The sequence below is a fragment of the Mus musculus genome, chromosome 15, assembly GCF_000001635.26.
Source record: "Mus musculus strain C57BL/6J chromosome 15, GRCm38.p6 C57BL/6J".
Taxonomy (NCBI): domain Eukaryota; kingdom Metazoa; phylum Chordata; class Mammalia; order Rodentia; family Muridae; genus Mus; species Mus musculus.
The window spans coordinates 68,916,147-69,204,504 of record NC_000081.6 but is presented as its reverse complement, the minus strand read 5'-3'; the positions used below and the strand labels follow the sequence as shown (position 1 = coordinate 69,204,504).

Sequence of the window (288,358 nt, the reverse complement as noted above, 5' to 3'; positions counted from 1 at the left end):
TTTCAAAATCAGGTTTTAGAAGCTGGTGAATGTCATTGATATCTGTCACTAATTTACTATGATAATTATTATCTCATAGTTGTTAAGTATAATAAAATCCCAGGATCACAGTTTTCTCATCAGTAAAACAAAGTAGTTAAACTTCAGATATTTTTTTTCCCATTCTCAGATGCCAGGAAAGAATGGTTAACACTGTATTAGGAAAAGCTACAGACATTGAATTGGATGATTCATGGATACTTGAGTGACTAGAATGGCCTGTTAGAACAGGCTGGGGACCTCAGTAAGTTGAGAGCTCCACGGTAAAGCTCATTAATCCTCCTCTAAAGGGATCTAGTGTTTACCTTTCTTTATCTAGCATACTTTCACCTGCTCTTTCCACCGAGCAAATTAATAACATATGTTTCTGTGTCCTTAAATAGGGTATTATTTAAACCCATGTGTCTTCTGGGTTGGCTCTTCCATCTCTCTTTATAAGCTATTCTTCTCTTTACTTGAAATGAGACCACATGAAACCTGAGATTTCATGAAAGGTTCAACCATAATGCTCTACTGTAAGGGAGTTTCCCAATATTGTCTTGACTATACATTCTAGCAAGGCACTTTGGTATCTTCCTGGTGTTTGACAGAGTTACTTCTTTCTTACAATGCTCTGACCCTGGCCTCTACCCTGCCCACTGCTCTGTGCACTTCTCAGGGATCCTTTGAGGTTGCTATTTTCTCACCGTGTAAAACAGGTTTTCATATGGTTTTTTTTCAAACCTTCTTAGTGTTTGTTACTTGTCCCTCTCCCGTGCTGGAATTTGCCCTGTCTTCTCATCCCTCTCCTTACTTAAACTTTTTTTCCATTATTCCTCATTGCCAACTTCTTATCCCCTGTTTTTCTACTAGCCACCACCCTTAAGGTCTCTCTTCACTCCCTCAATGGGCCATTTCTAGTTTATTGGCTTCAACAAGTATTCCACTTTAAGCCCCAAGTCTACAGATTCAACACTAGGATCTACATATCTACATATCTACATGTATGTGAGAACATGGATGTCTGTCTTTATGTTCTTGTTATCTCACTCACTGAAATGTATTCCAGGTGCATCCATTTACCTGCAGAGCAGATAATTTTATTGTTCTTCACAAATGACAAAATTGCATTGTGCATAGTTACCACATTTTTATTACCCATTCACCAGTTGATGGACATATTGGCTTTTTCCATGTCCTACGTATTGTAATCAGAATGGCAAGGAACATGGATGGACATGTGTCTGTCTAGGTAGGTTCCAGAGTGGTAGAGCAGATATAAGCTTTATTTGTCAAGTGACACATTTCAACCAACTGTTGTTTTCCCATAAAGTTGAGCTCTGAGGCACAGATGCAGCTGCCTTGAAGGTCAAGGGCTTGCACTAGATATTCCTTACTGTCTTGTCTTGCTCAAACACTCATTCTCGTCTTCCATAAGAGGATCAGAGCCCTTTCTTCTCTGTTGAAGCTGTACCTGTGTTTACTCCCTGACACTCAGTGTTTCATTCTAGCCTCTCCTTCACTTGTGTAGAACACATTAAAGGATAGCAACCTCTGCTCTGGGTGCATTCCCTTATCCTCCAAAATCACCCACAACATCTACTATGTTCGCTATAAATGTTCATGAAACAGTGATTGCCTCATTTAAACATGTTTTATATATTTGAGGTTTATTTTTATCTACCTTGAAAAACAGCCATTGCTTAGCATATGGAACTAAGGATTTCCATGTCTGCTGCGCAATAATTGTGCTTCTACTTGAACATTGAAAAGAACTGTCTACACACCTTTTCCTAGTATCATATTCAAGTATGCTAGCCAGCAACACCTTTCAGTATTTTACAATTACAAATAACCCCAAAGGCTTATTAAACAGTAGGGGCATGCAGAGTGGTTATTTGCACAGTGGAATGTTACATTGCTCTGAAAATGAATGGAAAATGACCACGTCTAACAGAGGTAAATTGTGGTTCATTTTCTGCATTAGAAAATACAGGCTCAGTAACTTAATGAGTGTGGTTATGCTTATGTAGTGATTTTAGGGCAGAGCTCAGTAGAAATAACCATTGACTAGCCCAGTGGTTCTTTTCCCTAGCTGTATGGTGTGCTCTTAAGGAGCTCTAACGGCATATTTGTGTCTAGCCTCTATTATGATTTAATTAGTAGATAGATGTTTTGAATGAAGTCCAAGGAGACCTGAATACACATTTCTGCTGCCTCTCAAGCCCAGGTTATTCCTTCCAAGCTCTCATGGACTGGCAGACCCACAGACTCATTGTCATGCTACAATGGGTTATTCATGCTCTGATGTGAGTCCCATGCTATGGAGCTTCCTCACTCTCTCAGGCCACCACAGAAACCACAAGGATAAATGGGTTCTGAAATCCCAGGAGGTGCTGAATTTGACAGATGTGGGAAAAAGAGCTAAAGACTTCCACCCATGATGCATTTTAAAGAATGTAACTTTCTTTTGAGCTTTATGATTTTGTATGGTTATTTTGAAAGGAGAACATCTTCATAAATCTTCCATGATCTAAACTTTATTTATTTATTTATTTTATTAGATATTTTATTTACATTTCAAATGTTATCCCCTTCCATAGTTTCCCCTCAAAAACCCCATCCTCTCCCCCACCCCCTACTCACCAACCCACCCATTCTTCCCACTTCCTGGCCTTGGCATTCACCTATACTTAGTAATAGAACCTTCAAAGGACCAAGGGCCTCACCTCCCATTGATGACCGACTAGGCCATTCTCTGCTACATATGCAGCTAGAGCCGTGAGTCCCACCATGTGCTTTCTTTGGTTGGTGGTTTAGTCCCAGTGAGCTCTGAGGTACTGGTTAGTTCATATTGTTGTTCTTCCTATGGGGCTGCAAACCCTTTCAGCTCCTTGGGTCCTTTCTCTAGCTCCGTGATTGCAGACCCTGTGCTATGTCCAATGGATAGCTGTGAACATCCACTTCTGTATTTGTAAGGCATTGGCAGAGCCTCTCAGGAGAGAGCTATATCAGGCTCCTGTCAGCAAACTCTTGGTGGTATCCACAAAAGTGTCTGGCTTTGGTGGTTGTTTATGGGATAGATCCCAGGTGGGGCAGTTTCTGGATATTCATTCCTTCAGTCTCTGCTTCAAACTTTGTCTCTGTAACTCCTTCCATGGGTATTTTGTTTCCCCTTCTAGGAAGGATTGAAGTATCTACACTTTGGTCTTCCTTCTTTTTGAGTTTCATGTGTTTTTCGAATTGTATCTTGGGTATTCTGAGCTTCTGGGCTAATATCCACTTATCAGTGAGTGTGGCTGAGAAGCACCTAAAAAAGTTCAACATCCTTAGTTATCAGGGAAATGCAAATCAAAACAACCCTGAGATTCCACTCATACCAGTCAGCATGGCTAAGATCAAAAACTCAGGTGATAGTAGATGCTGGTGCAGATGTGGAGAAAGAGGAACACTCCTCCACTGCTGGTGGGTTTGCAAGCTGGTACAACCACTCTGGAAATCAGTTTGGCAGTTCCTCAGAAATTTGGACATAGTACTACTGGATGATCCAGCAATACCTCTCCTGGGACATATACACAGATGCTCCAACATGTAATAAGGACACATGCTCCACTTTGTTCATAGCAGTATTATTTATAATAGCCAGAAGCTGAAAAGAACCCAGATATCGCTCAACAGAGGAATGGATACAGAAGATGTGGTACATTTACACAATGAAGTACTACACAGCTATTAAAAATAATGAATTTATGAAATTGTTAGACAAATGGATGGATATGAAGGATATCATCCTGAGTGAGATAACTCAATCACAAAAGAACACACATGATTTTATCTAAACTTCTAAGGATAAGGAAACTTTAAAGATGGCAGTACTATGGAAATGATTCAGGTCTGTCTCCCTCCCTACTTTTCTCTTACCTTTTCTCTGTCTCTCTATGTCGCTATGACATAGATTTTTCAAATTTGATTTTTCAAAGTTATAGTTTTAAAATTTTTTGTGAAAGTCTACTTCTCTAAGGAACATTTTTTTGGTTTTTGGTTTTGTTTTCTTTTGTTTTGTTTTTAATGTGCTAGCTTATGACCACTGTTTAAGGTATAAATTTAGTTTATGTTGTTCTGAATTTAGGATCCCATCTTGAGTGGCTCTTTTGGCAAAAATGAACCCATATGTCAAGAGGTAGGTGACTGCTTGAAAATATCACTGAAGGGGTAAGTGCAGTCTTGCATATTTGTATAAACAACCCTAGGGAAGCACCTGTCATCGCTTTTCCGTGCTTATTTCTCAAACTAACTTATGTTTCCCATGCCCACAAAACACTTTCTTTAAAGCACCAACACACTATTAAAAAAAAAAAAAAAAGGCTGAAGTCCAGAGCTGAGCAAATGCACGAGGCCCTCCTGCAAAATGTGTGGCATTCCAATCTCGTGCACTCTATCTGTCTCTACCTAGGACTGCATTCTGTATGGTTTTTATTCCCGCAACAACTTGCTAGACATTACACCAAAAATATTTGAAATTCAATGTGAATTAAAGGTAACTAGTGGTCACAAGAACTACTACTTAGCACAACTACTAAGGGGAGGAAGTAAAACTTTTAAAGTAAGAATGAAGATATAAATGCCAACATGCTCTCTGTCACTTGTCAAAGTAATTATAGCAAAAGGAATTGTAATGGGATAAGAAGGTTAAATATTAAAGACAGGACAGCAGTTAGATTTAGCCTCTAACTATGGGCCAAATAAACTACTGCCCAAAATCAGTCCAGTTTTGGGGCTACAATATTTGCTTTCACATTGTTTTAGAGTTCTTAATTTTATTTTGTATGTATGAATGTTCTGTCTGCATTCATTTGTGTGTGTATGTGTACCATGTGCATACAACTGGTGCCTGTGGAAGTCAGAAACGGGCATAAGAATCCTTGAGAACTGGAGTCACTGAGAGCTGTGAGCTACTAGGTGGGTGCTAGGAACCAAGCCCAGGTCCTTTGCGAGAGTAAAAAGTGCTTAAACCACTGGACTGTCCCTCTAGCCCCCAAATCTGCAATATTCTTGGTGCCTGGTGCTTTTGATGGTTATAACAGATATCAGAAGCAAGTATCTCATCATGTCTCCACTGGTCTACCTTCAAAGCTCCTAAGCTGGAATCCCCGTCTTTCTACTAACAGCTGGCTCTCTCAGTGTCTTATTAGCTTCAGCCAAGATTCTTCATTATTATCCCCACAAGATCTAGTTGTTCTCAAGCTGTGATCCTGTGCTTCTCATACCAAGTAGGAAGCTTGCTTCCCTGTCCTGAAATGTCTAACATTATGTGTGTATATACCTACATTGCAGATAGGTGGGGGTATGGTCCTTGTTTTATCTCAGGGAATTCTGGACTCATGTAAAGAGAGAACCCTGTGGTTCCATGATAATATAGAAATCAAGACACTGGTTTGACACAAAGAAATGCTATGGTCTGAACTAGACAGTCATATTTTCCTTCCAGATTATATCTTAAGAGAAAGTCTTCAATGTAGGAGCTGTATGCCTATGTACATATAATTAATTGTTAATTTTATATACTAATTTTGAGCCATTGCAAAATATTTTACTGTTTTATTCATTTTTAATAAAATTCTAGTATCATTTTAATTATTAATTTTATTTCCTTTATCCAAGCTTTAAAACATAATTTCTATATCCCTGACCACAACCTGTATTATAATAAAATACAGTACTGTTGAGTGTGCATCCTCTGAACTTAGAGAGCAATTTTAGAACCTTCTTGGGTAACCCAAACTGCCTTTGAAACAAAACAAATATCATTTTCCAAGTTACAGAAATTTCCAGAATTTAAGTTTTGTGAATTCCTGCTTTACTAAAGCCTTTTGAATCAAGAATGGATTTCCCATTTTGTCTGGTGGCTCTTTAGGTTCAAAGATTATCATGATTCTATTCCATAAGACACATAAATATGATGATTTAAACATATTGCCTTATAATGGAATATTCCTGAATTATTAAAATAAATACCAGGTAGTCATGCTGAGCCTTTTAAAATGCACTTTTGCATTTGTGTTAATGTTTTATTCAGGATTTTGTATCATTTGCACAAATGAGGGTGTTTTTTTTTTTTTTTTTGCAATTGCATTTCTGTGTAATATTTGCTTATGCTTGAATTGAACGCTGTGTTCATGGCAAACAGGATACCATGGAGAATTTTGAAGAGCATTGGAAGGATCTGTGGTTTAATTGGCAGGAAGCCCCCTGGGAAAGCATCTGGATTTGGTGCTTGTTACAGTTTGAATATGAAATTTGTCCCTTCCCAGAGTTTATGGGTTAGGGACTGGGTCCCCATTCAATGGTCATATTATGGGAAGAAAACTTTAAATGGAACCCGGCTGGAAGAAGTGAGTCCCTGGAGGAGAGTTCTGTAGGGGAGTTTGTTCATAGGCTTTTACCATCTCTTTGCTTCCTGTCCACTGTGATGTGAACTGCTACCTTCCACCGGGTGTTTCTGTCACCCTGATGCTCTTTTGCTCAAGTGCATGAAGTCAAGCAACCATGCACTGACCCTCAAACCTATGAGCCAAAGTAAACCTTAGCCCCATAAACAGCTTTACAAGGTATTTGGATACAGTGACACAAAACAGTGGCAAAAAGTTGATGGCAAACGTTGCCCTGTGACAATTTCTCTATTTTACCATGCAAAGTTTCCTTCTTAGATTCTTTTTTTTTAATCTCATCTAGGTCATCTTGGGGATTATATGTTCTCTGGGGAAAAAAAGCCTGCTTACCATTCTCTCACTTTTTCCCCAAAGATTTATGCAGTATTTTACAATTAAAATACCAGTTCTTTCCACGGGTATACCTTCTTACATTTTCAAATGTCTATTTGTGCCTAAGTGCCTCAGTTTTTGTTCTTAATTAGATTAATATGCACCCTGTTTATTCCTAAGAAAAATATCTTAGGTGTTTATTGACCAGTTCTTCTTCCTTGCCTTTTCCAAAATCATCAGTTTCCTCTTCCGTTTGGGTGATAGAATTTGAACACTGAATGTTCTCCTGAATGATGCTTTCCCCATGCCCTGCAAAGTCTGATGAGTGGTTTCCATAGCAATAGTTGTAGATTTCACAGACTACCACTGTGTCAGCACTCTGTGATACTACAGCTTCTTAAGACACTATATGGCATAAGAAAACTAAATGTTTTTAATATTTTGCTTATCTCTGGCTTTATGTATCATCAAAGGTATCTATTTGTTTCTTTTCGCCATTTGCTAAAGTTCACTGAAGAAAGAGTATTTGGTAAAATTTATTGACTGTTTCTGAACCAGTTTTTAGTGTTCAGTCTATAAGGTTTGCTGTATCAACAGGAACCTCATCATCAATTTATTTGGCTTTCATGAAATGTTGTATAAATTTTGCTTCTCAACTTACTAAACTGAGACATGTTCACATGAATTTCAGTTTTTCTAGAGAAGCACATAGCCCCAGAGATGTCCTAGATGGTATCAAAAAAATCTAAACAGAGAAATTTGGGTGTAGTCAAATGTTCATATGTTAGAGGACAATCTCAGATATTGATTGCCACCTGCCATCTTTTGTTTGAGACTGGATCCATCACTATCCTGGAGCGTCATCTACATCAGGCTAGCTGTTTGAAAGCTGCCAAAGATCTACCTGTGTTGATCTATTGTCTATCCCATGCTCTCACAGTGTCTTTTTACATAGGTTCTAGGTATCTGAACTCAGAGTCTCAGACTTAGCAGAAAGCATTTTATTCATCCTGTTTTAATTTTAGTAAGCTAACTCACTATTATTTGTGAACTAAATTCTGGATATTATTCCTGCTTTTCAAATATAAAATATATTACAGACAGAGAAGTTAGTATGTCCCAAGAAATTATAAAAGAGCCTGTCCTTTAAAATCAGATAAAACTCAACTTTCATACTAGCTCTAATTTATGGGGCCAATCTATAACATCTAAATGAAGAAGAGGAGCCTACATGCAGAAGGAATGCCTTCTGCAGAAGACTAGTTGAAACCAGTCACCAGAATCTCTGTTGGACCAGTCATAGGGAATCCTGTCCCTCTACTTGGCTTCTGAACTTTACAGTTATTCTAAGATGACTCCTAAGTGGTCTGCAAGGCACTTGGAAGCAGGCTTGGCAGTTTCTATTGGACTCTTCAATGGGGTTCATCACGGTGTCTATCACAATATCATGGAATAATGTGCTGTGTATCCAAAACAGCAGGTTTTCATTTCACAGAAAGTGCCAACCCTGAACATAAATGAGCAAACTAAGAGGTCTCCTTTCAGGGTCCCAGTGTTGACGAGGAGGGTTATTGTCACACATGTACTTACTTAGGAAATAAGCAGGAGCATCTATTCAGCTTCTGCTTTGTTCAGACACTTGATAGGAATATGTCAGTCTTTGTAATAATATAATTAAGTATTATAATTGCACTTGGTTATATAGCATGTCTTCTTTCTTTCATCCTTGTTTCTAGTTTCCTTTATTTCGCAGTTGGTTTTGTCTTACCATATGTTTTGATGCTGTGACAGAATTCCACAGACCCAGGTATTGTAATGATTGGAAATGTATTAACTTCCATTTCTTCAGTCTAATAAACTGATATGAAGATGTTAGCTGGAATCTTGGGAGACAACTCATTTGGTAGACTACATGCCTACAAAGCAGGAAGATCTGAGCTTGATCTCCAGAACCTACATTTAATTATATTTTAAAAACTTTTGTACATGATGGTGAAAACGTATAATTCCATCTCTGATGGAGACGGGTGGATCCCTGGGTTTACTGGCTAGTTAGCCTAGCCAACTTGGCAAGTACCAGGACAGTGAGTTTCTTGCTTAAGATAAAAATGGTGGAAAGTATGCACACAATAATAGTGGGAGACTTCAACACCCCATTCTCAGCAATGGACAGATCCTGGAAACAGAAACTAAACAGAGATACTGTGAAACAAACAGAAGTTATGAAACAAATGGATTTAGCAGATATCTATGGAACATTTTATCATAAAACAAAAGGATATACCTTCTTCTCAGCACCTCATGGTACTTTCTCCAAAATTGGCCATATACTCAGTCACAAAACAGGCCTCAACAGATACAAGGAGATTAAAATATACCTATGCATTCTATCAGATCACCACTGTTTAAGGCTGGTCTTCAGTAACAACATAAAAATAGCCCACATACATATGGAAGCTGAACAACACTCTACTCAATGTAAAATTGGTTAAGGAAGAAATAAAGAAAAAATTAAAGACTTTTTACAGTTTAATGAAAATGAAGCCACAACATACCCAAACTTATGGGACACAATTAAAGCAGTCCTAAGAGGAAAACTCATAGCTCTGAGTGCCTACAAAAAGAAACTGGAAAGAGCATACTCTAGCAGCTTGACAGCACATCTGAAGGCACTAGAACAAAAAGAAGCAAATTCATCTAAGACAGGTAGATGTCAGGAAATAGGTAAACTCAGAGCTGAAATCAACCAAGTGGAAACAAAAAGAACTTTACAAAGAATCATCCAAACCAGGAGCTGGTTCTCTGAGAAAATCAACAAAATAGATAAACCCTTAGCCAGCCTAGCTAGCAGGCACAGAGACAGTATCCTAGTTAAGAAAATCAGAAATAAAAAGGGAGACATAACAAGAGAATCTGAGGAAATCCAAAATCATTAGATCCTACTACAAAAGCCTATACTCAACAAAACTGGAAAATCTGGATGAAATGGACAATTGTCTAGGCAGATACCAGGTGCCAAAGTTAAATCAGATAAACCATCTAAACAGTCCCATATCCCCTAAAGAAATAGAAGGAGTCATTAATAGTCTCCCAACCAAAAAAAGCCCAGGACCAGATGGGTTTAATGTGGAGATCTATAAGAACTTCTAAGAATATCTAATACCAATACTCCTCAAAGTAGTCCACAAAATAGATACAGAAGATACTTGGTCTTCCGGTCTGCACCAGCTCCAGGCCACCTTGGGGGAGAACTCAGCAGACTGTCCCAAGGTCCCCCAGTGGACTCTTCACGCTGCAGGCGCCCTAGCATGCCCAGGATCTTAGGATCACTGGTGAGTGGAATACAACATTTATTCCAAACCACTCGTGATGGGCCTGTGATAGCAGGAGCAAGGACACGGGAGCCCTGCCTGACCAGCGACTCAGGTTCCTTCTGATCAGTGATGGTACACCTTGGTTTCAAACACACCAGACAGCCCAATGGTCCCCAGAAAAGACACCACTTCCAGGAGCTGTAACACCTCCTGTAACCCAGGATCTTAGGATTTCAGGATCCCAAGATAACAGGAGCTTGGTCAGACCAGGATCTCAGGGTCTCAGAGGAAGCGCGACTACCAAGAACTCTGACACACCCAGAACCTCAGGTTCACAGGATCCCGGAATCACAGGATCACAGAGAAAGCTGGACTCAGAGGAGTCCTGAATCAAACAGAATTATAGGAAGGACAGGCTCTAATCAGATATATTAAGGTCAGCAACACTTGAGATAATCAGATGGCAGGAGGCAAGCATAAGAACACACGCAACAGAAACCAAGGTTACTTGGCATCATCACAACCAAACTCTACCACATAGCAAGTCCTGGATACACCATCACACCAGAAAAGCAAGATATGGATCTAAAGTCACTTCTCATGATGATGAAGGAATTTAAAAAGGAATTAAATAGCTCCCTTAAAGACATAAAGGAGAACACAAGTAAACAGCTAGAAACCCTTAAAGAGGAAACACAAAAATCCCTTAAAGACTTACAAGACAGCACTAACAACCAGGTGAAACAATTGAACAAAACCATCTAGGACCTAAAAATGGAAGTAGAAACAATAAAGGAATCACAAAGGGAAACAACTCTGGAGATAGAAATCATAGGAAAGAATTCAGGAACCATATATTTGAGCATAAGCAACAGAATAAAATATATGGAAGAGAGAATCTCAGATGCAGAAGATTCCATAGAAAGCATGGACACAACAATCAAAGAAAATGCAAAATGCAAAAAGAAACTAACTTAAAACATCCCGGATATCCAGGACACAATGAGAAAACCAAACCTAAGGATAATAGGTATAGATGAGAATGAAGACTTTCAACTTAAAGGACCAGTAAATATCTTCAATAAAATTATAGAAGAAAACTTCCCTAACCTAAAGAAAGAGATGCCCATGAACATACAAGAAGCCTACAGAACTCCAAATAGACTGGAACATAAAAGAAATCCCTCCTGACACATAATAATCAGAACAACAAATGAACTAAATAAAGACAAAATATTGAAAGCATTAAGGGAAAAATGTCAAGTAATATATAAAGGCAGACCTATTAGAATTACTCCAGACTTCTCACCACAGACTATGAAAGCCAGAAGATCCTGGACAGATCTTATACAGAGCCTAAGAGAAAACAAATGCCAACACAGGCTACTATACCCAGCAAAACTCTCAAATAACATAGATGGAGAAACCAAAGTATTCCATGACAAAACCAAATTCACACAATATCTTTCCACAAACCTAGCCTTCAAAGGATAATAAAGGGAAAACACCAACACAAAGATGGAAACTACACCTTAGAAAAAGCAAGAAAATAATTCTTCAACAAACCTAAAAGAAGATAGTTGCAAAAACAGAATCCCAGCAACAAAAATAACAAGAAGCAACAATTACTTTTCCTTAATATCTCTTAATATCAATGGACTCAATTCCCCAATAAAAAGACATAGACTAACAGACTGGCTACATAAACAGGACCCAACTTTTTGCTGCATACAGGAAATCCACCTGAGGGACAAAAGCAGACACTACCTCACAGTAAAAGGCTGGAAAACAATTTTCCAAGCAAATGGTCTGAAAAAACAAACTGCCATCCTAATACCGAATAAAATTGACAGAGGCAGGCAGATTTCTGAGTTCGAGGCCAGCCTGGTCTACAAAGTGACTTCCAGGACAGCCAGAGCTATACAGAGAAACCCTGTCTTGAAAAAACAAACAAATAAAAATTGAGTTTCAACTCAAAGGTTTCTTGTAAACATTTTCACTGTTATCATATAATGAGGACACTAAGACAGCCTTGTGGAGAGGCCACATGGCAGGAGCTGGGACCTGCCTGTCACCACCGACTAGACCATACAGAGTGAGCATGGCCTCTCAGAAACAGATACTCCAAACACCTTACCCTCAGACTGTGTAAGACAGCCTGATCAAAACCACCACATGGCACATAATTCACACCCAGAATCATGTTTAAGGGCTTTTGAAGTGTAATAAATCTCAGTTGTTGTTCTAAGTTTTGGAGTAATTAGATACACAATAACAGTTGCAAGGATACCATTTAGGTTTTGAAAAGTACTTTCCAACAGTGTCTTTAATTCCTAAAATTTCGCCAATGACATAAACCTGACTTTGGCTTAGGTGCAGTCTAACTTGTCTATTCTTTTATGATTATCAAGTGACTGAATCCTGGGTCATTAGAAAAAGAGCATTTGTATAAGAGTATTTTAACAGTGACATAGAAGGTACATTTGACCCTGTACCTCAAAGTGCAAGCACTCTGAAACAATATTTTGAGGTAAATTGTCAGAGTTTCTCTGTATATTTTGATGGTTTAAGAAAGTGGAAGAAGATATAGCCCTCTCCTCTTCCATGCACACATGGGAAATACTTGCAAAAACCCTGAATTTGTTCAAAGGAAACTCATATTTTTCAAAATCTTTTATTCAACAAAGATTTTTTTTAACATAGTAAAGCAAAATGAGACCCCAAAACAGGCTCCAAAAAAAAAGAGGTTAAGGGAAAGAAGTGGCATACCAAGACCAAAGTGTTTGATGCTGTCTCTGTGGATAGGTGGAGAACATCAGCAGACAGGGAGGGGCTTCAGAACACAGATGCATGCTACATCTCAGGGAGAATAAGTCTTAACTTGAGCCAACACATTAATAATTAGTTAAACTATTACCTTTAAAACAGTAACTCCACTTGATAATATTTTCCTGATGTGACATGGAAAATAAAAAGATATCGGACAAAAATGATCAATTAAGCTGGGAGAGATTTCAAGACAGAGTATTAAAGGGCCCACTGGTTTGCTTTGGGTGTGCATAAGTTAAAGATAAAGAAAATCAGTTGTAAAACAAGATATGCATAAAAGAAAATGACCTGAAAACCCAATTGTGGAGTTTTTTAGTAAACTTCCTTTGTGGGGCAAGGTGTTGCTAAGAATGCTGGTTTGGAAAGGTAACTACCTCTGACTCCTAGTCTAGCAACAGAAGACTCTGAAAGGAAGATGCCCTGAGCCAAGATCACCTTAGGCTAGTGGGATAAGACATTAGTTAAAACATAAAGTGTTCTAAGGTTCTCTCCCATCACCATACTCAGGCAGGTACATGTAAAAGCCTTCTATGGGTCAAGGAGATGAATGAGCAGGAAGAGGCACCTGGCTGCAAGCCTGAGAAACTGAATTCAAGCCCCTTCCAAGGAAATCTGGTAGAAGGAGAGAACAGACTCCTGGAAGTCGTCTTCTGACTGCCATGCAAGTGTGACATGAATGTGTTTTCCCCGAAAACACACTAATTAAAATTAAAGTGTAATTTAAAACGTTTTGAATGACCTCCTATGCTGCCTTTAGAGATTCTTATAGTATATCTTTATTTAAAAAATAAATAAAAATAAAAAGGCCTTTCTGGTAGAGCAACTCTCTGTTGACTGTAAGGAGAGAAATGTGTCCCTTCAATACTCATATTTGTCTATTATGGAAGTTATAAGTAGATATAGAAGAAGAATGCAGAATGTTTAAAACAATGTATCCTTGTAGGTAGAAAATGAATATCCAATATATACAATGATCTCAAGAAACTGGAATCCAGAAATTCAAATAACACCATTAAAAATGGGGTACAGAGCTAAACAAAGAATTCTCAACTGAGGAATACAGAATGGCTGAGAAGCACCTGAAAAAATGTTCAATATCCTTAATCATCAGGGAACTACAAATCAAAACAACCCTGAGATTCCACCTCACACCAGTCAGAATGACTAAGATCAAAAATTCAGGTGACAGCAGATGTTGGCGAGGATGTGAAGAAAGAGGAACACTCCTCCATTGCTGGTGGGATTGCAAGCTTGTACAACCACTCTGGAAGTCAATCTGGAGGTTCCTCAGAAAATTGGACATAATACTACCGGGATATCCAGCAATACCACTCCTGGGCATATACCCAGAAGAAGTTCCAACTGATAATAAGAATACATGCTCCACTATGTTCATAGCAGCCTTCTTTATAATAGCCAGAAGCTGGAAAGAACCCAGATGTCCCTCAACAGAAGAACGGATACAGAAAATGTGGTACATTTACACAATGGAGTACTACTCAGCTATTAAAAACAATGAATTTATGAAATTCTTGGACAAATGGATGTATCTGGAGGATATCATCCTTAGTGAGGTAACCCAATCACAAAAGAAGTCATTAGATATACACTCACTGATAAGTGGATATTAGCCAAGACATAGAACACCCAACATACAATTTGCAAAACACAAGAAAATCAAGAAGAGGGAAGACCAATGGGTGGATACTTCATTCCTCCTTAGAATAGGGAACAAAATACACATGAAAGGAGTTACAGAGACAAAGTTTGGAGCTAAGATGAAAGGATGGACTATCCAGAGACTACCCCAACCAGGGATCCATCCCATAATCAGCCACCAAACCCAGACACTATTGCATATACCAGCAAGATTTTGTTGAAGGGACCCTGTTATAGCTGTCTTGTATGAGGCTATGCCAGTGCCTGGCAAACACAGAAGTGGATGCTCACAGTCATCTATAGGATTGAACACAGGGCCCCCAATGGAGAAGCTAGAGAAAGCACCCAAGGAGCTGAAGGTGTCTGCAACTCTATAGGTGGAACAACAATATGAACTAATCAGTACCCCCCAGAGCTCATATCTGTAGCTGCATATGTAGCAGAAGATGGCCTAGTCAGCCATCACTGGAAAGAGACGCCCCTTGGTGTTGCAAACTTTATATGCCCCAGTACAGGGGAATGCCAGGGCCAAGAGGTGGGAGTGGGTGGGTAGGGAAACAGGGTGGGGAAGGGTATAGAGAACTTTCAGGATAGCATTTGAAATGTATATAAAGAAAATAACTAATTTAAAAAAAGAAAAAAGGAAAAAACAAACTTACATGCACAAACACAAACACACACAACTAAAAATAAGATTAAAGACTTTTAAAATTTAAAAAAAGAGAGAGAGAATTAATATTTGGAATGAAAAGGGACTTTAGAATCCTTCCTCTTTATGTCCAGAAAGCCGAATATGAGCATTACTCTTCGAAAACCCTTGTGTCACTTTTTATGTGGCATGAACGATGAATCAGCATGGAATTGGAATCTAGGAGCAGAGAGGTGATGAATGAGAGTACCACCCAGGAAAGGGGATAAGTACTAACTAATCCCAGCACAGTCACATATGACACGGAGACAGATGCCTCTGGAGCATGTGAATCTTGAGTTCCGCTGAGTGCATATTAGTAGGTCTTCTTGTCATATAGGACCATAATTCAGCTTGGTTTAAAAATAAAACCAATAATCTTAGGCATCATGTTATCCTCATTTCTTAGGTAAGGAATTATTATAAAGAAGAATTATAATAATTCTGATACAGAAAAGAATTAATAAATACTTACTGGTCTCATATGGTGTGCTGGAATGGGATACAGTTAGATAGAATGTCATCCCATAATATCTTCTTGAGAAAGCTCAGTGCAAAATAGTGGGCCCCATTTTATAGAGAAAGGAATTAAAGTTAAGGGAAAAAAACACATCATAGGAAAAATTTTCCAACCAGAAAGAAAGTGGAAAAAGCAGAATGCCAATCTCAGATGACTAACTCCAAAGATTGTATGCTAAGATAACGAAGATGTGAAGAATAAATTTGAAGATTATTAGCTGCTATCCACTCGGAAGCACATCCCATCACTATCCCCACAGCCTCTCCATGCAAGCCTGTGACACTCTACCTCTTCCTCATGTATGGTCTTGTTCCATATGTGTGTCAGCTTAGAAATTGGAATTTAATTCTTTATAAATTATTTTTTCTAATAAACTTTTATTACATGAGAATTGCATAAATGAATATAACTTGTTTTGATCAAATCTACTCCCTATTTTCTCTCCTCTAATTCTTCACCTGTATTCTCTATTATTTGTTATTTTTAAAGTGGGAACAGGACCCACTACTATTACTCTCCTTCATCCTCAGAGATGCAGGCTCAGGTTGTCTGCAGAGACAGGAAGAGCTGCTAACACATCTTGAGGAATGTACATGGGATTGGAGCTCAATTGGCTTAACAATGGTGCCATAATTTTCATAGGAACTTCTTCCTGTGTTTGAATGAAGGACCCGGGACACTCTATAGAGTCAGTACTGCCCACATGGAAAACACCATGTCATGATCTCACTCCTCTGAGCTCCTTTTTCCTTTTCCCTCAACTGTGCTATTCTTCATAAACTATCTCCAGTAGCTGAGACATTATATCCAGTTGGTTATGTACACCTAACATTTCACTTTGTTCCTAGCCTGTGACATTTATTTATGATATTAAATCTCTATTTGCATTATTAGTGGTTGTTCTTGCTTCTGTTCCCACCATATCCCCAGAAATTATCCCTAAGACACTTCTGGCTACTGTCTATGTTTCTGTGGCTTTGGCACTTGTCCTCTGTGTGACAACTCTCCTGCATCCTGCATAGTTCTCAATATCAGGAGGTGCTGAGGGTGTTATTATTTGGAGTGAATTGGGAGAATATTTGTTGAGTACCAATAGAATGAATGCAGGTCTCAGAACTCTGGCACTTCAAGGCAATAAACCACTCTCCAGTCTTCTGTTCTTCTCAAGGCTGTATCCTTTGCACTCTTAGAGAAAAATAGTATGTCTCTATCATTCTATTGAGGGAAGACAGACTAAATTTGAAGGTGATGGGATATTGAGTCAGGACCTGCTGTTGCCATCCATGGGGAGTTTATGTTGGATTGTATGTTATATCATATAATATTGACTCAAACACAATGGCACTGGTGGCTTTACTTGGTCCTTGATTTCTGCCATGGAGATATAAAGATATTTTGTTCCAATGCAGTGTGAGAGACAGGCAGGAACAACAGTAAAGCCATATTCTTGCTACTACCAATAGCCAAGTCTTCAGACCCTGATTCCATTTTTAGCGCACAGGCATGAAGATTCAAGATTGTATACTCTCAAGTCTCCAGAGAGAGTTAGTTCTATAAGATATGTTTTTTCATTGTTTGTTTCAGTTTAAAAATAACTACATCATTTCTCCTTCCCTCCTCCAACATTCCCCACAACACTCTTTGTTCCCTCTCTCTTTAATGACCCATGTTTCTTTAATTATTGTTTAGCACACACACACACAAACACACACAAAGGAACAAGTGACTTTGTGACACCCATCCCAAGCTGATACATCTACAACACAACTCCAGCTTTCCAGCTCCTAACACTCATGGATCATAGCAGAAGATGTGTGTGTGTGTGTGTGTGTGTGTGTGTGTGTGTGTGTGTGTGTGTGTGTATGTGTGTGTGTGTGTAAAATTGGATTGTCCATTAATTAATAGCTCAATGCAAATTGGAAACAATTTTAAAAGCATTTTATTTGTTCCCATTCATGCATATTTCATATTAATTGAATGAATATATATTTGAAATTATAAATTATATGAAAAGAAAAGCCTGCGTATAAGTAGAGGCAAAAGAAGGAAAAACAGAAAAAAATTACTCAAGGAGAAAAGAAAGGAGGGAGAAAGGGAGAAAGACAGAAATGGAGAAAAGCAGGAAGATAGGGAGGGGGAGAAAGGGAAGGGGGAGATAGGGAAGCAGGAAGACAGGAAAGGGAGGAAATAAGGAGGGAGAAAGACAGGGACAAGAGAGGGAGGGAGGGAGGGAAGAGGGAGATAAGGAGGGAGGGAGACAGGGAATGGAGGATGTAGGGAGGGAGAAAGATAAGGAAGAGGGAGATAGGGAGGGAGGGAGGAAGGAGATAAGGAGGGAGAGAGATAAGGAAGAGGGAGACAGGGAGGAAGGAAGACAGGGAACAGGAAGAGAGGGAGGGAGACAGACAGGGAAGGAGATGAGGGAAGGAGGGAGGGAAGAAGGGAGGGAGAGATGGAGGGAGGAGGGAGACAGAATCTTCCTACTGTAAAAGCTTTCCTATCACAGCAGAAATTAAGACTTGGCTGGCCAAGCTAATCATCTGAAGGAGCTTGAGAATGATAAGCAAAAGTATAAAGGCAAGAGGACAGCAAATGATGACAAGGATTGTGAGAAGCAGAAACAAAAGGATTGAAAGAGGAGGAACTGTTGAAGCAAAGGAAATCACAATGCAGACAAACCATGCAATCTGAAATCTGCATGGGGTCAACAGCAGCTCAGCTATGTTGGGTTTACTGATTGGAACGAGGTCTGTGAGCTTTCATGATAGCCTCTTGTAACAAGTGCCATTTAAGGAAAGATGCTTCTACCTCTAAAACTCAACTGTCTTCTCACTATCACGATCACAGTAATATTTGTTAGAAGAAAATCCAGAATGTAAAACAAACAGAAATTGTTTTTCAGAAATATATATATATATATATATATATATATATATATATATATAGCTAGCCATACAATGGTGGCACATGCCTTTAATCCCAGCACTTGGGAGGCAGAGGCAGGCGGATTTCTGAGTTGGAGGCCAGCCTGGTCTACAGAGTGAGTTCCAGGACAGCCAGGGCTATACAGAGAAACCTGTCTCAAAAAACCTAAATAAATGATAAATAGATCTATAGATATAGATAGATAGATAGATAGATAGATAGATAGATAGATAGATAGATAGATAGATAGATAGATAGATAGATAGATTTCTGTGTTGTGGCTGCTCTGACTGAATAGTACTAGTTTGTACTGTTGTGCTGGGTTGTAGTGTGTACTATCACAAGGTTCCCAATGAACCAGACACCACATACTGCTCCAGTATTGTGGATTCTACATTGGATGTAACTAACCTTTGCCCACAGTAAATATCCTGAGTTAGTCTCTTGAAAACCCTACAAGAAAAATTTAACACTTGTTGAATGACAGCTGTCCATTGATGTAAAACTGTTTTGGGACTCTGTAAGTTGCTCTAGAGTAGTTTTGTCTTACGAAAACAATGCTATTATAGAAAATAAAATCTCTGAGTCCACTTCAAAAACATGTCAATAAGAAAACAAAATAAAACTGAGATTGGGAATGTGGCTTGAATGTTAGAGTACCTGCCTGGCATGCATGAAGAGCTTTGTTTGATACATACCACTGAAAATTCAGGATAGTCATGATAATCTTGGGACTGGGGACTCAATGGGATATCACAATTCCAGATTTCAAGTTATACTACAAGCTATAGTAGTTAAAGTTTCATTCTACTGACATGAATATAGATATATTGGTCAACAGAGCAGACCTAAGAGCCCACCTGTAAGCCAACAATTCTACATCTACTATTTGATTTTTGACAAAGAAATCAACAATACATTTTGGAGAAAAGACTGCATCTTTAAGAAATGATGTTGTTCAAACTTGATAATTATATGTAGAGGAAATGAAATTAAATCCTTATCTATCTTCCTGCATAAAACTTGCTCCAAATGGATAAGGAACCTCATTCTGAGACCTGATGTTCTGAATCTAATAGAGGAAAAGGTGGCACATACTTGAACTCACTGGTACATAAAGGGGATTTCTGAATAGGACCCCAGTAGCATGGGCATTAAGACCAATGATTACTAAACAAACTCATGAAACTGAAAGACTTCTACATCAAAGAACACCATCCTTTGAGTGAAGATACGTCCTGCAGAATGGTAAAACAATCCTTACCAGCCAAGAGAGAAATAGTATCTAGGATATACAATAAAAAACTAAACCCAAGGAAACAGTTCATTTAAATAGTGGTCCACAAAACGAAACAGATCTCAAAGATTAAAAAAAAAAGTGTGAGAAAACCTTTTTTTAAAATATTTGACATTCTTGGGTAACAAAATAAAACCAGTTTTTGAGATTTCATCTTGCCCAACTCTGAATAGCTAAGATTAAATAACAAAAATGAGACATCAAAGACTGCCATGAGTGTGTAGAATTGGGATCATTTATTCACTGTTAGTGGGAATGAAAATTGGTACAGACACTATGGAAATCAGAGTAGACATTTCTCAAAAAACTAGAAATAGATCTACCATATGATCTCTTTATAACCTGCTTGGGAGTATACCTAAAGGACTCTGTATTCTACCACAGAGATACTTGCTCATCCATGTTCACAAGAGCCATTAAATAGAAACAGCCTAACAGTCCATCAACTGATAAATGAGTAAAGAAAATGTGGTACATTTCCTAAGGGGATATTTTCAGCTGTTACGAAAACTGAAATTAGAAGGTGTGACTTTATTAGAGAAAGTATGTTACAAAGGGTGGGCTTTGAGGTATCAAAGGTTTAAAAATCCCAGGTCATCTCTAGTTCTTCTCTTGCTCGCTCTCTCGCTCTCTCGCTCTAGCTCTCACTCTCTCTCTCTCGCTCTCTCTTACTCTCTCTTGCTCTCTCTCGCTCTCTCTCTCTGTCCTCTCTCTCTCTCTCTTTGCCCCCCCCTCTCTTTGCCTCTCTTTTTTTCTTCTCATTTCTCACCCTCCCTCTATCTCTCTATCTCTCTCTCCCTCTCTCCCTGCCTTATGCTTATGAATGAGATGTAGGCTCTCAGTTACTGCTCCCGCACCATGCTTGCCTACTGCCTGCTGCCGTGTTCCCTGCCATGATGGCTATAGTCTTACTCTATGGAACTGTCAGCTCCAGTAATCTCTTCTTCCTCCAGGTTGCCTTGATCATGGGATGTCTTCTAAGGAATAGTGACTAAAACAGATTAAAAGAGCCAAAGGTGGTGAGTAACTACAAGGACAGCAATACCAATGCACATAGGAACTAACAATAGTTGAAACAGCGTACACAAGTCCTGTAGAAACTCAAGGGGGACAAAGTCCTATCACGGAGAGGGTATGTGACCATGAAATCCCTTCCCTAGAGAAGGGGCTATTTGTAAGAAGAGACAGTTTTCTTTAAGAGTTTTCCATACTCTAGTAGAAGACCATTTATCCAGGTGCATATGAGCAGCATCAGCTATATATTATAGTTTAAAGTTAGAGAGAGAGAGAGAGAGATCACGATGTTTGGTGGATAGGGATGATAGTGGGCCTTGGAGAAGTCAGGAAAGAGTGTGGATATGATCAAAATACATTCTACAAAATTCTCAAAAACTGTTTAAAAGGTGAGGAAAACACTAAAGGAAATCAATAAGATTACAAGAGGAAAACCTACACTGAGTTTCCATCTCACTTCTCTCAGGATGCTTATCACTAAAGATACAAGCAGTAACAACAAATCCTGCTAAGGATATGGAGGAAAGGGTTTAAAAATCCCATGCCATCTCCAGTTCTCGCTCTGTCTCTGTCTCTCTGTGTGTTTCTGTATTACTCTTTCTTCTTTTATATTTGCTAGTGGGAATGTATAGTACAGACACGATGAAATAAGTATGGAAATGCCTCATAAATCTAAAATAAGAACAACCATATCATCCATGCATAAATATGCCCAAAGGAATATAAATTAGACCACTATAGCAATAAACACCTGCTCATTCAATTTTTTTTTTGTCGCAGCTATGGAAATGACCTAGCTGTCCATATATGGATGAATGAATAAGGAAAATGTATTGTATATATGAATATACAGACAATTATTTTATTCTGAAATAAAGAATGAAACTGAAACTTATAGGGAAATGGTTGGAACTGGAGAGTATTGCATGAAGCAAAATAAGTAACACTTAGACAAATACTGTATGTTTCCTTTCACAGGCAGAATCTAGATTTCAAGATGATAGGTAGAGATGACTAGCTACTTATTTAGACAATACATGATAGATAGATAGATAGATAGATAGATACATACATACATACATACATACATACATACATAGAGAGAGAGAGAGAGATAGATAATGATTTAGTTGATAGACATAGATGATAGATAAATGATAGAGATAGACATTTATTGCACGTATATATATACATACATACATATATATATATATATATATATATATATATATATACACACACACACGTACATACATACATACATACATACATACATACATACATATGGGAGAGAAGCAGAAAGTACACTGAGACATAAGAGATAGGAGCTAACAACAGAGGATCAGTTCACATGTGCTTGGAGAAAATTGGGAAGTATTTCAGAGGAGAAAGAAGGCCTGAAATTTGCAGAGATAAGGGATGAGAAAAGGCAGTCAGGGAAAGAGTAAATAAAGACAAAATATATGTGTGCGAAGCTGTCATAATGTAACCCATTGTTTTGAATAAATACATTAGTTGAAAATGTTAAAATGTCACAACTTGTACATCGGGCAACTCCTTGCTTCCCCTTGTTGCAGAATATGTCTCCACAGCTTGGGCTGATGGTGACTCTGGTATTTCACTAAATTCAGTATCTTCTTTTCAAGTTCAACTTCTTGGTGTATTAATTCACACATACATACCTATTTAAGACTTCCTTTTCAGAATTCAGAGGTTAACATGGTCTGGCCATTATACAGCTATCCAAAACTAATCTGTGAGCCCAATAATATTTTTAAAACACTGTAATACTTTTTTGAAATCACAAAAGAAAAGCCTGGTCACAAAAAATTTTAATATATTCAAAATTGATAATTACATTTTAAGTGTAATTTGTAAGAGCATTCTGGAATATTTTCCAAAATCAAGAGATAATTTATAGGCTCTTAAATTGTATGTTTATAAGCAACACATTCTTAGATCATCTTATATATGTATACTAAAAAGATAAAATTCAATTAAAAATTAATGGAAAGAAAATTAAAACTTGAAGGTAAAAAAACCAATCAAGTTCATCTTGACATCTAGAAACAAATTATAACAGAAATGATTCTCAGATCACCAAAATATGATTATCTACTACACAAAAATGTGAGCTAACTCACAGCAGCAAGGCTAGCCTTTGCAGTGTCACCTGGTGTAGACCAATGAGATACCGGTAAACACCAAAAATGAATTCAAGTTATGGTGGCTTTGAAACAAATTTCAGTTCCAAACAGTTACCAAGAAACTCAAAGTACCCAAATACAAGAGAACACCATTGTCAAGATGGTTAATGAGAGTCAGTAACTTAAAGATAATGTGATATTAAGTCCTTTCATATAAATATGTGAAAATGTTCTAAAATTTTACATATTATTTATTGGATAATTTTCTTAAAGTTTTCCAAAATTGATTGTAATTCCAAGTATTTAGATGACATAACCAAAAATGATTGAAAGGGTTGAAAACATTTTTCCTAAACTATCAGCTTAAACATCTTAATCAACCATGCTAGAAGAAAGACTATTTTAGACTTTTTATTTTTCAATCAGAAATTAAAATTAATAATTAAGTCATTATAAAACTGACTCATGAAGAGTCAAAGAGTATACGCTCCAAATCTTAGAAGAAATTACAATAGAGCTGTGCCCTCTTAATCTTTTTATATTAGTTATTTTTCTGCATTTTGTGAGAGTGTTTTAGATTGTGTAGATTTTGGGATACTTAATTTGTTACTCCTGTTCTCATTCCAGAGATAAATGGATTGATGGAGACAGATGTCAGATAGATAGATAGATAGATAGATAGATAGATAGATAGATAGATAGATAGATAGATAGATAGACAGACAAAGATAGACAGACAGACAAACATAATAGGTTGGTTTTGAGGGTCTAGAGACTGGTTCTTGTGTATTTATAACTGGACTCAAACTTGCTCTACACCTGAGGATTCCTCTGAACTTCTATTTTTTCCTCCACTCTCAAGTATTAGGATTGCAGGAATTTACCCCCATACTAGCTGACACCATCATGAAGAACCATCTTAAGTGCTTCATGAATATTATGCAAGCATTCTATCATCTGAGACATATATCCTATTGAAAATATTCAATTTATATCTAGTTCTCTATTTTGAAAACCTTTATTATTTTTATTAAAGAAAGCCCTGTAGAAATTTCAGGTTCAATAAAGCTAGGTTTGCCAGGGGCCAGGTGATAAAGTAGAAACAAGCAAAAAATGATGTCCTCTTAACCACCCTCCTGAAAGCCCACCCATTGAGTCCATTGTTGTACTTAGGATTCTAACATAGCCACTATTGTTCCCTTATAAGGGAAGCTCCATAAGACAGCAGACTTCGCTATTCTGTAGCATATCCTTCCTGCCTGGAGCACTCCTAACACACAACATAATCAATATGTGTTTGTAGAACCTGAGAGTATTAAAAGAGGGCATAACCATACTTAAAGAATATAAAACACATATATCTGTACCTAGAGAACCATATAGAACAATAGGAAGAACACAGAAGACCTCTATTCAGGTGCTGATTCCTCCTGAAATTACATGTGTTTTTAAATTTCGCTGGAGAAACAGTAATTATTATGAAATTTTCTTTATTCATGTTGATTGTTCTATCAAACTTGAAAGATGATAAAATACTTAAGAGGTATTAATATTAAATCAACAATGCCGAAAGAACAGCACAATCCTGGAGAAGATCATTCCGAGGAGAGAGGGACTGTGACCCAGAGCACGGTAGAAGAGTTTGCAGAGATGAAGGTGAGCACATTTCTGCTCACTGCTTCCATTCATTTGCTTTAGACTTTCACTTCAGCCTGTCATTTTCTCTACCTACACCTCACCACTCAGGTTCCTCTACACTCTTCACAAATCCATACCTATCCTCTATCTAGCCAATCGTACAGGGGAATGCCAGGGCCAAAAAGGGTAGGGGAGTGGGGGTGGGTGGGTATGGGGGACTTTTGGTATAGCATTGGGAATGTAAATGAGCTAAATACCTAATAAAAAATGGAAAAAAAAGTTTCAGTCCAAATTTCTGAGCTTCTCTTGAATCATGTACCTACAAATATCCTACATATCACACAAATGCAGTGCCTTACTCCCTCTTACTGAAAACCATATCTCAAAAAATTGGTAATGAAGGGTTTTTCAGTATTCATTAATGAACCATTTCCCAGAGGATGCCTGTCCACCTGGGGGAAAAGGGAAATGATAGTGTTTGGTGACAAGTTAAGGATGTGTTGTCTGTAGTGACAGCATGCTGATCACAGCATCCTCTATACTACATCAAAAGTCATAAAGGTCACTTCTGACCCTTCTGCTACAAGATTCTCTGAGGGCATTTCATAAAACCTCAATGGCTTGTTTTGTGGTTGTGGAGACAGAATTTCTATACATTACAGTCCTAGCCATTCTAGAACTCGCTTTGTAGACCAGGATGGCTTCAAACTCACAGAGATCCTGCTGCCTTTGCCTCTCGTGCTGGGATTGAAAGCATGTGTCACCATATCTGGCTTAAGTGATTTTAAACTGGTAATAACTAGGCAATGCAAAAAACATTCTAAGTTTATGAATTGGAAGAATGAATATCATGAAAATAACCATCCTACCAAAGGCAATTTACAGATTCAATGCAATCTCATTCAAAATTCCAATACTATGCTTCATAAACATAAGGGGAAAGCTATCTAAAATTGTATATAGAATCATAAAATACCAAAGATACATGAAGCAATCCTAAAATAAATAAATAAGCAAATACTGTGGGAGTTATCGCCATACCTGCTTTTAAGTTATACAATGGAACTATGGTCATAAAATCAGCATGGTATAGACACAATATATAAAATAAGCCTATATCATTCCAGAATATAGTCTGGAAAGACAGCATCTTCCACAGATAGTACTTGGAAAACCAGATTTCAACTGTTCATAAATCAAACACCAGCTCAATCCAAATCCTGGGGGAGGATCAAAGAAGACTTAATTTAAGCTCTAAACAAATAAAAGGCTGTTGCCCTTGCTCAATTTAGATTTGCTCCTGCCCCTAGTAGTTCGAAATCATCTACCTGTGAATGTATTCTGTTTGCTTCTTGTGAATGTCATAAACACCATGACCACAACTTGATGAAGAAAGCTTTTCAGCTTACAAGTCCTTTGTCAATGGAAACTGAAGCAAGAGCTCAACCGTGAGAAAAAGAAAGGAGCGATGCAGGAATGCAGATTGAAGGCTTGCTCTCAGGTTCACATTCACTTACCTTCCTCATGCAGTACAGACACAAAACCTTCTGGAAGTCACTGCTCATAGTAAGAAGGCCCACTTCCATCAATTAACAATTACGATAAAGTTCCACAGACATGCCCACAGGCCAATCTGATTTGACGGGAGGCAAATTCCTTCCTCCCAGATGTGTCTAGTTAACAACCAAGATTAACTACTACAATTATGCTATATATGTATGTATGTATATATATATATATATATATATATATATATATATATATATATATATATATATATGTGTGTCTATGGACTAGTAAGATAACATAGCATAGTTCTTTCTTGTCATCAAAAAAGAACTATGCTATGTTCCTCCACAATCGAGTGTATCAGTACACCCAGAAGTGGATGTGGAAGAATTTTGTAGTAGAGTGGCTTTAAAGCAGAAAACATGAAGTCCCTGAAGCATTTAGACAAGTAAATTCAATTTTTTGAGACAGCCTGATATATATGGTTTCTTACTGATAGGATTCTCATGAGATAAGTCATGTGAAAATACCTAGCATACTCTCTGCCCCATAATTGAGGCTCCAATACAATAACAGTTTTTATCATAAATAATTTTTGAAAATATTCTATGTACTTTCTTTCTCACTGAACTCTAAATGTCTTAGAAGGTCTGAACTATTCATGGTTGCTTATCTTTCTTTTCCAAGTTCTGAGCACCACACCTGGTACATGGTAGATATTCAACAGCCACTCATTCAAATAAAGTCAAATGAAAAGTGCAGACTGAAATACACAGACAAATAGCATTTGTGGAAAACTGTATCTAGGCCTTTGGCAGAAAGATTTACAGAAGGCAAATGAGCAGAGGATTTCTCAAAGCACAATCAACTCTCCAATGGCTTTTGGGCAAAGGAAAGCAGGAGATTCAACTGGTTTAACCTTGCGTCATTGGATGCAAAGAGTCCTGAGAAACTGGAATGAATAGGATTCCTAATAAACCAGAAGCATCTACAAAATGAGCAAGGTATGTGTGGGTCATGGTAGTAGGGAAAGTCTGTGTAGTTCATTTTTCACACTCTTATTCCCATCAGACATAGGTAACTTTCTTGGCCACTAATATATGGTGGGTACTGGGTTATTTACAACAAACCACAGAGAGAGAGTCTTTCAAATATCCCAGTGATGACAGATTTCAAGATAATGTGTCTCGTGCTCCAGCAGTGGTGGATCTAGCCCATGCAAACCTTTGCCTCTTAATATACACATTTTATCCATACCTTAGGAAATAGGTGCCATTTTTGCATGACTTAAAAATAAGACATTGAGAGTCTAATAAGTAACATGTTATTATTTATAATGATTTTATACTATAAGAAATTTATTTATTTATTTATTTATTTATTTATTTATTTATTTGAAGAATTCATAGATATCTAGTATGCCTTGGTATTCATGTCTGACTTTCTTCTGTTTCCCTGAGATCCCACAACATACCTCCCTCCCAACTTCCTGTTCTTTTTTTCTTTCTTTAAAATATAACTTGCTTATAATTTTTTGCCCAGTTAATGTTGCCTATATAATCCTGGATATGGGGTCATCCACTGGAGCATGGGTAACTCACCAATAGCCACCCTTAACAAATAGAAGAGTTTCTACATCCCTCGGGAGCTGTCAACTGCCTTTAGTGCCTCAGCTCAGAATGGGAGGTTAAGGTTCCTCCTCTTCATTTCCTGCTGGAATTTTTAACTGATTTGATTTTGCACAGGTCTTCCACATGTAACCATAGCTTCTGTGTTCGTGAGTACAGTGGCTATGTCATGTCCAGAAGAAAGCATTACATAACATGCCTCCTAATCTTCCAGCTCTTACACTCTTTCTGCACCCTCTTCCATGACTAAAGATCATTAGTTTCCAACAATAAAAAAGCAACTACACTTTAACCATAATAAATAATAGACACTGTCCACATAAACATGAATCCCAGAAGTCATACAGAATTTACATCAAGCCATTGTGTTAAAGTCTCTTTCTTTTTACTATTTTATAAAATTTTCATGAGTGTACATTATTATACTGGGTGCTAGGCCATGTAAGAACATTTTCCTAGAAGTACACACAATTTGGTCAGACTCTGCTTCTTAACCTCCCAGTACCAATGGCCTGTTTGGCATTGCTCTCATGTTGTGTCCACAGTACAAAATGGTCTCAATAGCTCCCTATTAATGGGGTCCTTGGTGCACTTGGCATGAAAAATCAATAGACTCTTTTCTTGATGACACTGGCAAATTCTTGGGAAGAATTGTGATTGGACTTTTCGTATAGCCCTGAACTAGTCATTAGGGCCAGATAACATATGTAACAGGCCTGCAAGATCAGGCTGTGTCTCAGAGAATTTCATCCCACATTGATCATGGGTGAAGAGAATGGAAACCCAGCCACTTCACAATCTTTCATTTTGACTTAACTTCAAGTTATATTACAGAGCAATCATAATAAAAAATAAAACCATTCTAGTACTTGGACAGGAAGAGGAGAGGAGACTCAAATGTAAGCACATATAATTACACCCACTTGATATTCCCCAAATATACCAAAAATGCATGCTGGAGAAAAAACAGCATCTTCAAAGAAGGAAATTAGAGCAATATCTATTACTCTCCATACATACTAAATCCAAATGGATAAAATATCTACATTTGAATCCTGAAATGTTTAAATTGCTAGCCAAAACCAAAATCGTATCCTAAAAGATATAAGAAAGAAACACAAAAAGACTTTCTGAGTATGGCTCCACTAGACCAGAAATTGAGATCAACAATTGCAAAATGGGACTCTATGTAATTTAAAAGATTTTGTTCAGCAAAGGGAACAATAAACCAAGTGAGAATAAAGCCCAAAGAGTTGGAAGGAATCCTTGCCAGCTATGTATATCCACTAGAGGATTAATATCTAGAATATACAAAGAATCTCCAGAATCAAGACAAACAACCCAATTAAAGTTTTTTTTAAAAAAAAATTATAAAACAGGCTATGGATCTGAACAAAATGTTCTCAAAAGAAGGGAAACACATATCCAAGAAATATCTTTAAAGGTATTCAACATTCTTAGTAATCATGGATATTCAAATTAAAACCACTTTGAGACTTCATCTCATCTCATCCAGAAAGACCAAGACATGAAAACAGTTGATAACAAAGGCTAACATATAGAAGTATGTAGGAGAAGGGGAATACTAATTTCACTGCTGGTGGGATTGCAGTCTAGCACAGACATTCTGAAAATCCACTTTGAGATTTTTCAAAAGCTGAAACTAGATTTATTGTTGTGATTCAGCTACATCATTCCTTGACATACATCCAAAAACTCAGGGAGGCTATGGCTCCTACTCAGCAGATAACTTGCTCAGCTGTGTTCCTTGCCTCTCTCTTCACAATAGCCAGGGGAATAAAAGCCATCAAGATGTCCATCAAGTGATGAATGAGCAATGAAAAGGTGGTACACACACAATGTAATTCCACTCCGCTGTAAAGAAAAAGGAAATCATGGAATTTGCAGGTAAATGGATGAACCTAGAAAATACTGTACAGTGTAATGTTAACCCAAGCCCAGAAAAACAAACATTGCATTATTTTTTCATTTATTTGAGGACCAAACTTTTTTCACAGTTGAGCAGGAAGCTAATTAAACCTTGAAAATGATAGTACCTTCCTAGAGTGATATGCTGTATTTACATTTGTTAGAAATAGTCACTTTTGTTTTGTTGTTTCATTCAAATTGCATTGCTATGAATAGAGATAACCATTCTGGATGTCTGCTTTCCAGGTGTAGAAAGTGGGAATCAGAAAGATTAAATAGCCTGCCCAAAGCCAATTGCCAGCATCTGAAAAGGCTAGGATCCTCACCTTATTTCTAACTGAAGTTCAGGTACACAAATACCCTGCCCATTATGAGATGTTACATTTCCTAGGCCTTTCTGATTCTAGGAAGTAGAGTGTAAGTGTGATTTTTTTTTTACCCTGTAATGTGCTGCCTGAATCCATTCTAAGCAGAGCAGGAGGTATTGCAAGCCTTAGCAATACCATTGGAAGGGAGGGAAATTGTCATGCTGCCTCCACACAGAAGGAAAGATGTAGATCAGGAAAGTAACACCTACCGCCACTCTGAGTCCAGTTTCATCCGACTCATGGGCTAAATTATTTATTGCATTATCCTTTGTATCCTACTTGAATTATAGCTAAATCTAGAGCCTCATCTCTTTAAGTGAGACTCAAACAATTCGAAGCCCTCACCCCTATATAAAAGAGTCAAATATTCACACTTAAGTTTCCAGAATTTGCTATGGCCACATTACAAACTAAGTAAATGGACCAGAAAGAGAATCTGCAACCTCTCTTTAACTCTGTGGTCTAATGAGTACAAGAAAGACCTTAACTTTCCCAAATTGCCAATGTCTAGTCTATACCTTTATAACACAACTTTGCAGATCCTCCTACAAAAGCTGAGGTTTGCTTCTAAGTTCTTAAATATTGACTGGCATGTGACTTGATTTGAAGTGTGCCATGCAATGAAAATTTCCATGTGCCTGTTTTAACCTCACACCTGGCTGGTGGGAGGAGAGAGATAACGTGGGAAGCTCAGCTTTGTCCATTCCAAGGCCATGCTAGTCCAGTCAACTAGCCAACTGTAAGTGAGTCTAGACCAGATTAGCAGGGTATCTCATCATAGGGGCTTGCATAAGTCCAGTCAGACCATAAAGAAGCACAGTAGACTTTTAAATTGTTAGCGGTGATTGATTCTTTAAAGATGTAGTTTGAGGAATTAGCAAAATAGCTCAGTTGGTATAGTCCTTTGTACCTAAGTTCAGTTTTCATAAGTCATATTTTTTTTCTAAATCTAATCATGGTATCATCCTAGTACTGGCAATATGGAGACAGAAGGATTCCCAGAACATACTGGACAGTCAGCCTAGAAAACTTGATGCATTCCAGGGCAGGGTGAGACCCTATCTCAAAGAAAAAGTGATGGCACAAAGGAAAGATACTTGAAGCTTGTAGAGGTCCTCTGACCTCTACACTTTATACAGGCATACTGCACACACACACACACACACACACACACACACACGCACACACACACACACAGAGAGAGAGAGAGAGAGAGAGAGAGAGAGAGAGAGAGAGAGATGAAATGCACACATAAAAGCACACAGATACACTGAAAATTTGTGCTTTATAAATACTTGCTATGCATGAATACCTTACTGGTACAGCCTAACAAACACCTTGGGACCTTTCAGATACAAACCGCATCCCAGATCTCCACACACCATTGGACTTACTCTACTATGCCATTTCTCACAAAGAGCAGTGTTGTCTTTTTATCTTTCTGGCTCCCACATGAGGTCTTTGTGAGGATGCTAATTGAGTTGGAACTAATAGGTCATGATGTCCTACTAAGCTTCCATTGGAAAGGTACATGAAAGAAGATATTGCTGCCACCTGGGAGAGAACTGTTCCTTCCTTGAAAAAAAACTAATCAGCAAGCGATTGAGCCCTCTGCAGGGCATAAATTCTAACTACCTGATGAAACAAATATCCATTTGATTACCACACTATAGTGGGGCTTCCTGAGAGTAGGAGCAAGTCTACATTCTTTGTGGAGTCCCGGTGACTAAGTTCTGGTCAGACCAATGCAAGTTGACAATAGGTATTTTCTGAGGCATAAACAGCATGGAATGCAGACTCACGAGCTAAAGTTAGCTGTTCAAATAATATGAGGTTAATAATGCCATCAGGTGACCAGTATAAATGAGTGACCAATAACATTATTAGTCAACCACATGAATGAAAGAATGGCCAAATGTACAGTCTATATGGTGGAAATGATCTGCCTTTCTGAATGATCACCTGAAGGGAGAGTAGAACAGGATGGTCGATAATCCCAATCCCCCTATGCTATGCTTCCATGATATGGTCCCTGGGCTCCAATAATTTCTTTCCATTTGCCATAGTTCTTTCTCTGTCGAAGCAGCAACATCCGAAGGTCATGAGAAGCATTCTCTGTAGTCATCACTTCAGTCCCCAATCAGAGCTATGAACCCCATCGTTTTGGGAATGATAGCTCTCCATAAGCCCCATGGAAGGGAACCACAGTGAGAACTAAGCCCACCCAAATAGCAACACTCAACAATACATAGGCTGCTCACAGGCTCAGACAAATGTGCGAAGAAGCTGTGATGAGAAGTGCTGACCTTATTCGCCTGCTAAGGTCTGCTCTGTGCTCGCCTGTGTCTTTTGTATTGGTTCTCATCTGTTATTTTCCACTCTTCTCTGTGTGTGTTTCTCATTTACTTTTGCCACAGTCCATGGTGTTTTTCTATTACCTCGCTGCACAAGGTCATCCTGAGTGTTCTAACCCAAGACCTCCAGTGACCCAGACTGAGTAAGACAACGCAAGCCTCTGACTCCAGCTGCCTGCTAATTTTGGTCCTTCCTAGGTGGTCAGCTCAGATACCCACCCCAGCCCTGACCTGGAGCAGATCTTCAAGCACTATTCATAGTTTCCACTGTCTTTAAGATTAGGCAGGACAGTTTTGAATTGTGGCTCTGTTGCTCACTCAGTGGTATTGTCAACTTATTTACCCACTGTGGTTTCATTTCTTCATTTGAATTAGGAGACAGTAAGAGCTGCATCTCTGAGATCAGGATTATAAGTGCTTTATGAGGACTTCCGGGCTCTATATTTACATCAGCTTTTGTTAGAATGCACATGTGAGAGAAGATCTTGTATTTGTCTCTCTGTGTCTGATTTATTTCGCATAATCTAATGAAAGAAATGAGGGAAGGAAGAAAAGGAAATCAGATAACAGGAACCAAAATAAAGAAGGAATAGAGTCATGAACTCTGGTTATCAAGCACAACGAGGAGTGTGGTTCATATTAACCTTACATATAAATTGTGAAATACAGGAAGAGAGGTGTCATGACTCCAGTCTCAAAGCAGTCGTGGTAATGGCATAGACATATTCCATCAACCTTATCAGTCCATCTAGTATAACAAATAGCATATCTTTTCTCATAAATATGTTTAATTATACATGAATCAACATCTTAAGAAGGAGATGGAAATATTAATTGCCACTATTTAAATTATAAATTATTACAATATATAGAGAAAGATAGATGATAATGATGTTAGATAAATAAATAGATAGCTAGATGACAGATAGATAGATAGATAGATAGATAGATAGATAGATAGATAGATAGACAGACAGATAGACAGATGAGAGAGAGAGATAGGCAGGCATTAGAATTGCATTGTACTTTAAATTTGTTGGAACCATTAAAATAACAGTTTACAAATATTTAGAATAATGGAGGTCCCAAGAAATCTTCTGAACATCCCATAAGGTTATAATGTACATCATTTTGGAAACTTGTCATGTGCTGTTTCAACTCACTGAGTAGCTGGCTTTTAAAGCAAAGCCATGCCCTATCGGCCATTTCAGGCCCAAGTATATTTGTATCACAGTATTCTCCATGGACTCTTGTTTATAGATGGGCTAGTCTTCCTGACTCTATTGTAGAGAAAGAAGCAAAAGAACAATAGCTCAAGAATGAAAACACTGTGTCCTTGAAAAGAGCCAGAAGGTAAACCTTTACAGAAGTGACTATGGTTAATTCTATATGCAAAGATCCTTGCAGTGAGGAAAAGAAGCTGGAAATCCAGTCACAGGAAGTTCAGCCATAAGATGGCTCAATCAGAAACTCCAGTTGGATGCCCCAACCTCCTTGGATTCTGCTGAATGTTTGTGAGTCCTCAATTTGATGATGTTATCTGTTTTTACTTGGAGACTTCACTCAAGGAGTCTCTCTCTCTCTCTCTCTCTCTCTCTCTCTCTCTCTCTCTCTCTCTCCCTCTCTCTCTCTCTCTCTCTCTCCCTCTCTCCCTGCATTTCCTCCTGGACTTTCTCTATCATAAAAACCCCAGTCAGATTCAGCTAGATGTCTTAAGCACCTGATTGATCTTGTTTTGTTGTCCATATGTCTCTCTGTCTTGCTATTGTTTCTTTTATTTTATCTCACTGTATGTATCCTTAATAAACTCACCCGTTCAAAGTTTTTTAAAATGGCAATTATCTATTATCTGCAGACTATACAAAACAAAGGAAAAGGACAAACTCTATTATTATTATTATTATTATTATTATTATTATTATTATTATTTAGCCTCAAATGTCAGTCATACCAAGGCTGAGCACCTCTGTTCTTCAGCTCTTAGTCTATAACACATTCCTTAATGTGGCCTATCTATCATTATCTTTACAGTCACCACAAGCAAACATATTCTAGACAAATGAACCCATACATAGATTGATGAATGGAACCATTTCTCACTTCTAAGATTCTCTCATTTGAACAAGGTTTCACTAGTGGAAAGGTAGCCATATAAACATTAAGACAAATCTCAGAGTTAAAAAATATTAAAATGCTGATATAAGGCTCCCAACACACATACAGTAGAGGACTACCGGGTCTGTGTTCATTCAGAGATGATGCACCTAACCCTCAAGAGACTGGAGGTCTCAGGGAGTTTAGAGGTCAGGTTGGGTGGTGAGGGGGGACATCCACATGGAGACAGGTGGGTGGGGAGGAGATATGGGATTTGGAATAGTCAGAGGGTGGATTGGTGGTAGTGGAGGAGATAAAATATGAAGTATAAAAAATAAATTAATAAAAGCAGAAAACAAAACAAAAACAAAAAAATCTCATTAAAATATTAAAATGTGTGTGGGAAAGTGAAGAAGTGGACAGGTGTTTGTATCATAGAATTAAATAATAAAAAAAGGAATATCCCTTAAAATTAAAACTTCTCTACTTAAAGAAGTAGCCTTTTCATTGTACAGAGATCCACCAAAATGAAGCCTAAGGTACCATTAAGACCTTGTTAGCTTTAAGATAGCAAAACAGATGACTATTCAGATGGGGAGATGTTATCTGGAGTATCAATCTGGAGTAGAGTGCTGAATTGAAGATTATGAGCCAATGCTTCAATGTAGTAGATAGGCACTCTTGATTGATTAGTGATGCCTGTATAAACTACTAGAGATAGATGAAATCATTCATGATGCACAGAATACTTTGTCACAACACAGAATATATTTAATCACACTAACCAGGATTAGCTAACCAAGAGAGGAGCTGTTCCCTTGTACGGATCAATTTGTGTGTCTGAAACTCCATCCGTCCAATATGCCTTTGTTCCATTATATGGGTAGTATCAATCAGTTCTGTTATACACACCGAAAATATTTATTGCTACAATGTGATTGAAATGAGATAATTTATTATGATGGTGTTTCTTGAGTTCCCAGATAACACCTAGAAACTAGGCATTTTCTATGTTTCAGGTTTTACAATGGTTGGTTTTCTGGATAAATTTGCACAGCTTCCGTGTGTCTCTATGCCATGAGTTCAGTGGTAATTTATGAGGTATACATATTGCTGACATGATGTTATTTGGGAGAGCAGATATAGGTCATCCTTTAGGTTTATCTCAATATTTATTTATTTATTTATTTATTTATTGTATATTAGTATATTGTAGCTGTATACAGATGGTTGTAAGCCTTCATGTGATTTCTGGGATTTGAACTCAGGACCTTCAGAAGAGCAGTCAGTGCTCTTACCCACTGAGCCATCTCGTCAGCCCTATCTTAATATTTGAATTCTATATATCAGATGGGGAATGTTTTGGATAGTAAGAAATTTATACCAAGAACCAGCCTGGTGTCTAGGAGCAGTGGAACAAAGGACTCGAAGTCTAATCGTGGGTCCAAGTTGGCAGCCTAGGTTCTGCTCAGATGGCTTTCCAGACTGCTCTCTCTCTCTCTCTCTCTCTCTCTCTCTCTCTCTCTCTCATCTCTCTCTCTATCTCTCTCTCTATCTCTATCTCTATCTCTATCTCTGTGTGTGTGTGTTCTGCTCTATGCTAGACAGCTTTTTCTTGCTATTCTAAAAACTCTGATTGAGACAGCTCTCTCTGCTAGTAAAAAAGTCTAAAATCTGTCTGAATAGCACATTGATTTTCTAATTAAAGTCAGAAAAACTGATATAAAAATTATTGGATCTCCCAACCAAGTCAGAAATCCTTTTAGAAAAATTCTTGAAGAGCTGGTTTTACTCTCCAGAGATCTCCAGAGAGCTTAGCTCTCTCTAGAGAAAAATTCTAAAGAACTGCTATGTTCCACTCACCAGAGGTCTTAGGATCCCATGGCGGATCCTGTGTGGGTCCTTGCGGGTGTCCAGAGACTCCCCGGGCCAGGGACCCCAGTACTGCAGTGGGCCGGAAGGGACTTGTACATTAGATCCCTCTGAGGTTAGAGACTATCAAGTGAAGACCACAAAACTATGACAAAGAACAAGTGATCATCTTAGTCACAGAATTTGGAAGTGGCTTGTTACTTGTTATGCTGTGTTCAGTACTGGGACTAGCGTCCTACTCAGTGCGGCAGATAAGACAAGTCTAAAGATGTTCAGGTAGATGATTTCATTTTCTAGGAGTGCCATAGCAAACTACAGAAATTTGGGTGCTTTAATCAGAAAAAAAAATGTTTATTTTTTACTCTTCTGTAGTGTGTAATCCAAAAACTAAGGAATCTACAGGGTTGTTTCCCCTCTGGGAAACGTAAGAAAAGATGGACTCCAACCTGCTCTTCTTCGTCCTCAGAGCCGCTGAGAAGCCTTGGTGTTTCTGTGCTTCCAGGGCATCCTCTGACCTCTGTCTCTCATCAAGTATCATCCTCTGTAGATGTGTGCCTATAGCCAAATTCTTCTTTCATAAGGACATTCATCACTCTAGATTAAAGGACACTATAATCACTTCATTTTAGCTTGATTACTTTTCTGAAAATATTATTTTTACTAATTCTTTGAGACTGTCATATAATGTATCTTGGTCATTTTTGTTATTCCCTCCTCAAATTCCTATGGGATCCATTCACATTTTCATACTCACCCAAATCCACGTTCTCTTTCGCATTTCCTTAAACCAACTGAGTCCTATTTGTGCTGCACAAATACTTTTAGGTATGTGGGGATCCCCCAGGAAACCGGTCAACCTACTAGCATTCATACTCTTAAAGAAATGTGCATATCTCTTTCTCTTAGTAGTTATCAGTTATAGCTCCTCTGCTACTGGTGGAACTTTGTGCCCACAGACCTTCTCTATGCTGCACTATTCTCTAGCTTGAGGTGATGTAGCTTTTGTGTCTGCTATCACATTCTCTGTAAGTTCCTGTGTACAACTTCTTGGTTGTGTCTGGAAAACACTTGTTTCCTTGAAAGTCATCCCCTGCTTCTGTCTCGTACAATCTGCTCTCTCTTTCCAAATGATTCCTGTGACTTTTCATGAAGAGATATAATATAGATATTGCATTTAGAGCTCATCACTCTACAATGTCTCTTTCTCTGCATGTTGGCCAGTTGTGGGTCTCTATTGAATGTCATTTACTACCAAGAATCAGCTTCTCTAATGAGAGTAGTCTTCCTAAAATTTAAAAATTCTACTCATTGAAAGACATCTTCAAGAAAGTAATAAAATCAACTGTAGCCTAGAAAACTTAATGTAATGCTTATATCTAAAAAAAATTACTTATATTCACAATGTATATTGGTGGTAGGTGTTTGAGTGGCAGTGTTTTTGCTTAGTGTACCCAAGGCTCTGATTTTAAGCCCAAGCAACACAGCACACCACACACACACACACACACACACACACACACACACACACATTTACATACTCTCTCAGAATATATGGGTAGCTACTACAAATAAAAAATATATAAGTCTACTTTAAAATATGTCCCAAAGCCCATAATACTAAATGACTGTAAGCCATGGACTACCTAAACCCCTTTACATAGTCATGTGTGTATGTATTAGTTCTTTAATGATCAAGACAGAGATTTTATGATCTAGAAATTACCTTACTTACTTTTTTCATAAAAGAAGTAAGATTTATACCCACCCAAAGCCAGGTTGAAGACTTTTCATAATATTATTTTTGAGCATACAAAAAGCTGGAAAACACTAACTAGCCATAAATAATAGAATGAATAATCAGTTATGTAACGCATACATATGAATAAGATATACATATATACATATATCTTATTCATATATATATATAGCATGTTATAAATATACTTCTTGGTAGAGTTTTTAGTAATGATACAGATCTACTAAGCACCATAGGTTGGATTTTATTCATAGCTATGTCAGTAAGTCCAAAGATAAAGAGTACACAGGGTGTTTACTCTGCTGTTCCATTCATAAGAAGTTCAAGAGCATGTGGCAGTCACTTGGTAGAATGGTTAGAAATATCATTCCTTCAACTATCAATAGAGAGTACACCTGGGAGGGTGTTGGGACATTAGTCTCTTTTCTATCCGTATGTACAAGTTATAAATGAAAACTCTTTGTGTAGGGGTGTGGAGAGGCATGTGCCCTGATGCAGAAACTGGCAAGACCAGGTGAGCCTAAAGGAGAGCCCAAGAGGAGTCAGAGGCTGACTGATGACAGCAGAGGGAGAGATAGCAGTTACTGAGCGATAGAATGAGTGAGGTTGGAAGCCATCCAGATGGCAAGTGATGGAGGAGGACCTAGGCACAAGGATCAGCCTGACTGGAGCCACACAGGAGCAAACAGAGAGATGACGGGAGGCTCGAGGAGCCAGACAGAAGCAGACGCTTCTAATCCTTAAGGTTGTAAGTAATGGTGGAAGTTTGTTTGATAGAACAGGTCTTGAAAAAGGAAGGCCTGCAGGGCCATTTATATCCCCTTGCCCATTGTGTCCAGGATAAAGGAAGGGTGTTTTTGTTGCTGATAGTGGTGGTGGTGTTTTTTGCGGGTTTTTTTGTTTTTTTTTTTTTTTTTCTTTTTCTTCCCACTAAATTGCATCTGAGGTCTGTGATAACAGTGAAAATAAAGTTTAAAAAAAATCACCATTTCTATTTGGCAGAGGTAAAAGAGAAGACCCCAAAGTAGAAAAATAGCTAGTCCAGTCCAATCTTCCTTCCAGACAGGAAAGGAGGGGGCAGAAGGTGGTGGTGATTGTGTTGAAAATGCACGATGCTGCATTCTTTCAGGAGCAACGCTCTCTGAATCTGAAACCCACTTTATCACAGCTGTCAAAACAGACTCAGGCAGTACATAATTTATAACCCTGGGGTGGCAGCCAGGGGGAAGAAGCCTAAAAGATTGGTTTATTTTTCTTATTAATATTTATTGCCTACGAAACAACTCAACCCCCACTGGACAAGAATATGGGCTTAATTTGAGGCAGATACATTTGATTTGCATGTGTGAGCCTGTGACTAGTCCCTCGGGCTTCCACATAGTAATGACAGGTGGGAGACCAACCCTCTACATCACAGGGCACAGCTGTGGTGGGGGCCAAGAATACAGGGGTATGGTCTGAGGTAACTAAATTTCATCCAAGAAGCTTCTCCATGATAGTGACACAGACAGGCAAAGTTCAGACATCCCATCAGAGGATTGGGAGGAGACACAAAAGGCCCACCCAGCACAGATACTTGGAGGGAAAGAGTAATGTCACTGACCCAGTTGGACACTGTACTGGTTAGTTTTGTGTCAACTTGACACAGCTGGAGTTATCACAGAGAAAGGACCTTCAGTTGAGGAAATGCCTCCATGAGATCCAACTGTAAGGCATTTTCTCAATTAGTGATCAAGGGGGAAAGGCCCCTTGTGGGTGGGACCATCTCTGGGCTGGTAGTCTTGGGTTCTATAAGAGAGCAGGCTGAGCAAGCCAGAGAAGGCAAGCCAGTAAAGAACATCCCTCCATGGCCTCTGCATCAGCTCCTGCTTTCTGACCTGCTTGAGTTCCAGTCCTGATTTCCTTTGGTGATGAACAACAGGGTGGAAGTGTAAGCCGAATAAACCCATTCCTCCCCAACTTGCTTCTTGGTCATGATGTTTGTGCAGAAATAGAAACCCTGACTAAGACAAATTGGTACCAGCAGAGTGGGGTATTCCTGTGACAACCTGACCATGTTTTGGGGAGGACTGTGGAAGGACTTTGGAACTTTGGGCAAGAAGATCGGTGTTAAGTGCTATGTCAGATGTTGTATAGGAGCTTGGAAGATAATGTTAAGAACAGTACAGAAGATGGAGGCCTGGCTTGTGAAATTTCAGAGGGAAAATTAAAGACTCTTTTCAGGGCCATTGCTGTTTTGATTGTGAAGATTCTGTAGTTCTGGTTAGCTGGGGCTGAAGAATCAGCTGTGATTAACAAGATACCAGAACTACTAAAGCAAAAACTTTACATTACTGGGACTATTGATGCTGGTTAGCTGGAGCTAAGAAATTAGCGGTGATTAAGAAGAGACCAGCATCATTGAGGTGACATCTTCTGGGAAGTGTTTTCTGAAAGCACAAAGAGCTGTGTTCCAGAGATAGCCAAGGTTGTACTCCTGCTGCAGAGGGACTTGGTAATATGTAAGGGTCACCCAGGTGGTACTGGTTTTGAAGGCATGAAGGGGTCATGCAGAGCAGCTGAGGCTCGGCACTGTGAGAGGGCATGGAAGGCCATTGGTGATGGTGCAGCCTCAGTTGCAATTGAAGGCCCAGGACTGAAGGGGTCATGCAGTGTTTTGGAGATGCCAGTACCATGAGATGACCACCAAGAGCAGCAGCAGCAGTGGAGTACAGGCATCTGGAGCCTAGAGGACGACGCCTGTGCTACAAAGGGCATGGCTGGAGAAGTGACCCAAGGCCCTTGGAGGAGCCCAGAAGATCGTGAGTTGGATCCCAGACATTGGACGGTTGGAGATTGACTTTTGCTTTTGATTGTGACTGTGCTCTGATATTTTCCCTCTTGAAGGAAGAAACTGTTTTAGTGGAGCCCACAGTTAAGAGACTTTTAATTGTAAAAAGACTTTGAATTTTAAAAGAGATGTATATTATAAAGAGATTGAAATTTTAAGAATATGTAAAGACTGTGGGACTTTTAAAGTTATTTAGATCTTGGGGATGAATAAGAATGTAAGGGTTGAGGCTTACTAGTGATGTGTTTGTGTGTCAAGTTGACAAGGGGTCAATTGTACTGGTTAGTTTTGTGTCAACTTGACACAGCTGGAGTTATCACAGAGAAAGGACCTTCAGTTGAGGAAATGCCTCCATGAGATCCAACTGTAAGGCATTTTCTCAATTAGTGATCAAGGGGGAAAGGCCCCTTGTGGGTGGGACCATCTCTGGGCTGGTAGTCTTGGGTTCTATAAGGGAGCAGGCTGAGCAAGCCAGGGAAAGCAAGCCAGTAAAGAACATCCCTCCATGGCCTCTGCATCAGCTCCTGCTTTCTGACCTGCTTGAGTTCCAGTCCTGACTTCCTTTGGTGATGAACAACAGGGTGGAAGTGTAAGCCGAATAAACCCTTTCCTCCCCAACTTGCTTCTTGGTCATGTTTGTGCAGGAATAGAAACCCTGACTAAGACAGACACTGAAGGGCTGGTTAGGCTTACATGAAGCCAAAAGAGGGAATTTGCAAAGGGCAGAGGTCAGGCAACCTGGGAGACTTGTGTCTCTTTGGGAATATTAATATAAACATACATTCACATGTAAAATTATATAAAAGTGTTTTTTGAGTTTGGGGGGCTTTTTGTTTTGTTTTGTTTTCTTTTTTCTTTTTCTTCTTTCCATTGAATTGCATCTGAGGTCTGGGATAACAGTGAAAATAATGTTTAAAAAAAGTCACCATTTCTATTTGATGATCTTGTAGTTATATATTACATATAATTTTAAGATTCACCTCTTCCATTAACCCCCTGCAGGGGTTAGGGGGAAGGAAGGAAACAGGAAATCTCCATTGTTTATCCCTTCTAGAGCCCCAGACCACGTTGAGTCAGAACTAAGGAATGCTTGAACTCCTGTGTCCTCAAAGGCACCCTGTGAGACGAGGGTTAGCCTGGGGCGCTTTATGGGCTTCCTAGTGTCTTACATGGTGTATTTGCAAGCATGTCACTTACAAAGTCTAATGGATTCAGGGGTCTGGCGAGCATGGACCAGACAGAGAGGTCTACTGTCTCTTTTCACATGCCCTCTAAACCTAAGGCAGTGAGGGCGGGTGCTGCCACATCACCCTTGATGAGCAAAGAGAACAAGAGTCTCTAGCAAGGGACATGGAGTCTGGTCCATGCTCGACAGACCCCTGAATCCAAAACCAGCCATTATGCTCCTCCAACACATCCCTGTTCAATTGCAGTTCACCCTCATCATCCATCCACCCCAGATTTGCATAAGGAAAAAAAACTCTGACAAAAGCTACTAGCCACAGGGTTACCAGGGTCACACACTACAGGTCTACACTGATGGAGTTCTGGGACAGACACCAGGCTCCAACCTTTTGTGTCTTGTTTTTTTTTTCCTACACCATCAATTTTTAAAAAATCAAGGAGACTGTGGCCTATACCAGCAAGTATAATTTCTAGAAGCTATTGTCAGATAGCACTGTACGGTGCACTCACCTGACTGGTACCTGTGTTCCCAGTTCAGTTAGGGAAGCAGATGTAAAACACAGGGTCCTGACCAACCATGGGGAAAGGATATAGAGGAGGCTCCCTCCTGGGACCAATCTGGCCCAGAATCTGTTCTAGACCACTCTCCCCTCCACTCACACCATTCACCACTTCCTTTTATGTTTTATTTTTCTTCTGTGTTGCCTGGAGTCCACACGCTAGAGACAACTCATCTGTTTTTAGGTGTGGTTTTTGAGAAAGGCTTTTAGGATGTCATTTTGAAAACCTTTTCTGGGAAAACTCACTCCCTGAGAAAAAAAGATATCTTTCCTCAGAGCAAGAGGCTCTCGGAGTGACAAATGGATCGGATGTTGCTGACTTCCAGGCGCCCCATCAGGGCTCTCAGCCATGCTAAGAATTCTTCCCCATGCCAGGCCCAGGATGCTGTGCTGTTGGCTGTTAGCCACTCTCCCAGTAGAAACCCAGGAAGCAGAATTTCTAAAAAGTGGAGGGACAATCTTGAAGTGAATAAAGCAGGGATATTAAAGGAGCCTGAGGACGGGGAGAGGTGATATGGAGCCACGGCTTCCTCTGTGATGCACAAACTACTGTAGTGCAACCTAATTGTGTCTCTAAGAAAACATGTTCCAGTCCTGACCCTGTGAGTGCCTATAACGATGCTCTCACTTAGAAATGGTCTTCACAGAGGCAATTAAGCCAAGAAGCTCAGTATGAAATGGAATTGATTGAACGTTGGTCCTAAGTCCAATCAAAGTTTTCTTTATAAGAAAAGAGAGATGCATTTGGGACATGGAGAGAGGGGCACATGAAGATGGAAGCAGAAATTCAGTGTGGTGTATCTGAAAACCAGGGAAAACTGGGGCTTGCAGGCAGCCAGCAGATTCCTGGTAAAAAGCCTGGCTTCGCCTTCAGCATCCAACCCTGACAGCATCCCACCCTGTCAGCAGCACTGCCCTCCATAACTGGGAGAGACGGAACTTATATTGTTTTAAAAAGCACTCACTGTGTGTAATCTGTTACACCTGCATAGGAAAGCAGTGTACCCACTGAGTTCCAGAGTCTTGAAGGCAGGCTCTCAACAGCTTTATTAAAGGAGAGATAGGAAGGTGTTGTCCCTTTAAGAACAAATTCAAGCTGCTTTTGGGCTCCACAGGTATAACTAAGAGACTAGCACCATTTAGGTGGGGGGTTGGGGGGTCTTTCCTCACCTGCAGGTAGACTCAGGATCCAGCCCCACTTCCTTCTGCCTGTTTTGAGGATACCTTCACTGGTGAGGCCATTGAAGTTGTGCCAACAGGCCCTGTTCACAAGGCTCCCTCTCTCCTGGGGCTGCATATTTTCCATCTTGCCTCTTTGAGGCACTATCAAGTGTAAAGTAAAGGACTGCCAATGTGGCTCTGGCCCATAGTCAGGAAGGATTTGTCTTGTATGGTATCTGTTTCCATGCCCTCTTCCTCCTCTAGACCAACTAACTCAGGCAAATGGAACACTTGTGTGCATCTTGACCTAACAGCCACGGGCACTGGCTTTTCTGTCTCTGCCTTACCTGGAGTCCCTAGTCTCTTCAGAGCTTCACAAGCACAAAGAAAGATGCCAGAAAATTGCAGAGCCATACAAATGGGTAAAACCTTGTCTTCATGTTCAGTGTTTTATTCAGAGAGCTCTTTCCCTCAGAAAAGGTGCATAATTGTTCATGGTTCTAAGGGTTTGCAAGTTCCGGTCCCTCTACCATTTACCAGACTTCCTATACAACTCAACCTTGGACTTCTTTTCCTTTGTGTCCCTGTGCTGGTGTCTATGCATCTCCATAGAGATCCCTGCTGGCAGGTGACATAAACTTGGAGAGTTCCCTTGGCCAAAAACATCTGGCAAAAAAAAGAATGGGTCAAAGCCAGAAGCCACATCCGGTGAAGGAATAGCTTCAGTGTGCTTTTGCTCTAGTGGGGAAAGAAAAGGAAATAGGAAGGTGCATGGGGTGGAAGTCTGGCATTTCCTAAGCATGAAATCTCAAATGTGTTCTGACAGAGATCATTCCAGAAAGCCCATGGCAGGTCAAAATGCGGGGAATAGCTGACCACAGACTGCCCATCCCCGACTACTTTATCGAGAACATACCCTCCACATTAAGGCTCAGGGAAAATTGTGAATGAGAGTTCAGAAAGATTGTAGGAGCCAGTGGACCAGGTCTTTAGCTACAAGATAGTGTCTTCTAAAGAAGAGGTGGAGGAGGAAGAGAAGGATGAAGAGGAAAGGGGGGAAAAGAAAGGGAAGGGAAGGGGAGGGGAGGGGAGGGAAGGGAAGGGAAGGGAAGGGAAGGGAAGGGAAGGGAAGGGAAGGGAAGGGAAGGGAAGGGGAGGGGGAAGGGAGGGGGAAGGGAAGGGGAGGGGAGGAGAGGGGAAGGGAGGGAAGAGGGAAGGGAAGAGGGAAGGGAAGGGAAGGGAAGGGAAAAGGGAAGAGGGAAGGGAAGGGGAAGGGGAAAGAGAAGGGGAAAAGACATGAAGTGGAGGGAGTTTTGAAGGACTTGGGGATATGATCAAAACATTTTATAAAATCCTCAAAAAATTAATAAAACATTATATTAATAACAACAGACCAGACCTTCTACTAGCTGGGCATGAGATGCTCTGGGTGCTGGGATTTAAGTACCATCTTCCTGAGATGACTGTAGAACAGAGATGAAATATTGGGCCAGAGAATCCAGCCTGCTCACTTGTAAGAACTTTCATTCAGACACTACACTGCGCACTCATACCTGACTGTCTGTGGCTGCTTTCCTGATTAAATAGTTGAGCTGAACCATTAGTTGCAAGAGGACTCCTGACCCTGAATTCAAGACTGAAATATTGACTCTCTGGCCTTTGACATAGAAACCTTGGCAGTCTTTGTTTTAAAGTAAAAAGCAAATGCCCCTCATTTACTCCACCTCAGGGGAGGACTTGCACCTTGTGTGCCTTTAAGTGGGAGCACATTGCACTGTGAGCTAAGAGCACCTCTCATTGAGACACCTTCATGGTGAGGAACTTCCAGTCTAGGTCCCTTTAGGTGGGAACATCTTTAGTATCAACCTTCAGGTAGTACTCACACATTCTCAGACTAATGAGAACTCAGCCATGTGCTCCTTCTTCTCTCCAACGAGGCAGGACGTACAGCATTCAGTAGCCCTACCAGCCCCCAGCTCAGCTCCATACTGAGTCTCTGCCTCCTTACCACAGACACTGACTTTCCCCTCATGTGCACAAGAATGAGGTGGGCCTGCTCGTTAGAGCTCCATGACACCAGTTCCCCATTTTTGTCTATAGAGGCTGAACAAGGGTTGCCAAGGACCAGCCATGGCATGAGGAGGGCCCTGAAAACGGCGGAAGGGGGAGCTGTGCTAATTCAGCAATGACTCAGAGTCTGTAGTGGATGCAAACTGTCAGTTCAAGTGCTCTCTCTTTTTCTGAGGATTCTCATCATTCTTCCATCTTCTCTTTTCCTTTTCTTCCTTCTTCTCATTTTCCTCCTTCTCCTGTTTTGTTCTTTGTCCCATTTCATTCTGTTGCCTTCTCCCGACCAGAGAGCCTAAATCCAGTCTTTTATTTAGTAAAGTTACCACATCAAGGCTTTGATCATTACTAATAATATTTTTGAAATCCTTAAACTTTCATAAGTTTTATGAACTCTGGATCATTAATTCCAACCCCTGCTTCCTTAAAACAGAAACTGAACACAAAGAAAAAGCACATTTCCTTACAGTTTCCACACAGCCTGTTCTTCACGGGTAGCTGGGCACAGTTCTCGTGGTTTTCTGGGACAGCAGACAACAGTCTTTAGTAACTGTTTTCATGTAAGAACAGAAAGGTGGCAGAGTACTATGGTTAAAATGATTTCTTACAAGGGTTTAAATTTTATGCAAGTAAAGTAAAGTAAGCATTGCCATCTATCTTCAATCCTTCAAGTAGGTAAGACAACAAAGTGACTTTTATATGCTGTATGTCATCTTTTAATTCTCTAAACTGTTTCCTCATCCTAACAACCCCATGGCCTCCTGTACTCTCCTTCTAATACTACTTGTTTCTACATCTCATACAAGCCTTTCTCCTTCAAGATAACCCCATCTATTATCTGCTTGTTTTCTATAGAATCCTTCTTTTGCTATCCATACCTTTCCTTCTTGAGACCACTTAAACTCTCTGTCCTTGATGTCCCCAGGTTCACTCTGGCTAATTAATGCAGCAGTCATTGGACCAGAGAGTACATGTATCTCTTCATGTTACAAGTTCAAAGCCAGGTCTGGCAATGAACTCTTTCTACAAAGGACCATGTAGGCTTTTATGGCCTCTGTGGTTATGTTGTCTAGATCCTATCCCATGGCCCTAAAGGCCAAACAGATGCTCTGCTCTTCATCCTCCACAGCCTCATGGTCACCTCCATTCCTCATTCCTGAGAATCACATCTGTTTCATGTATTATGGAGTGATTAGCTTTGAGTAATGGGGAAAGTATATTCCCCAGAAAGAGAGATCGAAAGTAAAATAGAAGAGACAGTAGATCAGTTTCAGGCAACAGTAGTCATTGGCACATATGGGGATTGTGGGGATTAACAGCCTGGCGATGCTCCAGGGGCAAGAATTCTCTCTCTCTCTCTCTCTCTCTCTCTCTCTCTCTCTCTCTCTCTCTCTCTCTCTCACACACACACACACACACACACACACACACACACACTTACACAGCCATGCTGGACCCAGCAAGGGTCAGGAGAAATCAAGAATATTTTCAAACACACTTGCAGGTCTTTCTGAGAAGTAGCATAATCAGGGTCTTTATTCCACAAGCACCTTTCACTTGCTCATCCCTTGTGTGTCTTCTGAACACCTTTCAGAAACTGAGGTCAGGATGTAGTTATGCAGGGAGACCCATAACCCTTGTGAGCTCACAGGGAAGCAGTGCTTAACAAGTCAGCCCTAATACAATAGGAATGTGATGTTGAATTTCACTCATCCCAAAGAAGACCTGAGGCATCATGGCAGGAAGACACCTTCACATAAAAACAGAAGTAGGAAGCAGCTGAGTGGATTGGAAGTAGGAGGCTTAATCAGGGAGCCAGGCCAAGCCATAATTCATAAAGCCCACCTCCCAGGAATGCCTTTGTACAACTTGGTCCTACTTGGTCAAGTTCCAGAAGCACCTAAAAGAGTGCAATCAGCTAGATGGTGGAAAGGCCAGGACAGAAATGCCTCAGTAAGGTGGCCTCTGCTGACATCAGGGCCCAGTGGAACTGGGATACACAATAAGTGAACAGAAAATGCCTCGTGGGTAAGGGATTCCAGCTTGGCCCATCCTGGTCCCCAGCGTATTTTGGAACACTCTACATTAGAGAAAGGGAAGAATTTAGCCCCATTGGGATGACCATTGTTATTGTGAGGGCTGTGGGTCCTCAGTTGTCTTAGTTACTTTGCTGTTGCTGTGAAAAATACCACAACCAAAGGAATTTAAAGCAGAAAGCATGTATTTCATCTGACTGATGGTTTCAAAGGCAGAAGATTCCATCATGGTGGAGAAGCATGGCAACAAACAACTAGAGCAAGAAGCTGAGATCTCACCTCCTCAAAGGCAAAGACAGCAAATTGGAAGTCGGGTGAGTCCTGCACCTAGTAATCAACTTCTTCCAGCAAGGCTGCCTCACCTAAACCTACCCCCAATAGCACCACCAAGTAGGAAATAAGAGTTCAAATACCCAAGCTTATGGTTAACTGAGCCTATCTCACTCAGACTACAACACAACTAAAATCGAAATGTCATACAGCCATGTAATGTGGGCCCCTGAGATACTGTGAAAGGAATACAGAGAGATGACAAGGTGCAACTGTGGTTAGACTTGCCTCCAGTGAAGGCCATTGAGAAATATCTGTGAGAGGAGATGGATATGAACAGAAAGAAGGAGGGAATTTCAGGCTTCAAGGCAACTGAGGATGGGAGTCGAGATGAGATGGACAAGGTGTGGTCCACAGCCATTTGGAAATCCATCTGCCTCAGAACCTGTCACATCTGCCCCAGGATGTATCTCACCAGGATAGAAACTAGGATCTGGTGTCCAGGCCCCTCCATGATATAAATGGCAGCATGTGACCTAACCCTACCAGCCACACACTGTGAAGAGATTCAAATAAGGCAGGCCTGGATCACACGGAGAAGAACTGAACGTTATGGTTGTTTCTGGAGTCAGTTCTCTGACTCCAGATCCCCCTTTCCTTCCTTCTCACCATTCCCATCTCCTCCTTTTTCTTTCATTCCTGCCCCCTCCCTCCATGGCTTCTCCATAAGATGTTATTTATGTGATTTACCAAAACTTTGAATGGGCATAGTCCCATGATTCCTCATTCATTTATTCAAATTCAGTAGAGGAATGTCCTGGCCCTTGGTCCTATGAAGGCCCAATGCCCCCGCGTAAGGGAATGCTAAGATACTGAGGCAGGAGTGAGTGGATAGGTGTGTGGGGAGCACCCTCATAGGGACAGGGGCCAAGAACCATGGGATAGGGATTTGCAGAGGGGAAACCAGCAAGGGAGATAACATTTGAAATGTAAGTAAACAAAATAACCAGTAAAAAAGGGAGAAAGAAAAGAAGCTACCAGGCCTTGGAAAATAGCAGCTCTTCTCTCCATAGGGGTCTCAAGGTCTTCAGTGGTCTTGATTAGTGTCTTCACACTTTTATCCATAAACACGGATGTGCCAACGATACAAATGACTTAACAGTTTGCTGACCCTCAAATCCAAGGTAAATCATTTTCTTGGTTAACATTGGTCACTAGAGAAAAAAAAACTATAGAAAGTGAAATATAAAAGTATATTTTTGTGCCCCACAGGCAGGTTCAAACTGAGGTAGGACAGAACAAATGCAGCTCTTTGGTACAAAGAGCTGAAACAAATTAAAGCAATAAATCTGGGACAATGACAAAAGCCAATTTAATAGGACATTCCAGCAAAGATTCATTTGAACAAAAAACATACCATACACACACACCATACAACCATAAGAGGAAACATATAGAAAATGCATACATAGACCACACAGACTACACACACAGAAACATATACAACTTAAATAATAGGACATTCTACATATACCAGATAAAACACACAGAGACAATAAAGACTACACATGTACGTGTGCTCACACACACATGATACACACATAACTATATATATACATACATATATATACATACATACATACATATATACTATACATGCACACACCTCTCTGCCTCCCAGATATGCACACATGACACACATGCTTTATACCTACATGTACTATAAGCACATAGAACCTACACAGTTCACATGTGCATTGTATTCACACACATGTACATACCACAAACACATTATACACATATGCCACAAATGCATGGATACATCATACAAATCACATATACACATGCTGCTCACATACCATACTTCCTTCATGTTTGTATAAAATATGTACATACTTCATATTACCACTCACGTCCAAATCAGTTGCACAAGATTCATCTATGACTGTCCTTGCCATGACTGTGGACACTTCCTCAGCAGGTAGCAGTGAGACAGTGAGAGGCTTAAGGGATCCGTTCTGTGTAAGTCACAAAATGGAAACACACACACAGTGAGAACACACACACGTACAGAGAAAGAGAAAGAGAGAGAGGGAGGGAGAGGGAGAGGGAGAGGGAGAGGGAGAGGGAGAGAGAGAGGGAGGGAGGGAGAGAGAGAAAGAAAGAGACAGAGAGACAGAGAGAGAGAGAAAGAGAGAAAGAATTTTCATTTTCATAGTCATACTTTTCAGGCCCTACCAACCAAATAAGTGTGTAGTTGCTACCTCTGTAACTTGCTCTTGTCCCCTGTAAAGTGAGGATGATGTTGTCTACCTCCCACATCGATGAGCAGTTCACAACAATCTCTGTCACATGCTTATCACTGTTCAGTACTGCATCAGACTATGCGTGCCAGCCTGGGAGACCAACAGTGAACAAAGAAGTGTAGAAGTGTTGGTACAGATGTAACTTAGCTGCCTCAGGAGCCTGGTGAGAACTAAAAAACAAAAAACAAAAACATTGTGTACTGGGGTAGCAGTCAGAGCCTAGACATAGAGCCCCCTCAGAAGAACAGATGAACTCAAGGAGCAAGCTAACCGCCATGCAGTCATACTGACTGAGATCTGAATGGAATGGACTCTGTCTGTACACCATGAGCTCTACACAGCACTATATCACCCACCCTCCATGGCTCTCCTGTTGTTTGGCACAAGGAACCCTCTGTACCCACTTAGAATTCTCTCGCCCTGGCCTTTTACATCCCCATTGACCAGAGAGAGCTTTCATGCCATCATTATTTTGGTATAGTTTGTAAGCAAAGAGGACCATCTTAAATCCATGCTCCATCCGCTTTCGGTTGATAACCCACCGAACAGTCCTTCAACTCTGGCTTCTTTTCCCACCCACAAAAGCTAATCAGCTCTTTCTCCAAATGTTGGAAATAAGACTAAGAAAATCAGCTTCCCACTATGACTGGTGCTTTAAGGAAACCCTTCAGTTCCCTAAGCTCAATTCTTTGCCTGGCAGAGATATTAACAGCCAATAAGAATGGCTTTTCAAAGTGTTATAGCACTGTTCCCCACAGTTAGCACTCAATATGTCCAGCTAGCCGTCCATGAGACATGTGAGTGCAGCCAATCCTCCATTCTCCATTATTCCCCCTCTATTTGCTTTTCACACAATTACTTGCAGAAGGACAATATCTGAGCATCCATTGTGGACAGACTCTGATGTACTTAGGAGCATGGCTGTGGCCTTTGACATGCACATTTTAAAGGGCTATGAGCTCATAGACAAAAAGACATCACCCAGCAAGGTGATTATCTGCCTGCTACTGCCCTAATGGTGTTACATAACAAGCCACTTTCTAAGCCCCATAGTTGCCATTCCACAATAACACCTTTGTCACAATCAGGTCCCATGGGCAGGCTGTGGGGTAGCTGAATTATCCTGAGTGTCCTTTAATAGCTGGTTGAAGGCTCTGGTTTGCAATCTTTTTTGTGCCCAGTCTCTTTTCTTATCCTCCTTGGGCCAGCAGTTTCTAAGGCAAGCTCCCCTCACTGACAGATGACCAGAGTGCAAGAAAGTGGGTTCTATTGGGTAAGGGCACTGGATGCTTCATAGACAGCTTGTCCCGTCTTCTCAGTGGCCTATACCTGAGTCTAGGCTGAAGGTCTATGCCCATTGTATCAACTTGTATTGAGGTAAGGATAGAGAATAAGTGTGTGTCTGGATAGTGTCACTTCTCATAGGAATCTTGATGTCAGCGGTGAATGCAGTGGACACAGGACACAGAGAAATGGAGGCCCAGACATGGCTTTAGGAAGCACATTTGAGAAGGAAGGAATTGGAGGCAGAGGGCATTTGGCATGGGCATTCCAGGTACTCCACGGAGCCCCTGATGAGCCATAGGGGATGAAGGCAGAGAACAGAACTGCATCACACCTTGTAATGCTTCCAGCGGATCCTGAGTGCTTTCCAATAAGAGAAAACAACTCCCAGAGCTCACTTGATAACACTGGTGAGAGAGGTCAGAAGGGCAAAACGATTTTTCTAAGACTCCATTAGCAAGGCTCAGACGACTACCAGGATGGGGTTTGCCTTTCATTTCTCACCAGCATGGGTTCCCCAAGCCCCGGAGGATGGCTGCCCTGCACATGCAAATTATTAGTTGCCATTTGAGAAGTCTTAATTATCTGGATCCATTGGAAACTGTGTCAGTTATTTGAAACCCGGAGGTCGATCGCTCAGATCAATGTTGGGCCATTAAGGCAACACACAGTCAATAGAAAGAGCCCCTGCTCCCCCACACAAGGCTCCGGATGCCTGAGGATCTTCATTTTCTGCAAAAGAGAACAGAAAACTTCAGTCGGACAGCATAGGCACTGAGAAGGCTGGCTGACGCACACAACCACAGTCCTCAGGGGGGGACACAGAATTAGATGAAGAGCTTTCAGTTTGGATGCTTGGAACGTTTTTACCGTTATCCTTTGCAAATTTGACTGGCTTAAAATGAGCCAAACCTGAGGGGTCTTTACATCAATCACCGCTGCAGCCCACTTGAACCACGGAGCCCTGACGGTGAAGACAAGAGTTGAGCACTGTACATAACACTGTCACAGCTTTGCTGGAAGGCTCCATTATTAGGAGGAAATTTTAACATGATCTTCCCGACCTTAGATGCTCCAATATGACTCAAGCAAAATGCTACTAAGAATGTCTCTCTGCTGATTCCCTTCATCTCTACCAGTCGTAACTCACTGGAACACGGGGTAAACATTTAGGTGCCATGGTTGGTATCTCTCTTTACAGATACAGAAACATCTACACAGCCACACTCCATCAGGACCTATCTATTCTGCCACAAATATGTATCCTGAATCTATCCCCTGACTTCTGTGGCCTTTGCTCCTACCGTGGCCCAGATTCCAAGAGTCTCTTACATATTCCTGAACAAAACATCATAACCAAGAAGCAAGGAGGAAAGGGTTATTCAACTTCCACTTCCATACCAAAGGAAGTCCAGACTGGAGCTCAAGCAGGTCAGGAAGCCAGAGCTGATGCAGAGGCCATGGAGGGTTGTTACTTACTGGCTTGCTTCCCCTGTCTTGCTCATCTTGCTTTCTTAAAGAACCCAAGACTACCAGCTCAGGGATGGCACCACCCACAATGGGCCCTCCCACCCTTGATCACTAATTGAGAAAATGCTTTACAGCTGGATCTCATGGAGGCACTTTCACAAGGGAGGCTCCTTTCACTGTGATAACTCCAGTTTGTGTCAAGTTGACACACAAAACTGGACAATACACAGCCCTTGTGTTTTCCTGCACTACCTGTCCCATGCAGAGAAAGCTTTGCACAGCTTCACACCCTGGCCACTGCCAAACATAAACGAAAAGAATTCAGCATAGTGGGTTCAGCTGTGTATCCTGAAAGAAATATGTTTGGTACCAGTGATTAACGACTTATTAATCTTGTGTGACTTTTAACATGAGGGGGGTAACCTAAATCTGATGACTAGTGTCTTTATTAAACGAAGAGACAGAGACACATCAGAGAAGGTCATGAGAAGGCACCAGCAGAGCCTGAGGCAAAGCACCTCCATGACTGTATGCAAAACTTGGAGAAAAAAACCTTTCCATCAATACATTTTAGTTGTCTAGACACACTAATTACTGACTCTGCGCCTATTACCATGTGAATTAATCTTCTTTCCCCAGGACTTAAACCTGATAACACTATACCATCTATATCCTTCATTTGAGGGTTGGAGATATGGCTCAGCTGGCCATGGTGCTAGCTGCCAAGCTATCCACCTGAGTTCCAATCTCGGAGGGAGGAGAGAATCCACACTTCTCACCTCCATGTGTGTTTATGGTGCACGTGTGCGCACGCGTGTGCACACACACATACACACACATGCACACACACTAAGCTGATGAGTTATCCATATCTATCACATTATCAATGAAGAAGTGCCTGGTACACACTAAAGGACAAATGAAGTATATGGATAATTCAGTAGTACCACTTTGATACCGTTTCTTTTTTTTTTCCCATTTTTTATTAGGTATTTAGCTCATTTACATTTCCAATGCTATACCAAAAGTCCCCCATACCCACCCACCCCCACTCCCCTACCCACCCACTCCCCCTTTTTGGCCCTGGCATTCCCCTGTACTGGGGCATACAAAGTTTACATGTCCAATGGGCCTCTCTTTCCAGTGATGGCCGATTAGGCCATCTTTTGTTACATATGCAGCTAGAGTCAAGAGCTCCGGGGTACTGGTTAGTTCATAATGTTGTTCCACCTATAGGGTTGCAGATCCCTTTAGCTCCTTGGGTTCTTTCTCTAGCTCCTCCATTGGGAGCCCTGTGATCCATCCATTAGCTGACTGTGAGCATCCACTTCTGTGTTTGCTAGGCTCCGGCATAGTCTCACAAGAGATAGCTACATCTGGGTCCTTTCAATAAAATCTTGCTAGGGTATGCAATGGTGTCAGCGTTTGGATGCTGATTATGGGGTGGATCCCTGGATATGGCAGTCTCTACACGGTCCATCCTTTCATCTCAGCTCCAAAATTTGTATCTGTAACTCCTTCCATGGGTGTTTTGTTCCCAATTCTAAGGAGGGGCATAGTGTCCACACTTCAGTCTTCATTCTTCTTGAGTTTCATGTGTTTAGCAAATTGTACCTTATATCTTGGAAATCCTAGGTTTGGGGCTAATATCCACTTATCAGTGAGTACATATTGTGTGAGTTCCTTTGTGAATGTGTTACCTCACTCAGGATGATGCCCTCCAGGTCCATCCATTTGGCTAGGAATTTCATAAATTCATTCTTTTTAATATCTGAGTAGTACTCCATTGTGTAGATGTACCACATTTTCTGTATCCATTCCTCTGTTGAGGGGCATCTGGGTTCTTTCCAGCTTCTGGCTATTATACATAAGGCTGCTATGAACATAGTGGAGCATGTATCCTTCTTACCAGTTGGGACATCTTCTGGATAAATGCCCAGGAGAGGTATTGCTGGATCCTCCGGTAGTACTATGTCCAATTTTCTGAGGAACCGCCAGACTGATTTCCAGAGTCGTTGTACAAGCCTGCAATCCCACCAACAATGGAGGAGTGTTCCTCTTTCTCCACATCCACGCCAGCATCTGCTGTCACCTGAATTTTTGATCTTAGCCATTTTGACTGGTGTGAGGTGGAATCTCAGGGTTGTTTTGATTTGCATTTCCCTGATGATTAAGGATGTTGAACATTTTTTCAGGTGCTTCTCTGCCATTCGGTATTCCTCAGGTGAGAATTCTTTGTTCAGTTCTGAGCCCCATTTTTTAATGGGGTTGTTCGATTTTCTGAAGTCCACCTTCTTGAGTTCTTTATATATGTTGGATATTAGCCCCCTATCTGATTTAGGATAGGTAAAGATCCTTTCCCAATCTGTTGGTGGTCTTTTTGTCTTATTGACGGTGTCTTTTGCCTTGCAGAAACTTTGGAGTTTCATTAGGTCCCATTTGTCAATTCTCGATCTTATAGCACATGCCATTGCTGTTCTGTTCAGGAAATTTTCCCCTGAGCCCATATCTTCAAGGCTTTTCCCCACTTTCTCCTCTATAAGTTTCAGTGTCTCTGGTTTTATGTGAAGTTCTTTGATCCACTTAGATTTGACCTTAGTACAAGGAGATAAGTATGGATCGATTCGCATTCTTCTACATGATCACAACCAGTTGTGCCAGCACCAATTGTTGAAAATGCTGTCTTTCTTCCACTGGATGGTTTTAGCTCCCTTGTCGAAGATCAAGTGACCATAGGTGTGTGGGTTCATTTCTGGGTCTTCAATTCTATTCCATTGGTCTACTTGTCTGTCTCTATACCAGTACCATGCAGGTTTTATCACAATTGCTCTGTAGTAAAGCTTTAGGTCAGGGATGGTGATTCCACCAGAGCTTCTTTTATCCTTGAGAAGAGTTTTTGCTATCCTAGGTTTTTTGTTATTCCAGATGAATTTGCAAATTGCTCCTTCAAATTCGTTGAAGAATTGAGTTGGAATTTTGATGGGGATTGCATTGAATCTGTAGATTGCTTTTGGCAAGATAGCCATTTTTACAATGTTGATCCTGCCAATCCATGAGCATGGGAGATCTTTCCATCTTCTGAGATCTTCTTTAATTTCTTTCTTCAGAGATTTGAAGTTTTTATCATACAGATCTTTCACCTCCTTAGTTAGAGTCACGCCAAGATATTTTATATTATTTGTGACTATTGAGAAGGGTGTTGTTTCCCTAATTTCTTTCTCAGCCTGTTTATTCTTTGTATAGAGAAAGGCCATTGACTTGTTTGAGTTTATTTTATATCCAGCTACTTCACCGAAGCTGTTTATCAGGTTTAGGAGTTCTCTGGTAGAATTTTTAGGGTCACTTATATATACTATCATATCATCTGCAAAAAGTGATATTTTGACTTCCTCTTTCCCAATTTGTATCCCCTTGATCTCCTTTTGTTGTCGAATTGCTCTGGCTAATACTTCAAGTACTATGTTGAAAAGGTAGGGAGAAAGTGGGCAGCCTTGTCTAGTCCCTGATTTTAGTGGGATTGCTTCCAGCTTCTCTCCGTTTACTTTGATGTTGGCTACTGGTTTGCTGTAGATCGCTTTTATCATGTTTAGGTATGGTCCTTGAATTCCTGATCTTTCCAAAACTTTTATCATGAATGGGTGTTGAATCTTGTCAAATGCTTTTTCTGCATCTAACGAGATGATCATGTGGTTTTTGTCTTTGAGTTTGTTTATATAGTGGATTACATTGATGGATTTTCGTATATTAAACCATCCCTGCATTCCTGGAATAAAACCTACTTGGTCAGGATGGATGATTGCTTTAATGTGTTCTTGGATTCGGTTAGCAAGAATTTTATTGAGGATTTTTGCATCGATATTCATAAGAGAAATTGGTCTGAAGTTCTCTATCTTTGTTGAATCTTTCTGTGATTTAGGTATCAGAGTAATAGTGGCTTCATAAAATGAGTTGGGTAGAGTACCTTCTACTTCTATTTTGTGAAATAGTTTGTGCAGAACTGGAATTAGATCTTCTTTGAAGGTCTGATAGAACTCTGCACTAAACCCGTCTGGTCCTGGGCTTTTTTTGGCTGGGAGACTATTAATAACTGCTTCTATTTCTTTAGGTGATATGGGACTGTTTAGATGGTCAACTTGATCCTGACTCAACTTTGGTACCTGGTATCTGTCCAGAAATTTGTCCATTTCGTCCAGGTTTTCCAGTTTTGTTGAGTATAACCTTTTGTAGAAGGATCTGATGGTGTTTTGGATTTCTTCAGGATCTGTTGTTATGTCTCCCTTTTCATTTCTGATTTTGTTAATTAGGATTTTGTCCCTGTGCCCTTTAGTAAGTCTAGCTAAGGGTTTATCTATCTTGTTGATTTTCTCAAAGAACCAACTCCTCGTTTGGTTAATTCTTTGAATACCTCTTCTTGTTTCCACTTGGTTGATTTCACCCCTGAGTTTGATTATTTCCTGCCGTCTACTCCTCTTGGGTGAATTTGCTTCCTTTTTTTCTAGAGCTTTTAGATGTGTTGTCAAGCTGCTAGTATGTGCTCTCTCCCGTTTCTTCTTGGAGGCACTCAGAGCTATGAGTTTCCCTCTTAGAAATGCTTTCATTGTGTCCCAAAGGTTTGGGTACGTTGTGGCTTCATTTTCATTAAACTCTAAAAAGTCTTTAATTTCTTTCTTTATTCCTTCCTTGACCAAGGTATCATTGAGAAGAGTGTTGTTCAGTTTCCACGTGAATGTTGGCTTTCCATTATTTATGTTGTTATTGAAGATCAGTCTTAGGCCATGGTGGTCTGATAGGATACATGGGACAATTTCAATATTTTTGTATCTGTTGAGGCCTGTTTTGTGACCAATTATATGGTCAATTTTGGAGAAGGTCCCGTGAGGTGCTGAGAAGAAGGTATATCCTTTTGTTTTAGGATAAAATGTTCTGTAGATATCTGTTAGGTCCATTTGTTTCATCACTTCTGTTAGTTTCACTGTGTCCCTGTTTAGTTTCTGTTTCCACGATCTGTCCCTTGATGAAAGTGGTGTGTTGAAGTCTCCCACTATTATTGTGTGAGGTGCAATGTGTGCTTTGAGCTTTACTAAAATGTCTTTAATGAATGTGGCTGCCCTTGCATTTGGAGCGTAGATATTCAGAATTGAGAGTTCCTCTTGGAGGATTTTACCTTTGATGAGTATGAAGTGTCCCTCCTTGTCTTTTTTGATAACTTTGGGTTGGAAGTCGATTTTATCCGATATTAGAATGGCTACTCCAGCTTGTTTCTTCAGACCATTTGCTTGGAAAATTGTTTTCCAGCCTTTCACTCTGAGGTAGTGTCTGTCTTTTTCCCTGAGATGGGTTTCCTGTAAGCAGCAAAATGTTGGGTCCTGTTTGTGTAGCCAGTCTGTTAGTCTATGTCTTTTTATTGGGGAATTGAGTCCATTAATATTAAGAGATATTATGGAAAAATAATTGTTGCTTCCTTTTTTTTTTGTTGTTAGAGTTGGCATTCTGTTCTTGTGGCTGTCTTCTTTTTGGTTTGTTGAGGGATTACTTTCTTGTTTGTTCTAGGGCGTGATTTCCGTCCTTGTATTGCTTCTTTTCTGTTATTATCCTTTGAAGGGCTGGATTCGTGGAAAGATATTGTGTGAATTTGGTTTTGTCGTGGAATACTTTGGTTTCTCCATCTATGGTAATTGAGAGTTTGGCTGGGTATAGTAGCCTGGGCTGGCATTTGTGTTCTCTTAGTGTCTGTATAACATCTATCCAGGCTCTTCTGGCTTTCATAGTCTCTGGTGAAAAGTCTGGTGTAATTCTGATAGGCCTTCCTTTATATGTTACTTGACCTTTCTCCCTTACTGCTTTTAATATTCTGTCTTTATTTAGTGCATTTGTTGTTCTGATTATTATGTGTCAGGAGGAATTTCTTTTCTGGTCCAGTCTATTTGGAGTTCTGTAGGCTTCTTGTATGATCATGGGCATCTCTTTCTTTAGGTTTGGGAAGTTTTCTTCAATTATTTTGTTGAAGATGTTTGCTGGTCCTTTGAGTTGAAAATCTTCATTCTCATCAATTCCTATTATGCGTAGGTTTGGTCTTCTCATTGTGTCCTGGATTTCCTGGATGTTTTGAGTTAGGATCCTTTTGCATTTTGTATTTTCTTTGACTGTTGTGTCGATGTTCTCTATGGAATCTTCTGCACCTGAGATTCTCTCTTCCATTTCTTGTATTCTGTTGCTGATGCTCGCATCTATGGTTCCAGATCTCTTTCCTAGGGTTTCTATCTCCAGCGTTGCCTCGCTTTGGGTTTTCTTTCCTGTGTCTACTTCCCTTTTTAGTTCTAGTATGGTTTTGTTCATTTCCATTACCTGTTTGGATGTGTTTTCCTGTTTTTCTTTAAGGACTTCTACCTGTTTGGCTGTGTTTTCCTGCTTTTCTTTAAGGGCCTGTAACTCTTTAGCAGTGCTCTCCTGTAATTCTTTAAGTGACTTATGAAAGTCCTTCTTGATGTCCTCTATCATCATCATGACAAATGCTTTTAAATCTGGGTCTAGATTTTCAGTTGTGTTGGGGTGCCCAGGACTAGGTGGGGTGGGAGTGCTGCGTTCTGATGATGGTGAGTGGTCTTGATTTCTGTTAGTAGGATTCTTATGTTTGCCTTTCGCCATCTGGTAATCTCTGAAGCTAGCTGTTATAGTTGTCTCTGTTAAGAGCTTGTACTTCTGGTGACTCTGTTAGCCTCTATAAGCAGACCTGGGAGGGTAGCACTCTCCTTGGTTTCAGTGGGTAGAGTATTCTCTGCAGGAAAGCTCTCTTCTTGCAGGGAAGGTACCCAGATATCTGGTGTTCGAACCGGACTCCTGGCAGAAGTTGTGTTCCACTCACTAGAGGTCTTATGATCCCGTGGGGAATCCTGTGTGGGCCCTTGCGGGTGTCAGGCAACTCTGCTGGCCAGGAAGCCCTGGGCTGGAGTGGAGCGGAAGGGGCTTTTGTCCCGGGTCAGGCCCGGGCAGTCTGCTTCCCTATGTACCGAAGTCTCAGGTTCCGCGCGATTGGATTGGGGCCGGCTCTGTGTTCCACTCACCAGAGGTCTTAGGATCCCGTGGGGAATCCTGTGTGGGCCCTTGCGGGTGTCAGGCAACTCCGCTGGCCAGGAAGCCCTTGATACTGTTTCTTATCTGCAAAGACATTAAACTAACTTGTTCATCTAAAGAATTTCTGTACAATTGATAGCCCCAAATTATGGGAAGATTCTCTGCATGGGACTTTACACGGTATGCTCCTACTCCTTCCAGGCCAGCCAGGAAGCAGACAACTGTGAATAATTGAATGAATAAGGACCTGTGACCTCACAGCAAAGGAGGAGTTGGGGTTTGAGTTGAGGATTCTTGTGCATGTGTAGAGCTGGCCAGGTGTCTGTTGAAAGAGAAGGCACTCTCATGAAAGAAGGCCCCACGTGTCTTTAGAATTTCCATTGCTGTGAAGAGCTACCATGAGCAAGGTCACTCTTATAAAGGATAGCATTTAATTGGAGCTGGCTTATAAGTTCAGGGGTTCAGTCTGTTCTCATCGTGGTGGGAAGCATAGTGCCACTCCCTGGGCCATGCATAATCAAGTGACCACACCGGGAAAGCACTAAAGTTCCGGGGAGAATGCAGGAGGCCTACCTGGGACCCTGGAGCACACTCTGCAGCTGGCAGTAGCTCGGGCATCAGTCATTCTGTATACACAGCAAACATATCCAGGCTGTAGCCAACACATCTTCATTCCAGGAACTGGGAAGGAAGCAAGCAAAGAATAAAAGGAGATTCCTCAGCTAGGTAATATCCTCTGCAAGAAGAACTCAAGGAGTCTAACAACTTCTGCCTCTATGTTGTTTAAATTTAGCCTTGTTGCCAATCCCAACTGCAGAGTGGCTAAAAATGTGGACTCTCTTAGCAGGTTATCACTTCTAACAAAATGAGAATTCTGGCTTTTTCTTGGTAGAAAAGAAGAAATGAATTAACATGGGTAAATTGTCAGAATATTTTTGTATATGGCTCAAATATGCCTGCGCCATGCACAAATTACTTATGTCCTGAAAGCCAATGGCTCACCATCAGTAGATGAGAAAATAGAAGTCAGCCTTTCAGAGTTGTTTAAAATTTGGAGATGTCGATGTAATGTGCTCAGTACATGAGAGGTATTCTGTAAGTTATAGAGGTAATAATATTAACAGCTGTGATCACGAGCCCTTGTTCTTAGAAAGACGCCTTGCATGCAATGGGTGTTCTATAAATTATTCTGGTTGAGTTAATTCTCTTTTGATATTCAAAACCATGAGATGTCCTGACTACAGACAGAAAAGACTCACTCCATTAACTGTGTTTTGAAGTGTCAGTAAGGGCCAGGAGAAGGCATTTCTATGCTTTGTGTTCTTATAATTTCATCATCTGCTAGGGTTTTTAGATGGGAAAATGTGATTATCAATTAAGAACTGAAAGGGTTCCCTTTATTAAAACATGCGAGTGTGCACGTGCAAACACACACACACACACACACACAACACAGAGTTGGAGCTGCTGCCTAGCTAGCTGTAATTTACCACCTTATGTCCTAGCTGAGAGAATTTGTAGCTGGATTAATGCCCCTTCCCCTGGTAGTAAATCAATTCCAGCCGTGTGGCCATATTTTCACCCAAGCGACTGGAAGCAATGACTGCTATTTTGTAGGCACCATAGGAGAACTTGAGGAGAACTCCCAGGCCATCAGGCATCTCCTCCACAAATAACAGACTCCTAGGATTTTCCTGGGAAGAGGCATTTTAGAAAGCCTGGTTCAACTGGATGAAAGACAGGAAAACATAGCTAGGGGCCTTGATGGAGCAACTCAATCTGTCAGGTTAGACTTCTCAGAAGGTGAGTGATTGAGGAAGGCTTCCTTGGTCACCCTCCTCTTTGCTTTCACACCCTGGGAGTCCTAAGCTTTTCCATAACACCTTATAAAAGCTCTTGCCCTTCCTACCTTGTCTGTGTACCAGTCTTCCCCTCCACTTTGTCATATCACTCAGCAAAAGCTTGTTCTAGGTTCTTTTCCATGGAATTCTTCTTTCACATAGAACACAGTTGCTAAATTTAGGTGTGTATGAAGAGTCAGCTAACATCACCCATGTGGTTTCCTTTCACATCTTTCCTGTATAGACTACTAGATCTCTGATACACTAATGAACCCAGAGCATCTTTGGATACATTGATCAACAGTTGAATGAATGAAGCAAGCAGTTATGGAGTATGCTGCTGTGGTAAGGATCTCACTACAGCTCCTTTGAAGGTTTCCCATTGAGTACAAATGAGATTTAGAAAGTCTGTAGATGGGCAGGGGTGATGAGTGGATGTCTTTTGGATGCATGGGACTCTGATGCTTGAATTTTTAAAAATGTAAATTTTAGCGACATCTGCCTTTCTCTCTAGTGCATCTGGTCTGCTTATTTTAACATTTAACAAACTACACAGCTTTCTGCATCTTGGCACACAAGCTCATAGGACCTGGGGGCAAACCTTGCTTCCTGATGAGAATCGGTTTTTCACTACTTAAAACTGTCATGCCTCTGTATATGTCACGAGTGTTGTCTTCTTGACCCCCTTTGAAGAGCTACTCTAGCCAGGAGAATGCAGGCATATCATGATCCTGTGTCCTTCATCAGTTAGCAGCCCAGCCCTTCTAGATATGTTCTAGCCCATTCAGCCCTCACAGGTACTAGACTAATGGCTTAATCATCCTAACCCTGACCTGGCCTTGCCTGAATCTGATGCATAAAAACATCATGACCAAAAAAGCAAGATGGGGAGTAAAGCTTTTATTCAGTTTACACTTCCAGATCATAGACCATCACTGGAGGAATTCAGGACAGGAACTCAAGCAGGCCTTCCTTTGTAATCTCTCAGTCACCTTTGTGCAAGCTCATCAGAGACAGGATGGTGACTGGAAGACGCTACATGGCAGATTTGTATCATATCAAGGTATACTGGGTGATTTTGTTGTCAACTTGAAACAAGCTAGAGTCATTAGAGGGGAAGGAGCCTTATTTGAGGAAATGTTTCCATGAGATCTAGCTGTAAGACATTTTCTCAATTAATGGTCAAAGGGGAGGGGCCCAGCTCATGATGGGTGATGCCATCTGCAGTTTGGTGGTCCTGGGTTCTATAAGAAAGCAGACTGAGCAAGCCATGTGAAGCAAGTCACTAACCTGCACCCCTCCATGGCTTCTGCATTAATCCTGCCACCAGGCTCCAGCCCTGACTGAGTTCTGTCCTGAGTGCCTCCAATGATCTTGAAGTGTAAACTGAATAAAAACTATCCTCTCCAACTTGATTTTTTGGTTATGTTTTCATCATAGCAATAGGAACCTAACTAAGACACTAAGCCTTTCATTATATCACATACATTAGACCCAGGCCTCAAGGTTGACAAGTCTTTTGACATTCTGAGTTTGGGAAAGTGTTGTGCTATTGATTGTGTCTCTAGATGTAACCCTTACCTTCCTCAGCTGGATCAGCACCCTGCAGCCCTCTAATTGTATGGGTTCTAAGGAAGATCTAATAGGGTTTTGTACCAAGTTTCCTCTAACCCTTTATGAGGGTGAAGGTCATGTGCTCATTAGCTGATAAAACACCTCCGTGGGAGTATCCTAGAGGATAGTTCTGTGTGCTGGGAAGAGATTAGCATTCACATCAGAAGAGTAAGCAAAAAAGACCATTCTGAAAGCCTTTAGAAAGGTAATCTAGTGAAAACTAAGGTCATTGGGGGTGGTCTTCAGTCAATCTGTTTGGTATCCAAAGAAAGAGAACACAGCCACATACATGTACAAAAGAAAGAAACAGAGAAGGTGGAAGGGTAGAGTCTTGTGGCTTATAAGGCAAATAATGCAAGATGTGCAAGATGGCTAGCAAGCTTCTAGGAGCTAGCAGGAGTCGAGGACGTGTCTTCGTTGCTCTCTCAGGGGTAGTGGTCCTCCAAACATTTTGACTTTTGTCTCTAGTCTCTAGAAGTATAAGGTAGTTTATTTAAGCCACTCAGACAATAGAGCTTCTTACAACAGCTCCAGAAAACAATTGCAAGAGGCCAGAACAATGTTAACGTGTCAGCTTCATAAGCACTACATATCCAATATACCCAATTTAAAGATAACTCTCAAACCCATCCACATCTTTTTCCCTGTGTCTCCCAAGAGATAAATAGCAGGGTTGCCTGTAAAATGAGCAAAGTGCTCTGGCCCCCTCAGAACACTGCACCAATACTCTCAGATCCAAAGTATTAAATAAACTGCTTTATGCTTCTGAATTATGAGGCCCACTTTAGCGGAAGATACTGACGTGGTACACAGCAGAAGACAGGTTTCATCCAAGTCTGTGACCTGGTGGCTGCTTCTTGGGAAGTCACTGGGCATCCCTCTTTTTATCCTGAGAAGGGAAGAGCAGATGTAATGAATAGTACAATAGCACAGAGTGATCAAATAGCACTAGAAATACAGAAAACTAATGAGTAAGTAGACAATGCTTTTCTGCAGAAGGAAGTCCAATGGGTTATCACAGGAAGGAAGGTCTTGAGCACACAGAATTCTATGGTCTACTGCACACAGTCTGCATTCCTATCCCAGAATTATCTACTCCGCGTTTCATGCCCAGAGCCAGTGGAGTGATGGTGATGGGGGCAGGAAGGGGTTCTGCCTCCTAGCTTCAGTACAACTTCCACATTCTAAGGCTGCTGCTGCTGATAGGATTTTATAAAGGAGAGAGGAGATGGAGAGGGGATAGGGGAGCTGGAAAGAGAAAGAAAGGGAGGAAGGGAGGGAGACAGAGACAGAGACGGAGACAGAGACAGAGACAGAATATCCAGCTTGTTCCCATGGCAGCAAGCTGGGCCTCCAAAGATGGAATCAAGCAATCCATCAAGGAGGAAATTAGGGCACTAAAGGAGGGAATTGAAAATGAAGCCGAGACTGACAAGGAAGTAGATGAAGTATGAAAAGAATCTTTCTTTTTATGCATTTATACATGAGCACATCGAAACGATCACATCTGAGAGAGGCCACATTTCCATTTGCACAATGAACTTGTGGCAATAAAATTCAAGATTAAGGTTGCAATGGTACCAATGATGTGGTGTCCAAGTGTGCCTTGAGCCTGTGCCCAACATGCACACACACACACACACACACACACACACACACACACACACACACACACACACACACGAGAGAGAGAGAGGCAGAAAGAGAGAGACAGAGTGTGTCAGATGGAAAGAGAGACACACAGAGAGAATGCCTTGGAAGAACCCTTTGTTCTGTGAGTAGCTCTGTCTGTCTTCAGAGGAGGCACTAAGGGTTCACAGTAGAATAGGCCTGGGCCCTGCTAGGAAGCCTATGCTCCACTTCCGCCAAGACTGCCACCATTATTTCAAGGCTGTTGCAATGACCACAAACACCAAAGCACAAAAGCCAAGTCCTGCCTCTGGCCTCCTGCCTGTCACTCAGATTCCTGGCCCACTGTGGCCTGTCCTTCTAGCTCCACTGTGGATATCACTATGTCCCTATGCAAGCTCCCTGAGGCCCCGAGACATGAAACTTGTTATAGCAGGTCACCTGGTCCCCACCTTGCACAAGTGCACCAAGGGAGATGGATACATGAAAGAGGCCAGCAAGAAAATAATTGCCAGGCTGAGAGACTCGATAATTGCCCAGTGACTGAAGTTTGCAGAGTGCAGGAGCTTTGGAGTTCAGTTAATTGATGTTCTTGACATGGGCTAAGAAACAACACCAGCAGACTGTAATAATGATTGCAGGGCTCACTGTTCCCCATAGGGAGATGTGAGACTCTGTTTCTAACACCTTGATGTGTATAAATGCAAGCCCCTCCCCCTCCCAGCCGCTCAGCCAGGAGGTTCAATTGTAGACTTGTCTGTCCTCATTGCACTCAGATGGATGGGGAGCCTTTGGGAGATCATTTGTTCTTCTTTAAAATGCACTTCACGATACACACATCAGGTCCTTTGCCCTCTTTAATTTTGTTATCATCATCATTATTATTATTGCTATTGAATTATCTGATCTCTATATCATTTTGGCCATTGCAGCACTATTTATAACAGCTGAAACATGAAAAGTGTCTGTCAATAGATGAATGGATAAAGAGTTGTGCATATATACCATGTGTAGTAAGTTTGTATTCTGAAGATAGCATACACACTAGCTACAGGACATAGAGAAATCAATTTAAAAACTACTGATAGACCTCTTCCTTACTAGGTAACTCTCATAGTACCAGAAGATGCTATGTAGGCTGCTATGGGAGAAAAGACAGCAATAGTCTTACCCAGTGTTGGACCTTGTGTGCTGAAATCCTGACCAATCAGGCAAGAGGAGCTCACTGATGTAGTAGTGCCAATACTGTTATAGGAAACCCCACTGCTTTCTGATCAGATTTGATGCCTGCTCCACAGGAAGGCTTCATGTCTGGTCCTGTAAATCTAGTCAAAAGCCCACGACTGGGAGATCATTGGCTCTAAGGGAGAGAACTACGGTTGTTATTTTGCTAAATGGCCATGTTGTGAAACTGTTTCTAAATGTTTATGTTTATGACCACAGACCTGGCTGCTCTCAACCATAGTAGAGGAACTTCTTATTGCAATAGGCAGCAATCAATGAAGAGACTTATAACTGGTCAACATGCTGATAGTGAGTGACTATGGGGGTTCGGCCCTAAACAGAACATCTTTATCCACCCCTAAGGCTCAGAGAACAACAGAACAGAGACACAGGAAATAAAAGAGACAAACACAGTGGCACACACATTTAATACCAGCTCTCAAGATGCAGAGATGGACGTGGATCTCTGTGAGTTTTAGGTCTATATATTATTGTGCACACATGGTGCACAGTCATACATTTAGACAAACAGTCATACAAATAAAATTTTAAATAAAATAAAAATAATAAACTAAGCTCATTTTAGTGATGCCCGTCGGAGGGGGGTCATACATTAGAAAAGGAACTCGCCACCCAAAAAATGATGATTCTTCTTCCCCATTGCCTATCAGCTGCTAATTACCAAAGAGTAGGGTCTCATGAGCTTTCACCCCAGCTCGGTCTACATAGTAAGTTTCAGGCCAGCGAGACTGGTATGGTGAGACCCTGTATCTAAAAACTGAGGGAATAGAAAGGAATGTGTCAGGGGATGGTGCAGAGTGCCATGAAATGCTATCTCTGGACAGGATATGGCTATAACACTCACAAACTCACAGTGGCTGTGGTTGCACAGAGAAAACCCACACAAGATTGAAACAGTCACAATTCCAGCATAGATAGATAGATAGATAGATAGATAGATAGATAGATAGATAGATGATAGATAGATAGATAGATAGATAGATAGATAGATAGATAGATAGATTTTAAGTGGCTTCATCAGCAAAGAAAAAAAAACATGTGAGGAGGAGTACATGTTAACCATGATTATGAAATGATTATGATACCATAAATCATTTCACCATGGGTCCATGTGTTAAAAAACATTATGCTGCAATTCTTTCTGTTTGTGTGTATACAGGTGGGTAGATGAGTTGTCTCCCAGAAAATTCTAAACCGACTCAAGTATTGCAAAGTCCACTGTCACACAGAGCAATATTAGTCATCCACTGATACTAGAAACTACCCAAGTGCACGGCTGTTGGGAAGTAATGTTATGTCACACTGGAGTTCTCAGTGGCAAAGCACCGTCCCAGCGAGTGATTTCTGCCAATCCAGCTTCCATCTGCCTGTGTCGAAGCCCATCCTGATTCTGGAAGTATCCAGAGCAGATGAAGAAGAGTGACTCTTTGTTGATTGTCTTACAGGCTTACTGCTGAATCAGCCAAGAGGCGACAGACCTTTGGGGATGTCACTGGATTCCATAGCATTGTATGTCCGCTGGGATTCTAAACTCAGGTGTTCATAAATGAAACTTTCTGTTCTTCTTTCCTGAGTTCTCAGTATGAAGACAGTGTGTTCGGTGGTATGTAGAACACTGGCGACCAAATAAATATTCCAAGGACCTGCTTTGTTCAAAGAACCCCTAGCCTCTACCCTTCTTGTTGGCAGTGAAGAAAATGAGACCCCTGGGGAGAACCGTCTCTATTTAATCACCAGTGAGGAGTGCTGAAGCCTTCCCACTTCCATAAAACATGAGCATGTGAAACCGAAAGTTGAGAGCCAAGACAGTGATTGTCTACCATTCATTTAATTCTTCTGCCTGAGTATGGCAAACCTGGGGGATTCAGAAGGCACAGGCCACTCCAACTGCCTATTTATCTACTCTTTCATTGAAAATAACCCCAACGTGTAATGGCTCATCTCAGCAGCCATTTACCATTTTCTTCATGCTTCTCCCTCAACAAGAAAAGCAGGCATGCAGACCGAGGACCCTCCTTTGTGTCTGCTCCCAGGCCTTGTGGGAGTGAGGGGAGAGATTCAGAAGTTTTTATCTGGGCCAGGAAAACTCCTTTTGGGTTGACATTAATCCTAACTGTGACATCTGCTGACCTATCCAGCTGTGAGCTTGGCCAGAAAGCTTCACTTCTCCAGGCACCCCACTTTCCATGAGGTGTCTCACGATCTAGGCCCCTATTGCCAATAGCTAATATCAATCAATAGCTTACATTTCAAGGAACTAGGTTCCAATGGGAAAAGGGTCAGTATGCAGTACTTAAAATATTTTTCAGTTTTAAGAATTTCATACATGTGTACAATGAAATATTATCATATTTATCTCCATTTCCCCCTTCCAACTCTTCATATATTTCTACAGCACTCCTATTACCAACTGCATGCCTCTCTAGGGTTTTAGGTGGTTGGGGGTGTTGTTCATAACCCACTAATTCCAGCTAGTGCTGCCTATATGTACACACACTTTTGGATATTCTGATAATCAATACATTCTGATAATAAGTATCTCACTGGCCAAAGGAAACAAGAAAGATGGTTCATTTGTCCTTTTTTACTTCCTCACACCCATCCATACAACTGTCCCAGGTATGAGCACATATGTCTTTCAAGGAATGTCAAGAGTGTGTCCACGTAATTCTAAATTCAGGGTAGCTCTCTCCACCAGGACTGTAAGCCTAGATATCCAGAGAAATCCTCCTGTAAATATAGTGATTACAAACAATACAAGCAGCTCTCTCATATACTCAGTGTGTATGTCAAGCTTGGGAAAAAAAATTAGACAGGCAGAGACCAGATCAGCCTTTCCTTAGGGATGCTTACCATACCTTGACAAGTTGGAGCTCCATGTTATAAGGTGGGTCACAGACAGGAAAGAAGGCTGATTCTCAGTGAAGCCAGAATCCCATAGTGTTGAAATCTCCCCCTTAAATGTGACCTAGAAACAAAGAGGTGGCAGCAGCCTTTGCCTCTCCCACCTCAGTCCTGCATTCAAAGAACCAAAGCATCCCCTAGAATTCAGAGCAGTATGCAAATGCTCTCACATGTCTGTGTACTTAATTATCATTCTTAGTGTACTTTCAAAGACCCTGAATTAGTTGCTTGGTGTTGCCCTAACAAAGTACCTTTGACATGTTTCTGCTCATATAAACAAATCAATACCTTCAAAGTAACTTCTAGTCAAAGACGGCAGAAATGTCTACTGCCTTTAGACATTTAGAAATGTCAGACTTTTAACTCTGGCTCGTCTGTAATTTGAATTTTTTCCTAATAAAATAACTAATTGTACATCTGTTGTAATTCACACAGAAAATGATGGCATTATTGTTTGTAATAGGAATAATATGAAAATAATCTAATTGTTTGGTTTGAAAACTTATGGTACATCCAGTTGGTAAAAGAGCATGCATCTGGAATCAATGGTTACTACATAACAGAGTTAACAGCTGGGGCATAAAATTATGATTAAGATCTAACTAACTCAATGAAGATGACTTGCCTGAACACTAAAAGTGAATAAGAAAATATTCACAAGTTCTGGTGAGTATTCCCAGTTAAGAAGACTACAGTAGGATTTGTTCAGGGAACTACATAGTTCCCTACTTTTCTTAATTTCCTGATCTTCAAAAACAGATATCTATTGTTGCCAAAATGAAAATGGAGCACTTAAGCAGGATGTCATCTTGTTTTATAGAACCTGAACAATCGCTGAAAGCACTTGTCTTGCCTTCCCTCCCCCATCTAAGGCTAGAGCTCTGATTTTGAACAAACTGTCTTTCTTTCCAAGACATATTAAAGTTTGAGATCACAACCATGTTCCCAAAACATGTGTGGTCTTGGTCTCTAAGTCTTCTCCTACCCCAAAACTCACATAGTAGGAAGCAGCATCTTTCCTCCAGCCACTGGATGTACTAGAAACTACTAAGATGCCTCTTCAGTTCTGAAGATCTTGTTGCTTAAGGTGCTAAACTCATAATCCTTGTGGTGGTTTGAATAAAATGACCCCCAAAGGCCCACAGGGAGTGTCAATTTTAGAAGGTATAGCCCTGTTTGAGTATCTATGACTTGGTTGGAGGAAGTATGTCATTGAGGGGTGGGCCTTGAGGTCTCAGAAGTTCAAGCCAGGAACAGTGGCTACTCCCTCATTCTGCTGTCTGCCAATAGAGTTATAGAGCTACCTCTCAAGAACCATGTTTGCCTGCACACTACTACCCTTCCCTCCATGATGACAATGGACTAAACCTCTGAACTACAGGACAGTGCCAATGAAATGTTTTTCTTTATACAAGCTACCATGGTCATAGTGTCTCTTCACAGCAATAAAAATCTTCAGACAATCCTCTTGTGAAATTGCCTTGGTTAAAGGAAGCTACTCTGTCCAAGCTCAAGGCATCTCCTTGGCTATCCCATATCCATTAGTAAGTCAATGATAAAAATACAAAAGCATATCTCCTTTTATTCACATCTGAACAACTCTAAAGTACTCATTTGACTTCAGAGCCCAAGGTAGACTAGGGCAAGGCTCAATACAACTACTTCATTAATGACTGAATCCTTCTACCTATACTTAACACCATAGATGTGAACTCCAGAGCAACCACTAATAAACTACTATAGGCTCACATCTCTTCTTTACAAAAAAAGTACCCTGTAGCACCAGCAAATTCTTCCCAGGTCTTCATGAGATGCTGGTACCAAGGACCTCATTCTGCCTGACATTGATTTGTTCAGTGTTACCACGTTTGTGTTGGAGTCTTGACCAGTCCTGACCTTGTAAGAGAGTCAACTCCCCACTCACAGCCCTAGTGACCCATTTCTGGTCCTTCTATATTCTTTCAATGACATGTTTTTACAAGGGTTTTTTGTGGGATTTTTGTTGTTGTTGTTGTTACTGTTTTTGGTTGGTTGGTTGGTTGGTTTTTACAACTTAGTAAATATCCTACTGTCTTCAAGAAAGAGAAGACATGTGTCTTTCATGTTTCCTTGGGATTTTCAGATCAGCAGAGGAAATAGACATTAATCAAGTTATCACACAAATTCATATATATTAGTGTGTATGATATGAAAATTCCAGTATTAACAGAGTTAAACTTATATATCCACTATTTTGAGTTAGCTCAACATGAAAATTTTAAGTTGAGTTAGTCTTATATCTGATTCTTCAACATGAGAAATAAATCAATACTAGCAATTTTCTTTATTCATTATTAACATTCGCTCAGTACTCAAACTTAATGCTCTATCCTGTTTTTCTGTTTCTTTTCTCTACTTATGCCTTTCTCATTTATTTTGAAAATAAAGCACCATGTCCCTTCAAAACTCTGATTGGATATTGACTTTCCTCCCTTATTTACTTTCGTATTGTATGATACAACTAACATTTGGACTAGAATTTCAAAGGGAGTTTGGAAATTAAAACCAGAGCAAAGCAAAAGAAAAATTTAATAAATAAATCTCCAAATGTTCAGGTTTCATTTCTGCTGCTGTGTCTTTTTCTGATACTGTTAGGATATGATGCATGTCTCCCTATTCACCTCCAACAATCTCAAGTCAGCTTAAAGACAATGTATTAAAGCCATTGCTAACATAAACAGGACTGTGTACGGACCACCCTGACTAAATTTTGTTTCCATGAGAACAACTTGCACAGATCTTATGGGACTGCTTAGCACACTTGTGTGGGAGACATAGAGGCATTCTTAGAGAGATAGTGAAGATTAGTACAAAAATCCTTAAGTGTAATGGAGGTGAATGGGAGAGGATGATATGGGGAAGGATGAGGCAGAGGGATGATTACCATGAGTGAGCAATTGCCCATGGTATTCTTAGGAGAAGTATATTTTGCTTCACAAATTAGTACCAGCTTGATTTCTTCATATCCTATGACTCAGACATGTTTTCTTCAGCAATAGGGTCTTACCATAAAATTCTGGAGGATAGTCAATAGAAATAGCAATAGACTATAATATTCAGGGAGATCCATGGAGCCTCTCTTAGTCATCACTGGATTTTTATTTGATAGTCAATAGTGTCTAGGGAAACATTGTTCTCCTATTACATGATAACTACATTTATACTCCTTTTAAATATTATACATATATATATATATATATATATATATATATATATATATATATATTTCTTACTGCAGTAGACACTTGTTAATGCAGAGACATATCACTATCCAAAGTGTTGAGAATAAGCAATTGTCAGTGCTCAGCCATAGGTAGGACATCTATATCAAAGCCCTGAACACCAACAGTAAAGAATCAGGGAAGATATTGGAAGATGAGGCAGACAGAATGTAAGAACCAGAGGATGTCAAGAGATCCTGTTCATTGCTGTCTTCTGGATATGGCATGGCTACTGTACACATGAACAGTGGTTATCGACAGGAGACTTGTATAAGGTCAAGCCAGTTAAAAGATTCAGCATGCAAGGAGAGGATCCCAAGACCACATCACTATCAGGGGAATCACTATTGGCAGCTGATGGCTCTGGAGGGAGGAAGAACCACTTTTCTTTAGTAGCACAGCCACTGGAAAGTCCCTCAGACCCCAGTGATTGACCCCAGGTAGCATTACTTGGATTCAGAGGGTCAAAAAACTAAGAAGACCACTCCATGAGTGGAAAAAGGAAGAATGACCAAATGCAAATGAATAAAACTAGTAAGCAAATAAATAAATAAATAATTATAACAAGAGGATATGAAGTTGAGAAGGAGATGAGATGGGGGGACTTAGGGAGAGGAGTTGGAGGAGAGAAATAACAGGTGGATATACACAAGAAAAACTGCATACATAATATGAAAGTTTCAAATAATAGATAGACATAACACTTTAAAAGATACCCAAATTTACTTCAAGTAAATATCTGAACACACACACGCATACACACATACACATATACATATATTCGATGTGTGTGTGTGTGTGTGTGTGTGTGTGTGTGTGTGTGTGTGTGTGTGTGTGTGTGTGTGTGTGTGTGCATTATGCAAGGGGCATTTATTTTATATACACATATGGACAATCATTCTCAGAATAAAGAAAGACAGAAAGTAGTAGAGTTCATGAACTTCAAAGGGCCTGATACTGTCATGGATGTTGAGTTTCTACCAGCAGGTCTTGAGGAAGGGAGTGACATAAAGGAACAGGATGCATGTCTATTGATGGTCTTCTCATGCCAGTGGAGAATCAAGCAGACCTCTTAACTTCTTTGGAATACCCATATCCACCCTACTTGGGCAGGAAATGTGTCCAGCATGCATCTGGTGAGACAGATGCCAAACGTAAGGGCACTTGAGTTTGCTACTTTTTTGTTGTTATGATAAGCACTAGGATGAAGGCAACTTAAGGAGGAGTTTCCTTCAGCTTATGGCTCCAGGAGGATAAGCGTTTATGATGGCAAAGTAGAGGCATGGAAGCAAGTGGCAGGTATAGAAGCAGGAGAAAGAACCGTGGGCAAAGCAGAGAGTGACGTGGAAATAGGTGAGGCTTTTTTAAAACTCTGAAATCCCACCCCAGTGACATATTTCCTTTAGCAAGGCCTGTACCATAGCTCTTAACTTACCCCAACACCATTACCTGGGCACCAAGTACTCAAAGGCCTAAGACTATAAGGGACATTTATTTCCACAGTGACTGTCCCCAGCTCCCAAGATAGATCTTCATGGAAACTCTAGAATTCAGAACTACCTATTTCTATTTTCTTTTTTTAGATAAACACATTATGGCTCATTCACATAGTAAGAACCCAGTAAATTTTGTGCAGAGGGAAAAATGATGCATGGTGGTTAAATACATCATCTCAGAGGAATGTCAAATCAGACACTGTTAGGAAGAATGAATTACAAAAAAATACTGGCAAAGGTCTAGCAGCATCCTCCTCCGTAGGAAAACATGCCATTTGCAAAGAATCTCCTTCATCCCCCTCCTTAAGAGGAGAGGAGAGCACACAGAAGAAGCACACGGTATAGAGTCTCAACCCTTACTTTGTGGAATGCCCAGAATGCTACAAGACCTTTATCTATGCTCAAACCATAGTCTTATATAGAGATTGCTCATCTGACTGCTTGCAGTTTTCCAAATAGAAAAGCAGAGCTTACAGAAGGTTGATCCTTCAGAAGGAGGAACACTGAAAGCACGTGAACCAAGATCAGTGGGAAGCACCTCCACCCAGAAAATGGCTATATAAAAAGTCATTAACAAGAGCATATAAACAGTCCCATTACCAATCTTCCCTTCAACATACACATAACAGTTATAATGGGCAGGATGAAGAGAAATTCAACTATATGGTATAGTCAGGGGCACGAAAGCTAACATTAGATTTTTATGAGATTGAAAAGGAAGTAATACTCAAAAAAATATGAGAACAACTCAGTTACCTCTGAGCTGATGTTCTTTTTTAAAATTTTTTATTAGGTATTTTCCTCATTTACATTTCCAATGCTATCCCAAAAGTCCCCCATACCCACCCCCCCACTCCCCACCTACCGACTCCCCCTTTTTGGCCCTAGCGTTCCCCTGTACTGGGACATATAAAGTCTGCAAGTCCAATGGGCCTCTCTTTGCAGTGATGGCCTACTAGGCCATCTTTTGATACATATGCAGCTAGAGTCAAGAGGCTGGGGTACTGGTTAGTTCATAATGTTGTTCCACGTATAGGGTTGCAGATCCCTTTAGCTCCTTGGGTAGTTTCTCTAGCTGCTCCATTGAGTGCCCTGTGATCCATCTAATAGCTGACTGTGAGCATCCACTTCTGTGTTTGCTAGGTCCCGGCATAGTCTCACAAGAGACAGCTATATCTGGGTCCTTTCAGCAAAATCTTGCTAGTGTATGCAATGGTGTCAACTTTTGGAAGCTGATTAAGGGATGAATCTCCGGATACAGCAGTCTCTACATGGTCCATCCTTTCGTCTCAACTCCAAACTGTGTCTCTGTAACTCCTTCCATGGGTGTTTTGTTCCCAATTCTAAGAAGGGGCAAAAAGTCCACACTTTGGTCTTCGTTCTTCTTGAGTTTCATGTGTTTTGCAAATTGTATCTTATATCTTGGGTATTCTAAGTTTTGGGCTAATATCCACTTATCAGTGAGTACATATTGTGTGAGTTCCTTTGTGATTGTGTTACCTCAATCAGGATGATGCCCTCCAGGGCCATCCATTTGTCTAGGAATTTCATAAATTCATTCTTTTTAATAGTTAAGTAGTACTCCATTGTGTAAATGTATCACATTTTATGTATCCATTCCTCTGTTGAGGGACATCTGGGTTCTTTCCAGGTTATGGCTATTATTAATAAGGCTGCTATGAACATAGTGGAGCATGTATCCTTCTTACTGGTTGGGACATCTTCTGGATATATGCCCAGGAGAGGTATTGCTGGATTCTCTGGTAGTACTATGTCCAATTTTCTGAGGAACCGCCAGACTGCTTTCCAGAGTGGTTGTACAAGCTTGCAATCCCACCAGCAATGGAGGAGTGTTCCTCTTTCTCCACATCCTCGCCAGCATCTGCTGTCACCTGAATTTTTGATCTTAGCCATTCTGACTGGTGTAAGGTGGAATCTCAGGGTTGTTTTGATTTGCATTTCACTGATGATTAAGGATGTTGAACATTTTTTCAGGTGCTTCTCTGCCACTCGATATTCCTCAGGTGAGAATTCTTTGTTCAGTTCTGAGCCCCATTTTTAATGGGGTTATTTGATTTTCTGGAGTCCACCTTCTTGAGTTCTTTATGTATATATTGGATATTAGTCCCCATCTGATTTAGGATAGGTAAAGATACTTTCCCAATCTCTTGGTGGCTTTTTTGTCTTATTGAAGATGTCTTTTACCTTGCAGAAGCTTTGCAAATTTATGAGGTCCCATTTATCAATTCTCAATCTTACAGCACAAGTCATTGCTGTTATATTCAGGAATTTTTCCCCTGTACCCATATCTTCAAGGCTTTTCCCTACTTTCTCCTCTATAAGTTTTAGTGTCTCTGGTTTTATGTGGAGTTCCTTAATCCACTTAGATTTGACCTTAGTAAAAGGAGATAGGAATGGATCAATTCGCATTCTTCCACATGATAACTGCCAATTGTGCCAGCACCATTTGTTGAAACTGCTGTCTTTTCTCCACTGGATGGTTTTAGCTCCCTTGTCAAAGATCAAGTGACCATAGGTGTGTGGGTTCATCTCTGAGTCTTCAATTCTCTTCCATTGGTCTACTTGTCTGTCGCTATACCAGTACCATGCAGTTTTTATCCCAATTGCTCTGTAGTATAGCTTTAGGTCAGGCATGGTAATTCCACCAGAGGTTCTTTTATCCTTGAGAAGAGTTTTTGCTATCCTAGGTTTTTTGTTATTCCAGATGAATCTGCTGATTGCCCTTTGTAATTCGTTGAAGAATTGAGTTGGAATTTTGATGGGGATTGCATTGAATCTGTAGATTGCTTTTGGTAAGATAGCCATTTTTACAATGTTGATCCTGCCAATCCATGAGCACGGGAGATCTTTCCATCTTCTGAGATCTTCTTTAATTTCTTTCTTCAGAGACTTGAAGTTCTTATCATACAGATCTTTCACTTCCTTAGTTAGAGTCACGCCAAGGTATTTTATATTATTTGTGACCATTGAAAAGGGTGTTGTTGCCCGAATTTCTTTCTCAGCCTGTTTATCCTTTGTGTACAGAAAGGCCATTGACTTGTTTGAGTTAATTTTATATCCAGCTACTTCATTGAAGCTGTTTAGTAGGCTTAGGAATTCTCTGGTGGATTTTTTAGGGTCACTTATATATACTATCATATCATCTGCAAAAAGTGATATTTTGACTTCTTCCTTTCCTATTTATATCCCCTTGATCTCCTTTTGTTGTCAAATTGCTCTGGCTAGGACTTCAAGTACTATGTTGAATAGGTAAGGGAGAGAGTGGACAGCCCTGTCTAGTCCCTGAATTTAGTGGGATTGCTTCCAGTTTCTCACCATTTACTTTGAAGTTGGCTACTGGTTTGCTGTAGATTGCTTTTATCATGTTTAGGTATGGGCCTTGAATTCCTGATCTTTCCAAGACTTTTATCTTGAATGGGTGTTGGATTTTGTCAAATGCTTTCTCAGCATCTAACGAGATGATCAAGTGGTTTTTGTCTTTGAGTTTGTTTATATACTGCATTAAGTTGATGGATTTCCGTATATTGAGCCATCCCTGCATCCCTGGGATGAAACCTACTTGGTCAGGATGGATGATTGTTTTAATGTGTTCTTGGATTCGGTTAGCAAGAACTTTATTGAGGATTTTTGTATTGATATTCATAAGGGAGATTGGTCTGAAGTTCTCTATCTTTGCTGGGTCTTTTTGTGGTTTAGGTATCAGAGTAATTGTGGCTTCATAGAATGAGTTGGGTAGAGTACCTTCTGTTTCTATTTTGTGGAATAGTTTGTGAAGAACTGGGATTAGATCTTCTTTGAAGGTCTGATAGAACTCTGCACTAAACCCATCTGGTCCTGGGCTTTTTTTGGTTGGGAGACTATTAATGACTGCTTCTATTTCTTTGGGGGATATAGGACTGTTTAGATGATTAACCTGATCTTGATTTAAATTTGGTACCTGGTATCTGTCTAGAAATTGTCCATTTCATCCAGGTTTTCCAGGTTTGTTGAGTATAGCCTTTTGTAGAAGGATCTGATGATATTTTGGATTTCTTCAGGATCTGTTTTTATGTCTCCCTTTTCATTTCTGATTTTGTTAATTAGGATGCTTTCCCTGTGCCCTCTAGTGAGTCGGGCTAAGGGTTTATCTATCTTGTTGATTTTCTCAAAGAACCAGCTCCACCATTTATTGATTCTTTGAATAGTTCTTCTTGTTTCCACTTGGTTGATTTCGCCCCTGAGTTTAATTATTTCCTGCCTTCTACTCCTCTTGGGTGAATTTGCTTCCTTTTGTTCTAGAGCTTTTAGGTGTGTTGTCAAGCTGCTAATGTGTGCTCTTTCTAGTTTCTTTTTGGAGGCACTCAGAGCTATGACTTTTCCTCTTAGAAATGCTTTCATTGTGTCACATAAGTTTGGGTATGTTGTGGGTTCATTTTCATTAAACTCCAAAAAGTCCCTAATTTCTTTCTTTATTCCTTACTTGACCAAGGTATTATTGAGAAGAGTGTTGTTCAGTTTCCACGTGAATGTTGGCTTTCTATTAGTTATTTTGTTATTGAAGATCAGCCTTATTCCATGGTGATCTGATAGGATGCATGGGACTATTTCAATATTTTTGTATATGTTGAGGCTTGTTTTGTGACCAATTATGTAGTCAATTTTGGAGAAGGTACCATGAGGTGCTGAGAAGAAGGTATATCCTTTTGTTTTAGGATAAAATGTTCTGTAGATATCTGTTAAGTCCATTTGTTTCATCACTTCTGTTAGTTTCACTGTGTCCCTGTTTAGTTTCTGTTTCCATGATCTGTCCATTGATGAAAGTGGTGTGTTGAAGTCTCCCACTATTATTGTGTGAGGTGCAATGTGTGCTTTGAGATTTACTAAAGTTTCTTTAATGAATGTGGCTGCCCTTGTATTTGGAGAATAGATATTCAGAATTGAGAGTTCCTCTTGGAGGATTTTACCTTTGATGAGTATGTAGTGCCCCTCTTTGTCTTTTTGATGACTTTGGGTTGGAAGTCAATTTTGTTAGATATTAGAATGGCTACTCCAGCTTGTTAATTCAGACCATTTGCTTGGAAAATTGTTTTCCAGCCTTTCATTCTGAGGTAGTGTCTATCTTTTCCTCTGAGATGAGTTTCCTGTAAGCAGCAAAATGTTGGGTCTTGTTTGTGTAGCCAGTTTGTTAGTCTATGTCTTTTAATTGGGGAATTGAGTCCATTGATATTAAGAGATATTAAGGAAAAGTAATTGTTGCTTCCTATTATTTTTGTTGTTAAAGTTGGCATTCTGTTCTTGTGGCTGTCTTCTTTTAGGTTTGTTGAGGGATTACCTTCTTGCTTTTTCTAGGGCATGGTTTCTGTCCTTGTATTGTTTTTTTTCCTGTTATTATCCTTTGAAGGGCTGGATTAATGGAAAGATAATGTGTGAATTTGGTTTTGTCATGGAATACTTTGGTTTCTCCATCTATGGTAATTGAGAGTTTGGCTGGGTATAGTAGCCTGGGCTGGAATTTGTGTTCTCTTTGTGTCTGTATAACATCTGTCTAGGCTCTTCTGGCTTTCATAGTCTCTGGTGAAAAATCTGGTGTAATTCTGATAGGCTTGCCTTTATATGTTACTTGACCTTTTTTCCTTACTGCTTTTAGTATTCTATCTTTATTTAGTGCATTTGTTGTTCTGATTATTATGTGTCAGGAGGAATTTCTTTTCTGGTCCAGTCTATTTGGAGTTCTGTAGGTTGCTTTTATGTTCATGGGCATCTCTTTCTTTAGATTTGGGAAGTTTTCCTCTATAATTTTGTTGAAGATATTTGCCGGTCCTTTGAGATGAAAGTCTTCATTCTCATCTACTCCTGTTATCCATAGGTTTGGTCTTCTCATTGTGTCCTGGATTTCCTGGATGTTTTGAGTTAGGATCTTTTTGCATTTTCCATTTTCTTTGATTGTTGTGCCTATGTTCTCTATGGAATCTTCTGCACCTGAGATTCTCTCTTCCATCTCTTGTATTCTGTTGCTGATGCTTGCATCTATGTTTCCAGATTTCTTTCCTAGGGTTTCTATCTCCAGTGTTGCCTCACTTTGGGTTTTCTTTCTTGTGTCTACTTCCCTTTTTAGGTCTTGGAGGATTTTATTCAATTCCATCACCTCTTTGGTTGTGATTTCCTGCAATTCTTTAAGGGATTTTTGTGCTTCCTTGTTAAGGTCTTCCACCTGTTTAGCAGTGTTCTCCTTTATTTCTTTAAGTGAGTTATTAAAGTCCTTCTTGATGCCCTCTACCATCATCATGAGATATGTTTTTAAATCAGGGACTATCTTTTCGGGTGGGTGTGTTGGGGTGTCCAGGACTGGGTGGAGTGGGAGTGCTGCGTTCTGATGATGGTGAGTGGTCTTGGTTTTTGTTAGTACGATTCTTTTTTTTACATTTTTTATTAGGTATTTAGCTCATTTACATTTCCCATGCTATACCAAAAGTCCCCCATACCCACCCACCCCCACTCCCCTACCCACCCACTCCCCATTTTTGGCCTTGGCGTTCCCCTGTACTGGGGCATATAAAGTTTGCATGTCCAATGGGCCTCTCTTTCCAGTGATGGCCGACTAGGCCATCTTTTGATTCATATGCAGCTAGAGTCAAGAGCTCCGGGGTACTGGTTAGTTCATAATGTTGTTCCACCTATAGGGTTGCAGATCCCTTTAGCTCCTTGGGTACTTTCTCTAGCTCCTCCATTTGGAGCCCTGTGATACATCCATTAGCTGACTGTGAGCATCCACTTCTGTGTTTGCTAAGCCCCGGCATAGTCTCACAGGAGATGGCTACATCTGGGTCCTTTCGATAAAATCTTGCTAGTGTATGCAATGGTGTCAGTGTTTAGATGCTGATTATGGGGTGGATCCCTGGATATGGCAGTCTCTACATGGTCCATCCTTTCATCTCAGCTCCAAACTTTGTCTCTGTAACTCCTTCCATGGGTGTTTTGTTCCCACTTCTAAGGAGGGGCATAGTGTCCACACTTCAGTCTTCATTCTTCTTGATTTTCATGTGTTTGGCAAATCCACCTCATACCAGTCAGAATGGCTAATATCAAAAATTCAGGTGACAGCAGATGCTGGCGAGGATGTGGAGAAAGAGGAAGACTCCTCTATTGTTGGTGGGATTGCAGGCTTGTACAACCACTCTGGAAATCAGTCTGTCGGTTCCTCAGAAAATTGGACATAGTACTACCAGAGAATCCAGCAATACCTCTCCTGGGCATATATCCAGAAGATGCCCCAACTGGTAAGAAGGACACATGCTCCACTATGTTCATAGCAGCCTTATTTATAATAGCCAGAAGCTGGAAAGAACCCAGATGCCCCTCAACAGAGGAATGGATACAAAAAATGTGGTATATCTACACAATGGAGTACTACTCAGCTATTAAAAAGAATGAATTTATGAAATTCCTAGCCAAATGGATGGACCTGGAGGGCATCATCCTGAGTGAGGTAATACATTCACAAAGGAACTCACACAATATGTACTCACTGATAAGTGGATATTAGCCCAAAACCTAGGATACCCAAGATATAAGATACAATTTGTTAGTAAGATTCTTACATTTACCTTTTGCCATCTGGTAATCTCTGGAGTTAGTTGTTATAGTTGTCTCTGTTTAGAGATTTTTCCTCTGGTGATTCTGTTACCCTCTATCAGCAGACCTGGGAGACTAGCTCCCTCCTCTGAGTTTCAGTGGTCAGAGCAGTCTCTGCTGGCAAGCTCTCCTCTTACAGGGAAGGTGCATAGATATCTGGTGTTCGGACCTCCTCCTGGCCGAAGTTGAAGGCCCAAAACAGGACCCTTCCCAGATGATGTGTTGCTTTGGCCTGTCACAGAAGCTGTTAGCTTCAGCAGTCCACACTCTCACCTGTGCAGACTACTTTCTGTAGAGTCCCAGAACCAAGATGTTTCCCGCCGTTCCTGAGGCAAAAGCCTCCAGGGCCGGGTGGACACCTGTCCTCTGTCCAGGAAGGTAGTCGGATGTCTGAGCTGATGTTCTAAAATTCTCAAAGATTTAAATCATTTCCATCTTGTCATGAGTTACTAGGGCAAAATATTACCACATTTCTTGCAGTTAGCAAAGAGTCTTACTATTCTGTCCTCCAGTGAACTGAAGTTTCCACTTTTTGGACACACATGCAGGTCTTCCTGACTAAAGGCCAGGCTATTTCTACTTCCCTACATGCTGTGAAATTGTGCAACATGACTGTCCTAGACTTCTATTGTTTTCTTTGAATGCTATTCACAGGTCTGCATTATCCTGCTGGTAAGCATATTTTTAACTTATAAAATGTATACTGAGATCTTTGTGAAGATCTTACTTAAATATTGGCAGAAAGGATAGATATGAGTGCTCATATCTAAGTGGAGAACCATTATTTTTATGTCTATGTTCAGCCATACTGTTTGAAGCATAGAGAAATTGGGTGACTCAGAGGACAAGGCTCCTGGTCTTTTAGTAGTTCAGAATCCTGTGGAAGAGAGAAAAGGCAATCCACAACAGATGACAGGCAAGGACAAGCAAGGGGCTCCAGGGTTTGAGATTGCTCAGGTGACAAGAGTGACATTCAAGTAGTTGAAGAGTTTGGAAAGGCTGTGATGAAGAACAGTTAGGCAGGGAAGAGTCCAATCAAGGGCAAAGAAGTGCAAAGATTTCAGTGCTTGTAGAACTGTGGACATGCATATTTCTATATCTAAACCACATTGTGGGAAGAAGGACCTCAAAAGGACCAAGAAACCACATCATACATGACATGTACATTTGCCTACTCACTCTGTGTCTTCTAGAAAACATCAGCAAATTTTATCATAAAACATAAAAGTAGAACCCCACCCAATGGATGGGGAACTTATCCCAGAACCTCTAAAGAATGCCTGAAAAGTCAGATACTAGTGAACCCTTTATAAGAGTCCTGTTTTGCATGGCCTCATTTTGGCCAATGATGAGCCATATATACAATGATAGTCCCATTTTATCACTTAGTAAATCTGTAGCCATCTTAATCTGTATAAATATCCTAGGATGTTCTCACAGTGACAACATCACCCCTATTAGTGTGTTTCTCAGAGCAGATCCCTGCCATGAAGGGATGAATGACTGCATGATATTTACTAATATGTGCACACAACTATGGTGAAGTTTCACTTGTGAATTAGACACAATGAAACATTAACAACAAATAATGGTAAAGTACAATAATCACGAAGACATACTCTAGTGAGACGAGTGTTGATAGTCTTTTACTTTAAGACTGTCATTAAGAAAAAAAAAATGACCTGAAACAACAGTTTTGTGATTCCATAACATCCAACCTGGTCATTGGATTATCAGAGTGATTACTGAGCAGAGTTCAGGGTGATCCATGTGCTGGGAAAGTTGCAGTGGACGTGGAATGGTTGTGTGACCAGCACCAAGTCCTGCGTATCTACTGAGCCAAGTCTCTGTGGTCAGGAGGGAACTCACCTCTTCAGATGACTTGAAGAAGCTTCTAATTTACTTTTAATTACTGAGAGTTCTGTCAATATTATTTTTTGTGGGTGTCATGCAAAATAGTTCATTAAAGGTAACTGGATAAAGGCATATTTTTGTGAATGGCAAAACAGCATTTGTAGTTTTCTATGAGGATGTTTCTAGAGAGTGGCATGGGATAAGACTTGGCAGTGGACAGGAATGATCTATCTGCAATGTGGCTGAACACCAACCAGTATGCTGGGATCCCAGAAGGAACCAAAAGAAAAAGGGAAAGTATAATCTCTGCTCCTTCATTTCTCTGTTCCAGAATGCACACACTAGTGCTGTTGGGTGACAGCACTAGTGTGCTGTCAGGTCTCCATCTTTGGGCTCAGAAACTTCTCACAGTTACTACTGGGTCCTTTTGCCTTCCTCCTTGGAATAAAAGTTGTGTCATCAACTTCCCCAGCTCTGAGAACATTGGCTTTAAATTGCATTCTGCTATCAGGCTCTTTGTTTCTTTACCTTGTTGATGGCATGCTATTGGAGTCTTATTAGCCTTTGTACTTAGGTGACAATTCCCAAATAAATATTGTTCTATTCGTCTGTCTATCCTTATATCCATGTGCCCATCAGTCTTATGGACAGCCATACCTATACAGTCTAATAAGAAATGGTGAGCAATTACGTCCCCCACCCTACAATTAATACCAGCAGATTTCAGTCTTAGAGAGTAGTTGACCTAAATGCTTGGAAAGAGCCCCAGATATGATTTCTTCCTCAAAGGAGGTCATAGTCTAAAGAGACAAGTAGACAGAGGAAGGATTCTTGTTACAATCATGGAGTAACTGGAGTCACAGAAGAGGACCTGCTCCATCTGCAGATATCATATAGCACTATGCCCCGGAGATTCCAGGAATTGGAGAGATTGAGTTTCTGGATGGGTGCCTGGGCTTGAGTCCTGTCAGTTGTCACTGTTGAGATATAATTGATATGCGTTTCAGTGGCCTCAACCAGATAACTAGTTAAGGGTAGAGCTGTTTCAACAGTTAAAGCAGGTGAGAGTTGGAAGGGTCATCATATGTCTTATGTTTCTGGAGAGGGAAGGGTGCACTCACCTAAGAGGAGTACTAATGTTAGTCTGTGTAGACAATGGAGGGAACCTGTTCCCCCACCCTCATCTGGGCCTCATCGGCTGCTTTGTCAAAGCTTAAACTTCTCTTAAACAGGAGTCCTTGCTGATGAGCTAGCCCATAACCATCTATGTCGGACCACCACACATCCAGCTGCAGATAGACAGGTGACTGTCATCTATCAGTGCAAGCCCTCCAGCTTATCCTTGTCACCCAGAGTTAAAGCTGCCCCTTCCACTCTTTGAGGGATCCTTTATGGGGACACCAGGTAGGGTTGGAGAAGAGAGATTCAGGCAGCATCTCACTAGATCTCTAGACCTTGATCCAACTCCCCGCCCTCAAGCTCAGAGTCAAGGGCTGTGGATCATCCATCATCATTACAACCTGGTCATCCCGCCCTCGGAGTCACTGCCTGAGAAACTTCTGCAAGGAGTCAGACTCCAATGCCCGGATCGATTCTAAGTCTCGCTTGTTGTTTCTAATCAGAACAGCGCTGCCTGACACCATGTCCACTCTTCTCAGATCACATGGGGTTTTCTGAAAGGTGTGTGGATGATGATGAATTAGAGTGTGGGCTCAGACTAATGAAGCCCATGCGTCTTCATAAACTGGGACTGGAAAAGTGGCTGCAGATAGAACTAGGTGAGGAGGCATGGTTGCCTGCTGGTAACACCATCCACATCCTTTCCTGGGCACTGAACATACAGTGAGCTGTGACCCTGGTAAAGAATGCTTCATGCAGCCTTCCAGTGCATAATCAACCAGGAAGGGTGGAACTGTGGGGTGACAGGGATATGTGGAAGCAGGAAGATGGGATGTGAATGTGAAACAGAGATCCCAGCATCTTCCTTGTACAAAAAAGGATGAGTTATGCTTGACACATAGCCCAATCAGGATCAGATGAAAAAATTCAAAGCTCTTAGGGCAGTGCCTGGCTTATAGTCAGTGCTTTAACTATGAAAAAAAAAAGACAATACACAACATAATAAGGCCAGCACAGGCTTTCCACACATGTACCTCTCCATTGTGTCTGCCTTTTCTCTCCATTTAGTTACCAAGGCAGTGTTAGATGTATTCATGTGAGCTGTGACATTCAGTTCTCCCATCAATCTTGCAACTAAACAGAATTAGTCACATGTGATTCATGAAAAGACAAGCTCAAAAACTGTGAAGTGACCTTCCCCAGCCCCACCATCATAGGTACACCTAAGCGGATAACTGAATCATCAGTCATGGGTGGCTTAGGGTTGAAGTTCAGCAGTTAGAAAAACTTCTAATTTTCAAACATGTACTTCTGGCAAAAGAATTACTATTGCCACTATTTCACCATGTTAGCAGTACCACAGATGCTTATGGTGTAAGTACACCTCAGGCTCAGTTACAATTCAAGCCCCAAATTTCACGTCCTGTCCACTTGTGCAATGGAAATCATAAATGAACCCATACCCAACTTCATACAAAGCATCAGTGAGATACTGTGGAGGGGCTCCTGAGTCTTTGGGCCTTATAGGACTTCTCTTTCTCCATGTTGCAAGTCAACTTCATCAGGACAATGCTCATGAGTGCATGTCAGTGCCAAGTGTCTCTGTCCTCCATGACTCCTGAGAAGTTTCCCTACCTCGACTGCTGCACTGCTGTTCTTTTGTTTTGTTTTGTTTTGTTTTGTTTTGTTTTGTTTTGTTTTGTTTTTTGAGACAGGGTTTCTCTGTATAGCCCTGGCTGTCTCAGAACTCACTTTGTAGACAAGGCTGGCCTCGAACTCAGAAATCCACCTGCCTCTGCCTCCCGAGTGCTGGGATTGAAGGTGTGTGCCACCACACCCAGCAACTGCACTGCTGTTCTAAAGTCCAGCTCTCTATGAGAGCATGCAGCCTTTATTTATAGGAAAACCAGTGGGAATTTTCCTGCCCTGGGCAGATTCTCATGTTTCTTTTCTCTTTTCTCACTCTCTAAGCGATTTTGAAATGTCAGGATCCAGTTTCATCGTGATTGTGTGAGAGGAAGGCATACTTGACTCCAGAGTCATTGTTCAGGACACTGTGGCTTGGAGGAGGGGGAGCTTAACAATCACACTTCATGTTCACAGTCTCCCTCTCTATCTGTCAGTCCCTCTATCCTCCCCTCTTCAGACGTACATCCTTAGAAGGCACAGAAGTATACCCTGTTGAGTGCCCTGATACACCCTTCAACAAAGACTCTCTCTGACTCTGGCCCAGCAATATCAGCTCCACCAGGCTCGCCAACTCTGAAGCCCTGGAGTGTACCCAGGGATACCCCTGTTAGGACAAACTCAAGTGATACTGATATGGGTGAATTTGGGGATGCATTTGCTGCCAAAGGTGACTATTATGTGTTTCATTCTGGTGACAAAGTGGTCAAGTTGTCACCCTAAAGGAGGAGAGGTAGGTTTGGGTTCATGGTCTCAGAGGCTTCAGTCTCTGGTTTTTTTGGCCATGTTGGTCAGATCTATGTTGAGTTAGAGAACCTACTGCATGGAGCTCAGGGTAGAGCATCCTCTAGCAGGTGGAATGTAGAGATGAGGGAGAGATGGAGCCAGTGACTCAAGATGTTTTCCAAGAGCATTCTGTCAGTGATTGCCAAAGAGTACTGCTTGTCAGTAGTGACTCAGTCTTCAGCACATTGCCTTTGGGGCCACTTAAACCCAAATCATCATAAATACCTGGATGGTCCACACCTACCTGTGACTTTTCCCAAAGCTGTGCTTGATGTGTTCCTCCCAGCATCCTGCCACCTCTCAGTTTGCCTGACTCCAAACTTGAGTGTCCACCAAAGGTTTATAGTACGTAGAGGTGAAGAGGGAGTTCTCACTTCTGTGGCTGCTCCATTCAGTAAGGACAGGAATCCACTCTTTGTGGCTTCACATTACCCTCACAGTAGAGTTAGTTGTCAGTGTTAATGTTCTATGCATATTGTTTTATCTTTGGCTATGTGTGCTAGGCATCAGACACACACAATGGTTATCCCTGATGTGACTCTTTTGAGACTCAGGCCTCCTTGAGATGGAAACCACCTATTGAGGGCTACAGAACGACTGTCACACAAAAGGAGCAGGATTGCCTGAACAGGTGAAGCTGCATTAATACAGATAATATCGTCGGAGCTAGGAACTCACTGACTGCCTACAGTGAGATGCTTATCCCTGCTATGAAATGTTGGCAGGGTCCTTAAACTCACCAAGCATGTTTCCTTGTTGGCAAAAGACGACTGTAGGTTGTACTGCCGGCAAAGACATATTCATCCCTAGGAGTCAATGAATGATCAAACATCAGACATTTGTCCCAGTCTTAGCCAAAAGTCAGTGTTCTCTGGCCAAGCAACCTCTGGGGTCTACAGAACAGAAAACATTAATTTCATTGAACCTGTTTTTGAGTAGCCATGAGCAGAATCAGTGAGATGAGAGACTATGAGCATCAGGGGCTGGCCAGTGGGCCGGACAGCAGGAGAGAGAACAAGATCCCTGTCACTAGCTGTTTTCCTGCTCCCTGGACGAACACACCAAAGAGTCAACATGAAGGGTCACCAGCACAGCTAGACTGGCCGTCATGTTAACTATTTGGCTATAAATGGCTGGCCTGATCCCAGTCCTGCTGAATAGAGTCCTTATAGACAGAACACAGGATGTGCCTGGGAGCACCCTGCACAACTGGCTGTGTTTTAGTGCCTACATGAAACACTCTAGCTGTATGCTGGGCTGGGACCTGAATCAGGAGTGAGGATGCGAAGGTCTATCTCCAGGGCACTTCAATAAGGTTTTAGTGACATCTCCCCTCCCAGCACCTCAACTTATACTGGTCCCTGCTCACCCCAAGGTCAGATGGTGAAAGAATGCCAAGCACCTGGTGCTGAAGCAGCCTTACAAAGCCTCCACTTCTTTCTCCTCCTCTGCCTAAAAGACACACCAGAGGCAACCATTCTCAATGACTTTTCATCAGAAACGCCTTTTCCACAGCTCTCTTGAGTCCAACCTGGGATGAGGAGCCTCTGCTGACCCCCAAAGCTGTTTGCTCCTCTCCTCCCCTCCTCAAGCTTAGAGGCCCCTAGGCCAAATCCAACCCTGCCTCCTCTTAGAGAGGTCTGTCTGCCACTGTGTGCTGGTTGCCGCTGCAGAGATGCTCTGGAGGCTGTTCTCAATTATCTTAACAAGACAGACCAATCTACAAACTCCAGTCTGTAAACCATTAGCAGTCACATGTCCCCTGGGGCTTGTGTCCCCACAGCCCACCGTGGCAGTTGAGGACCACTGGGCTAAGCAGTTCATGCCTGCTACAGAGCAGCCTCTTTAGTGATTCAGTAGCCTCTGGAGGCAAGCTCAGGCAGAGAGCTGATAGGCAGTTATAGGGGCAGGACCCAGAGTTATTCCTTCCAGTCCTGACTGGCACTATCCACTCCTCCCCATGTTACCTCTAGGTAGCTTGCAACTAGATTAATAGCACAGAGGCAGAACCAACTTCAGCCTAAGGGCTGTGTACACAGGGTTTTTTTTCCTCTCTTTAAAATGATCTTTATTTTGTAGGTTTTTTTTTTTTTTGGTTTCTGTTATATGGGTTTTAATATTGTAAGACTTCTCAAATCCTTTCTAAGAGGTAGACAGAATATAAATGATAAATGAATAAACATATAAATAAATAAGGAAGATACAAGCATCTTTTCCAAAGCAAATTTTCATTCCTTCTTTGTGTCTGTCACTCAAGGCAAGTGCCCTGACTGTTGTCTGGCCCCTTTTATGCCCTTGTTCACCTCTATGTAGGAAGCTGCCTCACCAGGCTCTGGGATGCGCTGTTGTAGATATACCTCAGTACCCACATGAGATGGAAGGGGGGTCTGGATTATTAATGAGACTGTCTTAAAGGTGTGAGGTGTTCTTTGTTATTGGCCCTCCTAATGGGGTGTTGATAGAAAGATTAGAGGTGGTAGAAATTCCTGGGTCTCTAAGTCTGTGCTATTCAAACCTGTTCATTCCACAGGCATGATCAAAGCCAAGAGAAGCCATTGACCAGTGAGAGTATGCACTCAGGTAGAACCTGAAAAAATGACACTGGGAAGGAGACCCGGCTTTATTAGGTTTTACTTTGTCTTCTATGGGTTTCCCTGGGCAGGTTACCACTGAGGCTGCCTTCTGTCCAGTTAGGGGGAACTATAAAGACAATACTGACAGTCAGGGAGATGGTCAGTATGAGAGAGTAGGGGGAGTGGAGGCTGTCATTTGAAGCCCTTTGTTGATGCATTATAGGGGATGCTATCAGGTCAGAGTGGGTCCTGCTTGCAGCCTGGGGTCTCTCAGGGCTTGGAGAGGGAGTATATCCAGAGCGAGTTCTAGAGCCCTGGTTCCCCCCTGAGTGAACCCAATCACATTGGTAAGATTCCTTAGAAAAGGGCTGAGCACATGTAATAACAAGAAAGGTTGGGTGCTCCTCCCAAACTGAGCAATCTTGCATTTCTTCTTAGCTTCTGGATGGTCAGGGATCTGATGCAAAAACTGCAGTTCTCCATGTCCAAGGTAAGAACTAAGCTTGAACATCAATGCTGTAGAGATCAATGTAGCATCTTCCTGTGTAGTGATTGTTGGTGTTCAAAAAGTATCCATTTTTTTCTTTCTTTCGAGCAAAGGACTACTTCCTGAAGGTTATCCACCCCTGTAAAAGAGTCTTCCTTATAGCCAAGAGTGGTTGCTAAGCATGGCTCAAGAAGTAAACCAAAATGTCAGCCTTCCAAGGACACGTGGGAAGCTGGCTTTGCTGGGATAGGCCAAGAAAGGGAAACGGAAGTAATGGATAGAGCTCTAGCATCTCTCTTAGTCAATAATGTAACTTATTAAAATGAAAGTTCTCATTCAGTCTGATGACCTGACCTTCCAACTCTCCTGGTAACTAAGCAGCCAAGGAAATAGTAACAAATTCACCAGCCCTGCTCTAAGAATTTTCCCCCAGCTCTCCCGTGCGGCCCTTACATGACTCTGAACTCATTCTTTTGCAGCTCATTCTACAGATGAGGGTTCAGAGGTCTCCAAGAGTGACATGGCTTCTGAGACAATAGGGCTCATCTTGAGTTGGACTTGGTCTGGAAGCTGAACATCAATTACAGTGTCTAGACCTGTTCTCCTTCTCCTGAGGGGCATAGGGCACTAAGGCCAAGTGGTTTGTTCCAAGAATGTCTTGAGGGCAAAAGAACACTTGCTCTGGAATTTGGTCAGATCCCGTTTTGATCCACAGCTGCTAGGAGGTAGGGGTAGATGCCTACTTCATGACTACTGGCATGGCTACCCACCTTCCCTGTGCCTCTTAGTAGGGCTGTGGGCCCGGGGGGTCCAGGAATGCTACCCGAGTGTAGGAGAACCACAGCTTCACTGGCATGCACTGTCATTGTTATGTCATCATAAGCATCCTTCCGTTGACCATATGGCTGAGGCTATAGCAAGCTGCAAGGTGTGCTCTTCCAGCATGGTTGCTAGAGCCCTGCAGCATTATAAATGATGGCTGGAGCTGTTGATGTTCTGGCCTACACTCCTGAGGACCCTCATTGACCACAGGACACATTCTAGGTCTGAAGCATGGCAAGGGGTCTGACCCATCCTGGACTTACCTTGGTCCACAGTGTGAGCACTGCCCTGGTACCACACACATCTACTCTCCACCAGGCACACTTCTTCCTGCTCTCTGCTTGCAAGGCTTTTTCTTCTTCCCTACTCTACACTAACTCCCAGGTCTTGCCTCCTTTAAGATTGTTTCCCTTCCTTCCTACCCCATTCCTTACTCCCCACCACCCTGAAAACACTTCCCACAGGCTGTTGCCCTGTGATCCTCCACACACTCTGAGGAATGTTTCTTGTGGACAGTAAGCTTTATTCATTTCATCCTTTTCACCTTGAATGCTAGAATGCTCAAGGGCCTGGTTCAGGTATGTGGCCATCAGTCTTACCTGGCTATATATCATTTCTTCAACCTCAGTAACCTTTTCTCCACTTTCGCGTCTTTCCCTTCTATCCTTCTGTGCTATAATATGCATCGTCAGAACCCACCCTCAATCCTTTAGTGGAGGTGTGTGGGGGGAGGAGAAGGTGAATACCAAAGACAGAATTCAGTCAGTTAAAACTATAAAAGTCCACCAACTTCTATGAATTCATTTACGCACCAAATAAGAACAATACATTTCTCTGGAGAGGCGATGAGACAGCATGCTTTCTTCCCCTCCAATGTAAAATGTTGTTGGTAGTTTAGGAAAATGAAAAATAAATTGTCCTGACTTCTCCCTACCATTTATCTCCTGCTGAGGTTCCTCTTAAACAGCCTTTTAAAAAAATCTATCTGCAAATCCAGGTCAGAAAATTAGGAGTGACAGATTGCAGAGTGCACCTAGGCTTTCCAGCTCACAGCAGATGCAGGGGCATCAAGGCAGGGCAGCCAAACTCCAGAATGGGTCTCTTCCCTGTACACCCAGGGCTGCAGATACCTCATAGATGTGTGCATCTGTGTCCGCTGCAGCCAAGCTGGTTACAGCACAGACTGCGATCTAGCTCGGCAAGTTATAAGTTCAATATGAGTCTCATGAGCTACAACCCAAGTGGGAGTAGCCTGCTGCTTCTCGAGGCTATAGGAAATAGTCCATCCTGACACCTCACAACTTCTGCTATGCTCCTTGGCTCAGGGAACCTTCCTGCACTGACGCATTTCATGTGTTCTCTCTCCAACAGAGATCCTCACAATGTCTTCCTTTAAAGACCTTTGCGATTAGATTACACTAGCCCCAACACCCACCAGTGTCTGCTTCTCCAGTACCAGGATTACAAATGCTACCATGGATAGCTTTTTATATGGGTGTTGGGAATTGAACTAAATCCTCATGTTTGAAAAGCAAGCTCTCTTCAGACTGAGCTATCTCCCTGGTCCCTTGTTTTCCTACCTTTTTGGTTATATTTACTGCAATTCCTACAAGACCCAGATAACTGATTTGGACCAAATGATGCCCTCAAAATGGCCCCAGGAAGGGACAGGATCTAGGCTTCCATTCTGTAGTAATCTCTTTCGCCCTCACAGCTGACCTTTCTGGCACTCTTCTCATAAGATCAGTTCTTTTAGAGAATAGGGAGGTCGCAGCCCTGCTGACCTGCCTGTCCCTTATGTCACCCTTCCTCCTGTCCTCCAGAATGATTCTGTTTCTGTGAAGCATCTATTTGCAAAGCAGGTCACAAACAGGCATCTAAAGATAGAAAGCCATTATGGATCAGACAGGTGTCTGCATGTGTCCTCCACAGGCTGAGTCTCTTCTGTTTTCCCCCTTCCTTCTGCATCTGTGTCTACCACACCATCCTCTCTGTCCCATTTCCGTGGCTTGAGGAGATTGAAGGGTACTTTTCATATGGCATGCTGTTGGGATAATGCCCAACCCTTAGCTGCTCTTTGAGGTCCTTGGGAAAGGTGTTCCTTCATTTATTCTTATGATTCCCACTAATCTAATGTCATTCCAGCTTGACAGCTGAGGGAAACTGAAGCTCAGAGGGATATAGGACTGGCTTCAAAGCACAGGTCCAGGATGCGGTAAGCTGTGTCCATGTCCACAAAGGATACCATCACTGGGGATAAGTGAATAGTCCGGAAGTGTGGGGTCCAGGCCTGCTCTATCTTAGTTCGGGGGCAGTGTTGCCTCTGGAGCATTCCTGCTCTGAGATGCAATAACCCCATCTTACCATGCACACACAATGTGAAGCCTGCCCATGCATAGCCTGCTAGCAGGCTCTGCAGCCCCAGCAAATCTGTGGCAGAGGCAGGGTCCTGTGCTTACTTCAATGGTGACAGGGATCTGCCAGATTCATATTTTCACTGGAAATTTTATTTTATGTGCATTGGTGTTTTGCCTGCATGTATGTCTGTGTGATGGTGTCAGATCTTGGAGTTATAGACAGTTGTAAGCTGCCACGTAGGTGGTAGGATTTGAACTCAGGTCCTCTGGAAGAACAGTCAGTGCTCTTAACCTCTGAGACATCTCTTCAGCCCTTCAATTGTAGGTTTTGCCCAATTAATTGCTGAATCTGAAGTCCACTGTGGCCCCCACTCCTCACCTTGGCCTTTCCCTGCACAGCTGTCCTTATCATACAGTGATGAGCTTGGAATGTGGAGCGAGTTTTCCTAGCTAATTGGATTGCCTCTTCCTACAAAATAGTAAAGATTAAGTCTTACTGTTTGAACCTGGGACATCAAACCAAAAGCAGATTTGGTCACTTCCACACAGTTTCCAGTAAACGCAGAGACTGGGCCTGGTGAGTTTCACAGAAGATGGGAACCCACTCCTAGACATCACTCCCCTCCACTCCCCAGGAAACTGACTCCTGAAGAAGGCAGCTTACTGATGCAGGTGACTGCTTTATGGAGGGAAATTAGAAACCCAGGTGTCCATGCAGACTAGGGAAACAAACTTCCACACTGTGTGAGCCAGAAGTGACAAGGTCATGACCACATGGATGCCAAAACATAAGCATCTTGTTTAATCTCTGCTTAACAAAGGAGAGAAGAGTTTCCTGAAGTGTCTACAATTTGACTTCAATTGTTCAGTGTAATGGATTTGTGGAGCAAAAAAAAGTAAGGAAGGAGCATTGTGTGATATGGCTGAACCCTTGAGTTTAAGTTGGAGAAGTTAAAGGCTGGAAGGAATGGCTAACCTCAGTTGGGCCTTCATGGTCTCAATAAGTGTTGCTTATTATGTTATTGCTATTCTCCAGTGTTGTATCCCTCACAGACACAGACACAGACACAGACACAGACACAGACACAGACACAGACACAGACACAGACACAGACACAGACACAGATGTGATGTCTAGGTGAACTTCCCTGGGAATTTCATAGATAATACTGTTTCTTCCTTCCTCTGGCACTCATAGTACTATGGATGGCTAGAGAACGAATGAAGTAGAGTTTGGCTGCCTTGATTTGTCATCCTCTCTTTTCCTCTTTGGAATATTTGCAGTTATCTCTCTCTCTCTTTCCCTCTCCTTCTCCCTCTGCCCTCCCCTCTCCATTCCTTTTCCTCTTCTTCTTCTCTTTGTGTGTGGGTGCATGTGTGTGCCATGTGCGCATGTGCAGAGGTCAGGGGTTGTTACTGAGTACCTTCCTGAATCTCTCTCCATCTTGTTTGTCAGAGACAGGCTCTCTCTCCATACACTAAGAAGAGCACTTCAGCTAGGACTGGCTGGCCCTGAACTTCACAGATCCTTTCTTGGCCTTCCTGGTGCTGGAATTATGGACAGTTGCTTTTTGTATGGACTCTGAGGGTGGAGGGCCTGAACACAGGCCCCCACACATACGTGGGAATTAGTTTACCATATTCCCAGCCCTGTACTCATCTCTGAGTACCACAAAGGGGAGAAGTTGCCATCTCACTATCTACTCTGTTCCCACTATAGGAAGTTTCCTTTGGGGTTTGGGACACTGCCATCCCCTGACTAACTGCAGGCTGTTTGGGACAACAAGGTTTGGAAGGCAGGGTGGAGGGCAGATAAGTGAATCACATTTGGAAGAGATGTCAGCCTTTTCTAGGTTGAAATAGCAAATGAGAGAGCTCGATGTTCTTTGCCCGATTCTGGATTTCACAGCGTTGGGTGTGTTTGGGATCTATCTTCCTCTTTACCTCTTCTTCTTGCTTCCTGAGCAAAGCCTGAGAGATGCTTAAGAAAGGAATGTCCTGTATTCCACCCAGGTTGGACCCCACAGGGGCACAGTGGGCATTGGATGAGGGACTGACTACATGAGCAACAGTGGCATACTTTCATTCTTCTGAAAGCCAGGTCAGCATAAGCCGGGGAACAAGGCTAGTAGCAGTCTCCTTATATGGTTTCTACTTGAGCTTCTGTCCTATCTTCCCTCGACGATGCATTGTTATCTAGAGTCAAAGGTGAAATAAACTCTTTCCTCCCCATACTTGCTTTAGGTTGTGATATTTATCGCAGCCACAGAAACCAAACCACAGCAGCCTGGTTTCTGAGACTCAGCTCTCAAATACAAGATCAGGAGCCAGGCAAGCCACGTTCTATATGGCAGCCAGTGTCCAATACTGGCAGAAAAAGAAGAACCTCTTGGGCTCCGCTGGTGCTTGGCTCCAGCATGCTGCTTGGCTCCCAATGTGGCTAGGATCCCAGTGGAATGAAGAGAGTCAGGAGAGCCAAGTCCTCAGTCGGCAAGGGCATCATGAGTCAGCCAAAGAAATTGAGAGTAAATCCCAGCAAAGACGGGGAGGTGTGTGTGTGTGTGTGTGTGTCATGAATCACATGGTACAAGTGTGAGCGTCATGAACAGCTGCCATCCTCCTCTACCATTGGAGGCTACTGCCTTGGGGGAAATTCAGCTAAAGGGACCCATGTTGTGCCAGATTTCAATTGCAGCTGGACTACTCTCTTGGCTGGATGACTTGGGGAGACATCACAGGATGAGGTATGAATTAAAGGCAATGAACAACAGACACAGGCAGGCACTACAGGGAGGGAGTAGCAGTTTGTAAAATGACAAAGTTTCCTAGTCTGCTAACTGGTCTTGGAGGGAAACACTGTTAAGGCCAGCTTGTACCTCTGCAGAATGGCACCTGGGCACTTTCCCACCCTTCTTCCTTGCACATAATCTTCTATCATGGGAGCCACCATTGTTCTTGAGCAGGACTTTCCACTTCAGGCCCAAGACAGTGCTGGTCTTGTGAAGGTGTGTTTTTAATTTGTGTGTGTTCCTATCATACTTCCTTCTCTTTTAAGGTATTATCCTGAAGGACCTAAGGGCTAGACATGCCTCCTACATAGAATGGGAACTGACTTTCAAGCATGGCCAGTGCATGGCCAACTCTTCCCGCAGGCTGGCTGTTTTGAAAGCCATCATGAGCAGCTCCAGAGCTGGCCCAGAGGATATGAAGGGGGGAGCTGGAAGGGATTCAGTGAAGAGGAAGCAGTGGTCACTGTTGAAGCTGAAACGACCTTCAGTTTGTAAAGTCAACTGTGACTCTAAAAATGCATCAACTTGCACTGTGGTTGAGAACAGCATCCTCCAAGAGACCACAAAATAGGGTCAATCTGACCCCATCTCAACCTCACATCCATGTTAGGCCACTGGGGACTCAGGGAAGGATAATGGTGCATCAGTCTGTCCTTCTTAAGTGCAGGACATACACACACGGACACACACACAGACACAGACACTTTGTGTAGGTCTAGCGAATATGCGACACTTTAGTGGACCCAAGGAAGTATATAACAGGCACAAATTCCTCTGTTCACTACATTTTGCAGTTAGAAACCCACCCCATGGATATAAATGTGGGTGCTGGGATGCTGTGACCAATGTTAGGCTGGGGATAAGGAAAGTTCATGGGAAGTGCTCCTAGCAGAGATAACTTACTTAGGGGCAGTGCCACACTGTTGGGAAGCATATTGGAAGAAAAGGAAAGAGTTCATGATGGTATAAAGTGCAGATATGAAGACTGCAGACTCCAGAGGAAGGGAAACAAACCCCGAAGACTAGGACAGATATAAAGCTGGTTGTATGTGTGGTGAGAGTTCAGCACAGGCAGACTTAAGAATTCAGGAGGAAGACTGAAGAGCCATTGGGAAGGTAAGCTGGCCCAGAAGGGAGAGGGTTCTCAGACCGTAGGGAGTTTGATGTTTACTCTAGAGACAATTAAACAGCATCAAAAGATCTTGGTGCAGAGATAGTTAGACATCCAGGAAATGCAGTCTAAAGCAGGGTACGAAGAGATGACACAAGTTAAATACTGGAGACCTGAAGAAGCATCAAATGATGCTTCCAACAGGATCTTACAGAAATAGCATAGCTTTCAGTTAGGTCTGTGAAGCTGGGGTGCTGGCTGGTTTTGTGTGTCAACTTAACACGTGAGAGCCATCAGAGAGGAAGGAGGCCCAGTTGCTGAAAGGCCTTCATGAAATCCAGCAGGAAGGCATTGTTTCAATTAGTGATCAATGCGGGAAGGGCCAGGCCATTGTGGGTGCTCTGATGATCCTGAGTTCTATTAGAAAGCAGGCTGAACAAGCCATGTGAAGCAAGTCAGTAAGCAGCACCCCTCCGTGGTCTCTGTATCAGCTCCTGCCTCCAGTATCCTGCCATGCTTGAGCTCCAGTCCTGACTTCCTTTGGTGATGAACAGCAGTGTGGAAGTATAAGCTGAATAAATCCTTTCCTACCCAACTTGCATTTAGGTCATGGTGTTTTGTCCTAACAAGAGAAACCTTTACTAAGACACTAGGGATCTGAGCATCAGTGAGTGGGACTGCTGCCAAGGAATGGCTATACCTACATGCTATATCTCATGTGGATATGGGAGAAGTACTACTGTAAGTGATAGTTGATAGAGATCCAGTTCTCACCATGCCGCAGGGTTTTACTACAAGAGAGTAGCATACGTGCCATAATTTTCCCATAGCCTGTAAGACAGCCTCTGCTGTCCTATCCTGAGGACAAGGATACTAATCATATGTGTGATGCACAGGTCAGTAGGAAACCAGCTTATAGATGGCCCTAGTTGTCTTACCCCCTTGTTCATAACTTTACGTGATTACCTCCAACCAAGGTTGCTTGTGACCAACAGCATGTACCACAGGTGATGTAATGTCACTTCTTAAGATAGGGTTGAAATATCTATGGCTTCTCTCATCTTCCCTTCTATCAAAGGCTCTCTCTTAAACCAGCTGTGTTGGGGAAGCTGCTACCAAGTTGTGAGGTTTCTGAGGCAGGCTGTGGGAGGAGTCACATGACAAGGAATGGAGAGGTATGGGTAACAGCCAGCCCAGTTGAGTCTGCCCAGAGTCCCACTAAGCCTCCCAAGACTCTGTGATAGAAGGGGTCCCAATGAGTCACCAGAAGACCTCTCTGAAGTCTTCAAGTGAGTGGTGTATGTTGAAGACAGGCATTTAGGGGCAAGGGCAGGGGCAGGGGTAGGCATTTAGAAGGCTGGGTTTTGTGGGTAGTATGGAGGGGGAACTTCTTACCCATATGGTTATGTTTTGTCAGTGACAGGTGAACAAATGGCAATTAGGAAAACGGACAGAGCAAACTCTCCAGGCAGAGCCAAAGTGAGGCACCAATGTAAATCTCCACCGAGGGCAGGATGAGAAGCCATTAGGGGCTATGAAAAACAGCACTGTGCCAGCGCATCTATCTGATCAGTCCAGCCTGGGCCAACCTGGTCACATTAAGGCAGAGATCCTCCAATAACAAGAAGGAAATCTTTTGGCACAGCCACAGCCACATTTTCACAACTCCACGAGACTGTCACTTTGAACATAGCGCTTTAGGGTCTAATGTAGTTAAATGCACTTGGAAAAGAGCCAGGAGCTGTTATTTTTAAAACCACAGGGAGCTGCTGAGATCCTTTTAAAACCAAACCAGAGAAAGGTTATTTTCAGCCTTCCATGCTTGAGAGCCGTTGATGAGAGGATGTCAAGCCAGGGACCCCCGAGCCTCTGAGAATTAACTCAGCCAAAGAGAAGGTGAGTCGCCCGCCTTTCAGATGGAGAAACTTTCTTTGAATCCTCTATGCTGAGAAACTCCCCCTGGCATCTTCCCCTGCAAAAAGGACAGGTGGCTGTTCTCGATCTGCAGACATTCCAAGGACACTTACTAGAGGCCAGGCTGTAGACCGAGTAAGGGATACCAACCACCTGTGTTCGTCTATCTTGTCCTATAGTCCACTTCTCTTGCCAGGTTGGTGTCCATCCAAAATTCAAACACTAGAACCTAAGGCCAGTGTGACACCAGCAGATACATTTGGGAAGTGACTAGGATTTGTTCATATCTCCAGGTTAGAGCAGGTTCCCTTGTCCTTTTCCATGGAGATGTGCAGAAGCAGAAAGAGCATGGGAACCTCCTGGCCTCCACTGTATAGACTGTCAGCGTGGGGTATTTTGGGTTGCGTACTTGGAAAGGAGGTACCCAAAGACTGAAGGGACTGGCCAGTCATGGAAGCCATCCATGACTACCATACTCTGATGGGTTTCAGGTGTAGCGCTTATCCACTACTTCTGCAGCTGGAAAACGGGTGAGTTATGCCAATTGTCATTTCCTTGGTGTGCCATGGCTGGCTGGCTGAAATGTCAGGAGGGGCACATAGAAACCCAGCCCATGTGGAGCTCTACATTAGAGTCTGAAGGGAGGCAGTGCTTGGGAGCACAGGTAGGACAGAAAGCTGTGAATTTTGTCTTTACTTGGCAGCAATGACATCCCAGTGGTGTAAAGGAAGATGCTATGGGAGGTTGAGATGTCCTCAACTGGCTATACTGAGGTAGCCTACTCCAGCCCATTGCATGGGGTGCTGAGTGGAAGCTCTGCTGCTGCCTAGCTATGCAGGTGTTACTGCATACACCAGAGGCCCCCAAGTACCAGACTTCCCAGTTCTATTCCTTACCAGCTCTCATGTCAATGAGACAGTGGGATCCCAGGGCCACTTTCTCCCTACTTTGTTCCTTCTGAAAACAAACCGAGGAGACCCATAGCTCCTTCCCCAAAGTAAAGCCTAAGCAGGAGCTAAGAAATCCTGTCTCCTTGAATGTGATACCCCAAATGTCTACACTGTAGTTGAAGTTCCTCATTCTACTTATCAGGAAAATTTCAAACAAGTAGCAACTGCGTGTAAAGATGAACTCAGAAGTCATTTACTGGATAATTGGCTGAGCAGGAAGTTAAGACAGGGATAAGCAGGTGTCGTCCCACAACCACAAAGGCACATGGGAAAGAAGGTGAAGATGTACAGCAGACTGGTAAGCTGTGGAGTTTCCGGAGTATGCATGATGAGATATGCACTGTGAAGTGACTGGGTATACAGCCTTAAGACAGGAGGATGAAGACTCTTCCAAGTGTAGAGCCCTACTGACACAGAATTGACACAGGATGCATTCGCTCAGCTGGCTGCAATTTCACCCCACTTTGCTGCATCTACCCTTGCCAATGTCTTTCCTGTATTGCTGGTGTCAAGCCCAACACCTGAGCAAAGACCTCTCACCATCTGCCAGGGAAAGTAACCCCACTACTGTCTTCCATACAGGGCTCCAAGCCTCTCATCTCTGTATCTCTCTCTCTCTCTCTCTCTAGCCTTGGTGAAGTCCTTCTAAGAGCTGACAAACCCACGCTCCTTTCTTGATCTAATCCAAGCCACTGCTTCACTCTCTTGGCCACCAATCCTGGGGCTCACTAGCCCACCTGGCATGAGGGAACAAGCCTCTTCCCTTGAGATCCTTTGTGTGGACTACCACACCCCATTTGCTCTCAGCCCATAGCAACTCCCTGGTGCACTCCTTCAATGACTTAGAAATCCATGGGTCTCTTCTCAGACATCAATCCTCACAGCATAGCATCATTGAACTCTATCTAAAGGCTGTCTGCCAGGCCTTTCTCTCTAGCTGAGCTTGTCCTCTTCTGATGTGCAGCTCACACAAGCATCACCTGCTCCTCCTACAACCAATATTCCCTGCTCAGAAAGACAGTACTTCTCAGTGGCTTGGGACCAGATTCTTTGCATCATCCAGCTGATTTCTTCCATCTCACCAGCAGTGCTAAGTGCTCTCCTCTCAAAATTCACCTGAAATCTGGCTACTGCTGCCATCCTGCATTATGTTGGCTTTCTCTTCCCTTCCTGGACTTTATGAGATTTAGCCTTTTTTTTTTGGAGAATACTACCAGATTTATGGCCTGATAATTGGCAAGGCAGGGCGACACATACTGGGTTTTTGGTTTAACTTCTCTGCTCATCCCATTAATGGCATCCATTAAACTCAAAGGTAATCCTCCATTTTGTATCCTCTTTAGCTAGCTCCCTAGCTCCACTCTTCTCTGTCTCTTTTTCACTCTTCCACTTCTTACATGAGCATCCCTGCCATCCTTCTAGCACTAGGACTACCCCCATCTCAGCAACTTTGAATACCCAGGGTCTCAGTGAAACTCCCTTGTTTACTTGTTATTGGTCTGCTAAGGCGTTGTTTTATTCTTCATCCAGGCCTGGTGGAGTGGGGCTTTCTCCTGTTGCCACAGCTCTACCACCACCACCCCATCTTCCATTTGTGGGTGGGGGCCTGTCTCCACTGGAATGGACTCCCTCTGGTTTATTCTCTGCTGTTCCTGTAGTTAGTAGCATGTATTCGTTCTTAGTAAATACAGATGTGTTTAATGAAGGTGGTAAAGTCACAGGCCAGAATTTAGGTATCAAAAGTGGAATCACGGTGACAGGCCAGAATTGAGCTGGAAGGCTCACAGCCCCAGAGGTTCAGTTGAGTCAGCAAGTAAGAAGGGAGCAAAGAGTTTCTCATTTATCTTATCATAGCCTGGTAGTCTGAGGTTGCTAATTGTTTGAATGGACTAAAGGGTATGTTGAACTGCTATGGCTCTCCCGAGCTTGTCCCCTTGCTGCTGTTCCCACCTTGTTTTACAAGCAGCCTGAGAGCTAAAGGGCACTGCTGTGTTCTCTAGCACAAGCTTTCCATACCACATAGAAGATGGAAGGGTGGATAGTTGATAAATATAAAGGTCAGAACTTTAGGAGTAGACAGCTGTGTTTTAGGGATGTATAATAAAAGGATAAGAAAAAGTTAAAACAGTTCAAAGTTATTCTGTAGTTACACATTGTCCCAAACCCAAGATGCATCCCAAACCAACATATTCGGGAAGAAAGCAATACCTCGACGACTCTTGAGACTGCTCTGGAAATTCCAGGATCAGGAAGCATGCTGTGTGAGCTTCCAGCATGAAACACATGCTCCCAGGGTGGACAGAGTGAAAATCTCAACACACTAGCAACCAATGGAAGAAGGGACAGAGTGGCACTACACAGAGACGATGACCTTTGTGTTCCATTTCAAATCACAGGCAGCACCAAAGTCCCTGCTCTGCTTGAGGTACCTCTCCTGCTGAGGCCTCTATCACAGGCTGTGACAGGACAGGTCTCTCTTGCCTAGCCCATTGACTGGCCCATAAGAGAGATGGATGTTATTCATGCATATGCAATCTGTGTAGGTCCTTGAAGTCTTGTGAGGACCAAGAGTTCTACAAGGCTCTCCAGTATGCAAGCTTTATAGAGCTGTGTAGAAATAACTAGATTTTTGGTCTTCATCTATATTAAAATAGAAGAGATTTTGATGGGGAGCCTTTATTAGCTACAATACAAAGCATTTTTTTTTTTTGTTTCTCACACAACAAAATAGAATTTTCTTTAAAAAGAAATAAAAACCTTCTAAATTAAAATAAAAAAACCACACTGTTTCATAAAAGCATTCCAAAAACACAAATCTGGGACAAAACAACAATAATCGATTGATGACTGTCACGTTGGCGAGCCAGTGGTTCATTTGCCGAGTAGGCATGATGGTGAGGTGAGTGTCCTTAAGCGGCCTCCCCAGAAGCAGGTCCTGGAAAAGAGAAAGATGAAGATCGTTTGTACACATCGACAAAGCAACAATGATAACATCTGGGCCAAATGGTGGGTTTCTGGCCAGAGCACCCAGGCGGGGATTCGGCACACACACAGGACACACAGTGGCAGAGGCAGTGCAGCAGAGACTGGCTGAAGTGAGGGCAGAAAACATTGGTGGTGCACTGTGTTCAGGGCTGAATTCAGAAAGGCCATGCTTGTGTCACCCCAACTATGGGAAATAGACGGTAAACTTCTCGTGGGTCTGTCCTGGGCACTTGCCTTTCATTCTTGTCTAATAAGGAGACTGCACGTTTGAATAACCCCTTTAGTAATAAACACCACACCCAGGTGACACTCAGAAGGAATACAGCAGCCCCAGCATGTGGGGTCCCTGTGTCATGCTCCAACTGCACACACCTGTGCTAGGGGACAAAGTGACAGGCTCATAGCTTGCAGAGACCTAGCACCTTCTGGTCTTTCTATTGCATCTTGCTCCACATGTCTCCTGGCAACCTGGTATGTTCCAGCGATAGCTACTAAGTCCCCAACCACACAAGAAGACCATGCAGCCAGTGCCTTCAGCACCTCACACCTACGTCAGCCTGTCAACTCTAGTGTGTCTCTCATCCCTATAGACATGCATGACTGACTTTCACAATCCCATTTCAGCTTCAACCCTGCCTGCTTCCATTGACCCAGTACATCACCCTCACCCAACACCACCTCTGCAGTCACTGTCTCTGAGTCTTTTATTCCCCAAACATACTGGGGCTACCTACATATGGCGCACTGAAGAACCTGACACAAACTGTGTATCAAAGGACTAACACACAGAAATAAAATACTTTTAATATGGCAGCTCTTCCAACCTTTAATCAAGTTTATAAAATGTAAAGTACTCGCTTACGTCTGCTTGAGAGCTTACTGGCATGTGAAAGACAACCCACGCAATGAAGCAGGGGTTCAAATTGTTCCTGGATTGAGTCTTGTCAGCCGGTAATCTCTAACAGAAATAGCGGACTCTTTTGGCTGAAGATGAGAGAGAGAGACCTCTGGCAAGATGGCAGGATCCAGAGAAGCAGAAAAGAGGGAAAGATAGGCAAAGACACTGTGACGCCCCCAAAAAGGTTCAGGGCTCCAGGAGGGAGGCCCTTTACTAATGATTGGTACAAAGCCTGACGTTCAACAGTATCTGTTAAAAGCAAGCAGGCTCCCGGAAGGAGAGAACGGGCCTCAGGATGGGTGAGGATCTCACCCCTGCTATAAGGCACACAGAAGGCAACCTAAACGGAACCCAAGACCCTTATCTCTCCTTGCTCATTCACATGCCTCCAGCCCACCATGTACCAGGTGCCATGAACCCCACAGAAGCAGCAGTACCTGAGTGTTCTCTCTCTCTCTCTCTCTCTCTCTCTCTCTCTCTCTCTCTCTCTCTCTCAACACACACACACACACACACACACACACACACACACACACACACACACACACAACCTGTTTACAAAGTTGTAAAAGAAGACCAAAGAAATCCTGGTACATTTTTTTTTTCCTATCTGATACAAAGCTACCGCATTCCTTCAATCTACCATGCATTGTACCACAGATGTTTATTATTTTGACGGTGGAAAGAAGGTCAAATACCTAGTCACAGAGCATTTGTCAGAATTCAGAACGTTTCAAGGGTCTTCTGAGTGGTGACTGGGTACAGAGATTTTGGCCAGGGAAGAAGGTTTCCTTTTCCTGTGTGTGTGTTGTGCTTCAAGTCTTACTGGAATTGATAGGCAAGTGCTAGATTATGAGCTGGACCAATGGGGCAAGGGAACGTGGTATCTGGGAGATAGCGGACAGACAGGAAGGGGTCACAAGGAGTGAGGTGTCTGTGGAACAACAGTGAGGCTTCCGCGCAGTGGGCAGGCGAGGAGCAACCCCATCTGCAGGCAGAGGCAGAAACAGCAGCAAGACACACAGCCGAGCACTAACTGGAAGAACTGAAAATGAATTCAGCCTGGGAGGGGATCTCTGAAGGTCAGGGTTGGAGGTGGGGTGAGCTCTTGGAACTAGGAGTCCTCCTAAGGAATTAGAGTCATCTGCAAGTGACTGCAATTTCCCATTAGATAAAGAGGTTGGGATGGGATGGGAACCGACTTACAGCATCCCTTTCCCAGAATGACAAGGTCTACTTTAAAGCTAAGAATGAGCTCTCTCCTTCCTGTCCCTATAGAACACTGCATAGAGGACATAAACCTTATCTTATTCCCTGCAGATTTTGAAAACAGTGACTTAGGGGCAGTTGGATTTCTGACTGTATTTCAAAGCCATCAGTTTTATATGGGGCCTTTCTCTGTAATACAGCATGATGGGTATCTCTATGTAATTTTGAGCTAGATGGAGAAGTAGGATTATCTGCATTGTAATTATTTCCATGACATCTCTTCCCCCACAGGGGCCTCTCGGCTTGCCTCCCTGTGCCTTGGGCATGGCTCGGTTCTCTCTTTGCTGACTGACTAAAGCCGCCTGAGGCTGTGTGCTGAGCCAGCCTGGAGACAGCAGGGCACCTACCCGAGTTCTCCACTCTTCATTTGCTGGGCTCTAGGAGGTTTGTCCTGAGTTCTGGGTGGAATTTAGTGCATGGCGGTGTGGTCTCTGTCTGCAGAGCAGGCAAGCTGGAGGGAGCTCCTGCACACCAGTCTCGTCCCTCACCTACTAGCCCAGCTCATCTCTCCCATTCATCATCTAACATGGTTGCCAACTGCTCCAGGATCACACCGCCTTATGCGAACACACAGCAACAGAAGAGAATGAAAGACCTTTGACCTTGTTTTGAGCATGCTTTAACCTGCAGAGCTCTATCAAGGCCGATATCTGGGTCGTGTTCATTTCATGGGTGGGGCCCCTACAGTAGAGAGGAGGTTTCACTCAAGGTTACCATGCTGGGTGATGGGTACTCCTATAATGTGGCCTGTTCTGTGTGAAGATATCCTCTTTCATCTGGCCCTAAGCCCCTGTTGCCAACTTCCTCTTTCTCTAAGCACCCTGCCCGGGTATGCCATCCCTCTACAGGCATCTACAAAGCATCTTACTTGTATATGTCCCAGGCCATGCTGATTGGCACTTTGCTTCCTAATTTTCACAGCAGACTTGTGACACTTTCAAGGGCAGGAACTGTCTTTGTTTCCATATGCTTTCCACCTGTTGCCAGACAGATACTCAGAAGAGAATAACCCCACGTGAACACTAAGAGTGACTTGACTTGAAATACTTATTAACACATGATGTTCAGGACACGATGTTTTCATTGAAAAGTCAATGGATCTCCTTATGCAGAAACGTGGGGCAGGGATGGGGAAGGGAGGAGCAGGGACAGTCACGATGTTTGGCTGATGACTGGTGGGATAGAAGGGAGCAGACAGCTCCCCATTGTGAGAAGCCTTCACTCTGATGAGACCAGTGTAACAAGGAGACCAGGACAAGGCAGTGTTTGAAAACCTCAAGGCTTCAGACCCCAGCAGCTCTATTCAAACCTTGCTTCTATCAGCTATGAGGATTTAGAGCTAACGTAATGACCTCACCTTCCGAAGCGTGGTTGCTTCCTCTATAAAATGCAGATGGCAACACTTATAGTAATTAGAATTCAATGAAACAGTTAACAGGAAGTGATAAGCACATGCTTGGCCACTGATACAGCTTGCAACTACTATGCAGTGACATCAATACCGAAATCAAGTAACAGTCACAAAATCAGCTCTTTAGAGAGGGCAGAGGACTGCAGTATAATTACCACGGGACCCGGGCTGAGTTCAGAGAGGATGATGGAAGAGCTAACAGTAGAGAGGACACTGAACTGAGTCCTGAAGGTTGGGGCCAATGCCATGTGCAAAAGGGCAGGGAATACTGATTCACTAGAACGATCAGATTTCAAGTGACTTAAAATGAAGGGTCCTGTATCTTTCAAGTCACTACATCCCCACTATCTAATTTTGCCTATTATTATCTAACTCACCCTCTGTAATGCAATCACATGAGAACACTCACAGGAAGACACAGTCCAGGAACAGAACCCATGAGCACAGTATGGGGCCACTACAGACACTTCTTAGAGCAGCAGGAGGAAATCAGGTTTGCCGGAGGGAGTGGTGACGGGGCAAGAGACTGTCCAGCAGTTGGGATGCTTGACTATCAGCCAGACTGCTCCGAGAATTGCCCAGCAGAGAAGTAAAGCACGCTAGGGAGGGTTTCACTTCAGGACAGCTCTAGTGAATCAACAGTTTAATCCACTGAGAGATACAAACTGTGAACAGACTGTCGGAAAGTGATGGGATGCTGGAAGGTGAGGCTGGTTGGTGGAAGTGTGTCCCTGGGGGTTTGTCCATTCAGGGTCTGTGTCTGCCCGCTTCCTGCTCCTACCCTGCTCTGAATCTTGCTGGTTGTGGCAGATACTGCTCTGTCAGGAATCCCCTTTAAGTCACAAGTCACAGAGAAGCAAGTGTTACTAACATAGCAGCCAGTAGGTACACCCAAAACAGACAGGACCAGCTCCTACTTCCTGGAGTAATCCCCATTCACAGTCTGACAGAGCTATGGACTCTGGAAAAATGAAATAGAGACAACATTCAACAATTCCTGGCTGTTAGAAGACCACCCTCTGCCTACTCACAAGTTCTGATTGAAGAAGCATCCCTGAGGGCTGGCACACTCTAGATTCAGTACAGGGTCTGAGCCAGAGAGAGAGCAAGGGAGTGTGTGTACTTCACATTGCCCTACAGGGAAGGGATTGGTATTCCCAGAGCTTATCCAATGGACCATTGCCAACATGCAGCCTGTAGCCCTGTGCCACAGTTTTGACCTACAGAATTTTATGATAATAAACTATTTGCTGTGTAAGCCACGAAAAAGAAAAGGCCACATTAATTACTTGCTATGCCAACTGCTAAACAAGAGTACTTCAGAAAGAAAGGAACCCCTAAAGCTGACACTATGACATGCTACATTCCTCCCCTATACAAACAAACCAAAACAAAAACCCACGCAAACAACAAACTGAATAAACATCACCATTTTGCTCTATTAGGAGAGATTCCTTTTCTTTCTATGAGCAATTTGAGTGTTTCGGTTAATTCTGACAATTAAGAAAAGTTCCTATGCTTCTTCTCCTTTATATTAAATACATGAATTCAATCTTGACCACTGAGCTCTATGTGACTGTATCAATGTCTGTTAAACGATGCCTATGGTAGTATCACATATTACTGAAAGTTATAGTACTGAATGGTGCATCATTTCCTAGGTACTGACAGGAAGGGACACCTGCCCAGATGTGTACAGCTAAGTGCCAGAACGCAAATATAAACACTTGAGATCAACCAGCCAGGCATGGTGGTATACTCATGCAATGAGTTCCAGGCCAGCCAGGGCCACAGAAGGACAGTGAATCTCAAAAACAAAACAAACAAACAAACAAAAAACCCAAAAAACAAAAACAAAACAAAACCAAAGAACCAAACCCTCCGATAACACCCTCAAATATCACACCATAAAAGAGAAGGATCAGAAAGATCATGTGGCCCAGGACCTGAGTGGTGGTGCTTGTCTGCAAAGTGAGAGCAAATTAAAACCATCCCTCTTTTACAGATGCCTGCTTTACAGATCTCCAGAGTTAAAAAGAAAAAAAGAAAGGAAGAAAGAACTATATGAAACACCTGGTTTGGTTTTATTTTACAAAAAGCCCCAATTTCCAAGATTCAGAAGTACAAAGCACTATTCTCCAAGGCCAGGCTTTGAAAATTTGCTTGTATATTTCTGTAACTTTTTGCTTTCACACATATGTGTAAAAATTAAAGGTTCTTATTTAACATTCAGTTTGGCAGACTGCGTTAACTTACGGACTCAGAAAACCTTTGCAGGGATGGATTCATGGAAAGATGATGTGTGAATTTGGTTTTGTCGTGGAATACTTTGGTTTCTCCATCTATGGTAATTGAGAGTTTGGCTGGGTATAGTAGCCTGGGCTGGCATTTGTGTTCTCTTAGTGTCTGTATAACATCTGGAGGGTGTGGGTGACTTTTGGGATAGCATTGGAAATGTGAATGAAATAAATACCCAATAATAAAATAAATAAATAAATAAATAAATAAATAAATAAATAAATAAAGGAAAACTGTTGCAGACCGTCAACTAAATAAAGTGTTCCATTCTCATTGAAAATCATGCCAGGAATCTAGGTGCTGATAGCCTGTGCCCCCAGTTTCTAGCCTCTGACCCATTCATGCTGTGAATGTCCCCTGCTGCCCCAGGAGGTCCCTTTAGACCTGAGGGTGCTGTCACAAGGGAAGTGGTGGTGGTGCCTCTGTGTTTCACCTGCATTAGCAGGAACTGTTCCCCATCTCCTCAGCAACTCAGAATCATGGACAAAAGGTGCTTACCTTTGTCTGCTCTAAGTCACTTGGAGCTCTCTGACAGTCCAAGGTGGTCGACATTTCCTAACAAAAGAAGAAATCTGTTTACTCAAAATAAATATAAGGAGCCCCCCTCCGAAACTAAAGATAAACATTTTACATAATCTACCATTAAAACTTAAGCCAAATGATTAACAAATAACTTTATTAAACCCTTGTCACTTTTAAGAATGCCCTCAATTATTAACCAAAAGATGTATTACACACGACTAGTTATGAGGTTTTACAGTTGTTTAACAGGGAAGAATTGGCCCCAATTAAACTGGCTAGACTAAGGCTTTTTAGATGACTAAAACAAATTAAACTTTTTAAAATGAGAATTTAGGTGATCTTAAAACCTTTCTAGAATGGATAATGAAACCGGCTAAGTTGTAATCTCCCTGGCTTTATTAGTTATATATTAAGATAAATTAAGTGAGATTAAAATCTTATTTCGTTTATTTACCTTTGAAAATGAAGACCGTTTAAGGCTTACACATCCTCAGCCTTGGCGAGTGCGACCTCAATTAGGCAAGTCAGAATGTCTTTAAAAGCTCTCTGTTTATGCTTCCAGCATGGAGCGAGGTGTTCATTAAGGTACCAAAAGTCTCATAAAAAATCCAAAGTTGCACTAGTGAAAAAACGCTCGACAAGATGAAATCTGATCACATCCTTTTCAGAAAAGCCAGTAGTTATTTTAGAACCAGTTTTTAAAGTCAGATTTGGTTTGCATGGGTTTAACGTGCCACCTGAGTGAGTAGCTTGATACCGTGTGGACTCTTTAGACCGCATCTGAACCTATGGTGAGTATACCATGGCACGTTTAATTTTATACCACTTTTAAAGGAAGCTGTACAATATTTAGTGTGACCCTTTTATGACAAGCGCTGTTAGAGGAGCCCTTTCCCTGTTTACAGCTATTTATGAAGAACTTTTTAAATAGAAAAAAAAAAAAACATGAAATCGTTAGCTCACACACACAAAATTTCTTTCAAAAGTTTATTTAGTATCAAGCAAGAGGAGACTTTGCCTAACACTACAGAACATTTCAGGACTCAGTTACAAAAGAATACCACATTGTCTGCACTTGTAATCGGCTCCCTTTTTACGCAAGTTGGCAAGAAAGAAAGAAAGAAAAAAAAAAACTAGCATATGGCTGAAAGATAAAATAACTAAATTCTATGGAAACCTTTAAGATGAAAGGTGAGACTTATGTTAAAGAATGGATTAACATATTTAGTAAACCTATCTTTTTGTTTAACACTAGTTAATCAAAGTTATTTTTTTCCTTTTCATAACCTAGTTTTCATATACAGACTGCAAATAACAAAATTTTACATGTCCTTCTTCTCCCTGTCAAGTGGATGCTTCAACAAAGTGGCTTTAAGTTCCATCCATTCAGATTTTAAGCATTTTGATTTATTTAAAAAGGGATTGGTCATAGAAAAAAATTACTTTGAACAGTATACAGGACGGTGGAGATTGGCTATTTCACAACATCAGACAGTACAATCAGTATCTGCCATATGGCTGGTCTCTGTAGACGCCCTTCGCCGTCCTCGCCGAAGGAGCCTTATGTCTTGAGTTAGTCCATTCCTCTTGCCCTAAAATCAGGAAGATGAATCATAATTAGGCCACTGTCATGAGGTCCCAGGAGCTTCATCTGTCAGAACCAGTGGTGAATGTCATACAGGAGATACATGTCTCTGATGGACTAATAAAAGAAACACAAAGGGGATTTTCTTAAAAATATTGTGAACACAACACAAAATGATCATGTCATCAGCAACAAGATGGCCTTGAGAAGAGAGTGACCTTTGTGTTGAGAACAGCAACTAACTCCAAGAAAAATTCCCTCCTGGAGCCAATCCAACACCCTATAACAAAACTCTGAAGAGAATGAAAAAGGACCATTCTAATTTCTTCCAACAACAAAGACAAAAACAATAAATAATAATTTGTGAGAAAAAAAAAACCAAACCCCAGAAACCAAAGTGGAAAGGGCAGACAGAGAGAAGTCCGAAGTCTGATTCCAGGTTCTCCCCACGGGGACTGAAGGAGGGAGGCACAGTAGCGTGGACTCCCTCAGTGACAACCACAGCATGAGCAGCACGCCTGCCGGACAGCTGTCAGTACCCAAAGACACTCTACCACTTTTACCTCCTGAAATTCAACAGTGTCCAGTATCAGGACTTTCATGGGGTATCCCCAGTTCTCAGACAGCAAACAGTTAAGTCCCTGCTGTAACACAGAGCAATCGAAAAGCCATGTGTCCCCAGAGACCAATTTAAAAAGCTGTGAGAGAAAAATGCTTAAAATGACCTCTTCTGATACAAACATGCAATCAACGTCACTCCCTCTGGCCAACTCACACGAACTTAAGTAGATAGCACTCACCAAGCCAATGCATCTCTCTTAAGAGTTATGAATTAAAAAAAAAAAAGCAACCCACAAAAGAAAATAAAAAACAGCCAATATCTGGCCACCCCAACCCCTAGCAGGGGATATAAAATGCACTTCAAAGTGCACTAGAAAATGGGTTTTCATTTAAGGTCAGGGAAATGTCAAGAGTCAAGTCCCCAGGATCCTGCCTCAAGTGCACAGGACACTAGGCATTCTTGGCGCCCTGCCACCAACAAAGGCTTCCTGATCCCTCTGCCCTGCGGCAAAGGCACTTCTTACTATCATTTTGTCGCTACCACCGTCAATTCTGTTAATTAAACCTGTCGCCCTTTTGCATATTGAGACTGTGGTCATGGACTGCCTAGCACCTTTATAGGCTCCCTCTGAACAAAGAGGAGTTACCTCCTAATGAGCCTGAGAGACCCTCGTGTCTCCTCCCAGGCTCAGCTTTTATAACCTTTATGAACTGATTCTTGGTATAATTTTCCTGAGGTCTTGAGGTTGGGAATGAATTAAAATATAAAGATGGGAGTGGGAGAAGGGTGCGAGCTATAATCTCAAAGGCGTCAGCTCCTTTACTAGCAAGAAGCAAAGCTACTTCAAAAAGGACCCATGTCAGCCAGTGTCAGCAGTCTGGCAGCCTGCTCTGTTAAAACAGTGAGAAGGTCAGCACTGGCCATCGACGCAAACAAAACACCTAAGCGCGCTGTCTTTAAATAGTTCACTTAACTATTAAATGATCCTCTGGAAATGGCAATGTGTCCACAAAGCCAATGGGAGGAGGAAGAGGGTCCACACACAAAATGATTTCATCATTTAAACACGTGTGGCTCTGTCTTCCAATCAGGACTTTTAAGGTCTGTCCATGGCCACTTACCCCCTCTCTCTTGTACTATTACGGCCACTCACCATAGGAGTCATAAGCGTCCTCGCTGAGTCCATGCCCATAATCGTAGTAATCAGCTGCACTGCACGAACAAAAGAAAACACTGTCAGCACAAGACGTGACTGCTGTGGGGTTAAATCATACCCAACCAAGTACTCAAAACTACATAAACTAAGAATACAATGGGCAAAAGGGGAATTAATTCCTCAGATGACAGAACACTGAGAGAAGACAGACTTGTTGACTATCCAAAGCTCTACTCTTAACTCCCGGGTCTGTCATTCAGAGCACATCTATCTGGCCAATTGTCCCACAGTGCATGAAAGGCAGGAGGAGTCCTCAGAGAGACAGGCTGAGAACTGTATGCCAACAACAAAGGCTGGGTTCACAACAGGTGCTGTGGGGGATGGGGTAGGAGGCAGCCAGCACCAGTCTTTCCAAAACACCGAGACAGTTTCTTGGACTCCTGTGTACTTTCCATAGAAGTTGGTACTATGACGGCTGAGGGCCCGTTATTCATCTATTAAGCTGGAGGCCTGGAAGCTTCTGCTTTTTTCCATCAGCATTGCTATATTACCATCCGAGTGGCAAAAACCTCAGGCAGGGTGCCTGGACAATGTGCAACAGGAGAGCAGATGAATTATCCCAGGGGAGTTACAAGGTCTTTTTAACAGACAGGCAGGCCTAGGTTCTAATCTACCATGTCCTTGAGACAGCAAGGACAGCCTGCAATCGCCAAGACTGTGCAGATGCCACGAAAAGAGTAGTACCACCTTTGAACTGTAGATGGTTCTGGTTATTTTTACAGATAGAAGCTGGGATACCGAACCATGAATTCCTAACCTCTGAGGAAGAGGTTAGGTTCCATTTATCTATCCCCTGAGGCTGCCTTCTTTCCCACCAATTTTGCAAGAAACTAGCACCTTCAATTATTTCAAGTTCTTATGACCGAGTACAGTGGAGCCTAGGTTGCACTTCATGCCTTTAGCAGTGTGGTATCTTTTGCTGGCTGTTTAGGTACACATGTTCTGGGACAAAGGTAGAGATCTGTCAATCTAAGTTACAGGTAAGGATGTCAGGGAACCAGCCTACAACCTCACCAGTAACAGCACAGCCCAGTCTATCTAACGCCTAGACCTTAGCTGCAGGCTATACCCATACCTTACCCCTCACCCTGTGCTTCCTTTCTTGTGTAAAATATACCTAACAATCTACAGGCCCCAGGAAGTCACCCAGCCCCTCAGACCTCAGGGAGGTGCTGTTCCACTGAGATTCAGCTTCCTGTTACCACTCCTGCTTAGAGGTGCTCTGTCACCCTCTAACCTACTTTCTACTCAAATTTGAGCCTAAATGTCACAGAAGTTCCCCCATTCACAATCAAGCTGGCTCCCATCCTAGGTTACTGTCATCATTTCTCATCCTGGCCTATACCAGAGGCTTGACAGCAGGCATGGAGGGACATGTGAAGAAAGATATATACAAAAACAGACAGACAGATAGAAAGAGACAGAGACAGAGACAGACACACACACATACACACACACACACACACACACACACACACACACATAGACACACAACCTGACCAGGTGACTTAGCGGCAGCTTTTCTTGGGCATGATCCCACCCAATCTAAAACTGCTTTTACTGTCATATGACAATGGGCCTCCCTGGAGAAGCTGAGGGGCGCTCTGCTTGCTTGCAGTAGCACCTACAATCAGGGCTCTGTGGCCATGCACAGGACAAAGGCATCTCACTTCTTTTCCACAGCTGCTCACTGCTCCACACACCTTTGCTCCCCTAGAGTTCACTTGACCCCTTCCCACAATCAGCCCAGATGTAAGGGTCCCCAGGGACCATGGCACATAGTCCCAGTAACTGTGCATAGCATTATTTTTTCTCTGGCTTCTGCTCTCTCTCCTCCTTCCGTAGGCCTAAGTTTCCCTGGGGCACAATGAACATTTACAGTAAGAAGAATTAGCTGGAAAAAAAGTGATAGACCTCCACTCCCAGAAAGACAACAAAATGCAACATCAAGCAAGAGAACGAACAAGGCTCTTCTATATACCACTATAACTTTAAATGACAAGGTTTCTCCTCTTAATGGCACAAACTCAGACCAGCCAGAGGTTTAAAGGCAATGCTGATGTCGTCCAACATCAGTCAGGACCCCTGTGTCTGAACCCTGGCCTCTGCCTGCAGAGTCCCTGGTGAAGTTACTCCCATGTATATGGCCGAGTGACAGTTCTGCTGGGCTGGCTAGATCCTGGAGTGTTCCTCAAGGAGCAGCCATAGAATATGACTGCAAATGAGTCTGATCACCTTATTTTATTGTGAATAAATGGACAAATAATACCATCGAGAAACTAAATTGAAATGAGTCTTGTTTTTCTTTTTCAGAGTCAGAGGTAATATTATAATGGTCCCTTTAAACAAATAAACATCATGGTTCTTAAAATTTTTAATTGGTGCACAGATAAACTCAGACTGCCCTTCACAAAACTGAAAGGGCTTCCTTTCCCCAGACAACTCCCAATTGGTTATCTCAGAGCAGAGAGCAGACATGACAGACAGGCACTGAGACTAATAAACCAAGAGTGTAACAACTGGCTCCTTCATTAAATGACGTCACTGGTAATAACCACCCATACAGGCTGGGAATTTATCTGTGAGGAGCACGCACACACACACACACACACACACACACACACACACACACAAACACACACCTCAGCATGGGGTCAGGTCATGAATATTTTCCAGTCATCAGGAAGATAATAAAAGGCGCCATAATTTGGCCCAACGTTGGTTTGGTGATAAGACAATCTTAGTTTTGACAAGTGAAAACTTTAAATTGACATTGCTGTCACTTCACCCAGTTTCTGATTATTTATTGCACGACTGTCATCAGGCTCTGAAGCAGGAGCAGCTGTGCCCCATTCTCCTACCTGTCAGCTTCATCAGAATTGCTTCCACTGCATTTCATTTCGTGTACCTCAAATGCCTATTAACCAAAGATGTGTCCTATTTCCCATGGCTAATCTAAAAGTCATGGCACCGCAGAGGGGACGCGAACACTAAGAAAAGCCCATTTAAAGGCCCAGCATACAATATTAATAAAAACAAACAGAAAAAAAAACCAAGACAAACAAACAAACAACCCCGTGAGGCTTTACAGTCCACGCTCCATCAGAGAAGGTACAGGTTAGTGCCTCCCGTACCCAGAAGTTAGGAGTGGGCTTCTCCTAGTCACCTCCCCAGACCTCTCTCTCCCCTCCTGCTCCCAGTGATGTGATCTCAGACTCTCAGCATAGGTCCTGCCTGGAGAAGGCACCAGTAAGGGGATGATGGGCAAGTTCACAACAGCTCCATCCACTATACCTACTTCCTTTTCTCAGTTCACTAGGAATGAGCTCGCTCATGCTTAAAACTTTTAGAACGTTTCTTGCTTCCATCATCCACATCAACAAATGAGCCTGAATACTACAAGATGGCATGATTCTCTGACCTCTTCTGAGGGAGTTGAGGGCACCAGCTGGAATATCTCATGGCCTCTCTCCTCCTTCCAGACGTAAGCAGGCGGAGCATGCAGTGGACATAGACTCCAAAAGGCCAAGGCCCCATTCCCAGATCACCCTGAGTGAAGAAGGAATGCTTGACAGTCACTTCCTCTGTCCTTAGACCTGGCAGTTAGATCTTTCTGCTCATTTCTACTTTAGAGTCACTGAGCCAATCTTACTAAACTCTTCTATTTGTATCAGCAAAGGAAGCCCTCAACGTTGACATGCCCCTGCAGCAGGCCTCAACCACCTCATCCTTCCCCCAGCTCAGTCTCTGAAACTCTTCACAAGGGGAAACTGGGGCAGCTCTTTCCCATAGTTCTCTACGTGTCCACGGCCTGAAGCCCAAGCTGGGAGGAACGGCAAACAATCTCTGCAGTAGCACCATGTCCCCTAACATATATGCACAACATCTCCCAGCAGATCACCAACCCTGAGGTCTACTGGTTTCATGGTCTGTATATGTAATGCTTCCCTCTGGAGGTCCTCAGAATTCTTCTTTCCCCTTAATGAATCATCTCCCTGGCATGCCCGAGGACCGTGTCATTAAAACATTAAATAATTCTGTTTCTTAAGGTGCTCTTTCTGTGGTCTCCTCCCTTTGTTTCTGGTAGGGCAAGGCAGTCTTGGGAAGCCATCTCACCATCCCCCTGTCCCCTCAAACATTTGGCTCTGTGGAGGACAAAGTACTTCTTGGCTCTTTTCTACCACTGGTGTCACTTTGCCATAAACCTGACAGTCCCTGTTAGATCTGTCAGGTTGGAGCACTGAGCTCAGATGTCAAGTCCTCTTTTCTTATTTACCAACCCCCTTGGTGATTTTACATCGCTTCTTTGAGTAAAATCTAAATACCCAAGCCTCTCAATTCTACACCATCTTTTACAGTGTTCCCTCTAAGATTTATATTTTTGTGCTGACTGCCTCTTAACATCTAAACTTCTAACAGACACTGCAAAGGAAAAAAGACCTCCATACCACATCAGCCTTCTTAACTCACTGTAACCTCAATCTGCCCACCCAAGGGCCACTAACTCTTAGCCAGAGTAAATCTATCTAGCGTGCTGAGAACAAAAAGTCTGGAGACTCCTGTGTGGCTCCACACCTTCAAGTATGCTTGCACCATGCCAGCCAGGGCTACAGGAAGAGTACTAAAGCCCACCTCACCATGGCAACACTGATCCTTCGTCTCACTCTAGGGCACAGCACTCCAACTGATATGGACAACACTTCTTTCCCATTTCTTTTCAGTTAAGTATGAAGGCAAGACCCATGAGAAAGGGACGTGTGTCTGCTCTTTTCAGTGATACGGCTCAGCTTCCTGCAGAACAACGTCCAGGATAGAGAAGGTACAACTCATTGACTGTTCGCTTAATATACTGAATGAGTGAATGAATGAATGATATCATTATAGTTGAAAAAAAACTACGTACCCAGACAATCTGGGAAGACACAATGTTATGAGTGGTAATGCTAAACAAGGGGCATCTATTGCCTCCTCCCGTTCTGAGGGGATGAGACAGAAAGGCTGAAAGCTTGTTACTTTGTAAGTGTAGAAGAATCTTGACAAAATAAAATTAGATCCTGAGTAGAATCAGGCATTCAAAAAAATCACAAATGGGACCTTTGTGTGTGCTAGACACTGAGCTGAGAATTCAGACTAAGAAACAGGGTGTGGAATCTGCCCCTGTCAGCAGCACAGGCCTATGGATGCCCACACAGCTTCCTCTTCTGAGGTGGGAAGGGAAAGCGAAGACTATTCAACACGGAGGAGAGGAGCTGGGGGATAGTGCGGGAGGAAAGCAGGAAGAGGTGAATGGGGTCGAACTTCAAAGTATTTCTTGGATGGACTCTTGAAAGCCAGTTCCTAATTTACCTACTATACGGAAGGCATTGGTGCCTAATATATAACTATGTACTTAATTTATAATCATATTATATACACCATATATCGGACTCTGCTCCACAAACCTCTGAAGTAGATTATATTAATTTCTTTTTATTCTTCAAAAGTGTCGCTGTCTGAGGTTAACCTTACTGTGCAGGAATGACCACGAGAAGACCGAGGCTGGAAGGTCAGTTGGGTCAGCCCGATGCTCACAGCAGGCTGCATCCCTCATACCTGCAAAGCTGTGGAGTCTGGCAAGTACCCTTTGGCTAGCTGAGTGTCATACAGCTTGCTTGTTGCTAGCAGGTTTTCACCTCCTCTCTGCATACAGAACACATGGCCAGCCTGCTTCTTTGGCAGCTGTCATGCCCTTTGCAGCGAGTAGAAAAACTACCTTTGTCTTAAGAAGTCTTTCTTTCTTCTTTCTAAAAATTCTTGTTCTTGCCTTAGTGTCTTTCTCAGTGTTGCTGTGATGAAATACACTGACAAGGGCAATTTAAGGGAAAAAGGCTTCATATGGGTTCTGGTTCAGGATGTATGGTCCACCATAGCAACATGGTCAGAGCAGTCAGGAAACAGGGATTGATGCAAGCTAATTCTCAGCTCCATTTGTGCAGCTCATATAGTCTTGAGTCCCTGGTCTACCATTACGATGGGTCTTCCCATTTCAAAGTGATATGGGACAGCATCCCTAGAGAGGCCCATTTTGCAGGTCCCCAGTGACATGGAACACCATGCCCAGAGAGGCCCATTTTGCAGGTGACCCTAGATGCTGTCAGCCGACAACTATATACCCCTTACTGTGCTTTCCTACTCTGTAGTCTGCTGGGCTCCTTCTGAAGTGCGAGGCTGGATCCATCTCTTGGCCTTTGTATCTTTTTTTTTTTTTTTCCTAATACTTTTTTTAGCTTTACCATTTCCATCCCACTTCAGAGCTGGTTTGGCCATTATGGGGCATGTCTTCTTATCCACATGGATATTAATTACAAAATCATCCATTCTATGAGAATTATTCTCTCAAGGTATGCCATTTTTAGTATGCTGAGTCTGGTGTTTCAAAAAAGCTTTGCAAATGTTGGCAATGCAAGAATTCTTGCTTCTCAGACTCTCAGCTTGCTTGTCTGTCAATAAAACACCCATCTACACACATGCACATACTCACTCACACACCCTTACTTAAAATACTTTCTTGTGCTAGAAAGGGGTCAGAGTGCTAGATATTCAGATCGCTTATCTGTTGGGGGGAGCTGTCATGGTTCTCCTGGAGCATGGTGCTGCCAGGCCTTATGCAGACACTACTGCTCGGCACTGGTGGGCACCGGAGACCAAGCCAGGCAGACACTGCTTCAGAAGCAGCTCTTGGAAGCAGCAGAGACGACTCCCTCAACCCTGGCTGCCTGTGCGAGGGCTCTTCCCCAGATGCTCACTCTTTATAGTACCTTCTCTTAAATATGGTTTTGCTGCCCCTTGCCCCACCCCATGGGTTTATCTGTTTCCTCACTCTTTCTTTGGGGACCTTCTAAGACTTCCTGAGAGTTCATGGGGTAAGATTCAAGAAAGCCTGGGTGGTGGGTGGAAGAGATGTATATTTTGATTCAGCTCTGTGTTTTTCTTTTTATTCCGTTTAATTTACTAATCCTTTGAGTCCTAATTCTGCAAGTCTGTGAAGGGGGGCACACTGTTTAATCATCAGAACAATGTGACAGGTGACATATGCCTTGCCATCACACTGCTCCCCGTGACTACATCATACGTCAGAACTCTAGAATCAGGGTTCCCGGCAGTTGGACAAGAGCATGGGGACTGGAAGTGATCTGTACCCCAATGAAATCTCAGTGAACGCTGTAACTATTCCTTGTTCCTGTTGTTCTGACAGCTTTGGGCAGTAGCACTGCTGACTGCCCTTTCGAGGTCAGATGACTAAGGACTACATCTTTGGGATAGAGTTTACAAGGCTGATTTTCCAATTATTCAATTCGTCTCTTTAAGGAAAATCTTTCTGAATATATTATCATCAAATAATAAGATTTAAGCTAATACTTGGTAAATTCTTATTATGTGACATAGGCAATTGATCTAGAGCAACTTCCCTGATCAGTATTTCTGTTCTACTAAGAGTCATTAATCCTTACAATAATAATGGAGAATTTCTATAGATAAAGCAGAATAAATGAAAAGTAATATTTCAAATGAAATTTTGGGAGTATTCTTATTTTTCCATTATCACAGATAAGTGAAGATTTGAAATTCCTTAAGGGTAAATAGCTAAAAAATATTTCAATCTACTTTCAATAAGAGCCTTCCTTACCTAAGAGTTCTTTCATAATATTTAATGGTATTTCCTCAGGAGGACATTGGATAAAAAGCCACAAAATCAGGTTGTAACAATTGATGGAAGTGGCTCTAAGTGAAGTCAGGCCGGCCTGCTCACCCCAGCTATGCTGCCTCTTGGCCTTTCCTGGCTCTCCGCTCACCTGCATTCCCACAGGGACCCTGCACCTCAGGGCTAATGGCACCTACTGTGGGGAAGGAGATCGAACTGGCCTTACTTAGAGCTACGTTCAAGTGAGATGGGGGAATGCTATCCCTCTATAGTGGAGGATTCCCACTGCTCCCGGTGACAGACTAGCTCAGCCTGAGAGGACAATCCATTTCTTGAGAAGTGTGCACATGTAGAACACAATTTAGACAAATTGCCCCACCCTGGTGCTGCCTGACCCAGGGATGATCCGTCTTTCTCCCACAGACTACTGTTACATCTTTTAAATGGCTCAGAGCCTCAGCTTTCAGTGTGTGTCCTGAGAACCCCCAGGATTCATGAAGTAAAAATGTTGTCACAATAATAAAAACTCGAGATGCTATTTGTCTTTTCCACCCTGCTGACATTGACACCAAACCATGTGGGTAAACTCATAGTGCTTTAGCAATAATTAAGACAGTACCAGCAAACCACACTCTGCCTTGAAAAAAAACCTGCAAGTCACTGAGTCTGAGCACTGTTAGCCATGAAGTCCTTTCTAATTAGGAAAGGCACATTGTTTTTTATCGTCGTAATGCTTCTGTACACGTAACAGACAAGAGTACACCATCAGCATAATACATCTGCATGGGGAACAGGATTCTTGCTTTCCTGCAAGCTCTCTTTATTTCCAGTCTAAAACAGAATCTACAGCATTTCCACTGTGTGCCAGCAATTTAAATAACATTCAATTGAAAAGGCCAGGACAAATTTATAGGCTAATCAGGAAATCCCCCTGACTCTATGAGAATGGTGCAGTAGCCCTATCAGGTCAGGAAAATTGAAGGTCCAGTTTCCTGAATTACACACCTTTCAGAACTGTTAAATCTGGCTGGGAGATATCACATCGCTCAGAACATCCACTGTGGGACTGATAGGGGGTGTGGGGGGTAAAAGAAACTGTCAAACAATTTTAATGTTCTTCTTAAGATACAAAATAAAATTTGGTAAAAGTGATAAATAAGAAGTAGGTAACTTGGGCATGTTAGGCAAGCAGCCTATCACTAAATTTCATTCTTACTGTTACATCACATCTTTTAAATGGCTCTTTAAAAGATGAACTTTTAAAGAACTTACTCTTATACTCCAAAAATAAGAATAAGGAACTTAAAACCATTATGATATTTAATCTGTTTTACTCATTTTACAATATAATGGAAAATGACAGATGAGAAAAATCCTTCTCTTTCAATACTACGTAGTAACTGGATACACACACACACACACACACACACACACACACACACACACAGAGTTGGTTGGAGAGATGATCCGATGACCAGTGGTTATAACATACTGTTCTTGCAAAGGACCTGAGTTTGGTTCCCATATTGGGTAGAGACTGGGAAAGGCTAACAGCTCCCACCCCAGGGGATCCATTACCTTCTTTAGGTCTCCATGGGTACCTGCACCCATGCGCACATATTCACATATACACAAACATATAATTTACATGCAAATAAAGTCTTTAAAATATTCAACTGATTATATTGAAATATTTAGTAGTAATTTTATTTTATAAAGCTGAGAGGTATTAAAATATAAATTTTAACATGGCATTAAAGTCAGTTTATATACCATGAATTTCTATGAAAAAAGTCCACTTTTCTTAAGTTGTTGAGTTATTACTCCACTTTAGGAACTGACCAGGGCTGGGGAGGGGGCTCAGTGTGTAGGGGTACTTGCCACACTGACACAGGACACAGGCTCAGTCACCAGAACCCACGTGAAGGGATCACAGCTCCCTGTGCATCCAGTTCCAAGAGAGCTGAACCTCTTTTGGCTTCCTTGGGTACCTGCACTCACCTGAATATATCCAAATAGATATAGGCACACAGAGACACTGACACACTTACTGACACACACAGAGATACACAGAGATACACACACACACACACACACACACACACACACACACACATGCACACATGCATGCACGCAAACAGACAGACACACACACACTATACTTCAAAATTCTTTTAAGTTCAATCCCTAGTTCACAAACTAGAAAATGTGGATTTGATAGATGAAACTTTGAGAGCCAGGACGAGACTGAAGATCCCTGTCAATGAATAAGCTCAGAGTCTTATATTCCCCAACTTAGTAATACCTGACTTTCCAGACACTTCCCCAGAATGCCCAGAAGTCTAGTCTAGGGTCCTAACTCAGACAAGGTGCAAATGGCAGCAGGATGCCCTCCTGCACAAGCTTTCCTACCCCAGGGTTTAGCCCATACACTCCCCAAGGTACTACATGTGCTGGCGTTGGTCCCACATCACATGGAGTGATCCTACTACCACTATATGTGTAGACACAGGGACCCCAAAAGCTGTTTCTGCCCATGACTACTCCATCATAGTAGCCAGACCCCAGGGATACTGTTAGCCTTTCCCAATCTTGTTTAGAGTTTCTATAAATTGTGCCTTACAGTTGCAAATGAGTAGGTATACTTGGATAAAGCTGTCATGAGCCTGACAAGTGGAAGGGGATGGGCCGTGGTTAGAGCACATGCTCCTGGAGCCCACGGGAATCCCCAAAGTCCATGCTGGTCATTGCTGTTCTGCTATGCTTCAGACCAGCGCCTGCCCATCTCACAGCTACCTGTTTCACACAGCTGCGGGAGGATGAAGTATGGCTGTTTTATTATTAGGTGTAAAGCACTCAGGAGCAAAGGCGATCATTATGGAGCACTGCATTGCACTGCATTGCCAGGGTTTGGCTTAAAGTCTCTGTCGGGACTGGATCCTGTTCTCCCCGTTGGAAGCAGCACCATTCTGCGTAGGCAGCTCCATCTTCGGAGAGTCAACTTCTAGAAGTGTCTCAGACATAAAACATGCTCAATCAAGGACAGAAAGGAAGGATGCTTAAATGAAGAAAGTGGCTTGTAATAATGCTTCATAAGTTACCACTGCAGCTGTGGCTCAGATGACAGGCTGATGACGAACGGGGAGTAATTAGAGTTCACACATGCAAAGTACTTTCACTGGCCTGCCATTATATACAAAATAAATGCCGGCTGTTGTTCCTAACCTGATTGTTATAATTAAGGTTGTAAAGCCTCATTTCAGATGTAATAATCACTTTGTCTAATAAAAATGTTTTAAATGCCAATCAAAGATACCAGTTGCCTCCTACAGCCCCTTTCTACTGGGAAACACTTTAAGTGTCACCTGCGCTATAAATGATATGAACATGCTGGCTAGTGCATTGTCAAATCAGAGAGAAGAAATTGATCTAGGAGGGTCATGTGGCCACGGGCATTCAGGCTACACCATCTTAAATCAGTGAATAGAAATGATTATTTTCAAAGACTCGCAGATATTAAGCCTGGATCATTTGTTACAGCAACACACTCCAATGCTAGAAGGTTTCACTTTCCATTTAAAGTTCATCTCCCCAGAGAGCCTCCAAATCGTTTTTCCTCTCCTCTGTTCACCACAGGGACCAAAGAACCAGCTTACACACTGCAAGACACATGCCTCAGAGAACATCAAGATGCCTGTGTCCACGGCTCCTATCTTAATGGAGGACCCTCTGTAACCACAACTGTCTGAAATGATCTAGAATCACCCCAGAGACAACCCTGCTGACACAGCTGTGAGACAGCCTGCAAACTAGGTTAGCCAGAGTGAAAAGACTGAGCGTCAATGAAGGCAGTGACATTCCACTGGGATGGGGTCAGGAATGAATACAAAGGCAAGCTAGCATCCACACCCATCATTCTCTATTTCCTGACTGTGGTTGTCCTGTGGTCAGCTGCTGTGCCTTCCCCCCAAACAATGAGACAGAGTAACCTACACGTTGCTTTTGTCAGGGTATTTTATGACAGAAACAGGAACATAACTCATACATGTGGAATGTGGTGTAGTCATGGAAGATGGTGCACTGTGCTAGGTCTTCTATACACACGGCTGTTCCCAGTGATTTGGCTATTTCATTGTATAAATCTCGTTTGAAAGCAACACCTTTCAAACTACCACTTGGGACACTAGGCTGTGAGAGATGTTCTTTATGGCTCTTCAGCATCCTCTTTATTCCAAGCTCGTTGAATTGATACATAGCACCTACTATGTGCCTACCTTGGGAATGCAGCAGCAAATACAACTCTGTCTTTGAGATGAAATGTGTCTAACGTCTAGTCCCCCATACAAATCAAACAAGTGGGTATGCCCAGTGCGGTGCTGTAAAGCACGGACAGCTCAGAGTTGTGGAGATCACGGAAGGGAAGGTTGCCCAAGCAGTTCTAGGAGACACAGAAAGATTTCTAGGAAGAAGAAGAAAGGTCTGCATTGGCAAAGTAATAAACAAGCTAGACAAAGAGGGAAAAAGCATGCTAGCTAAAGACTTACAATCTGACCGAGGATGAGGAAGCAGTTTCAGAGACACAAAGTGATCTATTCACGGCCTGTGGCAAGGCTACCACAAGTTGGGAAAAAGCCCAGCTACTCTGACTTGCTTTTCACCAACATCTAATTTAACCATCAGTCATGGCAGTCTAATCTGTGATACATCTGAGTGCTTTAGAAAGAAGGCATGTCACTTCAGCTGACAAAGGAGATTACTGGAATTAAAAATCTCATGATCAAATCTATCAGAAAAAGCCAGAGACACATCCAAGGTGCAAGAAGCAGCCCCCTCTGGGTCACATACCCATGAAACCAGGCCCTCAATTGCTTCTTTCAGATAGGTATACACTCCTTTCAGATAGGTATACACTCCTTTGCTCTGAGAACTTTTCTATCTTAGCAAATGAGATAAGTTCATTTATATGTCAAGGGAGAAAACCAGCAAGATAGGCTGCCTGTTAACATGCATTTTTTTTTCTTTATTGAAAGGTTTGTTTTTACTATACTAGAATGAATATCCTGCTTGCATGTATATATGTGTATTACATATGTGCCTGGAACCTTTGGGGGCTAAAAGAGGGCATCGAATTTCCTGGGGTTATAGACGGCTGTAAGCTGCTGTGTGGTTGCTGACACTGTGTCTGTGCCACTTCCATGACCGACCAGTGCTCTTTAACCAGAGTCAGCTCTGCACCTGCACTTCCTCTTCCTCATCAGTGAACTCCTGACAGCTGAACTAGGGACTGCGGATGGGAGCCAGTGATAACACATCTGCCCAGTCCTCAGCTACTTGGCTCCTGTTATAGAGGAAGTAGTTATGGAGACAGGAAAACACAAGGAGGGGAGCTTCCAGGAAGCATCCTAACGGAAGGCTGATTTGCCTCGAAGAGGGATGGACAAGAATATCTGAAGCCTAGACTTCAAGATTCAAAACGTCCTCTCACTAGCCAGGAACTGCTTTCCACTCTGCTTCATAAATAAATAAACAAAACCTTATTGTGCTGATTCATGGTAACACAGCTCAAAAGATCTGAGAGAAGGGTATGGGTATGCCTCAGTCCTGACCGAGAGACCACAGGCACCCTTCCTACTGGGACAGAAGAGTCCTGTACTCTCTACCTAAAGGATGCAGATCAAGTCATATAATTGGAAAAATTATGTTTTCCTAGATTACCAGGAAAAAAGCATGTAAAAGGATAACAATCCTTGGTTGCTAAGGACCCCCACTGCCAAGTACCACTGGTGACCCCTACACAGAAATCTAGCAATGTGCCCTCTGTGAGTTTCACAGACCACAGACATCACTACTGTGATGCTAGGCAATGCCATGTGGACATCCTACACAACCGGGTCTTCATCTTAAACTGATGTTTTCCATCTTACTGTACCCACATCCGAAGAAGAGATCAAGGGAACAGTTACCACAAAACAGGCTTGAAAGGTAAAGGAAGAACCCAGGCTTCAGTTTTCTTTGTGAACATTTAGGCAAAGTTCATCTTTCTCATTAGGAACAATGTTTGGCAACGTTCATTTTTCTTGAGAGTGCTACAAACTCTAAGTGAAACAGAAAGGTTGCTCAGAGACACTGTTGACAGTATCATAGCAGTATTCTCTCCCTGGAAATACTACCATCACATGATCTATTCAGCCAACATGCAGTGATGCCTGAGAGTGAAGTGTTTCTACATTATGACACAGACCTAATAATAACAAGAGTGAATATGGTCTTATACTTGCTGCAACTCACTGCCACTCCCTTCATGTGCAGGAAAAGATGAACTGTTCTACCATCCCAGCAGTTAAATATATGGATTCAGAGGAACACTGCCCAGCAGCTCGTGGCCACAGCCAATGGCAGAGCCAGTACCTACAACTGACCTTTCTGCACACAGCAGTCAAGCCCCACACAGGATTTTCTAGGTAGAAGCAACAAAAAGACGCAAGGTGGAGAAATGTGGCATGTGGACCTCAGAGGAGGAGAGCATGGGACAGGGTTCAAGACTCCATCTGGAGGAGCAGGAGCTTGATGGGTTAAGATTGAGCTTCACAAGATGAACAGAGTATATGCTCAAGTTCCAAAACCATGAAATCATTTTTGAGGCAACATCAGAGGAGCTGAGGGAGGGCCTGCACGTGCCCTCTGTGGCATAAAGGAGATCAAGGTTGAATGTGTACCAAGTCTATTTGTTTGTATTTCCAGTTGTGTTAGTTATCTACATCAATGTGCAGTGGGTGGTGGGTGCACTCTTGGCACTGAGATCTTTATCAATGTCTTATAGCGTGTTCACAGTTTTCCGCTGGCTCACTGGTCAATCTCTGAATGTGTTTTTACTGTCAATCCTTCTATCTGCTCTGTTAGAAAAACCACAAAGTAGCCTGCAGTTTTGATGTAATGATTTTACAGATAGCAGAGGGGGTTGACATGAAATAATATCTTCTCTTAAAATCCAAGCCCATGAGTTATCTCCATTTAATAGATGCCATTATACTCTGCAATCAATGTTAATGACTGTCAGTACAGAACAAGGTGAAGTTTTACCAAGCCTATCCCTAAGAAGCTTGCCATATTCCCAGTGAGAATTCTAAACAGCACTCCCACTTTGAAAACAACCGGGCTCCTGTCTCTTCCTCCCTCTTTCAAAAGTATGACTCCCTATATAACACAAACATTTCAAAATCTCTATTCAGTGTGGCCCATCTTTGAACTTGTAATCTTCCTGACTTACTCACCCATATACTGGGGCTCGCAAGCATGTACCACCACTGTGCATGTCAATGCCTGGAAAGCTTCTTCAAAGGTTAAACACAAATCATCCTTTAATGTAGTGATTTCAATGCCTCTGTTATCTACAAACAAGTCCACACAAAGACCTGAGCAGAGATGATCACGGTAGCATTATCCAATGACAGCAAGCACGGGGCCCAGACTGCTAACCACTATTAAATGGGTAGGCCAAAGTGATATACCAATAATATGGCCTATTACTCAGAAGAAGAAAAAAAGCAATTCCTGCAAGTGTGCCATGTATAAGATCACACAGTGGGTGTGGTTATGTGTGTATGGAACATTCAGAGGAGTGAAAACTACAGACATAAGAGTAAGACATAAGAGGCTGTCTGGGGCCGAGGCTGTGAAAGGGATATGAAAAACAGGTATAAAGGAGATAATTGGAGGGATAAAAATGTTCCAGTGACTCAGAAACTGTACATATAATAAAGATAACCACAATTTCAACTTAAATACTGAGTTTTATGTCATGTTAAAAGAATACGCTCCATGCATGACCTATACTTGCATGAAAATGTCCTTAAGTAGCCAACCATGTACACTGAATACATTCAATGAAAATTAAAAAGTATTTAAAAGTTATTTTAAAAGTTTAGGGCTGAAAAAATAGTCAAGAGTTAAAAGCACTGGCTGCTATTCCAGGAGTCCCAGGTTCAATTCCTAGCACCCACATGGTGGCTCACAACCATCTATAATTCCAGTCCCAGGACATCCACCATCCATATCTGGCCTCTGGTGGTCTCTAAGCATTCATGTGATACACAGACAAACCTGTAAGCAAAACACCCACACACATAAATTAATGAAGAATATGTTTAAAAACCATTTCTAAGATTTAGTTTTTGGTGCTGCTAATTTGCTTTCTTTGAAGTGCTAAGATATGAATTGTTGATACACAGAAATATGTAACTTGTATACTTTGTATTATACAACCAAATTAATGGTCAGTTCCAGTAACTTTTCAACAAAACTTTTAGTAATTTCAGTCAGGCACGGCCTTGGCAATTAGGCCATCCTTTCCAGTCTGGTCTGCTCTAGTCTGTGTATCTATGTGGGACATTGGGCTATGCACAGTCAGGCTGGTCTTCAGTTGAGCTGAGGTCTGAACCCCGAAGGGTGGTAATTCACCTTCATGACAAGGTAGGTGTTCCCTTATGCTCCTGGAACTCTGGCCCCTGCCTAAGTTACCACCCCCCACAGCCCCCACAAGAGAAGCATGGCTAAGGCCCAAGCTTCTGACCTAAAGGCTAAACTCATTCCCTCCTCAGTTATCTAGCAACAGTAAAGACCATAAAAAGGGCTGTTCAGCCCCACCTTGCTTTCTTATACTTCTTACTCTCTTACTTGTCTCCCTCTTACCCCTCATTCTCACCGTCTCCTCTCTCCTTGTCTTCTCCTCTCTTCTTTTCCTCTTACTCTCTTTCTCTCTAGCCTTTCCTCTCTCTCTTTTCTACCTTCTCTCTTTCCGCTGCCTTTCTACAATAAAGCTCTAAAACTATAGAGAGTCTCTGCTCATCTAGATCTGCTGCACTCACTCTTGCAGGTGTTGGAAACCTTTCTTCCCTCCTCTCTTTTGCCCATAACCCCAATGGCTTTAGCAAAGTAGCTCTGGGGCTCCTAGGAAAGGCTGCCCCTTTGCCACCCCCAGAAGAGTGGGTCAGAGGCTTACCCGGGGATGAGTGGAAGGTAGATAGCAGCCCTCTCACGCCTGACTGACCAGAGCATAGGTGAAACTCTGGTAGGGTGCAGGTCTTCCCCTTCCCCCCTTTTCCCAGGGCACCCCCTTTTTAGTTCCCAACATGTCTACTTTCTCCTGTCCTCACCATGCTGGAAGGCTCTCAGCACCACAGGGAACAATTGCCATATTTTCATTGTATTTGGCAGGAAAGGAGAAGGTATTGCATATATAATATTTCATTTTGCTGGTTTTTAAAAAAATAACTTACATTTTTTACTTGGAAACAAATTTTATCAAGCTAATGGCAATTACCTTTTAATTCTTATTTGTCCTCATTTCTACATGGCATTGTCAATGAACACCAAGTTGGGTCAAGTAGACTTTACCATCTGTGGAAATGATCATGTGATTATTTACTGTGGGGAAGTATAGGAGTCTCATTTTATTCAACTCTTTCAGTAATGAGGTTAATTTGTTTACAAAGATAAACCTTTGTCTTCATACACTACTAGACTTGATTTGATATTTTGGCAAATGAAGTTTACATGCATAAGTAACTAACTACCTATGCAAGTTGTCATGTATAAGTGACTACCACCAGATGTGCCAGCACCATATGTTGAAAATGCTGTCTTTTTTCCACTGAATGGTTTTAGCTCCCTTGTCAAAGATCAAGTGACCATAGGTGTGTGGGCTCATCTCTGGGTCTTCAATTCTGTTCCATTGGTCTACTTATCTGTCGCTATACCAGTACCATGCAGCTTTTATCACAATTGCTCTGTAGTAAAGCTTTAGGTCAGGCATGGTAATTCCACCAGAGGTTCTTTTATCCTTAAGAAGAGTTTTTGCTATCCTAGATGAATTTGCAGATTGCTCTTTATAATTCGTTGAAGAATTGAATTGGAATTTTGATGGGGATTGCATTGAATCTGTAGATTGCTTTGGCAAGATAGCCATTTTTACAATGTTGATCCTGCCAATCCATGAGCATGGGAGATCTTTCCATTTTCTGAGATCTTCTTTAATTTCTTTCTTCAGAGACTTGAAGTACTTATCATACAGATCTTTCACTTCCTTAGTTAGAGGCACACCAAGGTATTTTATATTATTTGTGACTATTGAGAAGGGTGTTGTTTCCCTAATTTTTTACTCAGCCTGTTTGTCCTTTGTGTAGAGAAAGGCCATTGACTTGTTTGAGTTAATTTTATATCCAGCTACTTCATTGAAGCTGTTTATCAGGCTTAGGAGTTCTCTGGTGGAATTTTTAGGGTCACTTATATATACTATCATATCATCTGCAAAAAGTGATATTTTGACTTCTTCCTTTCCAATTTGTATCCCCTTGATCTCCTTTTGTTGTCTAATTGCTCTGGCTAGGACTTCAAGTACAATGTTGAATAGGTAGGGAGAGAGTGGACAGCCTTGTCTAGTCCCTGATTTTAGTGGGATTGCTTCAAGCTTCTCACCATTTACTTTGATGTTGGCTACTGGTTTGCTGTAGATTGCTTTTATCATGGTTAGGTATGTGCCTTGAATTCCTGATCTTTCCAAGACTTTTATCATGAATGGGTGTTGGACTTTGTCAAATGCTTTTTCAGCATCTAACGAGATGATCATGTGGTTTTTGTCTTTGAGTTTGTTTATATACAGGATTACGTTGATGGATTTCCGTATATTGAACCATCCCTGCATCCCATTCATCCTAGGATAAAACCAAATTGATCCATTCCAATCTCCTTGTACTAAGGTCAAATCTAAGTGGATTAAGGAACTCCACATAAAACGAGAGACACTGAAACTTATAGAGGAGAAAGTAGGGAAAAGCCTAGACGATATGGGTACAGGGGAAAAGTTCCTGAATAGAACAGCAATGGCTTGTGTAGTAAGATCGAGAATCAATAAATGGGACCTCATAAAGTTGCAAAGCTTCTGCAAGGCAAAAGATACCGTCAACAAGACAAAAAGACCACCAACAGATTGGGAAAGGATCTTTACCTATCCTAAATCAGATAGGGGACTAATATCCAATATATATAAAGAACTCAAGAAGGTAGGCTCCAGAAAAATCAAATAACCCCATTAAAAATGGGGCTCAGAGCTGAACAAAGAATTCTCACCTGAGGAATACCGAATGGCAGAGAAGCACCTAAAAAAATGTTCAACATCCTTAATCATCAGGGAAATGCAAATCAAAACAACCCTGAGCTTCTACCTCACACCAGTCAAAATGGCTAAGATCAAAAATTCAGATGACAGAAGATGCTGGCGAGGATGTGGAGAAAGAGGAACACTCCTCCATTGTTGGTGGGATTGCAAGCTTGTACAACCACTCTGGAAATCAGTCTGGCGGTTCCTCAGAAAATTGGACATAGTACTACTGGAGGATCCAGCAATACCTCTCCTGGGCATATATCCAGAAGAGGTCCCAACCGTTAAGAAGGACACATGCTCCACTATGTTCATAGCAGCCTTATATATAATAGCCAGAAGCTGGAAAGAACCCAGATGCCCCTCAACAGAAGAATGGATACAGAAAATGTGATACATTTACACAATGGAGTACTACTCAGCTATTAAAAAGAATGAATTTATGAAATTCCTAGGCAAATGGTTGGACCTGGAGGGCATCATCCTGAGTGAGGTAACCCAATCACAAAGGAACTCACACAATATGTACTCACTGATAAGTGGATATTAGCCCAAAACTTAGGATACCCAAGATATAAAATACAATTTGCTAAATGCATGAAACTCAAGAAGAGCGAAGACAAAAGTTTGGACACTTTGCCCCTTCTTAGAATTGGGAACAAAACACCCATGGAAGGAGTTACAGAGACAAAGTTTGGAACTGTGATGAAAGGATGGACCATCTAGAGACTGCCATATCCGGGGATCCATCTCATAATCAGCTTCCAAACGCTGGCACCATTGTACACACTAGCAAGATTTTGCTGAAAGGACCCAGATATAGCTGTCTCTTGTGAGACTATGCTGGGGCCTAGTAAACACAGAAATGGATGCTCACAGTCAGCTATTGGATTTATCACAGGGCCCCCAATAGAGGAGCTAGAGAAAGTACCCAAGGAGCTAAAGGTATCTGCAACCCTATAGGTGGAACAACATTATGAACTAACCAGTACCCCGGAGCTCTTGACTCTAGCTGCATATGTATCAAAAGATGGCCTAGTCGGCCATCACTGGAAAGAGAGGCCCATTGGACTTGCAAACTTTATATGCCCCAGTACAGAGGAATGCCAGGGCCAGAAAGTGGGAGCGGGTGGGTAGGGGAGTGGGGCAGAGGGTATGGGAGACTTTTGGGATAGTATTGGAAATGTAAATGAGGAAAATACCTAATAAAAATATTAAAAAAAGTGACTACTACCTATAGTTATTTGGGTTTATCTTTTTTTGTAATGCCTCTTTCTGATGTGAGGGTCAGGTTTGGTACAGTGGCTTCAGAAAATAAGCTAGAAACCTGTCCTGACTCCTCCATGTCCTCAAGAACTGCATAACATCAGACTGGATTCTCTCAAAGCCTGATGGGATTGCTGGCAAGTTATCTGACTGGAGTTTCCTTTTGGTATTCTTGCTGGTATCACATCCCCTATCAGAATTCCCAGTCTGTGCTGTGCTCCTACATGTTCTGTCACATGTAGCTGTCCATCCTTTTAGCTTATGCACAGACCACACATATAGCAGAGCTTCATTAGTGATGCTGACGTACATCTTTCTGTTCTTTGTATACACACTTTTAATTAATCAGTAGCTGTGCTAGTTTCTTCAGGCAAACAGTTTTCATTCATGCTAAGTTCCTGGATCTGCCGTTGAGAAAAGAACATGTGTTTTCTGTCTTTCTGGGATGAGTCATTTCCCAGAAGTCATTCCCCTCTTAATGTTACACTTCCCAGATTTCATCTGCTGGTAAGAATATGAGCACAAATGAAGAACTCACATACAAAAAGAAGTCTTCATCCTGTCCCATCATGTAGCTATTCCAAAATCTGTGTTCTCCATCAAATATACCAGAATCAATAGGTAGAAATATTACTGGAACTATCTTGAGAGTTGTTCTCAGAAGGCCCTAATCCCACCTAATTGAAAATTTCTCATTGTGGTTTGGAGATTCAGCTGAAATCCTTTTCCTTCTGCTAGCTTCACCACCTTCAAATAATGTTTACAAAGTACTTTGGTTTTTATAGTTATGGATACATAACTAAGAGGATCAGTTCTAGAATCTTTAGGGTGTGGTAATCTCAACACCCCTTAAAACTTGAGAACTGGAGCAGTTATAAAAGTGTTACTCAATGGTCAAGGCAAAAATGAAAGAAGAAAAAAGAAAAAGAAGAAAAAGAAGTAGGGAGGAGGGAAGAGGGAGAATGGAAAGGAAGAGGAGGGGAAAGAGGAGGAAGAAGAAGAAGAAGAAAATGAGAAGAAGGAGGAGAAGGAAGAAGAAGAAGAAGAAGAAGAAGAAGAAGAAGAAGAAGAAGAAGAAGAAGAAGAAGAAGAAGAAGAAGAAGAGGAGGAGGAAGAGGAGGAGGAGGAGGAGGAGGAGGAGGAGGAGGAGGAGAAAGAAAAGCCCATCCTTTTTGTTTCTAAGTGGGAAATGTAAGACATTATATCTCTAGCCAAGGCTTGCTCATTGTTTAGTGTGCCCTGAAACCCCAGATAATCTGGAGCCCAGAAGATCACTAAGCTTGGTTGAATTCTCTGGTTGGCTGGTTGGCTGATTTGGAGGCATTTGGACTGCAACAATGCAAAGTATACTAATTTCTCACCCAAATGGGTGTTTCCAGCCTTTCCCTATAGCCCTTTTTGTTGAAAATTGTGGTTTCTGGATTTTATCTTTTAGAATCTCATTATCCCGAATTTTAAACTTTCAGGACTGTGATGTGGGGAGATTTTGACCCAAATAGGTATTGATATGTGGGATTAAGGTGTTCAGGACTGTGTGTTTAATATCATGACTGACACTAACAATCAAATCGTATATGTTGTCCTGCTCCAGTTCCTTAGCTTTTGGGGGGTGGGGTGGGGTGGGGTTGGGTGGAGCACTGCATGCTCTTCAGTTAAGTCTTGTGTAGCTTTGATACATGCCCATCCTTGCTGCTGGCATTTTCTTACTATCTGACACTAGAATTGTTTTGGATTCTTCTTGTCTTCTTCCCATTACCTTATTGCTTTCTTTTACAAAAACTTGATGAATCTTATTTTAATACACAGACTATTATGTGTTGATGGAAATTCTATCTCAACTTGGGAATAATATAGTTGTTTGTTTTGTTTTGTTTGTGAATGTAGAGGCAATCTGTTATCCTCTGCCACCCGACTAACTTCAAAGGTTTAAATGTGTATTAGTCTAAGGGTTTGATAGTATCATTCAATATCTTTTAAATTTTATATTTGCTATTTTCTTTTATAGCCTTACTTATTAAGTATATAAAGGTTGGCGACTAACAACCTCTTGATTATTATATTTCCTTTTCTTACAAATTTAATTGATGGCTGAATGTTTTATGAGAAAGAACTGGAAAGTTAGAAACAGCTACAGCTGCAAAGGGCACTCCTTGGTCTGTGTGTTGATTGTATTTCTGTTTGGTTTCTACAGGAGAATATGACAAACAAAGCAGCTAACATGCAATATCTGTTTGTAGCCACTTCTTTGACCTTCATAGTCAGCACTGTTGATTCACTGTTGTCTTTCTTCCATAGCTACACATTCTCTCTTTTCTGCTGGGTGATTATGATAAACCCCCAGATATTTGCTCAACTCAATTCTTTACATTAATATATAAACACAGTCCCACTTGCAGTGTGAAGTGACATACCTGCCAATTTGGGGGACTAGAGCCTGCACACCTTAGACAGCTAGTAATCTACTAAACACAGTTGCTGCCACAGATGATATGTTGGTTGTCCAAACAACACTCTTCTATTACCTCCAAAGTTAATTTAATTTAAAATTTAATTATGGGTTTACGTATGTGTCTGTATGTGGTTAGGTCCCTTTGGAAATCATAACAGGGCATTGGATCCCTTGAAAGTGAATTTATAAGCAGTTATGAGGTACCCAATATGGGTGCTGGGGACAGAACTTGTACTCACAAACTTGGTTTCTTCAAGAGCAGAACCTGAAGCCATTTCTCTAGCCCCATAGCCTTTGGTTAGCTTTATATAAGTCTTTTTGAGACACAGTCTCAGTATGGATGGACGGGGACTTTCTGTGGAGACCTGGTTGGCCTAGAACTCATCTGCCTCTGCCACCTGACTAACTTCAAAGGTTTAAATGTGTAAGCTATTTCAATTTTATTGCTATTAAGTTTAGGTAGAAAATTAATGTAACACAGTCTTGAAAAGTTCTTATACCAAATTGCTTAGAAATATCTCAAAAAAAAAAAAAAGTAACACTTTCTATTGAGAAGATTTTGGAATCCTGAGTTCAAACAAGAGAACCATAGCACTTCGGACGGCAGAATCGATGCAGCCCTGCATTCCTGGTCTTTTGCACAGACAACTCTTCTCACACAGACTCCTGTTCTCACAGATGCCCTTCATGCAGACAAGCTCTGGAATTGCTTTCAAATCTTCAATCAATCTTCTTGACAATATCGAAACATGCCTAACTCACTTATAATTGTCACCATCAGAACGTAGGCGTTCGGGGAGAGTATTATGCATTTTGCTCATCAACTCCTCCTGAGCATCCTGGACAATTTTAGGCATAGTAAGAATTGTGGAAATCTGATGAACAAATGAAAAGATGATGCTAGAGACATGGCAGAAATTAATTTCTTTGGAGGAACAAATATTTACCTAGCAACTATCTGCTAGATTGTGCCAAGTTCTTTCAATATGTGCACAACCCCATTTGTACAGTGCTTACTAGTCAGCAGGAGGGGCCTTCAACCATAGCTGTTTGTGGAAAGGTTCTGTAAAATTAAAGAAAAACAAAAACAAACCTACAGATAACTAACCTACACACCAAGACCTGATTGGAAGATAAGAAAGAGCTGTGTGCTCAGACACAAGCTCTGTAATTGCTACACAGGCTTCTGTGTGAGCAGGTGGAGCGCACAGAGTGTTCACACTTTCCATGACATTTCTTCCTGTTCCCAATAAAGAAAACTGTACCAGCAGACACAGACTTAGATGTCATCCATTCAACAAACCTCCTGCCAAATTATGTTTTGAGTATGTACATGTGTCTCTCAGCAATTCTTCCTGAAGCTACACTGCTTTTACACAGGAACTATCCCAACAGATAGCTGCTGTTCTAATCACACAGCACAGGTTACACAGCCCAACCAGGCACAGTGAGTAAACAGTAGGTTAGCGATTAAAATCCAGGCAGACATACTAGCCAAGATAGGAAAAACACTCAATAAAGTCTTGATTCAGCCTTACCTGAGACACTTTTATCTCTACTACTTGGTTTAAGCTTATATGCATAATTTTTTCTTCTATGTGTAAAACATTCTTATCAGATCATAGAACATAGTTACAAACAATACAACTTATGTCTCTAAACTCGACAATACTTAAGAGCATCAGCAATACTTCTTGTTGATCTTTTCAGAAGACTGCAAGTGGAGCGAGTGACTCTATCTTAACTTCAACAATCAACATGAATTCAGGTTCCTGAGGTGCAGCAGTGCTTCTAAATGACAGATTATGAAAGACAAGGGAGTCTTGGTGATTAATCCTGTGGTTTCTGATGTCCATTAGTTCCTGGTCTTCTATAGAATACCAAATAAAAACATCAGGACAGGAAATAAGTAGCACAAAATAGAGACCATTACTGCTTTTATATGTATACCACACACCAAGTAATACCGGGAAAGTGTATGGAGGATGACCAGGGAGGCAGTCTGAGCAGCTCGCCAGTAAGCACAGGCAAACACATACACGTGTCAGAAGGAAGATAAGATATAATTATATATATAATAGGATATTATATATATATATAAATATATAAAATAATATTATATATGTATATAATTAAACATATTTAAGCACAAAAGTGCCATATTGCCCTGTTTTACACTACACAGATTAATTATAAATTCTCTGCTGAGCCCCACACTACTATATGAGGTTGGTGCTGGCAGTAGTTTTTCCCATTTTGTAGATAAGGATGTAGAGATTCAAGAAAGGAACACAAATGGCTGCTTGGCAGTGGGGTGTGTGATTCCTATGTATACACACTTCTGCTTCACTACTCGTTCTATCCTACCTGACCTTCTCTACTGCTGAGAACGTATACCGTGGTACACTAACAAAAGAAGATGCCAAAAAATAAAACTATAGCCCACTTCCTTAAACATTAATTAATTAATGGCAGTAACTGGGATAGAACAATAGCTACAAGCTATGTGGTGAGCTATTAAATGTAAAATATTTCCTATCAAGTATTTAATGTGTGACCCTTCCACCTACATCCCCAGTCCAACATGTCCCAAAGAAACTTCACCCCAGATTGCATTACTCACTGAAGGTAAGTATAGCACACTGTCTTAATAGAGCAAGTGGGAAACTAGATCCGGCATCAAATCCTCTTTACCTGGATGCTCTCAGAAATCCTGCCCCCATCTTTCTCATAGAGCTCCTACTGGGGAGTGATCACTGTGGCACTGAAAATCCAGGCACAGCTACAAACACCACTCTCTTAACAGGAAAATCCCTTCCCAATGAATTATAGACGCAGTGCATCAAACACTGTTTAATCAATGAGGTTTCAATACATTGTGAAGAATTCAGACACTGACTGATTTTTCTAACTCATTAAGCACTGACCACAGGCTTAATGGCAGATGTAAGAATGCTAACAATCTAATCCATGACAGTTTTCAGCCATGTCTTAGGGGACCACAAAGGCAATGCATCATCCATTCAGACTGCTTATTTCTTGTATCAAGAGGAAAGGCTGTCAAAGGATATGTATGGAAAAAGGTCCCTACGGTCTAAACACCCTGTTTGCTCCCCTCCTAGGAAATGGTGAGGGGCCCCCAGCAGTGTGTGCTGTCTACTGCAGGAGGCTACAGTGACTCACTGGGGCACTGCCTCCCACACTGCATGCACTACTTCATTAAACAGCCACAATAAGTTCTACTGAAGCACTTTTATGAGAAGACTCAATGAATTTCTGTTCCTGGCCAGATTCACATAGCATAGGGGAGTAGAGGAGCTAGAATTAAATCTAGGCTTACTCTAATTCACAGGCACTGTTTTCTTTACCAAGCCTTCATGTTCAGTTGAAAGAGTCAAAAATTACTTCAAAGGTTAACACTTTCTTTCAGTCCTAAAGTGATTACACGGATCCATGGGTGACTCTTGAGGGGCTCATGCCACAGCCTGTCCTGAGAATGCATGATGTCCTTTTTCAGTCCCTCCCTCTCACCCTTCCTCCCTCCTCTTTAAAAAATCCTGCTACATGGCACCCCCTGCTTTAACCAAGTAAACATAAACTTTGCTTTAAAAAAGATCATATGTATATGTAAAACTTATTAGGAAAACTTTACAAATCAATATAAGCACCTTTTAAGGCCGTATGAAATACAGAAAGCAGACAGGGAAAGATCTGGTAAGCAGACCTTTAAATTGTACAGTGAAGGTTTAAAGTTGGGGTTAGAAACCAACACATGCTCTGCTCAGCCGGCCCAGCACACAGTCCACGGTGGTAAGGAACTCCTTCCCAGTATGCTTACCCAGCGTAGCATCTGTCAGTGCTCTGAATGGCTGATCATAAGTACTACTGCAATCTTTCTCAGCACTATTAAGCAGATGGCAGCGCTAAATCCAAATGATGTCGTACATCTCCCTGGTGGACTCTGTTTTCATACTCTGCCGTTATTCTACAAGGCCTCGGTGATAAATCTCATGTATTCTCAAGAACATTAAACAGGGAACTGACAGTGGCAATTGATTTATTACCACTAGGCTGCCTTTGCCCCTAGTGAGTTTCCATACACTTATGGAAGAAATGCGTAACGATTCCACCTGTGAGCACAGTTCATGTAGTCTGCCCATTTACTGTAACACTCCCTCTCCACACACATCTCATATTTAAAGCACTGGAAAGCAGAACTGGGCTGGGATCTTGAACTGAACAGAGATGCAGGATGGGTGTTCCCAGCATCTCCTTCTCTCTAAGATGTAGGACAGACAGGCAAATGGGATGACAAGCATGACAGCACCTGACGTGATAACCAGCACTTGGCAGGAGAGTCACATGTTTGATCGGCTCCAACTTCATTAGTAACTGTGGGGAGAAAATCCTTTGCTTTGTTTCATTTAAAGAACTTTGTGATAGGGCCCCAGACTCTATTGGATCATTTTCAATGCAATGACAGTGTCCTGTTTGCTAAGCAATGCCATGGAGGAGGTCCCTGACACTGGCTCTGGGGCTCCATGTTTGCTGCTCCATCACCATGGAGCTGGATCCCTCACAGCTCAGTCACTTGGGCTTCACTGACAAGATGATGCCACAATCATCGGGAAGGAAGCTCATCAGGATTCTGCCTTGCCAGTGACAAGGGGCCCCATCCTCATCTCTGCTTCCTGTCCACCTTGCCAGCACCTCTCCACTTTAGGGTTCCTTGCCTATCACCCCTAAAGTCACAGATGAGGGGTCTCTGCTCATTCCCACCTGATATTCTGATATCTTGTCAAAATGACAACCAGTTCAGACAGATCCACTGTACCTGTTAGGAATCTCTCACCTGTGTCCCTATCCTCTTTGCTGTGCTCACAATGGAGCCCAGGTGCCTCCTGCAATGAAAATCCCATTGTTCATGTGTCCATCTGTCCTGACTGCCCTGGAGGAAGCTTCCTGGCTATACTTTTGTGTGGGTTGGGCTGCTGATTTCTTTTATTAGGGTTTTCATCACCACCACCTCTTTTTTCTTTTTTTCTGGACTATTCCACTAAGAAACAAGGCATCTATTGGTCTGGAGTATTAATTTTGGTTGGTATCTCTTTTGTCAGTGTCTGTCTCATACTGTGTTACACTTTATGTTCATAGTTTTAATGTTCAGTTTGGTTTCTTAAAAAAAAAAATCCAAAGAACTGAGCTATATAAAGGTGTGTGTGATGGGCCAGGCATGCTGCATGCAGTGAATCCCACCACTGCAAATTCCATCATCACCAACACCACCACTACCACTATCACCATTACTACCACTACTACCACTAACACCACCACCACCACCACTACCACCATCATTATCACAAAAAAGACACTTGACAACAATTTTATAAAGCATGGTGAACAAACTTTAACTTAGACCAAATCATTAAACAGAGCTCTTAAGTGGTATAACTAGCTGTTATCAATACAAGAATATTTGCCTAATGTTGCATAATGTTTAAATGGTTATATCTTAAATTAAACAGCAATTGGTATTTATAAAATAAAAATTCCCAACTATTCTCAACCTTTACACGTCAGTTCATGAGAGCACGTTATGCCTTGATGCTAAAGATACTAAAGGAAACCACCACAAAGTAGACACTAGGCACACAGGATAGCAGCTGCCATTTAAAAAAAAAACCACCCAGTACTCTCAGCTTCTAACAATTCTACCTATTTGCCATGGAACACGTCAGTAATTTTCAATACAACTCTTCTTGGCAGGATAAAAGTTAGACAAAAGCCTGCCTGAGGCCCTTTGGTTGTGCAGTCCCAGAATAGTTGTAGAACCTCTCAAACCTCAGATTCCTTAAATGGAAGAGTCACCACTCAGGTCACCGTGACACAAAACAATACACAAACAACTCACAGGACCAATGCCAGACTTAGTTCATTGCCCAACACACTGGGGTGCCATTATTAATTGCTTTTTCAGAAATTTAAAGTATCTTCATGGTAGAAGAGATGGAAGATAAAATGTGTACTTGAAGGTATTTTAAAAACCTGGGTACAATAAGAAATTAGTTCACCAGAAGTTAAATGCTGTCTCCAGGGTCTCTTGGGGTCATGTGCACCTTTTGAGATCATTTTTCTTTTATTTATATTTGTGATTATTACAAGTGCTAGATAATTCTTTGGCTACTTCACAGATGCTTGGACATACAGACTAAAATTGTCATAAGGGGTGTAGGTAAGGTGTCAGATGTAAACTAACCTGACTTGCTTGAGAATGGAAGGTATTTTTACGTCTGGGAGCTGGGCTTCTAGGAAGCTGAACAGTGGAAACTATGTGCTCAGGTCAGGTCAGGTCAGGTCAGGGTCTAACTGCAAAGGCCTTTCATTACGTGTTTACTACATTCGTCACCACAGTTACTCGGAAGTTGTATACCCGCAGGGATCATCAATAACTTCCAATGACTTATAAGTGACAATTAAAAACGACCAGTTATATTCCTTTTTTTAGTAACTGTGCCGACATCGTATTAGTTAAATGTGTGAAATGAAATAAACTGCACTGTTTTATAGTACAATGTGTGATTCTAAGACAAGATGCTTCACATTGAAAAAAATTAAATTTCTAAGCTCTCCAGATAAATACTTGATTATGCAATATATAGTATAGGAAGATGATCAGGACTTAGCAAACTTAAAAGTCTTCTGGAGAGAGCCCTTCCCTCAGCATGCATGACAGATGGTGATTTCATCTCTTGTCTTGCTCTATTACAACCCATTTTCCAATCTCTCTGTTATGGCAAATCTAGAAGAGCAGATGGGAAGTCTTAAACGAGGTCTTCCGCTCTTCGATCATAGCTTAGAAACACCTACCAATAGGGTACCCGCTGATTTATGAATGTTGGCTTCCTACAGCCATCCACCTGTGAAATGAGAGGTGACTGAACTGAAGGCAGCACTAATGTTCTCCCCACTGGTCCTGCAGAAGACCACAGAGTGAATGGCATACTTCCCTCCTTGTCTCATGTCAGCATGGCTCAGTCCTCCAAAGGGAAAACACAGCCATTTACCTTATAAACAGAGGCTTAGAAAGCTTGAATCAACTGCCTGGAAGTGGTGTGTGTGTGTGTGTGTGTGTGTGTGTGTGTGTGTGTGTGTGTATGTGTATGGGGGGGGGGAGTGCAGTTCTGTCAGAGTCTGCTCCTCTACAGCACAGGTCTCCAAGTGTTACAGACAATGCCCCTGAATCAGAAAGCAAAGCATTTTGCGCTTGTAACCACTCTGTGTCTGTGTATTACATGTGCAACGGACAACACATCAAAGAGGAAACTTGAAAACGCTAATGTATGTGATGCTTTCCAAATTCTCTACTCAGGCAGTGTGGTCCCTCCCAGGGCCAGAGGCGGCAAGCTGTACTTAGAATAGCCCCACCTAGGAGAAAGAAAATGGCAGCCATCCAGCAATTCAAAGACCTTCACTACTTATTTGATGGTTTTCACGGAGCATCTACTGGAGGCTGCCGTGTCTGCTGCAGCCATCTCAGGTGGCAGAAGCCACATGTTGGGCTTTTAGAGCTCTCACGCAGGTAGCTCAGCTCCAGAGGATGGTGCATTGTCAAGCTCTGCTCACCACTCCCACCTTCTCTGATCGGAGACCAAGCAGGAAACCCGGAAGCAACAATCAACTACAATGGTAGCACACAATGGGTTTCACAGTTCAAGAAAATTATTGAAGTATTAAAAATATTTTCCGAGAAACTTCACTGTGTCCAGAAAGATATCTGAGTCATAGACATAGGGTGCTGCATGGCCCTGAGGCAAAGTGCTCTCCAACAGCAGAAGCAGCAAGAGCTATAGGCTGCAGGGAAGTAATGTTAACTTGGAAGACTTGAATTCTTCATTTTGCTGTCTTAAGCCTGTATATTAAAGATGCGATTAAGTGAGGTTTTGTTGATTAAGATAATCCAGATCTGATAAAGTAAGGCTTCAAGACACAATTCTTAAGATATCTGAGAGCATTAAATACCAGGGTTTTTCAATGCTTTATGGGCTAGGCTTTTAATCTCTTGACAAAACAACTTAGGGAGAAGAAAGGCTTGTTTTAGCAGAGCTTTTAATCAGCACCATGATAGGTGGAACACAAGGGAGGAGGAACTTGTGGGGAGGAGGATTCCTCCTCATGGAAGCAGGGGAGAAGGACTAGGGTGAGGGTGCTCCCAAGGACCCACCTGCAGTTACCCCTGTCCTCCAGCGAGGCCCCGCCCCCCGCCGCCTAAGGCTTTCAACAATTAAAGAAGCTGCAGTAGCAGCTGAGGCTCAAGCCTTTCACACAGGAGCCTCCTGAGGCAAACGCTTACCCACAGCAGCACGTCATATATGTTCAAATGGCAATTAGTGAAAGCAGCTAAGTCACAACAAGGGTGGAAGAAACGTGAAATAGGGGCCAAGAGGACTCTGTATGCTTGGGAGGCCCCAGAACTCCAGACAAGCACGCCGAACCTATGCAGTGATGGTATAGGTTCAACCTCAATATTGAAGGTAGCAGTATTGGGAGGATACTGAGAGGGAGAGAGGCTCTCAACAGATCTGATATTAGGGATGCTCTGGTTTCTGCCAGGTTCCTAACTTTTGAGACATATGCTGTACATATATCAAGTACCTTTGTGGTATGTGGCAGATTGTGTACCCTTCCCTGAAGTCCCACGTTGGACCCATAGGCTACTAACTCCCTGATTTATGGCTGTGCTTTGAGACAGGACCTTTAAAGAGGTAGTTTAAGTTGAAATGAAATCTACGAATAGGTTCTAATCCAATTTGATTACTACTCTCCTAAGACAGATTCTGCATACACAGAGACACCAAGGATGTACTCATGCAGAAGAATATACCAAGAGGCCACAGAGGAAAGGTCAAAGGGAGGAAGGCCTCTACTGGAGTAGGACCTACTACCATGTTGACTTTGAGCCTCAGTTTCAGTTCCCCGAGAAAACAGAATTGAAGTACTTTGATGCAGCACCCCAGCATATTAACAGAAGAGCACAACATTTTTTTCCTCAAGCCAACTCGGCAAAACAGCCATTTCATTTGAATTTGATGTACAGCAGCAGGACACAGAAGCCTAACGGATGTCATCCAGACAGACAAACCCAGGGTCACCGTTTGCCTCCTGTTTTGGAGGTGAATGGTATTTGGAAAGTGATCTAATTATCTGAGCCATAGTTTTCTTCAAGAAGTTTGCACTTCAGGACACTTGGCTCCCTCTGCATTGCATATGCATGCACTTTGCTCCTTTAGGTGTGCTCAGCTGTAGCCCTGAAAACCTCACTTCAGAGGTGGCTGTACTTCCACATAAGCTGTTTGTCTTAGCGAGTCTTTCCTGACTCTTAAGGATTTATAATTTAGTTGCAGCTTCTTAACTGATTCTGCCCCTAGCTACACTCAGCATCTGCCAATCCAGCTTCTCTGTACTATGGACTAATGAATTTCTCTAAATTAAGTCTAAACTCGTCATTTCCTTGGTTCCCTGTTGCTTCCAAGTCTTAAGTCTTAGCTCCCAGAGAGAATATTCCACCCGTGTTACATTATGAGTATTCCCCACACAAGAAACGTTGCTGTGTTTGTTGTCCTGTGTGCCTGCGTCACTTTGGTATGTGGTCCCTTCCCTAATCATCATCTGGGGGACTGTTCCTTATCCTTTATTTTCCCAGATATATCCATAAATTCTGGACTGGAATTCTGGAGTATTTTGAATGAAAGCATGAAACTACTCAAACTTCTCCTAATACTTGACAATTAAATATTTACATTTGTCTCCTTACAGCCAGTGAAGCTTTCCAATGAGACTCAATTTTAACAGCGTTTGGGCGTCAAACTTTAAGAGCAGTGCCTAGCATATGGCAGACGTTCAAGAATCCCAGACTGAATGATGCTTCCTTCCCTTCATATTAGTGCATCACCACATTTAAAATGAGATCACAAGCTGCTGCAGCCCAGGGCTGACTCTTGCCAGTGATGTAATGCTTAATGACTTAAACACCAATCTTGACTTAGAGTATCCTCTCAGTAACTTGCTTTTCATTCTGTCTGCTTACCAGACACTCACTGTAGCATTATTGTCCAATAGGACAGGTAAGGGCTTTAAATTTGGGTCTTTATGACAATTGAAGAAACACAGGATCATCTTGACTGAAGTCTTGAATGGTGCACTAAATAGATGAGTGATGTTTTCTCTTCTGTTACCTACTGATAACTCTGTAGCATGGGACTGGTGCCCAGGAACAACCAAAATCAAAACATAAGATGGCTACTTCCAGCTCCTTGAGATATGGCATCCCCCAAGTTCTTCCTTCTGCTCCTTTCAGACTTTACTTCTAGCCCATCTCCATGCCTTTGTGACTTCTGTTATCCCACAGAACTCCTCTGTCTACCAAGGACTTACACAGGTGACACACTAGCTAAGACCTAGACTCTAGCAGGTACCACATAGGAACACTTGGCGAGGACCCAGAGTAGTAGTAGAAACAATACAAAACACTACAAAAATCCAGTCCAGGAATCTACAACAAGAAACACTTCAAACATCAGAACTCCAGATGCCCCAACCACAGGTCAAAAGACCCAAAGATGAACAAACAAAGCAACATGCCTCCTGCAGAGATCAACAGCGCTACTGCAATATGTTCTGAGAAAAATAATTCAGCTGAAGCACAAGACAAGGACTTCAAAATAGGAAGGACCTTAAAGAGGATACGAATAGATCCCTTAAAGAAAACCGTGAAAGCACAAACAAGTGAATAAAAAAAGAAAGAAATCTATTTAAGACATAAAATAGAATTTAACAAAACAAACAAAAAACCAGAATGACTAAAGAAAACATAGACTGAGATAAAACTGGAAATGAAAAATCAATTCTGTCAACCCAAAACTTCAGAGGCAAGCCTCACCAGCAGAGTACAAGACATGGAACAGAGAAATTCAGGTCTTGAAGATGAAATAGAAGAAATGGAAAGCTTAATCAAACAAAATGCTAACTCTAATAATTTTTTTTTAAAAAAATTTCCATGCACAGAATTTGAAAAGACCAAATACTAGAGATAGAAGAAGAAAAAAGGAACCCAGGGCAAAGGCACAGAGAAATATTTTTAATATTTAATTTAATATTTAATTTAAAATCTTAAAGAAAACTTCTCCAATCTAAATAGATGCCTCTATCATGATACAAGAAACATACAGACCATCAAATAGATTAGAAAAAGAAAGTCCCATAATATCAAGCACTTAAAAGTCAAAACATTGAATGTACAGAACAAAGAAAGAGTATGAAAAATTGCTAGAGTAAAAGCACAAGTCACATATAAAGGTCTTTATGACAATTGAAGAAACACAGGATCATCTTGACCCAGTAGACTTTTCAAAGGAGACTCCATGAGCCAGTGGGGCCTGAATAGATGTTCTACAAGCTTGTGAGACGACAGATTCAGCCCAGACTACTATACCCAGCTAAGCTATCAATCACATCAAGAGAGAAAGAAAAACATTTCACAATAAAAACAAATCTAAGGAAATTCTGTCCACCAATTTAACTCTATAGAGGGTAATTAAAGGAAAACTTCAGTTTAAAGAGGAGGCTAACTATACTGATGAGGGTACAGCAAGTAAGTAATCCCAGACTAGTTGGTCAAAAAAGGTTGGAATCTCACACCACCACAACAAAATACAATGAATTAATAAATACTGTTTGTTAATAACTCTGATTGTTAATGGTCTTCAATTCCTCAAATGAAAGACATAGACTAACAGAATGCATGCAAAACCAGGATCCATCCTTTTGTTGCATTCAAGAAACACACCTTAACATCAAGGTAGGCATTACCTCAGGGTAAAAGTATTGAAAAAATTTTCCAAACAAATGGAACCAAGAAGTAAATAGATATAGCTGTTTCAATACCTAGCAAAATAGAAGTCACACTAAAACTAATCAGAAGATATGGAGGGCAATACATACTCATCAAAGGAAAAAAAATCCACCAAGGGATATTATAAGTCTAAACATTTATGCACCAAACACAAAAGCACCCAAGTTCATAAAAGAAACACTACTGAAAGTAAAATCACACACTATTTCTAACACAGTGATAGTAGGTGACTTTAATACTCCACTCTTGCCAGATAGTTTCATCAAGATAAAAACAAACAGGAAATGCTGGAGTTAAATAATGTCATAAAGCAAAACATCTACAGAGGATTCTATGCAAACATTAAGGAACATGTTATTTTCTTAGCAGCCCCATGAAATTTTCTCCAAAACTGACCACATATTAGGACACAACACAACTCTCAACATATATAAGAAAACTGGAATAATGTCACACATCATATTTGACCCCATAGATTAAAGCTAGGTTATCAGCAGTAATGGAAACAGTAGAAAGTATGGGAACTCATGGAGTTTGAACCACTCAAAAGTGGATAAGCTTTAAAACAGAACAGAAATCAAGATGAAAATGAAAACATTCTAAGAATTGAATGAAAATGAAAGCATAGCCTACCCAAACCCATAGAGCACAAGGCAATTAGTTGTAAGACACTACTTCATAACATTAAGTCCCTACATTAAAAAAAAAAAAAAAAAAAAAAAAAGCTGTAGAGATTTTATATTGGTAACGACTGCATACTTGAAATCTCTACAAAAACAAGAAAAAATAATACCAACATGAGTGTATGGGAAGAAATACTCAAACTTGGGATAAAAAAAAAAAATCAATGAAAGAGAATCAAGTAAACAGACAAGATAGACAAACAAAAACCACAAGATCAATAAAATGAAGTGTTGATTTTTTTGAGGGGAAAAAAACAGGATTGACAAACTCTTGGCTCAATTAACCAAAAGATGAGAGAAAAGACATAAATTAATAAAATTAGAGATGAAAGGAGGACATTACAAGAGACACTCAGGAAATTCTGAAAATCATAATGACATATTTTAAAAGTCTGAACCTGGAAAACCTAATATAAATGGGAGAATCTTAATATATACCATCTCCCAATATTAAATCAAGTCAAAATGAACAAACAATTTAAACAGGTCCATAACCCCTAGTGAAATAGAAGCAGCCATTAAAAATCTGCCAACCCAAGGAATCCCAGGGCCAGATGGATTCACAGAACTCTATTAGACTTTCAAAGAAAATAAACAATATACATCAAATTAATCTAAAAAAAACCAGAAACTGCAGAAAGATGCCCCAATTCTTTTTACAAAGCCACTGTTATATGAACACCAAAATTACACAAAGACCTAACAAAAAAAAGAAATGCATGGGGCAAATTCTCTCATGAACATACATGTAAAATTCTCAATAAAATATTTGCAAAGCACATCCAATAATACATCAAAAAATATCTACCATAATCAAGTAGACTTTTCCCAGATTTCAGGAACGGTTCAACATACAACCTCATAAAATAAAGTGAAAGATACATTCCACATAGCCATCTCCTTGACGGAGAAAAAACCTTTGACAATATCCCACACCCTTTCATGAATAAAGTCCTTGAGAGACTAGAAATATAGTGACATATCTCAACATAAGAAATTTAGAGCAAGAACAAAGCTAGGATATCCACTCTCCATACATATTCATTGAAAGATGTGAAATGTTAGCTAGAACAGTAAGATAACTGAAAGAAATTAAGAAAATTCAAATAGGAAAGGAAAAAGGCCAAGTATCTTTATTAACAAATTGTGTGATTTTATACATGAAGTGATTTTATACATGAAGACCTTACAAACATCATTAGTAAACTTTTATAAGTAGTAAACACATTTAACAAAATAGGAGGATACAAAAAGTCAATACACAAAAATCAGTAACCTTCCTATATGCAAAAGCAAATAGACTGAGAATGAAATCAGGAAAATAGTACATTTAACCATAGCCTCCAAACAAAACTAAAACTAAAGCAAAAGCCCTGGGACAGCTCTAACTAAGCAAGTGAAAAACTTGTATAATAAAATAATTGAAGGTATTGAAGAAGCCATCCGGAGATGGAAATACATCACATGCCCAAGAATCAGTAGGATTAATACAGTGAAATGGCTATCTACCAAAAGCAACCTTCAGATACAGTACAATCTCCAACAAAATTTCAACACAGTACTTAGCATTATTTAAAAAGTAAGAAATTAAGAAATAAAGGAGAGGGGGGTGGGGGGGAGATCCAGATAGCTAAAAACATTCTGAATAATAAAAAATGCTGGAGGTATCACCATCCCTGGTATCAAGTTGTACTACAGAGCTACAGTAATAAAAATTGCACGGTACTAGCAATAAAGCAGATATGTTGATCAATGGAATCACATTGAAGACTCACACAAGGCCAAATGCCTATGGACCTATGGACATCTGATTTTTGGCAAAGAAGCCAATAACACGCACTGGAGGAAAGACAATTGGATTCATCAAATTGGATGGCTGATGTTAATTATCCTACAAAAAAGAACTTCAAATGGATCAAAGGCCTCAACATAAAACCAGATGTACTAGATCTGATAGAACAGAAAGTGGGAAATAGGCCTGAACTCACTGGCCCAGAAAAAGACAGGACAATGATAGCACACACACTAAGACCAACAATTACCAAACGGGACATCATGCTGCTAAAAATCTTCAGTCCAGTAAAGAATACCATCATTCAAGCAAGCAGCAGCCTGAAGAATGGGAAGAATTGTTTACCAACTATACATGAGACAGATATAGCTGTATCTAGAATATAGAGAGAACTAAAACAACCAGCCAGGCAACCAACCAACAACAACAACAACACCAACAAAAACTAAGCATCAAGGAAATGACCCAATTAAAAAACAGGGTACAAAACTAGGCAGAGTTATCAAAAGATGAAACGAAACAAACAGTTGAGAAACACACTCCTATCCTTAGTTACCAATGAAATGAAAACCACAACTACTTTGAGATTTTATTTTATTCTAGTCAGAATGGCCAATCAATAAAACAAATGATACCTCATTCTGGTGGGACTATAAACTTGAAGAGCCACTATGGAAACCAATGTGGTAATTCCTCTGGAGGATGAATAGATCTTGAATAGATCTCCTTCAAGATCCAGTTATACAACTCTTGGGCATAACCCCAAAGACTCTACATCTTATCTCATCCATGTTGACTGGGGCTCTATTCATAATAGCCAGAAATTGGAAAACAGCCTAGATACACATCAAACATTGAATGAATAATTATATTATGGTAGACTTATACAAAGCAATATTATTCAACTGTTATGAAAAATATGATTATGAAACTTACAGGTTACTAGAGAAAAGAACATTATCCTAAGTAAAGTAACCTGGACCTAAAAAGACAAATATTGGCTATTTTCTCTCATATGTAAATTTTAGTTTTTAAACTTTAGACATGTGCTTCAAAATAAAAAAACACAGAGGTTAAGTAGGTAAATAAGGGATGGGAGATACAGGGGGAAAGCGGATCTTTCAAGGAAGGGATATAGGATACAGAGTTAAAGAAAGAGATTAGGCGGAAAATATAATACAAATCTTAAATGGGGGAGGGGAGTGGGACAGCAGGCTAAAGAAGGAGATGCAGGAGGGAGAATTAACAATAATGGCCTTTTGAAAAGCCATGATAGAAACCTAATACTACAGAAGTTTCCTAAAATATATGCAACATATATGAAAGGAATGTAAATGGTGTCACCAAATAACAGAAAAGACAATGACCAACTAGACATATTATACCATCAAGTAAAACTTCCAGTGTCAGGAATGAGTTACACCTTGTTGATTCACTGGTCAAAGGGCCTCACGGAAACCCCCAAATATCAAATCGCTATTGGTTACACTCCATAACTCAATGTAAGGCTTTATTGCTACCAACAGTTACACGTATCATTGAACATGGAGAAACCCAGCTGGTGACCAAGCTTCACCTGGACTCATTAATGTTCATGGTGCTGTAAGATTCTGCCACCAGAGGAGAAGAGTAATCATCAGGATAACACGGTTACAAACTCTGTCACCTACAGCAACCCTGCCTACAAAAATACTCTTGTACTAATGTCACAATGTTATGGGAGCAACAAATCACTTTTTAATTGAATATAAGGTCCACTACATGACCCAATGGCCCCTGAACTGGAACTGATCCAAGTGCCAGTTAGAAATGACCAGAACTAGAACTGACTAGAAGGTGTCATGCAAACTTCTATACAACTAATACTGCTATCCAGGTATGATGCCTTCAAACACAATAATGACCAGTATGGTACAATAATTCTAAGTGTGCAGTAGTGCCACACACACATTGGCAGTAACCACCACCTCTCTAATTAGACTTAACACCCACTCAATAAGAAAGAAATCATGACTGGTACTAGAAACCTTGCAAACTACCTGTGCTAGAGAAGTCATGGATCTGGGAGAATCTACAAATATTACTTTATTAAATCAGCATAATCCCTAAGTATACTCTAAAAATTTATCCTTATATCAATAGAAAAAGAGTAGTTTTCACCCTTTATCATGGAAACTTCTCTTTGCAACAGATGGAGATGATGACAGAAACTACAATCAATCAAAATGTAGAACTCTGAAGCCTAGTCCCACATGGATATATGTACAAAACAACTTCCACACAGCAGAAGATGGGGTGGAAATATTGTAAGAGCCAGAGGATCAGGGAGTTTACTACGAGACTACTCTTGAACTGTGAGAATATACCCTAAGGTCTCAGCAACATGACTATATACACATGAGCCAAACAAAGACATGCTAACATGAGGAGACAGGGGGAAGACCATGAAGACTCAACCCTATACAAAGAAACTACATTTCCTAGGGAACAGTACAAAAATTGTTTTTCCTATACCAAACTGTCAGCCCTGAAAACATACAAGTAACATTAAACAGACATGGGCCCTCGGGGACAGCTCCCACTATTGTTTTGCTAAAGGAACATAGCAATAAAACGATGTCTACTGACATACTACTATAGCTATGGATCCGTACATTATTCAACCTACATCAGAGAAGCTTCTTGCAGTAGAATTAAGACAAAGACTCACAAATGGACAATGTTCAGAGAATGAGAGGCTTTTAAACACTCATGTTCCTAAATGGGATGTCCTCATCAAACCCTCCCAGCTAGGCTCAGGGATCTATGAGTTAGAGGAGGTGGAAAGATGCTAAGAGCCAGAGATGGTGGATGACGCCTAGGAAACAGTATCCTCCAGACAAAAAGACTGCTATATGAATGAACTCACATATACAGAAGCATACAGAAGACATGCACAGATTTAAAGCAGAGAAAATCCCAGCAGTAAGGAGGGGAGGTAGACATACAGTCCCATCTATAACCAAGAAGCTAATTCCAATTGATACCTTCTGGGAAAGGGAAATCAGTTGTTCCTAATCCAGTGTTCCTGGGTCTATCAACCAGAATATAGGGCAGGCCTCATAGCCAGCAGTAGTTGGCCAATACAAAATGGACTCTATTTTTAGTATATATGTGGTGTGTGTGTGTGTGTGTGTGTATGCTTGAGCATACACTTGCACTTTTTGTAACATGTTGCTTTTTTTTCTTATTGGATTTTTGTTTGTTTTGACATGCAGTTTGAGGGACAGGCGGAGGGAGAGGGAGAGGAAGAAAGAATATGAAGTTAAGTGAGGAGGGTGATGGGGATCTTGGAGGACTCTGGAAAGAATATGATCAAAATAGAAACTGTACACTAACTAGAAGTGAGAATATAAAAGACCATAAAAAGTACTACCACACTATCCAGAACACTTCCACCTCCAGCAGAAGCATACAGCAGCCCTGGCTTCTGCACCTAGATGTGTGTGGGGCCACTACTGACTGAAGAGTACAGTGACGCTCAGAAGGAGCCATTCCCACCCATTGACTGAGCAGTTATCAATCTCTTTGTTATGTGCTCTCCTCTTTTACAGGCGCAGCCTCTGCAAGCCTTAGGAGAAGAGGGCCAGGCAGAAACTGTATACCCAACAAGTGTGTGAGGTGGAAGGTACATGTGCTTCGCCAGAGCACTTCATGCTGAAAGCTGAAACATTTATGGACATTTACAAAACAAAGCAGAGACAAGCATAGCTGTAAAGCACAGTCCTGGTGTTAGAAGATCCCACTTAAGGCCCACTTCCTGGATCCATTTACGGTTTCTTCTGGAACAGCACTCCTTGCTCTCTACAGTAGGACACTTCAGGAAGTGCTGGCCCAGCTACAGAAGGAGCCGTGGAACAATTCTCATGCAGCTTTTGCCTGTCACTTTCAACAAAGGGTAGGAGTGCTTGTCCCCTGCACTAACGATACAAACACGAAGAACAAAGCATCCCCTTTTTGAAATAGACCACGTGTTAGCCAAAGTCTACAAGCCACTTGTCACAGTTTATACAGTCAGCAGTATGTCATGAGCAAAGACAAGAATAGTTTAATACTCTCACCTGCCCAGTATCAGAGTTGACAGGCAGGAGGACCCATGTATTCACTCACAGCTGGAGTGGGACCATATCCATGCATACTCCTGGATGCTCCATCCCAACAGCTAGGTCTATGTTTAGGCTTTGCAGGCACTGTAGGATTAGTATTTCCTGTATACACTCTACTGTGGGGAGGGTCTGATCAGGACAAAGTTGTTACATTTACAGAATTTGAAGCCGCTGGGAAACAGGAGCATCGCTGCTAAGATGATGCAATGTTCTGTGAATAGCAAGCCAGGCTCTGGCATTACGTTCTCTAGAAAGGCAGGAAGCTCACTGTTCCTAGGGACCTTGAGGGCCTTAGGACTGAATGGTTACCTGCTTTGAAGCCATCATCCTTCCTTTAAATGATAGTAACCACTTAGGTCAAATTTCCAAAGTAGATAAAATTAAACTTAGTTCTTACATCTGGATGCTTTAGGAGAGAGAGCATCCACGTGCGATGATGTATGCTATTTGGAAGTGGACTCTACTTCTCTCTCTAGTCAGAAGAAACAACAAACAGGAAACCAGTCCCACTGGCTGGCTGTCACACCTCGCAGTGGAGGGGCCCTGACTCAAGTTGACATAGAGCCTGGCAGCAGGGGCTGACTCTTACCTTTGTGCTGGGGTGCTGTAGCTGTTGTCATAGGAGTCATAGCTCTGCTCATCATAGGCAGTACCGTACCCATCGTCATAGTCCTGAAACACACCAGAAGGAGACCCAGTCAGAAGATCCTCTAAAAAGCAAGAGCACTCTGCCTCCAGTCACTGCGAGGCATCAGTTGATGCTAAACCATGATGTGAGGTATGGCTTCAGTCAAACTGTCAGAGCAAGAAGCTCCCAGATTGTCTCAAAAGACCAAGCTCATGCAGGAAACAATTAAGATCACCACTGTTAGGACTGGAACATTGACCACAGAGAGTGTCAAAGAATATTCATTTAAAAGCAGATACACCAACAAAGAAACCATGGTGAAATATTGGTATGAGCAGAGCTATGTGGTATTTTCACCTAGCAGGAGTCTGGAAGCTACTGGGGTGCAGTGAGGCAACTGGAACACCTGCTAGAAATGCTTCCCAGGGAGTGTTCTTCATCCCTCCTGACTTAGTTCTCTCCTTAGTACAAACAGGCTACATTCCGAGGGGTTAGCTGAAGGAAATAGTTAGAGCCACTTGTTTACGGTATTAGCTGCTAGAGACTATGGAGACGTACAAATGTGTTAATTCATAAGCATAAAAGACCAACATATTCCTGGGACCCTAGACGGACACGCCCACCTCAGTGCCACATCCCATGACTCAGAAAAAGACCATAGGCCCAGAGCTGTTTCCCTTGGCTGATTCTGAGATCCAGCACAGGGAGGGGCTTCAAAAGGAGACTTAAGAGCAAAGTGCCTGGGTGAATGTCAATATACACAGCACAGGAGGAAGAAGAGGAAGAGGACAAGGAGGAGGAGACTGAAGAGACAACACCTGGTGTTCACAGCCTCCACAGAATTTGTTTTGAATAGCCCTAAATATAAAACAAAAACAAATAACGGATCCTTGAAGAATGTGATTCCTAGAGTTGATGAATTATTAATATATTGTGTCTAGTTTAAAACAAGAAGTTGAGACATGCTTTAAAAAACATAAAAATATGGTCTTTCTATAAGAACAAATAGCTGTTAATAAAAATTGCCTCTGAGGAAGTCGAGCCATTGAGTCTGCTAGGCAAAGAACTCCAACCAACACACTGAATACAGCCAAGGAGCTAAGGAAACTTATGACCAAGTAAAGCCCGAGCACATCACGTCACTAAGTGGAGACTGTCAGTAGACAGAGAAGCCAAGGGAAAAGCTTGACTTGAAAAATCAGTAATTAAAGCAGAAAGCTCACTGGTCTCATGAGCAGACACACTGGACAGAAGTCACTGAACTTGAAGACAGATACTCTGAGAACAAAGACTGGGGAAGAGGAACATAGGAACATAGGATCAGAGACGTGGGCCGCACCGTATGTGTGTGTGAGCATGTGGACAATGAGATCTGCTGAAACCTAGTCAGAGTGACAACAGGTTCAAAGCCTCCCCAGTTTGATGAAAACACTTTACACACCCAAGAAGCTTAAACATTTCCAGAAGTAAAGCCTAAGAGAGACACAACCGTAAGTACAGGAAGGCGAAACCAGAGCCTCTCAAACACATCCAGCTCATGACACAGGGGACCTGACTATCGGGAAGGTCACTGCCTGGAAAACAATGAGAAAGCACATTCCAAAGAAAATGGGGGCTTAGGCAAGAACAGCTAGTTGGTGGGAGGCATTTGACCTGCACTGGGTCCAGTGTTTGATATCCAATGAAGCTCTCCTTGAAAAACAAAAGAAATTAGTACTTTAGCTGATAAACAAAGTTTACTAGTAGTAGATACACATTTAGGAGACAGCAACAGGAGCCATCTGAGAAGTGAGAAACTATCAGTCACTTGCAGCTACATGAAAAACAGCATAGTTAGATATACACAAAGGGCAATTTAAATATGTACTACTACTGAACGTCTACGGAGCAATGCATCCAATAAAAACAAAATACACCTTCATGCCAGTGGATCCAAGAATGGATTCCATGTATTTGATAAATAGTTGCAGTAACCAAAGCAATACAACACTGACAGGAACACAGAAAAAGAAAGTCAGAAATTACTACTCATATCTAAATGCAACTCAATTTTTAACTAAAGCATCAAGACAAGTCTCAGGAGACTTTTCAATAAGTAATGCTGGGTTACCTCCAGAAAGACGCACACCTAAGAAGATAGGATTGAACTCCAACCACACATCATATGCAAACATCAACACAACATGCATCCAATCTTTTGTGAGCAGATAGAGGACTCTGAGAACAGAGTAAGCACGGATAACTACACGTTCTCCTGACCTCGGATCACTGATTCCTTTGGTAGGCTACCAAAAGCACAGGAATACAGAAAATGGAAGTTCAGAAATAGTCAAAGCTTTTAACTTTCAAGGATGCTACTTAAAAGAGACAAAGAGGTAATCCACTGCATGAGAGAAAATATTTACAGATGATACATGTGATTTGGTCTACTCTCCAGAATGTATAAAGAACTCATAACTCAATGAGGAAAAGACAGTGATTACAAGAGAGATCCACTTTTGTCATTCTGTGGGATACACACTCCATGTAGATTAATTAATTTTGAGACATGGTGCTATGTAGACCAGCTTGGTCTCCAACTCATAAGAGATCCTCTTGCCTCTGCCTCTCACTATTGTTTCTATAAGACTCTGAACTTCAAAACAGACAAGAAAAACAATTTTCTAAATAAGTGGAATCAGACATGTTCCCCACTGGTAAATTAGGCCACAAAAGCAATGTATCTTGTCTTACAACTGGTTCTATGTTCACAGTGTAATTACCCAGTGGCTTTGGATTCATCAAATTGAAATATTTTAAAAATATTTAGATAGTCTGTGAGCAATGTCTTGTGATATCAGGATCAGTTATTCAGAGATTTTAACTATGTGTCCAACTCCTGGAACAGGGATACATACCATGTGGTCAAAGAAATCTCAGCACAGAGTCCATTCTGTACATGTCTGTTAAGATATTTTATTTTTATTTATGTATATATGTATTTTGGCTTGTGTGTGTGTGTGTGTGGGTGTGCGCGCGCGCGCGCGTGTGTGTATGAATGTAGGTGCCCATGGAGGCCAGAAGAGGGCATCAAAATCCCTTGGAGCTGGAGTTACAGGCAGTTGCAGGCAGCCTGACATAACTTTGGGGGAATGTAATTCCAGTCCATTACAAATGAAGTAAATGTTCATAGCTGCTGAACCATCTCTTTAGCTCCAATAATTTTTAAATGAAAAAAGAAATAGTTACAGTAACTGTATAAACTTTGCAGATGGGCTGGAGAGATGGCTCAGTGGTTAAGAGCACTGACTGCTCTTCCAGAGGTCCTGAGTTCAATTCCGAGCAACCACATGGTGGCTCACAACCATCTGTAATGGGGATCTGATGCCCTCTTCTGGTGTGTCTGAAGACAGTGACAGTGTACTCACCTATATGAAATAAATAAACCTTAAGGAAAAAAAAAAACCACCTTTGCAGGCACAGTTTTATTTAAGGATATCAAAATGCTAACTACCTTAACTTGGCCATTATGGATTTACTTTTAAAAAGTATGTACAGACTCACTTTATTTGATTTAGAAAAAAACAATGATCTAAATAGAATGTTTCAAATTGTTTCAATTTTATAAAACATATCAACATAAATGAATACTACCAACCTGCAGAACTAAGGTTTATGTAAATTATACATGACTGCCATATACAGTTGAATATTTTGTCACAAAGTAAGAAATGAATACAAAACGGGAAAAGTCATATAAAAGAAATAAAAGTGTAACACAAACAAGCAAGCCAGCCACAATGTTCTTCAGAGTTAACAACAAACGACTAACTTCGCTAGGATCTTCCAATGGCCAATACACACTGGCCACTGTAAAAATAAATTATGAGGTGATATTCATTATCAGAGACATAGCAAAACAGTGACATGAACTCTGACCAAGGACTAAGCTAAAAGTTGGCAATAACTAATAACAGGACCATATCTAATCATTGTTGAAAGTCTTCCTGTAGCTCCTAACAAGGTGTTGCTGGCACTGTGCTCGCACCATGGGTGGAGATCTTCCAATGTGTAACGTGTGTGCTCGCACGCAATGGAGTGGGAAAGAGAGAACAGAGAAGCAAAGAAAACAACCCTTATAATTCACCATGTCAAAGACAGGCACTGAGGGAAGACAGACCAGACCAGCGAAGAAAGGAAAAGGAAGTTCAATGTAATATATAAAAAAGCGAGCTTTTCCTTTGCAAAGAAAGGTCACTAAATATTATTCAGAATGGACACAAGGTGTAAAGCAATGTAGGAACAGAAACAGACCCTTGCATCCAGGGAGGCTAAGGGCTGGAATGGACATGAGTCAAAGGGATGACGATGGTGATGATGATGACGACGATGATGATGATGATGATGATGTATCAAGAGCCACTTAAGGATTGCATATCTGGGTTTTGAGTGACATCATTACCTTGTGCTGCAGAAATCCCTGTCTGGCAATACTGCAGAAAGGAAAGGATGACCTACAAAGCCAAGTGGTGCACAGAGGTCATTGTGGGGATGGTTTTAACTTGGAAACTACACAGGTTACAGCTTCTGTACTAACATGTTAGAAGTCTGGAAATAATGTGTAGTTCAAGCAAAGAGTTCTGACATATATTTAAGATTGTAAGTGACTAAAATTTAAAATTTTAGCTAATGTTATGCAGTGCACTCTTTTATGTCTATAGCTGTGCCATTCAATCCTTGCTCAATTATTCTGCCAGGTTATTGCAATACTGTTTAAGGACGCAATTGGTAGTTCACTGAATTACTAACATAGACGTTTTCTATTTCACAATATGAATCTGTGGCTCTCTTTCATGATTTCATTATTGGACTTGGCTACGAGGTGTATATTTTGTACTTCTTCCAACCATAGCAATGATATCTGCTCAATGGACAGCATATGGAAATATGGGACACCTAAAGACAAACATGACAGAATAAGGAAGAGCTGACTGACTCACGCTCTTCTATTGATTTTCCCAGAATGCTGGGGATAAGAAGAGTCTCAGACTGAGGACAAGGCTGAGTGAGCATTAACCAGAGAACGCTGGGCAGGCAAGTGAACAAGAGTAGCTGAGGAATGGTGGACCGTATGAGGTCTGCAAACACTGTTTTCCCCCTATTTCTTTTTGTGAGACTATCTCAAGTGGCCCAGGCTGGCCTGAAACTTAACGTGAAGTAGAGGGTGACCTTGAACTCCTGGCTCTACCTCCCAAGTGCTGGGACGATAGGCCTGGGCCAGCATGCCAGCCTTTGTATGCTTTGTCTGACAATTTAATGATATTTCAACTTAGCTATCCACTTGTCTTCTCTTTCCCACTTTCTTTTTAAAATTTTATCTTCCAATGCACAAAGCCACTGGTTGGTCATGTTTCCCTTATTTCCTATATACTTTTATACGAATACATTCTTTTTCAGGTACAAACAGCAGTGAGTACTTTATGTGCTATAATTTAACATGCAATTGAGTGGAGTAATGAAACAGCACAGAAAAGATGTGGAGAGCTTGGCTGAGTCCCATATCTAAGGTACTCACTGTTGTAGGACTTACAGGAGCTCACTACACTTTACCAGCACTACTCTGATGCACCAGAGACTTCTTTACACTAGAGATCTTTGTGTTATTTCTCACACTTCTGCATTTCCTCTTAGAGACGATTCTCTTTTATGACATGCTAGGTAGGCATCTACTTCTCTGCCTCACTTCCGTGCCTCCAGTGTAGAAACCTAGCCAGTTCACCAGGTGCCTGTACCATCTCTCTGCCCTTGCTGCCTCTTGGCCTAGTCAGCTTTCTAGGCTGAAGTTCAAGTGGGTGGCTTCAATTCTGTTACAACATTTCAACCACATGAAACAGTCCATTGTGCCCGTACAATGGCAGCATTTGACCTAATGAGCACATTTCTGTAACTACTCCTGGTGGATGGCTCACCTTGTGTTTCACTTACATTATGAACTCACAATGTCTTAAAAGATCCCTTCAGATCAGGCACAGACACACACAATGAGGACGCAGTAATGCTCACTGTTCTCCTGAGCAGAACACTGGGTAAAAGCAGGACAAACCACCTTGATTCCTCTCACCTAGTGCCGTGATTATTTTCAGCTTCTTCCCAGTTCTAGCCATTCCTCAGATGACCAGAAATGACTTAACTGTATGGCAGAAACACATGCCAAGTCAATTACTGAATTGCTCTTGAAGTATCTAAGGAGCCCCTGCATGTTATCTGGAGGCATACAAAGGCATGCCCTCAACTACCTGGCACATCCATGTTAAGTGCCCCGGCCTTGCTGTCTTGCTGGTTTTCCAACCATCCAGTAAATGTTCTTATATCCTTAACCTATCTTACACACCCCACTCCTCGGCACTGCAATATGAAACCTGAGGTCTACCCTACACAGTTCATTAGAACCTTTAGTCTCTCTCGTATCATTTAGAATCTTTCAAAGGGACAAAGCATGGACTTTGCATTTAGCTCTTTAGTGTCTTCATCTAAACACTGTTCCATACATACCTAGCTAAAATGCAAATCTAGACTTTCTGTTTCCTAACTTGCACTGTGGTTCCTGGCTCCTAAAGACACAAATCAAATCGGCACCTGAGTGGGCCCAGGAAGGAGTCTGCTTCTCATCGCTAGTCTGTCTACATGTTCTTTCCTCTGCTGCCTACTTGGATGACAGATGCTAGCTTGAAAACTGAATTATCATTTTGGACTATCATATTTGTTATCATATTTGATATCATATGTGATAACTCACATATATTTGGCAACTGTAATTATTTTTCTGACTCCTTTCTTGCCTCTAGTCTACAAAGTTCCTGTGAGTTAGGATCAGCCCCTCCCCTCCCCTCTCCTCTCTGGTCCTCCCCTTCCCTCCCATCCCCCAACCCACCTCATGTGCACATATCATTATACTTTGTTCTTATTGGTATCCCACTGCCCTCCCTTACATCACCCAGTGGGTTTTCTTTCTTCTCCCAGTTAGTCATTATGCTAGGCTAATCAACCAGATTCAGGAAGATAAATACTGTTTGTTTTCTCTTACAGGTTTAAAATTATGCACGTCTGTGTATATAAGTGTCTTTATAATGTGTGTATGCCGAGCACTGGACTAAAAGAGAGATCATGAGAGAGAGCCTCTTCTGTGAGACAGAGGTGATAACTGAGTGCATGCAAAGCGAGTGGGGGCGGGGAGCACATGCAGGCAACATGGCAACATGACAACACCTGCTGAGCCACTGCTATTGATGACCAAGTAGCAGAAAAGACAATAAATACTTCCTTGTGGTGAACGCGAACCCAGGCAGGCAGCACTACAGAAGAAAGCAGGCACGGTGCAGATTACAATGCTGAAAACCCTGATACTCAGACTGCATTGACACCGTTTTTGGTGAATGCTCAGTATCAGACTTCTGTGCTCTGCGGATGATGACCTTTAGAACTCGATTCTATTTCCGAATGCCAGAATGACGTCATCAAAACCTGTTTAAAGGCATACAGGGAGCTGTCCGTGCACACTCACTACAAAGCTTGCTTCTTCTTCATCAAGCGCACATCTAAGATTTTCTGCTTAGAAACAGCACCGGGACAATGGACCCGAGTGGACAACAGGCTACAGAATGAGCGTGTGTTCTGACACACGTGGAAAACCTCCCTGGACCACACCCAACCTGGCACAGGTCCAAGTAACAAGAATACTTGCTCTGAAGCCATCTTCCAGGACACAAGAAACAGCATGGCCTACCCAGTTTTATTTTTGTCACAAGTAAAATCAAGCATAGTCTTTAAACCTGGGACAAGCATTTTAAATTGAGAAAATTTATAAGTGTGATTAAAAATATTGCTTTGGTGTGGCATCCTTTTAAAGGGAGATAATTATATTATGGATACTTTCACTTCGACTAGGGTGACAACTGGCCATTTCAAAAGGTGAGAAGTTTCCACACAGATGCAGTGCGAAAAGCTTCAGCAAATTTAAGGTTTACAATGATTATGTTGAGTTTATAAAGCAAATAATAAAGACTTCACAATTTAATTGTAGCCGGAACCTGGGAAATAATATCCTGGGCAATGTGGCTTCAAAAGTATCTTTAGTGATAGTGAACAGAGGAGCAAAGTGGTTTGGCCTTCCTCCCACATCATCTGCATCAAACCTGACGTTTTAGCTCTGGGATGTCATGGGCACCTGTTGACCTTGCACTAATAAGCGGGGATTCAAGGCTGCTCCCATCAGGCTCTGCGGATGTGACAGCCACATTCTGAATCCACTTGCGGCACTGGGTGGGTTGCATAGCTGTGGAGATGTCACTAACCCCTCAGAACCTCAACTTGGCAAATTGCAAAGTGGGAATCAAAACGCAGTGGTTACTACTTCCAATGGTTGTGTAAGATTAATCAAAAAAAAAAAAAAAAAAAAAAAAAAAAAAAAAAAAAAAGCAGGTGAATGTGTTTGGCCAGTACTTTCCTAATAAAGATGACTGCTTCATTTAAAGACTTAACCCTTTCAACTCTACAACCACTGAGTCAGAAAAAAGATCAAAGCTATCCAAGCACGACTTCTGTGAAAGTCTTAAAGCCTTGCCTGTCTGCATTTCCACGGTGTGAATTAAGAACTGAATGTGTGCACAGATTCTGATATGGTCTTTAGAGATATGCCTGCCAGCCACTACAGAATGTCTTCTTCTGACTTTGCGCCTAACGAAAATAGAAGGACACTGGTTGGATTTTCTAGGTACTCACAACATAAAAATCAATAAACAGTGACACAGTTAAATTAGAAATCTTACAAGCAAAGGGCAGGCATAACTGTAACTGGGGAAACAATTAACTGTTAAACTAGAAATGCCACGATGGCAGGAAAGATGGGGGAGCTTCTCAGAGTGTGCATGAAAGAGGATCTCACTACTTAGCTCAGGCTGGCCTCAGGCTTGTGCTCCTCTGCCTCAGCCTCTTCAGCGCTGTTGCACGTATGTGTAAAAGTTTCTCTACTGATCCTGAATGTGACTGATATGTCCAGCACTGCTGGAAAACTTGCCAAACAGAATCCAACAAAAAACCCCCTGTCATCGCACACCTGAGATTCTTGCATCAAAGAAGGCAACTCTCTTAGTTCCTGTGGGGGAACTACATTCTGGACTCTAATTCAAAACCCAAAGGATTTACCAGCTGCTGCACCCAGGTCTGTTGGACCTTCCATTGTCCCAAGCTCTGATTTGTCCCAAGGTCCCATCAGCCTCTCTGCTACCTTCCTTAGGACTTACCACTAGCTCACGGCTGCTCAAACAGGGTTGCAGAGTACGAGCAGATAGATCTCCTAAGGCACCAAGTAGACATAAAATCAACTTTGCTCCCGTGCATCTGGACTGATAGCAGTCAGGGACCACCCTTGAGACAATTTCTGATTTAGAGGATGAAGGGCTGAGAAAGGATGCCACAAGAAATAACCAGTCAAGAGTATGAGTTAAGTGTTCAGACTCTCGCTTTGTCTATCTGGTGAACTAGTATCTTTCTTCCTCTTTTCCTTTTTGAGTTTTTATGTATTTAAATACCCTCCTTTGTTTGCTGGTTTTTCTCCATCTTCTTCTTCAACCCAGCAGGGGAGCAGATTTTTACTAATACCCAGTACTTATATCAGGTCTTTTCTGCCACTATGCAAGCAAGCATCCAAGGCTACACTCTGAATGAATACATGGTTGGCACGGATGGATGTCATGGACCTACTTATGCTTTCACGTGTTCTCTGTCTGAGTGATGACTGGCCAAAAGAGGCAGGCCCAGAGATGCCAGCTCTATGGAAATAGGAAGGCGCTGCGGGCCCACCAATGCAGAGGTGGACCTGAAAGCATTCAGCTTTAAGTTCCGTACGAATTTTCCTTGCTCAGTTTTCAGAGCTCACTGAGAACCCTTTAGATCACTCAGTCCCAGCTGAAGGGACAATGAGCTGCTCTGCTTCAAAAGGCAGTACTGGGCCCAACAGTTAAACTCTCTTCATTTGCAAGTTGATCAAATGTTTGAGTGTTTTACTCAAGAGCAAAGTGAGTCATAAAATGAAAGCCCTAAGTACTCAGCTTAGAGACTGTCACTGAGGGGGCTCAGCTGGTCACACACCAGGAGGAATGAACACCCAGATCGAGACATGGGACACCAACTGTTCTGAGAACTAACCCTACGTCATTTTGCAATTACTATCTTCTCCACCATCATGATTTCCAACACAAGCTGAGGGTTTTAATTACTTGAGTTTTATGCAGGTAAGAGTCAGAATAGCTACGATCTGGGGCCATGTTTTTTTCATTCAGTGCGATGACTTGTGGGACCCAACCCCATTGCTGTACATGGCAATGACTGCTTCCTCCCCTTGCTTTGAAACACTGCTGTGCGTGATCTGGCTGCTGCTTGTTTATCTCCTCCACCTGGGTCACAGCAGTCTTCAGCTTGTTTGTGCCTATGGGTTTCCCACTGAGCCTCCATCTGTACTCCCTTGTGTCTCTCTGTTGGGAGTTGCTTCAGCTGCACCACGGGTCCTGGCAGCAGGGGAGGATGGTGCTGTAAGCAGTGTACAAACTTTTTCCAAAGCACACGTGTACAGATTTGCATTCCCACAGCAGTGCAGGACATGTCTACTACTCCAAATCCAGCCAAGACCTGAAACCACCCCTTTTCCCTGCTTATCCCTGGCTGGTACGAACTGTTCTGGTGGTCTTCCATCCTGAAAGATGAGGCTCTGCTGGTAAAGGAGACAGAGCCCGAGTCAACAGCAGCCGTACTTGGGTGACAGATAGAACCCCGAGTATTTTTCATATGATAGCATCCCTAGGTAATAAATGCTACCATTCCCAATTTGTAGATGGAACTGAGGCAGAACTAGATGAGCCCAGCTAGCTGGGTGGCCTAGTTTACTACTATATCTGCCCCTGAGCCCTTCACCAGCCATCACCAGTTGGTGATATAGTTGCATTTTAAACTGTTACCCAACAGTTTTATTTGTTGTTGTTTGTTTTGTTTAAATATTCAAATTCGAGTGTAATAGCTCTGAAGTGTCTTTTAGGACCCACATCTTGTCATGCACCTCACACTCTATTTATCCCCAAATAAACTATACAGCATAAAACATCTCTATGAGGATAAAGAGGACAACAAACTTTATCAGTGACATACCTGCCATCAAATTCCTAGTCTGTGGACCACAGCCTTCTCTGGGTATAGGAGTCTCCAGAGAAATCTCTCCCAGCTAACCTAGGCTACCCCATCCTAGGGGTACTAGTTCCCTACCCGAGGGTAATCCTACATCCTCTATAAACCTTGTGTCTTTGGTCCTCTCTTTCTATTATTTACACACAAGTTAGCTATGGATATTATTACCCTTCAAGTCAACTGTGTTTTTTCTTTGTATCAAGAAATCACACAGAGTCTTTTCCAAACATGGGGCCCTGATGATAAAAAGGGGCACTGTGTCTGCCATTAATAACTTTCTGGGAAAGTGTCAAACAGGAAAGATCAAGTCACTGTTAAGATGAAGATGCAGCCACACAGGACGCCGACCACCTGAAGGAAACCGGGCTGTGAGCAGATGAAAGTGAGGGGGGTAAGAGCTGGAGGAGATCACACAACCAGTGGCACATCTGACATTAGCACAGGGATTATAATAATTATTATATTCACAGTCTAAGCTGAAAGTGACCACGAAGGAGATGAGAGAAAAAAAATGTCTGAATCCTGCAGGGATTCATACATGTAACATGTGGAATTATTCTGTGCAGTTTTCCATTCCTGAAATGAGTCTGCTATTCAAGCAGTTTAGGAAGGGGCCTGACTTGTGAGGTATCCGACAGATAATTCCTACAAACTGCGGATTCTTGATCTTCGCTCTTACTTCTGTTAAACGGAATGTAAGAAATTATACAGCATTCATGTTTTTATCTAAATGAGATATCCGTGGGATTTTCAAATCATGCTTATGGTTTTTTTTTAAAAAATTCATTTTCATAAATAACTTTTTCACAATCTGTACTCTATTTTAATCAAAATGTTGACTATGGCAAACAGGCGGGTTGAAGCAGACAGGAATTAGTTACCTGTCAACAGTATCCAGCAAGGGCTGCACTGGGGAAAGGGGAAGACAGCAAAGCCTTCTTCTGCACAAAGTTCCAAAATCTGCCCACATTAGTTTTCGGTAAAGCCATGTATGGCGACACACACCTTTGACCATAGATAGCACTTGGGAGGCAGGGAAGAGGGGGTCTCAGAGTTCAAGGCCACCCTGCTATACATAGTAACAGCTGTCTCAGAAACAGCAACAATAAAACAAATGAAACAACCAAAACCCCAAAACTTCAGGCAAGGGTGAGTGAGAACACTCCTCCGTCTTGACTCTTCTCTTCACACACACTCTCTGCTAAGGACTGACAGGTAAATGTCAAACATGCCTGGCTTTCCCTAATGGCCTCCCTGGCGTCCTTGCACTGGGATTTCAAAAGAGTTCATTCCTAGCACAATGGAGGAAGTGGTAAAGTGTTCCCAAGTGACGGGTGAGGAGACCATTTTTCGTCAAAACAGCTTCCATCTAGTATAGCTTTAATGGACCATAATGGAAGGGGACAGGGCAAGCTGGGGGGCCTCTGCTTCTACTTAAAAGCATCTGACTCTCAATGGGCTTGAGCCACATCTGACATCTTGTGAGGAAATACTCTCCTGAAGTGGCAGGCAAAGCATGCCTGATACACCGGGGCTTCATATACTGGGGCTTCAGAGTCACCATGTAAAGGGCAGCTGCCTGGTCTCTCATTCAAAGCAGTCGCAGAACACAATGGGTCCCTGAATTGGAATGGAATCCATGAATCATTGACAAGAGCTTGCTGCTTTATTGGTTCTGTGGTCATTCACAAATGAAGTTACGCCAGGTGCCACAGGCCCATTCAGTGTCAACACAAATGAGTGGCGACGTCACTGGCATAAGGTGCATGGCTACACTTAATGAGCTTGCCTCTAGCTCTGACTCTGGTACTCTTTTGCTCATTTTCTTATTTCTTCTGGCCTATAGCATTCTATGAGTGAGGATATGGAAAGCAACAGCTTTGGTCTAGGGACCTAATCCTAGCTCGTTCCATTCCCTCTTAGCCCTCAGGAGCCATTGTGGCATTGGCTGGGTGCTGATCTGAGACTTGGTGAGCCCTGTCCTTCATTTCCAGGCAAGGCAAGCCAGGAGTGCTTCATTTCCAGGAGTTGCATAAACAATTCTGAAAGTGAAACTTACAGCAGCCTGCTCACCACTCACCATATCCCTGTGGAGCATGCAGATGCCTGCTCACTACCTCCTGGGAACTTGGAGGGGGTGGGGGGGTGCAGGGACAAGGACGCTTGCTTCTGCCATTCTGAGCTGTCAACTGGAGGAGTCTTTGCTGTCCCTTTAATTTACAGAGTACAGCCTTCCAAGGCCATACACACCACACAGGCAATTTCAGAACAGTCTCCTCCTCTATTTAATAAGCAAGTTGTAGCTGTAGAACAGAAACATACCCAAGACCTTCATTATTTTTACCAACTTCTAGGACTGCACAGAGAATTCCCCACAAGCTGAGTTAGGAGATTTACATCTCAGTTCAGTCTTCTACACTGAGGGACAACGGTACCTTATTAAGACAGCAGGAGACATTGCCCAGGCTTCACAGCTGAATCAATCACAATTAAATGAATCAGAGAATCAGAATAATATGATTGAATTTCTAAGACAATTTAAGTTTATGCATCATGAAGGAGTCAACAAATCTGACTTTTTAGAGCCATTTCTGGGGTCAGCATGATGGCTCAGTGAGTAAAGGCACTCTCTGCCAAGCTTGACAACCTAAGCTCTGTTAGTATTCTGTCTAGGCTCCACCCCCAGTTACCAGGCAATAGCCAGGTATGCTCCTCCCCACAGTTACCTGGTGACAGCCAGGTATGACTGGCTCACTATAAACAGGGCTGCTTGCCCCCTCCTCTCTCTCTTACTCCTGCTTCTCTCCTTTGCCTCTTGCCTTCTTGCTCCCCCTCTCTTCCCCATTTCCTTCCCCCCTCTTTCCCCATGGTCATAGCTGGCCTATACTTCTCTACTCTCTCCTTCTCTCTGCATTTCTCTGCCTCTACTACTCTCTTAACTCCCCTCCCCATGCCCTAAATAAACTCCATCCTATACTATCCCGCTATTCTGTGCTATACTGTCCTGTGGCTGGTCCCTCAGGGGGAGGGATGCTTCGGCATGGGCCGGCTGAGGCACCCCCTTGCCCCACACCTCACCACACCACCCTAGAACATATTCTTATATCTCTTTATCTTTTTGAAATCATAACAAGCTCTGTTCCTTGGAGCCACATAGTGAAATGAGAGAACTGTCTCCTCTAAATTGTCCTCTGACCTGCTGACACACAACTGCATACAGGCAAATACAACAAGCCAAATAACTTTTTTTCAAAACTATTTTAGTACTCCCAATATCCACAGCCACTCAGCTTCAGTTTGTTTGTATCCTCAATTTAATACTTGCTTTTTGAATTTGAAATCAGCCTTTCTACTTGATGGAATTAGTTTCTGATTAGTCCTCTCTGGGCTTGGTAAAGGAAGCCAAGTGTCCATGGAGAAACACCCCATTATGGACTCTTCAAGCTAGGCAAAGTTACAGACATGGAGAGGGACTGCAGATCTGCCAGCTACTGTATCAGTATCATCTACAAACAGAGAAGACTCTCCATCCCAGAAAGGCTAAATGACAAGGATAAAAATAACAGAGTGCATCCAAAAGGATGCTGAATGCCCTGTTAGCCTTTAGGACTAAGAGATTCCTCATTAAATGCAACTAGTGTTTCATATTTCTTAGTTCACTGAATGAACCCTCTACTGTTCACGAAAACGGGTTTAAAATAGTCCATTTGACTTCATTAAGAAGGTGGGAGAGCATATGAAGACTTAGCCATGAATTAGATATAGCACAGTAACAGCCAAGTTAGTTACCTTTGGTACCATTAGGTGGCATCTGTAAACTGTCAGGCCCCAAGAAAGGCTCTTGCAAATAAAGGCAAGAAACACACAGCCTACTGCCCACAAAGCCAAGTCAGGGAGCTAAAGGCAGGGACAGAGCTAAGTGGCCAAGAGATGACACAGCCAGCTAAACAAACTGGGGAGTCCAGTGTCCTGGAAGAACGTAATCAAGCAAGAAAGCAGTCACTCAGGCTCCAGTTCCTGTCACCGGACCTGAGCTGCTTATAAGGCCTGCACAGCAACACCAGGATAGAGAGACAAGCCGCCAAACTTTCCAAATGGCCGTGTTAGAGGTCATGGGTTCCGTTGGCCCTGCTCCTCCCTGGGGTAAGCTTTTCCACTGTTCTGTCTTGGCCCTTCCCTCACAAGGAAAGCGTTCTGAAATGACCCATCTGCCTTTTCCTTTCTGGCTGTTTTCTTCAGCTCTTTTTATGTGTGTCTCTACCACCTTAATCTCCCCTCCTTGGCTCACTGCACATTCACTCTGTTTTATGGCATAAAGTATTGTTCAATTCTACAATTGAAAACAACAACGGCTATTCAGATCTTCCAATTCAATCATCTTTTTTCTCTTTGGCCTTTGACACTAGCAATGCCTAATGAGGACAAAGGCTTCAGCTTTGAGCAGGGGACAGTTAAGACTAGAAAAGGCATTAAAAGAAGCCAAGAGCTGTGGAAAGGCAGGCAATGCTCAGGTCTCTATGTGGTTGAGGAGTGCACAGCACAAAAGAGGCCTGCAAGCTGACATGCTGTGAACAAAAGGCAGCTGACGGTCCGACAGTCAGTCTGAGGACAGGACAGACACTCACCTTCATCCTGAGGACCCCTGTAGAACTCTAAACCGCTTTCTCTCCTCTCAGTAGGAGAGAGTGACAGCATGTGTAAAATCTGCCTACAAAGCTTTTGCATAACCTGTGTTACTGCCAGACATGTCGTGCATGGTGACTTGAATCCATGCCTGTGGCTATCCTTGCACACTCAAAAGTATTTGGTTCCCGATAAAGGATTATTTCCTTTAAAGCGGAGTTGTTACTTATTCTCAGACTAACACATCAGTCATAATAAATAATACACTGGTAATAGGTCAGCAAGGCAGTGTTGCCCTGACAACGTGAACACCTGAAGAGTTGACTGTGGCTTTTGCCATGTGTGGCCATGTCAGGTAGAAACTGTAGGGAGCCAGAGGTCCATTGCTTACTTACGCCTGGAAGGGAGAGCGTTGTGGGGTAACTTGTAGGATCGCTGATAACTTAAGAGAGCTTGTGCCCTATCGAGGTAAACTGTAAGACACTGGATACTGTCCACAGAGTTTGGTGTGCCAGGAAACCCACATATACAGAGCAAATGTGAAGTCTGACAACAGCAGGAACTCGACCCAGACCAGGCATCCCCCTCCCGGCACTGACTGATGAGTGCCTAAGGTTGTGCAAGGAGAATAAAATCCGCTATAAAAGCAGCACCGAGAGAGAGCTTTTCCCTTTTTCAGTTTGTCAGTTGCATATAACTGATAAGATCCTTCAGGGACAGAAAGGCAGCCGCCACGTACAACAGGGATGCATGCCTGCCCATGTGTGTGTTTTCTTTTACTGTGACCAAAAAGCAGCATGCCCCCAGACTGCAGCAATGTTAGGCTCTGCCAGGTGTTGTCTTCCTGTGTGGTCACACTTTGAACTGTTAAAGTGCTCACAGTGAAAACACTACAGGTTACACTAATTAAAGTTTCAGTTATGTAATCAGTTGGGTATAAGAAATAGGTTGGTGTCATAGGGAAAAAGTAACTTCTTGTTCTTCAGAAAAAGAAACGTGGGGTTACAGTAGTTATGGCTAATTTCTGTACCTTAAAGCAAGTGCAAGAAGGCCCTGGCGCACACTCAAAGACTGAAAACACATCCAGTATCTATTTTCAGCATTTTTTTGAAAATAGCAATGGTGATCTTTGGTTTCCTGGAATATTTGTTAGCCTATTCAAGGGGATGCTTTGTGCTGACCATGGCGAGGCAGCTCTACTTGCAGCCCCTGCACGTGCCGCCTGTGCTCTCTGGGATGGTAATCTCCCCACACGCACACACACTATCAGACAGCACCACTCTTCTGGGTGACTGAGTCAGAGCATCCTTTGTGATTGTGACTATTGATGAAAACACTGGGCCCAGAGGCATTTCAGATGATGCAGTTCTCCATCACTCATCCAGGGAGAAACCCATCCACTTGCATCAGGACTTCCCTGCGCGTCCTCTTTCCACATTCTTGAGATGAGTTCTCTACATAGCAAAATTAATGACAACATGGCCATTAACTGTGCCTTTCTTGGGCCTGTGTGAGAATGCCGTTCTATTTTAGAATACTTATTATTAAGACCATGCACTATCTCAAGCATCCAGACAGGCTTTCTCAACAAGGCGCCAAGTATGGCAGGATTTCAAATACACACACACACGTACACACACACACACACACACACACAAACACACACATACACACACGCACACGTACACACACACACACACACACACACACACACACACACACACCAGGATTCCTCCTCCAGGCTAGGTGTAAATAAACCACTGCATGACACCCCATCTTCATATCTACTTTAGAAATAGCCACCGAGACAATAAGTGCTAAATCAATTTTTAAAAATTAAACTGGGCCAGTTAAATATAATCAAACAAGAGTTATGGAAATAAAGTTTTTTTTTGCTACTGAATATCTATTAAGGACTTTTAAAAATTCTTATTCACTATCGTGTCAGGAATCAAATCCAAGGCTGCATGTGTGCTATGCAAATAAGCTAACCAGGCCTCAAGGACACCTTTGAATTTACATTTCTGAACTGCAGAAGAACTCTCCTCAGACATAGGGAAAGTCTGATATCCTTAAAACAGCAAAAAGGTCTCTAATTTTCTTCAGGTTATTGTTTTTTTAAATCCTTATCCCCCATCCTTTCTTCTTCATAGTGCTTCATTTTCTCTCGCCAACTTAAGGTGCCATAAACCAGTTAAGTCTTGAAAACAGAAAGGGACACAAACTGTCCTTAATCAAGTCAGTGGTAACCTCCATTGCCTAACTCATTTCAAATAGATGGTGAAAGAGATTCCACGATCTGATTCTCCACAATCCCTGCCTGGCAATTTCTAGAACATCATCTATCCATGTTGGTCCAAGACCTGTCAAGCTAAACCAGGGGGGAATACTGTGGCTATGGCACATAGCCACAAGAACGTCAACAGCATTCTTTGTATTTGTTGCCCCTATTCCTTTTGGAAGGGTCAACATTTGTGGAAGAACTCAAGGCATGGCCATCCCTGTCAGTTTCACAAGAATATAAGAAAACAGGAAAACCAGCAATGTTAGGTGATGAAAAAAAGAGCAAAGAGGCTGAACAGCAAAACAAAGAATCTGATTCAAAACAACAGCATGTTGAGTATAAATGAAGGGCTCGCTGCTAAGTCAAAGGAGCTGAGGATGGCCCATCCCTGCCCACCCATCCGCATGTTCAGTTTATGTGAGAGAATGACTGTGACAATAGCTGTAATGCCCAAGAGTTTGGCAGCTGCCCCCATGAGGTTCTCCTGCAATAGCTGACCTACACAAAAGCAGCAAAAGCAAGCAGATGATATGGGAAGGGCAGTCTAGGCCAAAACCCTAAAAAGACAATTCTCATGGACTTCTGTTAAGTTCAGAATGTGGAAGTCAAAGCAGCCACAGATGATATTAAGCAGGATTCTAGAGACTCTGGGATAACTGCAACCTCTTAGAAACTGTGCAAAGTACTTCATAGCACAGTAGAGTAAGAGATCTTACTTCCAGTATCTGATTCCTGCCACTATTGCCCTTGACAACTTTCCTTTGAAGTCCCTTCAGTACGACCATCTATTGACTTCTCATTTTTTCTACCTGTGATAACAAGGAAGCAATACCAAGAATCCTATGCATTGACATTCTTAATGAGTCCCTTCACTTCTGTACTACTTTTTCAGTTCTATTTCTTTCTCTTACCTTAACTACAAGCCATACCTGAGACTCTGAATTGGTAAAGAAAACTAATCACTGCAAAAAAAATATGGAATTTTAATTTTCTTGACTGAGGCGAACTTCCTTACGAAGCTTACTGAGCAGATGGAGATGATACATGAAAAGGTAACTCCATCTCAGGACTTTTAGGCAATCACTTTTCAACTGACTGACTTCCTCAAATGCAACCTGAAATGGAATATGAAAGAAACAGTGTTCTAGTCTACTCATGGACGAGCTTAATAGCTATCTGCTTAATAGCATATCTCCCCATGTTGCATTCCTTACAGCTGAAATTCTGACTTAGTTCCAAGCAGCCTTGAATCTGATCCTATACTTTTGAATTCCTTTGCTAAGTGGCTTTAATGTCAACTATTTGCTAAGCTGAGGAGGTGAACAAGAGAAGCAACGGTGACACATTATCTGGACTAGATCAACTCGGTCTCCAACACTATTGCCTTTACTTACATACTCTCCATAGGTCTCCTGTGTTGGGGGTGGCGGGGGAGGTCTGTATCCGGTTGGGGGGACACCTCTTGCTCTGGGAGTGAGAAGGCCTCTTCCCCGGCTCACTGGCCCTCGGGTGGAAAGGACTCCTCGGGGAGTCGGTGTCCCACGTGGTACCCCAACTGCAACAGGCCTGGCTGTGACTCCTCCTCTTCCCCTGTGAGCAAGAGGGTCAAATTATCAGTATCTGTCAGATTTTCTAGCATGGTATTCTTCACACACATTGACATCTCAGACAGTTCACTGTCTTATACTTCTGTAAAATACAGTAAGGACAAGCACAAAGTAAGCCACAGAAATGGGAATATCCCAGGCAGAGCTTAGCTTCTTTGTTGTTACAGTGGGACACTCTGATTTCTGGGAGACCACACCAATGAGGCTGTTCCAGAATGGCAGCAAATGTGAGTAACCCATGAGTGGGCCCTATCTTGTTCATCTACAGACAAAGAGACCAAGACATTCAGAGATCTTAAAGTTGCCTCACACACAGAGCAAAGCAGGGATTCACAATGGATGCTACAGTTCCACCTAAGGCCAACACAGAACAGGGTTTAAGGAAACAGAAGCAGGCATCCATGAGGGGTTTGACACTTCTAGGTCAGCCTTCCACAGCAACCTGCAAATGTAGAGTAAGGAGTGCTGCCTAGAATACACACACCCCTCCATTCTTGGTGTTTCCCAAGTCTCTTCTGATGTTTCCTGAGTCCCATTTGGGATAAGGAAGTGCACAGGCAGATTATGGGTAAAGACATCACCTGTGTTAAAGAATAGATTTAGTTCTTTTTTTGCAATGAAAATGGAAACATTTTACTAAAATGTTATTACTTCCTTCTGTATGATTTAACTTCAGATGCATTCTGAAAGGTATCCTGAATTAGTAATGGTGAGGGGACACTAGAAGTTTCCAGGAACCAATGTGTTCGACTTTGCGACTCCAAAGTCGCCCCAGAAGGCACTTACCCTACAAACTTACTAGGGAAATGAGGTGAGAAATATGTAAACAAGAGAAGAGTTTTAAGTGCTCACGATTACCACATGGGACACAGGGCTTGTGTGAACTTACCACATAATAGGGAATAAACAAGGACACTGTAGGTGAGATACATTCCGTTTGAGGAACTAAGGCATGGTAATAAGAAGCAGCTCCTGAGGAAATGACCTGAAGAGCTTGTAATACCATGAAAATATTACTGTACCACAAGAACAATAAACAACAACAACAACAAACCAACTCTTTGTTTACATTTTGAAACATGGTCTCACTATATAGCCCCAGCTGGCACAGAACCTACTATGTAGACCAGTCTGGCTTCTGAGATTATAGGCCTTCTTGATATTATTCAAGAACTAGATAGTGCCAGGCACAAGGAGCTATGTGTACCTTTCTTAGCTTTGTATCATGACTTCTCTCACATTTAGATATTGTGTAACCAAGTACCTAGGCTTTCTTCATCTTTTTTAAAAACTTTTAATATTTTTATTAGGTATTTTCCTCATTTACATTTCCACTGCTATCCCAAAAGTCCCCCATACCCCCCCCCCCACTTCCCTACCCACCCATTCCCATTTTTTTTTTGGTCCTGGCGTTCCCCTGTACTGGGGCATATAATGTTTGCCTGTCCAGTGGGCCTCTCTTTCCAGTGATCGCCTAGTAGGCCATCTTTTGATACATATGCAGCTAGAGTCAAGAGTTCCGGGGTACTGGTTAGTTCATAATGTTGTTCCACCTATAGGGTTGCAGATCCCTTTAGCTCCTTGCCATAAAGAAAACTCAAGATAAATTTGAGCCCCAACCATTAACTGGGGCCAGCTTTAGATAAAAGGTAGTACACACGTCATAACCATGGCTCACATGAGAAGAGGAAGAGGTTTTTCTGTTACATTATAGAATAAAGAAAGTGGTTCTCTTCCTTACTCTTGGTAACATCACCACCTTAATGGAAAGAGAACCAAATTAGAAATTGCCAATGATTTAAGGGACACTGACTTTCACGCACTGGTATTGAGTATCTTCCATTGTGATATTTTCCAGAATGGAGACTCATTCTAAGTTACTATTTGATAATGTGGTATGCAAGAGCTATTAGATAACACAATAAAATTTATTACATACTTGAATGCATATAATAAAAGCCAGGATATATGCATTTGTGCAGCAAATTTACTTTGTGTCACTCAAAAAAAAGAACATTTATAGACATATTCCAAGATGGTGATACCTACTTCTGTCTCCACATGTGGTCATGCATAACTAAATGATGGATAGTTGCAGGACTCTGTTAGATGTAGTTGGGGTACACTTTTATAAACTAGACAACAGAACCTCCTGCACACTTAGTGTACATTGCATGCTCTGCTTTTACAGGACAGGCAGTCTAACGCCTTGTTTATATCACTGTTACCATGGTTACTGCATCACTTAGACTATAGAAATTTGTTTTAGCTGTATAATATTCTAATAAAACCAATCTCACATGTTACAGGACTGCATCTCACATCTATTTGTCTCACAGCACAGCAATGTGTGCCCTGGGAGGCTGTTTCTTATCTGTCTGTATATGCTGTTTCCAGTCCACCAAGGCAAGTGTGCATCTGCACATGTAACAATGTTGCAGAAAACACATTACTCCCCACAGGGCAACAGGCAGCAGGAAAGGCAGTAAACATTGTTTAATATCACTGTTGCTATGGTTACCTCATCAGGCAGCAGGAAGTGCCCAGGCATGGACAGAACAAGGTAGAAGACTTTCATAAATACCTAATGAATATACTGTTTTGCACGTGACATAATGCAAATGGATTAGCTCTCATCATGTGAAGATAAAACTAGCAACATCAGTAGGCTGAGTAATGTCAGGCCAACCCCTTTTCTGTTGCCTGATTCCCAGGAACCAGACAGGGCGTGTTAATTATGGGAGAAGGACTGATGGAATGACCACAATCTTCCATCCAGTCACACACCCCTTACAAAAGGGAGGCAGAGAGGAATGACAAGAGGAAGAGACTGTAAATATGGAGGACTGTGAGTGATGGGGCCATCCCCAGGAACAGAAGAGACAAGGGAAAAATTGACTCCTTGTCAAAACCTCAACCTTGGCTTAATAACACGGAATTTGGGCATTAAGCTTCTGTTGCCATGAGGAAAAACAAAAACAAAACTTCTACCTGAAAGACACCAGATTTGTGGCAATCAGTCATGGTGACCCCAGAAAACTACAGCAAGTAAGTACTTATTTCAAGCAAACCAAAAGGTGGACAGGAACACTCCCACTTGCTGAGCATAGCAGTGGCTCACAACTCATCCGCAGCCCTGCTTACTAGCTCTTCTTTTCTGAAGGAACCCAGTGCTCAGGCCCTCAGGCCTGGCCTACCACGCAGTCGCACAAATAGCTTTGAATTAGCACACTCCAGAAGTAACTTTCATTCTTCAAATGAGCTTGGAAATATAATATAAATACTATTTTAAATTCCAACAAATACTGGATCTGAAATGTATCTGATGTATCTGAAAGAGACATTTCTATACAGTTCCCAGCTCAACAGAAAAGTTTAAGTTACTAGCTAAAGTGGTGGCACAGGCTCTAGTCCGAGAACTAGGGGACAAAAGGGGAAACACTGCCCCTCGAAAACCCTAAAACAACTTCATCAACAAAAATTATTCTTGTCTCTACTGATTTTAAATAGCCAACTCAGTTTTTTTTGGCTTTTTTTTTTTTGGAGCAATTTTTTCCTATTATAAGTTAACCAACAATTCAGAGACAGAAATAAAAACTCTGTGTCCACGTGTCAGCTCAGTAGTTTTCAGTAGCCACAGGTCTGACAGTGCGCATAAAGGGAGAGGCATTCATAGAGTCTTCCTGCCTAACACTGCTCAGCACTGGGGTGAAACTGTCCAATATGGAGCAGTAAGTACACACACAGGGTATCCTCACAGTCAGTACACACACAGGGTAGCCTCATAGTAGGTACACACACAGAGTAGCCTCACAGTAGGTACACACACAGGGTAGCCTCACAGTCAGTACACACACAGGGTATCCTCACAGTCAGTACACACACAGGGTATCCTCACAGTCAGTACACACACAGGGTATCCTCACAGTAAGTACACACACAGGGTATCCTCACAGTCAGTACATACACAGGGTATCCTCACAGTCAGTACACACACAGGGTATCCTCACAGTAAGTACACACACAGGGTATCCTCACAGTAAGTACACACACAGGGTATCCTCACAGTCAGTACACACACAGGGTATCCTCACAGTCAGTACACACACAGGGTATCCTCACAGTCAGTACACACACAGGGTATCCTCACAGTCAGTACACACACAGGGTATCCTCACAGTCAGTACACACACAGGGTATCCTCACAGTCAGTACACACACAGGGTATCCTCACAGTAAGTACACACACAGGGTATCCTCACAGTCAGTACACACACAGGGTATCCTCACAGTCAGTACACACACAGGGTATCCTCACAGTCAGTACACACACAGGGTATCCTCACAGTCAGTACACACACAGGGTATCCTCACAGTCAGTACACATACAGGGTATCCTCACAGTCAGTACACACACAGGGTATCCTCACAGTCAGTACACACACAGGGTATCCTCACAGTCAGTACACACACAGGGTATCCTCACAGCCAGTACACACACAGGGTATCCTCACAGTCAGTACACACACAGGGTATCCTCACAGTCAGCAAGCACACACAGTATCTTCATCTCATGAGACCTAAGGTGCTTACTGACTTAACGCCAAGCTTCATTTCAGGCAATTATAGAATGTGTGCTGGGGAGAATAACAGTCTGCCAAACTACTATTAGCTGGGAAGTAGTACAGGATGTATAAAAGTTTAGGTTCAATTTTTCTCACATCTAAGTTAACTCCATCACTATGACATCACAATGTCTGAATGCAGGTTTATAAGATACACTGACAAATATGTCTCCCTATTAATGGCAGCAACTTTCACACTGCTGCAATGGCAAGCAAGAAGTAATAACACCTACCTGGTTATTGCTGGTGTAGTTACACCTCTCGTACGCAAAGTAGATTTCCCTCGAACCACTGGGACATCTGCATTTTCTGAACCTCCATTCAAATATGTTAACTCCTGGAGTTGTGCTTGCCTGATTTCATCATTATAGTCCTGTACAGAAAAGATAATTGAAAAATACAAAAGCACTTAGAATATAAAGCAAGTATTTTTTTTAAAAGAAAATGAGGTCAGGAAAGCAGTTAAAACAGAAAACATAATCAAATAAAAATGAAAATGTGTTTTTGTTTTCTATTATTATTTTTAAAGAAAACCATGGGTTTCCCCCATACTAAAATTACAGGTAAGCTAATGTCTCTCCTTTTATATGCATAATTTCCACTTGTGGTATCTGTAATGATACAAGGCCACACAGCTATGGCATAGGCATTGCTATCTACAGCTCCATTCACTCATCACTCCCAAACATTTACATATTGTCTGACAGAAAAGCCTGAGGGAGCTGGTCATAGCATGTCCATATCGGGTAGAGAGCAATGAACAGAGTATACATGCACGCACTCATAACTCACTTCCTTACACAAACGCCAGGTTCCCCTGTCTAAGGAGTAGTGTCACCCACAGTGGATGGGTCTTCCCACCTCAGCCAAGATAATTAAGATTATTAAAATAATCGTAGCACAGATATGTTCAGAGGCTCATATTTTAGTTAAGTCTAACTTGTGCCAAGTTGACAATGATCACTAACCATAATGTTGTACAAGCAAGGATTGTCTAGATTTATAAATCTGGTAAGTAATCAGATTCCTGAAAAATCTGTACTTTTTTAAAATTTTTCCTACATGTTAAACTCTGAAACTAGGACTCTATCTTGCTTCCTTTCTCTTTCTTTGTAATGATCCTCAACTCCATTTGATAATTAACAAAAACACAGAATAAACAGATAAAACTTTACCATCACTACTTTGTAATAAAAAAGAAACATTAACAATCAAAGAGGAAAGAGTAACTTAGCTGCACAACAGCCAATGGAGCTTCTCTCTAAGAGGGGCGGGGCCATCTGAGGACTGGAGATCGAGTCATCAGAGGGGTGGCCCAAAGCTTCACACACAGGGAGGGAAAAAAGACTCAGAGTATTAAATTCCAGAGACCAGAGATCCTAGCTAAGGCAGATGGGCTATCCTGAGTTCAAGGCCAGCCTAGGCTATAGTGAATTCCAGGCCTGGAACACAAGAAGAGTATCACAAAACTGAGTGAATAAATGAATAAATCAATCAATCAAAAATAAGCAAATAATCAAAAAAGGTATTATATGGACAAATGACAATAAGCAGTCTTAATGAGAAAGCAGAAACCAAATCATGCAAAGCCTTATGCTACCTTAAAGGTAGTTTAAATATAATTAGAACTAAGGTCGCTTGAGACACTGTAACAATTTTTAGGGATCAAACTATGCAGTTAGGTTTATGTTCTGGAAAGCACAAAACAAAACTTCAGACTGAAAACAGGGCAGGAGAATGTGAAGGTTCCAGGGTGTGAGGTGAGTGTGGCCACACAAGGTCTGTGTTGTGCTACAATCTATCACACAGCCCAGTGAGAAGTCTGGGGACCAGCTAGCAGGAAACCACCCCTGACCATAGCAGATGGATGGAGAAGGAAGACATGGAATCGGTCTCAGTGAGAGCAGCGAAGGCAGGAGCTTTTTGTGATATTTGGCTGCAAAGAGGCACTCACTGCTGGCGTTGTCACAGGCTCACGGTCATCAGGGGACCACAAACTGGAAAATCATGAGCACATTTCAGCATAAACAGGGAATTCAGGTGAAGTATTTATATCCCGAATTAAAAAATCTCAAAGAAACACTATATTTACAACTAAGAATTTGTCTTTTCTTCCTGACTTCCCCAAATATCAAGGAAACAAATAAGTAGGCACCATGGAATTAGAGGAATCCCGTGGGCACCGTGGAGAAGAATGCTGTAATATACCATCTGTAGGAAAGGAACAGGACGGAGGATGAAAACCTCGGTCCTTAGCAGGTGAACTCGGAGCGTGGGTGGGACTGGTGCACACAGACCCTCCCCCAGACTTCTCTGAGGCTCGGTGCCTCAGAGCTGTCATCCGCATGGGTCTGTCACTCCAACTGTCTAAAATAAGGCTGCTAAGATCTTATCAGCCATTTTGCTACAAATGTGTGAAGATTAATAAATAATTTGCAAAGCACATTCTAAATAAAATGTGCTAGAAAAAATGCTAGTACTTCCCTGTAGAAAATTGTTAGGAGGTGTGATACTCAGTTATAGATGCTAAAAATAGATTCGATCAAAAGATCATGGCTGAAGCACTATTTAGACTCCAGGAAAAGTTTAGAAAACTGAAGTTAAAATCACCTGTTCTAAGTTAGGTTCCCTGTTACAGTGGAGCCCACTTTAAATATCAGCTTGGTGAAAATATTTTAAAATACACAGATATTAAATGACTAAATGTATAGGCATGTGTAAGGCAATTTTAGAATGTTTTAGGTGGTTTACTCTTGTAATGTCAGATGGGCAGGTACGAATCAACCATAATTACACTGGAGCCATGCATGAGAGCTTACAGACTCACTTAAAACTCTCTCTATGTGAAAAATAAAAATACTGAAACATATACTCTTTGCCAATAGTCCAGAGTAGAAAGGAAATTAGAATTGTAGTCATGGGGGGCTGGAGAGATGGCTCAGTGGTTAAGAGAACTGACTGCTCTTCCAGAGGTCCTGAGTTCAGTTCCCAGCAACCACATGGTGGCTCACAACCACAGCAATGGGATCGAATGCCCTCTTCTGGTGTGTCTGAGTATAATGACGGTGTATTCACATACATGAAATAAATGAAATCTTTCAAAAAAAAAAAAGAATTGTGGTCGTGCATGCACGTGCATGTGTGTTGTGTGTACTCATGTACACACAATTATGTGTGCACTTTGCTACCCAGTGAGTTTAGTCTGTTATGTGAGCCTGGAGAAAGTGGGAAAGGTTTTGAAGTGACTCATTAAAAGTTAACTCCAAAGTCTAGACTGGTGACCTGCCTCTAAGGACAAAAGTGTCTGCCATCTGGATGGCTGACCTGAGTTCAATCCCTGGTACCCATACAGTGGAAAGACAGAACTCATTCTTGCAAGTTGTCTATGGCACTCACACAGCACACACTCACACACCATACCCACACAGTCAAAAAATGTTAAAAGAACAATCACAACAATGCAAAGTAACATTGGAATTCAATGTCTTCACTGACAATAACTTAGTATTCACAATTATTTGCCAAAATATCACAACCTTTATGTTCAAGGTTTTTCTGGCATCCTTGTAGACATTATATATATATATAGGAAATAATATTAACACTCATTATTTGAAGAGCAGCTAAATAAACTCTGGAATACACAAACAATGTGGAAATAAAATAGTATCATGAAACTGGACATATGCTCACAGGAAAAAAATCACACAAATTCCATACATTTTAAGAACCATACACTAAGAAGTAGAGATGGCTTTTTTGACTGAGTGAGGAAAGTGTCCTTAAAAAGAACAAGGTGGAACAACAATATGAACTAACTAGTACTCCCGGAGCTCGGGTCTCTAGCTGCATATGTAGCAGAAGATGGCCTAGTCGGCTATCATTGGGAAGCGAGGCCTCTAGGTCTTGCAAACTTTATCTGCCCCAGTACAGGGGAACACCAGGGCCAAGAAGTGGGAGTGGGTGGGTAGGGGAGGATGGCGGGGGGGGGGGGGGAGGGTATAGGGGACTTTTGGGATAGCATACGAAATGTAAATAAAGAAAATATCTAATACAAATATATATTTTTTAAAAAAAAAAAGAACAAGGGGATGAAAACGGCTCAAAGACACCATGTAAGGAGTCTCAGAACGGATTCAAGCCACACAGCAAAACAAGAACACAGTAAAATCACTCATGAAAAAAATAGCTAAATTGCAGGTTAGAGAAGTCGAGTCTGTGGCACGCACTGTTGCTAGGAAGCCCATCCCTCCTCCTCAGCCATCGGGAAGACCATCCCTCCTCCTCAGCCATCGGGAAGACCATCCCTCCTCCTCAGCCATCGCTCTGCTGGGGAGGAGCTCCTGTGCTGTGTTCTGGAATGAAGGGTAAAGTCCCCCATGACAGCAGCAGCATCTACAGCAGTAAAATGTACCACAGAATGAATGAGGGAGAACAGCAAACCAGCACACCTGATGCTACCATGTCCAGGGAAGCAACATACAGCTCAACAGAGGACACCATGATAGAGCCCAGAGAGGAGCAGGCAAGACCCTGATAGGCTCTCCTGCTTATCTGCCTGACAGTGCATCTTTGCAGAGGTGACTCCAGGTTATACCAGCAGGATCGGCACGCCAATTAACATGGGCCTCTCTGAATTCGATAATGCATGCCAACAGAGAAATCACATTAAACAGGCCCTGAGCACACATGGCCTCTGGACAACTGAGAGTGACAACTAAGCTATGTTGTCTTCTAGAAGGACAGAAAAACCTATAAAGCACAATAGGAAGACCTAAATACACATGTTGCCCACTAGGAAGTTTGAAGGGCACAGAGTCCGTGGGTTCAGTTGAACATAATTATAAGAGAAATAGAAGACAAAATAGCAGCAACAGCAGCTTCCTTGGAAGCAAAGTGCTCAGAATTAATACCTGCTTTGGCACCTTATTCAAATGCCAGCATTTTCAAAGACCATGAATAAAGAGACATACAAAGAAAATGTGAACCACCCTTGTAGAGGCCAAGCAGGCAAAGGTAACTATGTGGAAGAGGACCCAGATGTTACACTTGCAAAAGATAGGTGGAAAGTGAAGTCACTGCTATGCAGGTTGGCTGGAGAAGCTGCCCAGCAGAACTGAGATGGTGGGGGCAGGACCAGGGAACCTGATCAGGCCCTTTAAACACCCCTGCCTGACAAACAGAGAAAGGAGGAAGGAAAACAAACCCACAGCAGCAGGACAGGAGCCAAGATGCACTTAAGGGTGCGACTGAATGGGTGAAGGGAAGGAAGAGAAAGAATAACTCAAAGAAATAACAACTGAAAACATCCCACACGGAACGGCAGTGTACTCATTTCAGTCATGACAGGCACGTGATGGACAAACTGCTCAAAACCAAACACAAGACACAGCAAAAGAGCAAAAGAACAGTGCTGTGCACAGAACCAAAATGACCCCCATGCTCATTATGAGTCATGCAGAGACACACTCAAAGGATAATGGGTACAAATTGTCAGCCAACTTTCATAAGCCTATTCTTCTCCATGTAGGTCAACTAAACTCACTCCCAGAAAAATCAAGATAGAAGCCGGTCTACATTTCAAGAAAGACTAAAGTTAGTTCTTCAATCTTGAAAGAAAAGGTACGGTAAGGCAGCTCTATCACCCAGAAAGCAACACCGGAGACACAAGTGTAAAAACACTGCCTATAAGCCAGTCTCAGGGTCACCAATGTGTAAATGTTCACAAACTAACAGTACACCGTACCATGCAACACGTCAAGAGAACAGCATATAAAGACAGAGTAAATGCAAACTTGGCTTTCCATACCAAAAACCAACACATGTGGTTAAGCTATTATTAGTAGAATAAAGGAGGGAGCCCTACAAGATCATCCTAGTAGGAAAACACAGAGGACTGGATGGGGTGGGAAAGAAGGCAGGACACCAAGGAAAGTGTCTCAGGCTCCTGAATCCCATGTTTAGCAACAGCATGATGCTGATGTCAAAAATTCCTAATTATCTAGGGTTTTATCTAATCTTCCTAATGCCTCTATTTTTTTTAAAAACTATGCTCTAGAAATAGTAGAAATATGCCACAAGTCAAAGAGCAAAATCAATATAAAGAAAACCAGTTGAACCTCTAAATAAGTGTTCCATTGGTAACAATTTCAGACAATATCAAATATTTGGAAACAACTCGGCAATTTAAGAGTATCTGCTGTTCTTGCAGAGGACCAGGGTCTGATTCCCAGCATCCACACAGGAGCTCACAAACTGCAGTTCCAGAGGGTCCAACACTCTCTTCTGGTGTCTGTAGGCACTGCACATTTATGGTACACAGACACACATGCAGGCAAAATACTCATACACATAAAATAAAAATAAATTAAAAAAATATTTGGAACTATTCTTTACATAATAAGTGGTGCCAGGTTATACCCGGAGAAAACTTTCTTTTTTTTCTTTTTCTTTCTTTCTTTTTTTTTTTTTTTTTTTTTTTTTTTTTTTTTGAGATAGGGCTTCTCTGTGTAGACTTGGCTATGCTGGAACTCACTCTCCAGACCAGGCTGGTTTTGAGCTCACAGATGCTCCAACCTCTGCCTCCTGAGTGCTGGGATTAAAGGTATGTGCCACCACTGCCCATCTCACAAAATGTTCTTGAGTTGTTAAAGAATATTGTTTTTGAGAATGAGAAGTACTTGGTATTCAAGAATAGAAGATACCAGTTACAAATTAACTCCAAGCTTATCTACAGATTCAACAAAACATCTGGCAAAATCCTTGCTGAACATTACAGAAGTAGGAAGCTGATACTAAAGTGAAAATGGAAATGCAAAGGAACTAAGAGGACTCTGAGACAGGCAAACCGACCAGGGTGCCTGGCACAGCTAGACTGGGAAGAGAATATAATTTGCAGCAGAAAGGCAGAGGGGGTTTGGGGGGAGCCTGAACTAACTTACTATGAATTTTTTTAAATAGGAGAGTAAGGAAAGCAATGAGTTTATCATGAGTATGAAAAAGAAAAAAGGCTCGTTTTATCACTAGCATATAAATACTTAAATTAACTTTTGGAAAGAAGGTAGAAACATTCCTTTTAAATCATTACTTTCCTGGCATACTTAACATCACAGGTGTGTCTACATATTATCCTTAGCCATCCAATGAGGTTTTTATTTCCCCCCCCTAAACTATACATTCCTCCAGGGGACAGAAAATGTTTTATTTAGGCCTCCATGTCCCAACCCACGCACAGGCCAGGCATACAGAGGACATTCATGACTTAAGGAAGAGCATGGGATTTATGTGACATTTTCAGAATCACATAAAAACTTATAGCAGAGTCCCAAAAACTAAATTGGTGATTCTGCTCTTCCAACTTTTCAGCCTTATACCCTTGGTGGTAGTATATAATCTGTCCAAAATCCCATTGCTTTAAAAGGAAGTAGGAAATTATGCCAAGGAATTCTCATAGAGAATACTGTGAGGTCTGTGGTGCAGGCCACACAGGAAGCTCTTGGCAGAGAGAGCTGCAGAAGCAGGAACCAGATCGTCAGGGACCTGCGTAGACTCCACCCTAACACACAAGTCACTGGTCAGGGGTCAGGAGTGGTACTCACAGGGATCAGGAATTTCTTGATCTCTTCCAAGGCGTGCCCCATCCGGGCATATGCTTCTGCTGGGGGTGCGAACACTTCAATGAGCACGTGCAGGTCGTCATTGAGGTGAAAGTACTTCGCTTCTCCACTTTTCCTCAGCTCTTCCTCCTGAAGAAGATAATCACAGTGAAAAGGTGTCATTCTGAGACAGGAAAAACCAAGCAAACATTACACAAAACTTATTTGACACGTGCTCATCATGGAAGACTCCATAACAAATAGCACCTCGGGGATGGCTTTAAACTACAACTTTGATCCTGTTTTCCCCAGGTTCTCAGGAACCCTGGACAGGCATCCTATCTTGCTGGGACGGTCTCCTCTGCCCTGATGCTGCCTATAAGGAATCATCTGCCCTTGGCTACCTGCAGATTCCTGTCACCTCCCGCCCGGCCCATTACCTGCCCCAGCTACACACAAACCTCTGCTGTTCCACTTGGCTCTGGGCACAGCTCATTTCTGCACTAGTGATGCTTGCTGTTTCAGGCAGGCTGACACTAAGCATTCACCACAATCCAAAACATCCCAAAATGTTTCAAGTTTGCCTCATTCTTGTCGGTTTTCCCTTATTAGCAGGCGACTGCCAGAGAGCAGACCCTGAATGCCCGTCTTGTCTGATGGTGTGTGAAGTACTGGTTTATACTTTTCATTTTGGGCCCAGACTTCAGCTACATCATGACGGATGGCTTATGACTAGTTGCTGTGCAAATCAGTCTGAGTTCTAACAAGCTGTTCCATGGCTTCATAACAAAGGGAAATGTGCTGTTTGGGGAGGGATACAGACTGGGGATTTTGTACTCAAATGTCAAATCCCACCTTGATTGCTTGACTGTGGGCAAGCGCTTTTACCTTATCAGGAAGGATTTTAACATGGGACAGACCTAGTGTGGTGTCATCTCATGGGGCTGCTGAAGTCACACTCCTCAGTGTCAAGGGTGCTACCTACAGTAGGACACATCTATAGCATAAGTGATGTGGGCAAAAGGTAGAACAGAAGGCCTGACATCAACTGAAGGCCCAACAGACAAGACATCATGGCAGCTACAAGAAAAGCAGCCACTAGCAGCTATCAACATGCTTCGTCAAGTTAGCAAATAAATGAACATGAGTTCATATTAAATTTGCTAGAGTCATAAACACTTAGAATTTCAGGTGATTTTTTTTTTCTATTGTGAGTTTTTACATGAAGTAAGGTCTCTCTCTAGAAACCAACACGATTAACTGAGAATTTATACAGGCTAAAGTTAAACTAGTAAAGGATTAACTACAATCAATATCCAAGTATCTCATCAGGGAAGAGCTGGCTAGAGGCCAGCAAATGGGACACTGATGCTCCACACCTAGAGAGATACCTGCTACACTTAAGCTATCACTGGTGGTTGCTTTTAGGGATGTTTTTGAAGGTTTAACTGATGAATCACATGACAGGAGCAGCAAGGAAGAGGAGGAGGAAAAGGAGGAGTAAAGAAGGAGTTTTGAAAAGGAATATAGCACAGAGCTTGCTGTGATTGGGATCCTGAGTGTCCCTCACACGTCCATGTTCCTAGAAAGGTGACTGGGAGAGGTGGGCCTGGAGGCAGAGACAAGACCTTCAGATCATTGGAAGTGTGCTCGGGAAGAAATAATAGGTACCAGTCCCACCCTCCCTCCCTCCCTCCTTCAGTCCCTTCCTCCCCTTCTCTGTCTCTGTCCCTCTCTGTCTCTGCCTGTCTCTGTCTCTCTCATCTCTCCCTCCCTCTCTCTTGGTAGGAAATCAAGGGGCACAGACTTCTGATTCTGGTCCATTGGCAGTGGTTAGCTGGCATGGAAATTGTACAACATTCTCTTCCTCTAGTTACCCTGTGGCTTGACAGAATGATCATCAGCTAAATGCTGAATCATCACACATACTTGGTGATGGACCCATGTGGTTAGAGAAAGAAATTTCTGAATGGGTGGTAAGCACTTTGGAAGAGAGGCCCAAGGTTGAAAACAGGGTACCCTTACAGCAAATGCTGTACACGGAGTGACAGGCATTTATGAGGAACTACTGTGGCAGATGTCTATGTACTTCCTTCTCCGAGCAGCTCAGTGCTGCTCAGGCTATCCACAGAGTCACTGGAGCAAGAGTGATGGGGGTTAATTCATTATTTTACAATACAGACTCCTTCTCGAGGATGGCTGGTTACTGTCCATGTTGGGTGTCAAACATGCCAACAGCAGGGAGCAGCATTGGCCTTACTAGACAGCATAATTTAGAAGGATCACTAAACTTTGATGGCAAGCTGGTGATATTCAGGATCCCATTTACTGTGCAGACAGCCAGCCACATTTTATGAGACTGTGTTTGTATATGCATACATGATTGGGTGAGACCTGGGGGCCTCACTTCTTTCCTTCTCTATACTATTCAGCATTAACGGGCCTTCTGCTCAAGAACCTCTCTTGCTAACAAGCATCCCTGCCATTTACCTGACAGCCAAGCAGCTTTATGAGACAATGAATTAGTGCATCAGCAAATGTTGAGTATTTTCCTACAAGACACACATCATTTCTAACTGACTAATATACAGTTTCATTCCCGGATAATGCCAACACAGAAGTGTCACACTGAGGAGGCACACCTGGTGACATGTGAAGCTAACTTGTCTGCTGGGTTAGTTCCACAGTGACACTGGAAACACTCTGAATTTCTACCCAAAAGTTTTTGGGGGCCTGGAACCTAAATCTTACAGCTTTGTGTGAGTCTGGTACATACCTTGTTTTTTACTTTCATTATTGCTGCTGGCACAGACACAGGGGTTCACCCAATGCTAACTAATAACTAATAACATAGCTGATTCTGCTGGATAAACCAGATAACGACCCAAGTTTCCGACATGTACAACAGGGAAAATGTTATCTATCTATCTATCTATCTATCTATCTATCTATCTATCTATCTATCATCTATCTATCTATCATATTTCCTATGAATGCCACCGAGTAGAGGCAGACCAACTTTGCTTAAGAGGCAATACTTGCTTCATTTAAGTAACTTTACATCTAAAAGTCACTGTCTAATGTTTCAGAATGAATGATTCGAGAATGCGGAGTTGGTTCTCCGTATTGGAAATCTCTAACAATAAGAGATGTGACAACCAAGAACAAGGCAGGAAGCACTGTTCCATGAAAACTCCTCTCAGAAGTGGAAGTAACTAATCAAAAAAGTAACTCAATATTTTTTAAAATAATTTTTAACTTCTCAAAACAACAGGGCACTCAACACCGATACCTCTATGTAGAGTAATTTTTTTAGAATATGAAGCAATTATTAAAACATTTAAAGTCATCTTTTAATGTGATAAAATGAGCATTAGAAATCCAGGGCCGAAAAAAAGAGGTCAATGTACCCACACTGTATGCCAAGACCAAGCACGGACCACCGGATGGCCGGAAGGAGTTGTGAGAAATGCATTATTGAGCCACATTCTCCTTGAGTACTGTGAAGTGTCTCACAAACACAGCCATAGCAATGGGCCTTGAAATCGTAGACCACAGCCATATGTGGTCTGCTGTGGACCATAGGTCCTCATAGCATTTGGAGGTAGGTAAAAGATCTATACAGGAAAAACGCCCCAAAGGAACTAATTTAAATTATTATATTAAAGTGGGGAACTCTAGGTAACTTTTCTTTCTGTTCACTACAAAAGGTAACGAACGGGCTTCATTCAGAATAAACAATGTAAGCACTACTGTTTGATTTGCTACATGAATCTTAAATAGCTAAGATAGTATCTGTTTTGGAACTGGCCAGAGAAATTCAGTCTTCTATAGAGCATCAAAGTGTATTTACACCTCACGTGCCAATTCCCTCTAATTCCGTTTGAGCTTCTACTCAGCTCTGAGATCCCAGGCATTAGCACAGCAGACAACAAACAGACAATAACAGACAGACACAGCAGCGCATGGCCGACAAGGTCACCGCTGTCCATGGCCATATTACCTTTGCCTTGTCTCTCATGGAACCTTTGCCAAGGATGGACATTTTTGTCAACGTTTCTTCTTGTAAGCGCTTCAGGGAATTGCCACGCGGACCCAAAAGCTTCCCCACAAAGTTGAACTAGGAAAAACAAACCGGCCATATTTGTAACATTCAAATCTTAACAGTAGTTTACCAGCCTTGAATATGGGGAAACACTGCCCAATACCACTCATGGATAACAAGTATTTAGGTTCCTGCTACATAAATCACAGGGTGATATTTTCCAGACCACATAAAGTGGTGCCAAAAATGTAAAATTTAAAAAGGTATCTTTTTTTTTTTTACTAGCCATTTCAGTAATTACGAATTTCCTATAATGGCTAAGCAAGACTAAGATTAGCATACAGGTGAGGAAAATGATACAGGGATCCTGGAACGGGACACATGGATTCTCCTGCTTTGTCAGCATTCAGATTTAGTTACTGACCCAATGAATGGACTGATGTGAATTCTGACCCAAGTGAATTCTGAGTCCAGGATCGAAAATAAATCACAACAAAATAACTCTTTCAAACTAACTACAGGTAAGAATGCAGGGCACACATGTAACGAGTTATCTGTGGTTTCTTCTGATTTAGTAAGCAGGGAGGAGGTGAGTTGCTGGGCGCACAGCCTCTGAGATCAGGCTGCCCTGGTTTACACTGGGCAAGCATCCCATCCTCCAAGTGCTTGGTTCGCTCTCCTGCACAGCAGACAGGAGGATAGCAGCCAGGCTCGTAGGGTCATTGTGAGGACTGGGTGGTTCAGAGAGATAAAGTCATTCTTACTTACAATAAATACTTAGCATATCACACACATGCAAGAAACACCCTGTACAAAGAAATTATAATGAGAAATGTTGAATATGTCTCTAACGCTTTCCTGTAATTAATATTTCTGTCTGCTAACCAGAAACGAGCAGGTCATCATTTCTCTTTGAAAAGGTTTCTCAGTCCACACTCAGGACAGCCTCTGCTGCCTTAGTGGTCTACACCATCCATGGCTGTTGCTGTTTTAAGGGAGGTATGGTCTTAGCAGTTGTTCTAACTATGGCAATTCAAGTGACTCTCCTGATATCTCCTAACACTTGAAAAATCAAAACGGGATTCTTCATATGAATTATTAATTTTATTGGCCTTCAATCAAAATTCAAGCAGTTTTCACTTCCACATGGAAGAATTAGTTCAGTAAGGCATCAGCAACCCAACCCACTCGTTTCTGCCTGTCCTTGCTACCCATTCTCTGCATCATCTTAGATGTTTCTATTGTTTGAACAGTGGCTCTCCTGAGCTGGATCACCGAGTTTCTCTTATGTTTTCCTGACTTGACTTTTTGCATGGTGCAACCCCATTCCATATATGGTGCTGATTCTTTCTATTCTTCCATCAAATGCTTCACTAGGAACAAAGTTTTCTCTTTTTAACATTTTTAACCATCTCTTTCATCCACTCCTTTCAAATTCATGAACTCTATTGTTCTTACAGCTGTCTGTCCGTCTATCCATCCATTCATCCACCCACCCACCCACCCACCCACTCATCCACACAGACACAATCTGCTAAATTCATTTAACGCTGTTGATATGGACCCATGTGTAGCTTTGTACTAGGGATTAAATAATCTACCAGGGGTTCACCACAGGAGAAGACTCAGTCTTCCTCTCCAGCCGCCTAGAGTTAGTTCTTCATCCATGAGTGGAACCTTGTGAGATTTTCCCCATCAAGGACGGCATGGGAACTGGTGTTATCGCTGCTCAGGTCTTGTAACCATTTTGTTACTATTTCATGTATGCAGCTTCCCTGCATGTCTATTAACTCCTATCTTGCAGATGGAGTCCTGGCCTTCTCACAGTCTTACCACCTCCCTTTCCTTTTTGTTCCCTAAGCATTAAGAGTGGAGACTACATTGTAGATGAGTCAACTGACACAAGGCTCCCCACAGTTGTTTATTCTCTTCATTTTTACCAGTTGTAGATCTCTATTGCAGCAGCCATGTACTGAAAAAAAAAAAGATTGCTTGATGAGGGGTGAGAGCCACTTATTTGTGGGCATATGGACAAGTTCTTAGAATGCAGTTAGAAAGTATACTGGTTTGTTTGGGAAAGTGGCTGTAGTAGATATGCTTCCAGGGTCCATGACCTTACCAGCCATGGGTAACAATCGACCAGGTTTACTATAACAAGCATAAGTTACTTCCTACTGACGGACCTTAAGTCTAACTAGGTATGATGAACCTGAAGATAGGTCACTACTGAGTCATTGGAGGTGCCTTTCAAGACTGCTATTGCCTTGGTTCTCAGGCTTTACAGCTGGGTGGGATTGTTGGTTGTGTATCTTACTCGGCAGCTAGTGTAGTCATCTGAGACTGTGAGAACCAGTCCTCAGAGAAGAGGCTTCCGGGTCAGTTCTAACCCCAACCTTCCAAGTCCTCTGTCCCAGGTGTGTACAGTAGAGTCTATATGTACAAGTTAAGGGAGATAGTCAAGAGTAATGGCAACAATCTCTATTATCATTGGAGTCTCTTGGATTCCCCTGACCAACAACTAGAATGGAGGCTTTCCTTGCTGGGCTCTTGGGTTTTTATTAGACAGTCTATAACTCCTAGGAGAACCCCATCACCCTGTATGGTGTAACTCCATTTAAGTGACACTAATATATACATTTATGCATGTACGTATATATGTACATGTGCATGTGTACATGTCTGTACTTTAAGGCTATAAAGTGTTTCCTTAAGAAGTCCTCCTTGCCCCACACACTTCCCAACTACCCTTGGCATTATTTCTGTCTCCTTCCTACGTCTCCCTCTGTATTACCCTTTCTTCCTTCCTTCTCTGACCCACAATTGAGCCCCCCCCTCCAGCATCCCTTTCCCCATTCACAGGACCCATGTCTCACTATTCTCTATCCTTACGGCTCCTCATCATTGTCCTTTTCTATTTTGCTGGGTTCTTCAGTTACTCCAGGTTACATCTCAAGTCTAAATATTTGGAGTAAGATCTAGAAATAAGAAAGAACACGTAGCATGAGTCCTTCCTGAGTCTGGGTCACCCAACTCACTGAAGTATGTTTTAAATTCTACCCATTCATCTGCAAATTTCATCGTTATATTTCCCTGGACAGCTAAATAGAATTGCATTGTCTATGTTCCAAATCTTCATCATCCACTCATGTCTACTGCAGTAGACTCTTTCTGGGCTCCTGCAATGGCTTTTAAAAATACAGTCTCTCCTTACTATATTCAGGGTTCAATTTTTAGTATGGCAACTATGTCTGCAAGACAGATAGTACAAACTCAAGCATCTCAGCATTCCTTTCTCCATTAAGTCAACATGTGCGGAATAAATTCATTTGCTCATCTGCATTAAAAATCTATTTCTAGAAGCAATGATTTTTTCTCCAGATGCCAACGAATTATACACACACACACACACACACACACACACACACACACACACACAAACATACTGAAAACAGGCAAAGTCCCACAATCACTAGGCTGGCAAATGGAGACAGTAATTGTTTCCCTACAGAGAGTGGACATGAGCTGCAGCAGTCATGATCTTCACTGATGAAGGCCAACTGCCTTTCTACACATGTGATGTGAAAAATTTCCCCTGGGACTGTTATATCCGAACCTCAAGAACATGTAGGGTTTCTGTCAAAAGGTTTCCCTTAATTGGGTACTTACCAAAAGTTCACTAACCCAACACATGAATATTACTGACTCTAACTCAGCACCCAGAACTGACTCTGACAGTTTTACCATCACAGTTTCGAAAGTGTTCTTCTTCAGAGCTCCAAGACAAGCAAGGGGCACCACCTCTCTGCAGCTCAGCAGCTCAAGCCTACAGACTGACTTTTCCCAGGGTACTGGTCAGAGCTATGTGCACTGCTTTATATACAATGTCTGTGCAGAGAGCACACTGTTTAAGGAGCTGATTAATTAAATTCTAGTAAGTTCACCTGGAATATGCTTAAGTCTGTCCATATTTCTTTAGAGCTACAGTAACTAACCTTTTGCCAGCTATATCAAAGCATACATAACCATTTGAGGCCGCTCTCTTCCCTCCTTCCTTCCATGGACAGAGAGGGCTCTTTTTGAAAGAGAACGTTGACAACAGCAGGTCTCGGATCAGAGTACAGTGGTATCACTGGGTCTTAGATCCTATGTCCTAGTGTACAGCATTGGCTGTGGAAGAGCTTCCTCATAGAACCAGCAAAGCTAGAGCCACCACAGCACAGCACAGCACAGCCTAAGCAGCTTGGCTGGAGAGAGCTAGAGAGAAAGTTATTTCTGCTGTGAAAATGAAAACACAGCTGTACTTGCTCCAAATTTATACTCTATCCCAGGAAAACTCTAACCCCACAGCATCCCTGGCACACACACAGAGCCATGGCACAAATGCATCTGAGAGAGCATGAGAGTCTAATTCAGACACTGAATTAAAGAGATTGACATTTTATCATTCTATCCCCAGAGCCCATAGGGAAGCAAAGGGAGAATACTTAATCTACAACTTCCTGATGAGCTGGGGACAAGTGCAAAGCAGTCAGTCACTCCTGAGATACACCCACATCATTCACCTCCCGGAAGAACGGATACTGAGTGGGAACAGAAGAGCCCACTGCCAGTACTGAGGTCTACCAGATGACAAGTGAGGCTTGCCTTCCGATGTTTATTACGAGTCAGAGACAGAGAGCAAGCACTGATGGCTTCTGGCACAGTTAGGCATGGGCTGTGTTGTGAGTCTCATGTCTCAGTGAGAAGGCACGGGCAGAGGCAAGCCCTCAGACATGAAGGAGATTCTCCAACCAGAATCACCAGGGGGACGATATAGAAGGAGAAGCAAGTGAACAGAGCCAGTGACTGCTGGGGAGAACAAAGGACAGACACAGCCAGCCAGGCCTCTGCCCATCACCAGGAGTCCAGAAATGATTTCCCATTGGATTTTGGTCACCGTCCAGAATCTTTCCACACTGATATGAATTTGATGTTTTAAGAATGGCAAATGCATGGAAAGAATGAATGTTGTGTAAACCCAATGCCATGTGCAATAGCCTAGGCCCTCCTTGGAGCTCCTGGGCTGTCTACAGGGCCCCATCTGCTTTTCTTCAACACATTCTTGACATCCTAAAGCCACTGACTCTTACACTTCTTGCTATGCCAGCCAAACTGTTTAAAGACGTTTCTGTGGACTCTTGGTACTACAGAACATATTTTATTCAACTCCTGAAATCTCCATGCCCAGTCTGCTTCCTAACCCTCTATATTCTGCTAAAAACAAACCAACCCTAAAGCAATAATGTAATAATCTTAGGACCAGGAACCTGAGCACTTACCTATCTCTTATTGTTTATGTTGGGAAAGCAACAACTACATCAGAAAAGCCAAGAAATAGACACACTCTTTTGGATAGGAAATTAAAAAAAAAATTCAAAACCGCAAATTTCTGTCATTGGGGTTGATGTTCAGAGGGACAGCAGTCACATAAAATGTAAAGGGCCTTGGGTTTGATCATTGAAAGCACAAAACAAACAAAAACTTAAAACCATAAGTGTGCCTCCAAAGTTAAGAGTCCTGCTTGCTGTAAGCTGTTCCATGGTGTGTCAAACAATGGTCTCCAGGCTGTGTCTTGCCTTGAATGGCTCCATTTTGAGCCATGTGCTGAGAGAATAACTAACTACATATTGCTTGTGGCAACAAACAACCATCTTTTTCTCAAACAAACCACAGTCCAGACTGATGGCTACAGTGGTCACACAAGGGAAGCATTGCCACCTATAGATTACAATGTATAGTCAGCAGTCACTGACCATATCATAACATCCAGACCTGAACACACCAGACCAAGGATGGATGGACGACCATATAAAAGGAGAACCTGAATGCCTGCCTTATGTTGTTTATGCTTAGAAAGCCACATCTTTCAAAACCTGTGCTCAATTCTCTAGGTATACACAGTAGAAGGAAAGAGTTCCAAAAGCTTTCTTTTGACCTTCACAATTGCATGCACTAACACCACACACACACACACACACACACACACACACACACACACACACAAACACACACACACACACATAACTTAAAAACTTAACTAAAAAGACTTAAAGGCACAGAGTATGATCGGCCTGTGCTAGAACAAAGCAGTAGCCATGTACCCTTTGACACACCATCCAAACACACCTCCACCTTGCCTTGCCCGTTCTGTGTGCATCTCCAGCAATGCGTATCTGTTCCCCTACAAACACGTGCCCAAGCATCTGTATCAGCTCTTCTGGTGCCTTTTGTAACCTCGAGCCCTGTCTCTTCTTCAACAATCCCTCTGCCATTCTGCAACATCACCATATATAACTATATAAAGTTAGCATTAGAAATGGGCACTAGAATAAAGAGGTGAGGGTCACCAGTGGCCACAGAGTTGAGCAGGAGCAGAAGCACTTGGTCTCCTGAAGCTTACACACTAACTAGCACTTAAAAGTTTCTGGTATATTTCCCCACAGCAGATGCCTATACTAGCACTTGCTAGCTCTGATGCCCTTTGGTCCTTGAGGATTAGAATGGGTAGTTGTGACCACCACACATGTGTACTGGGACCAGAACTCAAGTCTCAGGAAGAACAACAAACACTCCTATCACTGAGCCATCTCTGTAGTCTCAGTATATTTTAAATGGAACTAAATAATTTGATCCAAACACACTTACATACACTATGAGGCTCTGTTCTATTATAGATATTCAAACCTTTTCCGAGACATAGATGTTAACGAGAAACGTACAAACTTGGACAGGAATCAGTTTCCGCCTAACCTTAATGACTTTACTAAATAAACTAGAAGGGCTCTATTTTACAATTATCTGGATCAATTTTGCTACATCCAAACCACTACAAATTTAACAGTGTCCAACAATAGCCATTTTATTTATTTGCTCTCTAGTCAAAAGTTACAAATGAGGGAAAGGGCCATCTGGGTCATTTGCTGTTGCTATAACAAACGGTATGAGTCTGGGTGGTTTTCAAAGGATAGAGGTTCTGGATGCTGGATGTTTGAGATCAGGCAGCTGCACTTGAAAAGGGGCCATTACTGCAAACCAACATTGCAGGAACACAGAAGGAAAGCAGACAGGAGCCTGCTGAAGAATCCAGCTATCCAAAAAACCTACTCCCCTGGTAACTAACCCAGCCCAGAATTCAGCCAGAATTCACTCTTTGCTAAAGATCTCATCACCATCTGTAGGGCCCTACCTCGAAACACTGCCAGGAAAAGAAAAATCCATTTTCCACATGGGTCTCAGAAAAGACAAACCACATTGAAAGTGGGAGGCAAGAGACACTGGCAAAGCCTGACTCAACAGCCAGGTTCAGGGTGTAAGCAGATTCACTTCTGTGAGGCCAATTTCCCTTTGCTCACAATCAATGCTGGCTGGATAGATGCCCCAGTGAGGGGGAATCGAGGGTGGGGAAGTGGGTGTGGGTGGGTAGAGGAACACCCTCATAGAAGCAGGGGGAGGGAGGATATGATAGGGTGTTTCTGGGAGGGAGGGAAACCGGGAAAGGGGATAACACTTGAAATTTAATGTAAATAAAGAAAACATTCAATTAAAAAAAAAAAAAAGAAGAAGAAGCAGCTAGGATATTTCTAAACCACACACAAAAGGAGATCTTATAAAATCTTAATGTGTATTTAAAATTCTTTAAGTGAATATATATTGCAGAACAATATAAAACAATTAAGGTACAGTATCAGACAGTGTAAATATATTCTCTAAAGGTGAGGCTGAATTATAGTCAAGAACAAGATGATTCAGGTAATTTTTAAATATTTGAGCACAGTTTAAAGTACACATTGCAAATGAATTTAAGACCCAAGAAACTGAGAGACTATAGAGCAGGCAGAAGCAGGCCCACTGGGCACACTGTGTGGGGGTAGCCACCACAAACACCTGCGTATCACTACTTCATGAATACCCAGGCCCTTGGCTTCCCACAGATGAAGGCCTATGAACATACACATTCACCTCTATACATTTAAAATGTCACTGCTCTTCAAACACGGGTTGAAACATCAGTGGTAACAAAGGGTAGGACTCACCCAGAACAAACTAGATGCAGAGATAGCCTCCAGTGGGGAAACAAACTCTTTCCACACGTCCACTGTTCCTGAACTCTCGCTCCAAATAAACTCCCATCACTTCTTCAAATGCTGACCCACCACCTCTCTTACATTAGTTCACCCTTTAGCCTATATTATTTGGTTAAATGAATGCTTTCCAACTGATAAAATTATAAATTCTCTTAGACTAAAATATAACCCACTTGGGTTTTCTATCTTTCCTGCATAATGGCTTCTCAGTAAATAATTACAAAATCAAAGCTTATTTTCGTCTCCAACTTAATGATATTGTTTAACAGTTTATGTCAACTTTCTTTGCTATAGAGACTATAGTAACCTATGTAAGCTGCCAATAACTTATTATTTAAATGTCTTAATTTTCCTAGTAAATATAACTATTGTTGGAGTAGACTGCAGCCCTGCACCTGTGAATGGGAGAGTCCAATATACTGAGACATTAGCAAATCTTAAAATAATAATAATAATAAAAATAATAATAATGTCAGTGGAGCTTACTAGTAACTTTTCCTGATTATATGAGCAGGGAGCAAAGATGTGGACAGCAATGTGCATGTGATATGCACTTTAGAGACTATTATCTTATTTATTTTCATCACTACTTAATCAACATGAGATTTGCCAGCAAAAGATGGAAGATAGCTAGAAATTTTTAATCCAGAAAATCAGAGATGATACCCATCTCATTAAAGATGAAGAGCATTAATTGCAGGATTTAAAATCAAAGGCAAGAAATTGATACGGATAAAGAGACTCTTAGAACAGCATAGCTGAGGGACAGCAGCCTTCTCAAACAAATTCTGACAAGAAAATACAGAGAGAGGAAGGGGAGTCAAGGTAGGAAGCAAATGCCTGGTACTTGAGAAGAGAGTAGGATAGGGGTTAATGAACTCGTATCAAGTAGGCAAAAAGGATGCCATTGGGCACAGACACTTTAGACTGTAGGACTTTCTGTTCACTGAAATGAAGAAAAGCAAAACCACAGGAAAAGATCCAAACAGTCCAGAATTGCCTATGGAGCTCAGTTACAGCAATCAAGCCTATCCTGGTACACCCACAGGGAGCAGCCAACAAGGGGTCTGGCAGGACATTTAGAGAAAAGCAGACATGCTAAGAGCTAATAAACACTGGAGGTGCACACGCGGCCAAGTCCCACTAGTTCCTAACACAAATTTCTTTCCATCTGCAAAGAAACTTCTCAGCGCAAACACTTTGTGTGCCTTGTGTTGTGCAGTTATGGAGTAATTACTTGTTTGGTGAATTTCCAAGTTTAGTTCACAGTAGAAACTACATTGGACAAAGAGCAGCTTGTGGTACAGGTGTATTGCCTCTGCCTCTCCATCTCCATGTGTGTCTCTGTTTCTTGGCCCCACAGGGTGAGCTGCTCTGTTTTGCTCTGCTCTGCTGTGCCCATCAGGATGGATGGAAAGCTCTGCAGCAGTGTCTCAGATCCTCATCCCTACAGCCCTGGGCGCTGAGTATTTCATCCCAGCCCTACAAATTCTAACACAGACAAGGCTGGAATCAGCATCTTAATGAGAAGCCTGGGGTTCCACATTCACTGCCTCAGCCATGACTGCCACGGTATAGAAATGACTCACGTGCCCATCCATTAAGGATTTTACAAATCTGAAATACATACAGTGAAGCATTAAAGAAAATTCACATCACTGTGACAGCATTGGGGAGCGTGAGGAGATTTACACCTAATAAAATAAGCCAGTTACAGAGATACAAATCACAGCATTATCTGTGTGGAAGCTAAAAGAGACGAGTGGGGAAAAGGCAAGAAAGGGGAGAGGCTAGCACTGGTTAAAGTTCCCGGTTAGCACTGGCTAACCAGGAGGAATTAGGCTATGCAATCAACTGTAGAGCAAGGTGATATAATTACCAATGGATGGACCAAAATAATTAGAAGGGAGGATGTAGGAAATGATGGATGTTTAAAGTGATGGTGAGTTGGTTGGATGTGATCCTAACAGTGCATTCCCATGCATTTTCAAGAATCACACTGTATGGCTGCGGGTGGAGGACCATGCAGTGCCTGCTCAGGCCTGGGGCTCATCATCAGGTCCAGAAACTTAAAGTCATAGCAACTGCACTGTTCCCCCAAAGTAAATGAACTCCCACTTAAAGAAGCAGACACGATTATCTGCAAGCACTGCCCTCTTATTTCTACAGGTGAGCTATTAGTTTGAAATCTTAAACAAATGATCCTCTGGGGAGAGAGCTGTCTCTGAAAATCCACCAGGGGCTACAGAAAAGGCAAGTTTTAAAGTACTGACATGTCATACACTCACCAGCTGGAAAAGCTAAACCAGCAACTTCCAGGGCGTGAACCACAGAGAAGCTGGGGTTGGAACGGCCTGTAACGTTCTCCAAGGGAGAAGGGAGGGAAGAAAGCCAGTCACTGTTTTTTTTTTTTTTCATATTTGTATTCTTTTTTTTTTCCATTTTTTATTAGGTATTTAGCTCATTTACATTTCCAATGCTATACCAAAAGTCCCCCATACCCACCCACCCCCACTCCCCTACCCACCCACTCCCCCTTTTTGGCCCTGGCGTTCCCCTGTACTGGGGCATACAAAGTTTACGTGTCCAATGGGCCTCTCTTTCCAGTGATGGCCGATTAGGCCATCTTTTGTTACATATGCAGCTAGAGTCAAGAGCTCCGGGGTACTGGTTAGTTCATAATGTTGATCCACCTATAGGGTTGCAGATCCCTTTAGCTCCTTGGGTTCTTTCTCTAGCTCCTCCATTGGGAGCCCTGTGATCCATCCATTAGCTGACTGTGAGCATCCACTTCTGTGTTTGCTAGGCCCCGGCATAGGAAGCTTAGCTCAAACACCGAGCAGACGCGGTTTATGGCTTCCTGATCGCAAACATCCTTACCCCATGCACGCTGTGGAAATAGCAACCACCTTGCACTGCCAACACACAAGACTATAGACTTTTAATAAGAATTTTTGACATCACAAACAGCAATGACGGTTAGAATACCAATAGATGTTTAAAACAGTTATACCAATAGATGTTTAAACAGGATTCAGTTGATGTCCCTGGGAGCCTGCACTTTTCTGAAAGGAAACAGAGGAGTGGCTGGGCGTGGGGGCGGGTTGCTGGGACCGAAGGACAGAGGGAAAACTACAGTCGGGATGTAATATATGAGACAAGAGTAAAAAATAAATGTTTCCAATTGCTATTTATCTTTTTATGCTAACTGCCCCTAATAAAAGTTTATTTAATATTCTAAAGTGGAGGGATGAAAAAGAATTTCCCTTCTTTTTTGTCTCATTTTGGAGGTTTCATTAATCCACAGCTGGCCCAAATCAAAATTAGTCATTAAAAACATTCTAGAAATAAACCATTCAGGAGTTCTAAGTAGCTTTTGTACTGCATATTATTATAATCCCTCAATTTTGTTAGTTATTGTTGTTTATTACTGACTGTGCCTGATCTCCAAGCCAAAATTTCCCTAGGTGCACGCATCTGCATAAGGAAAACATAATCTATACAAGCTGAGCACTCTGCCAGCTCAGGCCCCAGCAGAATACCCTGCCATGCACAGCCAACTGTGTAGCCAGAGAACCACACATGAAGACATAACTCAGTAACTCAACATTATAACTCCATTTTTTGGCATGGTCTCCAGCATTCCCTTTGACCTGAGACTGCATCTGCCATGCTTCCTGACACAGAACCCACATCCTCTAAGACAGCTCAAAAGTCACTCTAGTCTAGAAATGTGCAGTTTCATTAGCCTAAGTGAACCCATTAACCAATTCCTTCACATCTGCTATTAAAACCTGCGTATCTTGTTGAATTAATCTTCCTAACCAAATGAAATGGCTTGTGATTTCCCAAATACTTCTGACCTACATAGCATGCCCTCATGTTGGAAGGAACCACCAAATGTCCACCTTTCTGACTTGTAATCCTGACCAGCTGACCTCAGCAAGAGATAACATGCTCAAAGCAGCATTCCTTAAACGTGTCAAAATGACCCTCCCATCCTTCAAAAGCCAGGTGTGTTCTGAGCATTAAACAGTCACCTGGATTCTCCACTCAAGTGAGCTTGAGGCCAATAACAAAATCCTAATCACTGTCGTTTTACCGTAACAATGTGGCTCAGAAAAGAGCCTCCCATATCAAACCTCAGACCAGTCAGCCGGAGAAAATGATGAACTGATGGCTCCTTATTAACTAGAATCCTGGACCTTACTGAATCCTGCTCTTACTGAAGCAGGTCAAAGCCCACAGGCAGCACCAACTCAGCGAGAGACTGTACTGTCCCCACAGCTACTCCCATGGGTGAGTCCTCTACTGTCCTCTGGTTGACAGCTGGCACTGGCATGAGGGCTTCTACAGCACACATACACACACACACACACACACACTATAGAAAGTTTGATGCTGGTGGCTAGGTGATGCTGATGGAGATATACAGCCTGCCCCAGATACTGTAAACAAATGTTGTGTGAGTGGACCTGTTACAGAAATTACATGTCTCCCCATCTTATCACAGCTGATACTGAAAAGGAATATTTGAGGTCCCGAGATTCTGGATATATGTATTACGTCACATAAGAACTTATATACAACAAAGTATCAATTTCAGACTAGTTATCATATTGCAGGATATTTAACTCTGGAATAGTAAGTGAGTAGCTATGTTTGCTCATCTTTCCATCTACTTTGTAATGGGCACAAAGGATCCATGCAAGAGGTTTACCTGTGCCATTTCTGTTCAGTAATTTGCCCATGCAGTGGCCATAACTCACTTTCTTTTTATATAAAAATGTATCTACCTATCTGTTTTTGAGCAAACATGATCACAATGTGACACCTACAGGGATCAACCATAAAATGCCCAAGTCTGAACAAAATATCAAGTCAACTATTGTGGGCCCTGGATAGTGACAGACAACAGGCAGATTCTGAAATACAGTCAAAACCTGAAACAGCCAGCCGGGAATAAATGTACAGAGTTTAGAGCTTTTACACCTGAGAAGCAAGACGTGAAGCAACCATGGTACTAAAATACAAAGGAGCGAGCCCAGAAAGGGTTAGAACAGAAGACCTGCCAAAGTCTTAGACTGCCCCTAAACCATATTCCCTGGCATTAGATGTAAAGCAAAGCTTTAGAAAAGAACTCAACTCTACCAGTTTACAGTCTGAATATAATCCAGTTAATTAGCTATCGGTGTCCTTCAGGAACTCTAACAGAACTGAGGGCTGCCAGAATACACATTTATAGTGTCCAGGACACAATCCAAAATTACTCAACATGACAGACAATACAACTCTGCACCACAATAAGATAGCCCAGCCTAATATAATGATTTGAACATGACTTCAGAAGTGAAAGATCAAGAGTTCCCAATTCGGTTTTAATTGTACTCAATGGCATAATGGAAAGTAACACCGGGAGGGCTAGAGACCTGGCATACCCCCCAGAAACCAAGAAAAGCTGGGAACAGCAGCCTCCATCAGCAATCCACAGACATGGGAAGCAGAGACAGAAAGTCCCCTCCAGCCTGTGTGCTAGAGTATGAGCTGTGACCTCTCAAAAGAGCCAACCTCTCTCAGACCAAAGTCAAAGGCCAGCACCCATACCTGAGGTTGTCCTCTGAATTCCACACACACACATTGATTAAGAGGCCCCATCTTACACACACACACACACACACACACACACACACACACACACAAAATTTAAATAGATCTATAACCCTATAACACGTATGGAAATAGAAGCAGTAATTAAGTTTCCCAAACAAACAGCCCAGTTACAGACAATTTGAGGGCAGAATTCTACCAGACTTTTAAATAAGACCTAATATTAATATGCCTCAAATTATTCCCCAAAACAGAAACAGAAAGAACATTTCCAAATTTATTTTATGAGGCTACAGACATCCTGACTGACATACCACACAAATATTCATCAAAGAAAGAATTACAGACCAATTTCCATCATGAACATTGATGCAAAAATACTCAATAAAATACAAGCAAATGAAATCCAAGAACACATTTAAAAACATCATCCACCATGATCAAGTGGGCTTCTTCACCCCAGAGACTCATGGTGGTCCAACATATAAAAATACAGCTATGTAATTCACCATATAAATGAACTGAAAGGAAACAAAAACAAAAACAAAAGCACATGATCATCTCATTCGATGCTGGAAAAGCCTTTGACAAAATACAACATCCTTCATAGTAAAAGTCTTGGAGAGATCAGGAATATAATGGGCATACCCAAACATAATAAAGGCAATTCACAGCAAACTGATAGCCAACATCAAATTAAATAGAGAGAAAATCAAAGCAATTCCACTAAAATCAAGAGCAAGAAAAGGGCTGTCCGCTCTCTCCCTACCTATTCAATAGAGTACTTGAAGTTTTAGCTAGAGCAATAAGATAACTGAAGGGAATAAAAATTGGAAACGAAAAGCCAAATTATCACTATTTGCAGATGATATTATCATATATATAAGTGACATCAATAGTTCTACCAGGGACCTCCTACAGCTGATAAAAACCTTCAGCAAAGTGGCTGGGTATATGATTACCTCAAAAGAAAAAAGTCAGTAGTTCTCTTATATACAAATAACAAATAGGCTGAGAAAGAAATCAGGGAAACAACACCCTTCAAAATAGCCACAAATGATATTAACTATCTTGAGATAACCCTAACCAAGCACGTGAAAGACTTGCATACAAAACCTTCAAAGTCTTTGAAGAAGGAAATCGAAGATGTCAGAGGATGGAACAATCACACCTGCTCATGGCTTGGTCGGATTAGCATAGTGAAAACGCCCATCTTATGAAAGCAATCTGCACAGTTCATACAATCCCCATCAAAATGAACTGATTTTTCTAACAACCTTCAATCAGATAAAATGCTGGTGTTTTAAGAAATGCCAGCCACCCTCAGGACTAAGACTAAAGTGTCAGGTACAATGTAAAGGTCTGGCACTGGCTGCAGCAGGCATCTTGGTTGGCATAGGTACAGCAGGCATCTCTGCCCAAGTGCTTCCCAAGAGTGAGCATCCTTTTTTTTTTTTTTTAATTTTAAAACTAGTTTGTATTTGTGGAATCATAGCAATTAGACTGAAAGTTTTGACCACTCACAAGTCTAAGAGCAAGTCATATAGACTACCTTACATTTTAAAGGGCTAATATTATTTTAAGACTGGCTTAATCTGCTTATTAAGTAGCCTTCCCACATTATAAAAATGCAGTACGTTACCTGTGACAAAAGTAGGTAACAGGTATGGCAGGGAGAGTTCACAGGAATATCTGCGTTCTATCCTGACTATACACAAACATCAGAGACAGGTGTGTGCAACAGAAGCAAGAATGTGAAATTAAAAGCTCATATAAAGTTGTTCTTATAAACTTCACCAACAAATGTAAAGCAATGATGAGAGATAAAAGAATCACAGTGTTTCTCTTTGAGAAGTAAAGGGTTCCCACCTCACCGCTTGTGTTGAGTATTTCATCAGAAATATAAATAAGAAGCAAAGATCCTCATAGTCAGTGTGATTATGAAACTAAAGATCCTAACAGATCTATCAAACAATTTTGTAAAATTAGTAATATAGCAAAAGAAAGAAAAAATGGACAATAAAGAGAACAAATGGTGTGTTACAAACTCAGACAATAATCCAATTTCTGGTAGTGAATAACCATGAATATTCAGACAGGCACAGATGACATGCACCAGGAAGGTAATGAATGCTATTGAGAAGAATCTGAGCATCTCTACAGGAACGGACAGCCACCCCACACTCAGAAACGGCGAGTAAGAGCTGGGAAGCTGGCACAGTACCCAGAGCCACCAACAGACACAACCCAAGTGCAGCCAGAGCACAGCAGGTCACTGTGTAGAGATCCATGAAAGAATTCGTAAATTTATATGGAACTGCAAAAGATCCAGAATATATGAAAGTAATCCTGAAAAAAGAAGGTCAAAACTGGAGCAATTTTAAATTCATGGCTCTCCATAAAAAGCTTCAGCAAACAAGACTGGTCCTGGCATAAGATCCATAAATGCATCAATGGAACAGAACAAAGAAAATAAACCTCACTTCCTCAGCCATTTCATTCCAGCTAAAGTTGACTCTTGCCTCACTCCATCTTCTGTGGCTGCAGCATCATCCTTCAACAGAGGTAACCTATAATGAGTGGACGTTTATTGGCTAAGCATTCTGTAGGCTGAGCCATCCAAGAGCAGAGTACCAGAATTTGCAGTTTTGGGAGTTTTGTTTTGTTTTGTTTTGTTTTGTTTTGTTTTAATTAATCCACATTCCAAACCTACCCAACCATCTTTGTGTCTGCCTTCGCCCCTGCTAATTTAAAACTCTTCAAAACCAATTTGTACTCCGGAAATATTCTTGGTAGTGTGGCTTTCCACTGGAGAATGGCCACCTTACCATTTTGAGGGAATTCAATCTTCTGTTCAACATGGCTGCCAACATCCCACACAGAGAGCAAGCACACTAGTTTAGGTCACTCTCCCGCCTCGTTTTCTTTTTATTTTATTTCAGTATGTGTGTAAGTCAAATGTCCACAGGTGTTTGGGGAGTGATTAATGTCTGTTCTCTTCCTCAGTTGCTTTCCACTTAGTTTTTGAGACAGAATCTCTTAGGAAATCCATAGCTCATTATTTTGGCTGGACTAGCTGGCTTCCTGCATCCACCCAACCTGATAAAGTTACAAAGTGCCGCTATGGCAGCCTTTACATGGGGGCTGGAGACCTGAACAAGAGGCCTTATACCTAAACAACAAACACTGTACCCCCTGAGTCATTTTCCTTTTATAAGCAGCACCTGTCATCAATGTGACATCCTCCTTCATGAACTGTCTAATTCTAGCGCCTTCCAAAGGTCCCACCTCCAAATGTGATTGACAGGAAAGTTGAGGGTTGAGTTTCCTACAGAGGGATTGCTGGAGGACACATTTAACCTCTAACTTACAATTTACAAAACCCATTTGAGATTCACCACCACCGTTAATGTAAAAGCTAAAATGATAATTGAAGAAGTTCTCATAAGAAAAGGAGAATGTATTTACAATTTAGTAATGATTTTAATATTTTTTCTGAGAATGATCAAGATTTAAGTTTATTGAAGGATGATATAACATAAAACAAAATACTTAAAAAATTAGAGACTCCTCAAAGTAAGATTCTACCAAAATACACTAAGCCACAGACTGAGCTAAACATTTCCAAATGCAAGCTGGAGAAAGGACTTGTACCTAGACCATGTAAATAGTTCCTCCCAGTCAGCCATCAATATGCATGCAGCCAAGAGATAGATGGGTCAAAAAAGTTGTGACCTTTATAACAGCAGACACAAACATACAATGCTGTTACTCATCAGGAAAATGTAAGCTAACAACACAAGAAAAGATCAATACAACACAATGTGTAATAATAACAAAACCTTGACAGCAGGACACACTATAGAAGATATGTGGCACAGGCAGGCCCAATCCAAACACTTTACCTATGAACACATTACCATGTGCAACCACTTTGGGGGTGGTGGGGAAGGAAGAAAAACAACAGGAATTCTTTGAAAAAGTGAACATAGCTTAATTTCAGTAATTGGCAGTTGGCCAGACAAATGAGACGACCTGTCACAAAACGCCTTGTAATAAAACACTCATACAATGTCATGTATACCATCCAACCGAAAACCATCTAAACTAACTCTGGGACACTGGGTAATGAAGACTGCAACACAAACAAATGAACAATGGTATAAAGACAGCATTGTCTGTCTAAACCACAGACAGACACCGGAAATAAAGTTCATGGCAACGGGGGTTTCTCAAGCATCCACAAGCATACGCGCAATGTGGTTCTACGCATCTCACATAAATGATTTCAGTTCTGAACCACTCCTTTTAAATGAGGAAATCTTAGAGAAAGGCAGGCTATGCATGGCTAGTGTGATATAAATATATTTCTTATGACTCCGCAATTTATTCTGGAGACAAGCAAACGATTCAAATCACTTCATTCACCAAACGTTTTAATTAGCTTCAAGTGTGTGAAGGCCAGGGCCAGTAATGCCAGGGTGCGCTCTGCTCGTGGGCTCGGTAGCAGCAGCGCACAGCTCCCGCCTCACCTTGGGAAACTGCTTCACGGGAATCAGCACCTTCTGTCCCAGCTTCATGTTCTTGTTTATCACCACGTCAATGTACTTCTCTTCCTCCTTGCCTTCTCCCTTTTGAAACTTTTCTATTTCTGTGGAGACAAGAAGATATCATCCATGAAGCATGTGACTCAGAACTGCAGGTGTGGAGCCAGGCTAGCTCTGCTGTGGGAGGAACTCGAATGAAGACTGTTAAATTAGCATGGTGGTTTTTTTTTTTTCAAGTAATGACAGATCTATTTTACCAAGGAAATCTTCATAAATGAAAAATGCACAAAGTATGGCTTTCAAGGCAGCCCTCAGCTAATGAAGGTAAAATGGACAACCACAAATCCTCGTCATCCTCATCCTCATCATCTTCATCATCACCATCCTCATCATCACCTCCCCTGCCCTGTTCTCGTACAGTGTTACACAGCACCAGAATGCTACCTAAGTACTGCCCTTGCCTGGCGATCTACAGCTGGTACTATCGAGAACTGGCTCCAAGACACAGCAGCTGAAGAGCAGGGGGACAGGAGAGAGGTTAGAGGAGGAAAGGGAAGGGGAAATAATGTAATTATATTTTATTTTAATTTTTGTAATTTTAACAATTGTCTCTAAGTTGACTTGACAAACATAGATGACCTGCTGTCAGCAGTCCACCTCCTCACATAGCACCGTCCAGTGAAAGCTAACACACTGTCTATGGCAACGCACCCCACTTTTCCGAGATGCCAGAATGATCTCATTTTATTTTCAAGGTTCATCCATCTGAAACTCGCTGATTCTCCTTCCTTGGGGACGTAGCAGGAACAAGAAAATTAATCCCTCCTGGCTTGGCCCTCACAGAGCACGTAAAAAGACAACTCTATTACTGTAAGTAGAAAAAAAACAGAGGTAGCATCTCTCACCAGAGCCCCAGTTTCTCTACTGTAAAGCCTACTTCCATGAACATCTACTGCCTGCCACCTGCAAGTTTCAGAACCTGGACATCGAATGCAGTTTTACTCAGTTTTTGTACTGTCAACAGTACTTGGTAGTGTACTAGAGGCACAGTCAGGTGCGTTCACAAGCAGACACTATGGACTTTCTCCCCAGCAAGTACAAGGCACAAGGTCCAGAGACAAGAACTGTCGGTCACATCAGATGGGGACCTGCATACATCACCGCTCTTGTTTAATGTGCGAGCATGTGCGAGAGGCAAGTGCAGTACATGGGTGTGCAGGTCTTGCTTTAACTCCATCTCGACAGATCACTAGGCACCTGGCTGACAGTGGAGGTCTGATAGTGTCAAGAAATACTTCAACAGAAACTAGACTGGTGGGGGAGGAAAAGAGAGAAAGGGAAGACTCATTCAGGCATTTTCCACAATTAAATCCAAAGTTGGAAAATTTCAGGATCAATGGCATAATGAAAGTGTGATAAATTAATTATTTTGACTCTTCAATAAAAATCACTGAGCCCTTGGGTGACCCAGAGGAAGGGTATATGGAAACCTATTGTACAACCCAATTAAAATGTAATTGGAGGAACGAATAGAACAGGTAACCTGTGACTGAGGAGGGTGACATAGTGGGGATCAATGGTGTAGTATAAAAGAGGTGGGGTGAAGAGAAGATGGGTTAACCGAGACTAAGGGTGTATGAAAAAGCTTTATGGAAATCTACTAGAAGGTAGGACATTTTCAAAATATGCTTGCTTGCTTGCTTGCTTGCTTGCTTGCTTGCTTGCTTTTTAAGTAGTAATTCAATCCAGAAAACATAATTAAACAAAAACTGCAGTGCCAGACATAGGACATCTCCCCAGAGCTATCCAAAACAACACAGGCTGCACTATTGCTCTTTGCACCCACTGTAACCACAAAGTATAAAACCCAGCTGCTGAAGACACCACCCATGTTGGTCAAAGGACATAAAGAAATCAATTGAAACCCTATGAAGACACTTCCTCCCTACTGGCTAGCTCTCATTAGGCTGCTGGGAGATAAAAGACATCAGTGGTCTTACCCAGCAATGAACCTTGCAGGATGCAGTACCAACAGGCCAGGAAGATATGTCACTTGTGCAGAAGGGGTGTGACTGTCACAGAATAGTCATCTGCTCTCTGGCTTCTTCTGTGAACAGGGGGAAACTTTATGCCAGGTAGGGCATCATAATCCTTGTCTTTATGCCAGGTAGGGCATCATGATCCTTGTCTAAAGGGAGGATTCGTGAGAGGACCATCACACATCTTAGGGTAGAACCTGCTGTGATTTTTCTAAATGGCCATGCTTCAGACTTCCCTCTAAATAGGCCCAGGCAGCTCTCAGCCTCAATCAGAAAGCCTTCTTTTTGAATTGGGCAGCACAGTATTGACATAGGAGACTGAGTATTCAGCCCAAAAATAGGCCTTGTTTATGAAACACCACCCCCAAGTCTCCATGACTCTGGGAAGAGGAGGCAGAAAGCCTGGGAGAAGCTGGCTCAGGAGAAGGTACTATGAAATGAAGAAGCTGGCCCAGGAGAAGGTGCTGTGAAATACAGTCCCCTGGACATGACACGGCTACTGCACTCATGAGCTGGCAGCAGCTGCAGTTACTATACAAAGGAAGCCAGAGTTCAAGATGAACGAGGGAGGAGCTCACATGGCCTCCTTCCTAATGGAGAAGCCAGCAGCAGTTTATAGAAGCTGGGGAAGGGAGCCTCATTCCTGGGGTTGTGGCCTCTGGTAGGCTGAGCACTCCAGGGGATGTCCCATACCCATGCACTTATGGGCAACATTAATTTGACTTCATGAATTAATTTAAAGAGAAAGAAAGGTCATAGAGTTGGGAGGGACATGTTGAGAACCTGGGGAAACTAGAGGAAGGTATGATCATAATAGTATGTCTGATTAAAGATCTCAAAGAAAACATTAAAAGAAATAAAACAGCAATAAGTCACAAGTCAGCTGCTTCACTGAATATTACTATTTTAGAAGTAATCTTTGACACAGAAGTTAACAAATGAGGTAAACTAAAATTTCCTTTAAAACGATTAGATTTCCCCCTGTTTCCTTCAAATGTTTGTAAGTAGTATGCATGTATGCATGCATGCATGTATGCTTCTGCGTGAGTATGATTACAGGTGTGGGCAGGCATACATACTCACTCATGTGTTTAAGGTAAGTTCGTACAGGAAATCATCATTAATAGTCTCTTGCCCTCCCTGACTTATTTGTTGAAGCAAGGTGTTTCAATCAAACCCAGAACTCACTGATATTGCTAGTCTTGTTTACCCAGGCTGCTCTGGGATCCCATCTCTGCCGCTGTGGCTGGAACTAACATGGGCTCCTACACCTACCTAGCATTTACACACGTATCTGGAGATCTGAACTCTGGCCCTCACATTTTCAAGGCAATCACTTTACTGAACGATCTCATCTCTGCAGGCCAACATCTACAGATTTTATTATATGTATACTGGGTGATTGTGAGTCGTCTGATGTTTTCAAGGGCTCCTGTAAAATACGATGAGTGTGTGTGTGTGTGTGTGTGAGTGTGTGTGTTGCAACTATAACAGACAACCTCTAAACTCAACTATCTTATTATTTATGTTTTACACTCACTGTGGTCATGCACACATGATCTCCCTACAGTAAATAAGAAAATGGTAGCCAAAGTAACTTGCTGGCGCGGAGGGGCAGTGAGTAGCTTTTGATTTTATTTTTTAATTATACAACTATTGTTATTAATTAAAGTATAAAATTTAAGTTTTGGAAAACGGTTTTAAGTTAGAACAATTTTTTATAAATAAATTCTGGCCACACAGAAGTTTTACACATTGGCTCGAAGCGTAAAAGCTGAGCTCTCTTAAGTCACAGCTCACTTGGTCCTTTCCTGACCTTTTTCACGGAAACTGTGATGGGCCATTCACCTGCAGTGTATCTCAGTTAAATACAGGCTGAAAACTACATGCATAATCCTTTGAACTACAGTCACCTGAAGTCTACTTAGTTCAGAGATATACTATGCACCAGGAGAGAACCTAGAGAGCGAGACAAAGAGACAAATGTAATATGATGCACTAAATGCCACATAACAGGGTTAGTTAACAGCTTTGGAATATGCAAGATTACTTATAAAGCTGGGAAATCCAAGCCCAATACTTAAAACATTTGGGAGAGGGACTAGAGTCAAATGAATGTGGATTTCTAAGCAAGGGGAGGAGGCCCTAAAAACACTACTGCAGGATGGCTTGTCCACACAGTGAGAATCCTAAGGATGGACAGATAAAAGTGAGGAGGTGGGTCCCTTTGTTCTGTGCAAAGGGGGAAGGAGGGCAAAAGCGCGCCAAGGCAGGCCAGGTCTTCGTGTCCAGGTGGAATGGTGACAGTTCAGTAACAGACAGGGAGTTGCACAAAGAATCAGCTGAGGCAGCAGAAGCATCCCAAAGAAGAGAGGATTGGGCAGTGCATAGAAAGTGGAAAGCAGGGGGCTGGTGAGATGGCTCAGTGGGTAAGAACACCCGACTGCTCTTCCAAAGGTCCAGAGTTCAAATCCCAGCAACCACATGGTGGCTCACAACCATCCGTAACGAGATCTGACTCCCTCGCCTGGAGTGTCTGAAGACAGCTACAATGTACTTACATATAATAAATAAATAAATCTTTAAAAAAAAAAAAAAGAAAGTGGAAAGCATACAGGTTGAGCAATGCAGTAAAAAATAAAGACATAGGAAGAGGATAGCTAATTCTTGGAACGAGTGGCAAATGGGAGCTGATTCTGGTTCATGTAAGAGTGGACAGAGGACTGAGGAGAGAGCTGCCAATGAGGTGCACACACGTTCAGAGAAGCATGGAATCTAATGCTGGATGTTCTGTTGAAATCACCACAGAGGGATACCTTCACCCTCTGCCTCCCCTCCATTCTGCTCTGTGGGGTACCACCAAGACCACTCACCCAGTCAGCCTCCTTCCTATACCTCACACATTGGAGGACTGTGTCTAGCCTTGTTTCCTGTAATCAAACTCCATGCACTGTGTCAAGCAGAAATTCCACTCTCTGTAAGACAACCTTCAAGTCCCTGCACACTGTTCTCTAATGACTCCTCAGACGTCACATTGTATTTGAAGTCTGTCTTAGCCCACAGACTATTTCCCAGGACTGCCTCGTGCCTACTCTTTCGAGTGCCTTGCAGGTGACTCGCAGAGAATGGGGACAACACTGACTCAACATCCAAGCATCACCTGTGCCTGTGACTGCCTGGGCATCTTGCTCTCACTCCGTCCCCAAATCTCAGAGGGGTATTAGTCACAATCTGCCATGATTTCAGAACTCAGAAATGCAGGTCCCCCCTAATATGTATCAACAAAGGTCATTCAGATGCTTCTAATGAGGGAGGAATCAACCCAATGAATCTTGTCCTGTGTGTGTGTGTGTGTGTGTGTGTGTGTGTGTGTGTGTGTGTGTGTGTTTTAGAAAGGGGGGGGGATGTTGGGTTAGAGATTGTTGTTACAAGATAGGATGGGAAATCAAGTATTAAGGAGGCCATGAGTTCCTGGGCTGAGTGCATTCAGAACTTATACTTTCACATGAAAGCCATTATCTTGAAGCTCTCATACTGCAACTTGGCCTTCCTGGAGCTTCTTTCTTGTTAAGTAACTGACCTTCAAAATGGGACTCCAGAAAGAAACAGATAAATTAGAGTCATCTGAACAGTTTAATAAAGGCTTAGCCACAAAAGCAGGAGAGATGACTCAGTGTTTAAGGGCACTTGCTGTTCTTGCAGGGGACCTGGGTTGGGTTTCCAGCTCCCGCATGGTGGCTCACATCCATTCATTATCTCAAGTTCAGAGGGAACCCTCACCCTCTCCAGGCATCTGTGGGGCATCCGGGATGCACTCAGAGCACTTAGACACATACACACACAAAAAAGAACACATAAACTCAAACTAAATCTTTAAAAAAAAATCCCACAAAGGTATGGATGATCATAGCCCTAAAAATTAATTTAATAAAGGAATCGGGAGTTTAAAAGGAAGAGGAATGGGGATGCAAGGAAAGAGAAAGGTCAGGATTAAGACTTGGAACTTAGGGAGACAGGAAGGGTGGCAGGGTAGGGGAGATGGGAAGAGGTACTATGGGAGAAGCACTAGAGAAGAGCTTCCACAGAGACAGGGAGAACAACAGGGAAATCACACACTCAGATGTCCTCCTCCCTACTCCCCATCTTACACTAGTAGCAGAAAGCATATGGTTATGAGCATGAAAATACCCCAGAGGACATAACCACCTTTGAGGCACAGAGTGACAGAAAAGGTGGAATGCAGCAGACATGTAAGAAAGGACTCTGGAAAGAGTCTGATGGCTCCTAACATAGCTCCATTTGAGCTCAGTACACACCGTGCCACATAGCAAAGGCAAGGTGAAACCATGAAGTAGGGAGAAACCCATTTGCGCAATGGCAATTTGATTATTATGACTTTGGGGACAATGGTTCATCATGCATGTGGCTGTGGGTTCTCTTTCCATTCTAGAGATTTTCATCTCCTACCCCATTTTCCAGAGCAGACTACCCATGCTCAGAGAGCCTGCCTAACGTAGGCTAATGAGGGGGGTCAGGATTCCAGTGCACTTGATTAACATAGGAGGCAAAGCCTTTTCTTCTCCTCTTTAAAGAACACACGTGGGCTTTATCTGCTGAAGCATTCCACCTGTGAGTGTGCAGGTCAGCCCTGTGAAGCACACTCTCACTCTTACACAACACATCAACTTTTCTTCCCCTGGCAAAGGGGAAACACTACACCTGTCCGACAACAGTTCCCTGTAGGCCCTGTTCTCTACTGTCTCACTTGTGTGAACACACAAGAGCATCCTGTTGCGATTTGTGTGTGCCATACACTACAATGTCCTCCATGTTCACCCTTGATGTAATGTGCCGTATGTCCCTCTGGCTTGTTTCTGCCATATCTCAAGAGCCACAGGCCCCTAGACCTTAGCAGACCTCAGGCTGTTGAAGAAGCATCATGGAGTCAGCATGCTGACTATAATACCTGCCAATACAGAAAGAAAGGCTAAGTCAATGGATCCAGGAAAGTCCCTCAGTGTAAAAGGCCCTAAACGTTCTAACCCTGCCCTTTGGCTTCTGGAAAACTACAATGGAACAACCAGGATGCACTTCTTATAAGTAAAAGACAGAGCGGTGAGGCTCTGGGCTTCAAGATTTAGGGAAGTTCCCCATACAGCCAAGAGCCAGCAATACTCATGCTCTATTCGGATTTACAAGTATCTATGTGTTCTCTAGTGTACTTACCTCACAACGTCAGCGACTGTCAACAACTAACAATTTCTGTCTCCTTTGAAATGAGATTTAACAGTGTTCTCAGAGCTGTAACCTCCAAGTGTCCCCAGGCCCTGTGAATATAGACACATCTGTTCTTCCTCCTTTCCTCTGCTGCAATAAGGCTTCCTCTGTGACAAGTGCTGTTTCCCTGTCAGGAGAATCTTGGAATGACAGTCACGACGGTGACTGCCTGTGAGGTTTCAAAGTGGAGCTAAAGGAATTCTGTGTACCATCAAGAATTGATCAACGCCCAAACCCAAATGAAAAGGCAAAGAAAGATTCCTCTACTGGCAAAGTACCCTATAGAATTAAGTGAAGACAAGGAATTCAACAGAAGCAGCCATGGCACTAAAACAGGCAGGGGCAGGGCCACACAAACACAGTCACACCAAAACACAAAGGCACGTCAAAGGTGCGGGTGATTCACTCAGAAAGGACTTGCTGCTCTGCGTGCTTCACCCACAACATAACGGAACAATTTGGCCATTTTAAGGAAAAGCAAAACTCAATCCTGTGGCTCAGCACCCACAGTGGAAGGAGTGATGGCAAACAGGAATCATCTCTGAGCCCCAGACTCCCTGAACCCAATGCTGAGTGCTAAATTCACACCTAGGGATTGATGAACTGTGGCGGCTCTTCTTGGTTGTCAACTGGACCTTGACAAAATACCTAAGAGTTTTTTGTTCACCTTTCTCCATTCCTACTGTTAACCTTTCCCATCTTTCCCCCAAAGTGACCTTTTACAAGGGTAACTAACTCGGTAAAGGCAGCAATCAACTTGCTGGGGACAACTGGACCCTGGTGTGGGTTTAACATTGAACACTGTTAAATCTCATTTTAAAGGAGACAGAAATTGTTAGTTGTTGACAGTAGCTGACGTTGTGAGGTAAGTACACTAGAGAACACATAGATACTCGTAAATCTGAATAGAACATGTGTATTGCTGGTTCTTGGTGTGCAGATTCTGGTGACCTGGTGACAGGTGGACTACACTGGACCAGTTTTTTCCACAGAAAGTCCAACACTTAGTTCTCACTGGAGAAGACACTTATTCTGGTTATGGATTTGCCTTTCCTGCACTCAGTGCTTCTGCCCAAATGATTGTAGACTTACAGGATGACTTAACTACCGTCATGGTATCGCACACAGTATTGCTTGTCACCAAGGAACTCACTGCACAGCCAGAGAAGTGCAACAGTGAGCCTACTATCGTAGAATCCACTGGCATTTCTATGGTGCTCACCATCCTGAAACAGCTGGTGAAACAGAAAGATGGAATGGTCTTTTAAAGACACAGTTATGGGTCGCCATCTTGGTCCGGGACCCGCCGAACTTAGGAAATTAGTCTGAACAGGTGAGAGGGTGCGCCAGAGAACCTGACAGCCTCTGGAACAGGCAGAAGCACAGAGGGGCTGAGGCAGCACCCTGTGTGGGCCGGGGACAGCCGGCCACCTTCCGGACCGGAGGACAGGTGCCCACCCGGCAGGGGAGGCGGCCTAAGCCACAGCAGCAGCGGTCGCCATCTTGGTCCGGGACCCGCCGAACTTAGGAAATTAGTCTGAACAGGTGAGAGGGTGCGCCAGAGAACCTGACAGCTTCTGGAACAGGCAGAAGCACAGAGGCGCTGAGGCAGCACCCTGTGTGGGCCGGGGACAGCCAGCCACCGTCCGGACCGGAGGACAGGTGCCCGCCCAGCTGGGGAGGCGGCCTAAGCCACAGCAGCAGCGGTCGCCATCTTGGTCCGGGACCCGCCGAACTTAGGAAATTAGTCTGAACAGGTGAGAGGGTGCGCCAGAGAACCTGACAGCTTCTGGAACAGGCAGAAGCACAGAGGCGCTGAGGCAGCACCCTGTGTGGGCCGGGGACAGCCGGCCACCTTCCGGACCGGAGGACAGGTGCCCACCCGGCTGGGGAGGCGGCCTAAGCCACAGCAGCAGCGGTCGCCATCTTGGTCCCGGGACTCCAAGGAACTTAGGAATTTAGTCTGCTTAGGTGAGAGTCTGTACCACCTGGGAACTGCCAAAGCAACACAGTGTCTGAGAAAGGTCCTGTTTTGGGCCTTCTTCTTCGGCCAGGAGGAGGTCCAAATACAAGATATCTGCGCACCTTCCCTGTAAGAGAGCTTGCCAGCAGAGAGTGCTCTGAGCACTGAAACTCAGAGGAGAGAATCTGTCTCCCAGGTCTGCTGATAGACGGTAACAGAATCACCAGAAGAACAATCTCTAAACAGAGTCAACTATAACTACTAACTCCAGAGATTACCAGATGGCGAAAGGTAAACGGAGGAATCTTACTAACAGGAACCAAGACCACTCACCATCACCAGAACCCAGCACACCCACTTCGCCCAGTCCAGGGAACCCCAACACACCTGAGAACCTAGACCTAGATTTAAAAGCATATCTCATGATGATGGTAGAGGACATCAAGAAGGACTTTAATAAATCACTTAAAGAAATACAGGAGAACACTGCTAAAGAGTTACAAGTCCTTAAAGAAAAACAGGAAAACACAATCAAACAGGTAGAAGTCCTTACAGAAAAAGAGGAAAAAACATACAAACAGGTGATGGAAATGAACAAAACCATACTAGACCTAAAAAGGGAAGTAGACACAATAAAGAAAACTCAAAGCGAGGCAACACTAGAGATAGAAACCCTAGGAAAGAAATCTGGAACCATAGATTTGAGCATCAGCAACAGAATACAAGAGATGGAAGAGAGAATCTCAGGTGCAGAAGATTCCATAGAGAACATCGGCACAACAATCAAAGAAAATGGAAAATGCAAAAAGATCCTAACTCAAAATATCCAGGAAATCCAGGACACAATAAGAAGACCAAACGTACGGATAATAGGAGTGGATGAGAATGAAGATTTTCAACTCAAAGGTCCAGCAAACATCTTCAACAAAATTATTGAAGAAAACTTCCCAAATCTAAAGAATGAGATGCATATGAACATACAAGAAGCCTACAGAACTCCAAATAGACTGGACCAGAAAAGAAATTCCTCCCGACACATAATAATCAGAACATCAAATGCACTAAATAAAGATAGAATACTAAAAGCAGTAAGGGAAAAAGGTCAAGTAACATATAAAGGCAAGCCTATCAGAATTACACCAGATTTTTCACCAGAGACTATGAAAGCCAGAAGAGCCTGGACAGATGTTATACAGACACTAAGAGAACACAAACTGCAGCCCAGGCTACTATACCCAGCCAAACTCTCAATTATCATAGAGGGAGAAACCAAAGTATTCCACGACAAAACCAAATTCACGCATTATCTCTCCACGAATCCAGCCCTTCAAAGGATAATAACAGAAAAAAACCAATACAAGAACGGGAACAACGCCCTAGAAAAAACAAGAAGGTAATCCCTCAACAAACCTAAAAGAAGACAGCCACAAGAACAGAATGCCACCTTTAACAACTAAAATAACAGGAAGCAACAATTACTTTTCCTTAATATCTCTTAACATCAATGGTCTCAACTCGCCAATAAAAAGACATAGACTAACAAACTGGCTACACAAACAAGACCCAACATTTTGCTGCTTACAGGAAACTCATCTCAGAGAAAAAGATAGACACTACCTCAGAATGAAAGGCTGGAAAACAATTTTCCAAGCAAATGGTATGAAGAAACAAGCAGGAGTAGCCATCCTAATATCTGATAAGATTGACTTCCAACCCAAAGTCATCAAAAAAGACAAGGAGGGACACTTCATTCTCATCAAAGGTAAAATCCTCCAAGAGGAACTCTCAATTCTGAATATCTATGCTCCAAATACAAGAGCAGCCACATTCACTAAAGAAACTTTAGTAAAGCTCAAAGCACACATTGCGCCTCACACAATAATAGTGGGAGACTTCAACACACCACTTTCACCAATGGACAGATCATGGAAACAGAAACTAAACAGGGACACACTGAAACTAACAGAAGTGATGAAACAAATGGATCTGACAGATATCTACAGAACATTTTACCCTAAAACAAAAGGATATACCTTCTTCTCAGCACCTCATGGTACCTTCTCCAAAATTGACCACATAATAGGTCACAAATCAGGCCTCAACAGATTCAAAAATATTGAAATTGTCCCATGTATCCTATCAGATCACCATGCACTAAGGCTGATCTTCAATAACAAAATAAATAACAGAAAGCCAACATTCACATGGAAACTGAACAACACTCTTCTCAATGATACCTTGGTCAAGGAAGGAATAAAGAAAGAAATTAAAGACTTTTTAGAGTTTAATGAAAATGAAGCCACAACGTACCCAAACCTTTGGGACACAATGAAAGCATTTCTAAGAGGGAAACTCATAGCTATGAGTGCCTTCAAGAAAAAACGGGAGAGAGCACATACTAGCAGCTTGACAACACATCTAAAAGCTCTAGAAAAAAAGGAAGCAAATTCACCCAAGAGGAGTAGACGGCAGGAAATAATCAAACTCAGGGGTGAAATCAACCAAGTGGAAACAAGAAGAACTATTCAAAGAATTAACCAAACGAGGAGTTGGTTCTTTGAGAAAATCAACAAGATAGATAAACCCTTAGCTAGACTCACTAAAGGGCACAGGGACAAAATCCTAATTAACAAAATCAGAAATGAAAAGGGAGACATAACAACAGATCCTGAAGAAATCCAAAACACCATCAGATCCTTCTACAAAAGGCTATACTCAACAAAACTGGAAAACCTGGACGAAATGGACAAATTTCTGGACAGATACCAGGTACCAAAGTTGAATCAGGATCAAGTTGACCTTCTAAACAGTCCCATATCCCCTAAAGAAATAGAAGCAGTTATTAATAGTCTCCCAGCCAAAAAAAGCCCAGGACCAGACGGGTTTAGTGCAGAGTTCTATCAGACCTTCAAAGAAGATCTAACTCCAGTTCTGCACAAACTTTTTCACAAGATAGAAGTAGAAGGTATTCTACCCAACTCATTTTATGAAGCCACTATTACTCTGATACCTAAACCACAGAAAGATCCAACAAAGATAGAGAACTTCAGACCAATTTCTCTTATGAACATCGATGCAAAAATCCTTAATAAAATTCTCGCTAACCGCATCCAAGAACACATTAAAGCAATCATCCATCCTGACCAAGTAGGTTTTATTCCAGGGATGCAGGGATGGTTTAATATACGAAAATCCATCAATGTAATCCATTATATAAACAAACTCAAAGACAAAAACCACATGATCATCTCGTTAGATGCAGAAAAAGCATTTGACAAGATCCAACACCCATTCATGATAAAAGTTCTGGAAAGATCAGGAATTCAAGGCCAATACCTAAACATGATAAAAGCAATCTACAGCAAACCAGTAGCCAACATCAAAGTAAATGGAGAGAAGCTGGAAGCAATCCCACTAAAATCAGGGACTAGACAAGGCTGCCCACTTTCTCCCTACCTTTTCAACATAGTACTTGAAGTATTAGCCAGAGCAATTCGACAACAAAAGGAGATCAAGGGGATACAAATTGGAAAAGAGGAAGTCAAAATATCACTTTTTGCAGATGATATGATAGTATATATAAGTGACCCTAAAAATTCCAACAGAGAACTCCTAAACCTGATAAACAGCTTCGGTGAAGTAGCTGGATATAAAATTAACTCAAACAAGTCAATGGCCTTTCTCTACACAAAGAATAAACAGGCTGAGAAAGAAATTAGGGAAACAACACCCTTCTCAATAGCCACAAATAATATAAAATATCTCGGCGTGACTCTAACGAAGGAAGTGAAAGATCTGTATGATAAAAACTTCAAGTCCCTGAAGAAAGAAATTAAAGAAGATCTCAGAAGATGGAAAGATCTCCCATGCTCATGGATTGGCAGGACCAACATTGTAAAAATGGCTATCTTGCCAAAAGCAATCTACAGATTCAATGCAATCCCCATTAAAATTCCAACTCAATTCTTCAACGAATTAGAAGGAGCAATTTGCAAATTCATCTGGAATAACAAAAAACCGAGGATAGTAAAAACTCTTCTCAAGGATAAAAGAACCTCTGGTGGAATCACCATGCCTGACCTAAAGCTTTACTACAGAGCAATTGTGATAAAAACTGCATGGTACTGGTATAGAGACAGACAAGTGGACCAATGGAATAGAATTGAAGACCCAGAAATGAACCCACACACCTATGGTCACTTGATCTTCGACAAGGGAGCCAAAACCATCCAGTGGAAGAAAGACAGCATTTTCAACAATTGGTGCTGGCACAACTGGTTGTTATCATGTAGAAGAATGCGAATCGATCCATACTTATCTCCTTGTACTAAGGTCAAATCTAAGTGGATCAAGGAACTTCACATAAAACCAGAGACACTGAAACTTATAGAGGAGAAAGTGGGGAAAAGCCTTGAAGATATGGGCACAGGGGAAAAATTCCTGAACAGAACAGCAATGGCTTGTGCTGTAAGATCGAGAATTGACAAATGGGACCTAATGAAACTCCAAAGTTTCTGCAAGGCAAAAGACACTGTCTATAAGACAAAAAGACCACCAACAGACTGGGAAAGGATCTTTACCTATCCTAAATCAGATAGGGGACTAATATCCAACATATATAAAGAACTCAAGAAGGTGGACCTCAGAAAATCAAATAACCCCCTTAAAAAATGGGGCTCAGAACTGAACAAAGAATTCTCACCTGAGGAATACTGAATGGCAGAGAAGCACCTGAAAAAATGTTCAACATCCTTAATCATCAGGGAAATGCAAATCAAAACAACCCTGAGATTCCACCTCACACCAGTGAGAATGGCTAAGATCAAAAATTCAGGTGACAGCAGATGCTGGCGAGGATGTGGAGAAAGAGGAACACTCCTCCATTGTTGGTGGGATTGCAGGCTTGTACAACCACTCTGGAAATCAGTCTGGCGGTTCCTCAGAAAATTGGACATAGTACTACCGGAGGATCCAGCAATACCTCTCCTGGGCATATATCCAGAAGAAGCCCCAACTGGTAAGAAGGACACATGCTCCACTATGTTCATAGCAGCCTTATTTAGAATAGCCAGAAACTGGAAAGAACCCAGATGCCCCTCAACAGAGGAATGGATACAGAAAATGTGGTACATCTACACAATGGAGTACTACTCAGCTATTAAAAAGAATGAATTTATGAAATTCCTAGCCAAATGGATGGACCTGGAGAGCATCATCCTGAGTGAGGTAACACAATCACAAAGGAACTCACACAATATGTACTCACTGATAAGTGGATACTAGCCCAAAACCTAGGATACCCACAATATAAGATACAATTTCCTAAACACATGAAACTCAAGAAAAATGAAGACTGAAGTGTGGACACTATGCCCCTCCTTAGAAGTGGGAACAAAACACCCATGGAAGGAGTTACAGAAACAAAGTTTGGAGCTGAGATGAAAGGATGGACCATGTAGAGACTGCCATATCCAGGGATCCACCCCATAATCAGCATCCAAACGCTGACACCATTGCATATACTAGCAAGACTTTATCGAAAGGACCCAGATGTAGCTGTCTCTTGTGAGACTATGCCGGGGCCTAGCAAACACAGAAGTGGATGCTCACAGTCAGCTAATGGATGGATCACAGGGCTCCCAATGGAGGAGCTAGAGAAAGTATCCAAGGAGCTAAAGGGATCTTCAACCCTATAGGTGGAACATTATGAACTAACCAGTACCCCTGAGCTCTTGACTCTAGCTGCATATGTATCAAAAGATGGCCTAGTCGGCCATCACTGGAAAGAGAGGCCCATTGGACACGCAGACTTTGTGTGCCCCGGTACAGGGGAACGCCAGGGCCAAAGGGGGGGAGTGGGTGGGTAGGGGAGTGGGGGTGGGTGGGTAAGGGGGACTTTTGGTATAGCATTGGAAATGTAAATGAGCTAAATACCTAATAAAAAATGGAAAAAAAAAAAAAAAAGACACAGTTATGGCTCTAATTAGGTGGCAGCAACCTGAAGGGCTGGGTCAGGGTTCTCCAGATGATGGTATATGGTATGCTATACTTTCTCTCATGCCTAGGATCCATGGATCATGAATCAAGGGGTGAAAAAGGAAAGAGTTCCACTCACTCTCTCACCCCTAGGAGCCCACTAGGAGAATGTTTATGTACTGTTCCATCCGCCCTATTTCTGCTGGCCTAGAAGGTTTGGTTCCACAGGAAGTGGCACTCCTGTCAGGAGTCACAGCGAACTGGAAGCTGGAATATCCTCCTGGTCACTCTGGCATTCTCACGTCCCTAAGTCAACAGGCTAAGAAAGGAATAACAGGGTTAGGAAGGATGATAGATCCAGACTCCCAAGGGGAAATTGAATGGCTTCTCCACAACAGGGATAAGAGCAATTATGTCTAGAGTGCAGGAGCTCCTTTAGGGCATCTCTATGTCCTGTGATTAAAGTCAATGGGAAACTACAACAGCCTAAACCAGGCAGCATAACAAAGGGCAGAGACCCATCAGGAAGGAAGGTATAGGTCACTCCTCCAGGATAAGAACCAAGACCTGCTGATGTGCTTGCTAATGGTGGAGGAAATACAGAATGGATAGTACAGGAAAGTGGCTATCAATACCAGCTAAGCCATGTGACCAGTTACATAAATGAAGATAACTGATGAGTGTGTCATAAGTTTTTAAAATTGTGTTTGCAGAGATATTTGTGTTCCCTTGGTTTCTTTATTATAGTATGTAACATCAATCAAGAGAATATTGTTTCTGTATTTTAAGTTTTGAGATCTCAAAGAATATATCTCAAGAAACATTGCTACCTATTGTAAAATGTATAATATGTTTGAGGTTGTACCTTGTATAAGGGATATTTATGTTTTATAATTATGACCTAGTTATAAATTAAATGAATGTGTTTGTATGTGGGATAGTTGTATCATGTCAGGCATATTATGACCTGGTTATTGTTTTTTTGGTAATTAAACATACTATAAAGAGACATAAATGTGTGTCAAGTTGACATGAGGTGGACTGGTGGCTATTCTTGGTTGTCAACTTGACTGCATCTGGAATGAACTAAAACCTGGGGGCTGGGCACAGCTGTGACGGTGTTTGTAGTTCTTTGTTTTTTGTTTTTCTTAATTAAATGATTGAAAGTAGGAAGAGCACGTTTAATCTAGATCTTCTGAGGTGGGAAGATTTGCCTTTAACACAACTGAGGTAGAAAGATCCACCTTTAACCAGGGCCGCACCTTGAGCTAGCAGCCTACATAAAGGACATGGAAGAAGGAAGCGTGTGCAGTTTGCCTGCTTGCTCTGGATCTCACTGTAAAGTCCATTGCTTCACTGATATTCAAGCGCTCTTCTCTTGGATTTCAGAATATACCGAAGACCAGTTTAGACCTCCAGCTTTGAGGACTGATCAACATGTATGGGATATATATGGGATTTGTTATATATGGAATTATACTAGATTCATTCTATAAGTTCTGTTCCTCTAGAGAACCCTGATGAATATACAAACTCTCCAAAATAAAACTGAAACACAGTCCCTCAAAAGAGCTCAGGAAATTATTCAGCAGCACACTTGCCGTTGCTGCCACAGGATCACTACCCCTGTGTTGCTGACTAACCATCAAGAAAGGGAAGAAAAATAAGAGATCAGAGCATCTATCCTACAGGGTCAACATGTCATTGTTGAGTGACAAAACACTTCAAAAGTTATGACAGTAACGTGGCACAGGCAACTTCAACCTAAGTGGTTCACATTTGCCAAATAAAGTGGCCCCTGAGACAGGAAGTTCTTGAAGAATAGCATTTTTTTTCTCTAGTTTAACTTTATAGTTCTTGAACAACACAAAAAAACACAGCTCTGTACCCAACTCTTATGTTAAAACATTCCCGATCCCAGGTCTGTGGACAATGTGTCACTGCACTCCGTGGTCACAGTCTTCTACTCCACCCAGAAATGGTGCCAATGGAAGACAGACAACTCTGTTCCTTTACCTTTTCAGTGTTCCAGCCCCTAGGACAGTGTGATGGTTTGTATATGCTTAGACAAGAGAGTGGCACTCCTAGAAAGTGTGGCCTTGTTAGAGTAGGCGTGGCCTTGTTGAAGGAATGTGTCACTGTGGGTGAGCTTTAAGACCCTCATCCCAGCTACCTGCAAGCCATTCTTCCCGTTTGCCTTTGGACTAAGATCTAGAACTCTCAGCTCTTCCGGTACCATGCCTGCCTGGATGCTGCCATGCTCCTGTCTTGATGATAATAGACTGAACCGCTGAACCTGTAACCCAGTCCCAAATAGAATTGTCCTTATAAGTGTTGCCTTGGTCCTGGTCGCTCATCACCGTAGTAAAACACAAGCTAAAACACAAAGGAAGGGTTCCATGCATGGTTTCTACATGGCTGAACAGATTTTAAAATAGATGGGAATGAGCTAAGCTAAGCACGTGTATGCGGAGGTGGTAGCCCCTGATGAAATGTTCTTCTAAATGTCACGACTTAGTTTTTAAAAGGTATTGTGTTACGAATTCCAAGACCTATGAGAGAACAATATAGATTAGCCAGCACCACAAAGAGCGGGAGTGAAAGTGACTGGGCCTTTTGCACATCAGCCTACACAAAGAAGAACAGTGTGAAACACAGTCTTTCCAATCACTCCAACCAATGCTTTTAACCAAAACGTTAGTCAAAAAACCTAAACCAAAATGAGGAACTCAAGTAAGGAGAATAAAGTGTGTGTCTGACATTCAGAGAGCCAGTTTAAAGTAAATGTACAATGCAGGTGGGATTTAAGAGTGATTTTAAAAGACCCATAGGCAGCATCCCCACCCATCAGAAATCCTATTTGGCAGATTGCTAACAATGCTCTTGCACCTGCAGCTCTGAAAAGAAAAATTTAACTTCCATATCCATAAATGTTTTCACTACAAATAATTTTAATTAAGTAATTCAGGCTTAAAGGAACACCTCTTGCATCCAAACCAGGCTTGAATATGCTAAAACCTGCCTAATGTCCATTGCCTCATTCAGCTCATAATCTTGCAAACAGTGTTCCATAATAAGAAAGAGATGACATGGCAGAGTAGACACTTGCCACTGCCCCAGTAAGAAGGCACAAGCTCACCATAAACACACATAAATACACCATGAATAGAGAAAACAACACGTTGTAAGTACTCTTGGAAACACACTAATATTCACAAGTCGGAACAAATATTTTTTGGAGAAAATACATAAGATGAAAACCTACACATAAGGAAATGACAGTCACATTCGTCTAAGGGAAAAAAACGAATGAAATTATTAATTGTGCATCTTACGGGTAATTAAGAAGGCCAAGTACTGCTACTGGGCACTAAAATGCATTCATAGATTACTTCTCAGGCAGGCAATCCCCGAGACAATGCCACAAGATAGGGAGAATCAGGAGTGCAAAGGAGAAAGTGCTTAAGGTACCCTGACATTCCAGACCTGCTGGCCTGTCTGACTCCTAACCTCTCACTCCTTCCTGTCGGTATTACTGTTCAGGAGTGATTTTTACTGGGCGTACAAAAGAAAGGTACTTTGGATTATGATTACATTTGGGGACACTCACCATGGCATTATGAGGCAAGGGAGGAGAGACTGAGACCAAAACATCAAGATTAGTGTATGAAAGTAGCCAGGTAGCCACAGCCTTGGCTTCATCTGAGAAACAGAGCAAAACAGGGCAGGGCTTATTGGGTCTCCTAACCAGTATTTTTGAAGTCCTTCCTTCAGCTCACTAAAGAATCCCCATTCTGTGTGCTCTGGCTGGCATGAAATGCCACATAGGGCCCAGGATGGCCGTGAACTCACAGCTGCCTTTCTCTGCCCCTGCAGTGGCATGGGGACTAAGAGTGTCACCTCACTCTGCTTCTCCTTTTTTAATAAGTTGTCTCTGCTTGTACTGCCAGCCAGCCATGTGCCCTGGGGCAATTCTTTGTCTTAGGGACAAGAGAAGCCTGGCACTGAGGGCTCTCTGAATACGGATCCCAGGCCAGGCACTGCCAATCTTTCTCTCTGTGACACTCTGGGATTCCTAGCTGCTTCTCTGACCACCAGACCCAACTTAAAAGGCATGTTTTCCCTCCATCTCCTTCTTCCTGGCCAAAGGTGGGATTTTCAACTTGTCTGTCGTGGGTGTGACTACAGCCCAACCCTGAACGTTAATGAATCTTCTCTTGGGCTTCCCAGGTGATTTTAAAATTCTTCCAAAGCTATAACCCTAATTCCACCAGCATCCCAACTATTAATAAACGATTCGCATATAAGCAACTGTTTACATTATCTAGCTTGTGATTTATTTATTCCATTAGAAGATGAACAACAACAACAATGAGCCATTGTTACTTAAGATGGTGCTACCTCCCTGTGCTCCTACAGGAGAAAGGAGAAGCTGAGCACTGAGAGCACCATCACTGGAAAAGGACACACACACACACACACACACACACACACACACACACACTGCTCCAATGGGAGAGCCAACAAATGCCATTAGGAACCTGCCCAAGCCAATCAAACACCTTCTGTGCTTCCTCAAACACACCCACACTGGCAAGCTCAGCTCTGGGTTCCTGCAGCCTAAAGGCCTCGGTGTCTGTGGATACTGAATGAGCTGGGCTGTAGTCCCTGAGTCATATACACGACACAGTTTGTGTGTTTTCGTATTCATCTGCTCTTGGACAGTTGACCCCAAATCTTGTCTACTGTGTGTAGAGCCAGGAGAAACATCAAGGTCGACATCTCTTCTGCTGACTGCCTGCACTTCCCAGGTATAGATGTGGGGCGCAATGACAGCCCTAGTTTTAGTTCAGATCTCTATACCCTTTTCAGTCACATTTCCCCCAAGAGTGTGAACGGTTTCCTCACCACTGCCAACACTTGTCTTTGCATTGTTTGTATTGTCTCCTTAATGTCTTCTTAATTATATAGTTATTTGTGCACTCGCTAGCGCGTGCGTGTGCGCGCGCGCGCACACACACACACATTATAGTAAAGAAAAATGCAAAAATATACTTATTCACTGCACCAATGAAATCTAAGTTTCCTTCAGAAGTTACCATGTGTTGGCCCTCAAACCCTAACTCATTAATAAAAATGATTGTTGCAATTTTGAAACAATAATGGCTAAACAGTAAAGACAGATGAGGTGGACCCTAACATTAGTAGAAGGAATCTAACAAGGTCAGCAATTATTACTCTAGACAATACAGGTTTTCTTTTCGTCTTTTCTTTTACAAACTGCTCAAAACAGAAGCTATTCCTTCCCTTCTCTTCAAACAAACAGCAGAGCTTAAGTTTGCCTATAGGATTGTCTGAATCAAAATTCTGTTTCACAAAATACCACCCTGCAAATATGATGGTTTTGAGACAAAACAAAATCTTCCAAGCAGTAACCAAACAAAATCGACTGAGTTTATTGGCCAGGCAAAAGGAGTCTGTTCACATGGAAAGGGATGAGTGACCAGGCTTAGGGTCACATGCAGTTTACTGGTACTAATGTTGCACACTGCCCTAATGCTGGAACCTTTCTCTTCCTCAGATCCACCCTCCTGACCAATAATAACAACAGGAAGGTCTAAAGTTGGTATTCGTTGAATGAATCAAGTAGCAAGGATTGACTCAGTGATTGAAAGAAGCACCAAAAAGGACAAGCAGAAAGATGGAGCTACGTGACAATGACAACAAAGCCAGGGTTTGTCCCCTGAGCACAACAACACCGCCCTTGACTGCTCCCATGACTGTCTTCAGTATAAACCAAAGCATTTGTCAGTCAGAAGCCCACAGGCTGTGTTTGGTTAATTCCAGCTAGTAAGGATTTAAGTCAATAACTTACAGGAGAAAGCAAGAATTACCATTAAAGTCTGAGGAAAAAAAGAAAATCTACCTTTTAGTTGTACCTCGGGGTTAAAGCACATTTCTCACTTTTAATTGCAAACACCATTAAGTACTCTGCAAAGGACCAGTTATCTTAAACAATTATCAGGCTCCGAGGTCACCAATTAGAACCCTGCAAGGATTTGAATTAAAAAAAGTTTTATGATTAGGTGGAGTAATGATCCATGAAAGAGATTAGTTCTGTTCAGACCACACTCATTATAAAACCCATTTCCTTTGTGTGAAGATTCGATGTCTTTCTCATTTATCCCGCTGGCATTATCACACGTGGAGATAGAAATATGACCGCACTAATAACATTCTATAACAACCATATCGCACAAGCATTTTACTCTCTATTACTTTCGTATCTAATAAGATTACAAATGAGTATTTTTCTATTGGCTAGATGGACAATAATGCATACAGTGGCTGAATTCAAAATAAAATTGGAGTAGAATTTATCATCTCGTTACCACACATGGTGAGGTCAGGTCTATAATCTGTTCTGCTCACAAGCAAGAGCGGAGGCAAATAAATGTCTGGAGAGAAGCCCAAGAGACTAAGTGCCACTTTTTGTATGATATTATCTGGAGAGGGCACTTTTATTTAAAACTGGACTCTAAAGATAAATATAATGATCCACAGTTACAACTAGATTCCAAAGGAAAACATCCAGTGAGAGCCAAAAGGCATCAAGGAATCTTTAAGAGATCACACACACACACACACACACACACACACACACACACACACTTCCAACACACCTTAATGCTGGGACAAAACCTACACTGTTGTCAAATACACATCATATCCACTGATCTTAGCCACCCGACAATTACCAAAGGAATATAAAATACTTAATAGCAAAATACAACTGCAGTATAAGCGTACATCCTGTCCCTCAGATTTGATTTAATAAGCACAATAGAAAGTTACCATACTTATGAAAAAATCAATTATCATATGCTTTAACAGTCACAATAGGACTATTTAATAGTCAGAGGACACAATCTATCTTGGTACAGATGTGTACAACTGTTGAAAATGAGCAGCTCCATATGTATCTTAAAGCTGGAGAGAGCTCTCCCTACTAGTGGTCCTCCAGACACATTTTATGCACTGCCTGCTTCTAACTGACAGTGGACAACCAAGCTGGGGATTTCCTTCAGGGGTGTCATGTTAAAAGGTACAAATTTTTATATTCTAAACTGAGTTGTACATTAAGCTTGTATGGGGATCTTACAAAGAAAATAGCACTGCTGGGACTAGACAACGACACTCATTAGTTTTCACTGTGTCTTTCAACCTTAAAGGATTTAGTTTAGTGAATGTCAACCAGGACGTTTCATGTTCATGCCAAATCTACTCTAAGGCTGAATGTGTGACTCATCCATTACTTACAATGGCCTTCTGGGCAAGTAACTCAGAAGCAGAGTAAATACAGAGCTTTTAGTGCACAGAGCTAACAGTGACAAACTTGGGCAGGTAGCCTGCTGCTGTCTATTTGCTTTGTTAAGTACAATTCTATGAGCCAGGGACTAAGATAAACACTCCAAAACCAACAGGGCCCAGGGTCCAAAGGTGTGGCTTTAGATCAGGAGCCAAGTGCAGCTACGGCAGCTGGCCCAAGAAAGCCAAACCACAAAGGTGGATGTGCAATATTGCTGAGGTCTCACTAGTTCACTAGAGAGGAAAACAATTTGGGGGAAGGCCTAAAAAGTTCTACAGAACAGGCAAAAATAGGGCAAAGGTGGTCAGCAGTGGCTAGTTAAGAAGGTGAAATTGCTCAAAGTAAGAAAATTGCTTACCGTAAGTGTAAACAATCCAAAAGAGATTAAAACTTACACAAGTACTTTTGGTTAAGTACCTTTGGCTAAGATGTGTGGGAGAATCAGGACTGAAAGGGAAAAATAGCAAAGAAGCATCAACTGCACTTACAGGCCTGAAGAGTCTAACATGTACCAGCATTTGGCTAATCTAGTAGTGGCTACTCTAAAATCTTTAAGTTCACCAAAAGCCCAGTGCAGTATATATAGCCTCTCAACAACGTTCTGGGAAGCCTCAGCCATCTGACAGCAGGCTGCACATAGAGGTTCCTCTCAACCTTGAGATTTATGCACATTTCCACAGTCTGTCTCACTGAGTAGCTCCTAGAGACTTCAAACTGTGTTACGTCCAAAACCACTTTCTGTAACTTGAATACAGAAAGCATTCAAAGGACAGCTGCTAGTTGATGAGAGCAAATGAACAACCATACTCTTCTGGGTAGCACTGTGAGACTTGATAACCAGTAAACAATAGCCAAGAATAAGACTAACAAAAGACATGTCACTTGTCCCTTTGTTTCCCAAGAAGACCTGTGAAAGTTACTAAAGAGGCATCTCTTAGTTCCATACCTGTTGGGCCCTGCTAAAAGTCTGACATTATCGGAGAGCCCTGAGCTAAGTGCAAAATGGCAGACTCCTTTCACCAGCAGGGATTCTCCTTCTCTGACCTTGTCTAGAGAGTCCCAAACCCCTATACTTTCTTCCTAAGGAATATCACGTAGCCTTTAGGGAACTTATAGATCCAACTCTCATTCAGCAAGCACCGAGATTCCTGGAGGGCCTTTACATGATACTGAGGTTTCTCAGTACCTTTAGCCTTCTTCAGCCAATTACCTTTGCCTACCGTGGGTATTCCTATCTGTTCCCCAAGTTTTATATAAGCATCATTTACCCCAAATAAAATTGATCTGCTTCTCTAAAACTGGTCCTGGAGATAAGTCTGTCATTTCTATCATACTCACAGGTCATCCAAAACCCGTCAGTTCTGTTCCCTTGGTCCTCATGGGCCGGTGGCCAATAATTCTGGGGAGAAGGAAGGACGACACATTTCTACTAAGCAGCGCCCTGCTGTAGAATAGTGAGCAGAGGTTTTGCAAACCCAACCTTCTTGCTCCAGCTCAGTCTGTCTTCCCATAACCATGTCTTGTGCATAGTGCTCATGGTTATTGGGACTGCTGAGCCTCCCCAGAACCTGCAGCATGGTGTTTGGCATGCAAGCAAGCCTCCAGCCTGCTGATTCCTGGATGTTTTCCACTACCTGAAGAATTTTCCAAGTGGGTTTATCAGTCAGGATCAAGTAAACAGCATGCCAGTTGCTTCAGTGGGAAGGATCTAACAGAAAGGATTGGATGGGTATGTGAAGGCACTGGGTGTGTGAAGTTGGAGAATACTGAAGCCACTTAAAAATGGAGGCACGGGACCACAGCAAGCCAGGAGAACAATCATCAGAGAAATGCAAATCAAAACAACCCTGAGATTCCATCACACACCAGACAGAATGGCTAAGATCAAAAATTCAGGTGACAGCAGATACTGGCGAGGATGTGGAGAAAGAGGAACACTCCTCCATTGTTGGTGGGATTGCAAGCTTGTACAACCACTCTGGAAAGCAGTCTGGCGGTTCCTCCAAAAATTGGACATAGTACTACCGGAGGATCCCGCAATACCTCTCCTGGGCATATATCCAGAAGATGTCCCAACCGGTAAGAAGGACACATGCTCCACTATGTTCATAGCAGCCTTATTTATAATAGCCAGAAGCTGGAAAGAACCCAGATGTCCCTCAACAGAGGAATGGATACAAAAAATGTGGTACATTTACACAATGGAGTACTACTCAGCTATTAAAAAGAATGAATTCACGAAATTCCTAGGCAAATGGTTGGACCTGGAGGGCATCATCCTGAGTGAGGTAACCCAATCACAAAAGAACTCAAATGAAATGTACTCACTGATAAGTGGATATTAACCCAGAAACTTAGTATAGTAAGATATAAGGTACAATATGTAAAACACATGAAACTGAAGAAGAACGAAGACCAAAGTGTGGACACTTTGCTCATTCTTAGAATTGGAAACAATCACCCATGGAAGGAGTTACAGAGACAAAGTTTGGAGCTGAGACAAAAGGATGGTCCATCTAGAGACTGCCATATCCAGGGATCCATCCCATAATCAGCCTCCAAGCGATGACACCATTGCATACACTAGCAAGCCTTTGTTGCAAGGACGGTGATATAGCTGTCCCTTGTGAGACTAGGCCGGGGCCTAGCAAACACAGAAGTGGATGCTCACAGTCAACTATTGGATGGATCACAGGACCCCCAATGGAGGAGCTAGAGAAAGTATCCAAGGAGCTAAAGAGATCTGCAACCCTATCGGAGGAACAACATTATGAACTAACCAGTACCCCAGAGCTCTTGACTCTAGCTGCATATGTATCAAAAGATGACCTAGTCAGCCATCACTGGAAAGAGAGGCCCATTGGTCAGGCAAACTTTATATGCCCCAGTACAGGGGAATGCCAGGGCCAAAAAATGGGAATGGGTGGGTAGGGGAGGGGGGGGGGACTTTTGGGATAGCATTGGAAATGTAATTGAAGAAAATACGTAATAAAAAAAAAAATGGAGGCACGGGACCACAGCAAGCCAGGAGAACAAAAGGAAGAAATTTGATAAGCATGTTCTGCAGCTGGAATCAAGTCTAATTATTTGATATCTCACAGAATCTGGGAAAGGCTCTCCCAGAGCAGGACTAAGTCAGTCCTCTGAGGAGAGCGGCCTTAGCTTTCTAAGGGTGTGTAGGTATGGTCTGGGGAGTTTCAGAGGCTGAGGTCACCAGTAACTACTGGAACTACAAACAAAATGAAAAGGAACATGAACTCTGCAAGCCGACAATAAGAACTGTCATGATTTGTGTAGTTGGGGTTATGAGCAGGTTGATTGCTTCAAGAAATCCAGTAAAACACAGTGAAGGAAATTAAGGGCAATTGCATCAGAAGACACACAAAAACCCTTGAGAGAGCTGTCTGCTATCTAGGGTTATCCCAATAAGGAATCATGCATTTCGAAACTGGCGTTCTGCAGGAGACAGAAGTAAATGAGATCCCATAAGATCCCCCAAATGCATATGGCCTTTCAGCTGGCTACAAAAACACAGAGAACTTGAGGCTCCCTGATCAACAACAGGAAGTAGCTCAGCTGTAAGGCATGAGAGTTTAATAAGAGACACAGTGTCAATCTGTGAAAGTGGGGGGGAGGATGTGGGGGACTTTTGGGATAGCATTGGAAATGTAAATGACGAAAATACCTAATAAAAAATATTAAAAAAAAAAAAAAAAGAAGTGACAAGCGACTTCTATTTCGTTAATCTTAGCTCTTCTTTTCTGGTTATCAAGTCTCATTGTGCTGACATGAAGAATCCTCCTGGCCCCCACCCTGAGCGCCCACTTTGTTCTTCTCCACCCAGCAGGCGTCTTTTGAATAAATGAGCTCTAGTTTCCTCCTAGGCATTTTTGCCTTCCTCCTGCTCTTATGACATCAAAGACCTGATTTGATTCTTCTAGCCCAATACTTCTTGAAAAGCCAAGTAATTTCTTTTTATTTTTTAAGGTTTGTGACTTATCAATGGTAATGAGGTACTAAAGAAATGGCCCAGCACATGTCTCTGGGCACACAGAATAGAAGCTGCAGAGTTCTTTCCGGTCCTAAGTCTCTCTCAGCTTTCTACATTTCTGAAAGTCAAGAGTTGAGGGTAATCAAAAGACTGCCTCACTACTGTGCTGGGTCACTCCCCATCCTCCCCAGGATATATCATGACAATCTCCATCAGTGTTCAGGAAAATGCAATCAATATAATGACCTTAACATAGATGTTCCCTGTGGAATAGAACCAGAATGAATATTCTTGGAGGCTAAATTATCTGAGCTAAATTTCTGATTTCCCCTGTGAAAGGCACAGGAAGACAATATAATCTGAGACTACACCACCACAGGTGATGCTTGCCCTGTGAAGTACCTACCAGCTTCCTAATGTGCACAGCACACAGTACACGTCTATGAATATATAACCATTCAGCACATTATTCAGAGAGAAAATGTTTATCATCTCCAAAACATTTGCTATTCCAAGAACTAATTAAGTTTACAAACTGTGCTGTGAATACCAGAAGGCAGTGGATGTATAAATCACGTTGTTAATTCTACTTCTGACAAAGGAACTGTTCTACAGGTATGACATACAAGCCCTGTGACCAGCCACGTCCTTTAAACTCTATGACCTCAAGCCTGGGAACAAATGAAGCTAAACCATGAGCCAGGCTGAATATAAATGTAAGTTATTTAGAGGAGAACGCAAAAATAGCCCTAAGTGAATGTTTGACAGAGCTATTTAGCCTCCTGTCTTGGCTTACATGTTCTCAGAACAGCATATTAACCTACAGCCTCCAGATAAGCACAACTATCTAGTTTTTGACACAAGCAATAAGTGAGCATACATTAATAATATGGAAAGAAGACTTTAACTGAGAAGACTTAAGTATTAAAAAGTGGCTTCAAATTCCAAATTGGTTCTTAATTCAAAAATAAGACATCATACAGGTCCATCTAGTCGCCTTCACTATCAGGATACTGGTATCTATCTGGCTTTAGAGTCCTGAAGATTAACGGTACCACACCCAGAAACAATACCTAACCAACTCTACCTTTTGCACTCATGTTTCTCATGACCAAATGAAAATGCCAACATGATGTAGGAAATGACTTTTTTTAATGAGTTACTGGCCAGTACTGGTATTGCCAATGTTCTTGGCTGCCCACCAGAACCAGTGAGGGTAAGACCCACTGCTGAAGACTTCACACACTTTGGCTGCAGGATATAGAGGAATCAAGCCAGAACTGATCTCAAAGCTCCCACCTTATCACGGCAGAGAAGTGCTCGCTGGGCGGTTGAAGGAGAAAAGACAACAATGGTTTATGCAGTTATGGACCTTGTATTTCATGACACCATTCAGCCACAGTGGTGCAACTGGAACACATCCATTGTTAGGGTAACCTACTGCTTTCTGGATCTGATCCCTGCACTATAGTTAGGAATACATACCTGGTGGTGTAATCCCAGTCAAAAATCCATGGCTGGGAAGATCACAGGCCCTACAGGCTCTTCTACTGAATGCTCATGTCATACAAGTGCCTTTTAAATATTTATGCTTATACAGAGATTAGTGCTGCTCTCAGCCTTGATGAAGAAGCCTCTATTTACAGCAAATATAGGTGAAGGCAAAGGCTCGTGGCTGCTCGGGGTGCTAAGAATAGATGACTGCTGCTGTGTGCTCAGTCCTAAACTGGATATCCATATTACAAACCCTATTGTCCAGGAAACAAGAGGAAAGGAAAAAAAATGTAAGAGCCAGATGACAGGGAAGAGGGCTATTCTTCCTGGATATGTCTACAGCATTGCAATCGGGGCCTCACAGAAACTCTGGCTGACTGCACGAGACTTGGCCTGGAAGAGCAAACTGGGGGACTAATGAAGACCTACCCTTACCTGGGCTCTACTGGCTGTTGACAGATGCAGGAGGAAAGGAGTGTCATCATCTTTATTTGTGTAGCAACTAGTGAGCCCACCAAACTCCAGTGAACAGATCCACACCCATGTTCTTGCAGGTGGCCATGGTAAAACGCAGTGGGTCCAAACACAAAGCTTACAGACACCAATGTGGAAAAGGGACTTGTTGGAAAGGGGTTGGGGGTGGGGTGGCAGACTGTAGATAGAAGAGGGTGGGTGATAGCAGTCAGCATGCATTACATACACACAACTGTCAAAAATAAAATTTTAAAATGTACGGTACAGGGAAGAGGGGATAGTATCTAGTGTCTCATGATAAAACTGAAAGGCAGGCAAGCTGTACACTGATGGGAAAGCCTGCCAATGTTTAACCCAAGCTTTTTCTATGGGATGGCTTAAGAAATCTAGGGAGGTACTTGGAGAGGTGGAAAAAGGGGGTTTTGAGATCCTCTATAAGCCATGCAACCATTAACCACTGAAACACTTCAGTGACATCCAGCAAGTTTAAGATGTGCTTGTCCAAGCTGCAGTGAACAATTCATATATTACTTGCTAAGTCTAGGGCTGCAGACAAGAGAATGCAAGGGTGAAAAGGCTGCCAAACAGTACCATGCTGTATGTCTATGATTGCAAGCTTGCTTTAAAAGATAGGCAGGATGAGGTTAAAGAGGACAGGGAAGGCATTTTCATTACATGTAGTGACAGGTTTGGCATTTTGGTTCCTTTAAAAAACACAGATAAGAATGTGCTTCAGTTTGTCTCTGGCAGCTGGTGATAGTTTCTGTGACTATATGACATTTGGAAATATGGGGACTTCTCAGAGGGTATACAAATGTGAGAGGCCCCATCCCCATAGGTAGGTGGGTTGCTGGTCACTGGTCTCTGGCTGTTAAGTAGCGCACAAAGAAACAACATGAAGAAATTAGATATTCTGAAGGCTAAAATCAAACTTGCCCCAAGGAATTTGATGGCTGCCCCTAATTAACAGGAAGTAGTCTGTCTAAAGATGAAGTCGCCCTCCTTTCCTTTTTATCCTTTTTGCTTTCCTACCTAGTGTTAGGGGGTTGAAAGGGTGGAGAAGGGGTGGAGAAGGGTGGAAGAAAGAAGAACCCACAAAGTAGCAAAGACTGACGCAAAAGGGGGGAAGAGCAACTAGGCTGGGCTGGGTTTGGTGACGCAAGCCTGTAATCTCTGCGCTCAGCGGGCTGGTGTGAGCATCACTTCCACAGGAGCCTGAATCAGAAGAGTCAACAAACAGTAGATCCAACCCAAAAACTCTTCGACACGCCACCTTTACAACTTTCTCACAGGAACAAACAGCAAGATACACTTTCTTTGTTGAATCACAGAGGCTGTGCCTATTTGAGGGAATTAGCCATACCTTGAATCCTACCTGGTACTGTCACTAACTGCTAAACTCTGAGAGCCGTCCCTCTAAAGTCTACAAATGTTGGGCTATCCCTTTTTCTGCCAGCTGCTGCTGGATCTCCTACCTCAGCTTCTGTTGCTGTGACCGCCTTGGTGACGAGAGGACTTGATTCACCTCAGAGCATCTTCCCGCTGAACCTGAAAGTTTTTATTATTTAAAAGGTATTTTCGAACAACCAATAACACAATTATAAATCCTTTTGTTGGGTGGGTTAAAAACTTATTTCTCCTCTCAACTCTGTTGGCTCTCTTCTGTTTCTTTCAAATGCATTCAGCACTTCAGGAAATGATTTTCACAGCTCGGAAACATCCCACTAAAGAAAAAACTCTGCCTAACACAAGACTCCCTTGGTACCCAGGATTCTCTGTGGCTTTCCAATGTGGAGGCCAAGGCTTACACTTTTATGGATTCTGGGTTCAACACCTGATATGTTCAAAGGCCCTACATTTTAAGAAAAGAACTATAGAACGAAAGACAAAGAGTTCAGAATTCAACCAGCTTTGCTTCTATTTGTTGTATAAATTAAATGTCTGTTCAGCCATAACTGTACCAGACATGGCTGAAGGGCAGAAGGAAGTGAGAATCAGTCTTTACTGAGCACCTACTGAAGAGAAGATAGCATTTCAGGCACTTTAAACTATACTAACACACAGGCTTAGTTAATCTTTGAAGGTGGCAAAATAAAGAGCATTCCTTTCTTGCTCATCAGGGTTCGGAATCTTCCCGACTAAAGCTTTTGATCAGGGCCATGGCTACCACATCCACTGAGAATGTGTAATCCACTCATGATAAACTTACTCCACATTTCTACTAATGTCCAGCTGACCATTTGGCTCATCTTTCAAAGCCAGTTACTCTGTGTGCCTTGCAGTATTTGCCGTAATCTAGGAAGGTCTGTCTGCCCTAGACACTAAGTTCTCGAAGAGATCAGTGGAGCACTCACTGAATACTAATCACAATCCTAAAATGGGCAACCCTTTTCTACTTCAGCTCGAACTAGCTAAGTGATCTTACTAACCACATGTTTTCTAAGGCTTGTTCTTCATCTCTAGGCATTTCTGAGCATCCTGGCTCCATGTACAAGGGCAAGCCAACAGTTGAGAACAAGTTGCCTTCTGAGAAGTGGGCAGGTGAATGTGAGCTCTCTGTCCAGACAACTGCTCTTCTAGGAGGTCTCCTAGGCTTCAAAACCTTTTCCTTAATCTTCCAACAACCTCGGATCTCTTCACCTGCTAATGAATGAAGTTCTAGCTTGTGTAACCAAAGCCAACCACTTCAGGAAACAGAGGAAGGACCATGAGAGACTCAGAGGAAGCAGGTATCTTCCACATAGTAACCATCCTTTCACTTAGTACATGTAGCCAAACTGCCAGAGCTTGGCAAATATGGCCTCACAATGAGCTGGGTTTCCTATCCTGGAGCTGGCAGGCGTTAAGTCTCATCACCGTTGTGACATTTCTGTCCTTAACAGCACAACACCTATAGTCACGTCACATGCTATTATTTCAAAATGTACAAAGATAGTATTCTGTAAAAAAGTAATAATAAAATCCCAAAGGTTAACCTTAGCTGCTAAAAAACTAGCAACAGTGAGCTTTATCTTAAATGCAACAAAACAATTTTTTTTCTTCATTTCATTTCAATTTGGGGTTAGCAGAAGGGATAAGGACTACATAAAAGGGAAAACTACTTTTTTTTTCACTTCTACATAATAAAAAAGTCTCTTTGATCAAATAAAAATCCACAGCAACTGTCTCTCCTCCTGGCAAGGTTAAATCTCAGAAAGATAAAGTAAATAAGATAAATGTGTTGAAAACACTCTGATGTTTCGGGAGTGGAAATTAAGGACATCAAACAATTGCTATAAAAGGAGACAGGAAGATGTGCAGGTGATAAGCCCTTACTAAAGTGTGGCCTGCCAGCTATATCTACATCTGAGGGTTGAAAGGGGGAGGGTGGAGGAGGGAGAGAGATTATACTGAGAGCAAGCTTCAGGTAGAAAAAGGTTGTAACTTTCATTTTACAGAAGAAAAACAAAACAGAGCATAGATCCCAGCAGTTCTAATGCATCTGCATGTGTTGGTGGAAGGATGGTTTCGGAGCAGATGAGATGCGGTTTAAGTCACAGCCCCTCAGCTGCCCCATGGCTTTTGCCAAGCTACTTACACTCTGCCTCCCTCTTTAGTGATAACGATTGTAGATGATAACCTACCTGTGCAAGCCCACTAAAATGAACTGAAACAGGAGCTGATACAAGCGAACCAGTAACAAGTATTACCAATTATTACTGTCTCGGCATTTCATGTATGCTCTTTGAAGTAACGGAGTAAGAAACAAGGGGAAAAGGCCCTGAAAAAACCTACACATCTCAACTGCGACTGCAACACACCAGCTCCCTGGGAGAAGCCAGCCCACAAGGGCCAGTAACCAAACTGCCTGTGTTTGTGGGGTCAGAGAAATCCCATGCCCAGTCAGTATCAAGAGAGCAGTGAGCAAAACCATAGCAACAGGCACCACTCAGCATTCACCTACCTACACACACACACACACACACACACACACACACAGGTACACTCACTCAAATGCACTCACCCTGGCATGTACACACATCCAGGCATGCACACATTCACACACACTCACACATACACACTCACATGCCCACACAGGCAGGAACAGATTCACACACTCACATGTACAAACACAGACACACACACACACACACACACACACACACAGTGATGCTGATGGTTAAACGCTACTACGAGTTCTGCCAGGCAGAGGTCCTAGACTGATGCTGGGCAGTATGCATCAGGAGGCGTTTGCACACGTTCTCTTGCTCCTGCACGAGCTGGACAGCAGCAGGTTTACTTTCATCCCTGTCCCATGCCCTCAGCTTCTCAATGAACTCACACACACACACACACACACACACACACACACACACACTCACACACACACACACTCACACACACATGCACTGACTGCATGAGTACCCTATGTGCACTCAGTTATATGAAAACTATAAGGCAACTAAGCGTTGGCCATCAGGGGCTGTCACTTTTACGTGCCTATTACTACATGCCTGGCAATGCTGGGGCTAAAGGTCTGCAGAGTCCTTCCAGAGACAAGACCTGTTTTGTACCACATAACTTAAGTAGGAAGTCAGACACTGAGAGACAATTGTACTGAAGGGTAAGCAGTGTTGTGACGTCAGGTACGCCAGGCTACAAACACCGCATCAGATGGGCTTCTTACAGTTCACTTCAGGTTAAAGGGGGGAGACAGGAAGCTGTGAGGTGCTGACAGGCTTTTGGTCCAAGAGCTGTGATCTGAGCAGGTCTGGATGCAGGGTTAGAACAGCTCTGGAGGCCTCTTCTGAGGCATTCCTTAGTGATGACTAAAAATGTGACTACCATCCCCAAAGAAAGTGTCCTATGGACTGTCAAGAATTCCTGGAAAGAAGCTGTGTCTTCAAAGACTGGCTGAGTAACTAGAACCACAGGGATGTGGAGAAGTTGGCATGTTTCAGGTCTAGAAGCCAATTACCTTATTCTCGGGCTAGCTTTAGCCCACTAAATAGCCACTCCTCATCCTCTACTAATGTCCCACTACTAATAAATAAAACCACTTGACACCTATTAACTTAGCAGGCCCCTTAGCTTCCAGCAACCCAAAAGCTAAGTATATCACGAGCCTCGGGATCCCACAGGAGAGCCCCTCCCCCTCTTGTTGTCATCACCTCTCAGACGGATTTTAAACCAATGGATTGTAAGCCTTGACCTGACATTTTCTTTGTTCTGTTAAACTATAAAACTTCATGAAACTGCCTCAGTCCCTGCCAGCAGCACAATACCGGGTGTTTGTCTGTGACTGTGACCATCTGAAGCTGCCTTACCTGTCTTAGGATTCACAGCACCGAGCTAAGTCCCCACAGGCAGCGTGAAGGAAGGGTAGGAAATAACACCACACTACTGCAGGAATCCTACCTTACCACACATAACCCACAAGACAGTGACCCTGTTATTAGCAGAATGATATATTCTAGGGGGTCAGATGCAATAGCACAAAAGGAATTTCCAACTTCTGCCTTCATGACCTCAGATAAGCAACTTGCTCATTGGATTAACATTTTCTCCATTTTTAAAGAGGGAGAACAAATCGGCGACACACACACACTAAGGTGTAGGCTTAGCATGTGCAAATCTCCAGTATCACCAAGGAAAAATGAGAGGCAGTGGTGGGATTTTTTATTATTTTTTTATTTATTTACATTCCAGCTGTTGCCCCTCCTCCCAGTACCCCTCATACAGTTCCTTATCCCATTCCCTTCCCCCTTGCCTCCGACAGGGTGCCCCACCCCCTCTCAGTTAGGTATTCCTCTTCCCTGGGGCTGGCTCAAGCTAGCTCTCTCTCTCTCTCTCTCTCTCTCTCTCTCTCTCTCTCTCTCTCTGTCTCTCTCTTTACTTTCTCTCTCTTTCTCTCCCTCCCTCCCCACCCCCACCTTGGAATCCATCTATTGGGGGCGTGGCACCGAGACCTGACAACTATTACTGAGGCTATGATGTGCTTACAGACAGGAGCAGTGTGTTTTGGTTTTGGTTTTGGTTTTGGTTTTTTACAGATTGAGGCAGGATACCTACTTGACTGGTTACTGACAGGAGAGCTCACTGCTTAAGAGCCCCTGCTGAGCAGACACTGATGGGCACCTGCTAGTGAACAGCTGTGAGATGGCTACATTAAAATGCCTTCTTCATTTGGCTGCATTACTTTATTTGTTCTTACATCTTCACAGGCTATGCCTGTGGCACACTCCTCCAGCCTAGACAAAGAGCTTTCAGGAATGTCACTTCTAATTGGTGAGAGATGCTGGTGTTAAAAGGTAGTAAGTTTGAATTCTTGCAGAAAGCAAACCCTCACAGACCCTGGAAGCCTGGACAGCACCTCAACAACTCATGACAAAGAAGAGAAAAGGCAGAGGATCTCTGAGTTCGTAGCCAGCCTGGTCTACAGAGTGAGTTCCAGGACAGCTAGGACTACACAGAGAAAGCCTGTCTCAATAATTATAGGGTTTCAAAAAAGAAAAAAAACAAAACAAAATGATGATGATGATGATGATGATGATGATGATATTTTAAAGGAAAAGGCCATACAGGGAGAAAGCTGCTGAAGTCATAAGACAACATCTTCCTATAAGAAACCCCCTTCCTTTTTTTTTTTTCAATTTTATATCTTTACTTTTATTGTATGGCTGTTTTACCTTGCATGTATGTCTAGTCACCATGTGTGTGCCTGATCTCTTGAAGAGGTCAGCATAGGGTATTCCCTGGAATACTAAGCAGTGTATCGTGGTTTGACAGCTAAATGGATTTTCTGAAGGCCCAAGAGATGCTCAGAGGCACAGGAAGAGTCAGCATCCAAACCCAACTGCACTCCAAACTTTGTCATGAGTGCAGTGCGCAACTGCACTCCAAAGGGCAGTCAGCCTTGTAAACTAATGAACCCGGCTTTGTACTCATCATGGTCTCAACAGCAATGGTGGTGGTCCTAACCTTTCTGTTACTCCTCCAGGAGACAGATCTGGGTGGCTCTTCCATCTAAGCTCACTTTAGAGTCCTGAGCAGCAGGAAGCAACTGAAAAAACACAGAAGTGCTGTGATGTGGTGCCAGTCACACAAAGCTTCTGATGCCAATGACTGCCACAATGCCAGCCTCTGCCTTCCTGCCTCTGAGAGCCAGCAGCGTGCATCTAGCAACCTGGCCAGTGACATGTTGCTAAGAACAAGCCCGACTGGTCTGACAGCCACAAGGAGTCCAAGGAAGGATCACTAAGGCGGACCCCACTAACCAGCGGACTCTGTGAGAGAACACACGGTTCCCAGGCACTTAGATTGCAGTGCTTTATTATTTAGAAACATAAGCACCACGGTATGTGGATATTAAGTAAAGAATTACCAAGGTAGTCATGGTTACTTGAATCTCCAGGTTTTACCCAAACCTTGATACTTACCCAGAAAGAATCTGCTCAGGAGCCCTCTTCATCTTCAATTTACCATCTTCTTACCAGGATTCATTCACTTACCCACCCATTTATATCACCTACCTTCCTACCTATCTACACACACACACACACACACACACACAGGCACACGCACACTCATGCACAGGCTTGCACATGTGCACACACACACATATACCTGCATGAACTACCCTCTACAGTCTTTCTCTCTTCCTCCACTATACTTATCCTGGTTTACTGAGTTGCAGCTATAGGTAAATGTGCTACAAGGCTCAAGAGTTTAGTGCACCCCATGCTCACCTAAGAGTCTACCTCTACCTCCCTAGAAGAAAACATACATCTCTATAAAACATGCATTTTATTTTTAAAAAGCATTTATTGGTTTAAAATATTAAAGAACATTTTTTTTAAATTTGAAAGAAAGAAGAAAGAAAGAAAGAAAGAAAGAAAGAAAGAAAGAAAGAAAGGAAGGAAGGAAGGAAGGAAGGAAGGAGGAAAGAAAGAAAGAAAGAAAGAAAGAAAGAAAGAAAGAAAGAAAGAAAGAAAGGAAGGAAGGAAGGAAGGAGGAAAGAAAGAAAGAAAGAAAGAAAGAAAGAAAGAAAGAAAGAAAGAAAGAAAGAAAGAAAGAAAGAAAGAAGAAACTTGGTAAAATGGAAAAGTCATATATCCAAACTTAAAATACAAATAATTTACATTTGCGTCATGGAGATGAGTCTCTAACATCGCTGACCGCCTCCTCAGGGCCTGCCTGCTTCTGATGCCTGCTGAGCCTCTCTCACCCTGTCAGCTACAGGCTCATCCAGTTCATGATGGCCACTTACCCTCAGGGAAGAATTCCTGACATTAATTTGTAAAGAAAAGATCATGGTATATTATGCCAAGGGGCATGAAGGCTCAAAGGACCAATCAAAGAGAGTAAATCTGGGTCCAGCGGCAGAAACCCAGCAAGGCAGCAGCATCGCCTTCTGACAGAAGGTGACTGAAGCCTTGTCACAGTCACAGTCGTCTTTCTCTATTTGAGTGCACTCCGTGCAGCCCGAACAGCATCCAACTGGGGTCATTTAAGAGCCAATCGGGCTGATATTCTACTTTTACTTGGGACGCTGAAAACACTAGGAAGAACACTGCCCACCCCTTGAAAACGAAAACGGTTGGATTGTCTACAATGTATTATTTTGAGCCACAAAACAAGGGTAAGATGAACTTAAAGATGATAAACAACCACAATGGCAGATAAGGCCCAGGAAGGCTTTAGCTTTGGCAGAGTACAGCTGTGACAACCTTGGGGAAAGAAGTATTAACACACTCTTACAGCCGAGTGCGGGCTGGCACAACAGCTGAAGATGGGCTGGAAAATACAGCGCCTTTGCTTTTTCCTCAAGCCTCCCCTTGGTGCTCCTAGCAAGACTGACTAGGTCAGAAAAGCAAAGAAAGTTCTTTTAGGAAGCAGGGGTAACACTGCCTCCACCCAGAACCCCTCAAAAGCAAACGCGTTTGCCATTTGGTAAGACGTATAACCCTCACAAGCAGGGATCTCCTCCACCTGCCCTGTTCCAGGTGAGGACTGGAGAGGGAGAGACAGGTCACCTGGGGAGGGGCTGGGATGGCTGGGGACAGTGACACCTTCTGAAACCATTAGGATCTTCAACAGTGCAGAGCAATAGATGCAACATAGAAAGAAGTCACCTCTGAGTTCAACAATCTAAGTGTCCAGTGGAAGAAACTAACAAAGGAAAAGTACATTAAACGTTAAGACGAAGGAAAGAGCAATGTGCCAGGTATCAACAAAAACACAAGAAGTGGAGAGAAAATGGGGCTAGAGACATGGCCCATCTACCAAGCGTGCTCACTGTTTGCTGCTCATGTACAGGACAGGAGTTTGATTCTCAGCATCCATGTGAGGCCGCTCACAATTGCCTGAACCCCAGCTCCAGCATATCGGATGCCCTCTTCCAGCCTTCACAGGCACCCATGCATCCATATACAGGAGGGAGAGACAGTGCTCAAGAGAAGCAGCTGGGCATGGTGACTCACACCATTAATCCCTGCCCTTGGAAGGCTTAAGAGGAGTGACCATGAATTCAAGGTCAGCCTATTCTATATAGTAAAACTCCAGGCCAGTTTTAGCTACATAGACCCTAATTTGAAAAATGAAAAATAAAAAGTAAAAAATAAGAGAAGACAAAAATGGAGGTTTCTATTCAATAAGAAGAATAAGTGCATAGTTACTAACATCAGGAAAAAAAATGCCAGTACCTATCTTGTATTCATTTAGAAAAGAGAATGTCATCATACCAATAAATTTAATAATTCAGGTCAGATAGCTAATGCCACAAACCCTACAAACTATCAAAAGCCACTGGAGAAGGATTCTTAACAGAGGACTCTAGTCATGAAAATCCCAGGCCTACAGGGCTCCATGATTCTACCAGCCCTAGAAGGAAGAACACTATCAATTCTACACAGACTATTCCAAAACAGAGACAAAGCAAAAATGTGAAGCCCATTTTATCAGTCTAGTACAGAAACCTGGTAAACACTTTTTTTTAAAACAGGAGGGAGAGAGAGAGAGAGAGAGAGAGACAGAGACAGAGACAGAGACAGAGACAGAGAAACAGAGAGAGACAGAGACAGAGAGAGTGAGAGACAGAGAAACAGAGAGACAGAGAGACAGAGAGACAGAGAGAGACAGAGACAGATAGAGACAGACAGAGAGAGACAGATAGAGACAGACAGAGAGAGACAGAAACACATCAAGCCTATACCTATCTACCTAATTATTTCTTATGAATGCGGATGAAAAGGCACCACACAATTTTAGCCACAGGAATCTTAAAAGATCTAAATACATGGAGCATTTCAGGGAGGTAACAAGGTTTAACATTTGAAAACAGTTCTACAGGGCTCACTACATTTAAATGATTAAAAAGCACAGCCATGAGGACATGAGTCAATGTGGTTAAAAGCCTTTAACACATTAAACATCCAAAATCACTGCAAACTGGCCAAGAAGTAAGAGTAAAAGGAAGTTTCCTCAACCCCAAAGAGACCAAAGAGCAATGGGGAAAGAGTGGGGAGAAAGAGGGAAAGAAAGGGTGAAAGAGCTCAGCCAGGAAAGCAAGCCCAGCGCTGGGGAGATGGAGCCAGGAGGATCTCAGGGTTTGCTGCTGAGCAGGTCCAACCAACTAGACAATAAGAGACCCTGTCTCAAACCATAAGGTAGAGACTGACAGAGGAAAATATCCAAAGTCAACTTCTGACCTCCATGTGCCCCACACACACACACTCATGCACAGACATTCACACACACACACACACACACACACACACACACGTTCACACACTTAAACACACACACACACTCACACACATACACTCAAGCACACTCATACACACCCATACTCACACACAAAAGGCAAAACCTAAAGCCACATATAATCAACCAAAATCCTATCACCCGTGTTACTTCAGAGTCTCTGTCTGTCTGCACTGTAGCAGGAGTCCTACCCAGAACAGAAAGGATGGAAAGCGACCATAAGCATCACTAGATTGGAAAAGGCAGCCCATCATCATCCAGATAGGATGGCCTAGAGAGTCCCAAGTTATCTATAGCAAAGACACCAAAGGTAACCTTGAGTTCAGGAGAGAGGCTGCATGTGGGGACACTGTGGAGTGACAGCCTGCAAGGCTAAATAGAAACAAGAGCATTAGCAACAGAGCTGTAAAGAACATCTCAATAGTACCAAATAGGATATTAAGATAAGGTTGATAAAATGTGTATAAAATCTATTCGCCAGGAACTGCAAACACTCAGAGAGAAACAGAAAATCCTGAAAACAGAGATACAAAGCAAAGCCATAGATAAAAAATGCGATATTGTTAACGTGACCTTCCTCCTTAGAAGCCAATTATCCCAGTCTGCAATCCCTGTCACCGGCACAACAGACGTCTGTGTAAATCTTACGTCAATTCCACAGCTTAAGAGTATGTGTGAACTTGAAGGAGTAGAGAAGAAAACTGAAAGAGAACAAAGTTGAGAGACATAATCTGCACCTGTAGACTGCCTAGACATCAGCAATGAACACAACGGGGACTGCTAGGAGACATGCAGAGCTCAGCAATGCCATCCAGAACCAGGCACTGTGGACTGGGAGTATGTTCTGTTTGCAGTGTGGGGAACAGAACCCTGGGGCTTGTACATGCTGTGAAGCCTCTTATAACTGAGCTACAGTTAAGTAGTGTTTGATACAGATCCAAGGGCAATTCAGTGTAGGAGAGTCCACGGTACCGTGCTCCAACACTGAGACATACAGACTGACAACCTTGACCCTGATCATACACAAGAACCACCTTGAAGTACTAAAATGATCTTATATTCCTTCCTACTGTAGGTTTTCTTTGCTGCATCTTAACTCTTACTATGTAGCTCTCTCTGGGTACAGTAGCTCCTTGGATACATGAGTAGAATATTTGAAGTACTGTCTAAAGGAAATGTAAAATGAATTTTACTTTAAGACTCACTAAGTTCAACATAAAACTACAAACTGGAGCAAGCGCTGCCCACCCCACAGGCAGTGCTGATCCCCCTGACATCTAGCCAGAACAGCGCATTTATGCCTTTTCTTCCCATAAATGCGTATCAGCAGTCCCTTGAATACTTTTCTTGAGACCACTTCCTACTATGGCATCCAGAAACACTGTACACTGGCTACTTTCAGTCACAGAGTGCTGTTTAAATGTCTGTGCAAGGGGTGACATTCAATAACATCACTAGTTGCTACAGCTTCAGCAAGGACATTCTTAGGCGAAACCTACTTTCTGTTTTGGAAGCTCAGAGTATCTGGAAGTGACAAACAAAATTACCACTGCATGCTTTTGGTGACACTGTGTAGTGTCTGCTAAAGGAACTGAAGTTTAACCTATGGACAGAATTAGTTCAAAATGTCAACACAGAGGAAAAGGCTTGAAAAATACCCTCTTCCTCCTCCTCTTCCGCCTCCTCCCATCATCATCATCATTAGCATCATCATTGTCATCTCCATTTCAGAAAACTCCTTTCTGACCTGTGGGCCTGTCCTGCCTGAGGGTCTGGGAAACCTCACACTTTGGCCCATAGCTCATGCTTTGTGGATCCATTTCTGCAGCTATCAACCATAACCTCTGCTGCCCAGACCTTGGCCTTGCAAACATGACAAAGGCAACTTGAGCTCAAAATGGATCTCTCCACTCTCTCTCTGAGCCTGAGGCAAACACATGCATGCATGCGCGCGATTAGAAAGGAATCCAAATGAGATTAAAAGCCCCAGGATTCTGAGTTAAATGTGTTATCATCTTACAAGTGCACAGGCAGCTTCACCCGACCACGGGAGCAGTGCTGTCCTGTACCTGGCTGGCTGGTCAAAGCCCCATTCTCGATTCTGCCAGCCAGCTCTTCTTTGTTTAATTATTTTTTAAAAAAATAAGAAAATGGTCTTATAAATCCTATTATGGACAAAAGCCTCAGAAACAAGAATTTTTTCTTAAATCCAAAGAGAGGGCTGTGGGTGGGGGTTGTAAATGTTGTAAGCGTCATCCCACATTGGAAATCCACACTTTTCTGTATGATTTAGTCAAGCAGATATGTAGAGGCCAGCCTAGAAACTAAGGGAAAACGGAACAAATAACCTTTGCTTAAGTATCTATGAGAACCAGAATATTTGGTTTCATGATCTCTTTCGGGTTCCCAACCCTAATTCATGGAGCCGATGCGTGGCACACTGCTGCTATACATCCAGTGTTGATAGAAATGCTCGCAGCGACTCACACTCTAGGCGTGCTGCTAGAAAGAGTTTGACTTAGAACATGGGTTACGATCTTTCTGTAACAGTAGGAGACAGTGTTTGAAGAGCCATATGGTTTCTGCAGAGAATCGCTACAATGAGTACACCAATGTCGTGTTTCTGTTCCAAGAAAACTTTATTAGCGGTCACTGTAATTGGAGTTATATATCATTTTGAAAGTCAAGTAATATTTTTAAAGCAGACATGATGACACATGTCTCACCGGTTGGGGGCGGAGGAGAGGCGCAGGCAGACTGAGAGTACCATCAACCAACTGGGTTAACTGACATTTATAGAACCCTCACTCCCAAAGCAATACATAGGGTTTTCAGAGCATCAAGAGCAGTCACCAAAGCAAAGCAGACCTGAGCCAGGCAGTAATCCTAGGCGGACTCAAAACACTGACGTCATATAATGTATGACCTTTGACTATACTGGAATTAAATGATAAGTCCATAACAAATTGTAGGACATTCTTTAAACACACAGAAAGTGAAAATCACACTTTCAAATAATCATTGGTCAAAAAGAGAGTTTCAATGGAAATTACAGAATATTTAAATTAGACAATGGATAGAACAAACTTCATAGTTCCCTCCATAGCCACTGGAGGGAAATGTGTCGCTTTACTGTCTTTATTAGGTCTAAATCCACAAGCTAAGAGTCACCTAAAGAAACTGAAAGAAAACAAACGGAAACCCTGATCAAGGAACAAGCCCCTTACTGTCAATAAAATACAATAAACCCCAGTGACACTTAACTGAGCAAGATGGAAGCCATTCTTAGGATGGCTCACATTCTAGGGATAACAGAAAGGGGGAAGATGGGGAGGGGGGAGGCAAGACAGGAGGAAGAAAAAAAGGAAAGGAAAGGAAAGGAAAGGAAAGGAAAGGAAAGGAAAGGAAAGGAAAGGAAAGGAAAGGAAAGGAAAGGAAAGGAAAGGAAAAGGGAAGAGGAGAGACGAACAGAATTTACACTACCAAAAGAAGTGAAGGAGGAGAGCAACACGGAGCCCCAAACAACCAAGGACAACAGGGAGAAGTTAGGAACACTCTGTATGTAAACTCAACAACAAACAAACAAAACCCCAAAGCCACTACCCCAGATCACTGAGGAATAAACCAGAGAGTGCTTAGCTGACTTGCAGAAACAATTCATCTACTACACAACCCTGATAGTTTCATCAATCAATTAATAATAATAATAATAATAATAATAATAATAATAATAATAATAATAATTCTGCCCACAGTTAAGAAATAACATTTCAATAAAACAAACACCTACAAATGGAGACTGCATTTTGGGGGCATCTTGCCTACTCTCACCCTCTGATCTACCACTAAGTTTGGGGGCTTGGAAGCACTGTTCCTGGGCCACAGTCCCTTCATGAATTCCAGACCTCAGTGTCAAATCACAGCCATGTCTGTAAGCACTCCCTGTGGTCCAGGTTTACAGCCATGGTCTTAGTTAATCTTTACAGCGAGAAAAATGAGCCAGTCGCTGGCCTTGAATGCCTCGCCTCCACCCTCAGACACAAAGCCCTGGCTCCCTTCTCTCTCAGCAAAAAGCTCCAAAGCTTTGCTTTCTCCAGGTACAATAGAGTAGTCCTTGTACCTGGGGCAGGGAGAGATCAGTGATCCAGAACATGAAAATGTTCACCTCTGCACCTACAACTGAAGTTCATCATAAATAAATGCAATCTCTGTAGGAAAATGCACTTAAACCTCTCGCCAGAAAAGAAATAAAAGGACCCTAAGCTTTGGCCCCAAACCAGCAAGGGAAACAAACAAGTAGAGGACTGGCTCAAGCATGGACGACCTGGAGCACGGAAGCTTAAGTGGCCAGGAACAGAGCAAAGAGGAAGCACTCTGTAAGATCTGGTCAACTGCACTGAGGCCTCCAACACCAGTGCCCAAAGCTGCCAAGGACTGAGCAGGGCACATTCTGGAAATTCAGTGTATGCCAGCCTGCCAACCTGAACCTCTGCATCTGGCCAGCACCTTGACAAACAGAAACCCAGCACGGTCCTCTTGTGCCTAGGACTGTGCATGGGAGACAAGACAGATGAAAAAGCCCGTGGGGAGGAGTTGTACATTATTATCAAAGGGAAGAAAGTCTCTGACCATAGCACTAGCTAGATTCTGTGACAGTTTTAAAACAGTTATCATCGTCATACTGCAGTTTGGAGTAATGTCTAGCTGGCTTCAGCATCCGAAGATAGTCCTTCAGCATCAGTTATGATGAGGAGCTAGCTATGTGCTGAAGCTGCAATAATCAAGTTACACCCCCTTTCCACTCCCATTATACTGCCACATATAAACCATCCACAGCCTCAACCTGAACACTGGTTCTCTCCAGTTCTGCTAATCACTAGACTCCAAGGAGAGAATTCTCTATCAATACATACCCACACCGTCAATATATATTAATACCATATATAACATAGCATGTTCTTTAGATAGATGACCTATGATCTGTATTAACATGTATCAATACATACCCACACCGTCAATATATATTAATACCATATATAACATAGCATGTTCTTTAGATGGATAACCTGTGATCTGTATTAACATGTATCAATACATACCCACATCGTCAATATATATTAATACCATATATAACATAGCATGTTCTTTAGATGGATGACCTATGATCTGCATTAACAGTGCTGCTTCCTCAGCTTGTTTTCCAAACACCTTCACTGTGAAGGACGGCATAAGTGTCCTCAAGGATGTTTGAAACAAGGCTGAGATTAGCCATCCCTGGGCTTCTCTAATCCATGGATGCTGAAGCCAAACACTAATACAGACAGATAGATAATGGCATAAATTAAACCCCACTAAAAAGCATTTCCTAGTACGATAAATCTGGAGTGGGCATCTCTAAACTACTCTGCCAAGCCGTAACGACTACTCCCAATTACAAAGCTATCTTGCCAGCTCATTAACTGAAAGAAACAGGGCCCCTCTTACAGCCCAGCAAGTCTACCTGATAAAGCTACTTGCTTCATAATTTGGCAAGAATTAAATGATCTAGAGCAATATATTTGCCTTTTGATATTCTGTTTCTGAGACCAGTGTTTTGGTAATCTCCCTGTCACAAAGAAAGACCAGCACTGAAAAGTATGCAAGTAACATCGGATAGGAGACAGGGACAGAGACAAAGAGATGGAAGAAGGGGGAGGAGGAGAGGGGGCGGGGGGAGGGAGAGGGAGGTGATACACAGATAGATGAGAGTTAGGGATCCACAGAAACATATTACTTTAAGATAGACATATCAAATATATGTAACCAAATAAAATACAGCTTGGAACTACATAAGCAACTTTTCATATGAATAGACCCATATGCTATAGAGATATTTTCTGCAAGCTGGCATCCTACGTGCTATAAGGAAATGCACACGAATCTATGCGCATGCACACACAGTAACAATTTCTGAAATTCTGAACGCTGGTTTTTAAAGATACAGTTCCCTCAGCATGGCTGTAAGGCAAAGGGCACTGACATCACAAACAATCCTTCCCACCTAATTGCAAAGGCCTCATAGTGCTGGACTCCACAGCTCTCTATTTTAGTGCCATGAGGCTGGGTGCCCTGGAACCTTCTCCCCGTCTTTCGGTCTCAGTAAGCTTGAAATGCACATCTCAAGCAGGCCACGCTTGTGAAGGCTCCCTGCAAACACACCATGAGTTCCATCTCACAGGAGCTCGCTGGCACCCAGCACACTCCCAGCCAGACATCTTGACAATGTGAGTTCGTTTTTCACACCTTCTCTCCTCCTCTAGCCATTCCCTCCCTAGTGTTCATTCATCCGTGTGGTTTACTGAACACCTAGTACAAGTGAGCAGCTGGAAAGGTTCTGTTCGCATAGTATTGACTGTTGGTGACATATGCACACTGGTGGGTCACGTCGGATGACAAAGAAACTTTCTCTGTAAAGACACAGGAACACAGTAAAGGGAGTAACTGAGGAGGTGAGGTGACACTATGCAGTTCTCCTAGGAACACCCAGGCAGACTACTTTTTCTAAGGCCACAGTTATGGTCCTAGCAGTCAACATTAACAAATCGACCGTAGTAAAATAATAACAGCAACACATAACACTTATTGAATGTTGCTGCCTGTCAGGCAACAGTGTTTTACACGTGTAGCATACTTATTCTTCACCAAGAGTCCTGTAAGGTGGCTACTTTCACTAGAGCTATGCCTTGAACCAAATGAAGCCATGTAGGGCAAGGTGGTTTCTTGCCCCGGGACACACGGCTAAGAAGCAGGGCAATGAGACAGACTAAACTGCAGATCCAACTCTGACCCCTCACAGCACCATCCTCCACAGCCACAGACATTCCCGGTGGCATCGTAACAAGACGGGATTTTCTGCTTCTGCTTTATAACACAGCTGAAAACGTCCTGAGCGCAGAAGCAGTCTCTGGGTCAGGAGAGAATGAGCTGCTCCCAACTGTATGCAAACATCCAGCCCTGGGGTCTGCAGACAGTGGCAGAAACAGGCCAGAAGCAGGGTGCTTTCCTACCAAAACATTCCTTACAAAAAAGCAAGGAAGCAGGGGATCCCGTGCAGGCTGCTCCTGCATATTCTTTAGACCATGAGCTTAAAAATGCTCATCAGTGGCCAGGATTCCAGAGCACGGAAAATGCCACACTCTCCCCAACACAGCTGCCACAAGAACAGCCAGCCAACTCTACCGCAACCCGAGGACTATTTCATCCCACCATGGGAGCTACAAGCCACAACACAGGCACTAACGGTGGCTGAAGCGTTTCGCTGCCATCCATTGGTCTGGGGTTGCCCGACAATGCGACTATAATAATTATTGGTTTAAGAAGGTATTTTCAGACAGGCCTGACCATTGTACCATATGTTTAATGTGGAGCAGGAGTTCATAACTGTAATTAGCAAGTTCCAAACATGGGCCAGGTGCAGTGTGTTTAATTAGTACACACAACACTTCCACAGAGAAAACATACCAAGGTTTCCCTTCTTTCAAGGGTAAGGAGGCAGAGACAGAGAGGAAGGAGACTGGAAGTCTAAAAACACCACGGAAGGAGGAAACAGCCCCGACATGACTAAGTGCAAGAACAAGGTGCCATAGGTACAAACGCACACAACTGAGTGGTGGTTGCTGCCAGTTCCTGGCGCTTACCTAGGATGGCACGGGCCAAGCATGCTCTACCGACTTCATATCGCACATGCTTGTGTTCCTTCGGTGGGTTTTTTTGTTTTGTTTTGTTTTGTTTTTTTGGTATAATTACTATACTGGGCACTCTAAGTTTCTCTCTACAGTTCCCTGAGTCTTATGGAATTGTTTAAACCAATAACGTTGACTATGCTGAAATAAGATGCATAGAACAGCAAAATGAACAAAGGTCTTCCATTCCAGAAACAACCTGTTTTTCACACACTAAAACCTAATGTCTCACAGGCTTAGCAGCATTATCTCTAAAATGGGGACATCGGTACCCATCTGCAGGAGGCTACTGCAAAGATTAGACAGAGTAATGATCTGGAAAATAGATCCTAGACCTGTACAGAAGGTCGATGGGGGATATCACTAACACTGTTGTGCTTTAGTTCTTATTATGGGATAGCCCAAAGCTATTTACTTGAAACTGGAAAACCATTCCCCTGCCCCAGATTCTCAGTCCACACTGCAAAGTAAAGACTGTTTTCTTCTGAACTTCTGCTCTACCAGTGTACTAACGGTTGGTACAATTCACGGATGTAATAATGTACTAATGTACTAATGGTTGGGACAATTCACAGAGCAAGTGACACCACCTTTACCATTTCTGCAGCTATCATCTGTAAACGTCATTTACCTGTTTTTGTCCTCTGGCTCTATGTTTTTTTTCTATCTTAGCCGCCCAGGTACATGGGAAGCCAAAGAGCTTAGGAAACAAATGGGCACAAATTGAAGTCTTGTCCCGCCACCGTGCCTGGCAACCCTGGCCAACCAAGCCTTTTCTGATGCTCTGCTTCCAGCTGCCAAGTCCCAGATGAGCTTGTCATTGACGATAAAGACAATGCTTTCCACTTCATGGACTGCAGGGGAGCAGGATTAGAAGAAACTACTTCAGGAGAAAACACAAGTAGTCGTCCAAAGGCAGCCCAAAATAACCCTTAATAAGGAAGGCAGGGTGTGCAAGGGACAAAAAGCTGACTGGTAGCGATAAGAGGAGAAGGGGAGGGATTTACCCAAGTCAGTCAGTCAGCTACCTGGTCAGCCTGACATGCCACACCAAATCTGTGGCCATCACCCTGGCAGTTACTCTGTGTATTATACAAATAAGGCCTCACTGTGAAGTGGAAAGGAAGAGAAATCAACTCCATAAAACCCTTCCCTCTTACCTCGCGGCATTCTGATTGAAAGCAAGTAAGTTTGGGAATCAGCCTGCCTTCCACGAGTACTTCTTCCATTTCAAGCCAGCGGTGCCACTTTAGGAGAGTCACACCCCTGTGAGAGCCTGTTTTCCCACTGGTAGGTCAGAATTTATGTCATCCATCTCAGAAGATGGTTCTGGGGCCTGGAAAAATGCAAGCTGTCAATCTCCCAGCGCACCCCGATGCTGAGTAGCAACTTAAGCTTTAAAGGCCCAGCTTTAGTAGTTATTCTGTAGCAGTGACAACTCATTTAAGGTCTCCAAGATCCTGATGCACAAATATGAGATAATCAGAGTACATGAAATCTCTAAAGCCCGGCTGCAGATACTCCTGGCACCCCATAAACATTCATTTCCTGCTGCATACCCCAGTGCTGTGTGGTAGGCAGAAAATTGGCTTCTTCAAACACATCTGCATCCTTACCCCCAGAGCCCACAATTATTAAGTAGTGTGGAGAACGGCTGGAGAGAGGACTAAGCTGGTCTTATAGTGGAAAGATTGCCCTGGTGAGCCAAGGACAATCACAAAGGCCTCACACATGGAACACAGGGAACAGAGATGATGCTCTCATGGTGCTGCCTCTGCAAGCTAGTTTCCAGAGGTCAGAAGAGAAAAGCCAGGTTCTCTACAGAGCTTCCAGAATACTCAGCAGCACCCACAGCAATCTCAGCCCAGGACTGTGAGGTAACAAAGCCACTGCACTTATACTAATTTGTTACAATAGCCACAGAAAAGGAACACACTACCAGTTTTTAGACTGGTAGATCTTAGAGACCAGAATCTGAAAACTGAAAAATAAACATAAAACCATTTTTCATCCTCTATATAATCACACCTTCATTAAAATAAATCTCTGAAGGACATCAGTTTTACCAAACTACAGTGAATGAGTGATGCTAACTGTGATGACTCCATGTTCTGTCCATAAATGACTCAGAGGATGCTAAACCACAGACATGCTCAGTTACACTTCGACAACCGTGATAAGTTGAGATGCTAAGAAAGGAAGCACGAGCCAGGCGTGGTAGCGCACGACTTTAATCCCAGCACTTGGGAGGCAGAGGCAGGCAGATCTCTGAGTTCGAGGCCAGCCTGGTCTATAGAGTGAGTTCCAGGACAGCCAGGGCTATACAGAGAAACCCTGTCTCAAAACCACAAAAAAAAAAAAAAAAAAAAACAAAACAAAACAACAACAACAAAAACCAAGAAACAAAGCACGAAAATACCCCAGGTCTGAGGACAAGCCAACTCAAGCCAAAGCACAATTTTCAGACTCTAAGCAAGAGGTTCTTTCTGTGAGACTCCCCAGAGCACTTGTCCACCTTCAAGCACACTGCAGTAGCTTTTGCTATAGCTCAGATTTGGCTTGTCGGTTTAAACTTCATGCTGTGTAAGTTTGGTCCTTAGTGATCAACCCCCCTGAAGGTAATCAGTCATAAGGAGAACCAGCCCATACATGAGTTGATACCTCCTCACTTAAGTGGTTTAGGTCTAGACTAGTTCTTAAAGAATGAGCTGCCATAACACAGGCTGCCTAGAGTCTTGGCTCCTCCTCTATGCAGTGGGTTTCCCTTCTACTTCTCTGACACACTGATGCAGCCATTAGGTCTATACCACCACAAGGGGGCCATGCTACTGGGACTCTCCAGCCAATAGAGCCATGAACCATGACTCTTTATAAATGAACTGGCTTGAAGTATTTTGTTACAGCAATACAAGATGAAGCAAAGCAGGTTTCAGGGCCATGCATGATTTGAAATCTGCTGTGAATTTTATTTTAAACAAAAGCTGTATTATTTCTCTATATATGTCTATGGACTATCTACTATCAGTTGAAACCCACATTTTCTCTTCATAGAACGAAGCCAAATCAACTTGATTGGAAAGGTTTATAATTGACATTTTCAGACAGATCAAAAAAAAAAAATATTCCAGGAAAGGGCCTCTTACAGATCATTCAAATAGAAATCCACTTTTATTTAAAGTGCATTAAATGAGTTATGAGGCTGTCACAGCTAGTTTCCTCATACTCACTAATTCACTAGGAAGCTACAATTCACTTGGGCAAAAGAACTGCACACTTTACTCAAGTCTGTAAAGTACAGGAGGGGTTCCTGCCTTTCCCTTCACCAAAGCCACACTAATCAACTACTCAACCCACCAACTTGTCTGGCCTACAGTACATACAGTGGAGCTTCTGTACAAAGAACATAGGAAGCAAAATAAATAAGTAGAGAGGTAAATAATACATACATACATACATACTGTCCACAAAACTCTTTCTTCATCAAACTCCCTTTTTAAGCAGCTTTTACCATTTGGCTTCTTCTTGCAGTAAGACAGCTCCAGAATACTACCCACTGTGGATCCACTGTGGCAGCCACTGCTTCTCTCCATTGAGCAATCCAGAACCAGAAAGCAACCTGTGGGGAAGGCAGCAGCAAGGAAAGTGCCGGGGTCGGCTTCCTACTGAGCCCTAAGCCCTAAAAAAGGGAGCCAACCATAAATCTCTTGTGGGTCCCAAAGGTTTGTGGCCTCTGTACCTTACATATAGACCTTAGGGAGCCAAGCAGGTCCTGGCCAGCACTAGGATTCAGGTTCTAAGATCTAACTAAACCTAAGCATTCGCAGTTGATACAGTCACATACATCAAAAGCAGCCACAAAGAAACTGGATATTACATGGTGTACCGTTAAATCTAAGTCAACTGGCACGGTGTGAGCCAACACAAAGTCAGAGATGAAAAGGAGCTACCAAGGGCTGTTGAGTCTTCTAGGGGAATGAGCCCATGATCACCCCACATCCTGGGCTCTGTTCCACTTTAGCTGCTGAAGTTCAAGGCTGTGCCGGGATTAGTAGCAGCGATAGCAGCAAAGCTTAAGATGCCATGTAAGAAGCAGCGCCCTTATAAGTGTAATTTGGATCAAACACTCTTTATGAAGGTAGGAAAAAGCAACAAGAGAGGCTGCCCTTCTGCCCACCCTTCTCCTGTCAGGATGCACCCACAGGGCCTGGGATGCAGCCACAAACTCTGCCATGGCTGTCTGTGAAATGGCAGATCTCCTCAAAGCCAGTTGCTGGACACTCAAAAGCAGAACACTCTACTGCCTTCCCTCACCAAGAAACCTGAAAGAGGGGATCGTAAATAAAAGCATGGGGACCAACTAGTCCCCAGCGTGCTGTGCCCTCCTCTCCAGGCTACACTCTAAGGACCCAACTTTCCTGCCTGGAGGTGCTTAGGTTCTCCTGAGAGAAGGAACTTCCAAAGCTCCACTGTGACTGATGCAGTGGGATCCGTGCAAAGTACTGTTAAAGAAGAGGCCCACACTGGGCTCTGGGAATACAGATGGCGAGGACAGGGGCCCATTCTGATGCACAGCAGTTGAGGAGCCTGCAGCCCTCAGAGAGTCCACATAGTAGCAGTGCCCAGGATGTTTCTGCTCTCCATCAGGGTCACTCTGAAGTCCCTCCCCCCTCCCCTGACTAGAATAATGCACTACTTGCTCCTAAGCAGGGCCATAGTATCCAGGCTGTCTTTATTACAGCACTTACCACCCTACAATATAAATGTCTTTTAATTTGGCTGCTTCCCCACTGTGCTGGAAACTCTTTAAGCAGGGATAACGTATGAGCCAGCTCTGTTCCAGCACTTAGCCCAGCCTTGTCTAGCTCCCACTGCTTACAGATGGAAACCACCCCTCGTCTGGGGAGACTGGAGGAGAGACACACCCTGCCAGCGAGGGTGCCCCTAGAAGGCTATGATTTCCTCAGCACAAAGTCAGGCCTCTCCTCTATTCAACTTTCCAACAAGACACAAATACTGTCTCTAGGAATTTTTTACTGGAGGCAACACTGTGTGCTATGGACACCGGTCAGCCACAACTTCTTACACCCTCTTCTAAGCGCCTCTAAGATGTACCCAATAAGCATAATCTTGGAGCCTAGGAGTCTGTGTTGAACTCCCTGAAGGAAGGAACAGGAACACATATGCTGCTACCTCACTAGACTGGAGAAAAAGAAGCTTGACTGAATATTAAGAACCTAATAGGATGTTAGCACTTCACACAGATTCTCCCAAGACCATTTCGGGATGAGGACATGGACGTTAGTGGTGCTCATCACCAAAGGGAGTGCACAGCTTAAGTGGCAAGAGCTGAGAAAAGGAAAGAACTGCCGGACAGTATCATCCAGAACACAGCCTAGCAACTGGCAAATCACACTTCTTAATTCTTATCTCCACATGCTTTTAAGTCACTGTACAGACTGTGAAAATACAGAGCAAGATTGTGGCCTGGTGGTACACTCCTGTAACTCCAGGACTGGGAGACTGAGGCAGAAAGATCCTGAAGTCTACATTAGTCTAGGATACCTAGAGAACTGATACCAGCCTGAGCTACACGGACAGACTCTGCCTCCCAAACTGAAGAAATAAACTGAACACTGGGGCTTCTGATTCCTGTTTTACTAAATGGTGGGTATTCTGTCAAAAACCAGAGCCTGGAGATGCAGATACACCAAGGAGCGACAGCCTCAGGTTTTTCACGTAAAAACAAAAGAAAAGAAGTAAACAGTTACTACCAGACTGGGAAGCTCAGAGGGTGGAACAGGGTCTCCAAGGGCAGCGCACTAAGAACCTGTGAGCCATTCCAAAGATGGGGCTGAGGACACTTCCTGCTGCTCCCAACAAACCTGGGGGCCAGGGAAGAAGAAACAAAGGTAAACGGGACGAGCTGCCCAGCCAGGCTCCAAACTGACCTTTGACCTCCAGGAATAACAATAAATACAAATAATAAAATAAAATAGGGAGACAATCAGAAAATCTCCAGGGCCATGGGGGATGTCTTAAGTGGGTGTGGTCACATCCCCATGGCAAGCCACTGCTGAGGTCTGTGGTCACCAGGTCTCCACTGCAGTGTCAAACACACTCCAGGGCAGACAGTGTGCTTCAACGGGTGATTGTTTCCGATGGCATACCTTCCTCTGACAATCGAATATAGTCCTTAGAAAACCCTCTAGTCGCTGCACTCAAGAAGTCCCTTTATAAGTACATTAGAGCCATAAATTTCATCAAGAAAATTGTGAGGAGGAAAAAAAAAGTCATTCTTGTAACAAGAAAAAAAAGTATAAATCGGGGATTTCTTTTTCACCCAGGTGACTAGCACCAAAACTCTTGCCTCTCTGCTGAGCCGGAGAGAGTCCTGCAAAGCTCCGCAAGGACCTTCACTAAGAAAGGGCCAGGCTTGGGCAATAGCTCCGTCTGCGTTCGCCATGCAAGCACGAGGACCTGAGTCTGGATGGCCAGCGCCCCAGCAAAAAGTCAGCTGCAGCAGTGTGCGTGCCAGCCTAGCACTGCATAAGCGGGCTGAAGGAACCACAGGTCTGCTGGCCACCCAGTTTACCTGAATCAGCGAACTCCAGCTTCAGGCAACGATCCTGTCTGAAAATGTACGGTACAGATGAGAAGAACACCTGATTTACACCTCTGGTCTCTGACCTGCGTGTGTGCGTGCACACACACACACACACACACACACACCCCACACACAGAAGGCCACCATCTTATTGTGCCACAAAAACTTACTCTTATAAGCTTATAAAATTATTTTCCCAATATAATAATACATAAAACACTGAATAACATATGCAAAATGGTTTAAAAAGACATTCATCTTGCAAGTATATTGGCAAGTTGCAAGATACAGGAAAGGACCAACATAAAAGAAATGAGTTGTCTGCAGTAGACACAGCACGCAGCAATTTTAAACTCAGGACAAGTACCTTCTATTATGCCCCTCCTGTGGGTGACAGGCTCAAACAACACTTTTATCAATTCTGGTCTTTGGGCTGTAACATGAGAGCAGTATGCAGTAGGCTGACTAATAATGTAGCAGCCTGATTGCTTTTAAAAGCCTTATCAGAATGCACACACACCCATTTACATACTGTGTATTCTGCTTTCCTCATCTGCTAACAGGAGCTTAATGCAAGGAGAACCTCAAAAATATCTGGCCTTTGGTTTTTCCAGAAAAAGCCTAAGTTGAGCATGAAGACACAGAGACACGATTACAGACACCAATCTGCTCCCCAGACCTCTGAGCAAGGGGGCCTGGAAGCAATAGTTTATAGGAACATTCCACCATGAAAGAAATCAGGGCACAGTGTAGGACAGGGCTGATTTCAGCACAAGGCAACAGAAAATAAGCCCTGGAATAAAATGCTGCCCCAAATACCCAAATCCACAGATGCCCAATCCCCGAATATAAAACAGGATAATGCTTGCTTATACTAAGCTATTCGTGTGCTCTATTCAGTAAGCGATCACTACAGTACACAGTGGTACCTAATACTATGCAATCCTGGATGACTTACAAAACAAAATGTGTACATGTTTAATAAAGGTCCTATTTTTTTCAAATATTTCTGTACATGTTTGGTTAAAAACACTGACAGATATATAGCAACCAGTTATATACAGCCCATGGATATATATCATACTAGTCATACACACATGTAATAATCCCATCAAAAGGACCAAGGGTACAGGGCAAAGGGCTTCCAGTACGCACACATGGGACAATGTAAGCATCAGTTTATACCGTAAAGGTCCATAACTCCTTGATTAAAAGAATCCATGACTAGACAAGATAAATGAGATAAACTGAACAAAGGAAGGTAGGGGGAAGGAGTAGGAGCAGAGGGAGGGCAAAAGACAGGCCCCCTCTCAGTAGAATGCCAATAGATGAATGTAGCTGCAGTAGAGGAGTAAGGAAATTGCCATTTTATAAATACCACACACACAGCCACGTTTCACGTTGTTCAGAATATGAATGGGTGCTAAAGTCTGTAAGGAACACTTTGAAAAAAAAAAAAAGGAACATTCAGTCTTAAACTAGCGCCCAAGAAAAGCACCAGGTGTTACTAAAGGAGAGAATTTACTTTTCAGGAAGACACCAGCATGACTTCAACCAGTCACCAACCTGCTCACCGGTGCTGTGAAGCCCCTGGCCACGTGCTCTCAGGTGCAGAGAATGTACTGCCTCCTCCTCAACAGTACAAGAGAATCAGAGAGCCCAAAGTTACAGAGACTCTTCCATGAACACTGGTATGTCCTCAGAGGCAGGGGAAGGCAGAGGGCTGTCTCCATTAAAACACTAGAAACCTGGCAGCTGGACAAGGGCTGTCTCCATTAAAACACTGGAAACCTGGCAGCTGGACGCACTGTGTGTTGCTCTGGACCTGGACCCCTCAGGGCAAAATTGGAACAAGTGGCAGAGACAGGTAAGGAATTGAGTGAGAGGCCAGCATCAAATGTGAGCTTCCACAGCCTACAAGAAAAGGCGTTTCCAGTTAGAAAGTATGCAGAGATGATAAACACTAAAAGGGCAACGCCATGTGTAGGACACCACAGCCAATCCTAACTGGTGAGTTCACGGAGATAGTGAAACAAGAGTCTTAGCACTATCCGTTTACTTCTGTGTAAGTGGAAAACTATTTCAGAACAAATCTGTATAGGGGAAAATGTATTTTGAAAGTTGGAGGAAGGAGAGACAGATAGGTAACTACAAGACAGCGTTAGAGGAGGGAACATGAAGATAAGGAACAACAGAAAAGTCAAAGTTGCCTGAATGCTGCCAGCACCAGGCCACTGACCTTACCCTACTCAGCATCCGGTTCATACCTCGTTAACAAGAAAGCCACCCAGTCCTGAGAAAAGTGGAATGAGCTTCACAGCATATAACCCACTCTGCAACAGTTCCTTAGCAATGTTTACCTCCCAGACTGGGTCCCAAAAATTCGACAAGATGTAGGGGGAAGGAGAGAAAGGAGGCCGGAGACGGCTCTGTGGTTGCACGCTCTCGCTATTCCTGCTAAGAACCTTGAGTTGTGTTCCCAGCACCGACACTGGGCAGCTCACTACACCAGCTTCAAGAGATTTGATGCCCTCCCATGGATTCTATAGTCACACATGCAAACACACACAAAAGAAATAAATGAAATCATTGAGAGGATTACTTACTTGTTAAAAACAATAATGAAGGCGACAGCAAGGACAACAGCAGCAGCAGTTTTTGCTCTATGTTCTCTACACACCCAGCCTGCCAGGGAGCCTCGCACAAGCATCACACAGCGGCGCTACAAACACTCCAGAGCGCCGGAACCTGTTTAATCACCATTTGCAGACAGGGGGCTGAGGCGGAGAAGAGTTGAGCCACAACCACAACACATCAAAGGCAGTGCTAAGACATGAGCCCAACTATGCTGACACAAAACTTAACTATCCTGTTCTGCAAAATAGACTGAGTCCGACCCCAGGATCATTTATTTCAGCTAACTAGCTTGCTTGCACACAGTGTAGGAGCTAAGGCAAGGGATTTTTCTAAGTGGTTAACTTCTGTTTATGCTCTCTGGGCACAACTGGACTGAAAGGAAGAGACAAAGAAGCGAGAGCAGTAAGAAAATCCAGTCCCGTTCCCACAGAAAGCAGTTATAACCATTCATTCTGCACTGGTCAACGGGAAAGAGCTGGGGTCTGAAACACAGATAAAACAGGAGGAGCAGCGAAGACCACGGGAAGACCTCACGTTAGATAGCACCGTCACTTCGTCTCAGTGACACCAAATGAGCTCAACAGAGGCAGAACCGTTCCAGTTCAGTTTAGTAGAATTAAATATTCCCAGTTCAATTTAGTAGTTCAAAATATGTCAAGACATACTATTTTAATTGATGATAATCAATTTTTGGAATTCTTATAGTCACTAGATATAGTGATCCAGTATTCAGCACTGTTAAAAAAAATCACCTTAAAAGAGAGGCATGTTTGTTTTTCTAAAACCCTCCTGTGGCTCTGTCCCTGGCACAGGCAGGCCCTCTAACTCACTCTTGTCAATAGCAGCAAAAGGCATGAATAGGCAGAAAACCCCACACCAGCTGACAAACCTTTCTTACTGTTGCTTGCTGTGTATCTCAGACTTTGATATGCATGCCCCAATGCAAACTAACTCTGAGAACTGTAATTCCACTTTGAAGGAACAGACCACAATGGCCCATAGCCACAAGCCAGACCATCCTAGTTAGCTCAGAGTGGTCAATCTAGCGTTTGTAGAGTCTTTCATTAGGTCACAGAGCCTTCTCTAGACTCAAACAGTTAACTGATCCTGTGACCGCCATTACTTTATCTGTAAAATGAGATGAACAAAATTCGTTTCACATAGTAGTACCAGGACTAAATGAACTATGTGAAGAGCAAGCTAGCAACTGTGCACAGCACCCCTTAGGAACTCAGAAGCATGAGCAACTAGACAAAAACATGCCTCTGTGTCCTGAAATGACGGCAAAAGTAGACTAAATTTGAAGGAAAAAAATAGTAGAAATGCATGAAACCCCAAAGAAAGGCAAGCGTGTGCATCAGTGCTAATTTCAGTTCAGGAGTTAAGCTAGGTGGGCAGAAGAGGATCTTCAGCTATGTGGAGCGCCATCTAGTGGAAGAAAAGCAGAGCACAGCTATGTATTATGATCAGAAGAACACCACTGTGAAAATGAGAATGAAAACTGCCCCTCCCCACTCCCTCTAATTTCTCAATGGGACCTGGAACCAGTAGTGACCCCCAAGTGTAGGATTTATGCTGAAGGGAGAGATCAAAGACGTTGCTCGCCCACATCCATGCCCTTTACCACGCCAAAGAAGAGCACCAGTAAGATGCCAGAACACCATTAAGACTCTTAAAATAGCAGCAGAAGCCGATTGGTGAAAATCATGGAAATTTACAGCCTCCCAGCTCAGAGCAAGCTCTCTTGTGCTGCAGTGTCCAGACACGCTCTAAGCTGTGGTCAAAAAAAGGTTTATGGAACTTCATTTGTTAAATTTAGGCTTAGGGTGCTGTGCCCTGACTAGCGTAATGAAATAAAACCAGGGCTGCTGGTTCTGATGGAATTAAAGGGGCTTCCTAAGCCAGAACTTCCAGGGCTGGAAAACTCAGATCACCCTCATATCAGAAGATTATCATGCATAATAATGCTAGGATCTGTGTGTGGTCACTAGACACAGTGTGTTTGCCAAGTGACACCAGTACTCACACACCTGTCTCGGGACAGTCCACAACAGCAGGCAGTAATACTTTAGAACCTATTGTGTGTTCTATATTACATGTGTGTGAACCACCAATCATACTAACAGAGCATTGGGTCCTCAACTTGTGAATGGGCAAATTGAGTGTCTGAGGAGTTAAGCAATTGGACAAATCTGAAGGGTGTCACCTTGCATAATCAGAGAATTCTTTCTGCACCATTTGGTCTTTGTTGGTTGGGTATGGCTACTCCCTAAGGAAATGCCATCCACCAGTCTCCACACTGGCGGTAGGCACAGTCTGCCCCTCTATAGCACGTGGAACCTCTTCTGCTCAGCAGATCACTGGTGCAAGGCTTTGCAGTTAATTAAGCTCTATAGTTAGAGCAGTCGCAGTGCCTGCTTGCACACTACCCCAGGCTCCAAAGCACAAGGCAGAGTGACCTTGATTAATTAGCTGACTCTCCTAATCAGTTTTCTCATCTGTAAAATGAGCTATTCTTTCTTTCCCTTCCCTTCCCTTCCCTTCCCTTCCCTTCCCTTCTCTTTTCTTTTCCTTCCTCATTTTTTTCTTTTCTTTTTTCATTGAGATGGGTTTCTCTGTGCAGCTCTGGCTGTCCTGGAACTCACTCTGTAGACCAGGCTGGCCTCAAAGTTAGAGATCTACCTGCCTCTGCCTCCTGAGTGTGGGGATCAAAGGTGTGTACCAGGACTGCTGGGCATGGTATATTCTTTTAACAATGTTAGAAGAATTAAATGAAACAATATACATAAATCATGAAAATGAGAAAGGGCCCTGGATAAGCAGCAGCTTCAACAATAGTAATTTCAAGTCATATATGTTTAAATATGCTCCCTTCAAGAAAGCCAAGGCTATTGATTGTGGAAATATAACCTTGTGCGTTAGCATTCCCTCATTCCCTCCCTCGCTCACTCCCTCCTTCCTTGCCTTCCTTCCCTTTCTTCCTTTTGAACCTGGCTTTGAAGGATAGGGACTTTCTCATTATACCAGAAACTAAGTAAGAATCTAATACACTCTGAACCAGTTGATTCCTTGGTGACCAAGAATTAAAAACAAAGAGCTCTGTCTGCAGGTTCTACAGGCTCTTTCACACAGCAGGCCCTGAGAGAAGGTTTCAGTAGCACACTTTCTAGGCCACGTTGCCCGCTTTCTCTGACTCTCGGGATGCATACATAAGTAAGACTCCTCACCTTGAACACCCACCAAGGCTCATGCTAGTGTAGCTGGAAAGCTCAGGACACAGTGGGTGGCCTTTCTGTTAAAGCACATTTTCAGACACCTCTTTTAAAAAATTCATCATCACTAACGGAAATTCCTAGTGGGCTTCTACCATAATCAAACTTTTATTTAAAAACAACACTGAGTAACAGCCTTTTACATCCTTTCTTTTTTTATTATTAGACATTTTCTTTATTTACATTTCAAATGCTATCCGGAAAGTTCCCTATACCCCCCTCCCCCCCGCCCTGCTCCCCTACCCACCCACTCCTGCTTCTTGGCCCTGGCGTTCCTCTGTACTGGGGCATATAAAGTTTGCAAGACCAAGGGGCCTCTCTTCCAGTGATGGCCGACTAGGCCATCTTCTGCTACATATGAAGCTAGAGATATGAGCTCTGGGGGTACTAGTTAGTTCATATTGTTGTTCCACCTATAGGGTTGCAGATCCCTTCAGCTCCTTGGGTGCTTTCTCTAGCTTCCCCATTGGGGGCCCTGTGTTCCATCCAATAGCTGACTGTGAGCATCCACTTCTGTATTTGCCAGGCACTGGCATAGCCTCATACAAGACAGCTATACCAGGGTCCTTTCAGCAAAATTTTTCTGGCATATGCAACAGTGTCTGGGTTTGGTGGCTGATTATGGGATGGATCCCCGGGTGGGGTAGTCTCTGGATAGTCCATCCTTTCGTCTTAGCTCCAAACTTTGTCTCTGTAACTCCTTTCATGGGTATTTTGTTCCCTATTCTTAACAGATCCTTTCTAAGCACTAAAGAATTGAAGTTCCAGGCCTGACTCTCTAAGCTCTGCCTCCTTTCCATTTTGGAGCCAGAGATGCCTCACTGGGGAAACCACACACACACACACACACACACACACACACACACACACACACACAGACACACACACACAGACACACACACACACAGACACGATGGCAGGACAAGGATAAAACTACAGACCTTGCAAGATCCTGAATGGGTCAGAGAGAACGCACTGGAAGCACCTGGCACTAAAGAGGCCCTCTACCCGCTTGCTTGTATTTTAACCATTCATAAGTGCTGTCCCAGAGAGAAAAACACCTCGCTTCCTGTTTTAGTAAACATGTATGCCTTTCTCTCTCCCTTCTTCAGTCAGACAGATGACAAGTGGCAAAGGGGTCTGGTGATACCCAAGTTGAAGCTGGCACAGCTTCAGGGCAGTTCAGTTGTTCCTCTGACTTCCCATTTCTGGCTAAGCATGTCCTCAGTGGTATACACTTTTAATCCTAGCACTCAGGAAGTCAGGCAGCCAGACAGGAGGATCTCTATAAACTCGAATTCCAGACCAGCCTGGTCTACATTGTAAGTTCTAGGCCAGCCATGGTTACATAGTAAAACCCTGTCTAAAAATAGAAAAAGGAAAAAAAGAAAGGGAGGGAGGGAGGGAGGAAGGGAGGGAGGGAGGGAGGGAGGGAGGGAGGGAGGGAGGGAGGGAGGGAGGGAGGGAGGAAAATTTCTGGCTGGTGCCTGGAACTGCAAATTAACTCCTTCAGGTAAGGAGATGTATATGCTATGTGCCATGAGCTTTCAGGATTCTAACGATTCTAGTTTGACTCTACTTCCAAAATTAAAAAAAAAAAAAATCCCATTATGAACTTCAGAAGGAAGGCTGATTGCAGTGGAGTGCACTGGCTTAACAAGTTCCTCAGGAAAGAAAAAAAGTAAATAAACATCTGATTCTGAGCAGATCTGACAACATCTTCTCATTATCTCCTGAGAAAGATCCCTACTGTTCCTCCACACTCAGAATCCTGGCAAGCTCTCCTGCTCTCCTGCTCTCCTGCTGGCTTTCACCGCACATTTCACTTGGAGCTTCCCCTCCTTCCTCAGTGATGTGTACCTTAGAGACCTCACCCCCGCCCCCCAGGCCTGGTTGTCCACAGAGGTCAGGAGAAGAGGGCTCAGTGGCTGTCAACTCCCAGCCTACTTTCACTCTTTCACCTCTATGGTAATCACTCCAGGAAGGCCTGAGTTCTGTTTGCAAAGCCCAAGCAAGTATGGAACTTGACCAATACCTCCTAAAGACAGGAGGCCAGGGGAGACCAGGTCTGCCCCTAACAGGCTCCCACTCTCCCACCAGAGTGAGGAGAACTAGACCCCAGCATCACACCAGGGCGGAGGTGAGCACTGGACATCACTGCAAATGAGAAGGAAGCAACGGAGCCCTGCCCTTTGCTGGGGGGAGGAGAGCAGACGGAGGAATTAAAGCAGAAACCTGGAGGGAGAGGAATAAAATTAGACAACACATCATGTATCTTTCAACCCAATGTGGTCAGGGAGCAAGGGAAGGAACTGCACTTCAGGCAGCCCGGCTTTCCAAGTCTGCGCCTGTCACTAACCAACTCTCCTACAGCAACCTCACTTCCCAGACCTCCGAGGGTCAGAACAGAATAGCATGGCAAAACCCAACAACCCACTTTTGCCTTCTCTCTGACGCCCTCAAAGGGTGCCATTTCTGATAAGCTGTACAACTGAAAACCTAGCCCAAAGACCTCTCCATCCCTGGGGTGTCGGCGGTAATTAGAATTCCAGCATCGCCTGGGACAGAGGGGCTCAGAAACACTGTTCTAGTTCCTCTGAACCTCTGATCGCTCTGTATCCCAGAACAACAGCTGGGAACTGAGTTCCTAAGGAAAGAAGACATCTATAAACCTGAAACTTACTCTCTCCTACAGTGGAGCATAGCCGCCTTCTAACTCATCAGCACAAAAAAGCCTGGCACACAGGCTGGGTCCCAAAGGTCCAAGTGCTGGAACACTGTATCTCTCTGTAAAGCACTGCATAAAACTCAGAAGTGGCTGACCTCAAACTGAGTCACTACATCCATCCCCTCCAAACGCAAACTCCAATAACTCACAACCAGAAGCGAAACAAACAAACAAACAAACAGTAATGGCAGCCTCCTCTGGATGAGGTAGGGAATCACTCTCTGGAGTGTACAGGTGCCACACCTAAACAGCACTCTGCTAATCTCACCGCTGAGCCCTCACTCTACAGGTCTGGGCGCATTCAACCAAAGCAAACCGATTTCCCAAAGGGAGTCCCCCAAATGGAAGCCACGCCACACCACTGAGTTCTGTTCATTATAAGGAAATATGGGCTAATGGCCCTCTTTCTGCATATACCTAGGCCCACACATAGCTTAAATAATGCAAAGGACCCTAATATTTGAGAAGCCGAGGTCCGATGGGTCACACGAAAACCATCATTTTGAAATAGCAACAAAGGGCTTATCAGCGTGAATGCACAGACAGTCTCACATCACTCTGCTTCCTCCTGTAAGCAACAACAACTAAATATAACTTGGCAGAAATAGCCACCAATCTATACATTATCACATAATTACAAACACAGGGTTTTGCCTTGGACAGACTTGAACGGGGAGCCATCCAAACCATGACCAAAGTGTGACATTAAATCACGACACAGGACATTCTGGGGAGGGACTTTATAACTCCGACTATCTCCCCCTGGCAAATGTACCAGGTAGCACGCACCACCCCTGTAGTCTCCAACTAACCTCCCCAGCAGGACGTGAGCACTTCACACTGTAGGCATGACCGGGGAGCAAACCGGGGGAGTGGGGGGGAACGGTGAGTGAACACCAAAGCTGCATTTCTTTCCTTTCTTACCACGCCTGACTTCTTTTGTCTTCAATGCCAATTAAGCACTAGCCTTACTTTTATTGGCAAGTGAGATTTTACATTTGGGGCAATCAGAGAGAAGCAGTTATCTTTGAAAATTAAAAGTCAACTCGGTAACTCGTGCCCACCATGAGCCACCGGCCTGGACAAAAGGCAGCCGAGTACCTGCATTGGCAGAGGTCTCACCTGATGGCTGCCTGCACCAGTCCTTACTTAAAGACTGTAGCAACAGTGATAACTCAACCAGGACGCTGATCGATGTTTATGAATACCGCATTCTGAAATAACTACGTCTCATTTATAATCTGTCTCATTATTGTACGGTGCTGATTACTAAACTAAAATACTGGTCATGGGAGGGCTTTAATTCACAGGTGCCTTGGCCTGGGAATTAAATCCTTCAGAAGTCTACAATGGAGGTCTGCTTCTTCAAAATGCAGAAAGAGCCCCCTGTCTCCTACAGCAGCATCAATCCTTCTAAGGGACATAGTAATTCCCTCTCTTACATTAAACTAACCAGGGACAATCATATTCACTGTACTGATTTCAACGGTAGTTTAAATGGACATACCAGAAGAGTTCATTTCATCTCTTGGGGGAAAGTCACATGTAGAAAGAAGAATGTCTTTCAAGACAGAAGATGTGGGTTCAAATTAATTCTCAGTACCTACAGGCTGACATGCAGCAGGGGTCCCAGCAACCTCTGGGAAAGCACTGATTGTCTTGCATCCGGGGCTGGAACTGTGAGGATGGAACTAGACAGCAAGTCTTCAAGTGCCGTGGAAACTTTGTAAATCCTGTGCAAAACCCTAAGGACCGTGAGCTCTGGGGACATTAGCTGCGGAGTCTCTCTCGCATGCCACACCATAGTAAAAAATCATCTCAGTATCGACCATCCCCACCTGTGGGAGATTCCAGCATAACCTCTAAAAAGACTTTCTTTGTAGTAAATAACATGCTGTCATATAACCAGGAAAAGGGGTGGCTATCAGATTTCAAATAAAACTTTACCAAAAATCACCCAAATGCTGACTTCAGACCTGATAGTTTGATAGTTTTTTTTTTAAAGCCCTTGTAATGTTGGAGTTACGTAACCGACCATAATTAATATTTCAAATGACAGAGCACCGTGTTCTGGGTATCAGGCTCCATCTCAAGTGATGCAAAAGCTCACAGTAACAGAAGCACTCTGGCAGCAGAGCATCCTTCGCCGTTAAGAAATGTACTTCTTACAAGAATTACAGTCCGGATGAAAAGCAAGGCAACCGAGTTCAAAGCCAAACAAGCCAAAAAAAAACAAAAAAACAAAAAAACAAAAACCACCTCCCACAGTGTCTGGTTCAAGGAATGGAGCCACTACTAACGCCAGCAGACACAGGAACCGATGGAACTGTGAGCATCTGAACAGCACACGGTACGACAACACGACACAGGAAAACAACCCAGACTTTTAAAAGAACTCCTTACCCTTTGAAACCAGTCTCAAACTTGGGAGTCCGACCCAAGTTTGACTTGGTCTCTTCACCCGGAAAAAACGTACTTGGTTCTGACCATTTCTAATCCGCTGATCTCACACGTTGTACAAAGAAATTTCTTACAGAGATGAGAGCCCAGCAAGAAGCCAAAGCTAGACATAAAGATCGGGAGTGGGTAGTACAAACCTAACTGCAGGGACCTAACTACAAGACTGCTCAGAAGGACCGGGCAGCAAAACTTAAAATTCCTTTCCACTAATTTAAGACTGAACAACGCCCATGACTTTTTTCACAAGCTCCGGTATATTAAAGAAATCAAAATAAGCATGCCACTAACCATTAACGGGAGAGGCTGGCAAGCATATTTCTGTTCAAAGAAGCTTCACTTCTTGGAGAAAGTAATTCTCTCCACACCACCCCCACAGGAGGACAACAGCCTAATCCTGACAACTGTCTACAATAGGCAAGTAACAGAGGTCGTGGTTCTAAAACATAGGTGTCTACACACAAATAGAATATGTCTGCCTCATCTTTCTCTCCCAACAATAAGAGTCAGGACCAGCGCTGTGAACAGCATACCCCCAATAGGATCCACTAGACAAAGTGATTCATAAAAATGGTTACAGATCTGACCAGATAATGTTTCTGTCATATCCCTTAAAAAGAAGTATGGAAAAGGAGAGGGGTGAAAAAAAAAAAAAAAAAGAACCAGAGGTTCCCAGACCATCTTCCTCTGAAACATGAACCATGCTGGACCCGGGTGTCGCAGATAGATCCGGTAAAGGCAGGCTTCATTTACCTTCCATCCCAACAGATGATTCAGGAAGCCAGAGGAGAAGTAAACCTGAAGAATACTGTCCTGGGTAGGCGTGCCTCCATAAACCCCAGTGTCCCTGTCCTTGGCACTTCCCGGTTCCTTTTACCACCCGCGCTGGTTGGAGGAGTGTGAAAAATGGCACAGGCGGGTGGATCGTTTGGCAATGTGTTCAACCCTAAGCCTGACACCAATGAGGGTCACCCGACCAGCTTGTCTCAAGAAGAGAAAAGAGCGAGCAAGAACTGGCTCTCTGGCGGGCCTCCTCTACCAAACTGAGACCTTCAAGGGCCGCCTGCCTGCCAGGCTGGCATGAGTGCCCGCCCCCAGGAACAGCAAACTGCCCAGCCGGCGGCCGCCTAGGCACACACAGAAAAACCGTGGGAGAGAAGCTGGGCTCCTCCCTCGGGGCCGCTGGAGTCCTCCCCTCTATCGTGCTTGGAGGATCTGACCCTAAACCTCTTCCAAGGTCCCCAAACTTCACTAACAAACCAAGCACCTGTTCCCTTCACCTCCTGCGCAGCAGATTCGCCCAAGCCCATCCTTATCCCTGATGCGCTTTCTTGCAGCTCCTTAGATACCCCAAACACCCCAGGTCCCAGGGCGTCCCACTCTCTTTCTCTCTGGTGGACTCATCCAGGACCAGTCCAGACACAGGCTCCTACACGCTCTCTGTCCTCCTCCCAGAAGTTTCCCCTGGGTCCACCAGGGTCCCCAAGGAAGAGACTCCAGTCCCTTGCTGATGTCGGGCCTCCTCCCTCCTCTCCGGAGCCGGCTACGCGGGTGCCGTTAACGGCCGCCGAGCTCACCTCGGTTCACCAAGCGCAGGGCGTGCGTGAAGGAGGGGTCCAGAGAGTCCTTCTCCGCCATCAGCTCCGGCAGGTACTTCTCCTCCATGCTCGCCGGCCGCCGGGCCCGCTTCTCCGCCCCGCGGCGCGCGCGCGCCAGCCGCCCCGCAGCCCGAGCCGCCCGCCCCCGGCGGCGCGGACCCCGCCAGGCGCCTCGGCGGCTAAGCCGGGCGGGCGGCCGGGCGGCGGCGGCGGCTCGGGGCGGGCGGCGGCCGCTCAGCCCGGCCCCGTGGAGCCCCAGATCACCGCGCTGCGGGCCGCGGGCTGCAAGGCGGCGGGATGAGCGAAGAGAGCGGGCTGGAAAGCCGAGGAGCGCTGGCCAGTCTTGCTCGCCGGCTGCGACGATGCCTTGCTCTGCCACGACCCGCCCCGCGCGCCACCCCGCGCGCTCTGAGCCGCCGCGCAGTGCCCCGCGCCCTCCCCGCCCCGCCCGCCGCGCCTGCGCGCTATGCTGACCGCCCGGCGCGCGCCGCCTCGTGGGGGCACTGGGACTGCGCGGGCCCGCAGCGGGGACATTGTAGGGGCGCTTCCGGTCCCTAGATCAGGGGTCTCCATCCAGGGCTCCCCGATGAGCGTCTGTAAGCTGTCCAGCATTGCCTTGTATGTGCAGTCTGGGAAACTGAGGCTCATGGGTCAAGTGGCGCGTCCAAGGTCACCCGTCCTAGCCAGAAGGGACAAGGGCAGAGCCTTTGGAGCCCAGGTTCATACTGCCAGGCTCTGGGAACAGGCAGTGCGACCAGACTCCTGGTTTGCCAAAGCACCACGAACTTGCCCAACTTAGGTCGCTTTGCTGTCCGCTGCTATTTGTACGAAAATACCGCCGGGCAGGACTTAAAACGCCAGCCTCCTGAGACCCTTGGCGCAGAAGTCGGTTACATAAAAGCGCCTGCCCTTCAGACTGTCTTTGTCTTCCGAGACTTGCTCCGTGTTGCCCTTCTCCTTATATGGTGGTGTCTGGACGTGGATGAATGAGTCTCTCTAAACTGTCTCCAGTAGGGAACCTACCACACCACGCATGGTGGTGATGTCTTCTGTCGCCCTCCGACAGGCAACCAGACCCCAGCAAATGCTCTCCTAGGCTCCTTTTAGATCCTCTGAGGTGTGTGGAATAAATGTCTCACACTAGACCAAGGACTCCTGAGTCCCTGTTCAGAGGATATCATAACCCCAACCTCGATAACCAGAGTCCCTTGACAGTGCTCAAGACTTCCCTAGAAAAACCTTAATTGCTTCGTTTTTTTCCTCTCCCTGTACTCTAAAGCCCTTCACAGAACTACAACTCCGCTTTCACTAGCCTAGGGCTATCTTGGGGAACAGCAAATTTTGTCTGAGGGAGAGGTCTCTAACACCTGTTGTCAGGGACGGATGTGGAGAGAGCGCCAGAACAGTGTGCTGAAGGAATCCCCCAAGCACCTGATCCCTTTTCCAGCCTTGTGTGGACTTGGTTGCAGGTTAGGTACTACTGTAGCGTCCCCGACAACAACCTCCCCCTTGTCTCTCTTTAGTCAGAACTGGCAAGTGGCAGTAAAATACAGTGGTTAACTAGTTCTGACCTTTTAGCAAACTTAGGTCATTTGTGCCTCAGTCTCTTCATCTATCCTATGGAGATGAGAAAAGATTATTTCTTAGGAACCTCATAAGGATGTACTATTTCACAATCACCAGGCACAAAATGAAAGCCAGACTGTTCTGTGGCAGTCTCCCTCGCATGGCTGCTTTCTGAGGCAGAAGCTTCGAAAGGCAGCAGGCAACACCATCTGTGTGCTCCTTGATGCTGAAGACAGAGCACAACCCCAGCAGAGCAAGCTCATAAGGGTAGATCCTGCTTCTGACCCTGAGCCCCATGCCGGTCTGGCCATGCAGTGTGGCCCAAGTCTGAGCCTCACATCTGGCCCCCCAAGAACTATGTTATGTCAGCAGTCCCTGACATAACATAGTTCTTGGGGGGCCAGATGTGAGGCAGTTGGGGAGTTCTTAAGGGAAGGTTTTTCTCCCTTTACATCTAAATAGAAGCACATGCCTCTTGCTCTAGTCTCCCTAGACTTGAATTCCAGGGATCCTCTGACAAACACTACTGAGGAGAAGAGGCAGGCAGAGTGCCTGGTGAAACAGCGCTCCCTGCCCCGTGTCTTCCATTTTCTGCCTCGGTAGTAGTCTAAACTTTCACTGATGAGTATCTTTATTAAGCAGTTACTAATTATCTTTATTAAGCATTTACTAATTATCTTTATTATGAGCATTTACTAAGTGCCAAGCTGCTCTGGCAGCTTTATACATCGTCCTCTTGATACCTGCAGGAAAGATTCAGTTTATCACCATTTACTCATCAAGAAATCTCCAAGGCTGAGGAATTTTATACTTTGCCAACTGTGCCACCACTGGCAAGCTGAGATTCCAGGCCCTCCTAGTCTGAACCCTTCCCACACCTAACCCTTTCCCGGGTAGTGATCTGAGCCTGATTAGATCTCTGTCCCTCCTCCAGTGGTGCTTTTGGCAGAGATGTCCCGCCAGCAGCTGGGGAGGAGGACTGTGTACCATGAGGCCTACAACAGAGATGCTAACGCGCCTGCTCTGGACCCTCCTCCTCACAGAACTCTCCAAGTGGGCAGGTGCCCAGCCCTGTGAGTGCTCATGCTGGGTCCTCTAGGGGAGAAGACTGATGTTCCTGTAAGAGGCTCAGAAAATCGTCCCCACCCACCAGTCTGGCTGGACCATAAGATCCAGGGCAGGGCACCACCTCCATGTTTTGCTGGCTACTCTGCTGTTCTTCATGAAGTTACCATCCCATGGGTGATGGGTCTTGGAGAAAGTAATAGCTCCCCTGCAGACATCAGCCGGCAGTGATATAAATTCAAGCCTTTGGGATTCTAGGCCAGAGATCTCTCTAGAATACCCTGCTCTGGCCAAGCACTTCCTGTGGACTGAGACTGCTCTGGATTTAGAAGCAAAAGATGTCTTCTCCAATGGCACCTCTGGACAAGGGCACAAGGGCACTGTTGGCTTTACACAAGGCTTTACATCTCCTGTCCACACTCCATGGAGTCCCTCAGCTGGCATAAGGGAACATAACTACCTTTCCAAGTCATTGTCTTGACTCTCAGTCCCAGAGATGCAAGGAGTATCTCCCAAGCCACTGTTACCCATCATTCCAGGCTACCAGAAGGAGCACAGCCAAGTCTCTGCAACCCCAGAGGGATAGTTGTCATTTTATAATCTCCGCCGACTTCCAGGCCTTCTTTCCCAGGGAGAGACAGACCCTTGGCCTCTGACATCAGCTCCAGTGAATCACACACACTGCTGCTGTGCCTGACACCATCAGGGCATGCTCCAATCACAGCCAGTGTCTGTGAGCTAGTTTTCTTCTATATAAGGATTGCTACCCACATTACAAACTTCCCTTTGAATGTGTAAGAGATATGAGCCCTATGTTACATTCTCATGAGTGGAAAAGTTCAAATCTCATTCTGGCCCCCATATCCCTTACTTACTAGCTACCAATCTTTCCCCAGCAAGCATTATCTCTGAGCACCGGGAAAGGGTCAGTTAAGATTTATACCTCACTAACCTCCACATAGACACAGCATTAATGCTTTCTGACTCCTCCTTCTCTCTACACCAGTGTTATTTATGCTCTTGTTCATGCTCACCACACTGAGTCTTTGTCTTCTGTGTCCTTGGAGCCTTCTCAGCTCCTTAGCCCAGCGTCTGGTTGAGCAGTCAGGTCAATGCAAGCAGTCATGTATTCAGGGATCACTCCTTAAAAATAAATTCTCTAACATCACTGTTACTCCAATCTTCGAGACAGTGGCTTTGTTATGTAAGGGGGACACCAAAAGATGGCATAGCCTCACCTAGAAATCCATCATGAGCATGTTACAGCAAAAGACACCAAGAAGATCCACTCTGGGCTCTGACTCCAGTTTTTGCCATAGAAAACAGGTTACACAAGCTTAGACTGTGTGGCTGGAAGGGTAGAAAGCAACCCTGGAAGGAAAGGAGACACTTTGGAAGGCAGGAGTCACAATGTTCAGAGCACATCCACAGATCAGGAGTGACTCCACGAGGCCCCTACTCAATGCAGAAGACAGCCAGAAGGAAACTCAAACATCAAGTAAGTGTGACTAAGAAAGTTGAAACAGTCCAGACATTGGGAGGAGAATTAGATACATTTCCTCGAATACACGTGAACATAATATGTACACAAAGAGAAACACATATGCACATGATCATACATGCGTATATGTACACTCAGATAATCTATCATTTCTGTTCCACTCAGGCTACAAACAGGAGAATCATGTCCTCCAGCTTAATCACTCACATACCTAGAGACACCTAGCCTGTTGCTCTGTATTCACAGGCTTTCCGTGCAAGTCCTCGTTCAATCTGATGGATGGCAAGGCCAGGTCCTCTTGCATGTTTCTCTTTACTGCAGCAAAGCTACCCAGTCAACGCCTGTTCAGCAAAGATGATGCCACAGCTATTGCACACACACCCCCTCGTGGCCAAATTCGGAAGCACATTCCCTCAAAAGTTCGAACTGTGTGGCAGCCACTTGGGTTTTGGCCTCCACTGAAAGGAACTCCAAGGACTGACATGTCAGCCTAAGAAGGAAAATAATGAACATTCTAATGTGAAGGAAATGAAAGGGGAAGAAGGTAATGAAATGCAGGTAGGGGAAAGAAAACGAGAAAGTGGGAGAGAGCAGAACAAAAGAAAGTAAAAGAGTTATGCAAAGAAAAACAAGAGTAAGGAGCATCGGGGGAAGCCTTCCTGTGTTTAAAGGTAGGCATGCAAAGGAAGCAACAAAGGAACAAGAATTAACACTGTCCAGGGGCCTCAATGTGACAGCCAAGTGTGTGCAGAAAAGCCATCTGACCCCACCTACTGGCCATGGTAATTCCAAATCCTTTTGTCTCCATTTCTAAGCCTGGAAAGTGTAACAAGTAACAATTGTTCTCAGCCGGTGTGGTGGCGTAGGCCTTTAGTCCCAGCACTTGGGAGGCAGAGGCAGGCAGATTTCTGAATTGGAGGATTTCTGTAGTTCTAGTCTACAACGTGAGTTCCAGGACAGGATGGAAATTGCCATGCATTCTCTGATCTAGCCGTGGTGGAAATGGGTTTTGTTAGTTTCCTTGATGTGGGAGCTGCCCTGTATCCTTCACATACTGTTCTAAAAATGTGGCATGTGGTGGTGGAATGCACCAAGTTATCACCCACTCCGGCACTTTGTAAGATGCTACAGTTTGAAAAGCACAGCTGAAATGTAAAACATTATTGCCACGATAGTAAAAACATTCACATCCATCTCCTAGCCCACAGTTTCCTGTTAGGATGCATAAAGATACACACACAACAATTTTGTCTACATGGTGGGTTTTTTGGGGAGAGGAGGGCTCAGTAAACTGCATATTTTGAGTTTGGTAAAATAATCAGAAATAAAATATTTTTTGGCAGTATCAGACTCACACATGCACAGCAAGCTGGTCAGGTGATGACATTTTTAAAGTCCAGTACAGATAGATGACCAGTGTTGGGGGCTAGAGAGATGGCTCAGGAATTAAGAACACTTGCAGTTCTTGCAGGAGACCTGAAGTCTGTTGCAAGCACCCAAGTCAGGGGCCTATAAATGCTTATAACTCTAGTTTCAGTACATCTGAATCCCTCTTGTGACCTCCATGGGCACCTGCACTCATCTGAACATACCAACACAGAGATGTACATATATACAGGTAATCAAAATGAAAATAAACTATTTTTTTAAAAGTGTCATTTTTTTCCTGAAGTTAAAGCAAGATGAGATAAGCTTACCAAAAATGCTTGTAAGAAAGAGCAGACATGAAGTTGTATATTCATGTAAGAACACTGAATTCCCAAAGAAAATATTTCAGAACAAAAGTAGACTTCTTGACAGTAACTTTAAGAGAAGCTATGTGTGACCAAACATTTCATTCTCTGCTTTCTCTACAACATACTGCTAGCTTTCACACATCTGAGCTGTCACCCCTACATTGATATATTCTTCCCAAACCCCTGTTTGTTGTTAATGGAGGAGGGAGGCAGGGCATCCTTAATCAACTTCATTCTACATCAGATGATGGTTGGCATACAGCAGTATGCCAGATTCCTCTAGCTGATATTATCGTTTCAGTGGGTCCTCCTTGGTCTCTCTAGCTACACTTACTGGAGACTTGTCTGCAATCAATCACCATTTCAATGTACAAAGCTTAATGATCTATGCACAGTTATACATGCTGAGCTCCCAGGAGCACATACTGGTTGAAGCCACCTGCTAAAGAGCCAAGCACAGACAGCGGCCTCCTCCTTGTCAGGCAGGGACTGTGGGGTAAAGCAGCTTCTTCAGGCTTCTTTTGGAAAATGAAGGAAAGATAATTCCCTACAAGAAGTTACTCTATGATCCTCATGAGATAAATGTGAAGTGCTGACCCCAGGAGCCATGAGCACATGACAAATGACATCTCAGTAGAACATCACTGTACCATGATGGCAGGGAGGGGTATTGTGTGCTGTGTATATAACTTTAACTTGTCTGGAAGTCAACAATGTGAAAAGAAACAAACAATAATGAAGCCATTTATTGAACCCAGCACATCCGAAAAGTATTTCAATATTGTTATCAAAAATCTAAAAATATTGGTGAGCTTTAACAGCCTTTTTTGGTAATATCTCAAGAATCTAGTATTTTGCATCCATAGCACTTCATAATTACATTCAAATATTTTCAATGACTAACAAAAAATACAAAGTTGTCATTTATGGGAGCATGGTCTACACTATTTTAAATTTTAAATTCAATTGATTGAATAGCATTATCAGTAATTGTTTACTACTAACAACACCCATTCATGTGTTAATTAGCCATGTATGTGTGGACAATGGCTGTGACATTGGACAGTACAGTGTGACAGGATGTGATCTAGAATCAAAGCCCTGCTGTCAGTACCTAACCAAATAAATGTGCTTTGTCTCACTCTTCACAAAGTTCCAAAGTATATTGTGTACAACTGGGGTGGTGGCTACAAGATGCTATTGATGTGCTAAGTTCCTTCCCTTCACCATCCTAGGCCTGACAAATTTGATCCCCTTCCACTTTGGGCATCATGACCTCATCCAAGACAGGAATTAGAATTGATGAAGAGCCAAGGAGGAAAACGGTTAGCACTGCTCATCCCTTTCTGCTGATGAGATGCTCCCCTGATGCCCTATGAAGTGTCATTAAAGAGGCATACCTCAGTAAGCGTCCATGTTTGCAGGAGGCGGCTTCAACAGGTGTAGTGCTTTTTTGAGATTCCAGTTAGGGTTCTCTGTTGTGATAAATTACTAACCAAAACCAACATGGGGAGAAAGAGGATTTTATTTTGTCTTACAATTCCACACTATAGTCATCACCGAGGAAAGTCAAAGAAACCATGGAGGAGTGCTGCTTCCTTCCTGGCTTCTTCTCCATGGCTTGTTCAGCCTGCTTTCTTATACAACCAAGGATCTCCTGGTCTGGCCGGGGATAATGCTGCCTACAGTGGTGTGGGGTCTCCCACATTATCATCACCAATCATTAACGGAAAAATGTGCCCCCCAACACTTGCCTTCAGGCCAGTCTGCTGGAGTATTAATTCAATTGAGGTTCCCTCCAACCCCAGATGACTCCCCCTTGTGCCAAGTTGACCAATCACTAACCAGTACACCTGAATACATTGCCATTGCCAGAAGAACTGGAGGTCTTCAGTAAGGATAAAGAGATGATAGATACTTGGTAAGCAACTAACCACCTCCAACAGAGGTGGCACCTGCAATTGTCATGGCTATGTCTATTGCTGATACTACTACTACCACTGAACTACTACAACCGAGTTCTCCCATATTCTAAAGGATGGGGGCTCACAATCTTCAGAACTTAAAACAAGAGTTTCGTGTAGTTTACACTATTTAAAGAAAATAACCCCCCTTGGGGCTTTACATCTTAGAATATATCCGAATACAGCTCATGAGATCGGTACATATGGGATAAGAGGAGAGAAGGAACGGACTGCCTTTCTGCGAGGACTGTGGATAACAGGAGGAACAGACTGGTGGATATGGTGCAGGCAGGAGGTGCCTGCTAAGGAATGAGGTAAAATCTGGCTCTGGAATTATTGTCTGATGAGATTGTGCTTCTAGCTGCTGCCCATCGAGGGCCATCATTTCTTACAGGCATCAGGGATGACTGTATGGGATCGGATTCAGCTTTGAGACCTTCTAGTGACACTGACTTTTAATGTCCTGTCTCTTTAGTCTGCCCCCCCCCCCAATTTATCACCAAGCAGGAACAGATGCACTGTCAACCTCAATATTATGCAGGCGCAACCTGGTTTACTCTCAAAAAGGTGCTTAAAACCTAAGTCCCATAGTAAGGCAACTAATATAATCACTTCCCAAGCCAAATGAAGGGATGAGATGAGCTAGTGCACACAGACTGAGCGTTATGTCCGCACACGGAAAATCTCCATTGTAATAGTGTATTGTTTTCTCTTACCGTGTTATCACACAGTGAGTTCTCTATTTTCTGTTTCCTTATATTCCTTTTCAATTTATTAGAGTCCTGAGAGGAAAGAAATTGTGTACTCAAAAAGGGCTGTAACAGGATTTTACAAAGAGGTTATTTACAAGGTTAAGGTGGGGAGAAAGGAACTGAACGGGAAGAAGGCAGTGTGGGAAATCAGCAGAAAACCTGGCCATCCTGCCTCTAACAGTGAGGCAGAGAAAACAAAGTCTCTGACAGCTATAGAGGTAGAACAAAGCCTCCAACAAAGACATGGCTGAAGACAGGTAACACACCAGAAAACAACTGAGCAAAATTTGTTTACCGAATTGCCATTATTCTTTTTATCTAAAGAAACCTTTCCAAAGAACACACTGTTTGCCTTGTCCTGTTGAAAAGAAATCATTGTGACAAATAACTGTCAAAGTCACATTGGTATGGAGAAACTCTCTCCTTAAGGTATGTATGCTTTTGCTAAGTGGCCCTGTATTTCTTAGGTGGAATATGAAACTATGTTTCCTGTGGGTTTGTTCCCCCAAGGACTATCAAGCCCTTACTCCTGCTGTAATCATACCTGCTTTGGAAGAGGCCAAGAGGGCGCTGTCCATGCCCTTGGTGCTGATCACCCCCTTAACTTTCTCCAAAATGATTTATATATTTACATCACAAGTGCTGCCCCCCACACCCCAGGGTTCCTTCCCCCATCTCCCTTCCTTTCACCTCTGATAGGATCTCCCCTGGGTGTCCCCCCACGCTAGTGCATCAAGTCTCTGCAGGATTAGGGTGTATCTTCTTCCATTGAGGTCAGACAAAGCAGCCCTATGCTACATATGTGCTGGGGCCTTAGGACAACTCGCATATGCTCTTTGATTGGTATCTCAGTCTCTGGGAGTTCCTAAGTGTTAGTTGACATTGTTGGTCTTCCTGTGGGGTTGCCATGGCCTTCAGGGCCTTCTATCTTTCCCCTAACTCTTCCATCTAATGGTTAGCCTTGGGCATCTGCATCTGGCTCAGTAAGCTACTGGGTAGAACTTTCCAGAGGACAGCTATGCTAGGCTCATGCCTGAAAGTACAATGTATCATCACTAATAGTGTCAGGGATTGGTGCCTGCCCAAGGGATGATTCCCAAGTTGGATGGGTCACTAGTTGGCCATTCCTTCAGTCTCTACTCCAACTTTGTCCCTGAATTTCTTTTAGACAGGGTCAATTTTGGGTTGAAAATTTTTTAGGTGGATTGGTGTCCTTATCCTTCCACTGGGGGTCCTGTCTGGCTTCTGGAGATGGTCTCTTCAGGTTCTATATCCCCACTGTTGGGCATTTTGGCTAAATTCGGACGCGTTGACTCCTTTCCCTTGAGTACTTGTAGGAAGGAGGGAGTTGAACTCACTCTGTGTGTTTCTCAATGTTGTGCCTATAAGGGCAGATGTTGAATGCTGTACACTATCGCAAACATTTCTCATGGTTAGTGCCTCATCTAATTCACACATCTGTTTCAAGCAGTGGAATGGTTTTACTCTGCTTTGGGATAAGGTCCGAAGAAACTAAATGGTTAAGAAGACTACAGACTCAATTGTCAAAGAAGAGTCACAACTGCACCTACTCCACTGGATTATTATGAAGATAAAATTAGCTAATATTTGAAAATACAACATGACTAGGTACACAGTAAGTGCTTTACAACAGGACCAGGAACATAGTGAGTGCTTTACAACATGACTAGGTACACAGTGAATGCATTACAACATGACCATGTACACAGTGTGTTCTTTACAACAGAACCAGGCACACAGTGAATTCTTTGCAAAGCTTTCCTAGAAAAAGAGAATGATGTCAAAACAGTAAACAAATTTTGCTCAGTTGGTATTTTATTGGTTAGTTGGTTGGTTTTAGTTTATGTTTTTATTTTATTTTGTTTATATTTGATACTGGTCTGCAACTATGTTTGTCTGTCCCGGAAAAAGATTAAGGTCATCAAAAATCAAGCAGTGATTTATTGATACAAGTTACTCAAATATACTGTTTAGCATTCCATGGCCTAGGAATGATTTGACATTTTCTTCTATAGACAAATAAACAAACATAAGCCCCCCTCATGAATAGAAGAGCAGTGGACTTGGCAGGTTACAAGTGAAATATTTTTTTGCAGATTACCAACATGTAATGGATCTAGTCAAGTTGTTTCTCCCTTTCACCTGTGAAATGGGGTCAGTGATTCCCATATCAACTGTCCCTTCAATCACAGGACATCCACTCAGTCAAAGAGAGGAGTCTCCTTGTCTTTCATTACAAACCCGGAATAATGAAGAAATCTAGGAGAGAGTTAGAATCTTTGGAAATCTATTACATAGATAGCATCATTAGCTAATGCAGCATCAATTGGTTTGAAAAACAATGTGCAAATGTTTTGTTGGCTTTGATTTTCCCCCCTAACCTTGCTTATAGAGAAGAAGACTCTGCCTTTGTACATTGAAAGTAAAGGCCTATATCACTCTGTTTTCAGTTTCTATACTGTATAACTGAGGCTGAGTACTTTGTACAGAGGGAGGTGTACTTAGCTTGGGGTTTGGAGACTGAATTCCAGGATCTGATTTTCCTGTCATTTCAGCCTATGGTGGGGGCTTCAAAGAAGGTAGGTTGATGAGAGTGCTGGGAAGAGAAAGAACTCAAAGCATGAGCCAGGATCCAGAGACTAGAAAAGAGTTTGTCTTCCTCTTTCATAGCAACCTTCTCTGGAACACAGCTTTAACCTTTCTGAAGACAGGGCCCATAAGGATCTAAAGATCTTCCACCAGGATTCACATCATACAGGTCCCACCATCTCTTAGCATTACCAACCAACATACACCTGGGAAGAGCTTTGGAGAACAGATTCTGTCCAATGAGGATAGGAGCAAGGGGTATTTATGCCCCGAGGGAAGTGGCCAGGGTGTGTGGGCCAAGGCTTATGTGGCCGTGTATAATTGCCCAGGGTAGGGATGTTGGAAGATGCCTCATCTGCATATTCAGGGATGGAAGACAGGGGAGGGGCTGGGTATGGGAGTGGAGGAGACACAACAGGGACCTTGTAAGGTCAAACAAGAAGTGAAGCCTGGTAACCGATAACTGTCAAGAGTAATAAATTCTTCCTAGGGTTAAATGGTGGGGCAGCTGGCTCCCTGGTACTAGGGTGGGAGTGGGGAGAGAGCCGACTCCTGCTATCCTTATCTGAGGTATCCAGGATTGATGCTCTCCTCCATCCTTCCCTTGTAATCCCAGGCCATTAAAGTCCCACATCAAATCACCTGTCCAAAGTAACAATCTAAGCGATGATAGATGTGGTAGTAAATTCATGAGAATCTTTTAAAAATTAGGCTGCTGTACTAGTCAATTTCTGTTGGTATGGTAGAATACCAAACCAAAACAAGTTATAGCAGGAAGAGTTTATTTGGACTTATGGTTCCAGGGGGATAAGAGTCCATGCGGGCGAAGAAGCACGGCAGCAAGCAGCAGGCGTGCTGAGCTCACAGCCAGCCATACTAGAAGGAGAGATGGCTTTTACTCTCAAAGTCTGCCCCCAGTGTCATACTTGGTACAGCAATGCTGTGCCACCTAAGCCTCCCCAACAGAACTACATCTGGGAACCAAGTGTTCAAATGCCCAGAATTCTAGGAGGCATTTCTCATTCAAACCACCACAGCTGCTTACAAAACCAAATAACTGTATAAAAATACATATTTTAAAATCTGTATAAATTGCTCCTGTGATGAATACTTGTTTTCTGGGTTTTCTAAAATCCGGGAAGGAAAAAAATGTTACACAGAGGAGAAACAATGCCACTTGTGCTGAAGAACCTGCTGTTGTAATAGAAAGGGACATTTTACTTCAAAGATCGGGCAAAGGAAACCCAGTGTAGGGGATGTGGCTTCTGACTTGGTCTTCAGAATGAGCCAAGGACCCCACGCTGCATGCAGTAGTGATTGTTAGTCATTGGGTGGTTTCTCCAAGATGTCAAATTTGCTTTTATAACAGGCCCCTCAATTAGCCTAAGAGTCCTTAAGTCAAGTGAGTCTCCGATTAAGGAACTGCTGTATTCTTGCTTTTGTGTTCCTATGTGTATTGAAACAGTTGTCGT

The 288,358-nt window shown here is 42.6% G+C and overlaps 1 protein-coding gene and 1 long non-coding RNA gene across 4 annotated transcripts; both read right to left on the bottom strand.

Annotated features, from left to right (window-relative positions):
* Positions 1–102,710: 102,710 nt before the first annotated feature.
* Khdrbs3 (KH domain containing, RNA binding, signal transduction associated 3) lies at positions 102,711–276,113 on the bottom strand. 3 transcript variants are annotated; one of them, XR_383979.4, is made up of 11 exons: positions 275,672–276,113; positions 209,335–209,453; positions 191,031–191,147; positions 187,031–187,177; positions 179,666–179,805; positions 174,595–174,790; positions 155,044–155,126; positions 113,313–113,371; positions 111,456–111,604; positions 109,989–110,045; positions 102,711–103,564 (listed from the first exon to the last, which is right to left on the bottom strand). XR_383979.4 is itself a non-coding variant. In NM_010158.2 (9 exons), the coding sequence occupies exons 1-9, from the start codon at positions 275,757–275,759 to the stop codon at positions 111,513–111,515; spliced, it is 1,041 nt and encodes a 346-aa protein (NP_034288.2). In that variant the 5' UTR covers positions 275,760–276,085; the 3' UTR covers positions 110,986–111,512. The 3 variants fall into 3 exon arrangements, 2 of the variants coding, with proteins under 2 accessions (NP_034288.2, XP_006520473.1); NM_010158.2 differs by lacking the exons at positions 102,711–103,564; positions 109,989–110,045 and having other exon boundaries at positions 110,986–111,604; positions 275,672–276,085; XM_006520410.4 differs by lacking the exons at positions 102,711–103,564; positions 109,989–110,045; positions 275,672–276,113 and adding an exon at positions 274,848–275,338 and having other exon boundaries at positions 110,986–111,604.
* Positions 180,485–187,024, bottom strand: Gm31550. Its single transcript, XR_384163.3, has 2 exons — positions 181,288–187,024; positions 180,485–180,874 (listed from the first exon to the last, which is right to left on the bottom strand). It is a non-coding gene; the product is annotated as a predicted gene, 31550 (long non-coding RNA).
* Positions 276,114–288,358: the final 12,245 nt, after the last annotated feature.

Coding starts and splice junctions, on each gene's coding strand:
- Khdrbs3 (NM_010158.2), bottom strand. CDS start 275,759: ATGGAGGAGAAGTACCTGCCGGAGCTGATGGCGGAGAAGGACTCTCTG. Junction 113,372..155,043: donor TACAGCACCCCAGCACAAAG/GTAAGAGTCAGC, acceptor TTGTTCGTGCAG/TGCAGCTGATTACTACGATT. Junction 111,605..113,312: donor GGACGCTTATGACTCCTATG/GTGAGTGGCCGT, acceptor TCCTGATTTTAG/GGCAAGAGGAATGGACTAAC.